General features: G+C 40.0%; 4 protein-coding genes and 1 long non-coding RNA gene across 8 annotated transcripts; 4 read left to right on the top strand and 1 right to left on the bottom strand.

The window, feature by feature from the left end:
- Positions 1 to 9,830: 9,830 nt before the first annotated feature.
- LOC120457098 (cyclic AMP-dependent transcription factor ATF-6 alpha) lies at positions 9,831 to 32,781 on the top strand. 3 transcript variants are annotated; one of them, XM_039644331.2, is made up of 3 exons: positions 9,831 to 9,980; positions 19,024 to 19,925; positions 31,034 to 32,781. In XM_039644331.2, the coding sequence occupies exons 1-3, from the start codon at positions 9,953 to 9,955 to the stop codon at positions 32,309 to 32,311; spliced, it is 2,208 nt and encodes a 735-aa protein (XP_039500265.1). In that variant the 5' UTR covers positions 9,831 to 9,952; the 3' UTR covers positions 32,312 to 32,781. The 3 variants fall into 3 exon arrangements, with proteins under 3 accessions (XP_039500265.1, XP_039500356.1, XP_043861982.1); XM_044006047.1 differs by lacking the exon at positions 9,831 to 9,980 and adding an exon at positions 10,101 to 10,229; XM_039644422.2 differs by lacking the exon at positions 19,024 to 19,925 and having other exon boundaries at positions 9,837 to 9,980.
- Positions 32,782 to 71,084: 38,303 nt separating this feature from the next.
- Positions 71,085 to 75,414, top strand: LOC122756480. Its single transcript, XM_044006298.1, has 3 exons — positions 71,085 to 71,186; positions 71,460 to 73,998; positions 74,999 to 75,414. Exons 1-3 carry the CDS (start codon positions 71,085 to 71,087, stop codon positions 75,412 to 75,414), a joined length of 3,057 nt encoding a protein of 1,018 aa, XP_043862233.1.
- On the top strand, positions 75,390 to 76,910 carry LOC120455550. The gene is made up of 2 exons (XM_039641895.2): positions 75,390 to 75,883; positions 76,362 to 76,910. The coding sequence occupies exons 1-2, from the start codon at positions 75,511 to 75,513 to the stop codon at positions 76,898 to 76,900; spliced, it is 912 nt and encodes a 303-aa protein (XP_039497829.1). The 5' UTR covers positions 75,390 to 75,510; the 3' UTR covers positions 76,901 to 76,910.
- A 62,364-nt stretch (positions 76,911 to 139,274) lies between these two features.
- Positions 139,275 to 279,689, bottom strand: LOC120455879 (transcription-associated protein 1). 2 transcript variants are annotated; one of them, XM_039642366.1, is made up of 21 exons: positions 279,389 to 279,676; positions 268,709 to 268,894; positions 255,455 to 255,652; positions 254,748 to 254,914; positions 235,396 to 235,486; positions 230,129 to 230,267; positions 212,491 to 212,863; positions 209,127 to 209,211; positions 208,935 to 209,069; positions 208,674 to 208,877; positions 204,762 to 205,379; positions 198,663 to 200,055; positions 177,056 to 177,351; positions 170,694 to 172,280; positions 170,358 to 170,640; positions 165,815 to 165,965; positions 156,944 to 159,737; positions 155,043 to 155,579; positions 152,339 to 152,458; positions 142,743 to 143,960; positions 139,275 to 139,952 (listed from the first exon to the last, which is right to left on the bottom strand). In XM_039642366.1, the coding sequence occupies exons 1-21, from the start codon at positions 279,623 to 279,625 to the stop codon at positions 139,380 to 139,382; spliced, it is 11,385 nt and encodes a 3,794-aa protein (XP_039498300.1). In that variant the 5' UTR covers positions 279,626 to 279,676; the 3' UTR covers positions 139,275 to 139,379. The 2 variants fall into 2 exon arrangements, with proteins under 2 accessions (XP_039498300.1, XP_039498310.1); XM_039642376.1 differs by lacking the exons at positions 139,275 to 139,952; positions 142,743 to 143,960; positions 152,339 to 152,458; ... (10 more) ...; positions 209,127 to 209,211; positions 212,491 to 212,863 and adding an exon at positions 227,566 to 227,708 and having other exon boundaries at positions 279,389 to 279,689.
- Positions 279,690 to 282,546: 2,857 nt separating this feature from the next.
- On the top strand, positions 282,547 to 283,187 carry LOC120458219. The gene is made up of 3 exons (XR_005617170.1): positions 282,547 to 282,928; positions 282,992 to 283,066; positions 283,167 to 283,187. It is a non-coding gene; the product is annotated as an uncharacterized LOC120458219 (long non-coding RNA).
- Positions 283,188 to 288,358: the final 5,171 nt, after the last annotated feature.

Genomic DNA, 288,358 nt, shown 5'->3' with positions numbered 1-288,358 from the left:
GGCAGACAACGAGTCCTTCCATTCCTCTGTATTTTACGAAACAAGACCCCGTTTCTAAGCTCATAAGTCTGGGCAATATTATCTGTGAAATCTGTTGTATTTAGTTTATTAACAATATCAGCGCCATGCGTTTTCCTCCCCTATATTCTATTTTGAAATCATAAGATTGCAAGTATGCCCACCAGCGATGCACCCTAGGTGCTAGTTCAATTTATGTTCGCGATGCTTTTAGAGAATTGCAATCCGTAAATACAACAAACTCTCGTCCGAGAAAATAATGCCGAAAATGTTTAACTGATTCAACAACAGCCAATGTTTCCAATTCATACGAATATTATTTTGAAGGATCCCCCTTGATCCCATGAATTAGCATTGCTCCATATCCACAAGAGCTCGCATCAGTATGCAATTCTCTCGAATGTTGTGGGTCAAAAATAACAAGTACTGGCTCACTTGTCAGAATAGTGATAACATTCTTCCTAATCTCCTCCATATCATCAGTCAAGTTAAAAGTGTTTTTGCTCGAAGTTAGTGAATGTATTGATTTCATAATCTGAGAGAATCGAGGAGCAAATTTTCGAAAATAAGACGCCAATCGAACAAATTTTCTTACGTTGTCAATGTTTGCGGCAGCGGCAAGGATTTCAACGCAAGTATTTTCCGGGAATTTGGTCTTCTTTCTCCAGCTCGCACCTCATAACCCAGATATTGTACCGTAGTCTTAAGAAACCCACATTTGGTAAGGTAAAATGAGAATCCGGTGGCAGTCAAAACATCTAACACAATTTTTAATCTTTTAAAACACAATTCTATAGTAGACGACACAATCATGATATCATCCATATAGACTATTACGTAAGAGTCAAAACAAATCGGAAAGAGCTCACCATGATGAAGCACTTGTTTGCATGCAGTCACTTAGCAACATAATTAAGTTACTTCATTCAATCGTTTGTTCTTCCATAATGATATTTGCAGTTGCGCACCATTGAGTTGCATCAGCGCGAGCCACATACGGATTAAACTTCGGAAGCACCAATTGATTTTGCGGACGCGCCGAAGACTGCATGACTTTGGACATCTCCAAAAAATTTCGATTTTGCATTTCCAAGACAATGCGCAATTGGTCAGCAGAAAGTGCAGGAGTTGACACAGATACCACTTCTGATGTCGGGTTAACGTTGTCGTTTTCGTTATTGTTCATTATTTTTTTTCAATTTTAAGTAGTATCGTTGAAAAACCTCTATAATTGTAGATGGGGAATATTCATGTTTGCACTGCTTAGCCGTTCGTCTTAGACTCCCTGTTTGTAAGTCTATTTGACAGGCATTCGGCTTTCCTTTTACTTTCTCGCAGTGCGCACGAGTACACGCACGACAATCGTAGATTCTAGAACTGTTACCCCATAGGCAACTCTACCTATAAACGCAACCATATTATCAATTGTGCGGGTATTTCAAATAAACCATTTAATCTCCGACATATACATTTATATATTTTGGCTTGCAGGTAATTTGTAGACAAATTTTTGGGAAATTGGAAGTGAAAGAATTGTGGTGTGCCTGGGTATTTTGGGGAATTTTTGGGAATTATGCCTGGAAACACCGTTTGCATTCACACAGATATGTTTAGGAAAGACATTCTTTTTTGCTTCGATGCAAGCATCTATCAATATACCTTGATTACCTACTTTTGTTTCGATATTGCTGTGAAAATGTGCCATCGACTGCTGAATGTGTTTAGCTCTCGGCTCTCCGCGAGTTGTTCTTGTTCTTAAGGGTGCTGTCATAGGCTTTGCCGCTAGTAACAAATGAAGGTTCTAGTGAATGCTGCTTTTGCGAAAATAAACTTTTGGTCTCATTTGTGATTTAAAGCAGTTATTACTTTTCTGTCCTTTTCTGTCTTTATGCCAATCAATTGGTTATGGGCCCAGGCATTGGAAAAATTAAGGTGCGGTTTCCTGCAAGCTGAAGGAAGCGGGGACGTGAAGAGAAAGTACCATTCACTAGTTGGCAAAGGGCCAGCAAGCAATTGGATGTAACTGGGTTTTCAATGTAAAACGCGATACGAACGGCCGCATATACTGCCTTCAAGGCGCGACTGATGGCATATGGGTGCTTCCAGCTGTTCGGCGTTAATTATCTGAAAACTTTTTCGCCGGTTTATCGATTGGAGAGTGTGAATTTTATGATTGTACTAGCGGCGGAGTTGCTAGTGTGCACCGCGTACATCAATATCGATGTAAGCGAGACCCTTTACATGAGGCAGCCGGAAGGATACCTAATTGCAAAGAATTCACACAAGATATTATTGCAAAATAAGGCAATGTACGGCTTAAAGCAGTTAGGAAGGGCATTAAACGAAAAGCTTAATAATGTTCTAAAGGATTTTGGTTTTATTGCCTATGGCAACGAACCATGTCTATACCAACGAAGCGGAAAGAGTATATGCTGACGATATTCTCATAGCTCTCTCTCATCTCTCAAGTCCATTGACAAGGGTCTTCTAAACCATATTTTGGGAATGGTAACAGCGAGATGGCGATCTTGGAGAGATTACGTTGGGTCACTCATATATCGAGGATTTATTGCGTAGCCATGGCAGCGAAGATTGCAAGACGGAAAAAACACCTCTGGACGCAGGAGTCCAGATTGACTGCACAAGCGATCAGAGCAAGAAAGTTAAACCAGATATTTACCAATCCGTTGTTGGTAAGCTTACTACAACGGAAAATCCGCGTGCTGAAACTATGACGACCATAAAGCCTGTGTTCAGATACCTTGCTTTAAGAGTTGACATGAAGCTACACTATAAACAGTGCGGCCAACCTTTCTGTGGATTTGTGGACGCGGATTGGGCAGGTAACAGGATTGACCGGACGTCTTACAGTGGGTACATTTATTTTCTGGCTGGTGGTCCGATTTCATGGCGTTCGGAAAAACAGCCGAGCGTAGCGCTCTGCAGTACTGAGGCGGAGAACATGGCACTATCGGCAGCATTTAAGGAGGCCATGAATATGCGAAGGAGGTTTTGGGAAATAGGTTGTGGAAATAGACAAAGATACTCAGCAACGCACAAGCATTAATCCTGTCTACCATTCTAGAACAATGACATATAATACAATATCATTTTGTAAGGCAGGTTGTAAAGGATGTTCTAGTTTTGTTAAAGTATAAATGCACGAATGAAATGTTAACAGATATTAACCAAGAGCCTCGCCAAGAAAAAGCATTAAGATTTTACAAAAATCTTTAAATTTGTTTTAATAATATTTTTGTTTACCAATATTGAAGAAGGGTGTTGAAAATGTTCTCAGAAGGCCGAGAAGATGTGAACAACGAAATGGATGTAAAGCATTGAGAGAGCGATGCTCATGTATCTAGTCTAATGAGAACGATCGTAAGAACAACACGCAGGCGACTTGCTGTGCTACTCAATATGGACACCGAAGAAGAAGAAAAATCGCGCACTGAATATCCGTCAGGTGGGATCGGTCTACTCCCATGACCTCTCTAGCGAACAGTGGCGTGAATTATTGAAATCTTAAAACAAAGCTTTTATTGAGTTAATTAAATCCATGCAGATTCCAAATGAAGACGCATCCCAGCAAAGTGACGCTACCAAAGTTTAACCCAGACACTGAAAATGCGGATGCAGCTGCATTATGACAGAAAATAAGTTGGGGGGAAGTGCTTTGGTTATGGCACTAAGCAACTCTTTAGAGTGCATTGATTACCGAGAATTAAACTGAAACACAATCTCTAATAAGTATCCTTTGCCTTGATACCAGATCAAATTGACAGACTATGTGAAAGCAAGAATTTTACAAGCCTCGATATGGAGAGCGGTTTCTATCAGATACCAATAAAGCCAAAACCGATAGAACGCACATCCTTTGTCACAACAGAAGGACAATATGAGGTTATAGCCATGCTCTTTGGCTTAAAGAACGCTTCTTTTTATAGCCATACTGAAAGCTTTAGGTGAGGTTGCATACTCCTATCCTGTAGTCTATATAAATAATGTTTCATTTCAATTACTTAAAAAATATTCAATTTGAATGGCACAACAGACATGAGCAGATGCGTCAAGAGATAATATCAATTCTAGTCAGTGACTCCGTGCTAATATTTATGACCCACAGCACCCCGTTGAGCTGCACACTGATGCTAGCGCAGATGGATTTGGTGCCATATTGATGCACAAGATTGATGTTATGCCGAAAGTCATAGAGTATTATAGTAAGAGCACTATAAATGTAGAGTCAAGGTACCACTCTTATGAGTTAGAAACATGCTGTATACAATGCAGCCAAACCTTTTTTGCCGGTATCTACATGGCCGCCCATTTGTGGTTTATACAGACTGCAATTCGCTTAAAGCTACGCACCATAAGAAGATTTTTCACCTAGAGTTTATCGTTGTTGGGCATACTTACAATCATAGGAGTTTGAGATTGAGTATAGAAAAGGACAGAGTATGGCGCATATAGACTTTCTGTCTAGGAACCCACTACCAGATGCTAAACGCTCTGATGTCACAAGGGTAAGGAAAGGTAAGGTAAGATGAAGAGATTTCTGAACTAGTGACAAAAATGCCAAATTACGAATTGTAACACGAACTAGCAAAGATATACGAACTAAGGTCGGGCATGTTTCAGAAAAAGATACAGAGAAATGGACGAAATAGGTGCCTGCGTGTAAAACCACAAGCACTCAGGTGGTCCATAATAAACCATGTCCATGAAGCGTGGGTTGGAAAAAGGCTTTGGATAAGGATAAGTGGTAACAAGAGAGAACGCTATAGTCGAGTTCCCCGACTATCTGGTACCCGTTACTCATCTGCTGGAAGTGCAAAGGAGAAATTTCCACACTGACAGTTTTGGCGGTTTGTGGTCGTGGCAAAAAGATTTTTGGCAAATCGAGTAAAATTTATAAGACTAAAAAAAATGTGAAAAAATATCAAAAACATTTTCAAAAGTGAGGGCGAGGCAGTTTTGAGCGTATGAGTGGGCGTGCCAAAATGTTTTTTTTGGCAAATCGATAGCAATTTACAAGACTAATACAAAAATGTAAAAATATCAGAACGTTTTTCATAATGTGGGTATGGCTTTGGGCGGCTTGTGGGCGTTAGAGTGGGCGCATTAAGCCTTGACACTAACAGATGCATTGGGGCATTAAAATCTTCTATGTGCATGTTTGGTGTACCGTTTAATAGCTGATCCGGGCCGCAGCTTTACCAGCAATGACTTTAAACAGTTAGTTTATTTCAAAAAATTGATTTACATATGGTATACATAATTGCAAAGGGTAGTAGTTGCCTAAACGGCCAGCGTTGAGCGTGTAATGAGCACTCTGAAGGCTATGCTAACAGCTGTAGAGATGAGTAAGAGATCATGGCAGGAAGCTTTAAAGGAAGTTTATTTGGCCATGAATTGCACGGCTAATCGAGTCACAAATACTAGTCCTTTGAAACTATTAATTGGTAAGGAAGCTAGACCAATGGGCATAATCCCCATAATAGAAGAGGAAAAGGTTGATGTTGAATGTGTTAGGGATAAGGCCTTGCATAAAGAAAAATGCTACTCAATATGGGCACCGTAGAAGAAGAAGAATCGCGCACTGAACCTTCGTCACATACAACTATCCTGAGGGATATAGTGATCCTAGTCGATCTCAGGCGGCTTATACTTATGTACGTAGCTCTTTAGTGGGGTTTATGTTCAAGCCTAAGTCAGCGCAGAGTTTGGTACTTTCTTGAATGGCTGATTTTTTATATTTTGAGTTGCATTGCATAGTTTTTTTTGTTTATTATGGGACGAAGTGGCGTGTCGTAAGTTTTCTAATGACAAAACAAATGACCTACGATTTTAAAAGATTTTTTTTTTGTTTTAGCGTGTGTGTATATTAATTTAAAATCTGTTCAAGTGGACAATAATGAAATGTTTACGTGGGGGACATTAACATAAGGGAAGTACCTTAGATGTACTTGTGTAGAGGTTAAATGTATATCTTAATGTTGGGTGAGGTCAAGTGGGTGCGTTCTTCGCAGGCGTCTACGGGATTGGATGTTGTCCAGAAGGTTGTTGGCCAGGTGGATGGAGTGGTTGTCTTCTTGCGTATCTCTCGCTGTGACTATAGATCTCGTCTAACGTCCATGGGATCCCGAGTCGTACCAGCATCCAGGCAGGCGGGGCTCCCAGCTTTATAGGATGTAAGCGGGACTATACCCGGTTGACTACGAGATGCTGGAATTTATCGCCAACGAAATCTCGGGTAAGAGGGCGTCCCAGTTGTTCTAGTTCTCTCCTACAAACTGGGATATCATTGTTTTGATTGTTCTGTTTGCTCGTTCGGTTGGGTTCTCTCGTGGGCAATACGGTGCAGTGTATTGGAGGTCAACTCCGGGGTCCCTCAGGAACGCCCTGAAAGTCTTACTGGTGAATTGGGTGGCGTTGTCGCACACATACTTTCTCGGGGCCCCGAAGTCGGCTAGTATGCGTTTCCGGAACGCTTTGATTAACGTGGCGGCCCCGTAGTGGGACTAGTTATGCCCATTTGGAGATGGAATTGAAGAGAACTAGTAACATTCTGTTTCCCTGTTTCGACCGCGGTAACGGTCCAACGAAATCCACAAAAAGCGAGTCAGCATGTTCCCGGCCTGTTTGCGTTGTTCTACATTGCCTACATCTCGGATGGCACACAGTTTCCAGGGTACATAGTCCTGATCCGCTGGTCGATCTCCCAGCTAACGATAGATTTGCCCGTTCTCGACGATGTAGTCGGCGAAGCTCTGTGGGTCGTCCTTCACCTCTTGCATTTTCCGTTGTATCCAATTACAGCGGGATTCCTCGAGGCTTATCCGGGGCAATCCAGCCCGTGGGGTTTTCGATCTGGTCGAGCCACTTGAAGGCTAGGTGATCCGTAATCACGTCAAATCGGTAGCCTTCGAAGTAACATCTAAGTTTCCTAATTCCCCAGACGATTGCGAGACACTCCTTTTCTGTGGTCTACATGCTAAATCTCAACTTTCTAGCTTTTATAGTTCCTGAGATCTCGACGTTCATACGGACGGACGGACAGACGGACGGACGGACAAGAATCAAGAATATATATACTTTATATGGCCGGAAACGCTTCCTTCTGCCTGTTACATACTTTTCAACGAATCTAGTATACCCTTTTACTCTACGAGTAAAGGGTATAAAAATATATTGATGTTTCAAGACCTGCAATTGTTGCTTCTTACCACTATGGTATGGGAGGAGTTGTTTTTGCCGACATGCTCATGGAAGGTCTACAATGTTTTGCCGACATGCTCATGGAAGGTCTACAATGTTAATTACCGTTCAAAGAAGTGGTCAGGAATTATTAATGCCTGGGGAGATGGGTTACAAGTGCCTGGCTTTTGTATAGGAATCATTTATATTTGACCAAACGAATAAACACATGCCGCTTCTTACATTTTAAACGGACGTTGCACTATTACTATTCACTATTACATTCGTACTAACACTGTTAATGTATTCGTCCATCGAATGCTAAAAGGGCTAGCTCTATAGTATCCCTAAATACTATGGACATTGCAAGATGTGTAAGACAGGACCTCCTATATCCATATACCTTAAATGCAAAGTCCATCTTTGCTGTAATAACAACAAAAACTGTTTTTTTGTCATACCATAACTAATTTTAACAAGAGAAAACGCTATAGTCGGGTTCCCCGACTATCTGATACCCGTTACTCAGCTAGTGGAAGGGAGGAGAGTCTTAACACAGTTTTTGGCGGTTTGTAGGCGTTATAGTGGGCGTGGCAGAAAGTTTTTTGGCAAATCGATAGAAATTTTGCAAGACCAATACGACAATGAAAAAATATCAAAACATTTTTCAAAAGTGTGGGCGTAGCAGCTTTGGGCGGTTTGTGGGCGTTAGAGTGGGCGTGGCAAAATGTTTTTTGGTAAATCGATTGAAAATTACAAGACTAATACAAAAATGAAAAAATATCAAAACATTTTTCAAAAGTGTGGGCGTGGCAGTTTTGGCGGTTTGTGGGCGTTAGAGTGGGCGTGGCAACATGAATCGACAAAGTTGCGCTGCGTCTTTGTTTCTGGAGTCCGTATGCTTAATTTGAACTTTCTAGCTTTTGTAGTTCCTGAGATCACAGCGTTCATACGGACGGACAGACAGACGGACAGACGGACATGGTCATATCGACTCGGCTATTGGTCCTGATCAAGAATATATATACTTTATATGGTCGGAGACGCTGCCTTCTGCCTGTTACATACTTTTCAACGAATCTAGTATACCCTTTTACTCTACGAGTAACGGGTATAAAAATGATATAGAATTCAAAACTATTAATAACAAAACTAAAAACAAAAATTCTGTTTCACGGGAAAAAAAAGTTAAAGGGGTTAAGGAGCGACAAAAAAATTAAGTGGTGAAAATTACGTTACCCTATCGAAATCAAGTCTACTAAAAGTTTCTCAAGAGCGTTGAGCAAAAAAACACTGGTCAATCATATGGACCCACGATTCCAAAAAAGTATACCTTCCTACGTAAACTTATTAAATAAACATTACTAACACCATATTAAACAACCCTTTAAGTGAATCCTCAATAAAAAAAACGATTTATACGTTAATCTTAAGAATTAAATAATTTACTGTAACTATTTATAGATAAAGAAACGAAGAAAAGAATAGATAAATGATCACGATCAATAGCCGAGTCGATCTGGCCATGTCCGCCTGTCCGTCCGTCTGTCCGTCGAGATCTCAGGAGCTACAAAAGCTAGAAAGTTGAGATTAAGCATACAGAGACATCGACGCAGCGCGAGGTTGTTGATTCATGTTCAGCTGTAGTCAGCTGCTGTCATAGTTGCTGAATATTTTGAACACGTTACCGCTGATTAAACAGGGTGACATTTTTGAGGCGAAAGGCGACTGCATTCTATAATAGAGTGGAACGATTAGCGGACTCCTTAGCTCTGTATTAATTTCGCTTGACGAGTCCGTTCTTCCGTAGGAGCTGATCAATGACCTTCAGCAATTATTTAGAAAATTTCTTAACGAGCTGGAAGAACTGGATTTTACGGAATTTGAAAGTGAATTGAGTGAGCGATTTGATGACATTCTCGTGACCCATAATTCATCGGTCCGGGGTGAGATTTAAAAACGGGGCTGACTTACTGGCTAGACTTTTATTCTATGTATATTTACGACGATAATAGGTAGCCATTCTTACCTCACAAACAACACTACTAGAAACACTACTTTAATTTGTTGTGTGTGTTGAACTGTTGCTGTATGTGTGCATGAATGCAAATGCCTATCTTGTGGTTTATTGCGGGTTAGTTATTCGGACCTGCGCGTTGTGGTCGGATAAATATCGTTTTGACTTTTCGCCACACTCCAATTGCATACTTTTTGCACATCTTAGCTGTTACAAGCTGCATAGCTTTTATTGTTCTGTAGATCTCGTTTATTCGGACGGACTTGGCCAGTTCGACATGGATAGTGATCCTGATCACGTATGTTTATACTTTATAGGGACGGAAACTTTTCCATTTAAATTTTCAATTATTTTCTATACAACTTTTTTCCCTCTATAAATTTGCTAATTTATTGTTTTCTTTCCAATGGCATTTCGCTTATGGACAAAAGAAGATCTCAAAACGCAATAATTTTACTTAAAGCAAAGTGGGCACTCATTCTGCGTATTCTTCGATATCGATATATGTACATATATGTTAGGAAATCTCAACTGCTATGACGGATGTGAAAAGTACACTTACTATATAAGCCAAAAATGTGAAATGGCTATTACACTATACGTTAATGATAATTTTATTTCAATGTGACAAAACGTTGTTCATTTGCTGACGTTTGCTGTGGTAATCAATTCTGGTTCAATAAACATTTTTATTTTGCATTCTATGTCTGATTAGCTATGGACATCAATGAATATAGATTATACAGTAAGTTCCTTTCTTGTCAGTAATAAATAAATCAAGTTAAATAAGTATTTCCGATTAAAACTTTAACGGCCTTAATTTCTATTATTAAATTTATCATATGAATGCAATATTATGCCTAGTGTGTTGCGTAGTGGCCAACAACACGCAATAGAGGTCTGCTTGAATACAGTCAAAGCAGCATTTGGTACTCTCACTCAAAGTTCTGACTGACTGAGTGAGACATTAAATGAAACGGATTTGGAAAATGTGGTAAAGGCATAAGCAAAAAAATTTACTTTATTCGAACAACGAAGCAATGCACGAATGAGTACTCGCGACCGAGTACTCGGAATAACCGTGACGGTTAACTGTGCGCCGCATTGGCGACGTCAAATGTATTGCTTTTTAATACAAGACAGAAAAATGGAAAGATATGGATTTTTTATAATATACATATACTATGTGTGTAATTTATTTATTTTATTTTTCAATTACTGAATGCAGAAACATAACTTTGTTTATAGCATCATAATACAACGAAAACAACGCTAACCAATGCGCAATTCCTTAATTTGAAAACGTTTCGGCACGCCGAATTGCGAGTTAGGCTTGTGAGTACTCAAATAACCGAAAATTTTTCTAACATGCAGCCCGACTTTTCTGCTTAAGATAAAATTTTTTTGCACTATTTTTTTGTGCTGGCTCCAGGCTTTCGAAATTTTATTCAAAATCCATAGAGCGGAGAGCTGTAGAGCCAGCAGCTCTCTAGTACACATACAGAGATTGTATGTGTGCACACTTATGCGCATGCATTGTAAATTTGACAGAATATGCCCTTTTACAAGTTCTTAGATGTCGAATATATATTATTTTTAATAAATTGCCACCACGTAAAAGCTCTCGTTATTGAAAAGCACCATAAAAGTTCTACGACTTTAAGTACATGTTACATTGTTCTATTGCCACCATCTAAAAAACTTATTTCTTATTATTAAATTTCGCTCATTTTGCGAAACAACTTTCATTATATGTACATATGTATATGCGTAGCTACGCATGGTATCTGATGTCACCAACAATTCATAAAATATTGGTTTACTGTTACCAGATTAATGATTCGAGCTTGGTTCCACTAGGATGCTTAGGCGATAATGCTTCTTAACCTACTAACAAACATTTTGCAGGGCGTGGTCGCACTGGTCAAATTTTGTTTTACAAAGAATCAATGCCATAACAAAAAAAATGTGAAAAGTTCAAACCATGTCATTTAATTTTTTGACTTTATACCAAAAAAACGAATTCTGGATCATAGTGCACTGTAACAAATGCAGCGTCAGCGGCAGATTCGACGTCTGGCAGTAGAAGATTTGATGAGCAATGGACAAATAAAGGCTCATTTGGGTCTTCAAATTACTAGGAATAAAATCGTTCAAATTTTACACGAAAATCAGTTCATCAAACTTACCTCCATGGTACCTAACCCCAAGATATTGAAGCGGCACATTACGGCTCGTTTGGAATTTGCAAACCAAAACAGGTTTTGGAACGAAGAGTGGCACAATGTCGTCTTTAGCGAGAAAAATTAATTTAGATGGTCTGGGCCAACTACAAAAAAAATTGGGGAGACCAGAAACGACGGTCCTGCTACAACGGTATGGTATGGGCAGCATTCTACCAAAGACATTATAATAACAAGATGCGTAACGGCCATACATTGGTTTTGCACTATGCAGCCACTTTTTTGGTGACGGCCGAAATTGCTCTCTTTTCGCTCGCCAAAAATTGAGAGCGTAAAAATCTAAAAATAGAATTGACTTGTTTGTGTGAGTAAAAACAATAAAGGAGATAGTGTGTATGTGTGCGTGCTTGTGCTAGAAGACGATTTTCGGGCCGAAATCAATTTTGATCTAAGAAACAAATTTGATTAATGTTTTGGTCAATTTCGATTCGTAACTATTATGGTTTGAAAGAATTTTTTTTAATATTCGTTTGATAAAAGCGCCGCTCGAATTAGCTACCGTTCACATATTTATATTTATATTGTTAATTAATAATATGTAATATATCTTATAATCGGTACCCAGGGAACACCACGGGGAGGCCATTACAATTGTAATGGGGTCTTATATTTATATGACCTTCGAGTCGACTTGAAATGTTTAAATGTTCAACATTAAAACATTTCCATGTTCCCCAACTAAGCTAGTTTTCTAACTATTGCTTTTTATTATATATCGCCTCTTTTTTTAATTATATAATATAATTTTTAAAGTCGTCAATTATTTGAATGTTTATATTTTTTTCACTTATGAGATAAAATGCTGAGTTTAGCTTGACTTTTTTGTCTATTAGCAATAACAGTCCACTTGCAATGCTTAAAAAGCAAAACTTTTATAAGTTTTTTTAAAAGATCTATTTTATGCTCATAACATTCATTTTCTACATGAAACCATAATGAGAAATCACTACTCTCATTTGTGCACTTAATGCATTGGTCTACAATAAATTTTTGTATACACATTTGTTTTTTATTATTTTTAAAAATATTTTCAAAAACTTTAATGTGTATTTTACAAATATTAAAAAATAGATCAGATGGTGCCTTTAGTTTTCCGAAGTCCGATTCTGTCGAGTAGTTTTTCTCATGTATAAAAAGCTCTGACGGAGCTGTTAAATGCTCGGTTTCTTTTAAAATTACCGATCTGCATTTATCGCAGCTGGATCCCTTTGCAATATATCCAACAAAATATATACTCGAAGTTAATTCAATGGGTATATCATTGCACAAAAAATTATCTATATTTTGGTCAAAGTACCTCTCATTGCCTTCTACAATTTCAGAAAATGATACAGAGTATTCTTGCTGCTGTATTTCTTTTTTTTCAATGCAAGGCTGATATATAATCGAATCGAACTCTATTGGCAACATCACATCATCATCTGATTCGCAATTAGAGTTTTGGGAAAATTTAAAAATGTGTAGGGATATAAGCTTGGCAATTATTATATTAAATTCATTAACTGAAGGATTTCTGCAGTTACCACCTTTTGCTCGAACGCACGCAAATATATTTTCAAGGGGATCCTGGTTAACTCTACTTGTTAAAAAGAAAAAGTGGTCCGTGTGGTTCTTAAATATATCTTTGACGACACTGACGACATATTTCAACAGGGGACTGTGAACGATATCTTTTTTGCGCAGGCGACCTTACAGCATTAAAATTAATTTCATCATTATTATTATATGTCATTAGGTTTCGATCTGAAATTGTTCCTTTCCTCAGATATCTTACCCCAATATCATCTGGGAAGAAATGATCGTGGCATAAAAACAGAGATAAAGTGCTTGCCACAAAATCCTCCGTAAATTGACACTTTTCCGCCTATTTCATTAAAATTGTTGGATCCTTTTCAGGAAACCTAAACAATTTAAGGGTGGGGAAATCGCGCCTAGATTTTTGGCAGTGTGGTAAACTGCACTTGTTCCCACTTATGTTTCTCCTTTTCTTTTCGGCCATAGCCACGCAATTCCAATTGGCCAATAAAATATTTTTATATTAAAAATAATAAATTTTAGCTCTAACCTTTTTCAAAAAGCAGCAGTAGCAGCAGCACGTAGTATTAGCGCGTAAAATTACGAAATTAAGTTTAATTCAGTTAACTGAAATCGAGGAGCTCTACGTATAGTCAGCTTTAAGCAAACGTATTAAGAGAAAAAGAAAACGTATTAAAAGGAAAAACAAAAAAATTGGCGCGCTTTTCTTCCCACCCATAATTTCGCGCTTTTTTAAAAACATCAAAACAAAAAAAAAAAAAAATAAATTATCTGAATCTTATTTGCATTTTAAATATTGAAAATTTGTAATTTTTATACCAGTAATTTGACTAAATAACTATAATAAATAATAAAAACATATACAAAGTAAATTTTAAAAACTACTGTAATTAAAAACAAAGAATTTAAAAAAAAAAGAAATTACATTTAAAAAATAAATATTTCATAAAAATAATTCATAAAGTAAAGTATTATTTATAAAATAAATAAAAATTTGGAAGCTGTTCATTGCAAAATTGATTTCTTGATGCACGAAGTGCGCACATAAGCACCGAGGAATCATTGTCTTCTTATATTTTTCACACGTCGCACGCTGAATACTCTAATGAAAACTATTCTAATATAAAATCATATTTGAAAATTATTATGCATTATTATGTACATAGATTGTGCTATTATTATTTCTATGTTGAATTTAAATAATTTTTATGTTAAGGCAATGCAAAACTAGAGTTTTTAAGTGGTGGCAATTTATAAAAAATAATATAGATTTAAAGTCTAAGAACTTTTAAAATGAAGGGCATATTTTGTCATTTTTACAATGCATGTGCATACGTGTGCACCAATACAGTGGTCAGCTGTCGCTGTATGCGTACAAGAGAGCTGGTGGCTCTAGAGCTCTCCGCTCTCTGGCTTTTGAACAAAATTTCGAGAGAGCCTGGAGCCACTTGAAAAGCCACAACGAAAAAATCGTGTGCAAAAAAATCGTATGGCGTTACGCATCTTGTTATTATAATGTCTTTGATTCTACTACAATATGTTACGTATCCACTAGAATTAATGCCAGCATGTATGTATATAGAGCTTTTTAACGACGAACTGATTGAATTTGCTGGCAACATGTATGGCGATGATAATAGGATAACGCTTCAATTCACACGGCACAGGTCACCAACAACTTTTTTAAAGATAGAAAACTACCAGTATTTTTTCAGATTTGTGTCCCGATCTTAATCTTATCGAGAATCTAAGGGGGATTTTCACTACTCGCGATTTCAAAATCGGCAGAAAGTTTGAGACAGTTCGTAACCTCAAATCAGCCATACACTGAGAATAAGAGTAAAAGTATTAATTATTAATAAATAATAATACCTTTTTTCATTTATTTTATTAATTTAAATTATATGATGAACACAATTATTTGTATGAGGTATGCTCTGGCGGCTACTCCGCATAGCTCGATAGACCTAAGAAATGTAAGCGATCATCATTGAATAAAGAACCGAAAACAGCAAGTTTTATTACAATACCATATCTAGGTTTATTTCAAGCTCCCAAACTAAATTTTGGCACCCAACATGCCAAGTCAAGAACAAAACAAGAGAGAACGCTATAGTCGAGTTTCCCGACTATCTGATACCCGTTACTCAGCTAGTGGTTCGTGAGCGTTAGGGTGGGCGTGGCAAAAAGATTTTCGGCAAATCAAGAAAAGAAATATGAAAATATATCGAGACTTTTTCCAAAAGTGTGGTCGTGGCAGTTTTGGTCGGTTTGTGGGCGTAAGGGTGAAGTGGCAAAAAGTTTTTCTGCAGATCGATAGAAATTTACAATACTAATAAGTAAATGAAAAAATATCAAAACAATTTACAAAAGTGTGAGTGTGGCAGCTTGTGGGCGAAAACAGAAAATTTTATTACAATACCAGATCTAGGTTTATTTCAAGCTCCCAAACTAAATTTTGGCACCCAACATGCCAAGTCAAGAACAAAACAGGAGAGAACGCTATAGTCGAGTTACACGACTATCTGATACCCGTTACTCAGCTAGTGGTTCGTGGACGTGGCAAAAAGATTTTCGGCAAATCGAGAAAAGATTACAAGACTAACAAAAATATGAAAATATATCGACACTTTTTCCAAAAGTGTGGTCGTTTCAGTTTTGGTCGGTTTGTTGGCGCAAGGGTGAAGTGGCAAAAAGTTTTTCTGCAGATCGATAGAAATTTACAATACTAATAAGTAAATGAAAAAATATCAAAACAATTTACAAAAGTGTGGGTGTGGCAGTTTGTGGGCGTTGGGGTGGGCGTGGCAAAAAGTTATGCAAATCGATAGAAATTTTCAATACTAATAAAAAAAAATATTATATATTTTTTCAAAAGTGTGGGCGTTAAAATGGGCGTGGCAACAAGAATCATCAAACCTGCGCTTCGTCTTTGTCTCTCTTCTATCGACATTGGATCATTTTTGTATTAGTCTTGTAAATTTCTATGGATTTGCCAAACAACTTTTTGCCACGCCCACTCTAACGCCCACAAGCCGCCCAAAGCTGCTACGCCCACACTTTTGAAAAATGTTTTGATATTTTTTCATTTTTATATTGGTCTTGTAAATTTCTATCGATTTACTAAAAAACATTTTGCCACGCCCACAAACCGCCAAAAACTGTCAGTGTTGAAATTTCTCCTTCGCACTTCCACTAGCTGAGTAACGGGTATCAGATAGTCGGGAAACTCGCCTATACCGTTCTCTCTTGTTTTTATGCTGTATTTCAATAAGTGTTGTGTTAAGGCAAAACCGGAGTTTTATACGTGGTGGCAATTTATCAAAAATAATATATATTCGACATCTAAGAACTTGTAAATAGAAGGGCATATTTTGTAAAATTTACGAAGCTTGAGAATACGTGTGTACACATACAGTGGCGGCCATTTCAGAATTCGAAAATACACATACTCAATGCACGCTGGGCTTCCGTTATTAATCTGTTTTATTGGTTGTTCAATAAAACGACTTATCACTCCGGTGATAACTATATCTCCCTCTCTCGCTGCCCACTTTTCACGCCTCTCCAGCTCCCGCGTCCATGGCTGCATGGTCCAATGTCTCTCTAATACCTCAAACTCAGTTTGGTCGAAAGTCGGTGTAAGTTTATTTAGAAAAACTATGGTTTGTACCAACATTTTATCGCCAATCTTAATATCGACCTTATTAGCCCCTCTCTTTTTATCTTCTGCTTTCTTCCCTTTTTTTTTGCATGATACTCGTATCTCTATATCTTTCGGCAGAGTCTGTGAACTGTTTATTTAATTCTTCAATCCCTGGTATTTTGTCGCGTACTATTCCATTCAACATCAATTGAGTTGGAGCTATCCCGGTGTTTTTATGTGGAGTTACTTTATGCACTAGAACAAACTTTTGTATCTTCTCCTTATAGTTTTTTGCATAGTAGCAATTTTCAGCCGTTTGGCTATGGATTTGTTCATGTTTTCCACCTCTCCATTTGCCTGAGGCCAGTATGGTGGGGTTCTAACTTGTTCTATGCCACATGTCTTAAAATATTCTGAAAATTCATCGTTAATATATTGCCGTCCATTGTCGGTACGTAAGTATTTTGGATAACCCAATCTACAAAATATTTCTTTCATGAATTCCCCATATAGCGAGAAAAATAGTCTATAACATCCAAGATGAATTCATTGTTAGGTAGGGGTCCCAACAGATCTGACGAAACCCATACCCACGGACCCGTATTCTGTCCATAGGTGCTGGTCTTATTGACTGGGATGCCAGAAGGCCGTCTCTGCATGTTTTGACATATTCTTCGACATTTATGTGGATCACCGGCCACCATACCCTGGATCTTAGGCGGCGTTTAATAGCTGATTCTCCTGGGTGTCCTTCATGTGCTAATTCAAGTACCCCTTTGCAAAGAGTTGGGATTACAATGCGATATCCTCTTAGCGGGAGAAGTCCTATAGTCGACAGTTCAAATCGAAATAGATATAATTGGATATATATATTATATAATGGATAATTTCGTTGCGGTTTCTCGTTTCCAAGAGTCATTCTCTAGACTGTGAATTGCATCGATAAATTCTTCGTCTCGCAATGACGATTTAGCGCTCTCTGAGATGGTCATTAACTGGGGAATAGCGCTTTCCACTATACGCAAGATGCTATTTTCCATTCTATTGGTAGATGGACTTGACGATGATTGGCAAAGTCGAGACAATACATCAGATGTATTTTCCTTTCCAGTTTTATAGATTACTTTAAAATTGTATGATTAAAGGGGTATTAATTATCTCTCAATATGAGCCGAAGGCTTCGATGTCGGTTTGAAGATAGCCTCTAAAGGCTTGTGATCTGTCACCAGCCCAAAATGTTAACCAGTAATAGTATAATTTTTCTACTGTCCTGTCTCCGTTTGAGAGTTGCGCCTTTTAACCTCAGTCAGGGCTTTGCGGGAAAAAGGAAATAATCAACGGATCACTATTTGATACTCAAACTGCAAAAGAACCGATCCAAGAGCTACAGGGCTAGCGTCCGCTATAAACCGGGTGCGGTTCTTTAGGTTAAAATAAGCAAGATTAGGAACCTGTGCTAAATGAAAACCCTTTTCCTCGGTATCGCCCCATTTTTGTTTGTTGTCTTTTCGTAAAAATTGGCGTAGGGGTTCCGTGTTCAGCATAGGTAATGAGACCGAGGAAACTGCGGGTTACTTCCTTTTCTTGGGGACTCTAAATGATTTAATAACCTCAATCTTCTCGGGCTCAACTTCAATGTGTTCCATTATATATTAGCCTGTTCGTTTCCAAATGCACTTTTGTTTGTTTAACAAAACATTATTGTCGTTAAAGACTTTGCAAACTGCTCTTTCGTCATGTTCGGGTTCGTTGGCACCAAAAATGATCAGGTCATCGATGTAATTCCCAAACATTAATGTTTTATATCGGAAGAGGCCGTTTGACGTTATAAACGTTGTAATCTCCCTACTAGACTCTTTCAATTCTAATTGGTGATAGGCATCCTTAAGATCAAGGCGGGAGAAGAACTTTACGTCTTTCAACTTTGTCATAAAGGATTCAAAAATGGGTAAAGGGTAGTTCCCTCGCTAAATTGCCCTATTTGCCAATCGCATATCCACGCATAACCAAATGTCTCCGACATGGCCAACGAACATTTTTTTTAAAATTTCCGAAATTAGAAGTTTAGTATCTAGAAATTAGAAATTTTTGAACATTTATTGCACTTGGCTTGGCTTGCTGGGCATGATGAGTCATAACTAGCGTGACCAAAGTGTACGCATCTTAAACATTCACCTTGCGGCTTTGTCTTTCGAGTAGACATTTTTCTGATTGCGTCGACATCAGATTGGTTATGGGTAAATAGACAACGGGTATGTTTTGTTTCTATTAAATATTTTTTGGAAAATGATAATTATTTTTGTAATATTTTAAACAATTTATAATATTTTATTCCTTAAGATAAATAGCACAATATTTTTCAGATGAATTATCGCTGTTGGGAGAAACGGACCAAAATGACTACGACAATAATGTTTTACATGACATTCTCAACTCATCCGCATTCTGCAATGATACATCGCTAGATCTGAACGAATTAATACCTGACCATCAAAATGAACTATTTGAATTGCATTTCTCGTCAAACCCCAAAGCTTTAGAATGTAGCTCGAATACAATGTCTTCGAGTTTCGCTATTTCTGGTGAAATTAAAAGAAATGTAAATAATATGCCTGAACACAATGCTTCTTCGACTATAAGTTTAAGCAGTTCAAATGATTATTCTAACGAATTACCGGAAGAAGCACCATATCCACTAATAGTCCATTCAGATAAAGTTGAACAATTTTTTGAACATACTAATGTTACGAGATTCAACAAAGAATTCAACAGCACGTTTTCTAACCTATCTGATATCAAAGACGTTTTTCAGGAAAACTCCCAGGCATTGGGTTTTACTTCATATAACACTTCTAGAATTAATTCATCTTTAACCAATACCTGGCCAATAAATACTAAGCTGTACACAGATCATCAGGTATCAAAAACTGATTTACCTTTGTCAAAGACAATATATTTAACTTCACATGATTACAAAGCACTTACAACAGTAAAATGTAAGGGAGATAGGGCCTTTAAAAGAAATTTTAATGTCGGGTCTAAGATTTCACATAATGTCATAAACAAAAAAAATGCAACAATTGTACAATCATTAAAAGGAAGCACTGAATCACATACAATAAATGAAAAAATCTACAAAAAACATCAACGTATGATTAAGAACCGGGAGTCTGCTTCCTTATCCCGCAAAAAAAGAAAGGAGTATGTTGTTTCATTGGAGACTCGAATAAATAACCTTGAAAAAGAATGCAAAGGACTTACCGCTGTAAGTACTATCTTTAAATTAATAAACATTTAACACATTTTAACTTATCATTCGGAATATGATAATATAACACTCCTTTACACGACCAACAGCTTGGCTAAAATTGAACTAAATTTAAGGAATTAAACTCCCCTCCAAGATATATATATATTATTAATCAGGATAAGCCTGATCTGACTGATGATTAGCCGAGTCGATCTGGCCATTTTCGTAAGTGAAAACCTATAAACTATAAAAGTCAGATGGTTGTGATTAAGCTCACAGATTCTATTGATATAAACGGAAGCACGCCCACACTTTTTCCCGATTTTTTAAATCTTGTAAACTTTTATTGGTTTGCCAATAAAGTTTTTACCACGCCTACTCTAACGATCACAATCTTGGGCTGAACTGGACATGTCTGTCATACCGGTCCCTCGAATATAAGATCAAGATACTTATGCAATGAACTGATTCAGAGTTTAAAGCATTATCTTCAGAATTACGTGAATTTCACATGCAATTAATGCTCACGAAATTGTAAAGAGAAAGTTTTACTGAATCTCTTGAACGGCATGAAAGCTTTGCCATTCTTCCAATTCATACAACACTGAGGTCTCCCAACTATTGCTTTTTAGTACGCTGGGTGATCCTCCGGAACTTGCAAATGATAATGCTTCCATTGATACCATCGCAGTAACATAAGCTACGGACATGTCTCCTGGTTGACTCTAATCTGCTTCTGCTGATACTAATATTATACTGATACTGTGTTTCAATTTCGGTAGCCAATGTCCTTTCGGATGCTACAGCCGTGTCATTTTCCCTAAACACTGATTCAATACAAACTTTTCTGCTTTGGAACCAGCAGGTTTTAAGCCCATTAATCCGAAGCAAATTATTTGTGTGGTGGAGTCTTCATCGCTTATCAACTGCCCTAGTTCTGCTTTTTTAGGTTTTCAGCAATTATGATGTTGATATTGAGTTACTTTCCTTCAAAATAATTCGTCCTAATGGTTACTAAGACCCTCAATTCTCTGACGCTTCCATCCGTTTCCGGTATCTCTCCGCCATCCAGATTATTTCCAGATTCACTATTTGTGCAGATATTCAGCATAAAGCGATAAATTGCGGAAACGTAAATTAAATGATTCGCAGATATCTTTCTCAATTTCCTTAGTTTACTGGACATGCCTGCGGACCCTTATACTCACCCTTCAGTACCAATCCCAAAGGATTCCCTATGGAATCCCTAGGGAGTCCACAGGAATCATAGGGAATTTTCCATACGAAACGGCGAGGAGTTTCCATACAATAGGCGTTCGTGACGATAAATCAAAAAAAACGTAAAAAATGTATTTAAATTTTAAATTACATTTTTATTTTTTCTTTTATAATATTAATTTTTTCCTTTTTTTGTTTGCATTATTTTTTACACATGCCAGGGCGTGAGCCAAGGCCTTCTCCGCTGCGTGCTGGCCTTCTAATGTGCTTATGCTATCTGTAAAGAACAAAATTTAAATAATATTAATATCATATAGTTTGGAATGCAATTAGCTATGCTAATTTATCAATGCAAAACACTTTATTTACCCGTTTTTTATATTTCACGTTGAAAATTTTTCAAACACCATTTGTCACGTTCTACAATTGAATGCAAATGCAAAAGAAAAGTGGTGACGGCAAACGAAACCGAAAGTTCTGACAGGCGCGTGCCAGGGTATTTCTGACCATAATGATCCCGTGTAATTAGAATAACAAAGGAAAATAATTAAACACGAACGCATTAGGCAACGCTAAAGTTTAATTTCTTACAGTATATAAATTAAATATACACTTAAAAATATATAAATATCCCACCAATTATTAGAACGGAATTCAGAAGTCTATACATACCGTTCTTTCCTCGACTTTGATTTTGTCTCCTCTCATCTCTCACTCTCATTTTCGGTCATTGCTATGAACTACTTCGAAAAAAAACAACAAATATGAACTGCGGGCAGAGGCAGCGGCAGAGCCACGACAGAATTCGCCTTGACTTTGGTGTTCGAAATTTTGCTAGAAAAATCCTGTGAGATTTGTTTTTTTGAACTCTCGCGAAAAAAATTACGGGCGCGGAATTTTGGTACTGAAGGGCAATGATGCAGTATCCGTGTAGTATCAACCAAGGGTAGCAGGTCCAATATTAGCAAATATCGTTTGTGAGGAGGGCCTGCCTGTTGCCAGTTACGCAAAATAAAGGCATAATACTGGCAGTGCGAAACCGAAGAGTCGCAGAAAGAGAGTTTGGAGAAACGGAATCCGTAAAGAGTTTGGAGAGCCGTAGAGAGTTTGGAGAAACGAAACCGATAGAAAGAGAGTTTTTAGAAGGGCTGTTTGGAAAGAGAGAATATGGAGAGCGAGAGTGAGACGGCACGAACTTGAGCAGGACAGCAAGACAACAGTAAGCGTCGACGTGCCAGGGTAAGGAGAGCAATGGAATCAAGCTGGACTTTGGACCAGACCAAGCTAGACTTTGGACCAGGCCAACGGCAAAACCGTCAGCTTTAGATCCGGAGAATGGAGACGCAAAACAACGAAGTCAGCAAGAGATCTACATCCGGGATAGTCAACAAGGAGCAAGATCGATACGTCGAGACGTTAGGGACAAGGAAAGTCTTTGCCAAAAGGCCCCAAACCTAACAAGGACCCGAGTCAGAGCAGACGGGGTTGACGCGATGTCCTTTTACCAGGCGATTGACTTGGGGACCGCAGCCTTAAGCTACCGCATACATGAGTCGGGCACCCAGCGACACGGTCCGCACAAAAGACAGGACGAACTAGAGCCGCTGAGCAGGCCATCCAGGTCCGTCCGCACCAGCTAGAGGAAAGGGTTAGACCAGATTATTAAAACCAGATGTTTTTGGTAGATTAAAATCAAAAATAAAAGCATAGCGCACATATTGAATAAATGAGCAAATGAGCTATTCTCAACCATATGTTCTGGTGATTTTTGGCCGGAAAGTATGATTGTGAAAGAGTTTGAAGCTAAGATTAAAAATAGAAAAAAAGGGCCCGTGGGAATTAAACTTCCCACAAGTGACCAGATCACTGTCCCATCCTCCTCTACTACTTCTTTATCTTCAAAAAACTAAAATCTAGTCTCACTATCTGTTATCAAAATGTAAGAGGCTTGTGTAGTAAGCTAACTAATTTGTATTCTAATAGCCTTTCCTTTGCATCCCATATTATTGTGTTTACAGAGACTTGGTTAAAACCGGAGATACTTAACTCCGAAGTTTTCCCAGGTATGTACACAGTATACAGGCATGATCGTCCCTCCAGGCGCGGAGGGGGAGTCCTAATTGCTGTTAGGTCTACCCTCACGTCAGAGGAGGCACTTTTTGATGAGTTCCGTAACTTATAATTCTTATGCGTAAAGCTGTCATTTTCTGATAGCTATGTTTATATTACGTGCTCGTACATTCCGCCGTCTTCGGAATTTCCAGAATATATTAACCATTTGTCCGCTATCCAATCCGTTTCAAACAGACTGTCCGATAGGGACCAACTAGTTGTTCTAGGTGACTTTAATCGAATATTTTCCTGCCTATAGCACAGCATGACTTTTTTGACGGCTTGCTTGACATATCGTTGTCGCAAGTTAATTATATTCGAAATTATCTTGGTCGTTCATTTGATCTATGTTTTGTTACAAGTCCTGAAAGTGTGTTTCTGACTAGAGTAGCACCTCTTAGTCAACCAGAAGATCCATACCATCCAACTTTCGAGGTGACAATCGACACAGGTACCTTAATAAAAGAGAGGCCAGATAAGTCAACCAAACGAATTCATTGTAAGTTCCAGTTCGCACAGGATCCCAAACCATTTTTTTAATTTCGTTAACACTAAGCGGAAAACAACCAGTTACCCTTCCTCGCTGTGCGCAAGCCTTGTGCAAACCTCTACTGAAATTGTTAAACTTATCTCTGGAATCTACACAGTTCCCCCAAATATGGAAGGAGTCCTTTGCGATCCCTCTCCATAAAAAAGGTAGCAACTCGGATGCAAGCAATTACAGAGGAATCTCCAAATTGTCTGCTATCCCTAAGCTTTTTTAAAACGTTATCACTCCTCATTTGCAGCACCTTTGTAGGTCAATTATATCACCATATCAGCATGGGTTAATGAAACGCAGATCAACAACTATTAACCTTCTGGAGCTAACCTCCTTCGTAGTACAGGGCTTCAAAAATAATCTTCAAACAGATGTCATTTATACGGGTTTTAGTAAAGCATTGGACTCTGTTAATCATTCATTTTAATTAAAAAAACTTGATTTATTAGGTTTCCCTGTTGATCTCCTAAATTTGATTCTAAGTTATCTGAATGGCAGGACGCAACGGGTCCTCTTTAAAAATTCTCTTTCTTGTATTCTCCGAGTCACATCCGGCGTCCCACAAGGGAGCCACCTAGGTCCGCTCCTTTTTACCTTATTTATTAACGACCTTCCCTTAATAATAAATCATTCGCGTGTACTAATGTACGCTGATGATGTAAAATTATGCTTGCAATATAAGGACATTTCTCGCCATTTGGACTTACAATCCGATCTAGATTGCTTTCAAACCTGGTGCCGTGATAACGTATTAAACTTAAATGGCTCTAAGTGTAAAGTTATGACCTTTTGTCGTGCCAACTCAATGCACGCAACTTACACTTTAAGTGGGTGCTCTTTGGACAGAATAACACATGTTGATGATCTTGGTGTTCTTCTGGACCCTAAACTTAAATTTTCAGACCATATTTCGTCTATTGTCAATAAGGCCAGAGGTGTGCTTGGTCTTTTAAAACTGTGGCCAAAGGAATTTGATGATCCTTACATGACCAAAACCTTATTTATTTCTCTAGTCCGTCCGATCCTCGAGTATGGATTACCTGTTTGGAGTCGACAATATGAAGTTTACTCGGACCGCATCGAATCGGTTCAAAATAACTTCTTACTTTTTGCCTTACGGCGCCTTAATTGGGATGCAAACCTTAGATTACCTCCTTACTCAAGTAGATTAATGTTAATTAACTTACCCTCCTTAGCTAACCGTAGAACGATGCTTGGAACAGTCTTTATTTTTAACCTTATTCGTGGTGAAGTGGATAGTCCCGACTTGGTTAGTCGGCTAAACTTCACTGTTCCAAGTAGATTTACTAGAAATTACGTACCTCTAATTTTAAATCATTGTAGATCTAACTATGAGTTGCATGATCCCTACAGAGTATTATGTTCTGACTATAATAGATTCTATCCTATTATCTCTAATTCTGACTCTCTGCCGTTTTTAAAGCGATCAATACTAACGTACTTAACGAATTCTTAGATATTACTACTAGCATACATATATTTCCTCGTCCTTTACTGTCTTCTATATCGCGTCTATCTTCCCGCGATTCGAGCCGTACGATACACGGCAGCGCCCCTCGGTCGGTTGGGCGGGGGGTGTGGCCGTGAGACTCGCGCTAATCGTACTAATCGTATGAAAAAAAAATTGGCACGAGAGTATATGCATATATAAAAAAAATATAGAAAAACACAGGAACAGTGTTCCGTCAAACTTAGTCAAACTTACCCCACATTAATCCGGAGCGATGAGATCTCGACGCGTTGGATCCTGTGTGTTGCTTCTGATAGGATTATATATACACATACATTCTTGCACCAATAATTGTAAACTGAACACTAACGTAAAATACACAAACAAAAAAGTAAAGGTCGTCTATCTAGACATATATATATATATATGTATGTATGTTTGTATAAATGTTTTCGGTGGCACCCTTCGACTGCTTCCCGATTCTCAGATTACTTGAATTGTGTACTTGTTAGGAAAGGTCACTGCTGATATTTTTGTCTTTGCTGATATCCACATAAAAAAAAAGCACCGGTTCACTTATTCATTGTTTAATTGTTTGGCCGGCTTTCATGTTATGCTTGGTAGTAGGCGAGTGAGTTTTCATTGACGAATTGCTTTGCCCGATACACTGTTCATATCTGTTGAGCCGCCCATCTTGAGACTTCTGTAGGATTGTAGTTTTTCTTCAAGCGTGTTCCTTGTATTGGTCCTGGATCCTTCGATTGAGTCCTCGCTCCTCTCGGCACTTTTCCTTTGACCGAAGTTATTGGCGTTTCATTTGAATCGCGGAGTCTCAGTATCGGAGAAAAAAAACTAATTCTCGGGAATTGAGTCCCCACTACTGCTTCTCGCGTATTTCGGGTAGTTAGTTCGAGTCTTCCCGGATATTCACTTTCGGGTATTCACTTTGAGTCTTTCCTGGTATTCACTCCGAGTCTTACCGGGTATTCACTTACGGGCATTCACCCGGATATTGACTATTTTATCAGTGGCCACGGCTTAGAGCTTTTCTGAGCTATCGGTCTTCTATGCCAAGTCGAGTTGGTTTTTTTTTTCTTTGACCACGTGCAGCCGCTGAACTGGTCATCAGACACTTGTTAATTGTCGACTTGCATTTTCTTTGTCGCAATCCGTCTGACACAACTCGATGATAGTACCTTTAGATTCTGGTTGTGAATCTTCGAAGTCTTATGATCTTACAAAAAGGGTGTACGTAACATGGGGATGGGGATAGGTGTCAGGGATAGTGACGGCGTTAAGACGCTTAAAGTCAATTACCATTCAATATTGTTTTTCCCATTAGGCCTTTAATTTTTTGGAACTACCCAGATTCCTTTATTTCGTCGCCCAGTTGTTCGACTTGATTTTCTACTTCTCCTTCCATGTTCGCGGTGTGAGGGTAGCTTTGGAATATATTAGTTCTTGCGTGCTCGTTCGATTTTTTCCACAGCCTCACCCGGCGAAAGTGGTTCGAAAATGGTTGCGAACTCAACAACCAGGGATTCTAAGCAAAAGAGCTTTTACTGAACATTGAGTGATCATTGAGGGAGGCCATGGCTAAGAGTGGAATTTTTACCCCTGGAGCTATAATCAGGAAGTAATTTTTCTTGTCAAATATTGCGTTAAGGGATTTCAGAGTGTCGTCCCCGATAATGCCATGGAAGGCGGGGAGAAGGATGAAGGTTATAGGGGAGTCATTGCCTATGGGGCTGAAGAATGGTCCGGTTACTTGGTGTGTTATTCTAATTTCCCCTTCAGCGGATTGAACCGGGAAGGGTTTTGGCAAGGGTTTGCATACGGATTTCCGGAAAGGGTTAAGCTTGGAGGAAGTGCTGTTGCTGCGATTCACGCTTGAATTTGATTGGAACTATGGAAGTTCCCGGACTGATGGGACTCCATTTTCAGTGTTCTGGGGCTCGAACTGCTGGAACTGAGAATTTCTGCCCGCGACTTGATGTTGGCACTGGTTTTTTGTGGGAGGAGTAGTTCGACTGGGGCCGTCCACGAGTATTTCCGACGGTATGGTTGTGGGGATAGAAACTTATTAAAATAGGTAAGGTAAGATACCTGGGAGGCCAGGTTTTGCAGTTCCAGGTAAATAGCCTAGTCTTCAGGCCAATTCTTCGGCTCCCAAATTTCCAGCAGCCTCGAGAGATCGGCGCACATTACCCTGATAAGAACATCCAGGGCTCTGTCCCTACATGTTTCGACCAGCCCGCTATGGATGTCTGGGTTTTGAGTACTGCTCTCAAGGAAGCTTATTATCAGGGCAAAATGACTATTTATCCCTGAGTAAAAGGCTTCTACGGTGTTCGTAGGTAGAAGGGTCGTCTCACAACTATGAGCCGGTAAAAAGGTCTTTCCCTGGTTATCCCGTATTCTTTTAGAATAGCCTCCGCTCTGCCGATTCAAGAATCGTAACTACCAATGAGGCAATCTGACAATTTCCTCAGTGCGGGCGGGGGTCAATGGCTTTGATTGGGGAATGACTTCGTTAGCCCTTTCCCTTCCCTTGCTGTTAACTGTTTTGATATCCTCCCTAACCTTAGCCATCTGGCGAAGCAACAGAGTCAGGGTGACCTCAAACTTCTTAAGAGCTGCCTTATTTCCTCCATATTAATTTTAAGTAAGTGGTTATAGGGCACTCTGACGCTTTACTTACCCGGGTTTTGATTGTATATTTGCGTTTCTTCGTGTTGTCAGAGTTTTGTGCAAATTCTTGTTTTTTTTAAATTTTTTTTATCCGAAGTTAGGCAAGATGCACCGTATTATTCCCTTTTGGTTTTTGGACCTTCTGAGGTACGGTTGCCACACAACCTTGTGTTGATAACACTGGACGCATCTAGTAGATTATCCAAACCACTTTTCTTGTCATTTTTATACCCGTTACTTGTAGAGTAAGAGGTTATACTAGATTCGTTGAAAAGTAAAGTGCCTGTAATAGCACAAGGGAGCGGTTCTGACCATACAATTGACCATATTATTGATTAGGAACAATAGCCGAGTCGATCTGGCCATGTCCGTCTGTTCGTCCGTATGAACGTCGAGATCTCAGGAACTATACAAGCTAGAACGTTGAGATTAAGCGGGGAATGGTGGAGCCAAACAGTCAGCGCACCGTCGTTTGAATATCGCCGTGCTGAGTCGGCACGGGGTTTGGGGGGAAAGGTGAAGCCACGCAGTTAGTGCTCCACCGTTTTTTTGTATATGGAATTGCCGCTCAGCGCAGAATAGAGCGGGAGCTGGAAAATATATATGTTATAAATGTCATATGTTAAATATATACCATATATTAAGTATATTTATTTATTTTAATAGGTTTCAGTTTCTGCAAATGAAATTTATGTTTGGTTTATATAAATTCCGTAAAACGTTTTTGGATAAAATTATATAAATATAATATTATATAAATATAATTTTATGTTACTGGAAACTGCATGCTTAATCTCTATTTTCTAGCTTTTATTTTCTATTTTCGCCTTGATCCTTCTTTTTTCCTTCTTCGCTGGTCCCGTGTCACTTTCGACGGCGTATCCGTGCCGGCTCGACTGGGGCTTAGGATGTTATGGGGACAGGGTTTATCGTCCGTGAGATAAGCTAGCGCTCCTCTTCGAACCACCTTTGCCGACCAAAGACTCAACCGTCCCTTCTGTGGCACTCGTCGCCTGTGCCAATAGACTACCTGCTGGCTCTTACGGGGCTTAGGATGTTATGCGGGCAGGGTGTATCGTCCGTGAGACAAGATAGCGCTCCTCCCAGAACCACCTTTGCCGACCGAAGACTCAACCGTCCCATCTGTGTATGCCAGGCACTCGTCGCCTGTGACAATAGACCACATGCTGGCTCCGTGACATCCCCGAACCACCGAAGTCATGTCCCGTTAGTTCACGGTGCGTGCTTGTCGATAGGCCGGTTCGAGTCTAAGGTCCAGCGCGGTACTGTTAGTTCACGGTCTTTCCACTTTGCCGGGGTCCAAGGTCCATTATTAACAGTTTGACCGGACCCCCCTTGACTCCTCCCGCATTCCAGCCGTCTTCTCTGTTGCTAGGCCGATCTCCTGCACCCGGATTTGTGGGGAGTTTGAAGACCCCTCACAGGATCTAATTTACCCTTTTTCTCTACGGGTATAGAGTATAAATTAGGTTGATAGGTTTATCCATCGATTCCAGGTACAATTAGAAATCACATTTTAAAAGTTTGAGTTACTCACTGCCCATATCATTAAATGCTTGTAAAACTATAAGTATAATTGTCTCCCATTCGTTGTAACGAACTGCTTTTCTTGTTTCGCTACGGCTAGCTAGAAGATGTTTTGTTATGTTTTGTTTGCTTGCCCGACCAACAAGAAGACAGGGCAGGATTTCAGATTAATAAGCTTTATTGCTAGACCACTCGATAATGGACTACTGCAGTCTTCGCCGTCTGTTTACACCCGGTCCTTGCGTCCTCCTGTCCCGTGGATCTCTGCGTGGCTCCGTTCTGTACTTGCATTGATCGTTCTTGTATGTCCACTTTGACACTCACTGACTGATTCCCTACTGCGTCCTTCGCGTTCCCAATGACCGGTACCTTTTCGACGGGTGCGGGTTTTTATTGACGGGTTTATTTTTCATTGCTTTCCTCTTTTTTTCTGACTGTGTTCACGCCTTTGCTTCTGTTCCGACTGTCAACGGACTCTCCGCTTTGCTGGGGCTGAAGGTCCATTATTTCCCGTTAGACCTGGCAGCCCTTAACTCATCCTGCATTCTAGCCTTCTTCGCTGTAGTTAGGCAGCTCACCTGCACCTCGATTTGTTGGAAGGATGTAGCTACAGGAATACGGAATTTCATTAGTCCATATCGTAAAAAACGCTTTAAGTTCACTTTGTCAACTCGTCAACTAAAGAAAATTAAATCTTAACGATTTAGATTTTGAATGCTGGTAAAAAGAAACGCAGCAAAACAACAAAAATGTTACGCTTTTTTTTTCTGCTTCTTTTTGTTAATTGTTTTCGTAATTGCCGAACCGTTTGTTCAGCATTTGCTTGCTTTGGCGGTTAAAAATTTGTAAAAAATATGTATGAAACAATGTAAGAAAATATTTATTAAATCAATAATCATTCGAACAAATATGTATGTTAGATTGTTTCTATAGGTATTCACAATTTTAAAAAGAGTATATCGTATAATTAAAATATAATTGAAAAAGATGCTTGTATTTCTATAGAAACTGGGTGCAGACAAAACTGAATTTCCACTTCTATCCGAAAACACACGATTGTAAAAATGTAAACAATCTTCAAACTTCGGGCTTTTTATTTTAATTTATCGTTAATATATTGTAGAGCATAGAATGGATTCTAGTAGAACATTATAAGCGTCTAACATAAATTGTTCCTGATATTTGAATGCTTCTAAAAAGCTTCTTTGTTGTGAAAAAAAAATTGTGTTCTTGTTGTGGTTAAAGAATACTAAACTGTAAAATTATACTCTAATTCAAGTCTGATATGAATTAGTTTAGAGCTCGGATTTCTGCAGATCGACAGATCGTCAGCAAACGGCAAAAACAGTTTTTCCACGCCTTTAAACCGCCCAAAATTTTCAAAAAGTTTAATTTTACTGTTTTCCTAGCACTAGCACCCCTAGCACTGCCACTAACTGAGTAACGGGTATCTGACAATCGAGGAAATCGTCTATAGCAGTCCCTCTCTTTTTTTTAACTTTTGAACTAAATTACTTTTATTTTTGTTTACCTTTCTTGCAGGAAAATGTTACAATACGGGATCAGTTATTCATGTTTGCAACGTCTTGCCAGTGTGAATCTGGAAATGCAAGCGGTCTTTTACTTAACTATTCAGGATCTGAAGGAAACGAAAAAAAAACCGGAAGTTTTACATCAAAGGCAAAGCATTGCAATAATAATAATACCGCGGGAAACATTAAAAAAAATGTCGCTATATTATTTGCTATGGCTTTTATGGTATCTCTGAATGCTGGAAATTTTCAAAAATATCTTAACATTCCAAATAACATGGAAGGCAGAAGTGATCTTGAGCCTATCGGAAAACAATTAAGCATGTCCAGTCGACGGTTACTCTGGGCTGATTCAGAGGAAGAATATAAAGAACACAACAAATTAAATACATTTCTTTCAGACAAACCGGCTGAATCACCTCTTTATTTTTTAAGTTCTGGTAAACACAACCATAATATTAATTCTTTAGAAAACATTTCCAAAAATGTATCTCAAACATACTCTTTTAATGAACCTCCACCATTAACATATTTGACTACAGAAAACTGTATAAGCAAGTGCAGGTCCTTCAATTCTTCATCCAATCAATCTAAATATTTTTTACTCGCGCAAAATTTACATAAATGGATTAGCGGCACTGTTAACATGTCGTCGAAAATTGCAAACGAGAAAGAGGACTCAAATGGTTTTGAATTATTAAATAATTCCTTCGAGAAAAACCGTGACATACACATCAAACACAAAAAGCAAAAAATGTTTATTGATTTAAATGATTACCCTACTGTTTTACCGGAAAAACAGCGAAAGCTAAACCATACGAAATCTTTTGAAAATATGCGCGAACAAATTAATGTAATTAGTCAAATTAAAAGAATGGATGATACTTTCTACGTATTTTCTTTTAATATGGATCATGCACTATTTCCAGCATTAAGTTATAACAGTAGTTATCGGCCAAAATTGTCGTTGGTACTTCCCTTAGAAAATCCCGGAATTAACGGTAAAATGAAAATGATCCAGGTAGACTGTGAAGTATTTAATACTAAAGACATAGAAGTAAGTCATCGTTTGCTTTCGGCTAAACTTCGTCAAAATATCGTTCAACGAAAACCCAACAAGCAAAATATAAAAAAAGGTGGTACTGAAAAACCAGTTAATACAAAACGCGACCAAAACACGATAATTCGCCAAACCCCAAGAGTGCGTAATTTCTACAAGGTCGGCTCTAGAAATCAAGCTACCGCCGCATCTAGTTTTAAAATAGAAACACATTTTAAAAACAAATAACTACCATTATTACCTTGTTGCACTGTATATTACAGTAGCGCAACATTTAATTATACCCGCAACCCGTAGAGTAAAAGGTTGTACAGGTTAAGGAAGACCCTATAAAATATATATATTCTTATCCAGCTTGTGTCGGGTCAATCTGACCATGCTCGTCTATCTGTGTGTCTTTACGTACAAACGCTGAATTTCGACAAATTTTAAAAATGTTTTTTATTTAATTTTTTGTTTGGCCAATTTTTATCAGTAAACCAAATACATTTTGGTCACCCCCACTCCGTAAAAGCAAGTTAGGTGTATCTATGATAATCTTGGAAATCGACTTTAGCTTTATTCATTAAAACTGTTTATATGAACGAAGAAGCAAGTTTAAAGTAAGTGAGCTTCAAAGCACAAAATTAAAATGCCAAACAAATAAACAATTTTGAAGAACATTTAATAATAAACACCTTTAACTTTTGTGTTGTAAACTGTGAAGTGTTTTTACATTTTTATTGCGTCATAAAATCTTTGTAACTTATAACATTAGTAACATTTAAAATATTATAAGCTTTTATAATTTATACTGGCTATGTGAACAAGGTAGTTCTGTAAAATAGGTGAGGTAAAGTGTTATATACAGGCATGTTCCGTTAATCGAGTTCGTAAGATTTTTACTATTTCGATTTGAAATCGAAAAATTGGTGCTCCGGTTTTCGAAATCGTAAACATTTTTCGATTTGTATAACGGGCACTTTTGTCTGGCCGAGATGAAAAGTAAATGCCTTTTTATACCTTTTTCTCGTAGAGTAAAAGGGTATACTAGATTCGTGAAAAGTATGTAACAGGCAGAAGGAAGCGTTTCCGACCATTTAAAGTATATATATTCATGATCAGGATCAGCCGATTCGATCTGGCCATGTCCGTCTGTCCGTCCGTCTGTCTGTCTGTCCGTATAAACGCTGAGATCTCAGGAACTACAAAAGCTAGAAAGTCGATTTATGTTGCCACGCCCAGTTTAACGCCCACAAACCTCCCGAAGCTGCCACGCCCACACTTTTAAAAAATGTTTAGATATTTTTTCATTAGTCATGTAAATTTCTATCGATTTGCCAAAAAACTTTTTGCCACGCCCACTCTAACGCCCACAAACTGCCAAAAACTGTCAGTGTTGAAGACTCTCCTTCTCACTCCCACTAGCTGAGTAACGGGTATCAGATAGTCGGGGAACTCGACTATAGCGTTCTCTCTTGTTTTATTTTTGGCCTATGGGCCAGACCACAGTACAGCGGTTGCCTGGAAGCAGCCGTTTCTTACCTTGACAGCAATTCTTTTCTTACGTGCCCGGCACCCAGCTGCGCAGACCCTGTCGAGCTAGCTGCACCAGGTTCGAGGTAAGGCTAGAGTAGAACCTTCGTTCGGGAATGCGAAATTCGCAAAATAGTTAAAGGAATGGTCTTTTCGCTTTGACGGCGGAGAACAAACCCTCGACCTTTGGACCTAAGCGGAAAGACGCATTGACGGATGAAGAAAACCCCATCGAGGTCGTGGAACAGCTGGAGAGGTCCGCCAACGCCAACGGTTTACACCGTGGAATGCTGGAATTAATGGAGGAAGGCTCTTACTAGTTCACTCCCATCAACAAACAGAGGACTCAGGCCGAGTTCATAGAGAGTTTCTAAACATACTTCCTGCCCAGGGAATGCTTTGCAAATGTCACGTGTACAAGCTGGAAGCACTCATGATCCTGACCGTAAGTACGAGGAGCTGCACATGGATCTGGATGCTTTTGCGAAAGAGCACAAATTTAGCCGAAACAACACCCCGGCCGCTGGTCACGTTCAGAGAATGTGAAGAAGCGAAGTAGGTAGGAACACAGGTTACGGCCAATGGGCAAATTATAATCCGGTCTAGTCCAGGCGACAGAAAACCACTATGTAGACCACAAATAACCACCCTGAGACATCAAGGAATGACATCCAGGGCAGCTCAACCCAAACCAAAGCCCACGTAGCGAATCCTCTAAATTAATTGCCAAGGATCGATTTATAATACCTCAGCCCTGCATACCATGGATCTTACTGTAAATTTTATCGACTCGGCAAGTGGAATACATTTTCCTTTAACACAAGACTCTGATGCAGTTATTTATTTTAACGCGCGAGTCCCACGGCCAAACCACCCACTCAACCGACCGAGGGGCGCTGCCGTGTATCGTACCGCTCGAATCGCAGGAAGATAGACGCGATATAGAAGACAGTAAAAGACGTGGAAATATATGTAAGATCTAAGAATTTGTTAAATACGTTAGTATTGATCGCTTTAAGAACGGCACAGAGTCAGAATTATAGATAACAGGATAGAATCTATTATAGTCAGAACATAATACTCTGTAGGGATCATGCAACTCATTGTTAGATCTACATGGATTTATAGGTATAGAATATAGGTACGTAATTTCTAGTGAATCTGCTTGGAACAGTGAGGTTTAGCCGACTAACCAAGTCGGGACTATGAACTTCACCACGAATAAGGTTAAAAATAAAGACTGTTCCAAGACTGTTCTACGGTTAGCTAAGCAGGGTAAGTTGATTAACATTAGTCTACTGGAATAAGGAGGTAATCTTAGGCTTGCATCCCAATTAAGGCGCCGTAAGGCAAAAAGAAAGAAGTTATTTTGAACCGATTTAATGCTGTCCGAGTAAACTTCATACTTCAAACTCCAAACAGGTGATTCATACTCGAGGTTCGGACGGACTAGAGATATGAATAAGGTTTTGGTCATGTAAGGATCATCAAATTCATTTGAACACCGTTTTATAAAACCAAGCACACCCCTGGCCTTATTGACAATAGACGAAATATGGTCTGAAAATTTAAATTTAGGGTCCAGAAGAACACCAAGATCATCAACATGTGTTATTCTGTCCAAAGAGCACCTACATAGAGTGTAAGTCGCGTGTATTGAGTTGGCACGACAAAAGGTCATAACTTTACACTTGAAGCCATTTAAGTTTAATACGTTATCACGGCACAAGGTTTGAAAGCTATCTAGATCCAAATGTCCAGAAATGTCCTTTTACATAATCAGCGTACATAAGTACGCGCAAATGCTTTATTATTAAGGGAAGGTCGTCAATAAATAAGGTAAAAAGGAGCTGACCTAGGTTGCTCCCTTGTGGGACACCGGATGAATACAAGAAAGAGAATTTTTAAAGAGGACCCGTTGCGTCCTCCCATATAGATAACTTAGAATCCAATTTAGGAGATCAACAGGGAAACCTAATAAATCAAATTTGTTTTATGCTTTACTAAAATCCGTATAGATGACATCTGTTTGAAGATTATTTTTGAAGCCCTGTACTACGAAGGAGGTTAGCTCCAGAAGGTTAGTAGTTGTTGATCTGCGTTTCATGTAGCCATGCTGACATGGTGATATAATTAACCTACTAAGGTGCTGTAAATTAGGAGTGATAACGCTTAGGGATAGCAGACCATTTGGAGATTCCTCTGTAATTGCTTGCATGCGATTTGCTACCTTCTTTATGGAGAGGGATCACAAAGGACTCCTTCCATATATGGGGGAACTGTAAAGATTTCAGAGATGAGTTAAACAGTTTCAGTAAAGGTTTGCACAAGGCTTCCGCACAGAATCTAAGCACACAGCCAGAAATTCCGACGGGACCTGGCGAATAGACGAAATTATAAAACTGTTTGGTATCCTGTGCGAACTGGAAAATACAACGGGTTAAATAATTCTTATAACACTGAGCATTAGGTACAGTAAAATTTAACCGAGCACTTACATATTTAGAAAATACAGATTGAGAACCGGTATTTTTAAATTTTATATAAAGTCTGGACTTAACATTTCTTAGATGTGTCAACTCTTTATTAAACCAAGGAGGTTTGTTAGAGATAGACGGGTAGTACATCGGAACACAAGACTTAAAAAGGAATTGCAGTATACAAATTATTTATGGCATCGCCCATAATCCAATAAGGATCGGACCAATTAAAGTCAGATATAAAATGATTTAGCCTCCGAAAGTTTGCCTTACGAAAACAAGGCACGGATCAGGAAAACCTCTAGGCTTCCGACTCAGACGATTCGGTTGACCGATTCTTAAGGGGGGTATTTCACCCACAGATGCATATAGATACATACATATATACATATGCCGAGATTGTGAGAGATTGTGAATGCAATAAGGAAGCTAAAGCGCAACAGGGCAGCCGGCGAGGACAACATACCAGCCGAACTGCTTCAAGTTGACACTCAGCTGATGGCTGATACGCTGCATCCACATTTCGCACGCATATGAGAAGGCGAAACTGTACCTGACTCCTGGAAAAGAGGAATCATCGTAAAGCGACTGCAACAACTGGAGAGGGATAACACTGCTCAACAATAGCTATAAAATCCTAGCTACACTGCTGAACGAACGCCTCCATAAAAAAATTGAGCCAACAATCTGAGACGAACAGGCAGGCTTCAGACCACAGGCTTCAGACCACTCTTCAACATCGTGGTCGACGAGTTAATGAGCGAAGTATGCTCGTCAAAGCGCGGAATTACGTGGAGACCAGACACCTTGAGGACTTTAACTATGCAGACTCGGAGAGACACAGACTCCTCCACAGACAGAGGAAAAGTGATAACCTCGTCAAAATAGCCAACAGCGTCGGACTCGAGATAAACGTAGCAAAAACAAAAGCTATGCGTTACAACCAGTCCAACCAAGGAAACATCAACATACATGGGAACCCAATCGAGTTTGTCACCAGCTTCCTTGTCACCAGCATACCTTGGCACCATCATATCCAACAGTGGAGGAGTGGATGATGACTTCATCAGTTGTCTTGGCAAAGCCCGCTCAGCATTTGGGAGACTATACCGCTTATGGAGAGACAGACAAATCAGCCGACTAACAAAGCTTCGGATCTACAATGCATGAGTGAAATCCATACTGCTATACGGAAGTGAGACATGGCTTGCAACGAAAAAAATAACGCAGAAACTGCAGGTTTTCAGCAACAAATGCCTGAGAATCAAATTGGGGATATTCTGGCCAAACAGAATAGCCAACACAGAGCTGTGGCGCGTTACGAGTGAGCCCCCGATACACACCCAAATAAGGAAGAAGAAATGGATGTGGTGGATAGGGCACGCTCTCAGGAGAAACCCTAGTAGCATAGTAAGAATGGCACTGCACTGGAACCCCCAAGGAAGCAGGAGAAGAGGAAGGCCAAGAGCAACATGGAGAAGAACAGCTGAGAACTTCCCCAAATAAACATCACATGGGAAAATGCTAAACAGACAGCACAAAACAAAGTTAGATTGAAGGCTCTCGTAGAAGCCCTTAGTTCCCGAGAGGAAGGGCAAGGTATTAAAAAAAAGAAAAATAGTAACGGTTACTAAAACGTCTTCGAACTCAGACAACCAATGATTGACGTCTTCGTGGTCTGAGCCAGAAAATTATGAAACGCTGTCTTGGACATCGTGTAGAGTAAATCGCGAGCCTACGTGCTAACTAAAATTTTGATAATTAGATGAACCCGAAACACTTACTGCATCGTCATCCTCACCGTCCGCATCTATGCTATAGTGATTAAATAATCTGTTCTGCAAAGCGCTCTTTCGCCCAATGGTATCCAAACAAAATTCCGTTAATTTTGCTTTTAAAAAAGGCACGGTCAATTCGAGAATTGGTCTAGCATCCATGTTAGTGCGTAAGCCGTTTAAAAATATATTTTTATGTTAAACAAAAAACTTAAAAATATTAAACAATGTTAAACAATTTTAAAAAACCAATTTGTTAAAAAAGCCGCCTCTCGCTCACCCAACAAGTGGTTACGACTCTCTTCCGCCGCTCTTTTCGTCTCTTCAATGTCGTCGTATTAAAGTTCTTCTGCGTTGCGAAATTCGTTTTCGCCGTAACCTCGCTCCGTATTGCGTCACGGATCACGTCGTCGTTTGCTCTTACGTCGGGTACAGCCTTCGCTGCTGTTGCTCTTCATTTAAAATACTTGTCGCGGTGCAAAATAATTTGTTGCATTATTGCCAGCTCCAAGTCTTGTCTCTTTTTGTTTACGTTGACTGCTCTCTCGGTCGTTCTAACGTTGCTGCTTTTTGTTGCTGCTGCTGTACTTATTTCGTCGTCCTCAAGTGCACCCTTGATCCTGCTCACGTCGTCGATCTCTTATTTTTTTACTGTTTCCTCCTATATTTGGTTTGTCGTTGTCGTTGCTGTGAAATTCGTCCTTTCTTTAGCCAGCTCTACCCGCTCTTCAATAAGGAATTTCACCACGAAAAATTCTTCTTTCGACACATCTTCTTTTACGTTGATTGCTTCTCTCTCGTTGTCGCTGCTTTAAAATTCGTCGTTTTCCCGCCAGCTCTATCCGCTCTTTAATACGGAGTTTCACCACGAAAAATTCTTGTTTCGACTTTCACGTGAAAGGCTTTCTACTCGTCTCACCGTTGCTCTAGAGTCGTCGTGGCACCCGTCACTTGAATTTCCTTTCAAAGGGAAATTTTCTTTGTCGAGAAAAGATCCTCTTTTCCTTCGTTCTCTCGAATTCTCACGCGTACAGGGAAAACACTTTTTCAGTTAGAAAATGATTCTTCATGTACACTTTTTGTCCTCCGATTCTTCAAAAGTTTGCTGGCTGTATCTTTTATGATTTTTCCGCCGTTGTATCTAGTTAATCATTTACAGTAAGTGTTAACGCATAAACGCAGCTGCTCGTTCTGCGTCTGTCGCAAGTCTATCCAGTAGCGTTCGTTTGTTCTTTCTGGCCGCTCTTTTCACAGCTCTTCACAGTTCGCGATATTCATTACGGTTCTGTGTGAGCTGGTCCGCCAGAGGCTTCAGATTATCGCTCCTTCTAATCAGGTCCCAGGTCCCTTCAGATATCCAGTCCGATCTTCCGCGTTGTTGCAGCCCAATTATTTGCTCAGCTGCGGTCATTAGCTGCCTACAGATGTGCTCCCATGGGTGGTCTTCTAGGGGGATCAGCTGTTCCCGCTATGTGGACGTATTTCTCGTCTTCAGAGTGGAGTCGCTAAGGAGGTTCAGGGGGGGCGCTCGTCGGTGTTGGCTTTTATCAGTGTTCCTTAAGTAGTTGCGGTTCAACTTTATTTCCAGTTCTCTAATGACCAACTCATGATCACTGTCTATAGATGTTCCCCTTTTTTTCCGTACGTCCAGTAGTGAGTGTCTCCATTTCCTGCTAGTGCAAATGTGGTCAATCTGGTTGCGCGTGTTACCACTAGGAGATGTCCAGGAGTATTTGTGGATATCTTTGTGTAGGAATATTGTGCCGCCGATGACCAGTTGGAATAGCAGGCAGAGTTGCACTAATCTCTCTGTTGTCATTGCGAGTCCCAGTTCCATGTTGGCCCATGACAGATCTTAGTCCAGTGTTGTTGGGGCCTACTTTCGCATTAAAGTCACCCATGAGGATGTCAATGTCGCCTTACCGTGTCTTGTTGAGGGTTGCTGTGAGGGCAGTGTAGAAGTCGTCCTTGGTGTCATCCTTGGCGTCTTCCGCCGGGGCATAGCATTGTATGATGTTTATATGTCTAGCTCTACATCTGAATCTGGCTGTCATGACACTATCAGAAATGGGTTCCCAGGAGTGCAGTGCCAAAGAAAATGCTTTAAGTGCAACAGTAAAGCCCACGTGTAAGGGCACATAAAGGGCACATATCGAAGAACTGCGCAGAAAAGAAAAATAATTTTGTCGTCAAAAATGAGAAAGCGAATGTGCTGGAACTCAATGTTGAAAAAGGGTCAATATATAAACAAATGGTTTGACATTCGAAGCGATGATCGATTCGGGATGCGACTTGTGCTTACTGAAGGAGGATATTTTTAGAAGCTTTGAAGATTTAAAGCTGAAACCTGTATTTAAACATCTGAGAGGCATTGGCAATGGAGAGCTAAGGACAATAGGTAGCTTTGATATTAGCCTTCATGCGGATGGCCTTTACCTTAACTTTTCACGTAGTAAAACAGAATGAATTGGAGTACGCAGCCATCATTGAACATGATGTGCTCCAATCAATCGATGTCGTATTCAGTTCGAAGAGGGTCGCATTTAAAGAAAAAGAAAAGGATTTCACTACGGCATTCAAAGGAATGCGTGTCACTGAGCTCATCGATGAGTCCTCCGTCCTTGACAACATCAAACTATCTCACCTGGAAAAGCTAAAGGTAGAAAATCTAGTTAAAGATTGTAGTAGCCCTAAGCATATATGTATGTTTTATATGTATACACACTTTTTTATAGTAGCCCTAAGCATTTCTGTTTTGTATAGCAACCCTTTGATATATATGTGTGTAAAACGATCGAACGAACGAGAGGAACGAAATAAAGGGATTCAGTCTTGCGAGTGATCTCCAACTGAAAGGACGTGTTTCTGTTACAATATCAGAAGTGGGCGCGAAACCTCGAGCAAAAAGCCACTCCTGCAGACTTTTAATTGTGGAAAAATTTTATAATGGAACCAGTAAACACAAATGATTTCACGAGCAACCAATTACGCAATTGGTGTTCGGTCTTGAACTTAGGCACTCATGGAAGTAAGAGTACGTTGGGAGCACGATTGAGTAAAGTGCATTTTCGCGGAAAGTGTCCAAGTTTACCAAAAGATACGATACTACGATACGATAAAAGGCGACAGTTAACATCGACGAATCGGAGATTGCACATAATGTTCCAGAAGGAGAAGAAGAATTAAACGAAACGATCGGCGAAGGAGCGAATAAATCAAACGAGATGGCAAAGGACGGCGAAGGAGCGAAAGAATCAAACGAGATGGCAAAATACGGCGAAGAAGCGAAAGAATCAAACGAGATGGCAAAAGACGGTGAAGCAGAAATAGAATCAAATGAGATGGCAAACGACAGCGAAAACGAAGAATTGAATAAAATGATAGATGACGGTGAAAAAGGAGAGTCAAACGAGATTACAGAAGACGAAGAAGAAGGAGAAAGGAGAGCGACACAAACGACGAGTCAAATGATGAACAAGAACGAACAGGATTAAAGAAAGAGATGGTGGGGAAGCAGAAAAATCGAGAGAAAGAAGGCAAAGAAGAACATGCAAAAACAGAGAAGCAGCTTTATAATTTAAAGGACATGCAACAGAAATGGGCGTTTGAGAACGAAGTTCAAAGGGAGTAGATGAACTTCGAAAGAGAGCTACTGCGAAGGAAGAATAGTGTGTTGAGAGCGTCTGAGAGAGCGAGCGAGAAAGAGACAGTGGGCAATGTTTTAAAAGGTGATGAAATTCCTTTTCAGAGCATAAAAGAAATGCTCCCAGACTTCGACGGCCAAACAAGTGTTAGTGTTTGGCGCGCACATTTAAACGTACTGAGTTCAACTTATGGATTAACGGAAAATAAGTTACAGTCTCTCATATTTAGAAAAGTCAAAGGTGATGCACAAACCTGGATTTACTCAAAGCCTGAGTTTGCAAATGAAAAAATTGAAAATTTGTTGACATCGATGGAGAAGGCCTTTCTTCCAAAAGAAAGTGCTATTACATTACAAGAAGCTTTAAGAGCGCAAATGGCGAGCAAATGAATCGTTTACTTCCTATTTCAACTCGAAAGTAACAATGTCAAATGGATTAGGAATGTCAGAAGGCGAGCTAATCGACTATATAATTTATGGAATACCAGATCGTCAAATACGCACAAGCGCCAATATGATGTATTTCAAGACGAAAGACGAGATGCTGTCGGCTTTACAGCATATTAATTTAGTGGCTCCAAAATCTAGGGGAGCTCCTAAAGATTCTGGGAAAACTGAGAAGCCAGTTTTTCGCTGCTATAATTGCAATTGTTTGAGGCATATTGCCTCAGATTGTCGCAAACCTAAAAGAGAAGTCGGAGCCTGTTATTGTTACTGGAAAAATTGTTGTGTTCATTACGATGAAAAATAAAAGAATAAAACTTGAAATGCTAGTTGTTCAGGATGATTCAATGTATGTGAAAGTTGTATTAGGTCGGAATTTTTTAAATACAAGTGGCGCAAGCATTGTGTGGAACGAAGATGATGTTATTCTAATGAATGAAAACACAAATGAAAGTAGATATATGACTAAATCGAATGGTATGGATAGGTTAGATGATGAAGATGATCCTTATAATGAAAGTGCAACAGTAGAGGTAAATCTGAATTTTAATAATAAAATTCGTTTTGAGAATTTTTTTCACAAATGTTATGTCAAAGCTATTCGACCAACGATACCAGAAACAAAGTGCGAAATAAAATTTAAACCGTTTAGCTGTAGTCCCAGACGCCTATCCTATGCTGAAAAGAACGATTTGCAACAAATTTTGGACGAATATATAGTTCACAGGGGTATATTAGACCAAGTGAGTCTGAGTTTGTGTTACCGATTGTTTTAGTAAAAAAAGCGTCGGGCGGAATTAGAATGTGTATTGACTTAAGAAATTTAAAAAAATTACAGCGAAAGACAGTTATCCAATTCCTCTAATAGATGACCTGTTAGATCAAATGACAGACAAGATATGGTTTACTAAGTGTTAACGTCGGGGGCCGGAAAGCTGCGGTTCCAAATTATTCCCAAAAGTAATTGGAGAGAGGTGTTGGAGTCGAACGTCTTTCTGGTTCGGGGTTTATTTTCATAATGTCTTTTCATACATGAATATGGCGGCTTCGTGCCCCACTTCGGAATCGGGTCACAGGTACATTCCGCCAACAGCGATGCTCTGCTGGCGGGATACCTGACTCAGCTATTCGGCATGAACATTCTCCCCCCCTTGCAAGAGGACTACTTGCAATTTAGGAGAGAGAGCAGCGTCCCGAAAGGATCCATCCCAGTTTTGAATTCTGCGCCATGGGCAGGCCGTCCTGGCTCGCGAGAATACCCGGCAGCATCAGGTCGGCGTACACGTCTGCTCCAAGTACAGCCGAGACAAGCGATGGGTGGAACCACCGGTCATCCGCTAGAATCACGTTGTGGAACATGTCCTGCACCTTCGGATCCAGGGGCTGTGCCGGCGTCCGACTCTGCATTTGCTCGTCCACCAGCATCAGCAGCTGTTTGCTCATCCGGGACGACGGCACAGCCGTTCGTTGCCAACGCCCGTGATGGCCAAATTGAGGGCCTTCACCAAGACTCGCACATCGAATAGTTTCTGATCGGACCCAATGAGCACGGCAGCGGTCGGAAGGATGCTGACACTTGTCCGCACCAGGCTAGGCGCGCCCGTCGGCGTTGACAATGAGCTGCCGGGTGCGGAATCATCCATCGGCGAGGCTGGGCGTCGTGACCCGGTTGAAACCGCCTCCTGACGCCGTTGAGGCTAAGGCGCTGCTCGTGGTTTGAGCTTCCGTTGAGGCCTCGAAGAGCATGGCTGTTCACCGCGGATGTGCAGCAGAGTATGGTGGGCCTCTCGGCACCTCGCTTTGCTGCGACACGACCGATCCGAATGCTCGTGGGCCAGACAGTTCGCGCAGTATTTGTTAATTTATACTGCCCGGAGCCGCTGCACAGCCGACAGTTGTAGGAACCGCTGGCAGCTCTTCAGTGGGTGAACACCCCTGCAGACTCGACATGGGTATACAGCGTGAAACGATGAACGACGGGCCACGTGGCGGATCGCTGGAGCCATTGTATATGCGGCTATATAGGAAATGGGTAAATAATGGAAAATTAGATGTTATGGATGCGGATGATCATGACACATGGACGACGTAGGATGACACAAACTAAGAATTACTCAGTAGCAGTTTTTGAAATCACTGAAGTATGGAGGAGTCATTCGACTCATTAGGGCTGTCCATTGGGAGGCGAATCATTTTGCCACTGGTCTTTGGACGACCCCCCGTGCTGTGAGAGCGTCTGCCACTCTGACCTTACCGTCCACGCCAGGACAGACCAATTGGATAGGGCTTTCAACCTCCGCCACCGATTGATAATGAAGCTGGGACCTTCTTTAATCTTAGGTTCTGCTACCGCAAGTAATGGTCCACCGATTAGAAAATGCCCAGGGCTAAGAGCGACAAGGTCCGTGGGATCTTCGGACATTGGCGAGATAGGCCTGGAATTCAAACAGGCCTCACTCTTCGCCAAGCGGGTATTCAGTTCCTCGAACGTGTACTTCCCAGCGGCTGTGTGCTGGTAAAAATGCGACTTGAAGCTCTTCACACCCACCTCCCAAAGCCCTCCCATATGAGGTGCGCCAGGAGGGTTGAAATGCCAGGACACATTCTGAAGACTGTGCTGGGATAAAACAAATGTTCTGGTAGCTTCAATGAAATCCTTTGATAAGGACGTGGAGGCTCCGACAAACGTTTTCCCGTTGTCAGAGTAGACGTGTTGTGGACACCCACGCCGAGCGAAAAACCGGGAAAATGCGTTCAAAAACTTCTCTGTAGTCAAGTCGGAGGTCGCTTTGAGGTGGATGGCCCGGGTCGTAAAATGGTCCTGCGAAGTCCACTCCCGTATGGGTGAATGGTCTGGAGAACATGGACCTCGCACGGGGCAAATTCCCCATCAACTGCGTCTGCAGTCTCTTCTTGTGGATGACACACACTCGGCACGAGTGTATTGTTCTTTCAACAACATTTTAAGCTTGGGAATCCAGAATTTGGAACGAATCAGTCGGATCATTAATTGATTCCCCCCATGCAAGGATATGCGGTGGATAAACAGGACTTGAAGTTCGACAAACCAACACCGTGCAGGAATGATGATCGGATGTTTTTCATCATAACTAGGCATTTCAGATGCTTGTAACCTGTCGCTTGCTCTCAGGACACAATTCCCGTCGAGAAAGGGGTTTAAGTTAGGAATTGCGCTTGCGGGTGGAACCGGTTGCTTGTTGCTCAAAGCCTTATATTCGGCGGGAAACTCATTCTTCTGAGTGAGCACAATTAATCGCTCTTGCACATCCGACACTTTCGCCGCAGTGAGTTCTACCGATGAGGCTACACCTTTCCTCCGGCAACTTTTCACAAAACAAAACACATAAGCAAGAACCCCCAGAGCTCGGTCAAAGGCTGAGAACCTCACCACAGTGCGCTGTTCTTAAGCTCTTAGGGTGAGACGCCCCGGCTTGCCAGATCAGCTGGATGGTCTTCGGATCGTACATGTCCCCACTTGCTTCCGTCGGTACACTGTTCGATTTTTGCGACCCTGTTGGCCACGAATGTCGTCCAGGTGCACGCTGGCTTACTCAGCCATGCAAGAACGATCGTAGAGTCGGTCCAGTAAAAGGTCTCATAGTCATGAGGAGGTATTTCAGAAATTACTAGAGCTGCCAGCTCCGTGAGCAGCACTGCTAGCACGGCTATCTGAGATAAAACCTCTCGTTTTGTGTAAGCAGTTTGGAGGTGGATCTCCATTGGAATAAAAAAGAAACTATCAGAGTTTTCGCCGTACTAGCCTCTTCAAGCTCAAGAAAGTCTGCATTAATCAAGTGCTCCTTTGGAACCGCTTGTAGGTGTTTTCTCTCCACTTCCGTAATGTAAAACCAGCACTCTCAAGATCCAGCCGAAGCTCCTTGATGGCTAAAACTGCCGACTGCTTAGTGTGAGTGCCTGCGAGCACATCGTCGACGTACATAAAGTTCGAGATGATATCACTTGCCAAAGGATATTGGCCTTAGATATCCTAAACCAACTGTTTTAGTACGCGGATGGCTAGGAAAGGCGCACAGTTTACGCCGAAGGTGACTGTATCGAGTTCATAGTCACAGAGCTCTCCGTCCTTATTGCGGAAGAGGATTCTCTGAATTTACCCGAATTTGCCTGTACATCTTTGTGATGTCAGCATTGAAAACAAACTTGAAGAAACGCCATTTTAGAATCTGATGGGGCAAATAAAAATTAATAGAGTCGTTCGGAGAGACCTGGTGCATATGACCTAAATCTAAATACTTTTGAATGACTGAGTCGTACTGCTTTTTTGACGAAACGTCTTTATTCAGTCGAATCTCGTTTCGGAGGAACTGAGCCAGTGCGATCGACCTGGAGTGCCCAAGATAGATATTGTTAGGATCTTTAAAGGGCAACGAAACCACATACCTCCCATCCTCGTTCCTTTTGGTAGATTGCACAAAATTTTCCTCGCAAATCGAGGTAGATTCCCTAACCAGCTTCATTGGAACATCCTCCACCTCCCAAAATTTTGTGAGAATGTTGTCTAGTCTGGACTCGGTGACAGCTAGTCGGGACGAAAATGACCATATTCTGCGTGTGGGATTCATTGCGATTGGACCGCAAGGAATCCATCCGAATATGGTCTCCTGGCCAAGAAGCGTGCCACAGATATTGGAATGGGAGCCGCTGAGAATGATCGATGGAAGGATATCGGCACTAATCAGAACGTCGATCTGCGAACTCCGGTAGAAATTTGGGTCTACTAGTTGCAAAGGCGGCAGATGCTTCAAAGAGTCCTCAGATAAAGTACAGGATGGGAGATTCCCGGCCAGTTGTGGTAGTACATATGCAGAAGTTTTAATTTGGATGTGGGGCTTGACGGGAGAACCTATGCTGACTTGACATGCCGAGCCGCAACAGTGAGGTTGAGCCCTGAAACTTGAGCATGGATGGATTCATAGGGCAACTTAATCAAGTTGAACAAGCGTTCTGAAATAAAGGTTGCCTCAGAACCCGAGTCAATAAGTGCCCGTGCTGAGTATTTGATGCCTAAATGGCAAATCTCTATTAAAGCCTTACTCAGGAGGACCCCTTGAGTGTTTAAAGCCAGAAACGTTTGCACATTCTGTTGATTCGTTAATGGAGTGGACTGTATATCTTGCTGGTGGTTAAAAGTGGATACGGGGGGCTGGTGGTCAGGATTGACCGCTGACTGGACTGGTGGAGTGCCATTTCGGTGCAGGAGAGTGTTGTGGCGTCCTCTGCAAGTATTGCCGTTATACGTGGCAACGACGCTCAACGACTGGCATTCGTAAGAATAACGGACATACTCGGATAGAATGGTTTTCTTGCGAACAAAGTTTACAGGATTGTGGAGTTACCGTCACTCTATTCTCAAAGGTCTGGATCGCCCGCGAGCTATTGTCAGTCCGCAGTGCTCTGGATTGAGCGTTTGGCTTAAAATCTTCAATTGCCTCGAGCGATCGATGACGATTTTGTAAGAATGCCTGGAATTCAGCCCAGAGTGGAATATCTGTCTTACTCATAAGGGATTAGTCCCATAGAGAAAGCGTTAGCTTGGGCAACTTGGCAAAGCACAGAAACACGAGCAGGCAATCCCAGTTAGAGGTGTCGATTTTTGCTATTTTCAAAGCTGTTAAACAACCTTGAATTGTGCTCTCTAACTGTTTCAAGGATTTCCCGCATTCAAGGGCAACAGAAGGTAAATTAAACAAAATCTTAAGCTGACTGTTGACCAGCAGCCTCTTGTTTTCGAAACGATTCTGCGGGTTTCTCCATGCTGATTCGAACCCATCATTGGTTAGGGCGATAAGGCCACAATGGATTTAGCCTCACCACTAGTTTTAGCATTGAGATGGAACAATTTCTCAACTTCTGACAGCCGAGGTTTGTGTATGTAGATGGCTGAGAAGAGGTCCCGAAACGTGGGCCAGTGAACATAGTCCCAACTGAAACTGTCGCACTCGACTGGGGGTAAGCGACACCCTCCCTGAGGAGGTACCGAAAAGGAGGCCTGAGCGGACTGTTGCGAGCGTGAACCTTCTTCAATGATCTCGTTGAGGCTCGCTGCGCTCCGCTCGTAAACGGCATAACAGTAGTCATACTTGGACTGCATGACTGTTATTGTGTCTGTAGAGCTCAGACCGGACAGAACTGCGGAGCACGCCTCGTATTCCTTCTCCACCTTGTCCCATAGGGCTCTGATCTGCTCGAGTCGCACCCTACTTGTGTGGATTGACGGACTTTTGTCTGCTCGGGTGTTGACTCTGGCCTCGAACTGACCTGACGGGAACGCTGGATAAAGCGTGCAACCAATTGAAAAAAACGCAACAACTTATATATTTGGGACGCTGGATAAAGCGTGCAACCAATTGGATCAACTTATATATTGGGACGCTGGATAAGCGTGCAACCAATTGAACGATCGAGTATTTGGGACATATTTATTTGCAATTTAGACAGGATGTGGGACCGAAGGACAAAGGGTAAAAAAAAGCGACGATCGGAACAAAAACACCGGGGTCGCTGCATTGAGCGAGAAAAAATAAAAAAAAAGAATAATCGGAATTAATCTATTTAGACAAAGGTAAGGGGCGCAGGATTACGCGTGAAAAAAGTGGTAATCGTAACAAATTATGTTATCGTTTTATATAAAACCTGGGGTCGCTGGATTAAGCGCGGAATACACAATAAACGTTGTTCGATAACAAGGAAAAAAACAGATATGAGGGCGCTGGATTACGCTGGACTATGATTATCGATGTGGGAAGCTGGATAAGCGTGGGTGTTTGGCCAATTATTGAGACGATATATGCGAATCGGAATAAAATCAAGAACGGAGTTCAAAAAAGTATTAAAGAGGAAAAAAAAAAAACACACATTGACACTTTCTATTGGAAACTACAAAAAAAAAAGTGCCAGTGAGAACGGTTCCTTATTGGAAAATGCATAGTATGGCTCTAGAGTTGCTACCTTGACGTCTTATATATATGCATACATATGTTGGTACATATATATGTGTATGCAATATTAAAATATTAGCGCCGATGGTTGCTTTTAAATTTGTTTGTTTTTTTTTTTTTCAAACCTTACTGCGCTGGAGGTTGTGTTTGTGGATGTGTTTGTCGCTAGTGTTGGCTGCAGCCGGTTCTCATCTGCCGGTCTAGCAAATCGTCTGTGCTTTGTCGTGTGTGTGGGAGCTTTTGTGCATGTGAAAATAAACAATAACATTAATATATGTATGTACATATGTTGGATGATATTAATGTCTGATCCCTTTTCACTTTGCCAATTAAATGTGTAGGCGATTAATGAAACACCCTATGACCATGCAGATGTACGACGTTGCGTAAATGCCATGTACGCAATGTATGCAGATGCAATGGACATATGTATGTTCATAGATCGGCCACCATACATGAAATGTCTGTATGTTTATATGTATGTTTTTATTGGAAAGTTGAGTTGGTTGGATGAAACATAAAAGGGAGTGGATGCATACAGCATAGGCCACTAGTTGATATTAAGCAATAGATTTGATCGCAGCAATATATATACGTATGTATATACATATATGGTGGGGATTTTGGCACCGTACTTATCTCGGCAAAATCGCTGGAATATCTCGGGTGAAGGACCAAAATGTTAACGTCGGAGGCCGGAAAGCTGCGGTTCCAAAGTATTCCCAAAAGTAATTGGAGAGAGGTGTTGGAGTCGAACGTCTTTATGGTTCGGGGATTATTTTCATAATGTCTTTTTATACATGATTATGGCGTCTTCGTGCCCCACTTCGGAATCGGGTCACAGGTACATTCCGCCAAAAGCGATGCTCTGCTGGCGGGATACCTGACTCAGCTGTTCGGCATGAACACTAAGTTAGATTTAAAGAATGGATTCTACCACGTTTTTATGCATGAGGATTCAGTAAAGTTAACTTCTTTTACGACACCTCTTGGCCAATTCGAATTCCTAAGGATGCCTTTCGGGCTGAAAAACGCGCCGTCTACGTTTAAGAGGTTTATAAATAACATTTTTAACGACTTAATAAGACAAGATGACATAATGATAGCAACAAAAGATGTGAAGAGTAACTTGGAAATTTTGAATGAGGTGTTTGACAGATTGATCCGGAATAATTTAGAATTGAGGCTAGGGTATACGATTAATTGATTTGGGATCAAAGCTGATATCCGCTGTGAAGAATTTTCCGATTCCTACAAAAACGAGTGAGGAACAAAGTTTTCTAGAACTTTGCTCCTATTTTCGCATGTTTATTAATGACTTTTCCATTGTGGCAAAACCTTTATACGATGTCACTGGGAAGACGACAATTAGAGTTAAAGACGTTTGAAGTTCTAAAGAAAAAGTTAATAGACTCCCCAGTACTTGCTTTGTATTACCCAACAGATACATTGCGACGCGAGTTCGATTGGTTTCGGATCAACTTAAATGCAAAAGAAAAGGGATGGGCGATTTCACCCTGTATTTTATTTATCCAAGCGTACAACGGAGGCGGAGTCGAGGTATCAAAGTTTCGAGTTGGAAATGTTATCGATAATTTATTCACTCAAACAAATTAGGGTATATCTGTAGAAGTTTTAAAATTGTTACGGATTGCAATTTTCTTACACTTACGTTAACTAAAAAAGAAATAAACCCTTGAATTGCGCGATGGGCTCTAGAGCTAGAGAACTATGATTATAAACTGGAACATAGATCAGGTATTAGAAGGCAACACGTGGATGCCCTCAGCAGATGCCTAAGCATTTCTGTTTTATATAGATACACACTCTAGCACATATGATATATATGTGTGTAAAACGATCGAACGAACGAAGGAACAAAATAAAGGGATTCAGTCTTGAGAGTGGTCTCCAACTGAAAGGACGTGTTTTACTACGCTACAAGATTATAGACCAGCAAAGTCATTAGGGTCTCCAATTAATATTAAGATCATATTGGAAGATGATGTACCCATTTATCAACGCCCACAACGAACTTCGTACGAGAACAAATGTTTTATAGACAAGCAATACTGGCTTTCAGTGGGAATAATTGTACCAAGGTGCTCACAGTATGCATCGCCTGTGGTACTAGTCTCAAAAAAGAGTGGATCGAAGAAATCATGAAGGACAACTTTCCAATGAGCCTGATAGGCGATGTTCTGGATAAATTTGAAGGGTCGAAAATCTTTACCACTTTCGACATGATGAACGGATTGCCGATCGACAAAGATTCAAGGAAGTTCACAGCATTCGTGACTCACAACGGACAGTATGAATTTACGCATGTTCATTTGGCATCTTAAATTCCCCGGCTGTGTTTTGTCGTTATATTTCAGCAGTCTTGCGAGAACTCATTCAAAATCAGACAATCGTAGTATACATGGACGATATAATCGTACCAAGCAAGGACGAGAACTATGGAATCAAGGCTTTGGAAATCGTATTGAGTGCAGCGTCGAAGGCAGGTTTGCGAATTAAGTGGGAGAAAGCACAGATTTTGAAAAGCAGATTACATTTCTTAGGCTATTCGATTGAGAATGAAACCATGTCTTCAACTGACGATAAAATTAAAGCTGTTCTTAACTTTTCAATCCCTCAAAGCAGGCAAGCTTTGCAGAGGTACGTGGGTTTACTTTGGCTTTTTCAAAGACTATGCCTTGGCAGCAAAGCCTTTGAGTGACATGCTTCGAAAGGAAGGTAATCAGAAGAACGATAAGAACCTCGTGATGACTGAGTTGGGTACCGCTTCCTTCAATCACTTAAAACAACTATTGGTATCAGCACCAGTACTCAAATTGTTTGACCCTTTAGATTTTACACAAGTACACACATATGCGAGTAAATACGGCTTTGGTGGCGTTTTGATGCAGAAGGAGCCAGATGATCAGCAATTTCACCCAATTGAATTTATGAGCCGCAAAAGAAACACTTGCGAGGAGAAATACAGTTCCTATGAGCTCGACGCTTTTGCCATTGTGAATGCATTGAAAAAATGGAGAGTGTACCTGTTGGGAAAGCCGTTTACATTGGTCAAAGACTGCAACGCTTTTGCAATGACCATGGAACAAGACGATCTGCTTCCTTGAGTTGCAGGATGGGCAATGTCATTGCAGGAATTCGAGTTTGAAGTGGAGCACCGAGTCGGAACGAACGATGAGACACGTAAATGCACTTAGCCGTTTGTCGTGCTTTCTTATCGCGGATTCCACAAAATCACGCTTGATCGAAGCGCAGAACAGGGACAACTGGATAAAAGCTGTCAAAGTTATATTGGCAAGTAATAAGGAGCACGAAGATTTTTATATAAAACATAATATCCTTTGCAAGGATCCAGTAAATGATCTAATAGTTGTTCCCGACTCGACGGTAGATAAAATCAGCATACAAAGAGGGTCACTTCGGAATTAAAAAATCCAAAGATATTTTGGAGAAGTCCCATTACATTTCAGGAATTCTTCCTAAAGTATAAAGAGTGGTTAGAGAATGTGTAGAGTGCCTTATCATTGACTCTAAGCGCGGAAAAAAGAAGGGATTACTATCGCCGATCGACAAGGCTCAAGAACCGCTCGGAACGTACAACAGACCACGTTGGCCAACTTACCGATACAAAGAAGAAGTATAACCACATATTAGCAGTCGTGGATGGATTTTCTAAATTTGTTTGGCTTTTTATCCAACAAAATCAACAGGAACAGATGAGGTTATAGAAAAACTCCAGAAGCAGGTTGTGGGAACACTCGCAGAATAATAGGATTTAGGATGCTTCACCGAATTGCAATATCGAGAAGGCATTGAACTATTCCACATTGCGACAGGTATGCCCAGAGGCAATGGACAAGTCGAACGAATACATAAAATTGTCATCCCGATGCTCGGCAAAATGTGTTAAGAAAACACAGAGTTCAACAAATTATAAACAGTACTCCACCTCGAACCACTAAGTATAGTCCATTTAGAATTTTGACAGAATTGAATATGAGACTTAAGCTGAATGATATAAAGGGCCTACTAGATGACTTAATTCTAAGAAGAATAGACCGATGAGAGGGAAGAGATTCGAAAGAAAGCACAGGAAAACATAGAGAAAATGCAGCAAGAGAATAGAAAAAACCTTAATAAGAAAAGCAAGGATGAAAATGAATAAGAAAAAAAAGATTTGGTAGCCATTAAGGGTCATGCAGCCGCCAAAACTGTGCAGTAGACTAATCTCATACTCTTAATATTGTAAGCCGAAGTAGTCAGTGGTAGCAGTTGCGATGCCCATAGTGCAAACCGCTCTTCTCGCACGCATTTATCTGTACGGCGCTCATTCCTTGTTCTCTTTGCTATCTACCTACGTTAAGCTTGGGCGCTGCATTTCGGCTGTCTTTCCCGCCAATTGTCACTTCTTCGTTTTTCGGCAAAGACTCAACTTGTGCATTCGATATAGCTCTTTGTCGGCCCTAGCTGCCTTAAACAATTCGCAAAATAAACAGTATCGGAAAATAAACAAACTTTCTTCGGCTATTTATTATTCGCAACAGCTATTGAAAAAGTCCAATAGCTAAACAAACAAGAATTAAACTTTGGCAAAAATTTTTCGGTCCGCATAAAATTACATAAAAACCAAACCACGCTCGCTATGAAGTAATAAAGGAAGGAAATAAAGAAGGGCCAAAAATAACAACGACTGCATCCGAATTTATTAAAAAATTGAGTTAATTCCGGGGCGAATGAATATTCAGTATGCCCAACTGTGGGATTGGAGTAAGTTAGCATTTTTATGCAGCCTAGCTGTATTGGTAGTGTACACACTGTTTCTTATTACACCAGAACCGCCAAATATTTCATTAGCATTTTCAACAGTTTCTCTCTCCCATGGTGTATCTCAAAGAGTATGTTAAAGTCAGTCGCTGCAGAATTTTTAACGAGGTCAGTCGATGCGTTCATTAGTGCGATAGTCGTAGTCTTTTCATATTACAATCATATTTCAAAACCTTGTGAACATTACCCAAATAAATAAACTTAATTTGTACTATCCCTACATACATAAGTCACCACTATAATGCTGAGCAAAGAACAATTTTTTTTTAAAGACGAGTTTCAAACGATTTTTTCTTTGAGAAATTTGGCTGCGATGATGAAAACGGGAGTGAGAATATTACAGAGCGAACAGCATAACGCAACGACAAAGATGCAGGTGAGAGTACAACAGAGTGCGATCTGCCGCTGATCCGCTTTGATAAAGCTGAGGTGCTGTAATTGTTTTCTCCAATGTTGACAACAACTAGAAATAAAACTACCGTTACTCAGCTAGTGAAAGTGCGAAGGAGAGTCTTCAACACTGACAGTTTTTGGCGGTTTGTGGGCGTTAGAGTGATCGTGGCAACATGTATCGACAAACTTGCGCTGCTTCTATGTCTCTGGAGTCTGTATTCTGAATCTTAATTTTCAATCTCAATCTCAATCTCAATTTGCAAAGCAAATAAAAACACGCACGTAGCATTTTACATGAGCCTTAATGCTCGCCACAGGCATGTAAAAAAAATGGTCGGTGCCATTGACTTCAAACGCATGAGATCCATCAAGGCTCTCTTTTGGCAGATCCGCCATTATGTGCTCAACTTGGCGAGGTTTCGTTCGAAAACACCTGACGCACTTGTTTACTGCCCTGTTTACGGGTTTCCTCCCCCCAATGGCCAATATTGGGATCGAATTAAGCTGAGGAGAGCGCGAGGACCAGTATGTAAGTTGCGCTTATGAACGTGATGCTTTGGTAGGATGATTGGGTAGCGGATTTGAGCGTCGGTAAAATGTCAAATGCGGTTGCAAAACTTATGGATGTATCCAAACGTACGCTGCAGAGCATCAAATGTATTCGAGTTAGGATTTTCAAAGGGAAGATTGTCCCCTAGACAATACATATACACAGGCTTTTATGCCATATCTTGCCATTCTAAATCTTGTGTCAAACGAAGGCTTTCGTCCCAGGACAACTTTTCCTTGCACAGTAGCTGAAGAAAAATCTTGGACTTTGTGATTACTGGGCCAACCAAACCAACAGGATCGTAGAATCGAAAGATTGCGGATCATACTGAACGTCGGCAAGGCCTTAAAGTTGATTGAAGAGTGAAAATGAAAACAAAAGCTATCCAGAGGCCTAGCGTCAGATGATGACTTCATCTTCCGAAACTCCTTCCAAAACAGCCAGTACATTTGAACACCACTTCCTTAGTTTAAAATTGCCTCTGTACAAGAACGCGGACGTCTGCTGCAATATGTTGATGGTTTCTTCTTTGGAGATGGCACCAGATATCAAATCATCAACATAGAAGTCACGGCGAAGAGTCTCAGCACCGACTTCACAGCTAGCTAAGAAGCAGGCTTCGTGCCATATATAACAGTATCCAGCTTAGACACGCACAGATCATTTTGAGGCGAATCTCTCCACACAATGCACTGGAAGTAGCTATCCTCGGGCGAAACTCTGACACACCGGTATATTTTACAGATGGAGATTTGGAGTATCTAGAAGAAGTTGACGCTGATCCATCAAAAACGACGCGAAGCTTAGTGGTCCTCTTTTATGACACAATGATGAGGCAAAAAATACCGACAGGAATTGGAATCTTCAGTCGGAAAGCCTTATATTTGTCCTTGACGGCTGGACGATGCTCTAGTTCTCTCTCAAGAGATAAAAATCTTTGCATAGCTTGCTGGATGAGGCCAAATCCGCCGTCAAGCGTTTCGACTGTTGTATCCTGATCAAAAATATATATACTAAAAGGAAATATAATTCGAAGCTCTGAAAGAAAAGACGAACGTTGCAATGAAGTCAGTGATATACATGTAAGGTTAAATAAGCTTCAGCTTGGCTATGCCAAATCATTTTTTATTTAATTTCTTTTTCATATTTCCTTTTTAATATTTTTATGAATTATTCGAACATGATCATCTTCTGCACGCAATATGAATTCGCCTGTAAGAAACACTTTATCAGGTATTAGTACGTGCAGCAAATATAATCTATAGATAATCTAGATACATATAGTAACATATCAATTATACACCCACAACTCCCCAACTCACACACACACATTAACGTCTAAGAACAAAACCACATACACCATTGTAACAACTCACACGCACACATTATTGTCTAAGTACAAAATGTAATAAAAGATCGAGAGCCCTTCGATTAGGCTTAGCTGTTGCGTACGCACAGCATCATATTCCAAAATCTAAACTCTGTAGCGAGCCAACGTCGTCCCCTAAACATTCGATCACTTGGCGAGGATAACTGAAATAACAAATCGTATACATTTGACCACTTGGCGAGCCAACTGAAATAACAAAAACTTCTCTCTCCTATTTTTCGAGAGCTTCTCTCTTCAAAATAGAATAAACATTTATAACTTAATTCACTTAAACTTCGCTCTTAAGCTATCGCAATCTGCCTATATAAACGCAAAAATGTCCCCATAAGGCAGTTCGGTTCTGAGTAGGCTATCAATTGCGACAGCTTCGCTAAGCCCATTTCAACTTCGAAATCCATTATCCAACCTAGTGATAATCCAAAGGCTCCAGTTCTTCCTTTATTGGAATTAATAAAACGTTTGAACGTCTCGGTTTGAATTCGTACATATATATATGTTTTATGCAGGGGTGCCACTTTATTTATATACAATTTTTATACCCGTTACTCGTAGAGTAAAAGGGTATACTAGATTCGTTGAAAAGTATGTAACAGGCAGAAGGAAGCGTTTCCGACCATATAAAGTATATATATTCTTGATCAGGATCAGTAGCCGAGTCGATCTGGCCATGTCCGTCTGTCCGTCTGTCCGTATGAACGTCGAGATCTCAGGAACTACAAAAGCTAGAAAGTTGAGATTAAGTATACAGACTCCAGGGACATAGACGCAGCGCAAGTTTGTCGATTCAGGTTGCCACGCCCACTCTAACGCCCACAAACCTCCCAAAACTTCCACGCCCACACTTTTGAAAAATGTTTTAATATTTTTTCATTTGTTTATTTGTCTTGTAAGTTTCTATCGATTTGAAAAAAACTTTTTGCCACGCCCACTCTAACGCCCACAAACCGCCCAAAGCTGCCACGCCCATACTTTTGCAAAATGTTTTTATATTTTTTCATTTTTTTATTAGTTTTGTAAACTTCTATCGATTTGCCAAAAAACGTGTTGCCACGCCCACTCTAACGCCCACAAACCGCCAAAAACTGTCAGTGTTGAAGACTCTCCTTCGCACTTCTACTAGCTGAGTAACGGGTATCAGATAGTCGGGGAACTCGACTATAGCGTTCTCTCTTGTTTTGTATCTTTTTGTTGGATGTGTTTGTTTATATACGAACGAAACTCTATAATCACGTGTTTAACTAGCTGCTTTGGAGCGCAGGTAATGTTTATTAATTACTCTAGGAGCTAGTAACAAAAGTTAAATCAGAATCTTCAAATATTTCTATTCAACAATTTACACTAAAACAAAATCACATTTAAACTGGAAACATGTGACGATCGCACCTTTAATATACAAGTGTTCTAATATAAAATTTTTTGACATAACGTCATTTCTGCACTTGACTCACAATATATACACTATCAGGGGGGTTTCGAAATATCTTGACGTTTTACTTTAGCAATGTTCTACATGAAGAGACAGAGATTTAAGCAGTTTCACAAACCACTTCATATTAAGTCAAAGTGTTTTATTAGTCAATATTTTAATTTTAAAAAATGTTTTTTATTTTGGTTATGTTATTTTTACATATTTTTAATAATGTTTCTAAGAGTTAAAAAAAAAAACTTGTCCGGTCTAGAGGCTGGATGTTGCTTTTGGCAACGCTTTGTTTTATTTATACACATTTTTTATGCTATCGGACTCTCAGATGCTTATCTGATCCATATTTGCAAGCAGACGATACATATGTTCATTCGGTATTACAATAGAGTTTACGAGAGAACCTTCTAGAATATCTTTAAATTAATTATATATAACATGAAATCTAGTTCAATTTATAACAAAATGTGTTTTAATACGGTAATCACCATTACAGCAAAACGGAAAACGATCCAAGGCTCGCAGAAATCTATGCAGAGTTTTATTAGAGATTAGTGTACAAAAACAAGAATAACTTTCATATGAAAGTGTTAAAGATAATTTGACTATTTATAAAACATTAGACATAAGTGGTTGTTTAGCTATTGAGCTTTTGCGAGAAATAAGTAGCCGAAGAAAGTTTTGTCTTTTGTCCGATACAGTTTTTTTTTGTAATTATACTGGCAGCTAGGGCCGACCAAGAGCTATAACAAATGCACAAGTTAAGTCTTTGCCGAAAAACGAAGAAATGACAGTTGGCGGGACAGGCAGCCAAATGCTGCGCCCAAGCTTAATGAAGGTAATGAAGGTCTTTTGTCCGATACAGTTTTTTTTTGTAATTATACTGGCAGCTAGGGCCGACCAAGAGCTATAACAAATGCACAAGTTAAGTCTTTGCCGAAAAACGAAGAAATGACAGTTGGCGGGACAGGCAGCCGAATGCTGCGCCCAAGCTTAATGAAGGTAGCTAACAAGAGAAGGAATAAGCACTGTACAGATAAATTCATGCGAGAACAGCGGTTTGCACTATGAGAATCGCAACTGCTACTACTGACTACTTCGGCTTACAATATTAAGAGTATAAGATTAGTCTACTGCACAGTTTTGGCGGCTGCATGACCCAACATCCCCTCCTCCGTTGGAAGCTTGGTGTTCAACAGAGTCCTCAAGGGGAAGCAAATAAAGCTTGTTCACTGCCCGCCTTGTTACTCCCGCCTGCAACTCGAGCGACGACGTCTCTGCCAAGAATCAACTGCATTACTCTCGCCAAAGGCCACCTCATTGGAGGTAGATTTTCGTCCTTAACAAGAACGACGTTGTCCACGGCTACACCAGGCTTTGGGGTGCGCCACTTGGAGCACTGCTGGAGCAACGTCAAGTATTCTTCCTTCCATCGCGACCAAAAGATTTGCACCCAGAAGTGCTCGAGGTCCGGCATGAAGATAGCTTTCATGGTAATGCGAAATAATTGCAAGAGTCACCGAATGGGACATTGGAAGGATTTTCGGGTGGCGGCCATCAAAGTCCAATGACGAATTCCGGTGGCAACCGCCTACTCTAAGAAGTCCAAATCGGTCCAGGAACGGCGAAAGCGAGGACATGGGACTAGATGAGGAAACTCTGCCCAGCGTTTTTAGGGCTTGTGTGAGCCCAGGATGACGAATTCCATTACAAAATTTGTAAATGTATGCAAACACTCGTTGCAGTGAGGGGTAAAAATTTGCAAATTTGGAGCTAGCAATTACATCCACGTACGGCGACTTTACGATGAACACACTTCGACGAATTTCGTTGCAGTGAGGGGTAAAAATTTGCAAATTTGGAGCTAGCAATTACATCCACGTACGGCGACTTTACGATGAACACACTTCGACGAATTTCAAGCACCGGTTTCTCAGGACAAACAACTGTTGGCCAATCTCTTTTAGGCTTCATAAGATAGGCGGCTCCATGCGCCCAGAGTGACGACTTGCTAAGCTCAGACGGGAGGGATCCTCTGGATAAGATTTCAGCCGGATTTAACGCTGTTGGATCATAACGCCAAGCCGTCAGCTCCTGAGTGGCAGCAACCTTATTTGCCAAAAATATGTTGAACCTGGCGGGCTCATTTCGGATCCAGGAAAGTGCCACCGTCGAGTCGCGCCAGCAATAGTAGCGTCCTTCAAATACTTTAAGGCAAACATTTTCTATCATGATTTTAGCCAGAAGATCCGCACCACAAAGCTCCAGCTTTGGTACTGTAATGGTCTTCAACGGAGCAATGCGCGACTTCGAACAAAGTAAATGGCTAAAACTTTGCTCCCCTTTATAAACCACATAAACGCAGGCTCCATAGGCATCAATGCTTGCATCGCAAAAACCATGCACCTCAAGGTCAGATTCTGAGCTAAACGCAAACAAAGGAAAACTAAAATTTTTTTAGTTTTTTTTTTATTTATACTTTGTATTTATTTATTGAATCTTCTTGTATAAGAACTAACAATAAGTTTAAAAATCTTAACTATAAAAGTTCTGAACAGTTGTATAATTTGTTTAACTATTCTATGATTAGACGGCTCTAAAAATATCTTCGATGGGTTGGTAGGTCCTTTCGCCGGAGACGGGAACGCCTGCTGAGCTGGGCCCAAGAACGCTGCCTTGGGGGACTCCAGAATCAATTTTATGATCAGTGGAAGTGGCTGTATTGCATCGTACTGCAAACTTTCTGTCATAGAGGTAAGACTTTAGAAGCTTGTGTGTGTTTTCGGGTAGGGCTGTTTTAACTTTAAACATTAGGCCGTCAAGCCAGACTCTATTGAATGCTTGTACAGTATTCGTGATTTTCAAATGCAGTTCTTATTTCCGTTGTTATACGATTCACCTGTTCAATGGTTCCGTGGCTTTCGCGAAATTCAAATTAAGTCGGATCAGCAGGCATAGTTTAGACTATAGACTTATTGGTCTGTAAGATGAAGGGACTGTGTGGTGCTTACCAGGCTTTGGAATCATTATGATAATAGATCTCTTCCATTGTTGTTGAAAGAAACCATATTTGGTGATGGCATTAAAGAGCTGGGTTATGTAGCGAACTGCAGAGTGTGGCAGCTCGATGATCATTTCCGGTGTTAAAAGGTCGCAACCGGGGGATTTTTTTGGGCTGCGATTGTCTTTGATTATTTTAATGACTTCTTTTGGACGAAACACAATTGAGGTCTGTTAGTGGTGGCAGTTTACGGGTTAGGACGGTAGCGCCAATGTGTTAGTAGCCTGGTTTGGCGTGAATACATTTTGTGGGTGTGAGGCAAATGTGGTGGCTCTGTCTACATCAGCTGTCTACGGGCCCAGCCAACTGCGGAATTCCTTATCGGCAAAACGGTTTCAGTCGGTGGGCGGAGAGTTGAGTGAGCTCTCCACAGTGACTTATGTTTCGTACCTGCTGGTGTGAGTTGCTCTATATATCGGCACTGGTCGTCTTCCTCCTGTTGTTTCAGGGCGTTGGCAAGTTTCCTTGTGGCTACCTATAGCTTTCGTTTTGCTGTTGGTGATCTGGTAGATTGCCATTCTCTGCGTAGGCGTCGTTTTACGTGGATGAGTGGCTCGATTTGTACGTTGGTCTTATTTGAGTTAATTGTAATGTTTTTGGTGTTGCAGCAAGAGCTGCTGCAGTAAGGATGGATTGCAATGTACTCGCGCAACTCTCTATATAAGATTCAGTACTGAGTTTTGGGTTTAGCTCAATGTGTGAACTTATATATTTGTATACCCGTTACTCGTAGAGTAAAAGGGTATACTAGATTCGTTGAAAAGTATGTAACAGGCAGAAGGAAGCGTTTCCGACCATATGAAGTATATATATTCTTGATCAAGATCAATAGTCGAGTCGATCTGGCCATGTCCGTCTGTCCGTCCGTCCGTCTGTCTGTCCGTCTGTCTGTCCGTCTGTCTGTCTGTCCGTCCGTATGAACGCTGAGATCTCAGGAACTTCAAAAGCTATAAAGTTTAGATTAGGCATACAGACTACAGAGACATAGACGCAGCGCAAGTTTATCGATTCATGTTGCTACGCCCACTCTAACGCCCACAAACCGCCCAAAACTGCCACGCCCACACTTTTGAAAATTAATTTGATCTTTTTTATTTTTGTATTCGTCTTGTAAATTTATATCGATTTGCCAAAAAACGTTTTGCCACGCCCACTCTAACGCCCACAAACCGCCCGAAGCTGCCACGCCCACACTTTTGAAAAATGTTTAGATATTTTTTCTTTTTTGTATCAGTCTTGTAAATTTCTATCAACTTGCCAAAAAACGTTTTGCCACGCCCACTCGAACGCCCACAAACCTCCAAAAACTGTCAGTGTTGAAGACTCTCCTTCGCACTTCTACTAGCTGAGTAACGGGTATCAGATAGTCGGGGAACTCGACTATAGCGTTCTCTCTTGTTTATACCTGATCCAATTTGTTTTGTGTGAACTCAGTCTGTATGGTGGTTTCACGTATTCTGCGTACCGACGGAGGTGAATAAGTACAGGCGAGTGATCAGATGACAGATCTGGCAGACATTCAGCTTTGACCAAGCTGCGGGCAATATTTTTCGTAACTGCGAAGTCGATCAGGTCAGGCAGCTTATTGAGGTCTGAGGTAGGAGTCCCAGGAGAAACATGCTCAAGTTTATTAGTGGCTTTTATTATAGTCTTATAAAGCTGTTTTCCTTTTGGATTCACAAGTCGCGATCCCCAGTGAGTATGTTTAGCGTTGTAGTCGCCTGCTGCAATGAAGTGTGGCAATAGTGCTTGGAAGAACTCCAGGAATTTATCTTCCAATACTGTGAAACGGGGAGGGCAGTATACGGCCGCTAGTGTGAGGTGAGTGTTGTCCTCCAGCTGTATGTTGATAGATGTGGCCTGCAGATGATTTTCAGCAAACTCTTTGTAAAAGTGGTGCTTCATACGGTCCCTATGAGTATGGCGGTCCCACCGTGTGCTTTTCCGTCGGTGTGATTTGTATCATAGAAGTGGTAGTCTCTCATTTGAAAATTGTACTTGCTTGTGAGATAAGTTTCTGAAAGAAGCATTACGTCGATATGCTTCTCATATAGGAATTGAGCTAGCTCAAGTTTGCGCTGTGAAACGCCATTGGCGTTGCACGTAGCTATGCGTAAGGTAGCCATTGTTTATTTTGATTGTTGGGCTATAAGCATTTGTATCAAAAGGTTTTGGTTACGCATCATGTCTTGAATGGTGGTCCTCATGAATGTCATAAACTCCATCACGCTCTGTTGTAAGGCTTTCATCATGGCTTCAGTTTTTGTTTCTTGCTGTTCAGTTGTGCTATAGTTTTGTTGGATGTTTTGGGGTGGAGGCGTCAAACCTGATTTTAAAACGTTAACAAATGTTATCTTGTTAGCGGTGGGTATAGGCCATGGAGCGAAGCTTGTTGCTTTCGAAAAAAATACTTCTGGGTTTGTTTCTGATGGTGTCAGCGTATCTGTTCCTTGGTGTGCCCGCGCCGTGTTCATTCTCTAGCGTTCTCTCTTGTATTTTTTTAAATGGTAGCCGGCTTGCTTGGTCGTTCGGTTATTTCTTCCTTCTTAGGTTACTAATATCATATCCTCTTGCTTGCGTTGAAGATTTTACGTCTCTTGTTCTCGTTCTTCAGCTTCAGTATCTGAGTCTTCGTCAGTATCTCAACAGAGTCGTATTAATAATACGTTGAGTTGATCGCCTGATGCACTCTGTTGACATTGCGTTACCAATTCGTGGGATCATCGATACTTAAATTTAAGAGTACTGAAATTGTAATCAAATTTAGTCGCTCAGCCTGTCAGTTTACCCTTAGCAAGCCAGTAATCGTCTTCACTAGCTTTATACCCTCGTAGTCGCAATATTTCACAGTCTTGCGATGTAAATGCCGGGTCTTTATCAATCACTTCGTTTGCTGTGGTTTACTTCGTTGGATAGAAAATTTCGTAAATAAATCGATTACAGTCAAAACGAGCTTGTAGTCCTTATACGTTGACTCAAGCGGACTTAGAAAGTCAATAGGGTATGTAAGCAATGGGACGTCTTCTTTCTGGAGCGGGTGAAGTAATCCTTTTTTCTTACCTTGGTTGCGATCCGTTCAAAAGGTAAGGAATACAGCACTGGATTAATTTTTAATCTTGTCTTCAATCTACTCGGCAAATTACTGATTTGTCTTCTTTGTAGGAAAATTACCTTTGTCATGGGCACTGCCTATGTTTCGCTTCTGCATTTCATTTGGCACTACAAGTTTGTACAGTATACCTGTTGTAGATTTAATGACATCTAAATGTTGCCCTTTTGTATCGCTTAAAACTTCTTTGATTGCTCTTATCAGTACAGTAAAGCAGTACTTATGATATCTTCTTTGTTTTTTATAAAGTTTAAGTAATAGCGTTGCAGTCAGTAAACAGTTTAAAATTAATGCCTAACAAATACTCCCTAAACTTTGACAAAACTTCGATGACAGCCATTATTTCTAGCTCATAGCTGCTGTATTTACGCTGAGCATCTGTGGACTTTTTTGGCATAGAATACACATGATGTAGTTGACCATCGTCGACACTCATCTGTAGTAAAACTGCTCCGAATCCATCAATATTCGCACCTGTATCCCTTCATTCTCAAAAGTCTGATTATAAAAACATTAAACAGAGTTCTCAATTCTCTCCTGCCGTCTTGCAGTACTCCGAAGCCGTGGGCTCTTGCTCCTTGTTGATTGTTGCCTTTGCGAATTCGCCACCCCCCTAGTTAGCATCATTCTTCGTCTGTAGTTGTTGCTCTTTTCGTTCGTTGGGACGTTAGAGATCGGCCATTTTATATTAGTGAGATTTGGGAAAGCAGCCCACATACATATATGCACATATATTTTCATTACATTTTAAAAAAGGTCGTTCTGCACATAGTTGATTAATATAAATAAATATCTCAAAGGTAAATTTTTTCCACTACCTAAATAATTGACATTGGATTTAAAAGACTAAAAAAAAAATTGGTCATAAAGCATATATATGGCTTAATCTAATATATTAACACGTGTTCTCTGTTGCAAAAGTTGGGAATTTTACTATGTGATAACTGGGAATTTCAGTTTGATACTAAAAAACAAAATAAATAAAATTTTAGTACGTAAATTGAAACTACTGTTGGGTCATGCAGCTGCCAAAACTGTGCAGTAGACTAATCTTATACTCGTAAAATTGTAAGCCGAATTAGTAGCAGTTGCGATGCCCATAGTGCAAACCGCTGTACATATATTGCTACATATATCAAGTGCAGCCAGCCCCGTTACGTACATTGACTCCGCTGGCGTTTTCGCCGTTATTTTGTGCTCATCTTCCCGCTGAACCGAATTTTAAGCGATTTGTTGCTATGCCCGCTGAAAGCGGTTACGACGAACCAACTCTTACAGTGAGGCTGCAGCAGATTGATGAACTGCAAAGTGCCTTTAATGTTTTGAATACAGAACTGCAGAAATTAGATTTCGACGAAATTGGCAGTGAAATGAGCGAGAGTTTCGATGAATTCATCGTAGAATTCAAGGCTAGTGTGCGCGCGGAAATAGCCAAACGCAATGTGCATTTCGCGCCGCACTCGACGCTTGCGGATGGTGTAGTGGTCATCAGACGCAGCCGCGGCCGAGGCCGATGCCGTTGCCGTTGCCGCCTGTGCAGCTGCCAACGTTTGGAGGGGGCTACGCAAACTGGGCGGATTTTTACTCCGTGTTCACGAGCATAATCGACAGCCATCCGGAGCTCTCCAACATTGAGAAATTTCAGCATCTGCGGTCATGTTTGAGGAATTCGGCGTTGGAAACTATCCGATCATTGGAGATTTCTAACGGCAACTACGAAGCGGCTTTAGAGTTGCTTCAAAAAAGGGTTGAAAATCGGCGTCTCGATTTTCAGGCACACGTCACCGAGATTCTGGGTATAAAAGTAGTACGAAATGGTTCAGTGGCATCGCTTCGGGAATTGTCGGACTAGTCTAACGCTCACATCCGGCTTTGAAGATTTTGGACACCACTGAGCAAATCGCTGGCTGCATCATAGTGCAAGTGCAAACGCCAATGGCGTTTCACTGCGCAAACTTGGGCTAGCTCAATTCCTATATGAGAAGCATATCGACGTAATGCTTCGTTCGGAAACTCATCTCACAAGAAAGTACAATTTTCAAATGAGAGACTACCACTTCTATGGTACAATTCACACCGACGGAAAAGCACACGGTGGGACCGCCATACTCATAAGGAACCGTATGAAGCCCGTATACTGCCCTCCCCGTTTCAAAGTATTGGAAGATAAATTCCTGGAGTTCTTCCAAGCACTAGGGCCACACTTCATTGCAGCAGGCGACTACAACGCTGAACACACTCACTGGGGATCGCGCCTTGTGAATCCAAAAGGAAAACAGCTTTATAAGACTATAATAAAAGCCACTAATAAACTTGAGCATGTTCCTCCTGGGACTCCTACCTCAGACCTCAATAAGCTGCCTGACCTGATCGACTTCGCAGTTACGAAAAATATTGCCCGCAGCTTGGTCAAAGCTGAATGTCTGCCAGAGCCGTCATCTGATCACTCGCCTGTACTTATTACCCTCCGTCGGTACGCAGAATACGTGAAACCACCATACAGACTGACTTCACACAAAACAAATTGGCTCAGGTATAAAAAATATATAAGTTCACACATTGAGCTAAACCCAAAACTCAATTCTTAATCTTATATAGAGAGTTGCGCGGGTACATTGCAATCCAGCCTTACTGCAGCAGCTCTTACTGCAACACCAAAAACCACAAACAATTAATTCGAATAAGATCAACGTACAAATCGAGCAACTAGTCCACGTAAAACGACGCCTACGCAGAGAATGGCAATATACCAGATCCCCAACAGCAAAACAAAAGCTAAAAGTAGCCATAAGGAAACTGGCCAACGCACTGAAACAACAGGAGGAAGACGACCAGTGCCGATATATAGAGCAACTCACACCAGCAGGTACGAAACATAAGTCACTGTGGAGAGCTCACTCAACTCTCCGCCCACCGACTGAAACCGTTTTGCCGATAAGGAATTCCGCAGTTGGCTGGGCCCGTAGACAGCTGATGTAGACAGAGCCACCACATTTGCCTCACACCCACAAAATGTATTCACGCCAAACCAGGCTACTAACACATTGGCGCTACCGTCCTAACCCGTAAACTGCCACCACTAACAGACCTCAATTGTGTTTCGTCCAAAAGAAGTCATTAAAATAATCAAAGACAATCGCAGCCCAAAAAAATCCCCCGGTTGCGACCTTTTAACACCGGAAATGATCATCGAGCTGCCACACTCTGCAGTTCGCTACATAACCCAGCTCTTTAATGCCATCACCAAATATGGTTTCTTTCCACAACAATGGAAGAGATCTATTATCATAATGATTCCAAAGCCTGGTAAGCACCACACAGTCCCTTCATCTTACAGACCAATAAGTCTATAGTCTAAACTATGCCTGCTGATCCGACTTAATCTACATCTGAGAACCCACAACATAATCCCAGTCCATCAATTTGGATTTCGCGAAAGCTACGGAACCATTGAACAGGTGAATCGTATAACAACAAAAGTAAGAGCTGTAACAGCAGTATTTTTAGACGTATCCCAAGCATTCGTCAGAGTCTGGCTTGACGGCCTAATGTTTTAAGTTAAAACAGCCCTACCCGAAAACACACACAAGCTTCTAAAGTCTTACCTCTATGATAGAAAGTTTTCAATACGGTGCAACACTGTCACTTCCACTGATCATAAAATTGAGGCTGGAGTCCCCCAAGGCAGCGTTCTTGGGCCCAGCTCAGCAGGCGTTCCCGTCTCCGGCGAAAGGACCTACCAACCTATCGAATTATTAGTTCTTATACAAGAACTAAAAAAAAAGAATGCTAGAGTCGAGTTCCCCGACTATCTGATACTCGTTACTTAGCTTGTGAAAGTGCAAGGAGAAATTTCAACACTGACCGTATTTGGCGGTTCGTGGGTTCGTATTAGCTGTTTCAGCTAATTATACTTTAACTGAATTGGAATGCAATGCTGCCATTCTCATAATGACCGCAGGACATGGGGGGTTGGACAAATTCCTAGCCAGACTTCGGAATTTTTATTTCTGGCCTAGAATGATTTCACCGTATGAGACATGCAGTGGCAACTGAAATAGTACCACAAGTTACCACAATTTATACACATTTCTTTCTTAGGTAATAAACATTTCGACACATAAGTACTACAGTCCAACACTTCATCGAGAATTGATTGCAACGAATCACCGAAGTTGGTATTCTTAACTGAATACCCTTCAAAGTTATCTTGGCGTGGAGCGAAACTATGTGATGTTTGGATTGAGAATGATTACCCACGGGGCTGCATACCTATTTCTAACAAAACTAGGAGGCATGCAATCAGCAGAGTTAATAATTCTGCAAAAATGTAGAGAGCTTGGAGTCGAACCCAACCCCAGCAAGGAACCTTGTACATGCCGGGATTGTTGTAAAGACCCGGAACCGATCTCGAAGCGCCTCCCACGCGGAAGCAAAACCATCATTCGTGAGAGGAGATTTCGCCACGATGGCTTTTGCTTCGCCACTTGTTTTCGTTAGGAGATGGAATAGCTTCTCGACCGGAGTCAGCCTGGGGTTGTTTACGTAAATTGCCGTGAATAGGTCCCGGAAAGTGGGCCATCGGAGGTAGTCGCCATCGAAGACTTCCGTGTCGCATGGAGGTAAGCGGCAGCCGGACGAAATTAGCGGCTGAGAGGGTGCTTGCGCGACTTGAGGCGTTGCTCTGTCGATTGTTTCGCCAATTTGTGCTGCACATGACTCGTATACTGAGTAGCAGTAGTCATATTTGGCCTGGAGAATAGACACTGTGTCGAGGGATCCTTATTGGGCCATTAGGTCAGAGCATGTTTCGTACTCTCTTTCCACTTTGTCCCATAAGGCTCGCACCTGTTGCAGACGGACTTGTAACGTGTGTAGGGACGGAGAGGCTTGATCAGGAGTGTTGATCTTCGCTTCGAAAAGGCTTACGCGATCGCTGACGGCGATGAATTTATGCAACGCTGCGGTTGCGGGCGTTGGCTGCTCAGAGGATGCCATTTTCTTTGTGGTAGAGCGTGTGACGCGGAGGAAATCTCGGATTTTCTCGATAGAGAAGACTCACTAGACGCTCGTGGCACTGGTCGGAATATGACAATCCTAGGAGTTGTCTTCGAACTAGTCGATGGCAAAACCTTTGCTTTCGGAGTGGGAGTCGCGGTTTTGACCCTGGGACTAACGGACTTGGGTGCTGGCTTACCGCGAGTGGATAGCGGAGATTGCGGGTTGAACTTTTGTTCTTTTCCAGGTGCGGGTGTCTTTTTCTTGTCTCCCTCTAGGGGCATGCTCAGCTGTGCCCTAGGAGAAGGAAGTCAAGAAGGCCTGCCCGCCGCAAAAAATGTGGAATCGAAAAAGAACCAGACACAGAGAGCACCCAAATCTGGATGGACAAAGAATCCCGTCGGAATTCGGGAGAAAGTAGCAATTGGGATGCAAACAATAGCTCAAATTTATAAAAAAAACTATGAATTGCAATTTCTAGAAAAAATAGCTAAAAAAGCTACCAGCTGGAGTCTGGATAATAGCCAATGATTTATAAAAAATCGCTACCGACTGGAAACCGAAAAAAACAAAATAGCTAATATATAGAAAATAGCTATAAATTGGAATTTATGGAAAAAATAGCTAAATAATAGCTACCAGATGCAGTCTGGGTAATAGCCAATAATTTATAAAAAATCGCTACTGACTTGAGATCCCGAAAAAAATAGCTAATATATAGAAAATAGCTATAAATTTGAATTTATGGAAAAAATAGCTAAAAAAATAGCTAACAGATGGAGTCTGGGTAATAGCCAATAATTTATAAAAAATCGCTACCGACTTGAAATCCCGAAAACAAATAGCTAATATATAGAAAATAGCTATAAATTCGAATTTGTGGAAAAATAGCTAAATAATAGCTACCGAATAGAGTTCGGATGATAGCTAATAATTTATAAAAATAGCTACCGGATTTAGGACCACAACGAAAAAATCGCGACAAACGGATGCGAAACATAAACACCAAAAAAACCAACAAACACGCCAAAAAGCCAAGTAGGGAGGCTGATAAATTTGGGTGGAACTGATAAATAATTATTTTAATTTAGGAACCAGAAATAGGAGCCAGAAATAGCTTGTAAAAAATTATTATTTGGCTTAAATAATTATTAAATAATCGGGTCAGTTTTTTCTTAAATTTTGTCGTCGGACTTATTTATTTTATTTTATGTTTCGATTATAGGGTATTCTTTCGTCGCTATGCGCCGGTTTTTGTCAGGGCAATTAAGAACAAAGAGGAGACGAAAGAACTTGCACTTGGCAAGCCTATGTAAGTCGCGACTGTGTGTATGTATGTATGTATTATTTGGAATTTAAACATATATATGTAATGTAATAACGGAAGAAAAAGTCAGATTTTATTTTATTCTGTATGTCGAAATTTGTGTTTTATTTTGAGACAAGAAATAAAATTTGTTCTCAGTTCGGATTCGATATTATTTATTATTTTTGGAAATATGTTTTATTTGTGTATTAAACTGGTTAAATATATGGAGTGATTTTTATATATGTATGTAGATGTAAATTTTATTGGAATATGTATATGTATATTTACATGGATATGTATATTTATATGTGTATGGATATATATGTATGGATATGTATTTATGGGTATGTATAATTTTATGTGTATGTAAAATTTTGCTAAATACGTATATGTATATTTGATTTAATTTATTTGAATTTGTGGTTTGTATTTTATATTGAGGCAAAAAAAAAAACAGCAGTTTAGCAGCGGACGATAATAGTGAATTTTGGACAGTGTTTTAAAAAAATGTATTTATATATATGTATATGCGCTTGGATACCAGCGGATCACCGTGAGACGAAGTAGGGGGCCGGTATTGGCAAAGTGCTTTTTTATGCACTTAAAAAAGAAGTAATCACGGTGGCTGGGCGCATGTACTTATATATTTTCACTTAATTTTCACTTTTCACTTGATTTGGATGAACGGAAAGAATAACGCCGTTGGAAAAAAAAACGAAAATGGCGACCACGGACGGAATAGGATATAAAGCCGTACTTATCTTGATTTTTTCCGCAAGGAGCGCTGGCAGGATCACGATGTGTCGCGGACTCGAAGGACCATGAAAAGGAAATAAGCGATTTTTAGTCAACAGCCAGCTCAAGCTCCTTTTTAACTTAAATTCAATTTCGCAAGAATCTGGTCATGCTCTGAAAGAGCTACAATCCACGATTCAGGGGTGTTTAACAGCACTAGCGCATTCCCAGGTATCCACAGAAAACTGGGATTGTCTCTTGGTTTTCCTTTGCGCGAGCAAACTGCCCAAGCAGACCCTGTCCTTATGGGAACAGTCGCTAACTGCCAAATCCGAGATCCCAGCTTGGGAAGAAATGAATGCCTTCCTGAGCGAAAGGTATCGGACATTGGAAGCCATCGAAGATATGAAACCGACTCAGGCAGTTCCAAAAAGGCTTCAATCCTTCGAGACAAAGGTCAGCACCAAACAGAAAGGGTGTGACTTATGTTCTAAGGAGAACCATCCGGTCAGATTGTGCCCGCGTTTTCTTCAAATGTCTGTTGACTCGCGCTCCGGCTATATAAAAAAGAAGCAGCTATGTCTGAATTGTTTTGCCAGAGGTCACCAGCTACGCGACTGCACAAGCACACACAGCTGCTTTACATGTAAGGGCAGGCACCATACGCTGCTGCATCGCAGCCCCCCAAATTCCGAAAATGCGAGTTCCTCAACCTCGCCCCCTACACAGCAACCTCCGAGACCCTCCAGCAGAAATGCATCGGCAAGCACCTCAGCGGTGCAAACTTTTTTCGCGTCCGGCAGTTCAGCCGTCCTACTGAGCACAGCGATCATTGACGTGTGCCATTTGGGGACGAACTACCGAGCCCGAGCCTTAATCGACTCGGGATCCGAGGCGACGTTCATTTCAGAGCGCCTGTTCAACCTCATCAAGTTGCCATTCCGCAACACCCAGACCCATGTCTCCGGGTTAAATCATTCGGTCTCCGCGAAATCCTCGAAGCTGTGTCACTTCGGGATTCGCTCTCCTACTAAGCCAGGTCTACAGTTAGACACTGAAGCGTACGTCCTTCCGGAGCTCTCAGGCAAACTGCCCTCCTATCCGATCCCTCGGAATTCTTTGAAGGACCTGCCCGCACTCCGCTGGGCAGATCCTACCTTTTTTGAGAGCTCTCAAATTGATGTACTGATCGGGGCTGACATTCTACCATCCATAATGATGGATGGCACCCGACAAAATATTTGCGGCTCGCTCCTGGGCCAAGAAACTATTTTCGGGTGGGTGCTAACGGGGCCGATTTCCAAGGGTAAACCGAAACGGGTCGCATCCTTCACGACCCAGGTGCACCAAATAGGCGACCCTGATTCGCTCGACACGCTTCTCAGCAAGTTCTGGGAGGTGGAGGATCTACCAGTAAAGATGGTAAAAGAGTCGGACTCCTATTGTGAAAGGAACTTCCTCCAAACAACAACAAAAGACGCAAGCGGGAGGTACGTGGTGACGCTCCCGTTCCGGGACCCCGAGAATACCGGTTCCGATTTAGGATATTCAAGGTCCATTGCGTTAGCTCAGTTTCTTAGAAACGAAAATCGTTTAAAAAGAGACTTCCCCTTAAAAGAGCAATATGACAGCGTGATCCAGGAGTACCTGGATCTGGGTCATATGAAAGAAGTTCCGCCGACTCACAATTCTCCCTCGTATCATCTTCCTCATCACGCGGTAGTTAAGCCCGAAAGCACCACTACAAAGCTTCGCGTTGTATTCAACGCTTCAAGTCCGTCGGCAAATGGGACCAGCTTAAATGATATCTTTCATGCTGGTCCAGTCTTACAATCCGATCTAACGATCCAGGTCCTGAAATGGCGTTATTTTCAATACGTCTTCAGTGCAGACATTACGAAAATGTATCGTCAGATCTGGGTCGATCCAAAACATACCCCGTTTCAAAGAATGCTGTTCCGAAACAAGGAAGGAGATATCCGAGACTTTGAACTAAAAACAGTTACCTTCGGGGTCAACTGCGCCCCCTTCCTCGCCATTCGAGTCTTGCAACAGCTGGCAGAGGATATCCAAGCGCCATTTCCAAATGCCAGCCGCATCATCCAGCAGCACATGTACGTCGACGACGTTCTGGCAGGGGCGAATTCCGTAAACGAAGCCCAAAGTTCGATTCGAGAGTTGCAAGCAGCCCTAAGTGCCTCCGGGTTTCCGCTAAGAAAGTGGACCTCGAACAACAAAAGCGTCCTTAAAGACGTCCCGGCCGAACACCTCCTTCATAGCGAGTTCCTCGACATCGATGCCGAAAGCACGGCCAAGAAGCTCGGTATTCGGTGGAGGGCAAAGTCCGACGAATTTTATTTCGTTCCCCCCGAAATAGTTGTGGAACCCTCCTATACAAAGCGGGAAGTTTTGTCCCAAATCGCTAGGTTGTTCGATACTGCCGGGTGGCTCGCGCCGTTCATAATCCGTTCAAAAATGTTCATGCAGGAGATTTGGTTGCAGAACTTAGGCTGGGACGATAAGCTTCCCACTGAAATGAGTCAGCGGTGGCAATCGTTTTTAGACGAGTATTCCGACCTCAACCAGATCCGCGTTCCGAGATGGATCTGGTACCAGCCTGAGGTAATCATAGAGCACCACGGTTTCTGTGACGCGTCTCAGAGAGCCTATGGAGCGGCTATATACATCCGCGTCGAGATGGGGGAAAGGATCCTGACTCGCCTGCTTACAGCCAAAACACGAGTGGCCCCGGTAAAAACCGTCTCCCTTCCTCGGCTAGAGCTCTGTGGTGCCGTGCTGTTAACCGAAATGGTGACAGCAATCCTTCCGCACATGCCCTCCGCCAATTCAGATATCCGCTGCTGGACAGATTCCACAATCGTCTTAGCCTGGCTACGAAAGCCTGCGTGCAACTGGACCACATTTGTGGCCAACAGAGTTGCCAAGATCACGCAGGCGACGCCAGTCGACTGTTGGGCACACGTTCGCTCAGAACAAAATTCCGCCGATCTAGCCAGTCGAGGCGTATCCCTACATGAATTGGCAGAAAACCATCTCTGGTGGCACGGACCAGAGTGGCTGCAAGGGCCACGAGAGCTATGGCCAGCACAAAGCGACACTCTTCCAGTGACAGAACTAAAACAGCGCGCGGTCAAAGTGCATTTTGTCAAGGCCCCGTCCATCGACTTTCTCGAACGTTTCTCCAAATTGGACAAGGCCCTGCGAGTTCTGGTCTATGTTCAACGCTTCCTTAAACGCTGCCGCAAAGGTTCGTTCTTGCCCAATTCACGCCCTACAAGTGAAGAGATCCGGGAGGCAGAACGAACTCTGACCTCCATTGCGCAGCGCAGAGCATATGGCCAAGAGCTTCAGCATTTGACCGAGAAAAGGCCTCTTCCAGTGTCAAGTCCTTTGGTGAATTTATTTCCCGTTCATTGACCAACACGGCCTTTTAAGGGCGTGCGGCCGTCTCACTGCCTCCAAAACCCTGCAATATGATGAACGTCATCCGATTATTCTCCCCTATGACTGTAGACTGTCGCGCCTCATCGTCCAATTTACCCACCAGATTACTCTTCATGGCGGTAGTCAATCGATCGTACGCCTGATCCGATCGAAGTATTGGATTCCTAAAATCAAGAATCTGGTGAAGGCTGTGATCAATCCGTGTAAGATTTGCACGATTTACAAGAAGAGACTCCAAACACAGCTGATGGGCGATTTCCCGACAAATAGAGTCTCCTTCTCGAGGGCGTTCACCTACACGGGGGTCGACTATGCCGGCCCTTTCGAAATAAAAAATTATACAGGGAGAGCGTGTCTCATAACGAAGGGATACGTTTGTGTGTTTGTGTGTTTTTCCACGAAGGCTATCCATTTGGAACCCACTTCCGATCTAACAACCGAGAAATTTCTAGCGGCCTTTGCTCGTTTCGTAGCAAGGCGCGGTTGTCCTCAGCGGGTCCATTCGGATAATGGTAAGACCTTTGTGGGGGCGGCAACTTTGATTTCCAGGGACTTTCTCCAAGCTACCAAAGAGTCCGTGACTGATGCATATAGCCATCAGGGACTCGTATGGCGGTTCATCCCACCAGGGGCTCCACATATGGGGGGTTTGTGGGAAGCAGGGGTGAAAAGCTTCAAAACCCTGTTCCTTAAATCGACGTCAGCCCGCAAATACACATTTGAGGAGCTGGCGGCGCTTCTCGCTAAGATTGAGGCTTGCCTCAACTCTAGACCCCTCCCCCCTATGTCCGAAGATCCCTCAGATTTGCTGGCCCTCACACCAGGCCATTTCCTCATTGGAGGGCCGTTGCTTTCCACGGCGGAACCCGAGATAAAGGGCGAAGCCAAGTCTATAATAAATCGATGGCAACACCTCAAGGCACAACATCAGCAGTTTAGTGCACGGCGGAAAGAGGAGTATCTTAAAGAACTCCATAAACGTAACAAATGGCAATTTCCGACCAGGAACCTCCAAGCCGACGATATGGTAGTTGTCAAGGAGGACAATCTACCACCGAACGAATGGCGGCTCGGCAGAATCGTTTCTGCCTTTCCAGGAGCCGACGACCGCATTCGAGTCGTTGAGATCCGTACGTCTCGCGGCACCATAAAACGCCCTGTCCACAAGGTTATTCTTCTACTGATGGAGGACAAAGAGTCCTCCGTTCCTAGGGATTAGGGCACTTCCCCCAGTCCGGGGCCCAGATAGTAGTCGGCTCATACTAAGCTTTTTATTTCTTTTATTGGCAGACTTACTACTCACTTCCTAAAAATAATGGCTCCTCGTCCTCGTGCCACGCAGTCGTTGGAGAGCAGACGTACTCGAGGTATTAAATCCTACCGCTGCCGAGTCTGCTCTGGAATCCATCCTCTTCGGAAGTGCAAGAGGTTCCACAAACTGAGCGCTGAAAAGCGCCTTCGGGTAGTACTTATTAATAAGTACTGCTCGAACTGCCTCGCCCATCAGCACTCAGGAGGAGACTGCCGCAGCCAAGACGGATGCAAGAAGTGTGGAGGCGACCACCAAACCCTACTCCACATGCACGAGGTCCTCCCCGCTCCGACCCCGGGAGCGCTACCAGCTCCGACGCGCAGAGAGCGCCATCCCGCTGCACCTCGTCCGGTCCGGATTTCCGGCACTCCGCCACCAGCTTTAGGGCACTTCCCCCAGTCCGGGGCCCAGATAGTAGTCGGCTCATACTAAGCTTTTTATTTCTTTTATTGGCAGACTTACTACTCACTTCCTAAAAATAATGGCTCCTCGTCCTCGTGCCACGCAGTCGTTGGAGAGCAGACGTACTCGAGGTATTAAATCCTACCGCTGCCGAGTCTGCTCTGGAATCCATCCTCTTCGGAAGTGCAAGAGGTTCCACAAACTGAGCGCTGAAAAGCGCCTTCGGGCAGTACTTATTAATAAGTACTGCTCGAACTGCCTCGCCCATCAGCACTCAGGAGGAGACTGCCGCAGCCAAGACGGATGCAAGAAGTGTGGAGGCGACCACCAAACCCTACTCCACATGCACGAGGTCCTCCCCGCTCCGACCCCGGGAGCGCTACCAGCTCCGACGCGCAGAGAGCGCCATCCCGCTGCACCTCGTCCGGTCCGGATTTCCGGCACTCCGCCACCAGCCCCAGTCGCCAACAATCGCCCGCGTCCGAAGGTCTCCGTCGCGTCTCCGTCGGTGGCAGCGGGGCAGCAGAAGGCTGTCCCCATCCTGCCTACAGCCGTCGTCGTGCTGGACACGGGCTCGAAGACTTTCGAGACCGGCGCCATGATCGACCCATGCATGCCGGTGAGCAGCATCGACCGGTCGTTGGCGGCTGCGTTCCGGCTGCCCATCACCCGGCTGGGAGACGACGAGGTCTGCTCGGTGACACTCCGGTCCCGAACAAGCACCTTCCGACTCAACGTCGTCCTGAAGATCGAACCCAATCTAAGGATCCGGACACCCATCCGAGCTGTGAGCGACGCCGCAAGGGCCAAATTTGACGGTGTTCGTCTCGCGGACGAGCGCTTCCACCGGCCGGCCACCATCTCCCTCGTGTTGGGATCAGATGTATATGCCAATCTGATCCAACCGGGGTTCCTAAAGATTGAGGATGGGTTGCCCGTCGCGCAGAACACGGTGTTCGGATGGACCGTTTCTGGAGCGTGCACGGAATGAAGAGGCCGATCCTGCTGTCTAGCCGGCCAGGGATACCTTTGCCTACGCAAGGGGGGGGAGAATGTTCACGCCAGAAGGGCGCAAACCACTGAGCGGCAGCGTAAGCAGTGTAAAGCTCCTCCACGGCTCGCAAGCACCGCTGCTCGCGCTCTCCTTCTCTCCTCGCGCTTTCCTTCTCTCCTCGCGCTCTCCCTCTCTCCTCTCGCTCTATTCACCACTCCGCGGTCCCGCGGTACTCAAAATGTTAGTTTTAAGTTAGTCTTATTTTACAAGTGCGATAATAAAGTGCAAAACTGAAGTCGAGCCCGTGACTTTTTCATTTCTGGAGGGACTGATCAGCAGCAGCCACCACAACAACAACAACCATTCAGAAGTCAACTTATCTTGGACGTCAATCCGCCCACTCCTTTTCATGAAAAGGGGATGGGGACAGCCTTCTGCTGCCCCGTTGCCACCGACGGAGACGCGACGGAGACCTTCGGACGCGGGCGATTGTTGGCGACTGGGGCTGGTGGCGGAGTGCCGGAAATCCGGACCGGACGAGGTGCAGCGGGATGGCGCTCTCTGCGCGTCGGAGCTGGTAGCGCTCCCGGGGTCGGAGCGGGGAGGACCTCGTGCATGTGGAGTAGGGTGTGGTGGTCTCCTCCACACTTCTTGCATCCGTCTTGGCTGCGGCAGTCTCCTCCTGAGTGCTGATGGGCGAGGCAGTTCGAGCAGTACTTATTAATAAGTACTGCCCGAAGGCGCTTTTCAGCGCTCAGTTTGTGGAACCTCTTGCACTTCCGAAGAAGATGGATTCCAGAGCAGACTCGGCAGCGGTAGGATTTAATACCTCGAGTACGTCTGCTCTCCAACGACTGCGTGGCACGAGGACGAGGAGCCATTATTTTTAGGAAGTGAGTAGTAAGTCTGCCAATAAAAGAAATAAAAAGCTTAGTATGAGCCGACTACTATCTGGGCCCCGGACTGGGGGAAGTGCCCTAATCCCTAGGAACGGAGGACTCTTTGTCCTCCATCAGTAGAAGAATAACCTTGTGGACAGGGCGTTTTATGGTGCCGCGAGACGTACGGATCTCAACGACTCGAATGCGGTCGTCGGCTCCTGGAAAGGCAGAAACGATTCTGCCGAGCCGCCATTCGTTCGGTGGTAGATTGTCCTCCTTGACAACTACCATATCGTCGGCTTGGAGGTTCCTGGTCGGAAATTGCCATTTGTTACGTTTATGGAGTTCTTTAAGATACTCCTCTTTCCACCGTGCACTAAACTGCTGATGTTGTGCCTTGAGGTGTTGCCATCGATTTATTATCGACTTGGCTTCGCCCTTTATCTCGGGTTCCGCCGTGGAAAGCAACGGCCCTCCAATGAGGAAATGGCCTGGTGTGAGGGCCAGCAAATCTGAGGGATCTTCGGACATAGGGGAGAGGGGTCTAGAGTTAAGGCAAGCCTCAATCTTAGCGAGAAGCGTCGCCAGCTCCTCAAATGTGTATTTGCGGGCTGACGTCGATTTAAGGAACAGGGTTTTGAAGCTTTTCACCCCTGCTTCCCACAAACCCCCCATATGTGGAGCCCCTGGTGGGATGAACCGCCATACGAGTCCCTGATGGCTATATGCATCAGTCACGGACTCTTTGGTAGCTTGGAGAAAGTCCCTGGAAATCAAAGTTGCCGCCCCCACAAAGGTCTTACCATTATCCGAATGGACCCGCTGAGGACAACCGCGCCTTGCTACGAAACGAGCAAAGGCCGCTAGAAATTTCTCGGTTGTTAGATCGGAAGTGGGTTCCAAATGGATAGCCTTCGTGGAAAAACACACAAACACACAAACGTATCCCTTCGTTATGAGACACGCTCTCCCTGTATAATTTTTTATTTCGAAAGGGCCGGCATAGTCGACCCCCGTGTAGGTGAACGCCCTCGAGAAGGAGACTCTATTTGTCGGGAAATCGCCCATCAGCTGTGTTTGGAGTCTCTTCTTGTAAATCGTGCAAATCTTACACGGATTGATCACAGCCTTCACCAGATTCTTGATTTTAGGAATCCAATACTTCGATCGGATCAGGCGACGATCGATTGACTACCGCCATGAAGAGTAATCTGGTGGGTAAATTGGACGATGAGGCGCGACAGTCTACAGTCATAGGGGAGAATAATCGGATGACGTTCATCATATTGCAGGGTTTTGGAGGCAGTGAGACGGCCGCACGCCCTTAAAAGGCCGTGTTGGTCAATGAACGGGAAATAAATTCACCAAAGGACTTGACACTGGAAGAGGCCTTTTCTCGGTCAAATGCTGAAGCTCTTGGCCATATGCTCTGCGCTGCGCAATGGAGGTCAGAGTTCGTTCTGCCTCCCGGATCTCTTCACTTGTAGGGCGTGAATTGGGCAAGAACGAACCTTTGCGGCAGCGTTTAAGGAAGCGTTGAACATAGACCAGAACTCGCAGGGCCTTGTCCAATTTGGAGAAACGTTCGAGAAAGTCGATGGACGGGGCCTTGACAAAATGCACTTTGACCGCGCGCTGTTCTAGTTCTGTCACTGGAAGAGTGTCGCTTTGTGCTGGCCATAGCTCTCGTGGCCCTTGCAGCCACTCTGGTCCGTGCCACCAGAGATGGTTTTCTGCCAATTCATGTAGGGATACGCCTCGACTGGCTAGATCGGCGGAATTTTGTTCTGAGCGAACGTGTGCCCAACAGTCGACTGGCGTCGCCTGCGTGATCTTGGCAACTCTGTTGGCCACAAATGTGGTCCAGTTGCACGCAGGCTTTCGTAGCCAGGCTAAGACGATTGTGGAATCTGTCCAGCAGCGGATATCTGAATTCGCGGAGGGCATGTGCGGAAGGATTGCTGTCACCATTTCGGTTAACAGCACGGCACCACAGAGCTCTAGCCGAGGAAGGGAGACGGTTTTTACCGGGGCCACTCGTGTTTTGGCTGTAAGCAGGCGAGTCAGGATCCTTTCCCCCATCTCGACGCGGATGTATATAGCCGCTCCATAGGCTCTCTGAGACGCGTCACAGAAACCGTGGTGCTCTATGATTACCTCAGGCTGGTACCAGATCCATCTCGGAACGCGGATCTGGTTGAGGTCGGAATACTCGTCTAAAAACGATTGCCACCGCTGACTCATTTCAGTGGGAAGCTTATCGTCCCAGCCTAAGTTCTGCAACCAAATCTCCTGCATGAACATTTTTGAACGGATTATGAACGGCGCGAGCCACCCGGCAGTATCGAACAACCTAGCGATTTGGGACAAAACTTCCCGCTTTGTATAGGAGGGTTCCACAACTATTTCGGGGGGAACGAAATAGAATTCGTCGGACTTTGCCCTCCACCGAATACCGAGCTTCTTGGCCGTGCTTTCGGCATCGATGTCGAGGAACTCGCTATGAAGGAGGTGTTCGGCCGGGACGTCTTTAAGGACGCTTTTGTTGTTCGAGGTCCACTTTCTTAGCGGAAACCCGGAGGCACTTAGGGCTGCTTGCAACTCTCGAATCGAACTTTGGGCTTCGTTTACGGAATTCGCCCCTGCCAGAACGTCGTCGACGTACATGTGCTGCTGGATGATGCGGCTGGCATTTGGAAATGGCGCTTGGATATCCTCTGCCAGCTGTTGCAAGACTCGAATGGCGAGGAAGGGGGCGCAGTTGACCCCGAAGGTAACTGTTTTTAGTTCAAATTCTCGGATATCTGTTGCGATGTGTATTAGAGGGCTGCATAACACCATTCTCTTTGTTTGCATTTAGAGTACTCATTCGTTTTAGTATGTATTCAGAATACATACCATTCAGTTGTCGCGATCTCTTTGCGTTCACTTCGTATGCGTTCGGAGTTTTGGGCACCCCAGCGAAATGAAGTCAATGAATGCGCGCGAAAACTAAATGAAGCCAATGAATTTTCAATAGAAATTCAGAGTACTCTGAATACTTTATGTTGTCATTGTGTAAAATGAGTTCGGACAGCGCGGAGGTAAGTCTAAGTTTTCTGTGTTTGTGTATTATTATGTGCGTGTGCGTCTTATTTAATAATATTGTAGCATTTGTCTAATACGAATATATAAATTGTGTTGTCAAATATAAATATAAATATAAAGAATAGTAAAAAAAAAAATAATAAAATCGTTTATATAGCTAAAGTCATTATGTTTTTACACAATAACATTGAAAATTAAAGAAAAAATATATATATAATATATATAATATATAAGATAAGAATATAATGTATTATCAGTTATGTAATAATAAACAATAATATTAAAACACGAATTTAGCATCTTTAATTGAAACTCACACACACACATACATACGCAGCCCTCTAATGTGTATACCGGGTGGCTGCCCGGAGCGTACGTGAGAACCGAAAAGAAATGTTAGGGTTTTGCCCGTTTGTTGCCTGGAAGCAGCCGTTGGCGAAAACGAGGCAATCATCACCCAACGAGGGAAGGATCAGGCAGCGTACAAGTTATTCTAAGTGTACTACGACACATAATAAAAACCATTGAAACTGAAACTGCAAAGTGTTGTAAGTAACTGATAACCGGATGATGACGTTTATATACAGATCAGAAGATATGCGAAAAGCATTCCCTGAATATTACGCCAAAACGAAAATCGATCTAAGGCTCGCAAAAATCTGGGAAGAGCATCATTACTCGACAGACCCGGTCTGATCATAAACTTAACGAGCCCCGAGGGCGAATTGCAAATCTGAGAATAACAGAAATGCAGGAGGGTCAACGAAGGGAATCGAGCAGAAAGAGAGAAAGCCATGTCCAGAGAAACCCAAGCCACCCAACCGGAATAAGCAAAAACCGCCAATATCAAATGTAATGTAAATGTAATGTAATGTAATGTAAAAAATGCTGCCAGAGATACTGCAACAACGGAAGACAAGAGTGTGTGCCGACTTTAACGCATGGACTCCATTTGTTGTTGGTTCTGATCGACCGTTTTTCTAAATGGACAGAATTGGTGCTCTTGCGAAATCGTTACAGAAAGCATTTAGAAAACGCATAGTAGCCGAGCAACGGCGAGCAGTTTCTCGTCGACATGGAAATAAAGCAGAATTTTTAACGCTGAAACGGAGAGCGATCTAAAGCTCTCAAAAAGCTTGGCAAAGTTGAAAGCAGCATGACCCGACAGTCTAGGCTTGAGCACAAATTGCATTAATTTATATTACGTCTCAGCTAGGGCAGAGAGAGAAAGCCATGTCCAAGGAGACCCAAGCCCAGCCAATCGGATTACCCGAAAATGGCGACAGAGGTCAGGGAATAGTCTTTCCGCTTTGCCGGAGAAAAGTACCTCGAATTCGTGCATCAGGTGGACAGCGGGGCAACAGCAAGCTTTATTATCAAATAACTGCCGGACCTGCCCGAGGGTCGATTACAAGAAAAGGCTGCAAGTTTGGTTGGCAGATGGGTGCTGCAGTGAGATGCCAAACACAAAATCCGAATACCGGCTAAGAACAGGCCCATCGGGTGGCTCAACGAAAAGTTGTTAGTCGCAGTGATCCAACAAGACGGCGAGAAAAACGACTTTGGAAATTCCTGAAAACAGAGTTTGCAGAATTTCGTTCTATGGCTGGAACATCAAATGCAGCCGAGCACAAAATAACCATAAGTAACGATAAACCGAAATTCAAGGAAAGATTAATGCAATGGTAAATGAACTCTGGAACACCCATAGTCATGATGAAAAAGAAAACAGCCAAATGATGGCTATGTGTTGACTATAGTCAGACTCAAAATCTATAATGAACGCATACCTAATGCCACTGATAAATATAATTCACGGTGTCAGGAAAGGGTATATTCTAGTGGCGAGTGATGCCGTTTGGATTACAATCAGCATTAGCCACATTTCAACGGGAGCTGGACCGGGTTGGACCAGAAATGTCCCCTTTGCGTACCAGGAAAATATTATTGTAATTGGGCGCATTATAGATGAACACAAGAAAAATGTCAAAAAAGTGTGTCAACGCTTGAAGGAGGCAAACCTAAGAAAAACCTAAACCTAAAAGCCGAGAAAAACTCTTCAACAGTAGTGGGCGATTCGGAAACTAAAGCCATACCATTTTAAGGTATCGAAATCCCTTCAGGAAGAATCGCCAGATGGGCGCTAGAGCTACACCAATACGACTACTCTATTACGTACGGGAAGGCCTTGTGGAACGTAGTGGTTGACGCACACCAGAGAACATCCGGTGAACACAGGAGGCGGAATCGAAAACGGAATGCAGCTGGATCACAGATATGCGAGAGAAATAAAGGCACATCATCAGATATTCCCGGTAGATGTATGGGAAGTCAACACCCTGTATAAGCAGATTCCACATAAAGCAGGGAACAAACGGAAAGCAAGATGTATTGCTTCTATTTCTCAATATTCCAGCACGTTGATAAGCAGTTTGTTTACTCAAACGAGGCATTTAAACAAATTATCATTAAAAAAACTAATACTATGTATTACAAATGAAATCTATATTTCTTATATTAAAATAAGAAGAAAAAATAAAAACCATATCAAGCAAAAGAAAACCCAGCTACAAATTTGTTACTTAACTAGCAATACGCGCAGTAACGACAGCAGCCAAATGTCATCGACGTCAACCAAAGCAAGAACAACAATCACGACCGCAATGGAATTTTAAAATTTAATTTAAATTATGAAAATGGGTATTAAACAGTCTAAGCTTTTCATATAAAATCACGTAAAGATTGACAAGCCCATGTTAAAAATGAGAACAATTTAAAAAAAATCGCAGATGTTGTTATTGTCAACTAGAATTTTACTTAAATCTTAATAATTGAGAAAAATGGAAATTAATATCGGCCAACTGGTGTGCACTGTGTTCTGGAATTTCCTTGTTCGCCCGACAGTCCGCCGTAGTTGCGATATTTTTTTTTCTCATTTTGGTGTGTGCCATTTTATCGCCACATCATTTTTTTGTCCTTTTACAAACATTAAATACAGCCCACTTCTCGATGCTTTACTGTGCCTAATTTATAATTTCCGTTACGCAACGCAAGCCCGTTTACGCTTTTTTCGCCCGTTTTTTATCCCGAAGAGTATGCTCCCATCAAGTTCAGTCGGACAATGGAAAGACATTTGTGGGTGCGGCTCGTGCCCATGTCCGAAGACCCCGCGGACCTGTTGGCACTTAAGGCTGGACACTATTTTGTTGGAGGGCCCCTTCTTGCAATGGTTGAACCCGAGATAAAGGGGATACAAGGGTCGACATCCGCACTGCGCGGACACTCATCAAACGTCCCATAGCAAAGGTCGTCCTTCTTCCGATGAAAGCAGCCAGCTGCCCTCAATAGCCAGTAGCCTGTCAACTTCAATGTTCCTCGTCACTGTGCTGTTTTGTAGCAAGTCCAAACAGTAGTTTTACCAGTACTGAGTCTTAGTCTTGAGTCTTATCAAGCACGATGTCTCCACGTCCGCGCAGCGCCACCGCACTGGAGAGCAGATGTTCTCGAGTTACCCACTCCTACCGTTGGCGAGTCTACAGTGGGATCCATCCGTTACGGAAATGCCGCCGATTTCTTCGCTTGAGCATCGAGAAGCGGCTACGGGCTGTAGGGCCAATCGGTACTGCCCCATCTGTCTGGCCCACGAGCACTCCGGTGAAGCGTGTCGGCGAGGGGACTTCTGCAAAACGTGCGGTCAGGTTCACCACACGCTGCTGCACCTCTTCGAGCGCCAGCCGCGTCAGGAGGCGCGCGTTGGTCGCAGAACCACAACCCGCTGAACTCTTCAGATGCTCCTCGTCCGTCACTCCACAGTGGTCCCCAGCCGCTCCTCGTCCCTCGTCCGCCGCTCCACGGCGTTCTTCAGCCGCTTCCCGACGTCTTTCAGCCGCTCTTAGGCCCTCGTTCGCCACACCACGGCGTTCCTCGGCCTCTCATGAGGACGCGTCCGCTGCGCCTAGGCAGTTTTCCGCCGCCCGTCCGAATAGCCCGCAGAGCGCGGCCTTCGCTCCGTCGCTGCCCTGTTGCAGTGGCACAGCGTGAACCTGTTACCGACTGCTCTAGTGCGGATTAATACCGGGACACGGGTCTTCGACACGGCGGCAATCATCGACCCGTGCACGCCTTCGAGATGCATGGACGCTTCGCTAGCGACAGCGTTCAGACTGCCAACTACCAGAGTAGGAGATGAGCAGATTTCCCCGGCTACCGTAAGCTAGAACCCGGGTGATTGCAAGGTGGGGGGGCGGAATGTTTATGTGAGGGACCATTGTATCGCCTCTGCGCACAGAGCTTTCGATCTCTCACTTACGGTTTTGCTCTCCCCCGAGCTCGCGCGCTACAAACTTCTCGGTCGGCCGCCGTCGATCTCCCGAGCCCGCTTAAGCGAAATAAAGCGAGCGGGAGCGCGGCTCTTGTTTTAAATTTAAAGTTTTAGTCTCATGTATGAAGCCGAATAAAGCAGAACTCTTATCCCCTATGCCCGCTCTTTTTCGTTCTTTTTCTTTGACACCTGGAAAACATAGAGATTCCTCTGTAATTGCTTGCATCCAATTTGTTACCTTTTTTATAGAGAGGGATCACAAAGGACTCCTTCCCCATATTTAAGAACTGCTGAGGTTTCGGGGCCTGGCAGTGAGCTTTCAATTAGAGTGGACAAAATTTTAAATTCCACTTTGACAGTTGAAGAGTAAGGCTGTTCATAATGAGGTTACGTGGAATATCTGGTTTGAAAAAACTTTGCAAATGGATCGGCTATTGCTTGATTCCGATGTTGTAATTTCAAAAAAAATAGCGAGGAAGGGTAAGTAATTGTTTTGCGCTTAGTGTTAACGAAATTATAAAACTGTTTCGGTTCCTGCGCGAACTGGAACTTACAACTGTTTAAGTAGGTCTTGTAACACTGAGCATTAAGCACGGTAAAATTTAACCAAGCACTTAAATATTTAGAAAGGATTGACTGAGAACCGGTGTTTTTTTTTATTTTATATAAAGTTCGGACTTTACATTTCTTAAGTGTATCAACTCCTTGTTAAACCAAGGAGGTTAGTTAAAGATTGATGAATAGTACATAGGAACGCAAAAGTAAAAAAATGATTTAATAGCGGAATAAAGCTTTTTCAATAGCTGTTGCGAATAACAAATAGCCGAATACTTTCCGATACTGTTTATTTTGTTTATTATACTGGCAGCTAGGGCCGACCAAGAGCTATATCGAAATCACAAGTTGAGTCTTTGCCAAAAAACGGCGGGACAGACAGCCGAAATGCAGGGCCCGAGCTTAAAGTAGGTAGATACCAATGAAAGAGTCGATAACAAAGAGAGTGTAACGGCCTGCCGCGGCAGTTAAAATAACCGCCAATAAATATCGGTATGGTGTTGCCATCTAATAGTGTTAATCGTGGCTCCTGTCACTGTTTACTTTGCCACGAAGTTCCGCCGACCATTTTGCCGATCTCGGCCTATTCTTTTCTTGGCGAGTTGGAATACAGACGTGTGCATCTCCGAAAGTCCAAAGCCGAAGGAGTTAACAACGCCTCGTGGTCTGGTGTGGAGTCACCAGTTCCTCTGCCGGCGTGTGCAGCAGGGCATTTGAAGGAAGCGATAGCGATTAAATCGGTGAGAATCCTCTCGTTTTATAGTCAAATGGCAAAGTAACAAAATTTACTTGGCCAATCAGGAATCTGAAATTAATGGAAATTGTTCTTAGGTTGTGGTGGGAGGCTTCTCTGCCATCGTCTTCGCCAGTGAGTGGCTGTGTAAGGCAGCAGTGCTGTCGACTGCGCAGCTCCGTGAGGATCCCAGTCAAAGCCAAAAGTAGCTAAAGCGAGGCATTTCTGCCAGTATTTTCAGCATTGTGCCACTGGAGCGTGGTTGTGGCTGCGCAAGGCAGCGGATTTATTGTTTTGGGGAGAAACCTTGTCGAGACGCTCTGCATCGGGCGCTCGGCGATAGAGTCCCTGAGGGGTGCTTCTGAGGACGCCACCCCTGCAGGAAGACTAGAACCCCTGTAAGGAGTTTCAAGAGGATCACCATGGATGATTAAAATTGTGACCAGTTTCTTCTTCATTCGGAGTCGTCTCCTCAAGGGATCACCAACGTACCGTGAGGAGTTTCTACTGAGGAGGTGCCTCTGTGACCCGTAGCTGATTAGTGATTGTGTGAAGAGGAACCGCAGCTCCAAAGCCGGTTTTAACCTCGTGAGGTCTTCTCGCCACCAGCCATTAGCGAGCACCCATGTCTCCGCCATAGAGTCGCGTGTGCGCCTATAACATTTGACCAGGAGATTCCTGTTAGCCACATTTTCGTTCGCTAGACTCCAGTAGAACAGGAACTTCGTTCAGCCGTTGGATGCATTTATCCAGAAAATACAGTATTTTATTCGAGCCGTATACCTTGGATAATTTGATGATTTAAATGCCAGTGAGTCTTTAAGACTAGCAGAGAAGGGCTTTCCGTGTCGGTCAGCAGAGCTGTGTCTATTTAATGGGACCTGATAAATTCGGTCGCCAGGACAACAACAAATGGACGAGAAGCCTGTCCTTAATTGAATTCCTACGTATATATATCTGCCTAAAAATTGATTAAGTTTACATTTAAGTTGCTATCATTTAAGTTGTCCGTTCAAAGTAATATCTTTAATTGCATAGGTGAAGGCAAGAGCTCCAACTACATGGCTAATAAGAGAGTTGTTAGGGAAATTCTTATAGGATACCTTCTCGTGCTGAGCAAATGGCTCGCGTGATCTCTCATTTCTTTCAGATTATACCATCGGAAGATCGATCTTCGTCGTTGGACATGAAATTGAACAGTGACTTGTTGAAACCAAAGAAAGAATTTTCCGACGTCTCTTAAAGATAACTTGCCGCGACTAACGTTACGATGAATGATGAAGTTACTCCGATTAGAGTTGAACGATTTTTGTTTAAAGTATTGAATTAAAAGAGTCTAAACTTTGAATACGAGTTGAGTCGAAAACCTTAACAAAAGAAATTTTAGTGAATAATAATAAGAGGGAATTTTAGTAAATTATAATGTGGCGAGTGCCAATATCAATACGAGGATAAACATTGAAGTAAACTTTAGCCCAATTGTCCAAATTCTAGTTCTTTAATTCTATTAATTACTGGAGGATAATGTTCCAGTCTCTCCTTATTCTAAGAATTAGTATAGAGCTTATCACCATAGGACAAAGACAATAAGAATAAATCATGGATGTTTAAATTTGAAGTGAACTGAACTCAGCTGATGTGTTCGTGTGCGTGGGAAAATTCAAAGGGGTCACCAGAGCCGAGCTCTAAGGCGCGTGATCATAGGATGGGAGGGCACATCGCGACCCTAATAACAGCCGTGGGTTCCCATCTCTGAATATCTCGTCATCTTTTCTATTTCTTAAACTGTTTTCGCGAATCGTCTGTTCTCCTTTACCGGTTATGTATTGCTCATTCTTTTGTCGCAGCACGCTCAATTTTCAAACTATTTAATAATAAAGGGTGGCCGTGCTTGAATCGATGCAGGCAAGAACAACACCCCACCAAGCCGACGAGCAAGGCCGGATCCTATAGCGCGCCCCCGCAAGTATCGATTCTCGGAGTCTTAGCACAGCACCCGTCTTACACGTTGAACTTTTAATTAGTTTATTAAAAAGATTGATCTAACTTTGGTGGCAAGAATAATTAGGTTTTAATTTCGCAACGACGACAACGAAAAGAAATTCGTGTTGGCGGTTTGAATTCAATTTTCGACTTCATCTCTATTTAACATATGTGTTCTTAGGCCTAGCTTAACAGAGGTTGGCGAAGACGGGGCGAATTCGCAAAGAGCGAGAGAGAACTTTATTATGCTCCCGCCTTCGCCTTAAACTAACTTACACTAGACTTAAAATTTTTTCTACTTAACATGCCAACAATAAACAACAAACAATAAACAATGACCGACAATATGAGTTCCGCCAACACACGTTACAAGAGAGAGTGCGATGCACTATGGGCATCGCAACTGCTACTAAGCACGGTAAAATTTAACCGACCACTTAAATATTTAGAAAGGATTGACTGAGAACCGGTGTTTTTTTAAATTTTGTATAAAGTTCGGACTTTACATTTCTTAAGTGTATCAACTCCAAGGAGGTTAGTTAAAGATTGATGAATAGTAGGAATAGTAGGAACACAAAAGTAAAAAAATGATTTAATAGCGAAATAAAGCTTTTTCAATAGCTGTTGCGAATAACAAATAGCCGAATATTTTCCGATACTGTTTATTTTGTTTATTATACTGGCAGCTAGGGCCGACCATTGGCGGGACAGACAGCCGAAATACAGCGCCCGAGCTTAAAGTAGGTAGATACCAAAGAGAGAGTAGATAACAAAGAGAGAGAGAGTGCGATGCACTATGGGCATCGCAACTGCTACTACTGACTACTTCGGCTTACAATATTAAGAGTATAAAACAAGAGAGAACGCTATAGTCGAGTTCCCCGACTATCTGATACCCGTCACTCAGATAGTGGAAGTCCGAAGGAGAGTCTTCAACACTGACAGTTTTTGGCGGTTTGTGGGCGTTAGAGTGGGCGTGGCAAAAAGTTTTTTTGGCAAATCGATAGAAATTTACAAGACTAATAAAAAAATAAAAAAAAATATATAAACATTTTTCAAAAGTGTGGGCGCGGCAGCTTCGGGCAGTTTGTGGGCGTTAGAGTGGGCGTGGCAAAACGTTTTTTGGCAAATCGATAGAAATTTACAAGACCAATACAAAAATGAAAAAATATCAAAACATTTTTCAAAAGTGTGGGCGTGGCTGTTTTGGGCGGTTTGTGGGCGTTAGAGTGGGCGTGGCAACATGAATCGACAAACTTGCGCTGCGTCTATGTCTCTGGAGTCTGTATGCCTAATCTTAACTTTCTAGCTTTTGTAGTTCCTGAGATCTCAGCGTTCATACGGACGGACAGACAGACAGACGGACAGACGGACAGACAGACGGACGGACATGGCCAGATCGACTCGACTATTGATCCTGATCAAGAATATATATACTTTATATGGTCGGAAACGCTTCCTTCTGCCTGTTACATTCTTTTCAACGAATCTAGTATACCCTTTTACTCTACGAGTAACGGGTATAATTAGTCTACTGCACAGTTTTGGCGGCTGCATGACCCAACATCCCCCCCTCCGTTGGAAGCTTGGTGTTCAACAGAGCCCTCAAGGGGAGGCAGATAAAGCTTGTTCACTGCCCGCCATGTTACTCCAGACGCGGTCGTCAATTCTGCAACTCGAGCGACGTCGTCTCTGCCAGGAATCAACTGCATTACTCTCGCCAAAGGCCATCTCATTGGGGGTAGATTCTCGTCCTTAATAAGAACGACGCTGTCCACGGCTATGCCAGGCTTTGGGGTGCGCCACTTGGAGCGCTGCTGGGGCAACGTCAAGTATTCTTCCTTTCATCGCGACCAAAATATTTGCTGAAGAAAGGTGATGCGCTGCCAAGAGTCAAGCCGATTATAGTTTAGGCCCGTTATATCTGGCTCGTCAAATGACAATGACGGACCACCATTGAGAAAATGCGCCGGAGTGAGGACGTCCAGATCGGCAGGGTTCTCTGAAATGGGAACTAAAGGTTTGGAGTTAATAACTGCCGAGATGTGGCACACCAGCGTTCTCAGCTCGTCGAACCGCCGTACCCACAGCGCGGTAGAAATGATGCTTGGCCGTTTTCACCGCCGCTTCCCAGAGTCCACCGAAATGGGGCGACCGTGGATGGATGAACCGCCAGTCTATCGTCTTCGAAAGGCAAAAATTCTGAACGGAGCCTTGATGCTCGCTGCTGAGAAATAACCTTCGAAGTTCCAGAAGTTCATTCTTGGCGCCGACAAAATTTGTGGCGTTGTCTGACCAAATTTGCTTCGGCTTCCGCCGGATGCATATGAACCTCTTAAGTCCGCACAGAAACGCAACTGTTGAGAGATCCTTGATCAGCTCCAGGTGCACTGCCTTGGTTGCAAAGCATATAAATACGCAGACCTAGCATTTAACCGCAGCCTTGTTGTGTGTATCCGACTTGTGAAAGAAGGGTCCACAGAAGTCTATCTCAGCAACCTCAAAAGCGTGAGATCCTTCCAAGCGCTCCTTGGGAAGGTACGCCATTATGTGCTCTGTCAGCCGCGGCTTAATCCGAAAACATCTGATGCATCTGTTACCGTCTGTTACCTTGGTTACCGTCTTCCTCCCCCCAATAGGCCAATATTGGGATCGAATTGCACCCAGAAGAGATCGAGGTCCGGCATGAAGATTGCTTTCATGGCGAAATAATCGCCAGAGTCACCGGATGGGACCTTGGAAGGATTTTCGGGTGGCGGCCATCAAAGTCCGAAATTCAAGTCCATCTAAGAAGTCCAAATTGATCCAGGAACGGCGAAAGCGAGGATATGGGACTAGACGAGAAAACTCTTCCCAGCGTTTTTAGGGACTGCATGTCCTCCCATAACTGCGCGCGCTGCACCAAACTCAGCATCGTCTGAGTACCCTCTTGAATGTGTGCGACGGTGAGCCCAGGATAACGAATTCCACTACAAAATTTGTAAATGTATGCAAACACTCGTTGCAGTGAGAGGCAAGAATTTGCAAACTTGGAGCTAGCAACTACAGCCACGTACGGCGACTTTACGATGAACACACTTCGACGAAGCTCAAGCACCGGTTTGTCAGGATAAACAGCTGTTGGCCAATCTCTCTTTCAGGCTCCGTAAGATAGGCGGGTCCATGCGCCCAGAGTGATGACTCGCAATCTGCCTCCTCCTTCGTGGCTTGAACTATTGGGCCGGGACTGTTTTCGTCGCTGGCTGAAGAAGGAACGCGTCAAGCTATTAAGGCGCTACCGCACGGGCGCGCGCAGCCTCCAGATACAACCCAGTCCAGACGAGTTATTTGAAGCAGTGGCAGTCCTGGCAACAACTTTATCTGACCTACGCACAGCAGCTTATAAAACAGGCTAGCTCCTATTAACAGGTCAACACGCTGAGCCTTATGAAATTCCGGGTCAGCGAGCTGCACGTTTTCTGGAATCTTCCAGTCTTCAATGTCCAATTCAATGTCCGATTCTGCACTAGAACGGTTGCAGTGGCTACCAGCACAAGGTCACTACCGACATCCTGGGCAATTAGAGTAGAAGAAGTCGAAAGCGGGGAGCTTGAAGACACGGAAAATGTGGCTGCGAGAAAGGCGGACCATCTAAATGGAGAAGCTGATGATGCCTGATTCCACATTGCCGTAGCTGATGACCTGCCTTTAAGCAGTTTAGGCAAAGTGCTAGTCTCTTTGCCTCGCGCAGACAATCTACTGACGCTAAGTCTCTAAATTGCGGGCAATAATATATGGTATGCTCTGCACTATGGCACAGCATGAAACCAAGAGAATTTTGGGTGGTAGCAACTAGCGTGAAACGATTTCTGCCCACCTGAACGCCTGGCGCAATCCACGGCCTCCAAAGTCCTACATCGCTGCTCCAGCTTGGCTCGCCGCATCCAGCTTTTGCAGCAGCACTTCCACTATATTTGCTGAGTGGTGCCCAAGCCCTTCAACGCACGAATGTGAGCGTTAAACTTGTCCGACAATTCCCGAAGCGATTCCACTGAACCATTCCGTACTACCTTTAGACTCAGAATCTCGGTGATGTGCGCCTGAAATACTCCGCAATCAAACCTTTTTTGAAGAAACTCTAAAGCCGCTTCGTAATTACCGTTTGAGATCTCCAATGATCGGATAGTTTCCAGCGCCGAATCCCTAAAACATGACCGCAGATGCTGAAATTTCTCAATGTTGGAGAGCTCCGGATGGCTGTCGATTATGCTCGTGAACACGGAGTAAAAATCCGCCCAGTTTGCGTAGCCTCCTCCAAACGTTGGCAGCTGCACAGGCGGCAACGGCATCGGCCTCGGCCGCGGCTGCGTCTGATGACCACTACACTGGTGGGGCACAACACCATCCGCAAGCGTCGAGTGCGGCGCGAACACTAGCCTTGAATTCTACGATGAATTCATCGAAACTCTCGCTCATTTCACTGCCAATTTCGTCGAAATCTAATTTCTGCAGTTCTGTATTCAAAACATTGACGGCACTTTGCAGCTCATCAATCTGCTGCAGCCTCACTGCAGCCTCACGTTTGTAGCCTCAGCAACCTGCACGTAATTTCAATGCACGTAAGGGGGCGGCTGCACTTGATATATGTAGCAATGTATGTATGTATATAATGCTAGCTCGCTTAAACACAGCCACTATCACATAAATCACCACTCACTTGTCCAACCGATTGCGTGTTAATATATTGATATGTTATATTTAATAAACGGGATAGGTGCATTAATTAATGCATACAAATTAACACGATCACGTCGGGGTCACCAAATGTTTAGCTATTGAGCTTTTTCAATAGCTGTAGCGAATAACAAATAGCCGAATATTTTCCGATACTGTTTATTTTGTTTATTATACTGGCAGCTAGGGCCGACCAAGAGCTATATCGAAATCACAAGTTGAGTCTTTGCCGAAAAACGAAGAAGTGACCATTGGCGGGACAGACATCCGAAATGCAGCGCCCGAGCTTAAAGTAGGTAGATAACAAATTTGGCGACCGTGACTCGGTCTCGAGTCTGTCTCTGTGTTGTGTGTGTGTGGATAAAAATTATATAGGTATACATTGTGAATTAAAATGTGCAAGTTGTTACTTGTTCTACTGTTGGACGATTTAAATGCAAAATTAATACACAACAACAAATGTTTTATTAAAACAAACAACGCACAGCCAAACGCACAAAAACACACAGACACAAGCGGCAATTGATGGCAGACGAGCCACAATTGACCGAGGCGCAACCCGAGGTAAAGAGGGACCAGCCAACACGCAAACGGGCTGCTTAAATGCAAATGCCCCAATTTGCCATAGATTTAAACTAAACCCAAGCCGAGGCGGGAAACCGCTGCTTGGAAAAACTAACAACAAAACTGTCAGGCTATATACTAACAAATGTGGTTGGAGATTTTTTTTTAAATTCTAATGAAATGTAAACTTTGACTTGTGAGCCAACCACATTAAAACTATTAAATTTCCATGTCTCTGGCACTTGTATATATTTAATAAAAGTTGCAAATATTTAAAGTAAATTCATTAAATTTTAATATTCACTAAAAACTTTTCAAACTTTATTTCCAATAAATTGAGAGATTAAACAGATTTCATTTTTTTCTTTATTGCAAATTAATATTTCCAAAATGGGTTCTACTGAATCAAGAGTAGATCACTAAAAGCCAATGTAGTTAATAAAGTAAGAATAATTGATCACAAAGATGAACTACAAAATATATCCATCTTGTTATTGATTATGACTGTCATATCAATTTTGAGTTTGACCCTTAAGATTTATCAGGAACATAATAAACGACTTAAGAAAAGATATCAGAGCCGTGCAGATGGCCTAGACAAGATATAAACTGTACTTACGAAATAAAACAATATAGATATGACTTAGAAGACTATACAGAATATAGACAACAGTATAGAATACCATTTTTATCAAGGAAAAACACAATAGGTAGACATCCTTCTTGTCAAATACATTTATATGATTCCGAATTCCACTTTAGTAGACAAAATTGTTGCGAATATAAAAGAAAATAGCAGCGTCAATAAACCATAATAAACCATAATAAACCATAATAAACCATAATTTGACAAATCATATAATTGTGTAAACAAAGAAGTACCTATTAAAGTAGAGACTCTAGAAATACACATAAAGATAATAATAAAAGAATACAATAACATATGTAGAATAGTCACAACTATAGAAGATAGATTAACAGAAACACATAAGAAACATTGTCATAAAATACTAAGATCTCTCAATAAAAGATTGATCAATATTAGCATCAAGCATAATCTAGATATTCAAATACCTGAAGATTTGCATTAATTCGTTAATATAAATGAAAACCAATTACAAAATCTTGAGGAGTCTAAAGGTAATATCGACACTAAAATCGAAAGCGATATTGAGTCGTTACCAGAAGACATTGAAATAAAAAACAACGAAACCAAAATGCCAGACCAAATTGAGAAAGATAGAGAATATGTTCGACAATTGTCGACAACAATACCAGAATTCGATGGCATAAAGTCATCATTGACACGCTTTATAACAGCGTTAAGAATAACAGATAGAACAAAGGGAACTCAGGAAGACCTAGCAGTAGAGATAACAAAATCAAAAATAATAGACACAATTTTATACAAAGTAACAAATGAAACAGGCATCATTGACATACTAAATAGTAATGTAAAAGGTGAATCAGCTGAAGTTGTAAAAGCAAAGTTACTAAATATTAAACAGAAAGGGAAGACAGCTTCCCAATACACCACTGAAATTGAGAATTTGCTTAAGCAATTAGAAACTATATATATTGACTTAGGCCTTTCAGCCGAAATTGCGGATAACTTCGCAACTAAAGAGTCAATACAAGCAATGACTAAAAATTGTGAATACGAAAAGCTACGAATAATACTCGAAGCTGGTAATTACAATACATTCAGTGATGCAGCAGGAAAATACATACACTGCTCCACTGAAATGGCAGGCAGTCCCAGTAGCGTCCTATATTTCAACAATGGACAACAAAACTACAGGGGAAATAACAACTATCGCGGCCATTACCGAGGCCGAGACCGAGGCCGAGGTAACCGCGGTGGTTACAATACCAATTACAACAACAGAGGTAATTTCAGAGGAAATTACAGAGGAAACAACCGAGGAAGGAATAATTCCAACCGAGGTAATAGACAAAATCAAAATAACAACAACAATAACAATGTCCGAGAAATCGAAACTGCTAGTACATCACAAAATGCTACAGCTTCAGGAAACTAAATAAGACGGTTCACACAATCAATCGTAATTTCAACATTTTTATACATGTGCATAATAATAATACGAATACAAAATTAACATTTTTAATAGATACAGAAGCAGATATTTCACTTATCAAAAACAGCTCAGATAATTTCTAAGACATAGACCAAAATACAATAACAAACATTTTTGGAGTTGGAGAAGGTGCAACAACCTCTCTAGGTCTAGTAAACATATAACTAGCAACAAATAATTACATAATTCCACATAATTTACACATAGTTAATTCTAATTTCCCAATACCCACCGATGGAATCATCGGAATAGTCTTTATAAAGAAATACAATTGCAAATTAGATTTTAATACAGAAGAAGACTGGTTAATTTTGCGACCAGACAATATCACTTGTCCAATATACGTACCAATAACACATACAATAGGCAATAACTCAACGTTATTACCAGCCCGATCCGAAGTAGTCCGACTAATTAAATTAGATACATCCGATGAACAGATCCTCATTCCTAATCAAGAAATAGACACAGGCATCTTTATTGCAAATACAATAACGACTAGTAAAAACACAGTAATTCGTATAATAAACACAACCAAAAGAAACCAAATAATAAATATTGATAAGATACAATTTGAAAGTCTTAACAAATATGAAATAGTAAAAACAATAGATAACGAAAGAAATGAACATATTTTACAAAAATTAAACAAAAATTTCCCACCATTGTTTAAAAAACAACTAAATAAATTATGCACAAATTACACAGACATATTCGGACTTGAAACCGAATCTATAAGTACCAATAATTTTTACAAACAAAAATTAAGATTGATAGATGATGAACCGATATACATCAAAAAATATAGAATACCAGAATCACAGAAAGAAGAAATACACAGACAAGTTAACAAATTAATTGATGATAAAATAGTAGAACAGCCGTATCTGAATACAACAGCCCATTGCTACTAGTACCGAAGAAATCATTACCAGGTTCCGCAACAAAACGATGGCGACTGGTAATCGATTATAGACAAATTAATAAAAAGCTCTTTTCAGACAAATTTCCACTTCCAAGAATAGACGATATTCTTGATCAATTAGGACGAGCAAGATACTTCTCGTGCCTAGACTTAATGTCAGGATTCCATCAAATAGAACTAGATGAAAACTCAAGAAACGCAACGTCATTTTCAACGAGCAACGGCTCCTATCGCTTCACGCGATTACCCTATGGTTTAAAAATGGCGCCCAATTCATTCCAAAGAATGATGACAATGGCATTTTCTGGATTAGAACCTTCACAGGCATCCCTGTATATGGATGACTTAATAGTCATCGGTTGTTCCGAAAATCATATGATCAAAAATTTGACTAACGTCATTGACCTATGTAGGAAAAATAACCTAAAACTACACCCAGACAAATTATCATTCTTCATGCATGAAGTGACTTTTCTAGGTCATAAGTGTACTGATCGTGGAAGTGGTAATACGAAGTCATTGACAAATACCCCGTCCCTACGGACGCAGACAGCGCAAGAAGATTCATTGCATTTTGCAATTATTATAGACGTTTCATCAAAAATTTTTCTGACTACTCTCGTCACATAACAAGGTTATGTAAAAAGAATGTAAAATTCGAGTGGACTTCAGAATGCCAAAATGCATTCACATATCTCAAACAATCATTAATACAACCCACGTTATTACAATACCCATATTTCAGCAAAGAATTTTGCATAATAACAGATGCAAGTAAACAAGCTTGCGGGGCAGTATTAACACAAACATACGATGAGATACAACTACCAGTAGCATATGCCTCTCGCAGCTTTACTAAGGGAGAAAGTAACAAAAACACTACAGAGCAAGAATTAGCGGCAATACACTGGGCAATTAACTACTTCAGACCATACATATATGGCAAACATTTCGTTGTAAAAACAGATCATAGGCCTTTAACATACCTATTCTCAATGAGAAATCCTACTTCCAAACTCACTAGAATGAAGATTTAGAAGAGTATGAGTTCACAGTAGAATACCTTAAAGGAAAAGATAATCATGTAGCTGATGCGTTATCAAGAATAACCATCGATGAATTAAAAAATATGCAAAAACAAGTCTTGAAAGTCATTACAAGACAACAGAGTAGACAAAACAACTGCGCAGTAAATGAAAAAGAACAAGAAATTTTGCCAAGGCAAATACTTGAAAATGCTTCTAAGCCCAACGTATATGAAGTCATCAATAATGACGATGTACGAAAAATAGTGACCTTGCATATAACTGACACATTATGTTTCCTTAAACATGGTAAGAAAATTATTGCAAGAATTGAGATTAGCGACCTATATACTAATGGAACTCTCGACTTAGGTCAGTTCTTCCACAGGCTTGAAAAAGAAGACGGTATACTTGGTATCAGCCAACTCAAAATGGCACCGAGCGGAAAGATCTTTGAATTAATTTCAACTGAAACTTTCAAAAATATGGGCAATGAATTTTTAAAACAAATAAGAGTAGCGCTACTCAAGCCGGTGACCACAATATCTGATGATATTGAAAAAGAAGCAATACTGTCTACATTTCACAATGATCCTATTCAAGGAGGTCATACTGGCATTTCAAGAACGCTAGCGAAAATCAAATGACATTACTATTGGAAAGGGATGATAAATTTCATATCTCAGTACATACGTAAATGTCCAGAATGTCAGAAAGCAAAAACAACAAAGCACATAAAGACCCCTTTAACAACTACACAGACACACCAATTAAAGCATTTGACAAAGTCATTATTGACACAGTTGGACCATTACCCAAATCAGACAATGGTTATGAATACATAATTACTTTAATATGTGATCTGACCAAATACCTTGTTGCTATCGCCATAGCAAACAAAAGTGCTAGTACAGTAGCCAAGGCTATATTCGAATCATTCATTCTCAAATACGGTCCGATGAAGACGTTCATCACCGATATGGGAACAGAATATAGAAACACAATCATGAACGAACTTTGTAAGTATTTAAAATAAACAATCTTACATCAACAGCTCACCACCATCAAACACTTGGTACGGTAGAGAGAAGCCACAGAACACTAAGTGAATATCTACGTTCATACATATCAGTCGATAAAACTGATTGGGACGTATGGCTTAACTATTTCGTATATTGTTTCAATACTACACCATCAATGGCACATAACTTTTGTCCATATGAATTAGTATACAGTAAAACACCTAATTTACCTAAAGAATTAAGCATTAAAAATAACATAGACCCTATATACAACATAGATAATTACGCAATAGAATCTAGATACAGATTAGAAATGGCATACAAAAGAGCCAGAATAATGTTAGAAAACCATAAACGTAAAAATAAGGAATACTACGATAGGAAAGTACTAGATAAGGAAATAATAATTAACGATAGTTCTTTTAAGAAATGAAACAGGACATAAACTAGACAATAGATATTTAGGATCATATATAGTAGTAGGAATAGAAGAACCGAACAATATAATAATAAAAGACGATAAAAACAAAACTCAAAAGGTTCATAAGGATAGATTAAAAACTTTTAACGAATAACGTAATTTTTCATTAAATAACAAATAAATAGGAAACATTTAAACTCTCAATTTTATTCAAAAGAAAACACACAAATTATTCTTATCATCATCATGCAACCGATTGGTCTGATCAACCACATCAACAGAATATGGTAATGATGACAATAATATACAAAAATTAAAAAATACAAAAATTTCATGAATTTACGAATTTACAAAGAGACACAATATTTTTAAATCTACACAATACATAATAAATAACATAATACATAAATAAATAACAAATCAAAATAAAATTTTATATACACAAAAATAAAAAAAAAAAAAATTAAATGTATATTATAATAAAAAAAAAACAACACAAAAACCAAAATAGCAAAAATATACAATAATGAAAAAAAAAATTATTAATAATGTAATAATCGTAATGCATTTTTGTGTTCTTTATAATACTTTTATTGAAATAGAGATTCAGTATGATATCAGTAAAATTGTAACTTCTGTTAAGACTCATTAATATTCAATTAGGACATGTTGAAGGCTCTTTGACGACTCTTTTACGACTGCCTTGTACTTGGTCTTGAAGAGTCCAAGCTAGCCAAATGCAATCCGTCTGCGCCGGCAGAGAGGCCGTCGGCAGAGACGTTGCTTTGCTCTTATGTACTTAACTTTGGCAGCGAGAGCGCCGCTGTCTAAGAGAGTCATGTGCACATAAAGATCGAGCAGTCGCGCATGCTAATTATGCCGACTCTGCACTTCTGGTCTGAATAGCATTCTTGTGTGGTCAGATTGCTGAGCACTCAAGATATGCCTGGGAACTGAAAAGTCTTACATAAACATTGTTGCAAAAGTGCTACAATGTGATTGTTCCCAATGTTCTGATTTGATACAGTGCTTATTCGATATGTGTGCACATTACATCTCCCTCCTTTTGGAAAATAACGTAATTTTATGAAGTTATTTTATAATTAAAAAAAATTTTTTGTTAAGTTGATTTACAAAAATAATTATATATATATATATATATATTTTTTTTTTTTTTTTTTTTTTTTTTTTTAAGGAAGTAATTTTAATGTTAAGGAAATTTAAGGAATATTCTGTACAAACATACGTGTTCTTGGGTTTTTTTTTTTTAAATTCAAATTTTTTGTTTATAATCGTTCAACCATCAAAGATGATAAAAGAAAAATGTTTTCTTACATTCAATGCACTTATGTGGGGTTAACTCTTTTCTCTATATATATATTTTTTTTGCTGGTGGCCACCATATTATTTATTTTTTTTTTTTTTAGAACTAAACAATTTTAACCTATCCTTATGTACCGTTTGTGGTTTTTTCTTATCATTTGATATTACTATATTATCCCTTTCTTCAATCTTTACTACCGTATATGGTCCAGTATATTTGAAATCTAATTTATGTCCGGTTTCGTTTTTTAATAACACCTTATCTCCTATTGATATACTTATATCGTTTAATTTTAAGTCATATAATTCTTTATTCTTTTTCTTCTGTTCTTCGAGCATAATTCTTGCTCTGTTATATGCTACTTCTAACCTATATTTACTTTCTTTAGCATAGTCTTCTATATTATAAATGGGTTCTATTCTATCCGTGCTATTAAAATGCTTTGGTAAATTGCATGTTTTACCAAAAATCAACTCATATGGACAATAATTATGTGCCATAGAGGGTGTAGTATTAAAACAAAATTCGAAATATTTTATCCATACGTCCCAGTCAGTTTTATCAACCGATATGTATGACCGGATGTATTCGTTAAAAGTTCTATGACTTCTTTCCACTGTTCCTACCGTCTGATGATGGTGTGCTGAAGAAGTTATATTTTCTACTTTCAGGTATTTGCATAAGTCTTTGATAATTGAATTTCTGTATTCAGTTCCCATGTCCGAAATGAACGTCTTCATTGGACCGAACTTTAGTACAAAAGATTCAAATATTGCTTTCGCTACTGTATTTGCGCTTTTATTTGCGATTGGAATGGTTACCAAATATTTTGTCAGGTCGCATATAAGTGTAACAGCATATTCATTACCGTTTTCTGACTTTGGTAGTGGACCTATCGTATCCACTATGACTCTGTCAAATGCGCTTATTGGTGTCTCTGTAATTGATAAAGGAGTTTTTGTGTGTTTCATAATTTTAGCTTTTTGGCATTTTGGACATTTCCGTATGTACTCTGTTATTTCCCGAGTCATACCTTTCCAAAAGTAATGTCTTTTAATCCTGGCCAGGGTTTTTGTAATGCCTGCGTGTCCTCCTTGTGTTGGATCGTCGTGGTGTGTAGACAGGATTGCTTCTTTTTCTTTCTTTGTATTCACTAAGGTCACCGGGTTGAGTAGCGCTACTCTTAATAGTTTTAATGTTTTATTGCCCATTTTCTTAAATGTATCTATTGAAATGTTATCAAAGATATTTTCCCACGGTGCCATTTGAAGTTGATTGATATTATGCATACCGGCCTGCTTTTCAAGCCTGTGGAAGAATTGACCTAAGTCGAGAGTTCCATTAATATACAAATCTTCAACGTTGTATCTTGCAGTAATTTTTTTTCCATGTTTAAAAAAACATATCATATTATTTACATGCAATGTCACTACTTTGCGTACTTCGTCATTATTAATGACTCCGTATACTTTGGGCTTAGAAGCTTCTTGGGTAGTTTGCTTAGGCAATTCTACTTTATCATTTTTATTTCCTTTTCCTGCGCAGGATTCCTGTCTACTTTGATTTCTTGTAGTGACTTTAAGTACTTGTTTGGATATATTTTTTAGTTGGTCGATTGTTATTCTGGATAACGCATCTGCTACATAATTGTCTTTTCCCTTAAGATATTCCACAGTAAATTCATATTCTTCTAAATCAAGCTTCATTCTGGTCAGTTTTGAACTTGGATTAACCATCGAGAACAAGTATGTTAACGGTCTGTGATCTGTTTTGACGGTGAAGTGTCTACCATATATATATGGTTTGAAATGATTTATCGCCCAATGTATTGCTGACAACTCTTGCTCTGTTGTTGACTTGTTGCTCTCACCCTTAGTGAAGCTACGGGATGCATAAGCTACTGGCAAATGGATACCATTATAGTTCTGGGTCAATACCGCTCCGCATGCCTCTTTGCTAGCATCAGTTATGATACAGAACTCTTTGCTAAAGTCGGGGTATTTCAGCAAAGTTGGATTCATTAGTTCTTTTTTAAGGTGTTCGAAGGCATGCTGGCAATCAGCTGTCCATTCGAACTTTACATTTTTCTTACATAATCTTGTTATGTGACGGGAATAATCTGCAAAATTTTTTATAAAACGTCTATAATAGTTACAAAATGCTACGAATCTTCTGGCACTGTCTGCGTCAGTAGGAACTGGATATCTCTGTATAGCATCATATTTAGTATCGTCAGGCAATATGCCTTTATCAGTACATTTGTGTCCAAGAAAAGTGACTTCACTCATGAAAAATGAGCACTTATCTGGATGCAGTTTGAGGTTGTTTTTCCTGCATAGTTCAAAAACATTTGTAAGATTCTTGGTCATGTGTTTTTCAGAACAGCCTATGACAATTAAGTCATCCATGTACAGAAATGCTTGAGATGGTTCCAGACCTGTAAATGCCATTGTCATCATTCGTTGAAAGGAATTTGGAGCTATTTTTAATCCGTATGGTAGTCGCGTGAAGCGATAAGAGCCACTGCTCGTAGAAAAGGATGTTATATTTCGAGAATCTTCTTCTAACTCTATTTGATGGAATCCCGACATAAGATCCAGGCACGAGAAATATTTTGCTCGGCCTAATTGATCAAGTATGTCCTCTATTCTTGGCAAGGGGAACTTGTCAGCTAACAACTTTTTATTTATTTGGCGATAGTCTATCACTAAACGCCATTTTTTTTCTTTTGAATCCGGTAAGGATTTCTTTGGAACTAGCAATAATGGGCTATTATATTCAGATACAGCTGGTTCTACTATCTTGTCTTCTATTAATTTAGTTACCTGTCTCGATATTTCGGCTTGTTGTGAATGGGGTGTTCTATAGTTCTTAAAATAGCTTGGTTCATCATCTCTCAATCTTATCTTTTGTTTGTAAAAATTATTTGTAGTGATTGGCTCTGTCTCCAATCCAAAAATATCAGTATATTGTAAACACAGTTCAGTCAACATTTTCTTATGTGCAGATGGGAAGTTTTTCTTTAATCTGCTTAAAATTGATTCGGCTCTTATGGAGTCGTTTAGGTCTGCTATTTTGTAGTTAGTTAATGGTTCAAAATTGATTTTGTTTACGTTTAAAATTTTATTGCTGTTAGTTGTGTTTAGTATTCGGATGTACGTGTTTTTTGAATCTGATATCGAATTTCCGACAAATACACCATCTTCTATTTCCTGATTGGGTATTAGAATTTGGTTATCCACCGAACTTACGGTAATTTGCCTGATAACCTCACAACGAGATGGTATGGTTATCTCAGTGTTATCGATATTATGGAAAATTGGTATTTGTATCGCTTGTTTAATATTGTTTGGTCTTAGAATGAAAAAATCACTTTCTGTAGTAAAATCTAATTGGCAATTGAATGTTTTTATGAAGTCGATTCCAACTATTCCGTCACCAGGGATCGGAAAATTGTCGTCCACAACATGAAAATTGTGCGGTACTATATAGTTACCGGTTCTCATCTCGAGAAGTGTTAAACCTATTGAATTTATTGAACCCTTTCCAATTCCTGTAATTTGTGTTATATTATTATGATCAAGATTCAAAAGTTCATCTGAGTTTTCTTTAATGACTGATATATCGGCGCCTGTGTCTACTAGAAATGTAAGTATCTTATTTGTGTGTTCATTTTTTACTTTAATGAAAATATTTAGATTAAGATTGATGGTATGAACCTTTTGTTTTACTGTTCTTGATGCCCTAAGGGAGCCTGCTGGTTTTCCGACGTGCCTTGTGCATGTCTGACATTACCATTTTGGCTATAACTTGAGAAATTGCGGTTTTGGTTGTTATAGTTACCACCGCCTCTGTTCTGGTAGTTATATTCTCTATATCCTCCTCGTCCTCTGCCATTGCTATTGTTATAATTATTAAAGTTGTTGTATTGGCCGGTGTTCTGGTTATAATTATTTCTATTATTACCACCTCGACCATTTCCTCGTCCTCGGTAGTTACCTCTGGTGTAACTTCCTTGTCCTCTCTTGTAAAACAAAACGGAACTTGCACTTCCTGTCATCTCAGTGCTGCAATGGATGTATTTACTTATTGCTTCGTCCATTGTCTTAAATGTTCCTGCCTCTAGGATTGTTTTCAGTTTTCCATGATCGCAATTCTTTGTCATTGTATTGATTGCTTCCTTTGTGCTAAATTTGATAGCATGTTCTGGTTGCAATCCTTCATCTATATATGAAGATTCAAGAGACTTGCGTAGGTTTTCAATTTCATTTGTAAATTGTGTGGCTGTTTTACCTTTTTGGTAAACATTTGCCATTTTTGCTCTTACTACGTCCGTTGTTTCTCCTACGACCACTTCTTCTAATTTCCTGATTATGGCATCAATTGTAACTTCATTCTGTACTCTATAGAGTGTTGTTCCGATTATTTTTGATTTAATCACTTCAATGGCAATAGCTTCATGTGGTCCCTTAGTCAGGTTAACCAACTTGATTGCCGTGATAAATCTACGCAAATTGATCTTTTTACCGTCAAATTCCGGAATCGCCGTTGAAATGTCTTTTATGTATGCCCTCTGGGCAGCTGCTTCGTCCACCATGATGACAGATTTTGTTTCTGTTTCTTCTATGTCTGACTCAGCCAATTCTTCCTCCGTCAATTCAGCTAGTGTTAATATAGCTGGAATTGTTAAGTTGTTTAAATCTTCGTCTTCTATTTCTGTTTCTGTTTGTTCGTCCGATTCTATTTTTATTGGCGAATTTAAAATGGTTGGTATTGATATATCCAAACCAAGTTTCAATTTTACAGATAACAAGTTCGATCTAAGTTTTATGAGAACTTTCGATACCTGAGACCAATGATCTGGATTTAGTCTTTCCTTGTTATCATACACAAGTATTCGTGCTTCGTTGAAGGAATTTACCAGAATATTTGCATGTTTCTTTATTGTCGGTCCTAAAATAGGTCTATTTTGTGACAAACATTTATGAGATTTTTCAAATTCGTTTCTTATTCTTGTTATGTTTTTACATAACTCGTTCCATTCCATACTATTTTATATATTCCTACTTGTTAGTATATATTTATATACTCATTCTTTAAAATATATTTTTTTTTTTTTTAAACCCTGTCTAGATTATTCGCCCTACTCATATATCTTCTTTTTAATATTTTGTTGTGTTTTATGTACAACGTCAGAAGGAACTGGGCCACACTTGTAATTGTCAAAATTAGGAGTAAAACCCACAGTGCTTGAATATCTTCTGTGTGATCTACAATTTTGACGTTGTTCACGACATTAGCCGTGTTGTCTTTGGTCTGACTATCGTCAGATCCGAACCAACCCATAGTTGTTAACTGAACGATTATTATTATTTATTTTTATTTATTAAATTTTGATTAAAAATTGTATATTGCTATAATTTCTTCCTACACGTATGTCTGTCCAAGAAAAAGTTAGTTAGAGGGCATGTGTACGGTTTACAATGTTTTGCTCTATATAATTCAATACCGTACACATGTTTTTAGTAAAAGCCTAACAGAGATTAGTATTTTTCAAGCAGCGTTTTCACGCATCGGCTTGAGGTATTTATTCTTAATATTAAGGCAGATTGGGGCATTGGTATTAAATACAGCCTCAACTGCGTTATTGCGCACCACTGCACAATTTGGCTTCAATCGCTTCCAGATTTTTGGTTTGGTTAGTTTTCTCTTCCTCCGTAGTTGCCGTCTTTATTAGGTCCTTTATTAATCTCCGTTGTTGAAGAAGCTTGATCCTTTTGCCGCTTCTTTTCTTCTTTATTTTTGGTTTCGGCTGTCTTCTTGCCCTATACTCAGCTATTGTGAGTGGGCGTGGTCCATCGTTTGGACACACCTCTAGTGCCTCTTGTAGAGTAGGTGCGTCCCTTTGCTCGATAGGAGCAGAGTCCTCCAGTTTGCGGCTTCTGTTGTCGTCTGGGTTTGATCAATTGTCACAATTTTATTTTTTAATGGTCACTGTTCGCATTTTAACTTTTATATATTTCTTTTTATTGTTGTTTTACATTGTTCACATTTTAACTTTTATATATTTCTTTTTATTATTGTTTTACAGGCTTAAGTGACCATGTCACGGTCGCCATGTAATAATCGTAATGCATTTTTGTGTTCTTTATAATACTTTTATTGAAATAGAGATTCAGTATGATATCAGTAAAATTGTAACTTCTGTTAAGACTCATTAATATTCAATTAGGACATGTTGAAGGCTCTTTGACGACTCTTTTACGACTGCCTTGTACTTGGTCTTGAAGAGTCCAAGCTAGCCAAATGCAATCCGTCTGCGCCGGCAGAGAGGCCGTCGGCAGAGACGTTGCTTTGCTCTTATGTACTTAACTTTGGCAGCGAGAGCGCCGCTGTCTAAGAGAGTCATGTGCACATAAAGATCGAGCAGTCGCGCATGCTAATTATGCCGACTCTGCACTTCTGGTCTGAATAGCATTCTTGTGTGGTCAGATTGCTGAGCACTCAAGATATGCCTGGGAACTGAAAAGTCTTACATAAACATTGTTGCAAAAGTGCTACAATGTGATTGTTCCCAATGTTCTGATTTGATACAGTGCTTATTCGATATGTGTGCACATTACAATAATTTTTTAAAAATGACTACATATATTACGTCATATCTTTAAAAAGGGAGGTGTAGTGTATCTACCCTCAATATGTAGAGTAGAGTTAATATGTAAGTAAAGTATATACATTGTGACACTTTGTCACATAAATTATAATAAACATAAATAATATCAAAAGACCACCAACACTTACATGAACACTCCAGCTCTTGAAATACGATCTAACGCTTATACATAAGCCGATCGCGGAGCGTGAGAATGCTGAGCATGCACTTAGCAGCTCAAGTGGTCAAGCTATACATAACATATGTATGCCCTCTGCATACACATGTATATGTATATAATATAACAAACACATAGTCTTAAGCACACCATGTACGGGTAGCTGTACCCAAGAACAGCACTATGAATTCATTCGAATAAACCGATTCAAACAGAGCAGATGCTCTGAGCTCCAAAACCAACTGAAATTGGGATAGGTATAGATGTAGTAGATGTAATAGATTCAACTCGCTGACGTCATCACTTCCTGCCCAAGTTATTGACACCTCATCCTCTACGTGGAGGCAAATCTGCGAGCTTCCTTTGGCAGACCCAACGTTCTGCACACCTGGAGCAATCGATGTCATTGTTGGATCGGATCAACTTTGGTCTCTATACACAGGAGATCGGAAACACTTTGGTAACGCCTTTCCTATTGCTCTCAATACTGTATTTGGTTGGATTCTTGCAGGCTCTTACTCTGCATTCGATGATCACCCTACTTCTGCGGTTACTCATCACGCGGTCCTAGACACGATGGTTCGAAGCTTTCCTGGACGACTACTTGCAACGTGGACATATGGAACAACTGACCTCGGCTCAGGTTGAGGAGTCCCCAGACACCTGCTTCTATTTGCCGCTCCACGCTGTCATCAAACTGGACAGTCTGACTACCAAATGTCGTGTAGTTTTTGATGGATCAGGAAAGGACAGCTCTGGAGTATCGCTCAATGACAGACTACATATTGGTCCACCGATTCAACGCGATCTTCTTGGCGTTTGTCTACGCTTCCGGCAGCACCAATATGTTTTATGCGCAGATGTCGAAAAGATGTTTCGAGGCATTAAAATCTTTAAGCCACACACCAATTTTCAGCGCATTGTTTGGCGCAAGACTGAGAATGAACCTCTGCTTCATTTTCGCCTGCTGACGGTTACCTACGGATTGGCACCGTCCCATTTCTGGCTGTTCGAGTTCTAAAGCAACTTGCCGACGATCATGGCCATGAATACCCTGCAGCAGCTCACGCTCTTCTGCACGATGCCTATGTGGACGATATCCCTACAGGAGCCAACACATTCGAGGAGCTTATGATTCTCAAGGACGAGCTTATAGCCCTCTTGGATAAGGGAAAATTCAAGCTACGCAAATGGAGTTTTAATAGTTGGCGTCTTCTGAAATCATTAGCAGAGGAAGATAGATGTTTTGAACCTATCCAGCTCCTCAACAAATCAGCTGCGGATTCACCTGTCAAAGTTCTTGGTATCCAATGGAACCCTGGGAAGGACGTTCTGTATCTCAACCTAAAGGGATGCGATGCGACCATTTCTCCGACGAAAAGAGAACTCTTGTCTCAGCTATCAAGAATTTATGATCCGCTTGGACTGGTAGCGCCGGTCACAGTTCTACTCAAGGTAATCTTCCAAGAAAGCTGGGACGACCCCATTCCTGAAAGTCTACGTACGCGCTGGAGAGCCTTAGTAGAGGATTTGCCAGCACTTACGCAATGCCAAGTACTACGGTATATTGCATCACCATTTCGAGGCGTCCTCGCACGCCTACGGTGCGGTAGTTTACGCTCGAGTTGCAGTTGGATGCAGCTTTCAAGTAACTCTGGTTGCCGCCAAAACACGGGTGGCCCCGATCAAGTCCGTATCAATTCCACGTTTGGAGCTAAACGCTGCGTTACTTCTATCTCGATTGCTTTCTATTGTCAAAATATCACTAACAATTCCTCTTTTCAGCACGAGCTGCTGGACAGATTCAGAAATTGTGCTACACTGGCTTTCAGCTCCCCCTCGACGGTGGAACACCTACGTCTGCAACCGAACTTCTGAGATATTGAGCGACTTTCCCCGTAGCTGCTGGAACCATGTTCGCACGGAAGACAATCCTGCTGATTGTGCTTCCCGAGGACCTCATCCGTCAAAGCTGTGATGGAAAGGTCCGTCCTGGCTGGCCACACCCACCTCTGGGTGGCCACCTTCTACAAGCAAGTTCAGCGTATCTTCAAGTTTCGATGTCAACACCGAAGAACGAGCCATAAAGCCCACGACTCTACACAACTTTCCTGATGAAAGTATACACGAGTTACTCATCCACAAATTCTCAACCTGGACGCGTCTTATAAGGGTATCTAGCTACTGTCATCGCTTTATTCACACTCTTCGATCTCATCATAGGAATTCGGCACCATTATTCGACATGTGCAACAAAAATCCTTTGCCAGAGAATTTGCGCAGCTAGAGAATCGACGCCAGCTTAACGCTAAATCGCATCTTATCCGGTTTTCTCCGTTTCTGGATGATTATGGAGTAATGCGAGTCGGTGGGAGAATCGAGCAATCTACACTCAACTTCAACGCCAAGCACCCGATTCTGATACCTAAAGATACACCACTAGCTGGACTGCTGGTTCGACATTTTCATGTCTCCTATCTGCACACTGGAGTTGATGCAACGTTCACCAATCTTCGTCAGCAGTACTGGATTCTGGAAGCCCGCAATCTCGTCAGAAAGGCAGTCTTCCAATGCAAATCCTGCTTTCTTCAACGAAAGGGCACAAGCAACCAGATCATGGGAGAGCTACCAATTCCTCGAGTTCAAGCTAGCCGCTGCTTTCAACACACAGGACTGGACTACGCTGGACCGATCGCAATCAAGGAATCAAAAGGAAGAACTCCACGCATCGGAAAGGCATGGTTTTCTATTTTCGTGTGCCTCACTACAAAGGCACTTCACATCGAGGTTGTTAGTGAGCTAACTACACAGGCTTTCATTGCAGCCTTTCAACGATTCATTGCCCGCCGAGCGAAGCCTACTGACCTGTATTCGGACAACGGAACTACATTTCATGGAGGCAAGCAAACTTTGGATGACATGAGACGTCTGGCCATTTAACAAGCCAAAGATGAGGAACTAGCAGGATTCTTTGCCAATGAAGGGATTTCTTGGCACTTTATACCCCCGTCTGCTCCCTATTTTGGAGGGATGTGGGAAGCTGGAGTTCGCTCAATTAAACTCCATATGAAACGGATACTTGGATCAAAGGCTTTAACGTTTGAGGAGCTCTCTACTGTCCTGACCCAAATTGAAGCTATCCTGAATTCACGCCCGCTGTGCCCAACTGGGGATAATTTTTTGGATCCACTGACGCCTGCTCATTTTTTGACTGGATCTCCGTATAATGCATTGCCTGAACCCTGTCGTCTGGATATGCAAGTCAATCGATTGGAGAGGTGGAATCAGCTGCAAGCCATGGTTCAAGGCTTTTGGAGAAGGTGGCATATGGAATACCTGACATCTCTTCATGAGCGGACAAAGTGGCATTTGGAAACCGAGAATCTGAAGATCGACACACTGGTAGTACTCAAGGAGCCCAATCTACCGCCCTCTAAATGGAAACCAAATCTATTACATCTACTACATCTATACCTATCCCAATTTCAGTTGGTTTTGGAGCTCAGAACATCTGCTCTGTTTGAATCGGTTTATTCGAATGAATTCATATTGCTGTTCTTGGGTACAGCTACCCGTACATGGTGTGCTTAAGACTATGTGTTTGTTATTGTTCATAAATAAACCCGCCAGTGTTACTGTTTAGTTTGATTTATTGGTTAATTTCAGACACTTAATATTAATTAGTTCGACACCGATGCGTACGTTTTCTTGCAGATCAAAAATGTGACTAACTTAAGCTTTGGCTGTACTCACGCCATACGATTAAACTAGCATAAGACGTAAACAAGTTACAGTTAGAAGGGAGTTAGAAGTTTGGAAAAGTACTGGGCAAGCTCGCGGGCAATTACAGCGGTGCGATGCTTACATTGATTCCGCTGATAAGCTCCGCTGAAGCTGCAGACAAATGATAATGTAAACAAAGATAAAGGGTGACTTCTTCGCGCATACAGGGTGTCTCGTTCCCAAACAGCAATTAATTATCGGAGAACAGCTATGTTTACAAGCAAAGATTGTTTTTAACTGTAACGGCTTACAAGTGCGAAAAAATAAAAGAAATAATGAACAAAATTTTCTAAACATTTGTGTTGAAGTGGACAATGAGTTGTTTGACATTAACGAGGCTGCGAGCGAATATGCCAAGCAAGAGGTGCGTGAGCTAATTTCGAACTATGAACCGGTCTAAACAAAAACAACAAATGTAAAAATGCGTATTGTGCTAAATGATGAAGCGCCAATTTTCTCACGTCCACGCAGACTAGCTTTTTCGGAAATGCATATTGTTGACGAACAGATTAAAGAGTGGCTTGAGAATGACATAATTGAAGAGTCAACATCCGAGTTTACAAGTCCCATAGTACTTGTAAAAAAGCACGACGGTTCTGTAAGGCTGTGTGTAGATTATCGCAGAATTAACAAAGTAATTGTTAAAGACAATTTCCCATTACCGCTCATTGGATCGTCTGCAAGAGGCAAAAATATTCAGTACAATCGATTTGAAAAACGGATTTTTCCACGTACCAGTTGCTGAACCCAGCAGAAAATATACGTCATTTGTGACACACCGAGGACAATATCAGTTTTTGAAAGTACCCTTTGGATTTTCAAATTCGCCAGGCGTTTTTCAGCGCCACGTTAATGCGATATTTCGGGATCTGTCACGCAGAGGAATCGCATTGCCTTATGTAGATGATATTATTATCCCCGCTAAGACGGAACAAGACGCTGTACAAAACTTGAAGGAAGTTATTGCGACGTGCAAAGATTATGGTCTGCAGCTTAATTTGAAAAAATGCAATTTTCTGAAGACGCGCATTCAAGTTCTGGGCCATGTTATAGAAAATCGCAAAATTTACCCCTCACCAGAGAAAATCGAAGCTGTATCCAAATTCAAGATGCCACAAACTATTAAGCAAGTAGAAAGTTTTTTGGGCCTGACGGGCTGTTTCAGAAAGTTTATACCACATTACGCAGGAATAGCGAGACCTTTAACTGAGTTGACAAAGAAAAACACTAGATTCAGATTTGATTTGGACGAAGAGAATGCAGTTAATATTTTGAAAAAGTTACTAGCTGAGAACCCTGTTTTAAGTATTTATAATCAGACTTACGAGACGGAAGTGCATACAGATGTGTCTATTGATGGATTCGGAGCAGTTTTATTACAAATGAACGTCGACGATGGTCAACTGCATCCTGTGTATTTTATGTCAAAAAAGACCACAGATGCACTGCGTAAATACAGCAGCTATGAGTTAGAAATATTATCAGTCATCGAAGCTTTGACTAAGTTTAGGGTGTATTTGTTAGGCATTCATTTTAAACTAGTAACAGACTGCAACGCTTTTACGAAAACTTTAGAAAAACAAAGCTTATGCACTAGGGTGGCTCGCTGGATTCTTTTTCTACAAGAATATAACTATACAGTTGAACATTTGCTGGCTCTATCCTACGAAGTCAACCACAGCAAGCGAGGTGGTTGTGAAGCTCAGCAACCGAAGTGTTAGCTTTGGCAACACAGCATTCACATCGCAAGACTTTGTGAAATATTGCGAAGACGAGGGAATAAAGCTAGTGAAGACGACTACTGGCTTGCCAAGGGTAAACGGACAGGTTGAGCGACTAAATTCTATTATCATTTCAGTACTCTCAAAGCTAAGTGTCGATGACCCCACGAAATGGTACTGCAATGTCAACAGAGTGCAACAGGCGATCAACTCAACATTTACCAGATGCATTAATAAGACGCCTTTTGAGCTACTGGTTGGTATTAAAATGAGAACGAAAGATGATCTTCAGATACGAGACTTGATAAACAAAGAGGCCGTAGCAGTTTTCAATGAAGAACGCAACGAGTTACGAGTAAAGGCTAAGACTCAGATATTGAAGCTGCAGAACGAGAACAAGAAGGACTACAATCTTCGACGCAAGCAAGCAAGACGATATGATGCTGGCGACCTAATTGCTATTAAACGTACCCAGTTTGGTAGTGGCCTAAAAAAGCGCAACGTTACGAGGGCGAAGTGCTTTACGACAGCGGTAGAGAGAGAGTTGTTTTTTGCTCGGAGAAGAAGGAAGTTGTGCGTTCTTCCTGTGTGGCTACGAGAGCGACAAAAATACGACGACGGTGACGATTAATTTCAATATCCTATATTATTTGTTACAAAATTCAAATAAAACTTATATTATAATAATAAAACCCCACATTTTGGGCGCTCGTCCGGAATTAAGCAAATGTGAACGGAATTGAGCAAATTTGAACGGGATTGAGCAAATGTGAACAAAATTGATGAATTTAAACAAAAGTTGAACGTGTAAAACAAAAAAGTACAGTCGCAATTTTTTTTACCATAATTGCGTGTTTAAATAATTTTATAAGTGCTAGTTTACGCTCAAGTAAGAAAGAGAGCATTGCTGCACTGCATAAGTTTGTGTTCGAGAGTGAAGGAAACAGAAGGAATCGCCAAAGACTACGGGAATTTACTGGTTTCGATTTTGCCGAAAATGACCAGAGATATGGTGCAAAGAAGGAATACGCAGAAGATAATTTGACGCAGGCTGACCTTGTGGCAATATGTAACGAGACGAAGATTTGCATATACACATTTTCCGCAACTTGAAGAAGAACAGTTTACTGTCGTCAACCGAAGCCGACGAAACAGACGATGAAACAGACGATGAAACAGACGATGAAACAGACGATGAAACAGACGATGAAACAGACGATGAAACAGACAGTGAAGCAGAAAACGTTGTATTCCAGACGCCGAACAGAGCAACGAACGCCGAAAGAAGTGATGAAAATGTACAAGGAGTAGACGAGATGAATACCAGGCGAAACGTATTTACTGAAAACGACAGTATGTCGACGCCACGCTTTGCGATCAGTTTTCGCGACGTTGAAGAGAGCATACGCAGTTATGATGGCACTAACACTATTCCAATCGAAGTATAGATAGAAGAGTACGAAGAGCAAGCGACGCTTATGTATTGGAATGACTTCCAGAAGTTTTTGTTTGCAAAAAAATCACTTAAAGGAATTGCAAAATTGTATGTGTTGAGCGAGAGAGGTCTAAATTCGTGGAATTCTCTCAAAGTAGCATTGCTATCCGAATTTAAGTCAAGTGTCAGCAGCAAGCTAGTTCACGAGCAACTCGCGCAAACGAAACGTGGCAACAACGAGTGTGTTTTCGAGTACTTTTATAGAATGAAAAATATTGCTACTAGAGGTAAAATTGCAGATGACGCTTTTATACAGTATTTAATTGACGGCATCGACGAAAAAAGTGTAAACAAAACAATATTATATGGTGCCAAAAATATGAGTCAATTTAAAGACAAACTAAAGTGTTTCGGAACAATGATAGCAAAGGAAAATCAGAGTGAGAAAGACAGATCGAAGCGCAATAAGAACATTGTGAAAGAGAAAGACAGAAAAAATCTGAATGTAAACAAAGACGCGAAAAAAGAGCTGAAATGCTACAACTGTGGTGAAAAAGGACATGTGTTGAATAACTGCCAGAATAAAGAAAAAGGCAGAAAGTGTTACAAATGTAATCAGTACGGACATATTTCTAAAGAGTGCGCAAATATTGACAAAAATGATTTAAACACGAACACTCGCAGTTTGATTTCAAAAAACGATTTGACGAGCAAAGAAGTTTATATTGAAAATAAAAAGTGTACGGCGTTATTCGATACGGGTAGTAAATTCAATATCATACGGGAAGATTTTTATTGTGATATTGGAAAGCCGAAGCTGGAAAGCTGCAATGTCGTTTTAATTGGATTCGGGAGTGACCGCGACTCCAATAAAATAAAACCAATTGGACAATTTAAAAAACAAATTCTGATTGATGAAGTGGATTATTTGTTAGATTTTTACGTCGTTCCAATCAAATTTCTTGATATGCAATTGTTCATAAATAAACCCGCCAGTGTTACTGTTTAGTTTGATTTATTGGTTAATTTCAGACACTTAATATTAATTAGTTCGACACCGATGCGTACGTTTTCTTGCAGATCAAAAATGTGACTAACTTAAGCTTTGGCTGTACTCACGCCATACGATTAAACTAGCATAAGACGTAAACAAGTTACAGTTAGAAGGGAGTTAGAAGTTTGGAAAAGTACTGGGCAAGCTCGCGGACAATTACAGCGGTGCAATGCTTACATTGATTCCGCTGATAAGCTCCGCTGAAGCTGCAGGCAAATGATAATGTAAACAAAGATAAAGGGTGACTTGTTCGCGCATACAGGGTGTCTTGTTCCCAAACATACCGGCCCCCCTGAACGGTTGTTCAGCAGTGAGGCAGTACAGCGATTTTGGCAATTGGGCGTTTGTATAATCCGTGAGCAGTCTTCACTGTAACGACTCGGACCTTGTCGTCGATTCCTGCGTGCACTGCGGTGATGCGGCCAAGAATCCATTTAGAGGGCGGTAGATTGGGCTCCTTGAGTACTACCAGTGTGTCGATCTTCAGATTCTCGGTTTCCAGATGCCACTTTGTCCGCTCATGAAGAGATGTCAGGTATTCCATATGCCACCTTTTCCAAAGGCCTTGAACCATGGCTTGAAGCTGCTTCCACCTCTCCAATCGATTGACTTGCATATCCAGACGACAGGGTTCAGGCAATGCAGTATACGGAGATCCAGTCAAAAAATGAGCAGGCGTCAGTGGATCCAAAGAATTATCCCCAGTTGGGCACAGCGGGCGTGAATTCAGGATAGCTTCAATTTGGGTCAGGACAGTAGAGAGCTCCTCAAACGTTAAAGCCTTTGATCCAAGTATCCGTTTCATATGGAGTTTAATTGAGCGAACTCCAGCTTCCCACATCCCTCCAAAATAGGGAGCAGACGGGGGTATAAAGTGCCAAGAAATCCCTTCATTGGCAAAGAATCCTGCTAGTTCCTCATCTTTGGCTTGTTGAATGGCCAGACGTCTCATGTCATCCAAAGTTTGCTTGCCTCCATGAAATGTAGTTCCGTTGTCCGAATACAGGTCAGTAGGCTTCGCTCGGCGGGCAATGAATCGTTGAAAGGCTGCGATGAAAGCCTGTGTAGTTAGTTCTTCCTTTTGATTCCTTGATTGCGATCGGTCCAGCGTAGTCCAGCCCTGTGTGTTGAAAGCAGCGGCTAGCTTGAGCTCGAGGAATTGGTAGCTCTCCCATGATCTGGTTGCTTGTGCCCTTTCGTTGAAGAAAACAGGATTTGCATTGGAAGACTGCCTTTCTGACGAGATTGCGGGCTTCCAGAATCCAGTACTGCTGACGAAGATTGGTGAACGTTGCATCAACTCCAGTGTGCAGATAGGAGACATGAAAATGTCGAACCAGCAGTCCAGCTAGTGGTGTATCTTTAGGTATCAGAATCGGGTGCTTGGCGTTGAAGTTGAGTGTAGATTGCTCGATTCTCCCACCGACTCGCATTACTCCATAATCATCCAGAAACGGAGAAAACCGGATAAGATGCGATTTAGCGTTAAGCTGGCGTCGATTCTCTAGCTGCGCAAATTCTCTGGCAAAGGATTTTTGTTGCACATGTCGAATAATGGTGCCGAATTCCTATGATGAGATCGAAGAGTGTGAATAAAGCGATGACAGTAGCTAGATACCCTTATAAGACGCGTCCAGGTTGAGAATTTGTGGATGAGTAACTCGTGTATACTTTCATCAGGAAAGTTGTGTAGAGTCGTGGGCTTTATGGCTCGTTCTTCGGTGTTGACATCGAAACTTGAAGATACGCTGAACTTGCTTGTAGAAGGTGGCCACCCAGAGGTGGGTGTGGCCAGCCAGGACGGACCTTTCCATCACAGCTTTGACGGATGAGGTCCTCGGGAAGCACAATCAGCAGGATTGTCTTCCGTGCGAACATGGTTCCAGCAGCTACGGGGAAAGTCGCTCAATATCTCAGAAGTTCGGTTGCAGACGTAGGTGTTCCACCGTCGAGGGGGAGCTGAAAGCCAGTGTAGCACAATTTCTGAATCTGTCCAGCAGCTCGTGCTGAAAAGAGGAATTGTTAGTGATGTTTTGACAATAGAAAGTAATCGAGATAGAAGTAACGCAGCGTTTAGCTCCAAACGTGGAATTGATACGGGCTTGATCGGGGCCACCCGTGTTTTGGCGGCAACCAGAGTTACTTGAAAGCTGCATCCAACTGCAACTCGAGCGTAAACTACCGCACCGTAGGCGTGCGAGGACGCCTCGAAATGGTGACGCAATATACCGTAGTACTTGGCATTGCGTAAGTGCTGGCAAATCCTCTACTAAGGCTCTCCAGCGCGTACGTAGACTTTCAGGAATGGGGTCGTCCCAGCTTTCTTGGAAGATTACCTTGAGTAGAACTGTGACCGGCGCTACCAGTCCAAGCGGATCATAAATTCTTGATAGCTGAGACAAGAGTTCTCTTTTCGTCGGAGAAATGGTCGCATCGCATCCCTTTAGGTTGAGATACAGAACGTCCTTCCCAGGGTTCCATTGGATACCAAGAACTTTGACAGGTGAATCCGCAGCTGATTTGTTGAGGAGCTGGATAGGTTCAAAACATCTATCTTCCTCTGGTAATGATTTCAGAAGACGCCAACTATTAAAACTCCATTTGCGTAGCTTGAATTTTCCCTTATCCAAGAGGGCTATAAGCTCGTCCTTGAGAATCATAAGCTCCTCGAATGTGTTGGCTCCTGTAGGAATATCGTCCACATAGGCATCGTGCAGAAGAGCGTGAGCTGCTGCAGGGTATTCATGGCCATGATCGTCGGCAAGTTGCTTTAGAACTCGAACAGCCAGAAATGGGACGGTGCCAATCCGTAGGTAACCGTCAGCAGGCGAAAATGAAGCAGAGGTTCATTCTCAGTCTTGCGCCAAACAATGCGCTGAAAATTGGTGTGTGGCTTAAAGATTTTAATGCCTCGAAACATCTTTTCGACATCTGCGCATAAAACATATTGGTGCTGCCGGAAGCGTAGACAAACGCCAAGAAGATCGCGTTGAATCGGTGGACCAATATGTAGTCTGTCATTGAGCGATACTCCAGAGCTGTCCTTTCCTGATCCATCAAAAACTACACGACATTTGGTAGTCAGACTGTCCAGTTTGATGACAGCGTGGAGCGGCAAATAGAAGCAGGTGTCTGGGGACTCCTCAACCTGAGCCGAGGTCAGTTGTTCCATATGTCCACGTTGCAAGTAGTCGTCCAGGAAAGCTTCGAACCATCGTGTCTAGGACCGCGTGATGAGTAACCGCAGAAGTAGGGTGATCATCGAATGCAGAGTAAGAGCCTGCAAGAATCCAACCAAATACAGTATTGAGAGCGATAGGAAAGGCGTTACCAAAGTGCTTCCGATCTCCTGTGTATAGAGACCAAAGTTGATCCGATCCAACAATGACATCGATTGCTCCAGGTGTGCAGAACGTTGGGTCTGCCAAAGGAAGCTCGCAGATTTGCCTCCACGTAGAGGATGAGGTGTCAATAACTTGGGCAGGAAGTGATGACGTCAGCGAGTTGAATCTATTACATCTACTACATCTATACCTATCCCAATTTCAGTTGGTTTTGGAGCTCAGAGCATCTGCTCTGTTTGAATCGGTTTATTCGAATGAATTCATAGTGCTGTTCTTGGGTACAGCTACCCGTACATGGTGTGCTTAAGACTATGTGTTTGTTATATTATATACATATACATGTGTATGCAGAGGGCATACATATGTTATGTATAGCTTGACCTCTTGAGCTGCTAAGTGCATGCTCAGCATTCTCACGCTCCGCGATCGGCTTATGTATAAGCGTTAGATCGTATTTCAAGAGCTGGAGTGTTCATGTAAGTGTTGGTGGTCTTTAGATATTATTTATGTTTATTATAGTTTATGTGACAAAGTGTCACAATGTATATACTTTACTTACATATTAACTCTACTCTACATATTGAGGGTAGATACACTACACCTCCCTTTTTAAAGATATGACGTAATATATGTAGTCATTTTTAAAAAATTATTAATATTTTTTTTTTTTATTATTGTATATTTTTGCTATTTTTGTTTTTGTGTTGTTTTTTTTTATTATAATATACATATAATTTTTTTTTTTTGTGTATATAAAATTTTATTTTGATTAGTTATTTTTTTTATATGTATTGTGTAGATTTAAAAATATTGTGTCTCTTTGTAAATTCGTAAATTCATGAAATTTTTGTATTTTTTAATTTTTGTATATTATTGTCATCATTACCATATTCTGTTGATGTGGTTGATCAGACCAATCGGTTGCATGATGATGATAAGAATAATTTGTGTGTTTTCTTTTGAATAAAATTGAGAGTTTAAATGTTTCCTATTTATTTGTTATTTAATGAAAAATTACGTTATTCGTTAAAAGTTTTTAATCTATCCTTATGAACCTTTTGAGTTTTGTTTTTATCGTCTTTTATTATTATATTGTTCGGTTCTTGTCCTAAATATCTATTGTCTAGTTTATGTCCTGTTTCATTTCTTAAAAGAACTTTATCGTTAATTATTATTTCCTTATCTAGTACTTTCCTATCGTAGTATTCCTTATTTTTACGTTTATGGTTTTCTAACATTATTCTGGCTCTTTTGTATGCCATTTCTAATCTGTATCTAGATTCTATTGCGTAATTATCTATGTTGTATATAGGGTCTATGTTATTTTTAATGCTTAATTCTTTAGGTAAATTAGGTGTTTTACTGTATACTAATTCATATGGACAATAGTTATGTGCCATTGATGGTGTAGTATTGAAACAATATACGAAATAGTTAAGCCATACGTCCCAATCAGTTTTATCGACTGATATGTAAGTTAATTACTTTGCGGTTAGCAAGGTAAAAAATAATAAAATTAATTGGAGTTCAGTTAAGAACGACTTTATTTGTATAAATCCAATTTGCAACTAAATTACCCTAAGCTGTCCCTATCAAGCTGTGAGTCTTTGGCTGTGAGCTGCGCTGCCCTTGGTGGCAGAGGATCGGCGTCGGCTCCGTAGCTTTCCAATAGGCCACGACATCGGCTGATGTTTTGCTGGTCAAATCAGTGCAGTCTTCTTGGAATCACTTGCATTGGTGGGAGCGGAAGTTGTTACCAATCAGATTCTTTGAACTCTACTTGGCAGCTCGGCGTGTGCAGGAAATTATCGAATTCTGCTTGGCAGCTCGGCGTGTGCAGGAAATTGTGCAGACGCTGAGCTTGCAGATTGAAGCTTGCTTATTGGGGTTCATTGTTCTGGATTTAAACATTTTTGTTGTTAACTCTTCCCCCTCCAATTTATGCTTGTCCTCAAGCTGTCTCTAAAAGTATGGAATGTCGTTGAACTGAGGTAGCTGGTACTGTGCCTCAGTCGAAGATTGCTCGCGGGTTGTAGGTGCGAGAATCGCGGTGACTTTCGCTTCCATTCCAGGCGTGGGACCTAGTTGCAGGGTTATGCTCTTCTTCCGTTGGCTATAGATGTGCAAACCCAAGATGAGAACCAGCACAATCCCAAAGAGCGTTAACAAAGTAATGCTGTTAACTGTTGAATGTGTTCTTATGTTCATCAGCTGTCCAGTGTTGTTTATGTGCAATGCTTCCAATGCTTCAAGAGATAGAACCTTAAGTCTTTCTTTTTCTTCGGCCGTAAACTGCACAAGAGGTGGTCCGGGGGTCGAGACTGTAGGTTCCAAGTTGCTGAACTGCTGGTTGTCGATAATTATCGAGTCATTTGATAGTTGAACCAGATAGGTGCCCTCTAGGTGAAGTTCTGTGTTGTTCCATGTTGCGTTTCCATCGTAGTCGTTTAGTAGGATGATTCCATCGTCGACTTCTTCTATTTTGGGTACATGGTCGGCATTGCTAAAACTACACAGCGCTTTCTGTCCCTGAACTAGCTTTGGTATACATTTTGAATTACTTATATTAACAATTTTTTTCTTATCGCATATTTTTATATATTCTACGGTTTTACAAGTTTGGGGAATGCCATAGGTAATGTTTTTGTAAACAAAGATTTCTTGAAAGTTTAAGTGTATGATTGAATTGTTTTTTACTATGGGTTTTATAATAAGGTCTTGGTATTGTATTTCTTCTAAGTTTGGAACTTTTACAATATATAGAAGTGTTGTTTTATTATGTAGAATTGACACATCGGAAAACTCCATTATTTCTTCCATTGATAGGGTTGGCATATTATTTCTTTTAAAAATTTTCTCGATTTCAATTAGCTCATCTTCATTTAATACAAGTGTGTTAACTACGTTTAATCGTGCCCATTGAATGGCATATTTAATGTTAATAATTTCTTCTTTTAAAAGGCGAATCTGGTTGTGCAAACTAATAGCCGTCTCGATACTTACTGAACTGCTTTTTTGAATAGAATTGCTGAGAGCATTAGATACTGAAGTTAGTTTATTTATTCTTCCTTCTAACTGTTTGTTAATAATGACCTGTTGGTTATTATTGTCAATAAGTTTATCTAAGTTCTGCTCTATCATAACCAGGTCATCATGATCTGGGCTACCCGCTATGTACTTCCATCCTGACCCTAGCCAATTTAAGGACCTAGTTTTTCGAGTTTTGGGAAAGGCTGTGATTGTTCGGAATATGTGAGTAGTTGTGTTTATCTCATGGTGAAGGGTAGCGTATAATGGACTGCGTTTAAGGCTATTTTCCGTATGTTCATGTAAAATATCTAAAGCGGTTTGGATTTGATCGAGGTTAATGAGGTGTATTAGTTTAGTTGTTGAGGTTTGTAGTTTTCCGATCCCCTTGTTCATTGTCAATATCTGTGCGTTCGTATAGTTTGTAAGGTTCATCGTTCCACTGACATCGTTCGTAATCCATAGTAATATTCTGAAAAATTTTAGATTTTGATATGGCTTTTATGTACCGTTTTTCCCGATTCTGTTGTTACTGTAGTGTGCTTGTTTTCCTTAACTATTTCTTTCCTATATCTTGGGGAAAGCTTTGAACCTAATCTAGTGTTTATTTTTACGAATATTTCTTCTCCTGGCTGATAGTTTAGTATTTCGTTTTTTTTCTTATTGTGGTTTGTTCGGTCAATTTCCTGTTTATTTTTAAGTCTTTCAATATTGTCTTGTCTGGCTGTCTCGTATTGGTCCGGGTCTGTTGTTACTCTCCTACCGAAGAATACTTCTAATGGTCGTTTCTTTGTAACCGAATGAAAACTGTAATTGTACTCGTAAACTGCCCTTTCTAAAAGTTCTTTAAAATTTCTCTCAGTGCCCTCTTTCTTGAGGCAACTCATTATTTCTGAGAGTGTTGAATGGAATCGTTCCACCTGACCGTTAACAGTACTTTTGTATGGTGGGGCAGTATAGACTTCTATCTGTAGCTGCTCCAACATGAACTTAATTGATTGGGAATTGAAAGCTTTTTCGTTGTCCATAACGATATGTTTTGGGACTCCGAAATAAAATATAATGTCACGCAAAGGCGTTCTGATATCTTCTATTGCTTTTGAATTTATAATTCGTGCTTGCGCTAATTTAGAAAACTTATCTATTGCAGTGAGTACTAAGTGTCGTTCTGTAGAATAAATGTCAATGTGCAATATGTGACCGGGATATTCTGGAATAGGAGTTTCTTGAATTTCCGGATTTGGGGGGTGTCTGTCATATTTAGCTTCTTTGCAAAGTTTACATTGCTTAACTAAATGTATAATTTTTTGTTTCATTCTTGGAAAATAATAGGTTTCTGCTAGTTGCTTTTGATTTTCTAGAGCGTTTCGATGTGCTCTCCTATGTATTTGAAGAATTCTTTCTTCCTGTTCAGTTTCGTCTGTCAAGTCTTCTACCCTGAATTGGGTGAATCGAGTTTTGATTCCTTTAAAGTGACTTCTGTAGGTTGTTTGTATTTTTCCCATAATGTCTTCAGTCGTGTGAATGCCGTTAATTACGGAAGGGTTGAGGTGTTTTTTTAGGTCTGTTATTATATCGTCCGTGGTGTATTCGAGTCTGTATATTTCATGTCTATGGAAAGTAGGAAATGGGATGGTAAACTTGTAGTCATATTTATTTGATTTATAAAAGAATATTTGGTTTTTGAAAACATTTATTGGGGCTTCGACGCTAGGGATTAGGTCATGGCTAGAACTTTCGGCGCTATGTTGTGTAGAGGCAACAGAGTTAATCTGCTCTAAAGGTATTCTTGAGAGCGCGTCTGCAACAACATTTTCTTTTCCTGGTTTATAAAATATTTCATAATCATATTCCTCCAAATAAGCTTTCCATCTCTTGATTCTGGCGTTTCCATTCCAGCTACTCAAAGAATGTGTTAAAGGTTGATGATCTGTAAAGATCTTAACCTTTGCTTTACCGTATAGGTAATTTTTGAGGGCCTTGAGTGCCCAAATTATGGCTAACATTTCTTTTTCGTTCGCCGCGTAGTTCTCTTCGGCTTTGGAAAGTGTTCTAGAAAGAAATGATATGGGGTGGTTATCTTGCGATAGAACTGCGCCGATCGCGAAATTTGAAGCATCAGTAGTTAAATGGAACTCCTTATTGAAATCTGGGTAACGGAGAATTATTTCTTTTGACACTAAGTTACTTTTAAGCTTCTTGAAAGATTCTAGAGCTTCTTTGTCTAATGAAATTATTTTTTTGGATGACATTCTTTTGGACACGTGTCCATCTTCCCCTCTTAAAAGTGAAGTTAGGGGTTTTGCTAATTTGGCATAATTTTGTATAAATCTTCTATAATAGCCGGAAAGGCCTAGGAAGGATCTTAGATCCCTCAAAGTTTTAGGGCAGGGATAATTTGCTATTGCTGCCACTTTACTCGGGTTTGTTTCTATTCCCCTATCGGAGACAACAAATCCAAGGAATTCGACTTTGTTTTTCATGAACTCACATTTGTCTAGCTGACATTTCATGTTGGCGTTCTGTAAAGTTTGAAAAATTTTAGCCAAGTTCTCAATATGCGTATCATCATCTTTGCTAAATATGATGATATCGTCTATGTAAATAAAACATATTTTTCCAATATGCTCACGAAGTATGTCATCTAATGCGCGTTGGAAAATTGAGGGCGCATTCTTAAGACCAAATGGGAGTCGTGTAAACTCATATTTTCCGTTGTTTACGGAGAAGGCGGTCTTTTCTATGTCACTATTTTTTAACGAGATTTGATGGAAACCACTTTTCAGATCTAAAACGGAGAATACTTTATTGTCCCCTAATTGGGTAAGAACTTCATTTATCTCAGGAATAGGGTATTTATCTGCAATGGTTATTTTATTGAGTTTGCGATAATCAATAACCATGCGATATTTTTTTTCGCCTGAAGCGTCTGCCTTTTTGGGTACAATCCACACTGGTGAATTGTACGGAGATCTAGAAGGTCGAATTATACCATCTTCTAAAAGTTCTTTTATCTGTTTGTTTACTTCATCTTTCAGTGTCATTGGATACTGATAGAATTTTGAGTAGATAGGATTATCGGACGAGGTTCGGATCGTTGCTTTTACGTTAGTTGTGTAGGTCAGTTTTTGGTTTGGGTCTGCGAACAAGTCTGGAAACGACTTGAGTAGTTCGCTTAGCTTGGTTTTTTGTTTGTCGGACAAGTGGGATGTTCTCGGAATAATTGTGTTGACTGCTTCGAATGTTTTTTCTTTTATGGGGATCGAGAGACCGTTCTTTAATATCATAATATTTTTGCTGATTTTTATTACTGCCCCTAATTCTTTTAAACTATCATTGCCCAAAATGGCATCGAAAGATTTTAATGTGGGCAACAGAAAAAATTTTACTTCAACATCCTGAATATTAAAAAGGTTTGCTACCTTATGATGCGTAATTACTGTGCTGCCGCCTACTGAGACAGCATTGAAAGGTGATTTATTCTGTATAGGGTTATTGACGAATTTAGGTTGGATATAATTTCGGTTTGAACCGGTGTCTATAAGTATTCTAATAAATTTGCCATTCCTCATCTTGCATAAAAAGTATGGAAGAGAGGAATTTTTTATTCTAAAAAATTTAACCCAGCGTTGTCGTAGTAGTCGTAAGTGTTATTGTCAGCATCCGCTTCATCTATCTGATCTATGTAGTCGTCCAAGTTGTCGTCAAGGTAGTTGTGGTCCTCGTACTCTGCCATAGCTTGTTCGTAGTCCGTCGTGGTTAATGGAGTCTCCGTGGAACGCGTTTCGTTTTCTTCTGTTGTAGTCTGTATGTTAAAGTTCCTTTGACGCTTCATCCCATCTGGTATTGGGCCAGGTGGTCTTTTACCTAGTTCAAAGCGAGGTCTGTTCATGTAGTTCACCATTCTCGTCTGTACACTGGGATCCACATCCATAGGTTCTGGACGAGGCAGTGGTTTTGGGGCCTGTGGCCTAGGTGGCGCTGACTGCTGTGGCGGGAATTGCCTATTCTGAAAATGTCGAGGTGCAGCTACTGGCTGTGCAAGCTGGTAAGTGAAGTTTTGTCGAGGTAAAGCGGTCGGTAGTTGCTGTCCGAATTGATAATATCGAGTTCGGGGGGGTGGAATTGGTGGTTGTCTATTGATAAATAAATTACTGCGAGGAGCAGGTGAAGGCTTTGAAGACTGATTCCTAAACTGTCTTGTCTGTCCTATGTTTGCTGCATGTTTTGCCCTGAAGTTCTGATTTTCTAACTTGAGGCAAAGGTGTAATGCCGAGGGTAAGTCTACTGGTTCTTTAATTCCCAATAGACGAGGCAGATCGCCTTGTAATCCTCGTACGAAGGTGTCTAGAGCCTTATCTCTGTACATTTTCGTCATTAAAAGTTCTGCTTCTCTACCTAATCCCATACAACCAATCTTGTTTAGGATTAGGGATAGGTGTTTATAAACCATTTGATGGAACTCTTCCACAGATTGGTTGGCACCCTGTATAAGCATCGTCATTTGGTATTCTAATGTGTTAATGTCGCGCTTGTCAGCATAATGCAGAGTTAGACATTTCGAAATCGCTAACCAGTTCAGAGGAGTATTGTAAGATTCTAATGCCGTATCGGCGGGTCCTACAATTTTATTACGTATGGTATGTAAAATACCATAGTATTTCGGGGTACCCTGGAAAGCACTGTATGCTTCTAGGATACGGTCTACTCCTTTCTTCCAAGAACTAAACTCTGACGGATCACCGGAAAAGTCACGGATAGATTTAACTATATCCGGTACTCGGTCTAAATCGCCTAAGTTCCCTGCATGTTCTGGGGCAATTACCTGGTCTGTTACGTTTGCGTATTCCTCAGAAGAATTGAGGCGTCTCAAGAAACTTGGTAATTGTTGCGCTAGGATCTCGCTAATTGTGGCTGCTAATGCAACTCTGTCTACATTTTCGACCATGATTCTATTGTGTTCTAATTCTTCTTGTTGTCTGACGCGTTGTCTAGTCGCTTCGGCACTAAGTATCGAGGGTCTTATCAGGTTGTTCGCGTTAGCCATAAAAAAATAAAACCGAACTAAGAATGGGTCGAGTTTCTTTTTTTTTTAAAAAAAAAACAAGGGAGCAAATGATGGAGCTTATCTCTAATTATGTTTGGATTGGGTTAGTAAGTCTTTGTGTTTTTACTTGAAAATAATATGTTTTTGTGTCTTGAAAATAATATGTTTTTGTAATTTTTTTTTTTTTTTTTTTTTTTTTATAACCAGTGGCTGGTTTTTCCTTGTACTTTAGAGGGTCCCTTGGGAATCGTAAAGTTGGAATTTGTTATATCACTTTTGTGATCTTTTTGTTTGTTTTATCGTTTTACGGTTTTTCATTAATCACTTAAATTTATATGTTTCTTTGTTCAATTTGTTTGTTAGTTTTAAGTTTTTTTTTTTAAAAATTTGGTTGGTTAAGCTTACAGTACTATGTTTATTCTTTTTGATGTGGCTCCTCCCTCCGACGATCCGGATTTCATCCTTTTTATCTAATGGAGACTACTGGGGATCCAGCGATGCGTACAGGTTGAGGGGTGGTCTGTGGCCCTGCCTTCAGTCCTTGGAGTCCACCGATGGGCAAATGAACAAGTTAAGTTCGATATGCCAGAGTGAATTTGAACGAACGAAAGATGTTAATTTTCCGTGAGTTGCGCGTTCTTGTCACTCGCGATTAGGCCGGTTGCCGCAAATGTTATTGCGAGCCGCGAACTTACAAAACGTTTTGTTGTATCGTACGCGCACCGGTCCCTGTTCGGGCGCCAGTTAATTACTTTGCGGTTAGCAAGGTAAAAAATAATAAAATTAATTGGAGTTCAGTTAAGAACGACTTTATTTGTATAAATCCAATTTGCAACTAAATTACCCTAAGCTGTCCCTATCAAGCTGTGAGTCTTTGGCTGTGAGCTGCGCTGCCCTTGGTGGCAGAGGATCGGCGTCGGCTCCGTAGCTTTCCAATAGGCCACGACATCGGCTGATGTTTTGCTGGTCAAATCAGTGCAGTCTTCTTGGAATCACTTGCATTGGTGGGAGCGGAAGTTGTTACCAATCAGATTCTTTGAACTCTACTTGGCAGCTCGGCGTGTGCAGGAAATTATCGAATTCTGCTTGGCAGCTCGGCGTGTGCAGGAAATTGTGCAGACGCTGAGCTTGCAGATTGAAGCTTGCTTATTGGGGTTCATTGTTCTGGATTTAAACATTTTTGTTGTTAACTTGTATGAACGTAGATATTCACTTAGTGTTCTGTGGCTTCTCTCTACCGTACCAAGTGTTTGATGGTGGTGAGCTGTTGATGTAAGATTGTTTATTTTAAATACTTACAAAGTTCGTTCATGATTGTGTTTCTATATTCTGTTCCCATATCGGTGATGAACGTCTTCATCGGACCGTATTTGAGAATGAATGATTCGAATATAGCTTTGGCTACTGTACTATCACTTTTGTTTGCTATGGCGATAGCAACAAGGTATTTGGTCAGATCACATATTAAAGTAATTATGTATTCATAACCATTGTCTGATTTGGGTAATGGTCCAACTGTGTCAATAATGACTTTGTCAAATGCTTTAATTGGTGTGTCTGTAGTTGTTAAAGGGGTCTTTATGTGCTTTGTTGTTTTTGCTTTCTGACATTCTGGACATTTACGTATGTATGTACTGAGATATGAAATTTATCATCCCTTTCCAATAGTAATGTCATTTGATTTTCGCTAGCGTTCTTGAAATGCCAGTATGACCTCCTTGAATAGGATCATTGTGAAATGTAGACAGTATTGCTTCTTTTTCAATATCATCAGATATTGTGGTCACCGGCTTGAGTAGCGCTACTCTTATTTGTTTTAAAAATTCATTGCCCATATTTTTGAAAGTTTCAGTTGAAATTAATTCAAAGATCTTTCCGCTCGGTGCCATTTTGAGTTGGCTGATACCAAGTATACCGTCTTCTTTTTTAAGCCTGTGGAAGAACTGACCTAAGTCGAGAGTTCCTTTAGTATATAGGTCGCTAATCTCAATTCTTGCAATAATTTTCTTACCATGTTTAAGGAAACATAATGTGTCAGTTATATGCAAGGTCACTATTTTTCGTACATCGTCATTATTGATGACTTCATATACGTTGGGCTTAGAAGCATTTTCAAGTATTTGCCTTGGCAAAATTTCTTGTTCTTTTTCATTTACTGCGCAGTTGTTTTGTCTACTCTGTTGTCTTGTAGTGACTTTCAAGACTTGTTTTTGCATATTTTTTAATTCATCGATGGTTATTCTTGATAACGCATCAGCTACATGATTATCTTTTCCTTTAAGGTATTCTACTGTGAACTCATACTCTTCTAAATCTTCAGTCTAGTGAGTTTGGAAGTAGGATTTCTCATTGAGAATAGGTATGTTAAAGGCCTATGATCTGTTTTTACAACGAAATGTTTGCCATATATGTATGGTCTGAAGTAGTTAATTGCCCAGTGTATTGCCGCTAATTCTTGCTCTGTAGTGTTTTTGTTACTTTCTACCTTAGTAAAGCTGCGAGAGGCATATGCTACTGGTAGTTGTATCTCATCGTATGTTTGTGTTAATACTGCCCCGCAAGCTTGTTTACTTGCATCTGTTATTATGCAAAATTCTTTGCTGAAATATGGGTATTGTAATAACGTGGGTTGTATTAATGATTGTTTGAGATATGTGAATGCATTTTGGCATTCTGAAGTCCACTCGAATTTTACATTCTTTTTACATAACCTTGTTATGTGACGAGAGTAGTCAGAAAAATTTTTGATGAAACGTCTATAATAATTGCAAAATGCAATGAATCTTCTTGCGCTGTCTGCGTCCGTAAGGACGGGGTATTTGTCAATGACTTCGTATTACCACTTCCACGATCAGTACACTTATGACCTAGAAAAGTCACTTCATGCATGAAGAATGATAATTTGTCTGGGTGTAGTTTTAGGTTATTTTTCCTACATAGGTCAATGACGTTAGTCAAATTTTTGATCATATGATTTTCGGAACAACCGATGACTATTAAGTCATCCATATACAGGGATGCCTGTGAAGGTTCTAATCCAGAAAATGCCATTGTCATCATTCTTTGGAATGAATTGGGCGCCATTTTTAAACCATAGGGTAATCGCGTGAAGCGATAGGAGCCGTTGCTCGTTGAAAATGACGTTGCGTTTCTTGAGTTTTCATCTAGTTCTATTTGATGGAATCCTGACATTAAGTCTAGGCACGAGAAGTATCTTGCTCGTCCTAATTGATCAAGAATATCGTCTATTCCTGGAAGTGGAAATTTGTCTGAAAAGAGCTTTTTATTAATTTGTCTATAATCGATTACCAGTCGCCATCGTTTTGTTGCGGAACCTGGTTATGATTTCTTCGGTACTAGTAGCAATGGGCTGTTGTATTCAGATACGGCTGTTCTACTATTTTATCATCAATTAATTTGTTAACTTGTCTGTGTATTTCTTCTTTCTGTGATTCTGGTATTCTATATTTTTTGATGTATATCTGTTCATCATCTATCAATCTTAATTTTTGTTTGTAAAAATTATTGGTACTTATAGATTCGGTTTCAAGTCCGAATATGTCTGTGTAATTTGTGCATAATTTATTTAGTTGTTTTTTAAACAATGGTGGGAAATTTTTGTTTAATTTTTGTAAAATATGTTCATTTCTTTCGTTATCTATTGTTTTTACTATTTCATATTTGTTAAGACTTTCAAATTGTATCTTATCAATATTTATTATTTGGTTTCTTTTGGTTGTGTTTATTATACGAATTATTGTGTTTTTACTAGTCGTTATTGTATTTGCAATAAAGATGCCTGTGTCTATTTCTTGATTAGGAATGAGGATCTGTTCATCGGATGTATCTAATTTAATTAGTCGGACTACTTCGGATCGGGCTGGTAATAACGTTGAGTTATTGCCTATTGTATGTGTTATTGGTACGTATATTGGACAAGTGATATTGTCTGGTCGCAAAATTAACCAGCCTTCTTCTGTATTAAAATCTAATTTGCAATTGTATTTCTTTATAAAGACTATTCCGATGATTCCATCGGTGGGTATTGGGAAATTAGAATTAACTATGTGTAAATTATGTGGAATTATGTAATTATTTGTTGCTAGTTCTATGTTTACTAGACCTAGAGAGGTTGTTGAACCTTCTCCAACTCCAAAAATGTTTGTTATTGTATTTTGGTCTATGTCTTGGAAATTATCTGAGCTGTTTTTGATAAGTGAAATATCTGCTCCTGCATCTATTAAAAATGTTAATTTTGTATTCGTATTATTATTATGCACATGTATAAAAATGTTGAAATTAAGATTGATTGTGTGAACCGTCTTATTTAGTTTCCTGAAGCTGTAGCATTTTGTGATGTACTAGCAGTTTCGATTTCTCGGACATTGTTATTGTTGTTGTTATTTTGATTTTGTCTATTACCTCGGTTGGAATTATTCCTTCCTCGGTTGTTTCCTCTGTAATTTCCTCTGAAATTACGTCTGTTGTTGTAATTGGTATTGTAACCACCGCGGCTACCTCGACCTCGGCCTCGGCCTCGGTAATGGCCGCGATAGTTGTTATTTCCCCTGTAGTTTTGTTGTCCATTGTTGAAATATAGGACGCTACTGGGACTGCCTGCCATTTCAGTGGAGCAGTGTATGTATTTTCCTGCTGCATCACTGAATGTATTGTAATTACCAGCTTCGAGTATTATTCGTAGCTTTTCGTATTCACAATTTTTAGTCATTGCTTGTATTGACTCTTTAGTTGCGAAGTTATCCGCAATTTCGGCTGAAAGGCCTAAGTCAATATATATTGTTTCTAATTGCTTAAGCAAATTCTCAATTTCAGTGGTGTATTGGGAAGCTGTCTTCCCTTTCTGTTTAATATTTAGTAACTTTGCTTTTACAACTTCAGCTGATTCACCTTTTACATTACTATTTAGTATGTCAATGATGCCTCTGATGGTTGTTTCATTTGTTACTTTGTATAAAATTGGTCCTATTATTTTTGATTTTATTATCTCTACTGCTAGATCTTCCTGAGTTCCCTTTGTTCTATCTGTTATTCTTAACGCTGTTATAAAGCGTGTCAATGATGACTTTTTGCCATCGAATTCTGGTATTGTTGTCGACAATTGTCGAACATATTCTCTATCTTTCTCAATTTGGTCTGGCATTTTGGTTTCGTTGTTTTTTATTTCAATGTCTTCTGGTAACGACTCAATATCGCTTTCGATTTCAATGTCGATATTACCTTTAGACTCCTCAAGATTTTGTAATTGGTTTTCATTTATATTAACCAATGAATGCAAATCTTCAGGTATTTGAATATCTAGATTATGTCTGATGCTAATATTGATCAATCTTTTATTGAGAGATCTTAGTATTTTATGACAATGTTTCTTATGTGTTTCTGTTAATCTATCTTCTATAGTTGTGACTATTCTACATATGTTATTGTATTCTTTTATTATTATCTTTATGTGTATTTCTAGAGTCTCTACTTTAATAGGTACTTCTTTGTTTACACATTTATATGATTTGTCAAATACTGCTTTATTACGGTTTATTGACGCTGCTATTTTGGGCCATTCCATGTGTACCCACTGTGTGACTGCTGTTGCGATTTTCCTCTCAGCTTTGTTATGAAGCGTAATACATACGCCATTACTCTAAGAAGTTTGTCGATCGATGAATACTTTGATAAAAGATGGTTTTGCAGATATTCGGATTTTATCAATGTGGATACCACAACCATTTCCGATTCCTTTTGAGTGGGCCAGTGTTGTGCATCTATAGATAGCCAATTCGGCCCTCTCCACCAAATTTCACAGATTTTAAGAGCTTGCGGTGATATCCCTCTTGAAGCCACGTCTGCTGGATTCTTCTTCCGATTTAACGTAATTCCATTTGACATTGGGAATTAGTTTATTGATATCTTCCACTCTAGTTCTGACGAACTTATCTTTGCTGCGCTTGTTCTGTATCCAGGCAATAGTAATTTGCGAATCACTCCATGCATGCGTTTTAATCTTGTTGCTCCATATAGCCTGCACTTTCGCTAATAACTTTGCTAGTAAATGCGCAGCACATAATTCCAACTTTGGAATTGTTTTCCTGTTTTTTATAGGATTTACTTCGCTTTTTGCTGCTAGCAAGGTTACTCTGCCGCCTACTTTTGTATACACAGCCGCTGCATATGCTTTCTCTGATGCATCGCAGAATCCATGTAGCTCCATAATACCTTTGGAGCATCCAGTCCAGCGTGAAATGCTAATTTCTTCTAAATCTGATAGACCTTTAGCATATTCCATCCACCAGTTTGCTAAGTTGGTTTCCAATTCAACGTCCCAAGTCATCGGTAACTTCCACAGTTCCTGAATGAAACATTTGCCTTGAATCGTTACCGGTGCCAACCATCCTAGTGGGTCGAAAATTCTGGACAACTGTGATAACACTAACCGCTTTGTTATGCGTGTTAGCATTGGGTTTTCTGCCGAAAACGTAAATGTATCCTTCTTCGGATCCCATTGAAGTCCTAAGGTTTTGATCGATTCATTCTCCTCAATGCAGATTTTCTCCGTAGCACCGTCGTCCTGAATGTCGGCTAAAATGCGTTCGTCATTTGCAACCCATTTTCGCAGATGCATGCCGGCCTTCTCCATCACTTGTCTCAATTTCCTTTGAAGTTCATAGCACTCGTTGACTGTGTCTCCACCAGTTATGAGGTCATCCATATAAAAGTCGTCTCTTATTGTTTCTGCTAAGACGCTATCCTCTTGGCAAAACCGGTCTGCCAGCTCTCGTAGACATCGGACTGCTAAGAAAGGTGCTGCCGAGGTGCCATAAGTTACGGTTGTTAACTTAAACTCACTGATCGGCAATTTTGGATCATCTCTCCATAGGATATATTGGTATTCTTGGTCTTTCTCAGCAACCTTTATTTGGCGATACATTTTTTCAATGTCAGCTACCATAACATATTGCCACTTGCGCCATTTAATTAGAATATCGAATATATCCTTTTGAATCTTAGGACCAGCTATAATAACGTCATTTAGGCTTAGTCCATTTGTCGTTTTTGCGGATGCGTCAAAAACTACTCGTAGCTTCGTAGTTAAGCTTCCAGGCCTGATGATTGCTTGATGGGGTAAATAGTATTTACCTTGACCCGTTGCCTTTACAGATTCCATATGTCCAATCTTAAGGTATTCGTTTATGAATTCGTTGTATGCAGCCCAGTTTTTTGGGTTTCTTTGAAACTTCTTTTCCATTTGCATGAGCCTTGCCATTGCCTGTTTGCGAGAGTCCCCCAGCTTTGCCTCTTGGCGGAATGGAATTGACACCACAAATCTGCCTTCCTCGTTGATGACAGTTGTTTTTTGGAATTTTCTTTCGCATTCTGCATTGTCTGTAATCGTCTCATCGGCTTCATCTTCCAATTCCCAAAAGCGATCCAGGTCCTTTAGATTTATTGTTGTAGTGGCACTTATAATTTTGTGCTTTGCTGCTCGAGTTATATTTCCGGACACAATCCATCCAAATTTGGTTTTTTGACCCAAGATTCCATTCACGGTTTTTATTTTTTCCATCATAATCAGGGGAAATAGATCCACACCTATCACCATGTCAATTCTGCTTGGCTCGTTGAATCGTGGATCTGCTAGCCTGTAGCCCTTCCACTCTTTGTTGATATCAATATCAAACTTTTTGCTGGGAAGGGCTCTATGGAGTGTTGGTAAAACCAATGCTTCCGTTGATGCTTTGAAGCTGCTTGGAATTTTTGGTTTGATCGTCAGGTGGACACTATTTTTTGATAATTGAGTAGTCTGGGAGATACCTTCGACCTCTATAGTACTTCTTACTCTGGGAATCCTTAATATTTGTGCTGCTTCCTCTGAAATCAGCGTCTTCTGGGATCCACCGTCAATAAGCGCCCTCAACTCGTTGTAACCTCCAGCTTTGTTTTTCACTAAAACAACAGCTGTAGCCAATAGTGTGTCTTGGCCTTGCTTAAGGCTATTGCTGTTGATACTGCGTTTTGTGTCTTCATGAAGAAGGCTGTTGTGTCTTTTGGAGCATCGATTGCATGTAATTTCCTTTCTGCAATCGATAGCATTATGCTTTCCAAAGCATCTAAAGCACATGCTGTTCTTTTGAACGAATTCTTTTCTTTTTTCGATTGATTGTGCTCTGAATTTGAGACACTTTATCATATCGTGGCCATCCTTAGAGCAAAAGGCACACGATCTAACTTGCACTTTTCTTGTAGCAAGCTGAGCGGTATTTTTGGTAATGGCATTTACTGAGTTGTATTGTTGCTCAATAAACTCCAGTACATCTTGTAAGGACTGTATAGCTCTTGCCTTTTTTACATGCTGTTCATACAGCTGCAAGGCTTCTGGCGAAAATTTCCGCAGCGGAATTTCAGCTAAAATTACGTCAGCAGAGCTTCCTATTTTTCCTTTTTGCTTTATGATGAATATGCTCTCGGTCGCAGTATCCAAAAACTTCCCTAAATTTTTCTCATCGTGGGGCAGCAAGCACTCCAGTTCCATTAATTTGTTGAAGTGTTGGGAGAATATTTTTCTGCTATTCTCATAGCGTTTGCAGATAAGCTCCCACGCTGCTGCATAGCTAGCCGCTGATCCCGTTATCAAATGGCTAACCACCATTTGAGCTTCTCCTTTTAAGCAGGCTCTTAAATATCCCAGCTTCCTTGTGTTGCTGAGATCCTTCCTGCTGTCTATTAGTTCAGAGAACAGCTCGTAAAATGTTGGCCATTCCTTCGCATTTCCATTGAACGTTGGAAGGTCCACTTTTGGGAGTTCTGGCACGTCGTAGTTGGATCTTTTGAACTGTGGCAACTTCAGATTTCAGAATGTCTGCCTCATCTTGATCAAAGGCAGTTCTGTCATACTTGTTTTCAAGCAGTTTCAGTGTGTCCGTCACGTTGGACCAATGACTTTTCATCATTGCCAGCTGCTTGACTAGTTCAATCTCACTTGAACTATCCAGGGTTTCGTATATTAGGCTTATCTGTTGCCTCACCCTGTCCGCTCTTCTGTCCACCAGTTGAACCAGATTATCAACTGGACTGGAGCTCCGAGCTGATGCGGAATCTGATAATTTTGATCCACTTGGTATATTTACCTCTTCAAGTGTTTCTACTTTTAATTGCGACTCCTTGTAGGCCTTGACAGCATCCATAGTTTTAATAAATATTTTATCATTAAAATATTGATGATCGCCAACTCCCAATTTTACCAGTGCATTGTTGTTAGTAGTAAATTGGTCTACCAATGCTTCTATTGCTGGTATAGATGCCTTGTCCTTGATGGCTTGCAGTATTTTGTTCTGCAGCACTCCTTGGTCTTGCATCAATTTCACAGATCTTTCCGACAACATCTTGGGAAAACAATCACTGTGACTTGTACTTTCTGCTTGTATTCTTTGGCGTGATCCGTTGGAGGATTTTTTGATTGGTCGCCCAGTTGACCTAGCTGTGCCTCGACTCACAGCTGATTGATCAGCCAAAGAAAAGCAAGAACACAATGTTTCACCTTATAGTCCTAGTACTTTAAGGCGTGGTCTTTTATTCTGTGTTTCTTACCACTGGTGGGGGAAACAACCGAATCACTCGAATAACCTTGCTCTTTTTACTTTAAGGCGCTGGTTTCTTCTTCTGTGTTTCTTACCACTGGTGGGGGAAAACAACATAATTTCTCGAAGGACCAAAATGTTCACACTATAAACTAATGCGTACACTTAATGAGTTCAATTCGGGTGTTTGAATCTAACTGACTCGCTACTGCGAGGGCATCGACTTTTATTCATTCTTACATAGGTTCTTATCATCTAATTATATAATGCAGCGCTTGTAAGACGCTGCAGTCTGCGTTGGTCAATGCAGCTGAGATTTATCTTAAATCTATATTTGTGACCTATGACTGCGCTAATCACCTCCCGCGTGATCATATCTCTTAACACTTCGGCAATAGACTACTGCAATCGTACTTATCTGTGGTTGCCACTTATGTTGTCCCCTGCCATGTTTATTGCAGCCCATAAATAGAACATATTTATAGTTTGTCTACTTATCATGTCTAAACACATCTTTAGACACACTGTGAATCACTCATTTGGTGTTTCTTTTATATTCGCAACAATTTTGTCTACTAAAGTGGAATTCGGAATCATATAAATGTATTTGACAAGAAGGATGTCTACCTATTGTGTTTTTCCTTGATAAAAATGGTATTCTATACTGTTGTCTATATTCTGTATAGTCTTCTAAGTCATATCTATATTGTTTTATTTCGTAAGTACAGTTTATATCTTGTATAGGCCATCTGCACGGCTCTGATATCTTTTCTTAAGTCGTTTATTATGTTCCTGATAAATCTTAAGGGTCAAACTCAAAATTGATATGACAGTCATAATTAATAACAAGATGGATATATTTTGTAGTTCATCTTTATGATCAATTATTCTTAATTCATTAACTACATTGGCTGTTGGGTGATCTACTCTTGATTCAGTAGAACCCATTTCGGAAATATTAATTTGCAATAAAGAAAAAAATGAAATCTGTTTAATCTCTCAATTTATTGGAAATAAAGTTTGAAAAGTTTTTATAGTGAATATTGAAATTTAATGAATTTAATTTAAATATTTGCGACATATTTGAGACATTTTGAGACATGGAAATTTGATAGTTTTAATGTGGTTGGCTCACAAGTCAAAGTTTACATTTCATTAGAATTTAAAAAAAAATCTCCAACCACATTTGTTAGTATATAGCCTGACAGTTTTGTTGTTAGTTTTTCCAAGCAGCGGTTTCCCGCCTCGGCTTGGGTTTAGTTTAAATCTATGGCAAATTGGGGCATTTGCATTTAAGCAGCCCGTTTGCGTGTCTTCGCACTTTGGCGAAGTTTTTTTTCTATAATTTCCAAACGCTCTTTGTAGCGTTGCCGGGCTGATTCCTCCTTGGCCAACTGGGTCATTTCCTTGACCAGTCGGCGTTGTTGTAGTAATTTCACTCTACGTCCAGAGCGTTTATGTTTCCTGGGTTGGCGCTTCTCCTGACGTGCCCGGTACTCAGCTGTTATGAGTGGGCGTGGTCCATCGGCGGGGTTTAATTCCAGCGCTTCCTCCAGCGTTGGCTGGTCCCTCTTTACCTCGGGTTGCGCCTCGGTCAATTGTGGCTCGTCTGCCATCAATTGCCGCTTGCGTCTGTGTGTTTTGTTTGTTTTTGTGCTTTTGGCTGTGCGTTGTTTGTTTTAATAAAACATTTGTTGTTGTGTATTAATTATACCCGTTACTCGTAGAGTAAAAGGGTATACTAGATTCGTTGAAAAGTATGTAACAGGCAGAAGGAAGTGTTTCCGACCTTATAAAGTATATATATTCTTAATCAGGATCAATAGCCGAGTCGATCTGGCCATGTCCGTCTGTCCGTCCGTCCGTCTGTCCGTCCGTCTGTCCGTCCGTCTGTCCGTCCGTCTGTCCGTCCGTATGAACGTCGAGATCTCAGAAACTATAAAAGCTAGAAAGTTGAGATTCAGCATGCAGATTCCAGAGACATAGACGCAGCGCAAGTTTATCGATTCATGTTGCCACGCCCACTATAACGTCCACAAACCGCAAAAAACTGCCACGCCCACACTTTTATAAAATGTTTTGATATTTTTTCATAGTTTTATTAGTCTTGTAAATTTCTATCGATTTGCAAAAAAACTTTTTGCCACGCCTTCTCTACCGCCCACAAACCGCCCAAAACTGCTACGCCCACACTTTTGAAAAATGTTTTAATAATTTTTTCATTTTTGTATTGGTCTTGTAAATTTCTATCGATTTGCAAAAAAACTTTTTGCCACGCCCACTCTAACGCCCACAAACCGCCAAAAACTGGCCTTCGCACTTACACTAGCTGAGTAACGGGTATCAGATAGTCGGGGAACTCGACTATAGCGTTCTCTCTTGTTTTGCATTTAAATCGTCGAACAGTAGAACAAGTAACAACTTGCACATTTTAATTCACTATGTATATAATAATTTTTATCCACACACACACAACACAGAGACAGACTCGAGACCGAGTCACGGTCGCCATGTAATATCTTTCAGTTGGGATAGGTATAGATGTAGTAGATGTAATAGATTTGGTTTTGGAGCTCAGAGCATCTGCTCTGTTTGAATCGGTTTATTCGAATGAATTCATATTGCTGTTCTTGGGTACAGCTACCCGTACATGGTGTGCTTAAGACTATGTGTTTGTTATATTATATACATATACATGTGTATGCAGAGGGCATACATATGTTATGTTAAAATTAGACAATGAAATTTCTGCCTCATGAATTAAATTATGTATTTTTTTTAATTGACTCAATATTTATGTCAAAGAATAACTAGTCGACCTTTCGTATTTTTGGTCGCCCCTTTTGAAAAATATTAAATACCCTTTGCAACAGTTAGTCGAGTAAATAAATTATTTGCATTCAAGTGTAATCATTTATTATCATTTAATGGCTTTCAATACAAAATATCTTTTTATTTGGTGTTAATTGTAACACATGACTAATTAAATAGGATATTATAGCCAGGGATGCCATGCAGGATCCATACGACACAGATTATCAATGTTAGTTGCTGATTGAACGAGCATGGAAATCTTCTTATTTTCAATGCTATCAAAATAAGATATTTTATTAAATCGCGTCATTATGATATCCACCGCTGAATTCACAATGTTTACTGTATGCTCCATACAATTTCCTTCGGAATAGCGGTCTTCAGATGCTTCGTTTAATTTACATTCCCTGAACCCTTTTTTTTGCAGAGCTATTATTTCATCTCTTAAAATAGTTTGTAATATTGAGCATAATTTATAATTTGGTTGAATAAAACACCGAGCTGTTGCCACAATTGCTGCAGATAATGGTCCAGTTATTCCAAATTGGGTTATAAATTCCCCAATATTCGGAGTCAGGCGAAATGGGACAGGTCTGTGATGATTAAGCTGGCACTTATCATCATTAACATCAAACTTGAAGTAAGATATATTCATAAGTCCAGAGTCTTGATGAAGGTACATCATATCCGCATTCAGACGAGTAAGATTTAAAGCGTGTTCGCATAGGAATGCCAAAGCTAATTGCAAGGTAAGCTGAAAAATAATTACAACCTTTTATTAGTTTTTGTTGAAAAAAAAAGATTTGTTTTTTAAAAATGTATAAAAAAATTATGTTTTTACAATTTATGTTATGTTTTGTTTATGTTATCAAGAAGGCATCAGGTGTAACAATTCCATAAAATTTCCATACCGACGAATAAAATGTGCTAAGATAATCACGTCAACTGGAACCGCCACGTCGACAGAGTTTAGAAAATAATTAACAGTACTAAACATGGTACTACCAAGTATATTCACAAATTTTGACTGGATTGAAAATATCGAAAAAGAAACGAGTTTTTGAAACTTTTAGAATATTTGGAGATAGAAGAGCTGAACGATAAACGTGAGAAGGTACGACAGAACGCTTAGGAATTTGTACAGTGAAGAACAGAGGGGTAGAAACAGAGTAAGCTATAGGGAAATTGGTTGTCACAATGGAACTGCGATCAAGCTCGTCCCTTATAAAGTAACCAAATACGGGCATTGTAGTATAAAGGAAGACGGTTATTAGAATGGAAAACAGCGGCAAAGTAAATAAAAATTCATTTGTTAATTATACCTACGAAATTTGAGGTTATTCAGGGCAATTGAATATTCAGGATTGTCGATTGCGGAATAGGAATATTTTGAGTAATTGCCTACAATCGAATTTTTTATGGTGACACCTTGATAAGTGCAGCACAGATCTAGATCAACTTTTATCAGATAATTGTTCTTATTCCTTAATATAAAACGTGATCTTCAGCACCCCGGTAATTTGCTTAAGCCACAATAGCCGGGTAAAGCACTGTGTTCTAAACAAATAATTGATAAGTTTAATAGTGGCATAAGTGACGTCACATAGTTTACTTTTTTATACCCGTTAACCGTAGAGTAAAAGGCTATACTAGATTATTTGAAATGTAGGTAACAGGTAGAAGCAAATGTATTTGACCCCATAAAGTATATATATTCTTCATCAGGATCACTAGCCGACTCAATTTGGTAATGTCAGGCTATCTGTCCGTTTGTCCGTTATTATCAAACTAAATTCGGTGTGCGAATTAATACCGAATATCAGTTGTACCGAGGTGGATAAATAATTGGTTAAATAATTTGTTAAATAATGGTATATAAATGGGATTACTAAATCAGATTTGTACGGGTCCGAGATATACAAATACTACCAGCAATAATAAGAATTTAGGAAAAAACTAAAAGACAGCGATCTGTTAACTTTTGGAAAAAGCTCTAATTATCTTTTATACAAAAATAAAATAGCAACAGGTATAGAATAACTGACTTAGATTAAATACTATTACCTTAACATTGCCGTCATGACAAAAATCTATTCTGAACCGAAAATATCACAAAATCCCAGATCTAACACGCCTCGATCTATCGATGCTGAACCTTGAATATATTCTTTAATTTGCTGGTCGATGGTTTCCTTGCAGCAACAGCACTGCCGCTAGGCATGACCCAATAGTCTCTTAACTACTCTTAGCTAATCTCTCTAACAATCTAACAATTCCAAATGTTCCGAAGTTATACAACCCATTACATTCTAATTTCTTAACTAATACGACTCTTAATATTAATTTTCTTAAGCTATACATCTTTATACTAAGTCGATGATCTATTTATCTGTCTTGCGCGGCGTTACATCCTCGGTCATCTCGAGCTTGAGCCGTTCTTTAAGCTAAGCTTACACTAACATAATCGACTGGACATATACTACAATCTTTTCAAAAACATTTTACTGTATTAGCAAAAATCACCAGCTGGTATAATTATATAAGTTTATATTTTTTGAGTTCTCGAAAAAGTCTTTACAAATTAAAATTCCTGTTTTACAAATTTTTCGTACTTCGTATATAACGGGTGTTTTTTTTAGAGGTATAGAACTTTAAGTTGGCATTACTGTTCAAGATGGCGACCGATTTAACAGCTGTCAAGTGATTTATTCTCAGTTTGGTTTGGCAATTCGTCATGCGTGCTTACAAAATCCAACTCGTGCAAGAATTGAAACCAAACGATCATCAAGCAAGGCGTAGATTCGTCGAATGGGCCCAAAACGAGATTGCTGTTGTTCCCGATTTTTCATAAGCCTCCAAGATCTTGTGATTTAACACCGCTAGACTACTTTTTGTGGGGCTATGTAAAGTCATTGGTCTATGCGGATAAGCCACAAACGCTAAACCATTTGGAAGACAACATTCGCCGTGTTATTGCCGATATACGGCCAAATATTGGAAAAAGTCATTGCAAATTGGACGTCCAGATTGGACTACATCCGAGCCAGCCGTGGCGGTCATATGCCAGAAATCATATTTAAAATGTAATGCCACAAGATTATCTTTCATGTCAATAAAATTCATGTCAATCGAATAATCCATCGTTGTTTTATTGCAATTTAAAGTTCTATACCTCTAAAAAAAAACACCCTATACAAATAAAAAAAAGTCTCATTACCTAATATGAGACTTACAAAACAAATAGAAAGAAAAAACACAAAAATCTAGCTTAGTAACATTTCTATTAACCTTCGTAAACTTTTTGTATAGGTCTCACGAAAGACCCTTTGTATTCCAGACTTGTAAAAGTCACATTACCTAATACGAGACTTACGAAACAAATAGAAAGAGAATACACAAAAATCTATCTTAGTAACATTACTATTTAGGTTGGTAAACTTTTTGAATACGTGCTCAGCAAATATTAAAAAATTAAGATTTCAAAGTTTGTGGTGTAAAAGGGTGATAGATACATAGATTTATATAAAAATTGAATATTGCTTACCATTTTTCGGAAATGCCAAAAGTCAGTAGCCACCGGAAATGTTTTCAAAGCCCAATGCTTTAGTAATGTCCTTGGGACCATAGTCCATTGTATTTCAGAAAATATTTCTCTTAATATGGTATGTGTGGTTGGAGTTCCTCTGGCCTGGATTTCAGAAAGGCGGTCATAATACTTAACTATTGCCACGTCGTAGTCAACCTGCATACTCTGACAACATTTTTTAAATATTTTTAACAATGAAATACTGTTTGGATTATCTTCTGCTAAGCGCATTTGTGGCGATATTGGGACAACCCTTGGTACCGTTATGTTTAGAAATCTTCGACTTGTCTCTTTTTGCTTTTCCAAATAGTAATTTAACATGCGTTTTAATTGCAAAACTCTTTCCTCTCGGCGAGCATCTCCCAAACCTGAATCAAGAACTACAAGGTACGGATATATTTTCCCGTTAGTTCCTCTTATATATAGCCTACGCGCCGCAGTGTTATTTTTTTGTACTATTTCCACACGCGGCATGAATCTTGCGATTCTTACATAATAATGTGATGATAAGGGAATTAACAATTCTCCAGGAAGTTCAACCTCAGCTGTCTTCTGACTAAAGTTTGATAAAAACCTACACTTGTCTTCTATCAAAAATGATGTGGGTAACTTTTTAACTTTTGTCTCCAGAACTTTTATCCATGTTTTTAATTTCGATATCAAATTGTGCAATTTCATGGCACCTGGTTTTGAAAAATCGAAGTCATTAGTGAATTGCTCCTTCATTTTTTGAAATACTGGATCTTGAAAAGTAACTTGGGCGCGTCGAGCAAGAGACTCCGAAGCTGCAGAATTCGAAATTGAGGAGGTTACTGATCCCGGAACATTTTCTATTCCAATGCCAAACGTAGAACCAAGCTTTTTAACAAAATGCAACGTGTGAGGGGTTATAGTTGAATGAATAACAGTATCCCTTTTTTCGAACGCTATGGCATAGCATTTTATTAAGCCTTGGCGTAGTTGTCGAAGAACTTCCTCTGTCCAGCTTTCTCTAAACCAAACCATTTGGTCTACAATTCCTTCCAAGGAACTTAATATTGTGGGATGTACTTCTCTCTGTAATTGCATCACCTTAGAGCAGCGCCACATGGGTGGAGTTGCTTTAATTGGATTTATTGATGAAATGTTTCCGTGACTTGATCCCCTTCCAAAACTTAACGTAGTTCCATCCATATTCTAAAAAAATAGGAACATTTATATAATAAATATTTAATTATCGTACGACCCAAAAAAGATCGAAAATGCGAGTTTTTAAAACATATACATATTTAACCGCTGTTACAAATTTTAGTCATAATTAAATATCTGACGGTTTCCCTTTACTCAATCCCGTCTTTCTACTTGAAAATTACCCAACGATCTTTTTAGACGCGTTGGTATATAAAGTAGTTGAGTCGATCTGGCCATGTCCGTCCGAATAAACGATAAGATCACAGAAATTAGAAAGCTGAGATTAAACATGCAGATTCCAGACGTTGCCAGGACCACTTAACGCCCATTATTCACTCAAAATTGTCAAAACGGGTTTTGATATTTATCATTCTTGTAAATTTCTAAAAATTACCCAATGACTTTTTGCCACGCCCACTAGCGACCATAAATCAGCCAAAACCGCAACCCCCTCACTTTTGAACAATATTTTGTAATTTTTCAATTTTGTATTGATCTTTCATATTTACTATTGGTATACCAAAAATATTTTGACCACTCCCTTTTTAAACCCCACAAACCGTCCACAACTGCCACGCACACACTTTAAAAATTTGTTTGAGTTTTCTTCATTTTATTTATATTTTTATGTACTAGATTCGTTGACAAATATATAACAGGCATATAAAGTATATATGTTCTTGATCAGGATCAATAGCCGAGTCGATCTGGCCATGTCCGTCCGTCTTTCCGTATGAACGCCGAGATCTCAGGAACTACAAAAGTGGAAAGTGGAGATTAAGCATACAGACTCCAGAGACATAGACGCAGCGCAAATTTGTTGACCCATGTTTCCACCCCCACTCTAACACCCAAAACCCGCCCAAAACTGTCCACAAATATAAAAAATGTTTTGATATATTTTTAATTGTTTTATTAGTCTTCTTCTCGATTTGCCAAGAAACGACGCCCATTCTAACGCCCACAACCCTCAAAAACTGATATGTTTTGATATTTGTTCAGTTTTTATATTAATATAGTCAATTTTTAACGATTTGCCATAAAAGTTTTTGTCTCGCCCACTCCAACGCCCACTAACCTCCCAAAACAGTCAAGCCCACACTTTTAAAACATTTTTAAACACTTGTCCGTCCGTAAGAACGACGAGATCTCAGAAACTATAAAAGCTAGATAGCTGAGATTAAGCATGTTGCCACGACCACTTTAACGCCCGCAAACCGCCCCAAATAACCACGCGCACACTTTGGAAAAATGTTTTGATATTTTTTCGCTTATTTGTTAAACTTGTAAATTCGATCTGCAGAAAAACTAACTGTCCCTAATGAACTATTTTCGATAATGATTATTGGCCAGATAGTATGGTGGTATAGGAGTTAGAAGATAAGATAAAGACAAGAGAGAACGCTATAGTCGATTTCCCCGACTATCAGATAAGCGTTACTCAGCTAGTGGAAGTGCAAAGAGAAATTTCAACACTGACCGTTTTTTGCGATTTGTAGGCGTTAAAGTGAGCGTGGCAAAAAGGCTTTTGGCAAATCGGAAAAAATTTACAAGACCAACAAAAATTTGAAAAATTATCAAAACATTTTACAAAAGTGTGGGCGTGGCAGCTTTGTGCGGTTTTTTTTGCAAATCGAGGAAAATTTATAAGATAATTTATAATAACATATATACTTTATATGGTCGGAAACTCTTCCTTCTGCTGTAATAGGCAAGGAATCTAGTATACCCTTTTACATAGAATAGAAATCTAGCCAGATAACAAAGCCATCAAACTTCTGTTAAATTTAGTAAAAATTCAGTTCTTCGAGCTCGTTGAGAACTTTTCTACTTGTTTACTAAAGCTCATCGATCAGCTAAAACCTCATATGGAGAACGGACTTGTCAAATTAATTAATGCAGCGCTTGATAAGGAGTCCATTAAACGTTCCACTATAAATTGCAGTCGCCCTAAAAATATCACCCTGTGCATCAGCGGTAACGTTTCCAGAATTTTCAGCAGCCATGGCAAAAGCTTCAATAGCAAAGCGGAAGAGACAGCCGCTCTAAATTCAATTCAAGCGGTAGGATGAGCGCAAAGAAGAATTAGCAGCAGCTTCAGTTCCTTGGCTATGTGCGCGCAAAATATACCTCCATATGTATATGCACTTGAGAAACCAACGGAATTACTTTCTAATGTTTACTGCCTTTAATCTTGTCTGGATATTGCAGACATAAATTGTTGTTCAGCCAACACACACACCAGCAACGGCAATTTTAGCCGTAGCTTTAATCAGCTTTGTATAATTTGAACTATGTATTGTTTATGCACCAGAGTCACCAGTTAATAAATTTATTTTTTATGTATTTTCCAAAAAAAAAGGATGAAAACAAAAACAAAAATTTAGTAACGGCTGGCGGCTGCGCAGCTCGACACGCATCTTATACAATCTTTCTTCAACGATAATACTTTGCCACTGCTCGTAAAAAAGTGCAGAAGCTGTCTTCAAGCTGGCATTAATGCACACATCAATAAAGGATCTAAGGCAACCATTATATCCGAGCACGTCGTATATGGCAGACTTTCGTCTCGAATGGGGTTGAATGGCTGAATTACAAACCCATGCTATTTATGGACCACCCCTAAATATGTTTGTTTATACCCGTTACTCGTAGAGTAAAAGGGTATACTAGATTCGTTGAAAAGTAACAGGCAGAAGGAAGGGTTTCCGACCATACAAAGTATATATATTCTTAATCAGGACCAATAGCCGAGTCGATATGACCATGTCCGTCTGTCCGTCTGTCCGTCTGTCTGTCCGTCCGTATGAACGCTGTGATCTCAGGAACTACAAAAGCTAGAAACTTGAGATAAAGCATATAGATTCCAGAGACATAGACGCAGCGCAAGTTTGTCGATTCATGTTGCCACGCCCACTCTAACGCCCACAAACCGCCCAAAACTGCCACGCCTACACTTTTGAAAAATGTTTTGATATTTTTTTTATTTTTGTATTGGTCTTGTAAATTTCTATTGAGTTGCCAAAAAATTTTTTGCCACGCCCACTCTAACGCCCACAAACCGCCCAAAGCTGCTACGCCCACACTTTTGAAAAATGTTTTGATATTTTTATACCCGTTACTCGTAGAGTAAAAGGGTATACTAGATTCGTTGAAAAGTATGTAACAGGCAGAAGGAAGCGTTTCCGACCATATAAAGTATATATATTCTTGATCAGGATCAATAGCCGTGTCGATCTGGCCATGTCCGTCTGTCCGTCCGTCTGTCTGTCCGTCTGTCCGTCTGTCCGTCCGTCCGTCTGTCCGTCTGTCTGTCTGTCCGTCCGTATGAACGCTGAGATCTCAGGAACTACAAGAGCTAGAAAGTTTAGATTAGGCATACAGACTCCAGAGACATAGACGCAGCGCAAGTTTGTCGATTCATGTTGCCACGCCCAATCTAACGCCCACAAACCGCCCAAAACTGCCACGCCCACACTTTTGAAAAATGTTTTGATATTTTTTCATTTTTGTATTGGTCTTGTAAATTCCTATCGATTTGCCAAAAAACTTTTTGCCACGCCCACTCTAACGCGCACAAACCGCCAAAAACTGTCAGTGTTGAAACTCTTTTGCCACGCCCACTCTAACGCCCACAAACCGCCCGAAGCTGCCACGTCCACACTTTTGAAAAATGTTTAGATATTTTTTCATTTTTGTATTAGTCTTGTAAATTTCTATCGATTTGCCAAAAAACTTTTTGCCACGCCCACTCTAACGCGCACAAACCGCCAAAAACTGTCAGTGTTGAAACTCTCCTTCGCACTTCTACTAGCTGAGTAACGGGTATCAGATAGTCGGGGATCTCGACTATAGCGTTCTCTCTTGTTTCATTTTTGTATTAGTCTTGTAAATTTCTATCGCTTTGCCAAAAAACTTTCTGCCACGCCCACTATAACGCCTACAATCCGCCGAAAACTGTGTTTAAGACTCTCCTTCTCCCTTCCACTAGCTGAGTAACGGGTATCAGATAGTCGGGGAACTCGACTATGTTCTCTCTTGTTTTATTATAAATAATACATACACCTAAAAATGATTCGGAGCTATCCGATTATTAAGTTATGGAGAGTGTCCACTTCGGGATTTGCCTGCACTGGTTTCTCAACTAGTGATTCCACCTGTCCCGATTAGTTTACCGCCACAAATAAATATTGAGTCCGGACCACCGGCACAATTTGGCTCTACAAATACACGATCTGCAGTGCAAAAACCCCTCACGGTGGTTCCACTAAATAAACAAATTTTCGTTTCTCGGCTTTCCTATGATCAAACATCATCTGATGTGCCTTATATATAAGACAAAACAAAAGCCGATATCATAAAAGTGGAAAAATGTAACTTTTCTTACGCTAGGTACATTTCATCTTTCAAGTAACTGTCCCTATTGAACTATGTTCTTGTGGTATTTGGCGGGATAGTATTGTGGTAAAGGAGTTCGAAGCTTATATTATAAATAAGAAAAAGGGGCACGTGGGAATTAAACTTCCCTCACGTGTCCAGACCACTGCACCGCCCACCTTTTCTTCTTCTACAAGAAACGAACATCTAGTCTCACTATTTCCTATCAAAATGAAACAGGCTTGCGTAACAAGATAACTTAATTATATCCTTAAATTTTTTCCTTTGCAACCCTTATCATTGTGTTCACAGAGACTTGGTTAAAGCCGAAATTACTTAACTCTAAAGTTTTCCCAGGTATGTACACAGTATTCAGGCTTGATCGCCTCTCCAGACGGAAAGGTGGATTCTCAGAATATAAAACATTTGTCTGCTATCCAATCAGTTTCAAATAGACTGTCCGATAGGTACCAATTGGTAGTTCTAGGTGATTTTTATATACCAGGCACTATGTGGACCCCAGAAGAAAAATCTAATATCCTTTTCCCTATAGACACAACTTGAGTTTATTGACGGCTTGCTCGACTTATCGTTGGCGCAAGCTAATTATATTCGAAATTCTCTTGATCGATTATTGGATCTATGTCTTGTGGCAGGTTTCTGTCCAGAGTAACACCTCTAACTGAACCTGAAGATCCACATCATCCTACTTTCGGGGTGACAATGGACATCGGTACCGTAATAAAAGAAAAACAAGAGAGAACACTATAGTCGAGTTCCCCGACTATCTGATACCCGTTACTCAGCTAGTGGAAGTGCGAAGGAGAGCCCTCAACACTGACAGTTTTTGCGGTTTGTGGGCGTTAGAGTGGGCGTGCCAAAAAGTTTTCTTGCAAGTCGATAGAAATTTACAAGACTGATACAAAAATGAAAAAATATCAAAACATTTTTCAAAAGTGTGGGCGTGGCAGCTTTGGACGGTTTGTGGGCGTTAGAGTGGGCGTGGCAAAAAGTTTTTTAACAAATCGATAGAAATTTACAAGACCAATACAGAAATGAAAAAATATTTAAACATTTTTCAAAAGTGTGGGCCTGGCAGTTTTGTGCGGTTTGTGGGCGTTAGAGTGGGCGTGGCTTTCTAGCTTTTGTAGTTCCTGAGATCTCGACGTTCATACGGACAGACAGACGGACAGACGGACGGACAGACGGACATGGCCAAATCGACTCGGCTATTGATCCTAATCAAGAATATATATACTTTATATGGTCGGAAACGCTTCCTTCTGCATGTTACATACTTTTCAACGAATCTAGTATACCCTTTTACTCTACGAGTAACGGGTATAATCAGAAGTCAACCAAACAAATTAATTGTTTTTGGAAGGCAAACTTTCTAAGGCTCATTAATTTTCTATCTGGCTTTAATTGGTCCGGTCTTTACTCCTGCAACAAAATGACGGATGACAAAAATATTTTTTCTACCGCTATTAAATCATTTTTTTACTTTTGTTTTTTGATCATAGCCTATCATCAATCTTTTACTAACCTATCCATCAATCTTTAACAAACCTTTAACAAAGAGTTGATACACTTAAGAAATGTATAGTCCAAACTTTATACAAAATTTAAAAATACCGGTTCTCAGTCTATTCTTTCTAAATATTTAAGTGCACTAAGCGCCAAATAATTACTTACCCTTCCTCGCTATTTTTTTTTTTTAAATTACAACGGTAACATCGGATCAGGCAATAGCCGATCTATTTGCCAAGTTTTTTCAAATAACATATTTCACGTTACCTCATTCGGATCAGCCTTAAATTTAACCGGTATCAAAATCGAATTTAATATTTTGTCTCACTCTAAGCGAAAGCTCACTGCTCTACAATCTTCAGTCTGTTCGCCAGGCCCCGAAATCATAGCAGTTCTCCAATATATGGAAGAAGTCCTTTGTTTATCCCTTTCCATAAAAAATTGGATGAAAGCAATTACAGAGGAATCTCTAAATGGTCGGCTGTCGCTTTTTTAAAATCGTTAACAGTTCCCATTTGCAGCCTTTGTAGGTCAATTATATCACCATGTCAGCATGGTCTTATAAAACGCAGATTAACAACCAGAAACCTTTTGCAGTTAACTTCCCAAAAATCTTTAAACATATGTCATCTACACTGACTTCAGTAAAGCAGTTGACTCTGGTAATCATTCTCTACTAGTAAGGAAACTTGATTTATTCGGTTTCCCTGTTGATCTTCTAAATTGGATTTTTAGTTATCTGAATGACGAAACGGTTCATATGAAAAAATTTTTTTTTTGTATTCTCCGAGTCATATTCGGTGTCCCACATTGGAGCCCCCTTGGTCCGCTTCATTTTAACTTAACGACCTTCCCTTAGTAATAAAACATTATCGTGTATAAGGACATTTCTTGTCATTTAAATTTACAATCCGATCTAGATAGCTTTCAAATATGCTGCAGTGATAACGTACTAGTCTAAAATGGCTCGAAATGTAAAGTTATGACCTTCTGTTGTGTCAACTCAAACACACAACTTACACTCTAATTGGGTGCTTTTTAGACAGAGTAACACGGTTTAATGGTCTTGGTGTTTATACCCGTTACTCGTAGAGTAAAAGGTTATACTAGATTCGTTGAAAAGTATGTAAACAGGCAGAAGGAAGCGTTTCCGACCATATAAAGTATATATATTCTTGATCAGGATCAATAGCCGAGTCGATCTGGCCATGTCCGTCTGTCCGTCCGTCCGTCTGTCCGTCTGTCCGTCCGTATGAACGTCGAGATCTCAGGAACTACAAAAGCTAGAAAGTTGAGATTAAACATACAGACTCCAGGGACATAGAAGCAGCGCAAGTTTGTCGATTCAGGTTGCCACGCCCACTCTAACGCCCAAAACTTCCACGCCCACACTTTTGAAAAATGTTTTAATATTTTTTCATTTTTTTAATTTGTCTTGTAAGTTTCTATCGATTTGCAAAAAAACTTTTTGCCACGCCCACTCTAACGCCCTCAAACCGCCCAAAGCTGCCACGCCCACACTTTTGCAAAATGTTTTGATATTTTTTCATTTTTGTATTAGTTTTGTAAATTTCTATCGATTTGCCAAAAAACTTTTTGCCACGCCCACTCTAACGCCCACAAACCGCCAAAAACTGTCAGTGTTGAAAACTCTCCTTTGCACTTCCACTAGCTAGGTTACGGGTATCAGATAGTCGGGGAACTCGACTATAGCGTTCTCTCTTGTTTTTTTCTGGACCCCAATCTAAAATTTTCTGTCCATATTTCGTCTATAGTTAATAAGACCAGGGGTTTTATAAAAAGGTGGTCAAAGGAATTTGATGATCCCTACATGAACAAAACCTTATTCATTTATTCGGTCCGTCCGATTCAAGTATTGATCACCTGATTGGAGTCCAAAATACGTAGTTCACTCGGACCGCATAGAACCGGTTAAAAGAACTCCTTACAGCGTCTAAATTGGGATGCAAAGCTTATATTACCTCCTCCAGTAGACTAATGTTAATTAATTTACCCTCCCTAGCTAACCGTAGAACGATGCTTAGAACAGTCTTCATTTGTAATAGTATACTATACTATTACTGCCTCCCATCTATCTTATTTCCGTTAGTTGTCAGTCTAAAAGAATTCTTTAGTAGCATAACAGAATAAAATAGAAAAAATTAAACAAAATAAAAAAAAACTTCGAAGTTTGGAAATAACAGTTTTGTCTGGTTTGTAGGCGTTAAAGTAAGCGTGACATTCTGGCGTCTCTAGAATCTGCATTCTTAATCTTAAAGGTCAACGTAGGAGCTGGTGATTTGTGCTGGTCATTCATTAAAAGAAACACGTTGGCCATTGATCGGTCACAGGATGTCTTATGAGCAATAAAAATGGCAATGTCCTTAATGTCAATGTGCTTGGTTTCTACATTTCAAAGTGCATAAACTTTTAACATGCATATAAATAAATGAGCAAATATTAAATAATATACTTACCGAGCATGATAGTTTTCCGGCCTGTTCAGCAGTTTTATGTTTTTCGCGTTGTTCGATTTTTAAAGTTAAATATAAAGTCCGAATCGGGAAATAAACCGCTTGAGGATAAAGTCGTCCAATCTAAATTAATTACAACAATATTAAGATTATTTGTAGATATTAACAATGTATGCAGTATAAAAGAAATTTTTATTGATCCGTATTACAATTACAAGGCTAATAAAATTATTAAACAAAATCTAAGCAAAATCAGTACGTTTTGCTAGCTGCAAAGCGAACGGTCGTGTTTTTTTCTGCGCTCCAATATCACCATATCAGCAAGGTTTTATGAAACGCAGATTAACAACCTTTTGGAGCTAACTTCCCTGATAATACAAGGCTTCAAAACCAATCTTCAAACAGATGTCATCTACACTGACTTTAGTAGAGCATTTGACTCTGGTAATCCATCTATGCTAGTAAGGGGATGCTGTTTTGAAAAAATTACACGGGTAAATAATCTTGGTGTTCTTCTGGACCCTAAAATAAAATTTTTAGATCATCTCTTTCTTCTATAGTTAATAAGGCCAGGGGTGTGCTTGCTTTTATAAAAAGGTGGTTAAAAGAATAAAATGATCCTTACATGACCTAAACCTTATTAATTTTCATATTTATATTTATAGTCCTTCCGATCTAGTCTTAAATCATGGTAGATACAGGGTACATGTTAGGGAGGTGTGGGACTCGCGCGTAAAAATAAAATTAATAGTGTGGGCGTAGCAATATTTGTCCACAATACTGCGCCGAAAAATAAAACCATTTAAGCATTGATTTTCACACGGTTATATTCATTAAACAAATTTTAAAACAGTTTACCACTGCACATTTTAGATGCAAACAATCTCAGCAGCAAGAAAATAATTTCTGTATAACATTACTTGATTACATATTAAGAATAAAGCAAGAGAAACGGTACAGTGCGAACCAGGAGTGGGCGTGATAAAGTGGTTTTGCATATCGATAGAAACGACATGACTAAAATATCAAAACATATTCTAAAAGTGTAGCCGTGTCAGTTTTTAAGAGTTAAAGTGCGCTGCGTCTATGTCTCTGGAATTTGAAAGCCTAATTTGAACTTTTTAACTTTTAAAGTTCATGAGATCTCGACGTTCATACGGACGGACAGACAGGCGGACGGACATGGCCAGACCGATCAAGATCAAGAATATATATACCTTATATGGTCGGAATTCGCTTTCTTTTACATGTTACATACTTTTTAACGAATCTAGTATATTCTTTTACTCAACGAGTAACACTCCTACTAAATTATTATACCCGTTACTCGTAGTGTTTAAGACTCTCCTTCTCCCTTCCACTAGCTGAGTAACGGGTATCAGATAGTCGGAGAACTCGACTATAGCGTTCTCTCTTGTTTTAATCTAAAATATATACATCTCTTACAAAATAAAGCCTTCATAGTACATAAATCTATCTCCGACATCCGAATTTCGATCATTTCCCAAACCAACTTTACCAAAATATCCCGAAGAGCCAATACCATCAAATTTATAGATCGCTAAAGAGTTCAGTCGGCGCCGAGATCTCAAGCGTGCATTCTGTCTATAATAGACATCTGCATGAGTGGCGAAAAAGGCACATTCAAATGCACAATGCCGAAAATGAATGGAATGAGAATGAAAGCAAAGTCAAACTGGTATGAGTGAGTGAGTGAATTTACGTACGACTCAGTCGCACAACAACGAAACAGATGGAAATGATTTGAATGGAATGAGAACACAGTAAATTGAGACGCTTCATTCGAATGATTCGAGTGACAACTGAAAACAATGAAAAAGAAATGAAATTTGTTTTTATAGTTGTGTATGGACATTTCCACCATATGTAGCTCCAACATTAATTAAAAATCAAGCTTCTTTTGAAAATAATGCGTCCATTATTGCGTCTTTGAAGTACAGCTGTCAAGAATAAGCAAAGGAATGGACCGAATTCGCACGCAACAACTCGAATCATTCGAATGTTCTAGCCATTTCCAAATGTTTCATTTCATTTTACGCTTCATTCATTTACGTTCAATTCGTTGCAGGTAGTAAGTTATGAGTGGAATGAGAACCTCTCACTCATACAATGTCGTTTCATTTCGTGCGTTTCACTCATTCAATTCAATTCCATTCGAATGTATTCTATGTGACGTATGTTATGATTGGAATCATGCAGATGTCTAGTCTATAATGGACTTTATCCTTTTATCTCAAATTCCGACTCTCCCCTATTAAGACGATCATTATGTCAAAAAACTGTTTTTCACACACACTTTAACGCCTACAAACCGTCCAACTTTTATCGATATGCACAAAAACTTGTTGCCACGTCTCTTCCAATGACCACAAGCCGCCCAAGATCCACACGCCCACACTTTAAACATTCACTCTTATTATTTTTTTGGCCATTTTCTATTGATATGCAAAAAATATTGTTGAACTTTCTCGTTCGCACGGGTAACGGGTTTCTAAGTTGCAACTCACAAACTTTTGAGGGAAAATCAATTTGAAGAGTTATTTGGAAATGCTGTTTGATAACGCTATGGTCGCCTTGTAAAAGCGCCGAACTTTTTTATCAAACAAAAGCCGACAATGTAGTTTATATTGAGATGGCTGGCGTTCCATCTGTGCAGGGACATACAAATGTTATTTTTTATACTTACTTGGCTTAAGAGATTTAATATAACATCGCCTTCGAACTGCTCTAAGCAACAAAGCAACTGAGGAATCCATGGTAACCAATAAGAGGGTGGAATGCCGGGAACATACTTTTCTAAGGTACTTATTAGAATTTTAGTATTATTATCATAAGACATAAACCACAAGACTTTTGCAATATATTTTCGGGTTTTGCTTTCAATTTGATTTCTGCTTGCATGTAAATAACAAATTAAAGCATTGGCGGCTAATGCAATTTGCCTTTCTTTTAAAAATATTTGTTCCATATAGTCGCCCCACATCGCCCAGGCTTTGGTTAGGCCATCATGAAGCTGTGCAGCAGCACTAAATGATTTTCCAGCCTCCTCTGATCTTCCAATTTGAGCTAACAATAGCCCCTTTAGAGCATAAAATTCAGCATTCATTTCTCCAGTAAAGTATTTTAAATTGGTAGACTCAATGACCTCCAGGGCTTCATTAATTTCATTTTTTCCAGATGTTGAGGGCATTTGCAGGTAGCATTTTACCTGTTGCCGAATTTTCTGCAAATTTGAGAAAAGAGGAATCCTATTAGTAAGGTATAACAAGTTGTAAAATTACTATAATCGGGTGATTCTATTACAGGATAACCGATTCTAACTTTATTAATACTGGGTCACGTTAAAATAGGCAAGAAAAATTAAAAAAAAATAAAACATTTTTTCTGATTATATATATATGTATATATAATACATATAATGTTCCCCGACTATCTGATACCCGTTACTCAGCTAGTGAAAGTGCGAAGGAGGACAGTTTTTGGCGGTTTGTGGGCGTTAGAGTGGGCGTGGAAAAAAGTTTTTTGGCAAATCGATAGAAATTTACAAGACTAATACAAAAATGAAAAAATATCTAAACATTTTTCAAAAGTGTGGGCCTGTTACATACTTTTCAACGAATCTAGTATACCCTTTTACTCTACGAGTAACGGGTATAAATATTCACTTCATAAATAAAAAATTCCCTTCTAAAAAAAAATATAGTAAATTACCACGGTATACACTTAAAAAATCAGAACAAAACGTTATCGGAAATCAGCAAGCTTTCACACTCTTGCTCTCTCTCTTTGCAGTAATAATTTAGGGTTCTGATTAATAACACGTGTTTAAAAAAACACCTGCTCAAAGGAATATATCATTCTTGTTTTTTAAGGAACATGAATATAACGATGTGTCTTAATAATTATCATATAATATGTCTTAATAGTTTTAGAAAAACAAAAAACGTTTTGAAAAATTTCCAACTATAACAAAAACAAGAGACAGTCGAGTTTCCCGAATATCAGATATCCGTTACAAAGCTAGTGGATGTGCAAACGAGAAATTTTTTAATTTTTCTGGTATATTAATAAAAAATATGTTTAAGAAAGAAAATTAAATGAAAAAAATTAAAAAGAGTGGGCGTGAATATATTGGGCGGCTTGTGGGCGTGGCAAAAAGTATTTCGGAAAATCTATAGAAATTTACAAGACTAATTATAAAAGGAAAACAAATAAACACATTTCCCTAAAGTGTGGGTGTGGCAGTTTTGAGTGGTTTGTGTTGAAGTGGGCATGGCAACATGGGTCAACAAACTTGCGCTGCGTCTCTGTAGTTTGCATGCTTAATCTAAACTTTCTAGCTTTTATAGTTCCTAAGATCTTGGCATTCATACGGACGGACAGACGGAAATGGCCAGAGCGACTCCGCTTCGATGCTGAGAAATTTATATACTTTACATGGTAGGAAACGCTTCCATCTGCCTGTTACATACTTTTCAATGAATATAGAATACGCTATTACTCTGCGAGTAACAGTTAAAATTATCTCCTTATGATAACTCTAAATCTTAATTAATACATAAGTCCCATATTGCTTGGTTAAATTACCTGAAAACAATCCACAATCGGAACAGAGGGAATTGTATATATCCTCGACAATGTCTCTTGACAAACACCAGTCAAGTTGTGTTTCCGAGCTATTTTTCCAAAAGAAATTATAGCTTGTGCTGATGCGTGCACTCCTAACATTGTACTTCCTTGATCCGATTGTTGTTCTAGGTGTTGTGTTATAATTTGATAATGATGTTGTCGCCATGTAAATATGTCGCTCCAATGCGATAAGTCATCAGAAATAATAGGTAAACGATTACGCCAAGTTTTTACGATTGCTTTCATATCGTGAAGTGAATTATTGCGCGATTGAGCTAGTCCCTGGTGGATTTGACTTGCTTCATGAAGCTCCATAATTTGTTGTGAAGCTTGAAGATACGGCAAATGAATATGTGATACTATGCTCGGCAATCGACGCCACTCACGAATGCATAAGCTGGATGCAATTTCTACATAGCGTTCGATATTGCCTATTTGTCTTTCTTCTTGGTGAAGAATACTCAAATATCCTTTGTAAAGGTTGATTTTAAAGCCGTAGTGTTTTAAATAGCATTGTTCTGTTTTAGCTAGCGCGGTTTTCATCAAATTCCAATCGGGTACACGCCATGAACTTTCAAGAATTAAAAACATATTTTTGTCCTTATTAGTTTGGGCGTAGTCCAGTAAAATGTCCCATTGATTCAATTCTTTAGCACACCGCATCCAGTGATTTTCCCACAACAGTAATTCACAATTAACATATGTATTAACAGCTCCATTACTTAAATCTTGTTTAAATTTGGTCATAGCTAGATCATAGGCACCTTGGGCTTCTTCAAAAAATCCCATTTGCTCATATGAAACAGCTATATTTGTTTCCGGATAGTGTGCAAATTTAAGCCATAGGCCAGCCCACAGATCTTCCTCATGCATTGAAGAATACATTTTTGAGAGTGACTCAAATATATTATTAGATTGTTGTACATCTGAGTCAGATAAGTGAATTTCACCTCCATCAATATCTTTGGATTGCATTGATTGATTAACGACCATGTCTTCTAAAACAAGTATAGCTCTATGCCATAGGTTATGAGATTTACCTAGGTAAGCTAATAAATTAGGTGGAATATATATGGGTGGCGCACATTTAGTTAAACTCTCTACAAAAGTATTTAATGTACTTGGATAACAGTCTTTTTGATTAACGTTAGTTCCTGATGATAAAAAAGGAACCAGTTCTTTTGTGATATTATACTTTTGATCTTCAGTGAATATACTCCAAATACGTGGAAACATAGATAGCCAAACGCTTTGCGCTAACTGGGTGTCAATATGACATAGCTGAGATGTGGCGACAAGCATCTGGTCAGTCCTAATATTTCGGTTTGCTTCTAAAAATTCAGATTGCTTGTAAACTAGTTCAATCAGATTAACACGTCGATTTGGTAGTATTTGTTGGCAATCTTCTTTGCGATCAGCATTGAACTCAAGTGTTAAATCTATATCAAACACGTCGTCCTTATCATCAACAGTTTGTATAATATCAAAAGATTCCGACTGAGATGATAAAAAGGATACAAACGAATTTTCCTGTGTATCTGATGAGTGTACTGGAATGACTGAAGTAATGCTGGGTATTTTGAAGTCTTCATTTGAACATTGAATTTGCATCATTGTATTGGCTGTTAAAATAAGCAATTCAATGCATTGTTTTATCCAATAATGGGAACCAATTGTGTCCCAAGCCTGGGAACAAATTATATATAACAATCGATCGTGAAGTCTACGCCGCATTGATGAGTCTAAAATCTCAAAAAATTTCGAACGTACATTTGGATTTTGAAAACGTAATCCATTTAAAAATGCTCCCTCCAGTTTGTTTGTTAACTCTGTTTGCTTAAGGATTTCATCTCTATATATAAAATTTATGATTTCCAAGAATTGAATATTAAGTTCAATTTCATCAGTGAATTTCTTTTCAACGTTTTGCATTAACTTCACCAGCAAGGCCGACTTTTCGCGAATAGAAGGAACTTGGATCATAGCATTTGGTTCTTTCGTTTTAATCCATTCATCCAGCATTTTAATTATGCATTTTATAATTTTTACATCTGAGCTCTTTTCTATTAGACTAACCAAAATTGTGCCTAAGAAAAGTTTTCTGATTTCCACACTCATTACAAAGATCCTATTTTTGATTAATTCCAAGGAGAGTACTAGGAGCTCTAGAGGTAAAGTATTTGAATCAGGAGATTGGCTTGTAACAGTATTACCGCCAATGGTGTTTATGTGATCCTTTGTAAGACGATTCAGAACCCTTATAAACTGGACTAAAATTCGATCAATATAACTTGCATTATTAGTAGTGCACGCTTTTAATATCATTAAGGTACCAAAAAGCGACGAAGCATTCGGTTGCGGACTCATATCGTACAATTTTAGGTTCTCAGCAATCATTTTACTAACAGAGCTATATAATAAATCGAGATCGTCATGCTTATGTTGCGTGTCAGGTGGAAAAATTCCCATTATTCGAGTTAAAAACATATGCATCAGCCTCACAATTCTTGTATTCTGATGAATTATACATAAGGACAGGCCTCGTTGGACCGGTCGTATAATTGACACCAACTGATCTGGATTCAGTATAGTAGTTAAAAATGTTAAGAAATCTATTCCAGTACATATGTTGTTTAAGTTGTGATGAGGAGTTTCCACTGTAGCAAGAACTTTATCAAGCCAATTAAGTTTAATATCAAATGGTTGAGGCCAGATCTCCGGACGCATCGCCATTTTTAATAGCATAACGCACCTGAAAATAAAGTTATTGGTTTTAATATTAAAATAAGTGAGAACGCTATAGTCGAGTTCCCCGACTATCTGATACCCGTTACTCAGCTTGTGGAAGTGCAAAGGAGAGTCTTCAACACTGACAGTTTTTGGCGGTTTGTGGGCGTTGGAGTGGGCGTGGCAAAAAGTTTTTTTGTAAATCGATAGAAATGTACAAAACCAATACAAAAATGAAAAAATATCAAAACATTTTTCAAAAGTGTGGGCGTGGCAGTTTTGGGCGGTTTGTGGGCGTTAGAGTGGGCGTGGCAACATGAATCGACAAACTTGCGCTGCGTCTATGTCTCTGAAGTCTATATGCTTAATCTCAACCTTCTAGCTTTTGTAGTTCCTGAGATCACAGCGTTCATACGGACGGACAGACGGACGGACAGACGGACATGGCCAGATCGACTCGGCTATTGATCCTGATCAAGAATATATATACTTTATATGGTTGGAAACGCTTCCTTCTGCCTGTTACATACTTTTCAACGAATCTAGTATACCCTTTTACTCTACGAGTAACGGGTATAAAAAGGCAGAATGAAGTTCTAGTCGATACTGTATTAGTCATTCTTAGTTTGGCATCTGTCTCAACTCCGGAGAATATAAAAATCGGCTACAAATCACTAAAGGTCCGTGCCTTCCGGTTCGAACACATCTGCAACGTATGCCGCACCATCAACTGCGAATTCCACACCAATCCAGAAAATTATTAAACTTGTTCTTATGACAAAAACTGCGTTAAGTGCAAAAACGCCAAGTTACCCGACAGCATCCACTCTTCAATTTACAGAGTATGCCCGAACTTTGTTAAGCAGCAAAAAATCCAAGCGCTAAAAACTCTAGAAAAAGTCGACGTTAAAAAGGCTATTTTAATCTACAACTCGAGGCACACCCTCGACCGATCAATGTACTCCAGTGTAGTTAAGACCAACCTAACAACTAATTATAATAAAACAAGAGAGAACGCTATAGTCGAGTTCCCCGACTATCTGATACCCGTAACTCAGCTAGTGGATGTGCGAAGAAGAAATTTTAACACTGACAGTTTTTGGCGGTTTGTGGGCGTTAGAGTGGGCGTGGCAAAAAGTTTTTTTGCAAATCGATAGAATATTACAAGACCAATACAAAAATGAAAAAATATCAAAACATTTTTCAAAAGTGTGGGCGTGGCAGCTTTGGGCGGTTTGTGGGCGTTAGAGTGGGCGTGGCAAAAAGTTTTTTGGCAAATCGATAAAAATTTACAAGACTAATACAAAAATGAAAAAATATCAAAACCTTTTTCAAAAGTGTGGGCGTGGCCGTTTTAGGCGGTTTCTGGGCGTTAGAGTGGGCGTGGCAACATGAATCGACAAACTTGCGATGCGTCTATGTCCCTGGAGTCTGTATACTTAATCTCAACTTTCTAGCTTTTGTAGTTCCTGAGATCTCGACGTTCATACGGACAGACGGACAGACAGACGGACGGACAGACGGACATGGCCAGATCGACTCGGCTACTGATCCTGATCAAGAATATATATACTTTATATGGTCGGAAACGCTTCCTTCTGCCTGTTACATACTTTTCAACGAATCTAGTATACCCTTTTACTCTACGAGTAACGGGTATAAAAAGATAATCCCACTAACCACGATATGAAGCAACAATATGATTTAAGCCTATCCACATCCAAAAATGCGACAATTATTCCTGCTCGAAAACTTATCACATATTATGATATTACACCATTAAATACCACTAGCGAAATCAAGCACTCTTCCACCTTACCCTCAACTACCCCTCTCAACTCCACCATTAAAATATTTCCCAAAAACTTATCTTAATCGTGCGAAGACCCTACTTAAGGCGAAGAAGAAAAAAACAATTAAACACTTTAAAAAAGACTTTACCTTCTGATGCACTCACAAGCTATGACAAGACGAACGATGTCAACTTCTCAGACGGTGACATGTCACCCGACCGAGCTGGAGCGTTTCTAAGGTACAGCGGTACTCACTGTAGTTGATGTCGGACAGTATAGTCCTTCAGACATCTGCATATCATCTTAACTTCTTCTCTTTTAGTATTTATATAATTCCCTACCAATCTTATGTATTTAAAAATTTTACAATGGAACGTACATGGCTACGTCAATAACTACAGTGAGCTGCAAAAATTAATAAAAGAACACCACCCACATATTTTAACTTAGATTCAACTCAATATACCCTATCCCCACAAACTATCAGTTTTCCACTCTCAACTCATTACCTTCTTATAGCTGTGTTTGAATACTTATTCACAAGACACTTCAAAGAAATTTCTCTCGCCACTGATTTCTATAAAACCTGCATTGATATATGCTCCCAAAAAAAAAATTAATATAATATCCTCTTATCACCAACCAAAATCCATCTTTAATATCAAAAATTAGCAAGCAGTACTGCTCCCTGCAAACAACAAGTCAACGCTAGTTACTAAAGACTTCAACTGGTGGCATAGAAGCTGCCAAAAACTAAAAGGTAGTCATCCTACAAAAATTCACCCAAAACCACTCAATGATAAATAGATAACCCAAGGGAATTCACAAACCTAACCAATACCAATAACCCATCAACAAATCATGGCGGACTTGTTCTGCGAAAATTTGTCATCTGAATCACTCGATCGAAATTTCTCCCAATCATTTATTGCAAACAAAAGAGCTCTCCCCATAGAGATTGACATCGAATTTATTTAATTCTTCTCTGCTCTAAACACACTGAAAGGAAAAACTCCATTCTTTGAAAGAATTAATTACGATATGATTTAAGTTCTACCTACGAATCTTCAGCCCCGGATAATTGACTTATGTAATCTTATACTAAACGGCACTTACCGAACAATATAAAATTAGTTTAATCATTCCCATTCTCAAGCCTGTCAAAGATAAAACCAACCCATTACAGCCCAATTTCGCTTAACTTCGCTTACTCTAGCATGGCCACACTTCTCGATAAAATTGTGGCTAGAAGGCTATGGTGGTTTGTATCTAACTACAAACTCCTCCACAATAGCCAAACAGGATTTAGGTAAGGTAAATCAGTTACGCGTAGTTCACTCTTTATCGACTACCTTGTTAACAAAAGCCTGGCTACCAAGAATCATCTTTCTATTATCCTCGACTTTTGCCAAGCATTTGACAGAATTGGTTTACATGCGATTATCAACCAACTGTTAAAGTGGAAACTTGACCCTCAAATCATTATTATTATGTTCGCAATTTTATGACCAACAGGAAAATAAAAGTTAGAGTTTGCAAACACGTGTCCAACACACTGCCACTCGATAATGGGATCGCGCTTATCAGTGGAACTATTTATCATAGCTTACCAAAATCTTGTCGAGTTGATAGCATTGCACAAAGAAATACTCGTACAAAAAAGCGCCTATGCTGACGATGTCAACTTGCTTATTAATATGAAAAAACAAGAGAGAACGCTATAGTCGAGTTCCCCGACTATCTGATACCCGTTACTCAGCTAGTGGAAGGGAGAAGGAGAGTCTTATACACAGTTTTTGGCGGTTTGTAGGCGTTATAGTGGGCGTGGCAGAAAGTTTTTTGGCAAATCAATAGAAATTTACAAGACTAATACAAAAATGAAAAAATTTCAAAACATTTTTCAAAAGTGTGGGCGTATAGAAGCATTGCAGGTAGAGAACAGGCGAACTTTTAATCAGAAGAGAAAGGACGGAAAGCAGTACAAGGTCAATGATCTAGTTGCGATCTAGTTTTGGTCTTTTTAATGTAGTACAAGTTCACAAGCATGGCAGGAATCGGAAACAAGCGAGAAGAGCACGAGGCCGAGAGACGCAGACACAAAGTTTGGCAAAGAAGTTTTTTGGCAAATCGTGAGATATTTACAAAGACTAACAAATAGTTGAAAAAATATGAAAACATTGTTTCAAAAGTGTGGGCGCCCAAAGCGGCGGTTTGTGGGCGTTAGAGTGGGCGTGGCAAAAAGTTTTTTTGCCAAATCGATAGAAATTTGTAAGACTGTAGCGCAGAATAAACCCTTTCTACATGTCCGTTGGAGGTCTTATGATATAGACAGTTGTCCCACATTTTGTGTTCAAAAAATGTAAAGTATTGATTATTGAAAGTTTATATAAAGTTCCTTAAATTCGGGTTTTTAAATTGATTATTGAAAGTTGATATAAAGTTCCATAAGTTCGGGTTTTTAAATTCTGTTGGTTTGGTATAAATAAAAATACGAATAATAGTGTATGAGTGTATGAATATTTGACTTTGAGTATAAAATATGTCGTTGTGTACATTTCCATATAACACTAGGAGTGAGATATTTGTTTGGAATGAAACTGGTGCTCAACGATATTTATGAATAATTTTCGTTTAGTCGTATGTAACCCTTATGGCAGCCTGAAACTTAACAGTGTTGGTCGGTATTGTTGTTACAGTGGGATCTGGCAAAAATGTTTCCGACGTATCGACGATTTGAAGCAAGCTTGCGCTTGTTTGTTTATTTGCGCATACTAGCTTCTATAGTCCCCGATGAACAATAATTGATTTATGTTTTAATATTTGCTATTAATTTTTCGACTATTCGAAAAATAAAACAAAAATAAAATTTGAACAGTGTAATGCCATTAAATTAAATTCAGGCACTTAAAGACATCATAAGCAGCCGGCAAACAAAGAATAACACAGAAAAGCAAACAATATTAAACAAAATTCAGTGATGAAGTTATTACAAAAGCAGACGGCGAACAACAGTGCGGTGCTTCAGTAGAAAATACATACATTCCGAAAAACATATTTATACAATTTATTATATGTGTTTTATATTTATGTATATATGCATAAATCCAACTTAATATCTCCCAGCACCCAGGACCCATAGCGCCAAGATTTCATCGCCATGGATTCTTCCGAAACAGTTCCGATTTGCGTTACTTTTTACAAATTTTGCGTTTATTATTTTGCGTTACAAATTTATTCTCGTTTGATTTGAGAAGTGGCAAAGATCACGCGATCCAAATACGGCAAATTTATGAAGGCAAAATGGTGCCTGAGCATCGGATGCTTCTCTCTTGGCTTAAGTCCTTTTCCAGGCAATAGAATTTTAAAATTAGACTATGAGATTCTGCCTTATAAATTAAAAGATTTAATTATACCCGTTACTCGTAGAGTAAAAGGGTATACTAGATTCGTTGAAAAGTATGTAACAGGCAGAAGGAAGCGTTTCCGGCCATATAAAGTATATATATTCTTCATCAGGATCAATAGCCGAGTCGATCTGGCCATGTCCGTCTGTCCGTCCGTCTGTCCGTCCGTCTGTCCGTTCGTATGAACGTCGAGATCTCAGGAACTACAAAAGCTAGAAAGTTGAGATTAAGCATACAGACTCCAGGGACACAGAAGCAGCGCAAGTTGGTCGATTCATGTTGCCACGCCCACTCTAACGCCCACAAACCGCCAAAAACTGCCACGCCCACACTTTTGAAAAATGTTTTAAATTTTTTTCATTTTTGTATTGGTCTTCTAAATTTCTATCGATTTGCAAAAAAACTTTTTGCCACGCCCAACCTAACGCCCACAAATTGCCAAAAACTATCAGTGTTTAAGACTCTCCTTCGCACTTCCACCAGCTGAGTAACGGGTATCAGATAGTCGGGGAACTCGACAATAGCGTTCTCTCTTGTTTTATTTTTTATTCACTCAATCTGTCAAAGAATTACTAATTGACCTTTCGTATTTAATGGTCCACTTTTTTTGAAAAATATGAAATACCCTCTGCAACCTCAACACAAGAGGATCGTATTGGGCGGCACGCGACTAGAAACGGGTATCCGTTAGTTGGGAATCTCGATTATAGCATTCCCTATTTTTTTTGTGCGCTAGATAAAGTTTAGGCATTATTTATTATCGCTACATTACGGTACATCATCTTAAAGACTATATAAGCATTCCCGTTTCATAATATTTGTTTATAGTTTATAGTTTTAGCATTGTCGCTGTTGGTGTCATTCCTAGTATAAAAGTAAGAAATGCGTATAACATCAAAACATACCTTCGAGATAGACTTTCTCCGGGCGAAATTATTGGGGCTTGCGGATCATTAACCTGGCATGCTAAACGTATTAAGAAATTTAAAACCGTATCACAGTAGGATTTATCTATTGAGCGCAATATGTCATCCGGCTTAGTATAAGATCCCACTCCTGTAAAAATAAAAAAGTATAAAAGAAAATTGTATTTTTTATTAGTAAAAGTTAAATTGTTTTGTTCTTTATTCTTTTTCATTTAGAGCCTTACTATGTACATTTAATGGTCACCTCAAGCTTTTCTTAAATATATAAATATAAAAGTGACATATAAGGCTTGCGTAAAAAAAAAACAGTAAACTTCAATCTAAACTAAATTATATATAGCCTTCTTGCGAAATATATTAATACTAATACAACTAGTTCATAAATATTATGTACATAAAAACAAAAAAGGCATTCCGCAGTTCCATCCATATTCAATGAATATTCATCCAATGAACAAAATGTATGCCCACACTTAGGTACCGGAAAAGTCTTGAATAAAAATCCGCCAGTGCTAAGGATAAATTAATGAAAAGATATCTAAAACAAAAAAATTGGCTTCACATAAATTTATAAAAATGGCAAAAATTTATCCAAATTTGTTGTTTAAGGGGGGGGTAGGGTTTTGAGGGTTCAAAAAAAGTGATTTTTTTTAATTGCATATTATGAAAGTATAGTAACTCAAGATTGTTGTCTGTAAATAGGAAGTCAATCGGAGCAAAACTCACAAAGATATAGCTTTGGAAGTAGGCGGGTCTCGAACGACTACCTGAGTAATCCCTCTGCGGGGAAGACAGCAACAAAAACTTTAAACACGTTTTTCTCAAATCGATGTTTTTTGAGTCGGTGCACTCTGTATCTCAAAATCTATTCAACCGATCGTTCTCAAATTTTTTACAGTATTTCCTTACATAATTTATGAGGTAACGCTGTCGAGATTTTTTCGTTTTTGATTTTAATTTTTTTATTATTAACAACAATAGTCATGAACTTTGGCCAAAAATCGGTATTTTCACTTTCAAGTTTTGTAAAAAGTTCAAAAATTATAATAAATGGAAAAACTCGACAGGGATACCTAGAGGGACATAAAAATTGATGGAAAAACTTTGGGTATTTCATATCAGATTATCCAGTGCTGAGGTATGACGTGCACCGCAAAATGTATTTTTTCTGAGGCGCCTGCGAAGAATTGCTGCCATTCGGTCAATTTTCAATATTTTTCAACCAATATTTCACAGAATATAGTTCAAATACTACTCTTTAATGTACAATAATCAGAAATAAATTTACTTTTACCGTACGCCCAAAAAAAAATCTGTAAAAACCTGTTTTTTTCTCCCTTTAAAACCCTACCCCCCCCTTAACATAATAATAAATGCTGCGAAACTGCTTGCCGCCTACCATTCATCCTTTAGAATACCATTAACCATAATACCATAATGCGCGCTAATTCCCCCAAACGAAGTTTCAATGATTTTTATATGTCACATGCAATGATGTTTCGCAACATAAGCGCTCCTTTATGCTCGAAAAAGGGTTTAAAAACTGGGATCATAGATATGTTTCGTAATCCGCCCTTGAGCTTATGTGACTAATTTATCTTGTTGTATAAGTGAACGATAAGTTGAATAGGTGCATCTGTGAACTATCGGCTGAGGGCTTGATAGATTTTTAGTACTTACACTTTCGCTATATAAGCCTTAGAAAGCAGTCCTGGGTTGGTAATCTAATGTAGTCTTATGATTCTTTTCACTTTCTATTAGTTTCCTGATCGAATTTCAAAAACAAGAGAGAACGCTATAGTCGAGTTCCCCGACTATCTGATACCCGTTACTCAGCTAGTGGAAGGGAGAAGGAGAGTCTTAAACACAATTTTTGGCGGTTTGTAGGCGTTATAGTGGGCGTGGCAGAAAGTTTTTTGGCAAATCGATAGAAATTTACAAGACCAATATAAAAATGAAAAAATATCAAAACATTTTTCAAAAGTGTGGGCGTGCAGCTTTGGCCGGTTTGAGGGCGTTAGAGTGGGCGTGGCAAAAAGTTTTTTGGTAAATCGATAGAAAATTACAAGACCAATATAAAAATGAAAAAATATCAAACCATTTTTCAAAAGTGTGGGCGTGGCAGTTTTGGGCGGTTTGTGGGCGTTAGAGTGGGCGTGGCAACATGAATCGACAAACTTGCGCTGCTTCTATGTCTCTGGAGTCTGTATGCTTAATATCAACTTTCTAGCTTTTGTAGTTCCTGAGATCTCGACGTTCATACGGACGGACAGACGGACAGACGGACGGACAGACGGACATGGCCAGATCGACGCGGCTATTGATCCTGATCAAAAATATATATACTTTATATGGTCGGAAACGCTTCCTTCTGCCTGTTACATACTTTTCAACGAATCTAGTATACCCTTTTACTCTACGAGTAACGGGTATAATAAATATATAATGCTAATACATTATAGGAATACAATAGGAATACAAGTGATAGATTGTCACATCAATTCAAAAGCCACGACAACCTCCTACCCTCCTTTACTCACGTTAAACCAAAGACATTATAATAACAAGACGCGTAACGCCACACGATTTTTTGTGCTGGCCCAAGACCTGGCTCTATTCTCTCACGAATTTTTGATCAAAAGTCAGAGAGAGAAAGCGCTTTAGAGCCAGCAGCTCTCTTGTACGCATACAGCGACAGTCGCTGTAAATTTGACAAAATTGCCCAAAATGTATAGACATTGAATCTATATTATTTTTGACCGATTATCATAAAAAAGCTCTCATTTTTCATTGCCGTAACATGATAATTATTTAAATACAGCATATAAAGGGTTATCCAATAGGGAGGCTTAAACTTTGAAAGCTCATTGCGGCCATGTTGTTTGAGTGACAGATGTCAAATGCATTGTGTTTTATTCATCCCGTCCTCCCAAACCACCATAGCAGGTTACAGTGTCGATCTGCACGTGCAAATCATATAACTGTTTTATGAAAATGGGTCTTCAGTTTGAGCAACGTTTCGCGCACTTCGCCCGTTGTGAAGGCCATGTGAACTGGCCACCGAGATCGTGCGATTTGACCCCGGTGGACTTTTTCTTGTGGTGTTTTCTTAAGTCGAAGGTCTATAAATACAGCCCGATTTGTGCGCCACAGTCATCGAAAATTTGACCTTTCGAAGGTCCAATCGAAGCCGTGGCGGTCATTGGAATGATTTACTATTCCATACGTAGTGGGGTTAATGAACCTTTCAAATAAAAAATAAAAACAAGAGAACGCTATAGTCGAGTTCCCCGACTAACTGATACCCGTTCTTTAGCTAGTGGAAGTGCGAAGGAGAGTCCCAACGCTGACAGTTTTTTACGGTTTGCGAACTGTGAAAAAATACATTTTTGGTTTTGTGGGCGTTAGAGTTTGCGTGGCAACATGATAATCTGGCGCTGAGTCTATGTTACTGTAGTCTGCATGCTGAATCTCAACTTTCTAGCTTTTATAGTTCCTGAGATATCGACGCCCACACTTTTAAAAAATGTTTTGATATTTTTTACGAAGTATTTTTTTACTATTTCCAAACTGTAGCATTGGGCGCCAGGACTTTCTAAGTTTCACTATCAATTAAAAATTTCAATCCATACAAAGAAAGTCCTTCCTTTAATACATTATTATATTTAAAGCAAAAAAATCCGAGTACTATATATTTTCAAAATCTCTAAGGCTTGCGCAAGATATTACGGAAATCGCCTCATTACTCCTCTTGCTTAAGCCTCATTTACATTGTTCCAATAAGAATTATCTGAACACTAAATCTCTGGCACTACTTATGAAAATGGATTTTCGATAAGGTGGCTACTCAAGTTTTAAAATAGCATTAAGGACACATCTTCTTTCGTTTTTAAGATTTCAACGCCACAAACTTTTAAGCTCCGTGAGCTACAATCAAATAAAGTACAATAAGTTTATTTGAAACCACCAGCCAGAGTTTAATACATTTTTATAATTTTAAATTTCTGTGTTTTAGTTTATGCGAGAAAGTGCGAAGTATAACTTTAAAAATGTTTAGGCCCCGCGCACTTTAGCCAAAATGCATTTGGCATATCGATAGAAATTGAAAAAGCAAATGATAAAATTAAAAAAATCAAATACATTTTTAAATATGAGGGCGTGGCAGTAATGTGCGGTTTGTGGGCGAGACCAAAATGTTTTTGGCGTTATCGATGAAAATTTGATAGACAAATGATAATTTTTTAAATGTCTGGGCGTGGCATTTTTAGAGTAGGCGTTGCACAAAATTGCTTGGCATACATAGCATAAATAGGCAAGACAAATCATTAAACGAAAACAATCCAAACACTTTCTTTTAAGGGGGGACATGGCAGTTCTGTGCGTTTTGTAGACGTTCTCTAGAATCTGTGCATGTAGGAACTCCCCAGGAAGGCAATCAGCAGTTACATAAGATAGTTGGGCATTAAAGGTACAATGATTGATTTTTTAAGTTGAAGAATAGATTGTGATCATTTTTACTTTCCTTGGACCGCCGTTTCCCTTATAATATCTAATGACTTCTTTCGAGTTTCAACAAAATCGATCCCTGCTCGTTTTATTGAGCTTTCCTGTATTAGCTCCTCCTCGGCTCCATCTGTTTTAGTTTCACGATCATCCTTAATACGATGAAGCTCCCATTTTATAATAACTTCTGCTAAGTCCACAGCAAGTTTCTTATGTTCAATAGATGCAGTAGGAGGAAACCCTAGGCGCTGCATATAGTTAATCAAGTGTTGAACTAGTTGATGTCGAACCGGAAAATACACCTGAAATATAAATCATATTATAAGAATGTTGTAATACAAATTGTTGTTCTTACTTTATAATGACGAATAATGAGTTGCAAAATATGGAACAACTGCTGCATAGCGTGACCTTCTTCAACTATAATTTTTTTTGTCCAGTGTGTTAGCATAGTATTTCCATCCTCCATTCGCAACGGCATAGCTGGTGTTAGAACATCTAGTGCTTGCTTAACAATAGATCTGGCCTCTAATGCATGTCCTTTCAGCAAAGAATGAAATACTTGTAGGACTATTTTCTTGTGAATTGCCAATCTTGCGATTATATGCGAAAGCAATAAATGACCGTGATATCGTGCAGTAGGATCCACTGAACTCTTACTAAGCAAACAAGGCCAAGCAAAGGTCATGAGACGTCTAAGCTTATTCCCTTGGCGCTTATTATTAGCATCTCCGTCATGTATGTGCTGAGATGCACGTTCTACTAATAAGCATGCTAGTTGTAACAGAGCAATTCGTACTGCATCATCATATTGTTTATCTGGGTCAAACACTTTATTAATAAAAACGGATACAATATTTTTTTCATCTTCTTGATATGGGGTCGGAGGAGCCCCGATTAGTTTATTTCCTTCACCTTTATCGAAACTTACAGCAAAACAAGGTATTATGACAGCTGTAATTATTTTTGCTTTTAGCTCTTCTGAAAGAAAGCTGTTATTAAAATTTTCAACAAAGTAAAAAAATGCGTTTCGTTTCCAATTAACTGTAAAACTTTGAGCTACTGTGTGTTGCAAGAAGTCTCGCAGAAAATAGACATCCGGTATAAATCGAAAGCATAAAGCCCTTAGTAATTGAAAAAGCAGTTCAATGTCATTTGTATTGTTAGAAAAATAATGCAAGAGTATTTTTCCTATCAAATGCCATAAATCACATAGAACGTCTTCAGAGCTTAATGTACTTAAATAATTTTGCCAACAATTTTTAAGGGCGTCAACAATATCTTGTCGTGTTGGTATCCATTGATCGTCTGATTCCATTAATGTAAAAATTATTAAAACGGCTTGGTGCTGAATTTCGTATTTGGGCGCTTGTGGAAATTCTGTGTTAGAATTCAAATAAAGTATTAAATTATTATACCGACTACTTTTAATAACTGCACGAAATGAAACTCCCGATACATGTTTCAACAAGTATATAAAAAGCCGATTCCATTGCGGATCTATCATAAGAGATTCCGTTAAAAATAAATCCACTGTTTCTGTTGGAAATCGTTGAAGAAACTTAATTAGGGCTTCTCGGTATGGACTCGATGCCTCAATCATTAAGTTTTTTTCTGTTTTTAAGACAAGTAGGCATAACTTTTCAATGTATTTTACTGATGCTGAGATATAGAAAAACATTTCGATTAGTGTGACAATTTTTTGTTCATATTCTCCACCTTTTGAGGTTGCAAAAAAATTAACGTTCGGACTTGTAGATTTAAATTCACCAACAAATATTTCCATAATTTTAGAGCAGTGTTGCAATATTTGCTCACTTAATTTCTCATTGAACATTTGAGGAAAGAGCTGAGTAAAGTAAGATAACCGTTTTATAGCTGGTATAGATAAATTTCTGTGGTCGCCCAATTTTAAAAGCAGTGGGCGCATTGCGGATTGTACCTATAAAAAAACAGAAATTTATAATTATTCACATATAATAAATGGCTAGAAGCAAAATAAAACATGTTTTTGGGATTAGTGGTAATATTGTTTTATTATTTGTAAGGCGTGACAATGAGCGCCATTAAGCGATCTGACGTTATGGACTTCATTTATTTACAATTTCTAAACTAGTGAAGTGAAATGATTTTGTTGAAAACTGAGGGCGTGGCAGTATTGTGCGGGTTGTGGGCGTTAGAGTGGGCGAGGCAATACGCGAGCTGTGTACCATTGGTTAGACAAACATGTCAAATAATAAATTAAAGATTTTAGGTTGAAAACTCAGATGTACACTGCTCATAAAAGATCGTCCCAGATCGTAAAATATACACACATGTAAATCGTTTCCTTAAGAATCAATGCTAGTGCTCGTAATATGATAAAAGCAAGTTGCTTGCGGGACGCAAGCCACTTGAGGGATAAATCCACTTATTTCACCTAGAGATATCTCAAGATGTAACGCTTGTGCTTACGCGGTAGAACTAGTTTTAAAATTCACATGTTAGCTACGTAAACTTGAACTTAGAAAAACATTTAAACAATATATATTAATATCATGCAGTTTGGAATGCTATGCTAATTTACCAATGCTAAACACTAATTAAAGGTTTTATATATTTCACGTTGAAAATTTTTCAAACACCACTTGTCCAGCTCTACCATAGAATGCAAATGCAAAAGACAAGGGGTGACAGAAAACGGAACCGTCTAACAGGCAAGCAGGGTATACTCGACCGTAATGATCCCGTGTAATTAGAATTACATAGGCAAATATGAGACAGCTTAATTTCTAAAAAAATTTAAAATCCTTAAATCAACATATAAATATTAAATATGCACTTAACAAGAGAGAACGCTATAGTCGAGTTCCCCGACTATCTTATACCCGTTACTCAGCTAGTGGAAGTGCGAAGGAGAGTCTTCAACACTGACAGTTTTTGGCGGTTTGTGGGCGTTAGAGTGGGCGTGACAAAAAGTTTTTTGGCAAATTGATAGAAATTTACAAGACTAATACAAAAATGAAAAAATATCAAAACATTTTTCAAAAGTGTGGGCGTGGCAGCTTTGGGCGGTTTGTGGGCGTTAGAGTGGGCGTAGCAACATGAATCGAAAAACTTGCGCTGCTTCTATGTCTCTGGAGTCTGTGTGCTTAATCTCAACTTTCTAGCTTTTGTAGTTCCTGAGATCTCGACGTTCATACGGACGGACAGACGGACGGACAGGCGAACGGACGGACGGACAGACGGACGGACAGACGGACATGGCCAGATCGACTCGGCTATTGATCCTGATCAAGAATATATATACTTTATATGGTCGGAAACGCTTCCTTCTGCCTGTTACATACTTTTCAACGAATCTAGTATACCTTTTTACTCTACGACTAACGGGTATAAAAATATAAAAAATATCCCACCAATTATTAGAACGGTATTCAGAAGTCTATACATATCGTTTTTTTCTCTACTCTGATTTTGTCTCATCTCATCTCTCACTCTCATTTTCGGTCATTGCTCTGAACTACTTCGAAAAATAACAACAAATATGAGCTTCGAACATAGGCAGCAGCAGAGCCTTAACTTCGGCTTAACTTTGGTGTTTGAAACTTTGCTAAAAAAGGCCTGTGAGATTTGTTTTTGTTTTACAAACTCTCGCGAGGAAAAATACGGCCGAGGAACTTTGGTACTGAAGGGCATATTTGAAAATGATTATGTATTATTATGTACATAGATTGCGCTATTATTATTTCTATGTTGAATTTGAATAATTGTTATGTTAACGCCATGAAATACTAGAGTTTTTACGAGGTGAAAGGTTATAAAAAATAATAAAGATTTGAAGTCTAACAACTTCTAAAATGAAGGGCATATTTTGTCATTTTTACAATGCATGTGCACAAGAGAGCTGCTGGCTCTAGAGCTCTTCGCTCTCTGCTATTCTCTAGTCATTGGTAAAACCATGGACCTGAACAGTGGAGTTGCTACGGATTAACGGAAATATCTCTACGACGATACGTTCAGCGCAAAGCAAGTCACCGAATTGAGACACATCTAGCTGATGTCCCAATAGGCAGAACGCGGTTAAGAAGAGACGCCTAAGACGCATGCAATAATCGAGATCAGGACCTAGCGTTAACCCGGGGAGTCTAATAGTATTTAAGTAGGCGAACCCAGTTTCAACCGTGTGTGGGATGCTTAAGACCCGGGCGACTGCCTAAGGGACTGCGGAGCCGCTCAAAAAGCAATTTTGCAAGGACTCAAAATGGGTATGGCCACAGGGACACAATCAAGCCCAGAAACTATGAAATAGGTGCGATTCTAACAAAGGAAACTAAAGATGACATAAGGTTATCTAGTAGTAGTGAAGGATCACATTGCACTGAAGTGAATAAACAATATAAAAATCCCCTCAGGGAGAATTTCTAAATGAGCAATAGAACTGTAGTAGTACGACTTTGAGATTGCGTGCAGGAAGGGACAACTTAACGAGATGGCACTTTTGAGACACGCTGTCAAGGAAGATTTCACATAGACCAGAGATGTTGTGTCCTGGCAGCCGTGCGAACAAAACAACTAAGTGAAACCATCATGCGAAATAACCATGACATTGTACCGGCTGACCATTTGAGCAGCCAAAAAACGGTGATGCGTCCCAAAGCCCCAATAGTACAACTCCTCGCCATCAGTTTAAAGTGGCAGTGGTGTAACTGGTGTAGCTGACGTAACCAAGCAGAGGAGGACCACGCACCAAAAGTGAATCCGCCAACGCAAAAATTCATTTTTTTTGTAGATACTGTGCGTTAACTTTTCAGGCATTGTAAATTTGTATCCAATTTCTTGACGCTTAAAGTTCATCATTAATGTTAATCATTATACAGATATTTAAATAAAACAAGAGAGAACGCTATAGTCGAGTTCCCCGACTATCTGATACCCGTTACTCAGCTAGTGGAAGTGCGAAGGAGAGTCTTCAACATGAATCGACAAACTTGCGCTGCCTCTATGTCTCTGGAGTCTGTATGCTTAATCTCAACTTTCTAGCTTTTGTAGTTCCTGAGATCTCGACGTTCATACGGACAGACGGACAGACGGACGGACGGACGGACGGACGGATAGACGGACATGGCCAGATCAACTCGGCTATTGATCCTGATCAAGAATATACACACTTTATTTGGTCGGAAACGCTTCCTTCTGCCTGTTACATACTTTTTAACGAATCTAGTATACCCTTTTACTCTACGAGTAACGGGTATAAATATATTTGATTTATAAATAATTATTTTATAAAGGGATCTTAAAATTTTGTCATTTCTAAAGTTGAAAAATTTAACAAATATTCTGCCCGTGTTCCAAATTCAGCTAGAGTTTAAATAGTATTGCCGAGATTGGTCATAGTAAATGTTGGGACTTATTTTATTTAAGCAACTCTGATTTTAAAACTTTTGCTTTAGTACGACTAACTAAATAAATAAATGCTTCCTATTAACGAAATATGTGTTTTTGTTCGCAGTAGCATTTTCCAACCTTTTGAAAAAGGAATCTATTGGAATAACCTATTTCGTTGCTTAACATATTTACAAAAAAAACATGCCCGCGCGTTTCTTTCTCGAGAAAGATTAGTTTTACTTATCCGCAAGCGTACATCCTACTAGACGAAAATTTATTATACCCGTTACTCGTAGAGTAAAAGGGTATACTAGATTCGTTGAAAAGTATGTAACAGGCAGAAGGAAGCGTCTCCGACCATATAAAGTATATATATTCTTGATCAGGACCAATAGCCGAGTCTATATGACCATGTCCGTCTGTCCGTCTGCCCGTCTGTCTGTCCGTCCGTATGAACGCTGTTATCTCAGGAACTACAAAAGCTAGAAAGTCAGATTAAGCATACAGACTCCAGGGACATAGACGCAGCGCAAGTTTGTCGATTCATGTTGCCACGCCCACTCTAACGCCCACAAACCGCCAAAAACTGCCACGCCCACACTTTTGAAAAATGTTTTGATATTTTTTCATTTTTGTATTAGTCTTGTAATTTTCTATCGATTTACTAAAAAACATTTTGCCACGCCCACTCTAACGCCCACAAACCGCCCAAAGCTGTTACGCCCACACTTTTGAAAAATGTTTTGACATTTTTTCATTTTCGTATTGGTCTTGTAAATTTCTATCGATTTGCCAAAAAACATTCTGCCACGCCCACTATAACGCCTACAAACCGCCAAAAACTGTGTTTAAGACTCTCCTTCTCCCTTCCACTTGCTGAGTAACGGGTATCAGATAGTCGGGAAACTCGACTATAGCGTTCTCTCTTGTTTTTTTCTGTGAAGACTTTTTGATCGTATCGTATCTCGATCCTAAATAACCAATCTTTTCCGCAATCTTTCCTGTCACTGAGATTGCGTACTCAGTATACCAATAAGTTTTTTAATTGGACTAATTTTGACAGGAAATCGGAAAATCGGAAATCGGAAATATCTCGGACGATATTCCATGAACCAATCTAGACTTAAGGCTCAACTCAGCAATAATTATTAGAAGCATACCATTTTTGCGTGAATATTTAATTACAATAAAACATATGCACCTTTTAAAGAAATAATGAAACCTGCCTATTTGGTAAATACTATCCTTCGCTTATATTTGAAATTTGAAGATATGTAAATGTTAATGTAAACAGTTATAATGTTGATTGTGAAATTGGAAATAATTTGCGTGTCCTAGAAACCATACCTTCTCTTTTTCTAGAGTAGCTCCAGTTATAAAATGCTTCATGCATAGGAACGCAGTTGTCTGAAGTTCTGATTTATCACTTTCCATTACTTTAAAAATTATATTTATTATTTTTTCCTTGTATCCGATATCACTTATATAGTGGCATGCTGCTAAAGCTCGCAACGCACTAGTCCTAAGTGGTATAAGATTCGGAACGTTTTTGTAACAATCCAACTTCGCTAATGTGGCATCTTCGGCTTCACTTAGTGTAAGTAACTCGTGAAAAAATAATTTGTGGTAGGTATTCGTCAAATCTGAAAGGTATAAAATAAAATCGGTGATTAGTCTGAATTGGAAATCTTAGTTTTGCAAACAAATAATAATATATTGTCATGCATAATAAAAAGATGTTAAGTCAATACGATTTTTATTAGATATTTAAAAAAAGACAATTGAAATTTAAGATTTTCGTAAGAATGTAGTTTATTTTAGTTGGTTGAAGCGAAAATTGGCCTCAATGCGCATATGCATGGGTTAAAGATAGCGAATGAAAAGTTATATAGGGTGTTTTTTTTAGAGGTATAGAACTTTAAATTGCAATAAAACAACGATGGATTATTCGATTGACATGAATTTTATTGACATGAAAGATAATCTTGTGGCATTACATTTTAAATATGATTTCTGGCATATGACCGCCACGGCTGGCTCGGATGTAGTCCAATCTGGACGTCCAATTTGCAATGACTTTTTCCAATATTTGGCCGTATATCGGCAATAACACGGCGAATGTTGTCTTCCAAATGGTTTAGCGTTTGTGGCTTATCCGCATAGACCAATGACTTTACATAGCCCCACAAAAAGTAGTCTAGCGGTGTTAAATCACAAGATCTTGGAGGCTTATGAAAAATCGGGAACAACAGCAATCTCGTTTTGGGCCCATTCGACGAATCTACGCCTTGCTTGATGATCGTTTGGTTTCAATTCTTGCACGAGTTGGATTTTGTAAGCACGCATGACGAATTGCCAAACCAAACTGAGAATAAATCACTTGACAGCTGTTAAATCGGTCGCCATCTTGAACAGTAATGCCAACTTAAAGTTCTATACCTCTAAAAAAAACACCCGTTACATCTTTGCGTAGCGAACAGCAGAACGCTAATCAAATAAGAACGTTTACTCCGCAGATGGCATGCAGTATGGAATGAAGTTCTTTATTGTTTATTGTTTTCACCTTAATCAGAAGCCTATACTTGGACTGGGACGGATGGACGTAGTAGGGGTAATGGAGCTTCTACCAATTCGATTTGTTGTGATGTGTTTTGATTTGGATTCTTGCTTAATTTTAATGTTGCATATAGCATTGGGGGCCTCGTAGTGTAGTGGATAGCGCAATTGCCTGTTAAACACGAGGTCGTGGGTTTAAACCCCACCCATGACGAGAGCATGACCACACACTTTCCTCTCAAAAAGATACTTTTCTAGCTTTTAGAAAGTAATCTTCCATCCATAATGCCTAATGCAACAATCTTCGGCAGCTTACTCTTGCCCAACCGCCTCACCCCCTCTCCACGCTATATCAGATGTTGACCTAGACATATAAACATCATATAATGCTATGCCCTGACGGAAGACGCCAAGGATGACACCAAGGACGACTTCTACACTGCCTTTCGTCAGACAAATTCCTGGACTCGCGCCCATTAGTCACTGTAAGTAGCGAAAACGATGGTGAGGAAATATTAACGCCGGGTCATTTTCTGGTGGGAAGACCTCTAATTGGAGCTCCTGAACATTTTGACGAAAGTAAGACAATCAGCTCTTTGGATAGATGGAAGCTTATTCAACGCATCAGAGGTGATTTTTGGAAGAAATGGAAAGATGAGTATCTGGTGTCATTGCAACAGCGAACCAAATGGCGCCAGGTAAAGCCAAATCTGAAGGAGGGACAGTTGGTTCTTATAAAACATGAGAACACTCACCCTGCAAGATGGCCAATGGGAAGAATCATTAGTACGACTAAAGGACAAGATGATAAAGTCCGGGTAGTCACGGTTAAAACAAGCGATGGGGAAGTAAAAAGATCGCTAAACAAGATCTGTCAACTTCCTGTTAGCGAAGCAAAACCAGCTAGAGCTGCAACGCCATCTAGAACGGAGTCAATGCAGCTACGCAAGGACAAAAAGCTTAGGCAGCGAGTTCCCAAAGGCAAAAGGAATGGCACTGGAAGCATAGCTACTGTGCTATGCTGTTTATTGATGTTGCAAGCTACAACTGCGAAAAAAATTCGGAAGAAATTACCAAAGAACTTCGGAAAAATTTACGACATCGACGCAAAAGCTGCAGTTATGGTAAACAAAATTGGTAAAATTGAAGTCGCTACATCCAGTTGGCAATTATTGTTTTATTATGACATGCAAGCCTATTTTGATGTCATAAAACAATCAGAGGACTTCCTGGAAAAATCCCGCCTGGTTTGCGAAAAAATGGGAGACTTCAAGGACTACTGCGATTTCTTCGGCACGACAATAAGGACAAAAATTGACAACATAAAAGAAAAAGACAAAATACTACGGCATCGTACCAACCGAAAGAAAAGGTTTATACTGTTCTTTGATATCGGAAATGCAAATAGAATACAGGAAAATATGCAAACGATCATAAAAAACGAAAAACATCTAATGGAATATGTTGGCAATCAGACCTCGGTCATCAATGCCACGGAAGAATTAGTAAGAGCAACTACGATAGAAGCAAACCGGAATTTGGGAAAACTGACCCAACAAGTCAATATTATTGCAGAAACCATGAAGGAGCACTTTATGGTATATAAGGAGTCAATTAAATTCCTTATGTTATCAAATCAAGTGCGAAACTGGATTGAAGAGGCAGAAAGCCTACAAGAAACAGCGATCTCAATGGTAACGGACATTAGTGAAGGAAGAATTCATCCTACACTAATTGCGCCTAACAAAATGCTGGAGGAGCTCGAAAAAGTTAAGCAAAAATTAGGACGAAAACAAATGCTACCGGGTGGAAATTCAGTTATACAATTACCACTGATCTATAAACTGATGAAGACACAAGCTATGTTGAAGGATAATGTCCTATTCATTGAAGCAAAATTGCCGATATACAACAATCAGGAAACGGATCTCTTTGAAGTAATCCCAATACCACTGTGGACAAACGGAACAAAGCTTATTCCGAAATTGAATTCTAAATATTTGGCGTTCAATACAGACATAAACGCTTATCACCTAATGTCTGAAATGGAAATTAACCAATGCAGACAAGAGGATTCGACAACATGGCTTTGCGAAAATAATTGGGCATGGAAAAACGCGGATGATCACTCTTGCGAAATATCTCCATTGAAACCAAGCAAGGCACACTCATGCGAAATGATGGAATTCCAAGGCAATTCGTTCATCAAAGAGATAAGTGGATCCAACCGTTGGCTATTTAGACTGTTTCGGAATACAACAGCTAATATAAGATGCAACGAACAGCATCAAGTTATAAGACTGCCCAATCAAGGCATTATACAACTACCTGCAGGATGCACAGCCAAATTAGGGGATACAACAATAATTACTCCTCAAAAAGTAATTTCGACAGCGTCTGAAATGTCTATCTTTCCCAGTTTACGAATTATAGATGACAAGGAGACATGGAACGTGGTCCCGCTGAAGCACTTGATTGTCAACAACACTAATGAACTACAAAATCTTCAAATGCGCTTAAGACTCTGAAAAATAACAAAGTACACATTGATGACTTGATTTTCCACACGGCAAGCGGACACTCGGCTCTAGCGTTGACAACGATTATCATAATTATAATGGTCATTTATATCTGGAGGCAACGCATAAATGAGAGACAACTACTGGCCGTACACTTTTCCCCCCCCGGAGAATGTCTAAAGATGTGTTTAGACATGATAAGTGGACAAACTATAAATATGTTCTATTTATGGGCTGCAATAAACATGGCAGGGGACAACATAAGTGGCAACCACAGATAAGTACGATTGCAGTGGTCTATTGCCGAAGTGTTAAGAGATATGATCACGCGGGAGGTGATTAGCGTAGTCATAGGTCACAAATATAGATTTAAGATAAATCTCAGCTGCATTGACCAACGCAGACTGCAGCGTCTTACAAGCGCTGCATTATATAATTAGATGATAAGAACCTATGTAAGAATGAATAAAAGGCGATGCCCTCGCAGTAGCGAGTCAGTTAGATTCAAACACCCGAATTGAACTCATTAAGTGTACGCATTAGTTTATAGTGTGAACAAAGACTCTCCTTCGCACTTCCACTAGCTGAGTAACGGGTATCAGATAGTCGGGGAACTCGACTATAGCGTTCTATCTTGTTTATTATATTTATTTCGGCATTTATTTTTTTTTATTAGTTTTCAAGCTGCATCAAAAACCCACTGGTGACACCGGATGTGACTCGGAGAATACAAGAAAGAGGACACGTTGCGTCCTGCCATTCAGATAACTTAGAATCCAATTTAGGAGATCAACAGGGAAAGGTAATAAATCAAATAAATCAAATATAAATCAAAGTGAATGATTAACATCTAAGCACACAGCCAGAAATTCCGTCGGGACCTGGCGTATAGACAGGCTTGACTCGCTAAAGATCATAAAGCAATGAGCTTTCGTTTAGAGTGCGACAGAATTCGACTTTTATACCGCGTAAGAGTAAGGACGTTCGGAATGAGGTAACGTAGAATATGTGGTTTGAAAAAACTTGGAAAATAGATCGGCTATTGCCTGATCCGATGTTACCGTAGTATTTTCAAAAAATAGCGAGGATGGGGAACTGGTTGTTTTGCGCTAACGAAATTATAAAACTGTTTGGGATCCTGTGCGAACTGGAACTTACAACGGTTTAAATAATTCTTATAACACTGAGCATTAAGCACGGTAAAATTTAACCGAGCACTTACATATTTAGAAAATACAGATTGAGAACCGGTATTTTTAAATTTTATATAAAGTCTGGACTTAACATTTCTTAGATGTGTCAACTCTTTATTAAACCAAGGAGGTTTGTTAGAGATAGACGGGTAGTACATCGGAACACAAGAGTTAAAAATGAATTGCAGTATAAAAAATTTTTATGGCATCGGCCATTATGTTTCAAGAATAAGGATCGAACCAATTAAAGCCAAAAAGCCTTACGAAAACAAGGCACGGATCGGGAAAACCTCTAGGCTTCCGACTCAGAGGATTTGGTTGACCGATTCTTAAGGGGGGAATTTCACCCACATATGCATATAGATACATACATATATACATATGCCGGCTAGCCCGCGAGAACAACATGCTCTCGTTATACCCACCACAGACGGAACCAGCCAGTCAGAGACTTAAAAGGCAACCACTTATCCAATGATGATGCACAGATCCGGAGGTGGCGCCAACACTTCATGGGAATAAGCCACACCACATCACCAAATGTGGCTACGGAGTACAGAAGCATTGTGCCACCAAGTGGGAATATCAGGATACCCTCTACATCCCCGCATGTAAGAGAGATTGTGAATGCAATAAAAAAGCTAAAGCGCAACAGGGCAGCCGGCGAAAACAACATACCAGCCGAACTGCTTCAAGTTGACACTCAGCTGATGGCTGATACGCTGCATCCACATTTCGCACGCATATGGGAAGGCGAGACTGTGCCTGACTCCTGGAAAAGCGGAATCATCGTGAAGCTCCCCAAGAAAGGCAGTCAGCGACTGCAACCACTGGAGAGGGATAACACTGCTCAACACCAGCTATAAAATCCTAGCTACACTGCTTAACGGACGAATCCAGGAAAAAATCGAGCCAACAATCCGAGAGGAACAGGCAGGCTTCAGACCACACAGGAGCAAGCTGTGGAATGGAGAGTCCCGCTTTACCTCCTGTTTATTGACTTCAAGAAGGCGTTCGACTCAGTTGAAAGGGCAGCAATGTAGCGATCACTTGCTAGGAAAGGAGTACCTGCGAACCTCATCGCTATCATCAAATCGATGTAGGACGATTCCAACTTGGCGGTAATGCACAACGGGAAAACAAGTGAACCTTTCCAGACGAGCACCGGAATTCGACAAGGATGCCCGCTATCACCTCTACTCTTCAACATCGTGGTCGACGAGTTAATGAGCGAAGTTTGCTCGTCCAAGCGCGGAATTACGTGGAGCCTCACCAGACGCCTTGAGGACTTTAACTATGCAGACGACATCTGTCTTATCTCTCACAGACTCGGAGAGACACAGACTCCTCCACAGACAGAGGAAAAGTGATAACCTCGTCAAAATAGCCAACAGCGTCGGACTCGAGATAAACGTAGCAAAAACAAAAGCTATGCGATTCAACCACTCCAACCAAGGAAACATCATCATACATGGGAACCTAATCGAGTTCGTCAACAGTTTCCAATACCTTGGCACCATCATATCCAACAGTGGAGGATTGGATGATGATGTCTCGAGTTGTCTTGGCAAAGCCCGCTCAGCATTTGGGAGACTATACCGCAGTTGGAGAAACAGACAAATAAGCCGACGAACAAATCTCCGGATGTACAATGCGTGTGTGAAATCCATACTGCTATACGGAAGTGAAACATGGTTCGCAACGAAAAAAATAACGCAGAAACTGCAGGTTTTCAGCAACAAATGCCTGAGAATCAAAATAGCCGACACAGAGCTGTAGCGCGTTACGAGCGAGCCCCCGATACACACCCAAATAAGGAAGAAGAACTGGATGTGGATAGGAGAAACCGTTGTAGCATAGTAAGGATGGCACTGGACTGGAACCCCCAAGGAAGCAGGAGGGTAGGAAGGCCAAGAGCAACATGGAGAAGAATAGCTCAACAAGAACTTGCCCAAATAAACATCACATGGGAAAATGCTAAACAGACAGCACAAAACAGAGTTAGATGGAAGGCTCTCGTAGAAGCCCTAAGTTTTCGAAAGAAATAAGAAGGAATTAAAAAAAAAATATATATATATAGCATTAAGAATGCATTATATGCATTTTATATAGCATTAAAAATTATACGTATCTTAAATGAGTTCAATAAAATAAGTAAGATTATGACAGCGGTCATAAGTAAAGTGTAACGTTCTTTTCGGAAATCATTTCGATAATGTCGTTGTGTTTTACAATTATTTTGACTCCAAGACTCCAGCGACAAGTTTGTTGACCTACGTTGCCACGCCCGACTATCAGATAGTCGGAGAACTCGACTATAGCATTTTCTGTTGTTGTTTTTTCGTTTTCTGAATTGTGTTTTGTAGTAGTGAGTAACTATATTTCTATTAGTCATTGGTCAGAGTCTGTTAGCTCCATATTTTTGGTTAGTTTAAATGGATTTTCTAATACGAGTTTATGTAGTGGGCCTTTTTTGTATCTAGTGTCGACTTCATATTCCGTTCAGCCGTTATTTATTTGGTTTATTATGTTTTCTATTGGGAAACAACCAGCTCAGTGTCTGATGGTCACTAGATATTTCAAAGTGTCTTCCAAGTAGGTAGTGTTGAAAAGTCTTTGTCGCCCAAACAATTGCTAAGAGATCCTTTTCAATTGTGCTGTAGTTTGTGTGTTATGTTCGTGTTCGAGTGTCCCTCTTGTGAGAGTACTGCACCTTAAGCAACATCACTTGCGTCGGCGGTTAATCTAAATTTTTTTTGTAAAGTCAGGTACTTTAAGAATTGGATCCTCTGATATTATTTATTTTACTTTTTTGAATGGCGAGTCATATTCTGGGTAGCTGGTGTCAATTTTTTGTTCTTTTTTAAACACTTTGTCATGGGTCTGCAAAGTTTGGAATGAACTTACGGTACTTTCCCGAGAAAAGCTTTTTTTTTTAGTTTAGTGGGAATCGGATATGAGTTTTTCGAAAACTAGTCCAAGCGATTGTAGGTTCTCTTCCATGAATGCCGAAAACACAATTATGACGCCCAAGTACAGGAGACAATGCTTATTTAAAAAAAAGTCGGCAAATATGATTCATACGCCGTTGAAAGATGGCTGGTGTGTTTTTAATCCAAATGGCATACGCAAGTATTCATATTGACCGTGCTTGGTGTAAAAGGCTGTCTTTAAAACTAAATCTCATCCATTTCAAACTGGTGGACACCCTTGGCCAGGCCTATATTTGTAAAGTAGTTTCATCTGCCTAGTTTTCCTAAAATTTCGTCAATGATTGGGTGTCTGTCTGTCTGTGATGAAATGTTGTGTCATTCAGGAGTGCACACATCCTTGTTTTTCTTTTTTATTTAGATGTTCCAATCTGTAAAGCGAGATTCTAATATGGGTGAATTATTTCTTGGTTGTCTGAGCATAGTGTCAGGTGCCATGCTTACATCTTGAAAGTAACTCAATTCTTGTGCTGCTTTGCCCTCAATTTATTTGTATTTGTTTTTGTAAAGAGTCACCAGATGATCGTGGTAGCTTATTGTTGTTTCCCTCTCCCAACAGATTTCTTCCTAGTTTTCAGAGAATGGGTGCAATTAAAATTCCGTTGGTGTTGGGAACATAATCTTTGAAGGTATGGTTATACTTTTATTGACAATAAGCGGTCCATTTCTGGTATGGTATTCTGAATTGGTAGGTCAAAAATCTTTTGGTATATCAAGTTAACTGTGGGTTTGATATCAATAAGACATTTTCAATTATTTTCTTTGTATTTAGTTGTTATATATTGGTTTTTTTCAAAGCTGGTGCAAGCAAGGCACGTGAGCTAGACGGCTGTACTAATCCTTTAGTGTAGGGAGGTTTTTCAAGCAAGACTGTTTGACAAAATTCTATTACTAGCTTCCCTGTTAATGTCATAGGTGGCTAATCATTTATGGGATCCGTGACATCTGAGCGAATGCAACCTTCAGAAACAATCCAGCCTAACCGAGTCTCTTGCATTATCGCCAATCCTGGCAGACGCTTGACTTGACCGACGCACAGCAGTTCGTAAAAGAGACTGGCGCTAATCAATAAATCTATGCGTTGAGAACTATGAAAATCTGGGTCCGTAAGCTTAAGATTTTAGGGGTATGTTCAAGGTGCAAATATCAATGTAAAAGTAGGGCTTACTCTGCTCAGTCCGTCTCAAACCTAGAATTGCCTATTCCGGTAACACAAGCTAATAATTTTGCAATCTTAATTTTAAGCTGATTTGCGATCCAGAGTCAAAGATCCATGGCAACGAAAAACAATGATTCCTGAAGGAATTCTTAAAACTCTTTTAGTAATGAATTGAGTGCCCAGAAGCTTTGAAAAGGTCGCAGGGCTGTGACTTGTGGCAAGAAGGGCGGACCTACGTAAACCAGATGTTCTATTACTTTCCACCAGATTGCCTGGCGTGTACCTTGCCATGGCAAACTCCATATTCTCCAGGGTCCTACGTCTCCAATCCAGAAATTATGCCACGTTGGAATTAAATTCTTTAAGACCGACTCCTCCCATTCCGCCTGATTTGCCGGATCCAGCTTTTGAAGAAGTACTTGCATTCAGCGATCTGCTCCATTGAGCCCATTCCACCAAGAGCGCGAGTATGAGCGTTAAATTTATCGGACAGTTCACGAAGCATTGAAACTGAACCACTCTGCACTACCCTTAGCCACAGAATTTTTATAATGTGTGCCAGAAAAACCAAGCGACGATTAGAAAATCTGTTTTGTAATAAATCGAATGCTAAAGCATAGTTGCCATCCGATATTTCCAGTGAGCGAATGTCTTCTAGCCAAATAACAAAGCCTCCATAGAATTTTAGAAGCACAATCACATGGAGAAACTCCGTCAGCAAATGTTGAGCACGGCTGCATTTGCGACGCGCATTTTGGATCACGAGAATGTCATCAAACTTCTTAGTTAAATTTAGTTAAAATTCAGTTCTTCGAGCTCGTTGAGAACTTTTCTACTTGTTTACTGAAGTTCATCGATCAGCTAAAACCTCATATGGAGGACGGACTTGTCAAATCCATTAAACGTTCCACTTTAAATGTCAGTCGTCCTAAAAATATCACAAAATTTTCAGCAGCCATGGCAAAAGCTTCAATAGCAAAGCGAAAGAATCAGCCGCTCTAAATTCAATTCAAGCGGTAGGATGAGCGCAAGAAGAATTAGCGGCACCTTCAGTTCCTTGGCTATGTGCGCGCAAAATATATCTCCATATGTATATGCACTTACACAAGCAACGGAATTACTTTCTAATGTTCACTACCTTTAATCTTGTCTGGATAATGCAGACATAAATTGTTGTTCAGCCAACACACACACCAGCAACGGCAATTTTAGCCGTAGCTTTAATCAGCGTTGTATAATTTGAACTATGTATAGTTTATACACCGGAGTCACCAATTATTGAGCTAATAAATTTATTTTTTACGTATTTTCCAAAAAAAAGAAGGACGAAAACAAAAACATAAATTTAGTAACGGCTGGCGGCTGCGAAACTCGACACGCTTCTTATCCAATCTTTCTTCAACGATAACAATTTGCCACTGCTCGTAAAAAAGTGCAGAAGCTGTCTTCAAGCTTCAGTTTGGGCAAAGACGGCAGTCGCCGTTGCAAGTATACGGTTATTTTCAAATTAGTTCAACAGTTTGCTACGTATTCTTATCTGTCTTCCTTTTCCTTACAGACTTTTTATTTGACGCAAAAATTGTATTTTTCACTGACTACACGGCGACGTCAGTATATGGCAGACTTTTGTCTCGAATGGGGTTAAATGGCTGAATTACAAACCCATGCTATTTATGGACCACCCCTAAATATGTATGTTTTTATTATAAATAATACATACACCTAAAAATGATTCGGAGTTACCCGATTGTTGTGTTATGGGGAGAGTCCACTTCGGGATTTGCCTGCACTGGTTTCTCAACTAGTGATTCCACCTGTCCGAGTCCGGACCACCGGCACAATTTGGCTCTACAAATACACGATCTGCAGTGCAAAAACCCCTCACGGTGGTTCCACTAAATAAACAAATTTTCGTTTCTCGGCTTTCCCATGATCAAACATCATCTTATGTGCCTTATATATAACAAAAGCCGATATCATAAAAGTGGAAAAATGTAACTTTTCTTACGCTAGGTACATTTCATCTTTCAAGTAACCGTCCCTATTGAACTGTGTTCTTGTGGTATTTGGCCGGATAGTATTGTGGTAAAGGAGTTCGAAGCTTATATTATAAATAAGAAAAAGGGGCACGTGGGAATTAAACTTCCCTCACGTGGCCAGACCACTGCACCACCCACCTTTTCTTCTTCTTCAAAAAACGAACATCTAGTCTCACTATTTCTATCTTTGCAACCCATATCATTGTTTTTACAGAGACTTGGTTAAAGCCGTAAGTACTAAACTCTGAAGTTTTTCCAAGTATGTACACAATGTATGATCGCTCTCTAGGCGGGGAGGTGGATTCTAAATTGCGGTTAGGTCTACCCTCACGTCAGAAGAGATACTTTTTTACGAGTCCCGTCGGCCGTCAGTCGGGTGATGGGCAAGGGGAATAATATGTAGTTTCAAGCTTGATAGAAGAACGCGCCGTAATTGTCCATACACCCGGAAGTGCGACTATACTCTCCACTCAAGGGCGGCTGGAAACAGGTCCCCTGGCAAGGTTATGTCCCTGCCAGAGGATGCTGGCAAATGGTAGTCGGGCGTCCCGGGCCGGACTAAGGTGTCATTCGACCCGTGCCGAGAGTCAGCCTGACTCAGGGCCCGGGTCACAAAATAGCTCAGCCTCAAACGGAGAGCTCAGGGTACCTGGCGACCCCCTGTTCTAAGAAGCCTTACCTGGGCGACGCGGATCTCCGCCCGGGTGGACCCTCCTTTTCTCCGCAACTCGTGGGAATCACATGGAGTCAACAAAAATAAATAAAATGGAGTCAGGATCTCCCAAAAAACCTACACAAACCGCAGTGACGACTGAGTCTGGCCGTACAAACTTCAAGGCATCGAAGTTGGCGAGTGAGCCCACCTGTCTGGCCAACACCGAAGGATCGGGTTCGGGAGAACCCCGCCTCAAATCTGAGGCGACTGAGTGCAAGCCGCCCAAAGCCGTCGCCATGGGAACATCTCCAGTCCCTAGTGCCAGGATGACCCCTTCAGGCGCAGCCAAGGACGGCAAGCACTCAGTGGAAACCGGTAAAGGCAAAAACATCTACGCAGAGAAACGATCTGCAGGTCAAATCCTACGCAGCCAGGAGAGATAGAAAACAGCGACCTCAAGTAGCGACCTCCGCCTAAGAGGGAGCGCTCCCAGGACGTTCCCTCTGACGCCTCGGCAAAGCGGCAACGCGTACAGCCAGGGCGATCCTTTGCAGAGATCGCGAAAAACCGCATTCTCCTGGGCGTGGTCGATAAAAACGACCCGAGTGGCAGGATTCCACGAAACAAGTGGAAGTGGGTGGAAGCAGCCCTAGCCACAAAATGCTTTGAAATTCTAGCCAGGATTCTAGGATCTGGATCCCGGCATCCATCAAGACCAGATCCTCACAATGCTGCAGCGTTGCAACCCGCACATTCCCGACTCGGACTGGCGAGTGGTGAAGGTCGACGAAATGGAGGGGCCAACAAACCAGGCCATCCTCATCCTAAACAAGGAGTCTCTAGGAGGGAGCCGATACAACCGTGGTGGAGATGCCGACAGCAGATGTCCGTGAGGCTTCTGCAAATAAACCTCCACCACCACAGTAAGGAAGCTTCCGCTGCTCTTCAACTCCATCTGGCTGAAGATGGAGTCGACATAGTCCTGATCCAGGAACCTTGGATAGTGGGAGGAAAGGTTTCAGGATTAGGGACTAAGGAATATAAGCTTCTAACAGCTCCCAGCGAAGGTAAAGTAAGGGCCTGCATTTTTACCAAAAAGCACCTTAGCATTTTTCTGCTCCATAATTACAGCGATGCAGCCACCGTGGAGAGGCAGCCTACGAAAGTAACCTACGAAAGGCAAGAGCCGCCGGATGAACTGGTAAGGAGACTGGTAGAAGACAGCGAAAAGCAAAACGTAGGCCTACTAATAGGCTGTGATGCTAACGCCCACCAATGGGAAAGTACAGACACAAACGACCGCGGTGAGTCTCTTTTTACCTTTATCTTTAGTTCAAATCTCTTCATATGTAATAAAAGTAATGACCCCACCTTTATCATTAAGAACCGAAAAGAGGTTATAGACCTAACACTCGTCTCTCGTCTCGTCTGATTTCACAGAAACCTGCAACTATGCACTAAATAAGGCCTGCGCTAATAGCAAACCCAAAAGAAAAAGAAAACCTCCCTGGTGGTCAGCAGAACTGTCCCCCCTCCGAATAGTCTGCAGAACCCTTTTTAACAGGGCCAAGGCAGGAAATGAGGAGGCCCTGTGGACCGCCTACAAGAGAGCCCTTGAAAACTACAAAAAAGCCATCAGGAAAGCAAAGCGATCCTCGTGGCATTCCTTCTGCTCAGAAATTGAAAATACAACTGAAGCAGCCAAACTTAGAAAAATCCTATCCAAATCGGCCACAACCCTAGGCTACCTTTAGAGAGCAGATGGCTCCTGGATCAGCATGAGTGAGGAATCTCTGGAGATACTTCTAGATACTCACTTCCCAGGAAACAGCCAAAACGCTCTCACCCCCAAACAAACAAACGCCACACTGGCAAGTATCGAACTGTGCATAGACCCAAAGGTCCATTGGGCCATACACAGCTTTAAACCATACAAATCTGCAGGTACAGACAAAATCATACCGGACAAATCCAACATGCGGGAAATATAGCCATAAACTGGCTTCTTGACTTTTAAAAGGTACCTACTTCTTGGACACCTACCACAATCGTGGCTAGAGTTCCGTATTGTCTTCATCCCCAAAGCTGGGAAACCATCGCACGACCCCCAAGGACTTCAGACCAATCATTCTGTCATCCTTCCTACTAAAAACCCTTGAAAGAATCATCGGCCTGCATCTGAGATCAACTCTCAACCCTAGTCTTATCACAGACGCCTACAAGAAAGGGAAATCGACAGAGACAGCACTACACTCTCTCGTCTCCAAGATAGAAAAATCAATGTCCCAAAAGGAATATGCACTGGTAGCTTTCCTGGACATAGAAGAAGCTTTTAACAACGTCATCCCAACGGCGATTACCGTAGCCCTGACAGACCTTGGGGTGGACCGCCACTTGGTGGGACTCATAAACCAACTGCTCACCTGCAGGAAGGTTATGTCTTCACTAGGCGCGTCAACCCTCACTCGGCACGTCAGCAGAGGCACTCCGCAAGGAGGCGTCCTCTGCCCAATTCTATGGAACATAGCAGTTAACTCGGGGGGGGGGGGCGGGGCTGCAGGATAATAGCCTATGCGGATGACGCTGCTATCATCTTCACAGGCAAATACCCCCACACGCTATGCGATCTCATGAGCGAAAAACTCAGTGTTTTGTCCAGCTGGACCAAATATAACGGATTAGGAATTAAAGACCTCAAAGACCGAGCTGGTTCTCTTCACTAGGAAGTATAACATACCAGACCTAGTCTGGTCTAGACCAGACTTTCCTTCAGTAACAGCGCAAGATACCTGGGCGTAATACTTGACACGAAACTAAACTGGAACTTCAACCTCACAGACAAATAAAAAAGCTTCAATTGCACTTTTCACGTGCAAGAAAGCAATAGGGCTCAAGTGGGGCATGACACCCTATATAGTAAACTGGATATATACGGCCATTGTCAGACCAATACTACAGTACGGAGTCGTGGTATAGTGGCCGGCTCTGAAAAAGAAATCCAGCATAAAAATGCAAGCAAAAATGCAAAGAGCTGCGGCACTCTACATCAGCAGTGCTTTACGCACCACCCCAAACGAAGCCCTAAATGCCATACTCAACCTCCCAGGCCCAGAACTAGCTGGCGTGGAACAGGCCACAGTAGCAGCAATCAGGCTTAGAGATACCAAACAGTGGAACCCACAAAAAATGGGTCACTCATGTATCCTAAAAAACATTCAAATAGTCCCCTCCAGGACAGACTTCTGCACTCCTACGGAGTACATTGAAACACCTTTCAACACAATCATCCCAGAGAAGGACGCTTGGAACTCACAAATACCTGGCCCCCAGAATGCTATATGCTTCTATACGAATGGGTCAAAACTACAGAACAGAGTATGAGGAGGACTTTACTCCAAACAGCTAGGCCTACGCACCTCTTTCAGACTCCCCGATCATTGCAGCGTCTTCCAGGCTGAAGTGGCAGCAATAACGGAGGCCCTTAAACACTTCAAATCACTAAAGCCGGAAGGCTCACATGTAAACATTTTCAGTGACAGCCAAGCAGCTATCAAATCGATTGGCTCAATCTCTAGTCACTCGAAAACAGTATCGAATTGCCGATCATCTTTAAACGAGATGACACAACAATTCGAAATCAGCCTTATATTAGTATCCGGACACAGGGACATAGAAGGCAACTGCATCGCAGATGAACTAGCTCGAGAGGGCACTCATACAAGAGATGGAGGGCATGAGTATGCCTTTAGCCACTTCTAAACTACTACTTAGGGAAAACCTAAACCGTAACAAACAGACAATATGGGAAAACACCACACACTATCGCCTTACACGCCAAATATGGCCAAAAATAAGCTCAAAGAGAACGTCAAAACTTTTAAGATTGACCAGAGCAAACCTCAGCACTGCAATGAGAGTCATCACAGGGCATTGGTTGATGGGCACCCATGCCAGAAGACTAAATGCCCCGTATAATGATTTCTGCCGGAACTGTAGGGACGAAGAAATGGAAAATGAAAATAGAAAAATTCACCAGCGCCTCTAACTGGGGAAACTGCTAACTTCACACGAACCTCTGCGGGCAAAAGGGGAAAACATACACGGTATCACAACGGACCTCTAATGGTCTAAGTGCGTCGGATAACCGACGGCCGGTAAAACCTAACGAGTCCCGTTCATCATGCAGGAAAGAAGCCAAGGCTGTCGAACGCGTTGTTTGACGAACAGGACGGGCAGGATTACAGCAGCGAACGCGGAATCCTAATTGCGGTTAGGTCTACCCTCACGTCAGAAGAGGTACTTTTTAACGAGTCCCGAAACGTTGAATTCATAAAGCTGTAAAGCTGAATTCATAGCTCTGTTTATATTACGTGCTCTTATATTCGTGCTGCTCTTATATTCAGTGCCCTGGCACTGAAGAACAATCGAATATACTTTTCCCTATAGCACAACATGATTTTATTGACGGCTTGCTCCACTTGAGGTAGTCGCATGTTAATTATATTTATACCCGTTACTCGTAGAGTAAAAGGGTATACTAGATTCGTTGAAAAGTATGTAACAGGCAGAAGGAAGCGTTTCCGACCATATGAAGTATATATATTCTTGATCAGGATCAATAGTCGAGTCGATCTGGCCATGTCCGTCTGTGCGTCCGTCTGTCCGTCTGTCCGTCTGTCTGTCCGTCTGTCTGTCCGTCTGTCTGACCGTCCGTATGAACGCTGAGATCCTAGGAACTACAAAAGCTACAAAGTTGAGATTAAGCATACAGACTCCAGGGACATAGACGAGGCGCAAGTTTGTTGATTCATATTGCCACGTTGTAAATGTTGTAAATTTCTATCGATTTGCCAAAAAACTTTTTGCCACGCCCACTCTAACGCCCACAAACCGCCCAAAGCGGCCACGCCCACGCTTTTGAAAAATGTTTTGATATTTTTTCATTTTTGTATTAGTCTTGTAAATTTTTATCGATTTGCCAAATAACTTTTGTCTGTCGATTCATGTTGCCACGCCCACTCTAACGCCCACAAACCGCAAAAAACTGTCAGTGTTGAAGACTCGCACTTTCACTAGCTGAGTAACGGGTATCATGCGGGATACTTGGCGTAATACTTGACACGAAACTAAACTGGAACTTCAACCTCACAGACAAATAAAAAAGCTTCAATTGCACTTTTCACGTGCAAGAAAGCAATAGGGCTCAAGTGGGGCATGACACCCTATATAGTAAACTGGATATATACGGCCATTGTCAGACCAATACTACAGTACGGAGTCGTGGTATAGTGGCCGGCTCTGAAAAAGAAATCCAGCATAAAAATGCAAGCAAAAATGCAAAGAGCTGCGGCACTCTACATCAGCAGTGCTTTACGCACCACCCCAAACGAAGCCCTAAATGCCATACTCAACCTCCCAGGCCCAGAACTAGCTGGCGTGGAACAGGCCACAGTAGCAGCAATCAGGCTTAGAGATACCAAACAGTGGAACCCACAAAAAATGGGTCACTCATGTATCCTAAAAAACATTCAAATAGTCCCCTCCAGGACAGACTTCTGCACTCCTACGGAGTACATTGAAACACCTTTCAACACAATCATCCCAGAGAAGGACGCTTGGAACTCACAAATACCTGGCCCCCAGAATGCTATATGCTTCTATACGAATGGGTCAAAACTACAGAACAGAGTATGAGGAGGACTTTACTCCAAACAGCTAGGCCTACGCACCTCTTTCAGACTCCCCGATCATTGCAGCGTCTTCCAGGCTGAAGTGGCAGCAATAACGGAGGCCCTTAAACACTTCAAATCACTAAAGCCGGAAGGCTCACATGTAAACATTTTCAGTGACAGCCAAGCAGCTATCAAATCGATTGGCTCAATCTCTAGTCACTCGAAAACAGTATCGAATTGCCGATCATCTTTAAACGAGATGACACAACAATTCGAAATCAGCCTTATATTAGTATCCGGACACAGGGACATAGAAGGCAACTGCATCGCAGATGAACTAGCTCGAGAGGGCACTCATACAAGAGATGGAGGGCATGAGTAAAACCTAACGAGTCCCGTTCATCATGCAGGAAAGAAGCCAAGGCTGTCGAACGCGTTGTTTGACGAACAGGACGGGCAGGATTACAGCAGCGAACGCGGAATCCTAATTGCGGTTAGGTCTACCCTCACGTCAGAAGAGGTACTTTTTAACGAGTCCCGAAACGTTGAATTCATAAAGCTGTAAAGCTGAATTCATAGCTCTGTTTATATTACGTGCTCTTATATTCGTGCTGCTCTTATATTCAGTGCCCTGGCACTGAAGAACAATCGAATATACTTTTCCCTATAGCACAACATGATTTTATTGACGGCTTGCTCCACTTGAGGTAGTCGCATGTTAATTATATTTATACCCGTTACTCGTAGAGTAAAAGGGTATACTAGATTCGTTGAAAAGTATGTAACAGGCAGAAGGAAGCGTTTCCGACCATATGAAGTATATATATTCTTGATCAGGATCAATAGTCGAGTCGATCTGGCCATGTCCGTCTGTGCGTCCGTCTGTCCGTCTGTCCGTCTGTCTGTCCGTCTGTCTGTCCGTCTGTCTGACCGTCCGTATGAACGCTGAGATCCTAGGAACTACAAAAGCTACAAAGTTGAGATTAAGCATACAGACTCCAGGGACATAGACGAGGCGCAAGTTTGTTGATTCATATTGCCACGTTGTAAATGTTGTAAATTTCTATCGATTTGCCAAAAAACTTTTTGCCACGCCCACTCTAACGCCCACAAACCGCCCAAAGCGGCCACGCCCACGCTTTTGAAAAATGTTTTGATATTTTTTCATTTTTGTATTAGTCTTGTAAATTTTTATCGATTTGCCAAATAACTTTTGTCTGTCGATTCATGTTGCCACGCCCACTCTAACGCCCACAAACCGCAAAAAACTGTCAGTGTTGAAGACTCGCACTTTCACTAGCTGAGTAACGGGTATCAGATAGTCGGGGAACTCGACTATAGCGTTCTCTCTTGTTTTTATATAAACTCTTCTGGTCGATTACTGGATTATGTCTTGTAACAAGACCTGACAGTGGATTTCTGTCCAAAGTAGCACCTCTTACTCAGCCTGAAGATCCATATCATCCCAATTTTAAGGTGAAAATCAACGCATATACCGTATTAAAGGGGAAATCAGAGGAGTCAACCAAACGAATATTCATTGTTTTCGCAAGGCAAACTTTCTGAGGCTGATTAATTTTATATCTGGCTTCAATTTGTCCGATCCTTGCACCTGCACAAAATAACAAATGTAATAAACATTTTATATACCGTAATTAAATCACTCTTAAATTTTCGTGTTTCTATGTACTATCCGTCAATCTCTAACAAACCTCTTTGGTTTAATAAAGAGTTGACACACCTATGAAGTGTTAAGTCCAGACTTTATAGCAAATTTAAAGATACCGGTCCGCAGTCTATCTTTTCTAAGCTCGTCGTATTTCGATCGTGGGATCTTGGCAAGCCTCTCACCTCTCCAAAATTATGAGAATTTTGCTGATTATTATTGTCACTGCACTGCTCATAAATGCTAAACGGGTCCCACAAGCTAAGCTGACGCTTGATCGTAAAAAAATCGGTAAATGTTTTGTCGTCCACGTGCCAAATGGATTGACCATCTGATACCCGTTACTCAGCTATTGAAAGTCAGAAGGAGACATTTTTGGCGGGTTGTGGGCGTGCCAATTAAATATTTGGTAAATCGATTGATATTTACAAGACTAAACAAGAGAGAACGCTATAGTCGAGTTCCGCGACTATCTGATACCCGTTACTCAGCTAGTGGAAGTGCGAAGGAGAGTCTTCAATACTGACAGTTTTTGGCGGTTTGTGGGCGTTAGAGTGGACGTGACAAATAGTTTTTTGGCATATTGATAGAAATTTACAAGACTAATACAAAAATGAAAATATATCAAAACATTTTTCAAAAGTGTGGGCGTGGCAGCTTTGGGCAGTTTGAGGGCGTTAAAGTGGGCGTGGCAACAAGTTTTTTTCCAAATCGACATAAATTTACAAGACGAATACAAAAATGAAAAAATATCAAAACATTTTTCAAAAGTGTGGGCGTGGCAGCTTTGGGCGGTTTGTGGGCGTTAGAGTGGGCGTGGCAACATGAATCGACAAACTTGCGCTGCTTCTATGTCTCTGGAATCTGTATGCTTAATCTCAACCTTCTAGCTTTTGTAGTTCTTGAGATCTCGACGTTCATACGGACGAACAGACGGACGGACAGACGGACGGACAGACGGACATGGCCAGATCGACTCGGCTATTGATCCTGATTAAGAATATATATACTTTTTATGGTCGGAAACGCTTCCTTCTGCCTGTTACATACTTTTCAACGAATCTAGTATACCCGTTACTCGTAGAGTAAAAAAAATATCAAAACATTTTTCAAAAGTGTGGGGGTGACAGTTTTCGCCGGTCTGGGCGTTAGAGTGGACGTGGCAACATGGGTCATCAAACTGGCGCTCCATCTATGTCTGGAAAGTGTATGCTTAATCTCAACTCTCTAGATTTTATAGTTCCTGAGATCTTTACGTTTATACGGACAGACAGATGGATGGACAGACGGACTTGGCGAGATCGACTCGGCATTGATCCTGATCAAGAATATATATACATTATACATTATATGGTCGAAGACGCATCCTTCTGCCTGTTACACACTTTTTAATGAAGCTAATATATCCTTTTAACCTACGAGTTGCTTCCTATAAAACTGGGCAGTAGAATTTGATCCCAAGGCCCTAAAGGCGGTCTTAATCGCCTCATCAACAGGAAAATCGATTGGTGTTTCGTATTTAGTAACGGGTGTAATCACTGTAGATCTAACTATTAGTTGCATAACCCTTCTGAGTATTATGATCTGACTAAAATAGACTTTATCCTATTATCCCTGATACTACCTCTCTGCCGATCTTTAAGCGATCAATACTAACTTTTTTAACACATTTATAGATCTTATTAATATTTATAAATTTTCTCGTTCGTTTACCATTTCCTACCATATATAGAGTTGAGCAGTAGGACACACGGCAGCGCCCCTCGTTCGGTTGGGCGGGAAATGTGGCCGTGGGATCAAATCAAATTAATTATTATAAGTGAGGGCTTGGCAGTTTTGGGTGTTTTGCGGGCGTTAGAGCGGGCAATTTAAAGAAACAAACTTGCGCTGCCTATATCTATGTAACTCGAACTCGCATGCACGGTCAGACAGACATGGCCAGATCACCTTGGTTAGTGATTTTGGTCAATAATATATATATATTATACGGTCGACAACTCACAAGTAACGCCTATAATTGTTATATAGGATATTTGTTGTATAGGATAATTGTTAAGTGTTATTCCTATTCGTTATACACAATTTTTTCGATAATGTATATTTTGAGCTATAAAAAAAAAATATCATAAGGCTGCCATAGGAATGGGCAAAAAAAAATCTAATAAGTCACTTACACAAGCAAGTGCTTGATGAGTATAAACAGCCAATATAGCCGCTCGTAAAGGGCTTCGCCTTTAATTAAATGGTAGCTATTTTAAAACAAAGTTATAAACATTCGAAAAATAAATATTTCTAGTATTTTCCTTTTAAGAATGAAGACCTATAATAATTTTTGCAACTATCTATTATCTATCAATTGCGCAATAGTAATGGTAATAGTAATAGAAGTTGGAACTAAAGATTTGCGTAATGCTAGTTAAGATATTTAAAACTTTTGTTGGAGAAGAGAGAGAATATGGCAAGGAAAAACAGAAAAATTTTTTTTTAGAAAACCATTTAGCTTACCAATTGTAAAAAGTCGTGGTTCCAAAGTTGTGCAGAATGTATTGCCATCCATTAGTCCAATTTGCGCATTTGCCGGCTGATGTCTCAATAAATGCTTTTTTGGAGGTATTATATCAGCGAGAACGTCTTTATGCGGATCCATAACTTCAGAAACGGTTTTGGATTGTATTGTACCAATATGCTTAAGTAGTATCATAGATTCTTCTCTAACAATGGTATTAGGGCTTGTGATGTGACGCACAAGTTCGTGAATAACTTCATAAGTGGCTTTAACTTGTAAATCTTTTAGATCCATATTTTTATAACAGTCGCTTATTGGCGTTAAACAAATTTCCAACATGCTCTTCATATAATTTTTTGTTATTTCAATAGCCCCATTAGATACATCCCCCTCTAGGTCCATTAATACAAACATGAACGCTTTTATAAAATTAAAGAGATTTTGAAAAAGGGATCGCAAAGACATATGTTTGCATAAAAACTGAATAGCTTGGCAGCCGCCTACTTTTGAGTACCATGGCCGATCATAGCATAGGGATACCATTTTTTCAGCTAGATACTGGATTATAGGCAATTTGCATGCTCTTTCTTTATTACCCATAATATTTGTTGCAGTGTCAAGTATAATACCCATACAAGCTATTCCGGGTTTGCATAACTCCTTTTCTTCATGACCCATGCAAGATGCTAAAGCATCTATTAATATCATGGGGTCAATTCCATGCGTGGCTTGGTATCCTTTTTGTGGAAAAGGACCTGACTGTTGTGCAATAGCTACCATAGTATAATGTCTGACAACAGCTGCCATTACTGGACACACAGAATCGCGCAAGTCCTTTGTTGCTGATGCAACTAACATTCCTATGAGGGCTGTCTGATGAATTTCTCGCACAGTTTCATTTCCGACTTTATGTTGAAATGTAGACCAATTCATTATTTTATTTTCAACAAAGTCTACATGTGTAAAAAGTTTTAGCAGCATATGTTTTTCATCATCCAAACTAATAAATGCAGCTAAGAAGCACCGGATTACTTCCCAGCTTTGCCTCCTATAAAACTGGTCAGTAGAATTTGATCCCAAGGCCCTAAAGGCGGACTTAATCGCCTCATCAACAGGAAAATCGATTGGTGTTTCGTATTCCTGAAAATAAGTTACAATCGAAATGGTTGGTTGGTCGTTTCGAATATACGACAAAGCTTGTGGCTCCACCATCATTTTTCGATTTCCACCACCAAATTTTCCAAGAACGCGAAAGGCAACCAAAGCGGCGTTGTCCTGGTTTCTTAAAGTTTTCCACAAGGCTTGCATCAAAGCAGCTCTTACTGGTTGTATATGATCATACAAAAAGTCAGGCTGTAAATTATCAACGCAAAGCTCTAAGGTTCGTAGGCCCTAAAAAAGAAAAAAGTTGTTTAAATTAAACTTTTTTGTTGTAATTCGAAGACTTTTCTTTCTTTGCTGATTTTTAAAATTTATTTTATTTTTTAATTTTAAAAAATCAAGCATATACATAGAAAACACAAAATAAAATAAACTTATACAGAACAGTAACCAAAAAAAAAAAAAACAGATTTTGCACTCTTGTAATTTTTATACCCGTTACTCGTAGAGTAAAAGGGAATATTAGATTCGTTGAAAAGTATGTAGCAGGCAGAAGGAAGCGCTTCCGACCAAATAAAGTATATATATTCTTGATCATGATCAATAGCCGAGTCGATCTGGCCATGTCCGTCTGTCCGTCCGTCTGTACGTCCGTCCGTCTTTCCGTCTGTCCGTATGAACGTCGAGATCTCAGGATCTAAAAGCTACAAAGTTGAGATTCAGCATGCGGACTCCAGAGACATAGACGCAGCGCAAGTTTGTTGATTCATTTTGCCACGCCCACTCTAGCGCTCACAAACCAATCATAACTGCCACGCCAACACTTTTGAAAAATGTTTTGATATTTTTTCATTTTTGTATTAGTCTTGTAAATTTCTATCGATTTGCCAAAAAACTTTTTGCCACGCCCACTCTAACTCCCACAAACCGTCAAAAACTGTTAGTGTTGAAGACTCTCCTTCGCACTTCCACTAGCTGAGTAACGGGTATCAGATAGACGGGGAACTCGACTGTAGCGTTCTCTATTGTTTTAATTTTTGTAATTTGTGGAATGGTGTACTGTGCACTTTGTGGAATAACTTTATTGAGACTTGCAGCTTCTTTGTTTATGTTATTCATACGGACGGACAGACAACTATGGGAAATTTAACCACTTTTTCTGGCCTAAATTAATAACTCTAGAGCGGAAAGAGATATTTAGTTTGTGTTTTTTGTATAGTGTTACACTAGTCCATATCTTAAACGGTTCCAAAAATTATGGGCGTGGCACCGCCATTCTATTTTTTACCGGTTACTCGTAGAGTAAAAGGGTATACTAGATTCGTTGAAAAGTATGTAACAGGCAGAAGGAAGCGTTTCCGACCATATAAAGTATATATATTCTTGATCAGGATCAATAGCCGAGTCGATCTGGCCATGTCCGTCTGTCCGTCCGTCTGTCCGTCCGTATGAACGTCGAGATCTCAGGAACTACAAAAGCTAGAAAGTTGAGATTAAGCATACAGACTCCGGGGACATAGAAGCAGCGCAAGTTTGTCGATTCATGTTGCCACGACCACTCAAACGCCCACAAACCGCCCAAAACTGTCACGCCCACACTTTTGAAAAATGTTTTAATATTTTTTCATTTTTGTATTGGTCTTCTAAATTTCTATCGATTTGCTAAAAAACTTTTTGCCACGCCCACTCTAACGCCCACAAACCGAAAAAAACTATCAGTGTTGAATTTTCTTTTTCGCACATCCACTAGCTAAGTAACGGGTATCAGATAGTCGGGGAACTCGACTCAAAAATTAAGAAATTGAAGTTAAGTTAATAAGAAAAATAAAACGGAAAGAATGAAGTAACTCGACTATAGCGTTCTCTTTTGTTTTTAATTAAATTCACTATTAAATTTAAAGTCAAAAATTAAGAAATTGAAGTTAAGTTAAGAAGAAAAATAAAACGGAAAGAATGAATCAAGAATGGTCTAGTCTTTCATTATTAATGGATCGTCACCGAAACATCAACATGTGTAAAGTTCCCTAGAACTTAATTATCGTCAAACAAGGGGTAGCTAATAAAATATGTACACCAGCTACCAAGAAAGGTTGGGTATAGAATAGGGAGGCGCATAACATCTAAGTTTCCCTAACGCCTGACTGGATAAAGACATATTAATCCCGATTTTCTCTTATCTCTATCACTTTTTTTTTTATTAGTCCGCCATATTTGATTCAGTAGTGCAGTTATTTTCTTAATTAATGTTAGGGTATAGCTGAGGTAGAAAAAACCCACACAAATTCCGATGAGCATAGCGCAGAACATCGCACGATCTCTATATGCAGCATACCGAGTGGCATCCTGAAATCCTTTCATTCAATTGAGTGTACAATTGAAAGTAGTATTGAATTGTATTGTATTCGTTTTTTATAAAATAAACATTTTCCTGTCTTAATTACTGAATTCTATTGATTAATAGTACATGTTTTTACATTTCTTGCACACACAAATGCAATGTTTATGTGTTATTACGACGGCTGTACAGTAAGTAAACTGCACACCAAAATACAGTACAGTGAATGAACAGTTCTCCACTTTTAAGGGCTGAAATTTAATTACAGAAAAGAGTGAGAGTAATATTAGTCCACCTACTTACATTCATTAAAATTGTTCAGTAAAAATACTGTACCCCCTTTAATTATTATTCATTTGTCCTAATGGATGCATTCATACAGATGTCTAGTTCACAACAGTACGATTGTGGATAATATATATATAAAGATATAGATAAATCGAAATGATATATTTGTATCGTGATATTAAATGTGGCTAAATATGGAAAATAAAATTTTATATATGTTTTATTTGGATTAGAAACTTGTAATTCTACAATGCGGGCTATCAGACGAACGTATGTATGTGTAAAAATTAATGAATTTATTGATCTATGGTTATACTATTAACGTTGCCCACAACTTAAAAAATAAATAAGGAAAACATATCTAACCTCCCTGACCTACTATAGGGTGTTTTTTTTAGAGGTATAGAACTTTAAATTGCAATAAAACAACGATGGATTATTCGATTGACATGAATTTTATTGACATGAAAGATAATCTTGTGGCATTACATTTTAAATATGATTTCTGGCATATGACCGCCACGGCTGGCTCGGATGTAGTCCAATCTGGACGTCCAATTTGCAATGACTTTTTCCAATATTTGGCCGTATATCGGCAATAACACGGCGAATGTTGTCTTCCAAATGGTTTAGCGTTTGTGGCTTATCCGCATAGACCAATGACTTTACATAGCCCCACAAAAAGTAGTCTAGCGGTGTTAAATCACAAGATCTTGGAGGCTTATGAAAAATCGGGAACAACAGCAATCTCGTTTTGGGCCCATTCGACGAATCTACGCCTTGCTTGATGATCGTTTGGTTTCAATTCTTGCACGAGTTGGATTTTGTAAGCACGCATGACGAATTGCCAAACCAAACTGAGAATAAATCACTTGACAGCTGTTAAATCGGTCGCCATCTTGAACAGTAATGCCAACTTAAAGTTCTATACCTCTAAAAAAAACACCCGTTATATCCTAATTAATGTGCTCTAATAATATAATGTAATGGTCGTTCAACCAACAATTATCGAAGTGCGGACGTCTGTATTCTCTGTGCTCTAAAAATATATAATATTCCAAGCAAAAAATGAATAATAATCAACAAATTAAAAAAAAAAATTTTTTTAATCGTTTATAAAAATAGTTGTGCAATTCTCCTAGAAAGTAAACTAATATAATGAGTCAAAACGACATTCGAGCTCAACGTCAACGAGAGAAAGACGTGGCGAGATAGCGCGTTCTAGCTCAGCGGCAATATTAACGATAAGCCAAAGAGAACTAACCCACTATAACCAACACGTCGACCTCGATACCCACTCCATTCGCCACAACAACAAATACTACAACGGTATCGGTCATACGCACGGTGTCGAAATGTAGTTACCTATCTTGGATAATTCCGTATTAAAACCAATCTGGATGTGCGGCTTCTAACTATGGTGCCAGCAGCAGTAATATACTGAGATACTGAGAACAATCACAGGAGCACCCTGGTATATTCGAAACGCAAATATCTAAAGAAACAGATCCGTCCGAGAAGATATAATTAAACAAGAGAGAACGCTATAGTCGAGTTCACCGACTATCTGATACCCGTTACTCAGCGTAGGAGAAATTTTAACACTGACAGTCTTTGACGGTTTGTTGGCGTTAGAGTGGACGTGGTAAAAAGTTTTTTGGCAAAGCGAGAGAAATTTACAAGTCTTAATAAAAATGTCATATATCAGTATTGATTCATTTGTGGGCGTTAGGGTAGGCGTGGCAAAAAGATTTTTTGACAAATCGATAAAAAAAAAATTACAAGACTAACAAAAAAACAAAATATTATCAACGTCTTTTTTAAAAGTCTGGGTGTGGCAGTTTTGAGCGGTTTGTGGGCGTGGAAAAATTTTTTAGCAAATCGATAGAAAATTATAAAACTAATACAAAAATGAAAAAATATTCAAACATTTTTCATAAGTGTGGGCGTGGCAGCTTTGTGCGGTTTGTGGGCGTTAGAGTGGGCGTGGCAACATGGGTTAACAAACTTGCGCTGCGTCTATGTCTCTGGAGTCTACATGCTGAATCTAAACTTTCTAGCTTTTATGGTTCCTGAGATCTCGACGTTCATACGGACGGACAGACGGACATGGCCAGATCGACTCGGCTATATATATATATACTTTATGTGGTCGGAAACGCTTCCTTCTGACTGTTACATACTTTTCAACAAATCTAGTAGACTCTTTTACTCTACGAGGAACGAGTATATGCCACTAAGCTTTTCTTCTTGAAAATGCACAGTTGTCGGTTTAAAATTTGTAAAAGTAATACTCATTAAAAAGAAGACACACTATCTTTTAACATAACATAATCAAAATTTTAATTGTAAATTACAAGACAACTATAATTACCTGACTTATTAATGTTGGAGATCCGTTTAACGCAGAAACTAAAGGGTCCATTAACATTGGTAAATAAGGTAGTAAAGATGACAAGCGGACGGGAACTGTAAGACAGAGTTCCACGAAAAGATCTCTCATGTGCTGTTTATGAAATCCACTCTGCAGCCGATTTAATCCTTCCAAAAGGTTTGGTAAAAGCGGTAGAAACTCTTGGTACAAAAGGTCATGGCTTCCTCCTCCAATTGACCGAAACAATGCTCTCAGAAGTAAAAAATAGTTATACGGCTCCTCCGATATTAAAGCCAATTCCATGGATCGATTCACTATTTTGTGGAGATGCGGACGCAACATTTGTTCATTTTCGACTGGAAAAAGACTTACGCTTCCAAAAACCAACTTAAATAATCGTAGATACAAGTTGGAGCGTTCCACGTTTGATCCCATTTCTTCCATTTTATTCAAAAGATATTCAACCAGCACAGTAGCAAACAGAGGTGAAGTAGTGGGGTTTGCTAAAAATGAGTTCGCTATTACTTGTAAGGACTGATTTTTGTAGATCCTTTCCACCAAAAAATTAATTGTAGTTGAAAATATTTCTTGAAAGTTTTGGGAGTGCATCATTAAAAACTGTTAAATAAATAAAAACAAGCAATTATTAATTAAAATTAAAACCATGTAAAATTTGCTTCGGATACCGAAGAATAAGTACCCTTGCTAAGAACTTCTCTTATTTAATTTATTGGGGCTTAAGATTTTTACAAGTATAATCAAATGTTTTACTTGTCAAGTTCTTGGCGCTTGAAATACCAAATACAAAGTATGCACCGCAAATCACTTCAGCATCAAAAACCGGGCAAAACCATTTAGCGGTGCTCCGAACAAATAGCTGACTTATTTTAGACTCTAAAGGTTTTACGGCTTTACCGTTTGCCTGGTCCGAAGTCCAGCGTGGTACCTTGGCTTCCTTTAGATTTGCTCGCAGACACTCGGTTCTACGTGTCCTGCTTCAACACGTGCCGTTTCTCTTGCTCTTCACTTTCTCTCTATCAAAACACTTTTTCTCCAGACTCTCGTTCTCCAATTGATTGCAGTTTTAACTCCTTTAAATAATTCCTCAATTGGCTTCAATTAAATTTGGCAATACCTTTTTAGTTTAAAATTTTAAAGCTCAATTGGATAATGAAGTGCCCTACACTGACGAGCAAAACTGTAACACGAGTTGCATATTGCAACTTCAACGGTCAGTATCTCTCCTATTTTATGTACGATAATAATATAAGTCTTGTTTTGTTGCTACTATATTTGACTATCGCTTGTGAAAATATGAAGCGATTTGATTATTTGGAATAAATATGCCAAAGCAAAATGTGTAAAAAGTCAATTGTTATAGTTATGCACTGGGGTTATATATTAAACGAAAATTTGATTTGCGATTATTTTAATAAGCCCTTTAAGCCCTATTGATTTTTTTAGCTCCGTTATGCGATTTGGCATACTTTGGGTATAGCGTAGCACCATTTCAGGAGGAACAGCGTACCAGACGTCCTTTGTTTTTTCCCACAGCTCCATCATTCCACTTGGAGAGACTCATATTTTTCCAGTTGGGATTTTTCATGGCTTCTATGGGATTCATATCAGGAGATTGCGTTGGCCACTTCAACGACTGAAAATTTTGCTTTTCCATCCAATTTTTTACCAAAATCGAAGTGTGTTTGGGATCATGGTCTTGCTGAAATATGAATTTTTTAGCAGCAATACCCATATTTTGATTTACTTTTGAAATATTTTGTTGTAAAATGTTTAAATACTGTTCCTTCCGCATTATTCCTTCAATTATAACCAAGGGACCAGCTCCGTTTTTGTATAAACAGCCCCAAACCATTATTGATCCGCCACCGTGCTTCACGGTTTGCTTCACGTTACTTGGTGACTGGACTGTGGGATCTCTAGTCCAATACCAAGAGCGTCCATCTGACTCGTAATGATTAATTTTTGTTTCATCTGACCATATAACTATATAGGAGAGTAGATACTGACCGTTGAAATTAGAATATGCAACTCGTGTTACAGTTTTGCTCGTCAGTGTATATTATCATAAAAACCTTTGGTATATATCGTAGCTACACCTGCTATTTTCTCTTGAATTATACAACTAATAGCTTTGACTTGACTGTTATTCATCATATTCCATCAACATTTGTATACCCGTTACTCGTAGAGTAAAAGGGTATACTAGATTCGTTGAAGAGTATGTAACAGGTAGAAGGAAGCGTTTCCGACCAAATAAAGTATATATATTCTTGATCAGGATCAATAGCCGAGTCGATCTGGCCATGTCCGTCTGTCCGTCCGTCTGTCTGTACGTCCGTCTGTCTGTCCGTCCGTATAAACGCTGAAATCTCAGGAACTACAAAAGCTAGAAAGTTGAGACTAATCATACAGACTCCAGAGACATAGACGCAGCAAAAGTTTGTCGATCCATGTTGCCACGCCCACTCTAACGCCCACAAACCGCCCAAAACTGCCCCGCCCACACTTTTGAAATTTTTTTTTGATATTTTTTTATTTTTGTATTGGTCTTGTAAATTTCTATCGATTTGCAAAAAAACTTTTTGCCACGCCCACTCTAACGCGCACAAACCGCCAAAAACTGTCAGTGTTGAAACTCTTTTGCCACGCCCACTCTAACGCCCACAAACCGCCCGAAGCTGCCACGTCCACACTTTTGAAAAATGTTTAGATATTTTTTCATTTTTGTATTAGCTTTGTAAATTTCTATCGATTTGCAAAAAAAATTTTCCCACGCCCACCCTAACGCCCACAAACCGCCCAAAACTGCCACGCCCACACTTTTGAAAAATGTTTTGATATTTTTCCATTTTTTATTAGTCTTGTAGATCATTGTAATCTATCGATTTGCCAAAAAACTTTTTGCCACGTCCACTCTTACGTCCACAAACCGCCAAAAACTTTCAGTGTTTAAGACTCTCCTTCGTACTTCCAACGGGTATCAGATAGTTGTCTTCAGGTTTACATAAGATCTTAACATTTAACACAAAAAAAATCAGGAACTCAAGTGCCTGTATGAATGTGGTTGCAGTTGTTGTTGTATGTTTGTAAATACTTTCATTGTTTGTCGAAGTGTTTGCATACATAGCACTCAAGTGCCTGTATGAATGTTGTTGCAGTTGTTGTTGTATGTTTGTAAATACTTTCATTGTTTATCGAAGTGTTTATTATATTTAGCGTGTTTATCATATATAGTTCTCTGTAGTGTTGTTCTTGTGTAATTATATTAGAATACTATGATTATGCTATGATACTAGTATCCTCGAAATTGGGATTTTGTCCCTCTTTTGCACAGTTGGACTTTCTCAAAAGTTTTTACTCATATAATGGGAGTGCGGTAAAAATACAAATGCTGTTGGCATGTGAATATAAATAGGAAAGATAAATAATAAAATTACAAAAAAATTAGACCATTTAGAGTGGGCGTAAATCAATACAAATTAGTTACAAATTAAAATAATAAAAAATGTGAAAAAAATGAAAACATTTTTTTTTAGTTTTCACCTGGCAGTTTGCAACTTGGCAATGTTCTAAAAAAAACTTGCGTTGGGTCTGCGTCCCTACAGTACGCAGTTCTTCATGGCATATTTCCTTTTAGATTTTATAGTTACCGTTTTGCTATATTTGTTCGGACGGACAAAGCTAGATCGACTGGGCTTGATAAGGAACACGTATATATCAGGATAGGGTAGGAAACGCTTCTTTTTACCGGTTACATGCTTTTTATCAGGCAGTGGCCACAATACCGCAGTCAAGCCTTTTTTATAAATCATTTATATCGTGGAGAAGAAAATTGTTCAGTTGTTTTATTAAAAGTATTTCAGTATCCAAACCATATTACTGATTACTTACTATGCCACTGAAATGCTCCAATACTTCTTTTTCTTCTTTACTTCTAGAAATCAACCCAGACGTTCTCTGTTGATTTGGATTCACATTTATGGTGTATATATCTAAGGCCTCCATCGCATAGTGAACCAAGTCGATGTAGGAACATACGATTTCAGGTCCGAAAATTTTTTCATGATTTGCAAGAATTGTATCAGTTAGCTGAAACTTTAAACAAAAAATAGTAAGAAATGAAATAGGAAAACAAAAATAATATTTACTTACCTTTGAGTTAAAAAAACCCCATGTTATTGTTTTTACTCCTCCCACAAGAGTTTTAACTAAGCTTCGAAATTCAGCTACATTTACGGAATAAACCCATTGTGATCCAGATGCAGTGGCTTGGATATTGGATATGTCCTAAAATAATATAATTTGGTTAGCATATGTTTTGTATACATTTTTTGTAATACGTACGTCTTTTACATCTGGCGCATTAATGTGTGATAGGGAAGCGTTTCCAGAAGAATTCATTAATGTTCCAGAAAAAGAGTGCCCTTTGCTTTAACGAAACAAAAAGAACAGTATATGAACATTGAACGTTAGTACATTATACAAAAAGGATCCCCAGCTGACTCTAGTCGGCCATATCCGCATGTTGTTCATATGAAAGTGAGACATAAGAAAATAAAAATGTGGCCAAAAATTTTAAACAAGATTTTCATTTTTTTTATTTTAATATTTATACCCGTTTCTCGTAAAGTAAAAGGGTATACTAGATTCGTTAAAAAGTATGTAACAGGCAGAAGGAAGCGTTTCCGACCACATAAAGTATATTCTTGATCAGGATCAATAGCCGAGTCGATCTAGCCATGTCCGTTTGTCCGTCCGTCAGTCAGTGTACGTCCGTCTGTCTGTCCGTCCGTATGAACATTGAGATCTCAGGAACTACAAAAGCTAGAAAGTTCAGATTAAGCATACAGCCTCCAGAGGCATGACGCAGCGCAAGTTTTTGATTCATGTTGCCACGCCCATTCTAACGCCCACAAACCGCCAAAAACTGCCACGCCGACACTTTTGAAAAATGTTTTGATATTTTTTCATTTTTGTATTAGTCTTGTAAATTTCTATCGTTTTCCAAAAAAAACTTTTTGCCTCGCCCACTCTAACGCCCACAAACCGCCCATAGCTGCCACGCCCACACTTTTGAAAAATGTTTCAAAATTTTTTAATTTTTGTAATAGTCTTGTAAATTGTTATCGATTTGCCAAAAAACTTTTTGCCACGCCCACTCTAATGCCCACAAACCGCCCAAAACTGCCACGCCCACACTTTTGAAAAATGTTTTGAAATTTTGTTATTTTTGTTTTAGTTTTGTAAATTTCTATCGATTTGAAACTTTTTGCCACGCCCACAAACCGCCAAAAACTGTCAGTGTTGAAGACTCTCTTTCACACTTCCACTAGCTGAGTAACGGGTATCAGATAGTCGGGGAACTCGACAATAGCGTTCTCTCTTTTTTTTTGTCAATTCCTCTTTTTTTAAGCAATCTAAAAAATAAAAAACTTATTTTTTTGGTATACAAATATTTTCTTACCGCACTACTACTAATAGCGAACCGGGTATTTGCTACTCAGAGTAACGTTCTCTCTTGTTTAATATTGCCCAGATAACCTGCTGAACTATTTCACCGATTGAGGAAGGATTTACACATGCCAATTTAGGCATCTAACGGGTGTTTTTTTTAGAGGTATAGAACTTTAAGTTGGCATTACTGTTCAAGATGGCGACCGATTTAACAGCTGTCAAGTGATTTATTCTCAGTTTGGTTTGGCAATTCGTCATGCGTGCTTACAAAATCCAACTCGTGCAAGAATTGAAACCAAACGATCATCAAGCAAGGCGTAGATTCGTCGAATGGGCCCAAAACGAGATTGCTGTTGTTCCCGATTTTTCATAAGCCTCCAAGATCTTGTGATTTAACACCGCTAGACTACTTTTTGTGGGGCTATGTAAAGTCATTGGTCTATGCGGATAAGCCACAAACGCTAAACCATTTGGAAGACAACATTCGCCGTGTTATTGCCGATATACGGCCAAATATTGGAAAAAGTCATTGCAAATTGGACGTCCAGATTGGACTACATCCGAGCCAGCCGTGGCGGTCATATGCCAGAAATCATATTTAAAATGTAATGCCACAAGATTATCTTTCATGTCAATAAAATTCATGTCAATCGAATAATCCATCGTTGTTTTATTGCAATTTAAAGTTCTATACCTCTAAAAAAAACACCCTATACTAGCTAAAGCTGTTTTATTCAGCGCCATGTATCATCATCAAGCAACACAGCGGATGTCAAAAATATTTCAGCCTGAAAATTAGCGGAACAATCTCTCGGAACACAGATCCCGTGACAAGTGCGCCGTTCCGTCGTTCGATTTTAAATGGAGGTCAAAACAAGTGAGCCTACCTACAAATGAAGATCAAATAGTAGCAACTGCAACTATTTTAACATATTTCATAAACATAGTACTGTAGCATATATGATGAAGTTTTGCTACAAAAGGAACAATACAAGTACAACCACACTAATTGTCAAAACATTGACTCATGTATGCACTGTAATACTGCATACAATCCAGCTAATTTATATATATCTTCATAATAAAACTTCTGGATGATGTTGCGATAACTACCGGGTTTCTCAACGGGTTGGCCCCCGGGGCAGCCAGTTTCTTACAAAAGAAACAATTTAAGTAGCACCAGCGGGCTTTGTCACTTTCTTATGTGGCGTTATAGTGGTATAAAATGTGCCACTGCGCCCGAAAGTATAATTGGGTATGCAGCCGTTAAAGTTAGTCGCCATCAACCCATCGTAAAATATTAAGGATGCACGTAATGAGGAAATTTATTTGATGATGTGTGACTATCTACACCGAAGGACATGACCATCGAATTGGGACTCTTCCCAGGATATTCATCCTGCTCAAGAATATATATACTTTATCGGGTGGAAATGCTTTAATATACCGGTTTTTTATACATATTTAATATTCCCTTGCTTTGTTTTGACGCTAAATGCAACTAACGAGATTTACGGTTTCTGTAACACATTCACAGTTGTGTCTACATCGGATATGAAAAACGAGAACTATATTCTTCCCATTTATTATTTTCCAAGTCAACCAAAGCAAAATCTGGAACTTTCAGCATAGGTTTAACTATCGGTCCTTTTACAATTACATGTATATATCAATAATAAAGTGAATCAACGTTAACTTTGAAAATAAAATGTTTTTAAAACCTTTACTCGTTGAGAAAATGATTTAAAATGTACCACCTACCCGACACTATGAAGTATTTACATTCTTAATCAATAGCCTAATCAAATTAGCCACGTCCGTCCATATGAAAGTTAAGATTTTGGGAACTACAAAAGCTAGGAGTAGAACTGAAAATTCACTAATGGGCTTAAGAAAATGATTTTAATATCAAATATGCGCAACTCAAAAATTTACCCAACGAATCTCTTGAAGTAACTGAATTTTAAGGAAATTCACGTGACAGCTGAATTTTCTTTTAAGGTTTGGTACGAGTGTAATCAGTGAGCAGACTAAAAGTCAAAAAACCCACATGCAATTTAGGTACTGGACTTAAACTATTTGTACTTATGTATTATGATTTATTGTGTTTCTGAATTATCTATCTATCATTTTCTACTGAAAATAAAATAAAATAAGTCTTATTAATACAGTGTTCTTAACGTTAGAGAACAATGATCAAACAACTATTCATTTATTTCATCTTAGCTAAGCTAAAAATATGTGTACTACTTACCACTTTTGAATTATTAATGGAAGCTGAATTTTAGCTATAGTTTCAAACTTTTGCACAAACACTTTTAACAGTTTTGAGAGTAAAGCTTTTGATCTTTGTGGTTCGATTTCACTGTGATGACGTAGACAATCAACCAGATTTAACAAAAGCTTGCAAGACATGGTTTGTATTCCCACTGCTAGTGATTCATCATGAACATTTTTTGAAAACAGATTTACTGCTTTTATTAAAACGTCTATACTTAGGCTTTGGCGAACGTGGTGAGCAAGGTCAGCTAATGTTGAATACGCCAATGGACGAATAGAATCCAATGTAACTCCTTTTCCAATAAGCAAATCCTCATCAAACAGTTGTTCAATTGATGGAATAAATTCTACAAAATAGTCAGAAATTAATTTAGTTAAAATGTTTAAAAATCAGTAAAACTTTTAAAACTGTATGTGTAAATTTAATTATACCCGTTACTCGTATAGTAAAAAGGTATAGTGGATTCATTGAAAAGTATGTAGCAGGCAGAAGGAAGCGCTTCCGACCAAATAAAGTATATATATTCTTGATCAGGATCAATAGCCGAGTCGCTCTGGCCATGTCCGTCTGTCCGTCCGTCTGTACGTCCGTCCGTCTTTCCGTCTGTCCGTATGAACGTCGAGATCTCAGGATCTAAAAGCTACAAAGTTGAGATTAAGCATACAGACTCCGGAGACATAGACGCAGGTCAAGTTTGTTAATTCATGTTGGCCGCCCACTCTAATGCCCACAAACCGCCCAAAGCTGCCACGCCCTCAGTTTTGAAAAATGTTTTGATATTTTTTCCGTTTTGTATTTCTTGTATTGCATTCTTTTGTATTGGTCTTGTAAATTTCTATCGATTTGCCAAAAAACACTCTCCTTCGCACTTCCACTAGCTCACTAACGGGTATCAGATAGACGGGGAACGCGACTATAGCGTTCTATCTTGTTTGTTTCTGTGATTATAGAATAATAGAAGATAACTAAAGCTTCCTTAAGCTACATATTAAGAGCATATTAAAAAAATCGAGTACGTCTGCCCTATCTTAATTTGAGGTTGTCCCCGAGGACATTAGTGATGTGAAATTGTTTTCTTTGAGCTTGGTGTAATTTGTTTTCTGCGCTCTAATTTCCCTCTAATGAGAATTGAATGGGAAGCGAACAGATTTATAATGTTTTAGTCTTGTTTATGTTGTTTTGTTACTATAAGTAAAGTATTTTGGCCAAAAACGAAGGGAATAGCATGTTTATTCCCCAATAAAGCCATCAATTGGTTATGTTCGATCTGAGCAACAAAAGAAATCTCACGACCGAGAGAAGCCTCCTTATTTGGTATAGATATTTACCATTAAGATGCGTACCACCCATTCGAATAGCTTTCGAATTTGAATGCATTCATTGGTTTTGAACTATGCAGATAATTTTTTAGTGGCGAAAAAATTTCTCTCTCTCCGCTCGTGTAAAAATAAGAGCGCAAAAATCTAAAAATACTATGCACTTGATTGTGTGAGTAAAAATAATAAACCAGAAAGTGTTTGTGTGTACGTACTTGTGCGAGAAAACTATTAAAGCTGAAATCAAATTTGATCTAAGAAACGAATTCATTTAAAGCTTGGAGTTATATTGTTGTAAAATAATCTAATAAAATATTTTCACATATAAATAAAAATGGCGCACAAAAAACAAAAGGTGGAGATTTAAAATTTCAGCTTATTCCCAACAAATACGAGTGCTTTTTACTATTACATTATTAACATGTACGTCATCAAATTCACGTGAAGTTTGGAAAGAATATAAAGATTATATGGCACAAAAAATTATAATTCGTATGAGTCATCATGCAAGAAGTCCTGATTTGTTGATTATCTTTTAATTGTAAAATATATTTTAGTATGAAACAATTTGGTATGCCCGCGAGTTGCATGATTTGTTTGATCCTGAAATGCTATGTGAGCAGGATTTCAATTCTAATGATTTGCGGTTATATGTTAAATCGAATATAATCATGATATTCAGCAAAAACATGTATTTAACACAATCTTATGTTGCATTTTTAAATTTTTGCATTGAGAGGGCCACGTATTTTCTCTGGCGGAGATCAATTTTGATCTTTAGTCCTAAACATATGACTGGATGACTGCCTCACTATTGAATTATGAGAATTTCACGATAATCCAACATCACTGAAATTCCTGCTGTTGTCCAGACACATTATTGTTCTTCAATGTTAGGCGATCTATAAATTAATTGTACTTTCTAATTTATTGTTGTACCTCAACATACCTCACGTTTGGCATACGTCTGTTTGTTGTATGCTTCTGATTGAGTTCCATTTTATTGAAGACGTCTAACTGTGGGTTCGCTCTTCTAGTTCACTAGAGACCTTAGGTGTCGTCTGACGGAACCCTACCTTGGCAAATGCTTGAGATACAAATTGTTTTCCAATATCAGAGTGTATGAATTCTTGTACTCCGCACTAATGGCAATTTGTATTTCGATGGATTTAACTATCTCTGTTGCATGTCTCATAGGTTGTAACCAAAAGAATTCTGGGAAGTGATAAAGTCATACACCGCGTTTAAGGACCAAAACGAGGATACAGTTCTATAAAATCTGTAACCCTCCGCTCTTGGTCTGGCCTGTTCCGTGACTCGCTGTTCCCCACAGGTGGTCTATCTAATCTTACAAACCGCAGAGTCCCTCACTATCTTTTGCAGTCACTGGCCAATATAAAAAATTCAGTAATCTTTAAAGGGGCTTATGTAATCCGACATGTCATGGGATGCTCACCAAACTAAATCGAATCGCAACACGAAGGAAACTCAAATTCATGCTCGGACGTCGTCGATAGCATCCATTAAGCTCAAACACTTTCTTTTTTTTGCATAACTATCAGATGTTGAAATACTTTGCGAATTGTCGCCTTTTTTGAAGTACTGTAATAACTAAACATAACAAGTAAGTTTTTGGGGTCTCAAACGCCAGAACCTTTTCAGACAACCAACCTTTCTTGATGCTATCTTTTTTCAGGCAATCGCGAAGAGGGTCTTCAATACGAACCAGGTATGTCCGAAAATAAAAAAAGAATTATTGAATTTTGGAATTCTCCACGCATCCGATCGCAACATTTTAGTCTGCTTGTAGAAAAAGTTTACCATTGCCCACATTTATTGCCAGTTTTTCACTGTAGTCATCATACTGAACATTCTTTATTTTTTCGTTTATTGGTTAAGCAATGTCAATTTTTATGATGACTTCTTGAATAACATCTGTGCTATGTGGGGTTCCATTTTCTAATTAATTATCATAGGTGTTTCATGTCTATCTGGGAATGGTTAAATGTGTTGTGGAGGGCTCTGTCCATGTAGTGGGCACTAGTGAGAGGTTAGTGTGCGCAAGCCTTTGTCTGTTAACAAGTATGAGTTTTCTTTTTGTGTGTTGTGCTATTGTAGGAGAAGTTTAGTGCAGTATCTATGTATGTTGTTCAGTTCTGTTTGTTTAGATTTTATGTATTTATACCCGTTACTCGTAGAGTAAAAGGTAACTAGAGTATTTTTGTATTGTTCCTGTAAATTTCTACATTTTTTCCAAAAAAACTTTTTGTCACGGCCACTCTAACGTTCACAAACCGCCCAAAGCGGCCACGCCCACTTTTTTGAATAATATTTTTATATTTTTAATTTTTGTATTAGTCTTGTAAATTTCTATCGATTTGCAAAAATCTCTATATTACTCTAACGCCCACAAACCGCCAAAAACTGTCAGTGTTGGAGACTCTCCTTCGGACTTCCACTAACTGCGTAACGGGTATCAGATAGTCGGGGATCCCGACAATAGCGTTCTCTCAGCTAGTGGAAGTGAGAGAGAGAAATTTCCACATTGTCAGTTTTTGGCGGTTTGTGCGCGTTACAGTTGGCGTTGCAAAAAGATTTTTGGCAAATCAAGAGAAATTTACAAGAGTAAAAATTATTTAAAAAATATGAAAACATTTTTCAAAAGTGTGGGCGTGGTAGTTATGTTGCACTATTATTGAGGCACGAAGTGCCTTACATTATTTTAATGTAATATAATGAATGATATTTATTATGTATTTTTATATGCATTATGCACTATTAAGTGTGCTATATTCAACAATTTTTCATAATAAGGGAATGCAAAATACTAGGTCAATTGATAATTCCCCGACCTACAATAGTACAAAAAATTTGTAAATGAAATCCATATGATTTTTAGTAAGCCCTATCCTTTAAAAGGCGCGTGTATAAATTTGTCAGCTGTGGGTTGATTAGCTTATAAGTTATAGCATTTTGAGTGAGCCTACTTTGGTTATTGTGAAGAAAATGCAAAAAAAGAATTTCGCGTGTTGATAAAATATTGCTATTTGAAAGGAAAAAATACAGTTGATGCTAAAAATTGGCTAATGAGTTTTCGGAAACTGCCCCAGGAAAACAACCATCAAAGATTAGTTTGATAAGTTTAGACGTGGTGAAATGAGCACCGAGGACGGTGAGGGTAGTGGACGCCCAAAAGAGGTTGTTATTGACGAAAACATCAAAAAAATCCACAAAATTATATTAAACAAGAGAGCACGTTATTGTCGAGTTCGCCGACTATCTGATACCCGTTACCCAGGTAGTAAAAGTGTGAAGGAGAGTCTTCAACACTGACAGTTTTGGCGGTTTGTGGGCGTTAAAGTGGGCGCGGCAAAAAGTTTTTAGGCAAATCGATAGAAATTTACAAGACTAATACAGAAATGAAAAAATATGAAAACATTTTTCAAAAGTGTGGGCGTGGCAGCTTTGGGTGGTTTGTGGGAGTTTACGTTTACGTTTCCGACCACATAAAGTATATATAATACACTTTTTTGGTGATTTAATGAACAAACAAAATATATTTTCCTTTTATAATCTTTATTTGATAAGTTTTCTCCAGAGGTCAGTTATGAACTAATTTACAAATGTATTCTTTCGGCCCAGCAAACCTTTTACAGAGGATTAACATAAGCCTTTTAAGTTCTAGTTAGCTTTATATGTCAAGCTTATCGGATAGTTAAGCTCGTTACCGTTAAGCGGTTCGTATCTTGGGAGAATGTTATTTATGAGTCTTTTGAAGAGCAAAGCTATCCAAAAGATCGGCTTTAACTTTTTTATATGAAGAGTGAATATGTCACTCCCCCACCTTTAAGATATTAGCTTGTCCTCAAGCGATTATTTCTGGATATAAATGTAGTACTGGATTTTCAGTTTCAGCTATTTGTTTTTATACCCGTTAGTCGTAGAGTAAAAGGGTTTACTAGATTCGTTGAAAAGTATGTAACAGGCAGAAGGAATTGAGATTAAGCATACAAGACATAGAAGCAGCGAAAGTTTGTCGATTCATGTTGCCACGCCCACTCTAACGCCCACAAACCGCCCAAAACTTCCACGCCCACACTTTTGAAAAATGTTTTAAATTTTTTTCATTTTTGTATTGTATTCTAAATTTCTATCGATTTGCAAAAAAACTTTTTGCCACGCCCAACCTAACGCCCACAAATTGCCAAAAACTATCAGTGTTTAAGACTCTCCTTCGCACTTCCACCAGCTGAGTAACGGGTATCAGATAGTCGGGGAACTCGACTATAGCGTTCTCTCTCGTTGATTCTGTTTCTTTTTCGATATTTTTGTTAGTGGTTTTACTTGGTTTTAGGTAAGAGATAATAATTTTGGTTGGCGCAGTTTTACATTTCATATAAAAGTAAAATATGTAAATGAAAACTAAAACAGATGTCTAAACATGTGTTTAGACATGATATGGTAAGTAGACAAACTATAAATATGTTCTATCTATGGGCTGCAATCAACATGTCACGGGACAGCATAAGTGGCAACTACAGATAAGTACGATTGCAGAAGTGTCAAGAGATAGATTTAAGTATAAATCTTAGCTGCATTGACCAACGCAGTCTGCAACGTCTTACAAGCGCTGCATTTTATAATTAGATGATAAGAACCTATTCAAGAATGAATAAAAGGCGATGCCCTCGCAGTAGCGATTCAGTTAGATTCAAACACCCGAATTGAACTCATTAAGTGTACGCATTAGTTTATAGTGTGAACATTTTGGTCCTTCGAGAAATTCTGTTGTTTTCCCCCACCAGTGGTAAGAAACACAGAAGAAGAAACCAGCGCTTCAAAGTAAAAAGAGCAAGGTTATTCGAGAAATTCCCCACCAGTGGTAAGAAACACAGAATAAAAGACCACGCCTTAAAGTACTAGGACGATAAGGTGAAACATTGTGTTCTTGCTTTTCCGTGGCTGATCAATCAGCTGTGAGTCCAGGCACAGCTGGGTCAACTGGGCGACCAATCAAAAAATCCTCCAACGGATCACGCCAAAGAATACAAGCAGAAAGCACAAAAAAGTCACAGTGATTGTTTTCCCAAGATGTTATCGGAAAGATCTGTGAAATTGATGCAAGACCAAATAAAATACTGAAAGCCATTAAGGAAATGGCATCTATACCAGCAATAGAAGCATTGGTAGACCAATTTACTACTAACAACAATGCACTGGTAAAATTGGGAGTTGGCGATCATCAATATTTTAATTATTTATTAAATTTAATTATTTATTAATTTATTAAAACTATTGATGCTGTCAAGGCCTACAAGGAGTTGCAATTAAATGTAGAAACACTTGAAGAGATAAATATACCAAGTGGATCAAAATGATCTGATACCACATCAGCTCGGAGCTCCAGTCCAGTTGATAATCTGGTTCAACTGGTGGACAGAAGAGCGGACAGGGTGAGGCAACAGATGAGCCTATTCTAGGAAACCCTAGATAGTTCAAGTGAGATTGAACTAGTCAAGCAGCTGGCAATGATGAAGTCATTGGTCCAACGTGATGGACACACTGAAACTGCTTGAAAACAAGTATGACAGAACTGCCTTTGATCAAGATGAGGCAGACATTCTGAAATCTGAAGTTGCCACAGTTCAAAAGATCCAACTACGACGTGCCAGAACTCCCAAAAGTGGACCTTCCAACGTTCAATTTAAATGCGAGGGAAAGGCCAACATTTTACGAGCTGTTCTCTGAGGTAATAGACAGCAGGAAAGATCTCACCAAAACAAGGAAGCTGTGATATTTAGGAGCCTGTGTAAAAGGAGAAGCTCAAATGGTGGTTAGCCATTTGATAACGGGATCAGCGGCTAGCTATGCAGCAGCGTGGGAGCTTATCTGCAAACGCTATGAGAATAGCAGAAAAATATTCTCCCAACACTTCAACAAATTAATGGAACTGGAGTGCTTGCTGCCCCATGATGAGAAAAATGTAGGGTAGTTTTCGGATACTGCGACCGAGAGCATATTCATCATAAAGCAAAAAGGAAAAATAGGAAACTCTACTGAAGTAATTTTAGCTGAAATTCTGCTGCGGAAATTTTCGCCCGAAGCCTTGCAGCTGTATGAACAGCATGTAAAAAAGGCTAGAGCTATACAGTCCTTACAAGATGTACTGGAGTTTATTGAGCAACAATACAACTCAGTAAATGCCATTACCAAAAATACCGCTCAGCTTGCTACAAGAAAAGTGCAAGTTAGATCGTGTGCCTTTTGTTCTAAGGATGGCCACGATATGATAAAGTTTCTCAAATTCAGTGCACAATCAATCGAAAAAAGAAAAAAATTCGTTCAAAAGAACAGCATGTGCTTTAGATGCTTTGGAAAGCATAATGCTATCGATTGCAGAAAGGAAATTACATGCAATCGAAGGCCAAGACACACTATTGGCTACAGCTGTTGTTTTAGTGAAAAACAAATCTGGAGGTTACAACGAGTTGAGGGCGCTTTTTGACGGTGGTTCCCAGAAGACGCTGATTTCAGAGGAAGTAGCACAAATATTAAGGATTCCCAGAGTAAGGAGTACTAGAGAGGTCGAAGGTATCTCCCAGACTACTCAATTATCAAAAAATAGTGTCCAACTGACGATCAAACCGAAAATTCCAAGCAGCTTCAAAACATCAACGGAAGCATTGGTTTTACCAACACTCCATAGAGCCCTTCCCAGCAAAAAGTTTGATATTGATATCAACAAAGAGTGGAAGGGCTACAGGCTAGCAGATCCACGATTCTACGAGACAAGCAGAATTGACTTGGTGATAGGTGTGCATCTATTTCCCCTGATTATGATGGAGAAAATAAAAACCGTGAATGGGACAAACAATCAGATTTGGATGGAGTGTGTCCAGAAATATAACTCGAGCAGCAAAGCAAAAAATTATAAGTGCCACTACAACAAAAAATCTAAAGGACCTGGAACGCTTTTGGGAATTGGAAGATGAAGCCGATGAGACGATTACAGACAATGCAGAATGCGAAAGAAAATTCCAAGAAACAACTGTCATCAACGAGGAAGGCAGATTTGTGGTTTCAATTCCATTTCACAAATGGCAAGGCTTATGCAAATGGAAAAGAAGTTTCAAAGAAACCAAAAGAACTGGGATGCATACAACGAATTCATGAAAGAATACCTTAAGATGGGACATATGGAATTTGTAAAGACAACGGGTCAAGGTAAATACTATTTACCCCATCAAGCAATCATCAGGCCTGAAAGCTTGACTACGAAGCTACGAGTAGTTTTTGACGCATCCACAAAGACGATAAATGGACTAAGCCGAAATTACGTTATTATAGCTGGTCCTAAGATTCAAAAGGATGTATTCGATATTCTAATTAAATGGCGCAAGTGGCAATATGTTATGGTAGCTCACATTGAAAAAATGTATCGCCAAATAAAGGTTGCTGAGAAAGACCAAGAATACTAATATATCCTATGGAGAGATGATCCAAAATTGCCGATCAGTGCGTTTAAGTTAACAACCGTAACTTATGGCACCTCGGCAGCACCTTTCTTAGAATTCCGATGTCTACGAGAGTTGGCAGATCGCTTTTGCAAGAGGATAGCGTCTTAGCAGAAACAATAAGAGACGACTTTTATATGGATGACCTCATAACTGGTAGAGACACAGTCAACGAGTGCTATGAACTTCAAAGTAAATTGAGACAAGTGATGAGAAGGCCGGCATGCATCTGCGAAAATGGGTTGCAAATGACAAACGTATTTTAGCCGGTATTCAGGACGACGGTGCTACGGAGAAAATCTGCATTGAGGAGAATGAATCGATCAAAACCTTAGGACTTCAATGGGATCCGAAGAAGGATACATTTACGTTTTCGGCAGAAAACCCAATGCTAACACGCATAACAAAGCGGTTAGTGTTATCACAGTTGTCCAGAATTTTCGACCCACTAGGATGGTTGGCACCGGTAACGATTCAAGGCAAATGTTTCATTCAGGAACTGTGGAAGTTACCGATGACTTGGGACGTTGAATTGGAAACCAACTTAGCAAACTGGTGGATGGAATATGCTAAAGGTCTATCAGATTTAGAAGAAATTAGCATGGATGCTCCAAAGGTATTATGGAGCTACATGGATTCTGAGTTGCATCAGAGAAAGCATATGCAGCGGCTGTGTATACAAAAGTAGGCGACAGAGTTACTTTCCTAGCAGCAAAAAGCAAAGAAAATCCTATAAAAAAACAGGAAAACAATTCCAAAGTTGGAATTATGTGCTTCGCTTTTATTAGCAAAGTGTTCGTTCAGATGATCGCTTTATTATAGATGATCACATCAATAAACAAGGCAATGCTTATTTATGAGGTCTTTTAGGTTGCAGGAGCATTTTTTAAGCCAAATGGCATGGCATACTCATAGTGACCATGTTTGGTCGAAAACGCCGTTTTTGGTATAGACTTAGGGTCCATTTCGATTTGGTGAAAGCCTTTTGCTAAGTCAATTGTAGTAAAATACTGACAATTTCCTAATTTGCCTAGTATTTCGTCCATATTAGGAATCGGAAATTTATCTTTTATTGTTATTTCATTTAGATTTCGATAGTCCACGACCAACCTGAATTTCGGTTTGCCAAAGGCATCCATCTTTTTGGGGACAATCCATAATGGATTGCAGTAAGGGGAGTAGCTTTCGCTTATAATACCTTGTTTTAGCATTTCCTCAATTTGCTTATTTGCTTCTGCTTCGTAGGCAAGGGATACGAGTATGGTCTTTTGTAAACTGGGTTTTCGTGAGCGGTTTTTATATCATGACGTATTATACTTGTAAGTGTAAGGTTTTCATTTTTCCAATATTGAATGTCACTGGACTCTATTAATAAATTTGTAAGTCTGTATTTTTCCTCACTATTTAAATGTTCCCGTCTGTATGTGTGTTCTGAGTCTATGTTGTTGTTCATGGCATAGTTTATTTCTGATGTAAAGTTGTTTTCTTGTAAGACTGCATTAACGTTTTTTAGAGAGTTCCCATCACATGGATCTAGTTCTTTGTGAATGAATGTTCTTTCGTTAATTATTGTTTCCCTCCGAGAGTAGTCTATTAAACCGTTATTCTCCATTAATATTTTTCTTCCTAGTAAAATGTCATAATAAGGAGAAAATGAATGAATATAGAATTTTTGTGTTTCTTGAAAAAGACCGTTGTCTGGAAGGTTTACATATTGATTTAATTTAAAATAGCCTGTCATACTTCGGACAGTTATTTGCATATCTTTAACTTGAAGGTTGATAAAGTTTGAGCTCATCGTGTTTATTGAGGAGCCAGTATCAACTATGCATCTATATCTGTGGTTATTAAACATGATCTCTATGTATTGGTAGGATCCCAGGCTGGTGGTATTGGAATTTGTCTAAAAGGGGTTTGGTTGTTTACGTTAGTGTTTCGGGTCTGTGTGGAATAAAGGGGCGACTAAATCGTTGGTTGGGGAGAGTGTTTTTGATTTGATTAATGTTAGTATGTTTATAGGTGTTAGGTGAATTTGAGTTGTCTTGGTTGTTTATCGAATGTTTTTGAAATTGGGTCTTCGTTTAGACCTTCTTGTTGGGCGGTTTGTTTTAACTTTTGAACGGTTGAAATGTCATACCTCGCTAAGGTCATGAACAACCTATCGGGGAGTGAGCGTTGAATTGTATTTTTTATAGTGGTTGCCATTGCTTGTGTATAAACCGCTATATTTATTCGGTCATTCTCTAATGCTAACTTATTCATAATTACAGTTGACTTATCTTCTAATGGTTCACAGAATAGACGTAAGTTACCCCTAAAAGGTGTGCGATAAAATCTTCCTATTAGTCTTTCAGGGGCGTCTAAGTCTTGAATTCCGTGATTAGGGCGTCTCTTAAAGTTGTCCAATCGTTGTGCATTCCAAATTGGGTAACCTTTTTCGCATCTCCGACAATTTAAAGTTCGATGGCTCCAAATATGACCGCCTTTTGTCGAGCGTTGGTCGAAGGGTATAAGTTCAACAGGTATTCGATACGTCTGATGAACGAGCTGATGGGTCTCTAGAGAATTGCGGTACTTGGCGCATTTGCCGAAGTAATTGAGACAGATTTTCCGCTGTTAACGCCATTTTAGTTTTATTTATAAGTTAGTTTCTGTTCTTGTTCGCAGACTGCTACAGTATGTCGAGACTTATGACTTAAGTAAACTGCACTGTTTTAACTGTTTGTTGTTTTATACAATTGTAGCGGTCGAACACGCCAATTCGCGTGTACAATCAGGAAAGGTTACTTGGTCGTACAAGTTTCCTCTTTTCACTAGATTGTCAAAGGATAACGAGTTTACTAGGGCTTTTTTTCAGAATCCTACCGACTGCGCCAATAAACTTTTTTGGTGATTGATTTAATTTAAAAAAATATATATATTTTCCTTTTTTAATCTTTATTTGATAAGTTTTCTCCAGAGGTCAGTTATGAACTAATTTAAAAATGTATTTTTTCGGCCCAGCAAACCTTTTACAGAGGATTAACATAAGCTTAAGTTCTACTTTGCTTTATATGTCAAGCTTATCGGATCGATAGGCTCGTTACCGTTAAATGGTTCGTATCTTGGGAGAATGTTATTTATGAGTCGTTGAAGAGTGAAGCTTTCCAAAAGATCGTCTTAAGCTTTTTTATATGAAGAGTGAATATGTCACTATATATTCTTGATCAGAATCAATAGCCGGGTCGACCTGGCCATGTCCGTCCGATTGTCTGTCCGTCCGTATGAACGCCGAGATCTCAGGAACTATAAAAGCTAGAAAGTTGAGAATAAGCATTCACGTTGCCACGCCCACTCTAACGTACAAAAATGTGAAAAAATATAGCAAGATTTTTCAAAAGTGTGTGCGTGGGAGTTTTGGGCGGTTTGTGGGCGTTAGGGTGAGAGTGGCAAAAAGTTTTTTTGCAGATCGATAGAAATTTACAATACAAATAAAAAAATGAAAAATTATCCAAACCTTTTTTAAAAGTTTGGGCGTGGCAGTTTTGGACGGCTTGTGGGCGTTAGAGGGGGCGTGGCAACACGCTCTGGAGTCTTTATGCTCAATCTCAACTTTCTAGCTTTTGTAGTTCCTGAGATCTCGAAGTTCATACAGGCGGACGGACATGACCAGATCGAATTAAACAATATTGAAAAGAAATAAATAAATGGGATACAAACTAAGATACATACATAGACAAGCCGGACAATGGTGACCCACCAATTCACAATACCAATATTCTCATTCATACCAGCAATGGACCGCTCATTGTCAAAATAGGTATAATCATACCTTCAAAGATTTTTTTCCCGACACGAACGAATGAGCAATGAGCTAACGCGATCGATTGTTGAATCTTAACAATAACAAATACAAACTAATCGAAGACAATTGTGCAGAATTTAAAGAACTGATCTTGACAGTTCATGAAAGACTTCTACACCCAGGCAAAAAGAAAACTACTAAACTGTTCGTGGAGATTTAAAATTTCATTGTAATTTTAATTCCACATACCTGGAAAAATAGCCGATAAACACCAGGACGTATTTCCCGTTAGGAAGTGTGCCTAATAAAAAACGGAAATATGTTAATTTCAGTTTCCCGCCAACCAAATTTGTAGATGAAAATTCGCTTAGTCGGGACAGGGCATCCGAAATATTTTCTTTACCCGCTTTGTATACGACTTTGAATTTGAATGCTTATAGACGTAAGAGCAATCGGAGGTTTTGGAGTTGGCTAAAAATGGTTTCGAACGGCTTATGGTCGGTGACCAATTCGAATTCTAGTCCGGCTAAATAAAAATAGAATTTTTCGACTGCCCAAACTAACGCCAGACTTTCTTTCTCAGTCTGTAAGTATCGTTTTTCTACATCTGATAGGCTGCGACTTGCAAACGGAACAATCTTTGGTTCACCGGCCGTGTGAAATTGTAAAAGTACTGCTCCTAGGGCCACTGGGCTTGCATCTGCTATAAGGCGCATTTTATTATTTGTGTCAAAATATAATAGGTTCGGAATTTTCGCCAAATGCTGCTTCAGATCTTCAAATGCTTCCGTTTCTGACTCGCCCCAGTTGAATGTGCTCTCCTTTTAAAGCAATCGTCTTAGGGGGTCTGTACGGTTGGCCAAGTCGGGAACAAATTTTCCAACATATGTTACCAGTTCTAAAAAGCTATCTTCTTTGTTTTTGGGATGTCGTTGTCACTTTCTCCGGGTTCACCTCGATGCCTTTTTCCGATAGTATATGTCCCAAGAATTTAACTTGTTGTGTTTTCCAAACACATTTCTCCTCATTCAGAATTACGTTATTTACCTTTAAAACATCTTTGACTTTCTGAACGGCATCGTCGTTGTATCTTTTATTAGTTCCAAAAATAATGATATCGTCAATATAGTTCATTACATTTTGCATGGTGATAACAGCTCCTCAAGTCTTCTTTGGAAAATTTCAGGGGCAGAATTAACTCCAAACATTAATCACTTATACCAGAATAAACTCCGGGAGGTGATGAACGTGGTTATGTTTCGGCTGGATTCATCTAGCTAGAACTGATGGTATGCGCTTTTGAGATCCAGTCGGGTGAAATACTTTGCGCCTCTCAATTTTGACATAAACGTTTCAAAAACCGGCAGTAGGTAATTTTCTCTGCCTTGTTGGCCAGCCTCATGTCGATGCATATCCTTATGTCGCCGTTTTCTTTGAATGCTAGGGCCATAGGCTATATCCAGGGTGAGTGTCCTATTACTGGTTCAATAATATCGAGGCCAACAGCCTCTTTCAGTTTGGCAATTACCTTATTCTCAAGTGCGATTGAGTGAGGAATTGTTTGCTGGATCGGTTTGATGCTTGTATCAATTGATAATTTCACTGGCGTTCCGTTCCACTTTGGAAAAGGATTCAAAGTTTCACTTTTCTTGACCTCGAGTCCTAGACGTAAGACATTTAGTTGAAGTGCCGTATCTTTTCCCAGTAGTGATAGCGTTTCGATTTTCATTACAATAAATTAAGCAAACACCTCTGGGTTCGAGTCAATTGATATAGGGGCTTCGTGCAGCAATAGGCATAGCCTCTGAACTTGTTTGTTCGATTTGGTCGAACGTTGAATATAGCTGCCTTCTTTGACTGAAGATGGGCCCAGTCTTTTGGACTTATAAGGTTGAATCTGGAACCAGAGTCAATTATTAGGGAGAGTTCGCTCCCGCCAACGCAACATCTAGTAAACTAATCATCCTCGTCACCTTGGATCTTAAAACAGTTTCCTCTAGGGTTTCGGTCACGTTCTTCCTCTATCCAACGCACCTTGCTGTGTTGACGTTAGGTGCTCCATAATGTTCCTGAGGTTTCTCGCGTTTTAATATGTTCTGCATTTAATTGCCAAATGACCAAATCGTGAGCTCTTGGTGCACTTTTGATTTTTGGCTTGAAATGAAAATGAAATGGAATTTACGACCACATCTGCCGCATTCACCTGACCTATTTATGTTTATGTGACTTGTTGAGATTTTTTTTATTCCCACAGTTTCTAAGTTTTATAGTGCTTTAGATTCTGGCATTTCTTGCATAATTTCAGACTATTAATTTCCTCATCGACTTGACAGGCACCTACCATTTGGGTCAAAGTGAATTCTTTTTCCAAAAATTTATTTTTTAGATTTACTCCAGAAATAAATTATTTTGTCCTTAAGACAAATTTCCTCGACTTCTGATTTGGTTACCCCAAAATCACTTTGCAAACGTCTTTCCTTCTAAAGAACAGAAGATCCAAAACAGATGCCTCTCAAAACTGGAGTTTGGCCTTGGAGAGAAATATGCACTTAATTTCTCAACGGGAAACGAATGAGACTGCAAAGAAGAAGAACACCCGTTTTAGAATTCTCTTTTTTCTTCATTACATACGTATATGTATGTATGCATGCACGCACTTTTTTTTTTTTTTGCTACATACACATGTAAGTTAACAACTAAGAGCACAGACATTCATGTCAACAATACACTAACACTAGTTACTTCATATAAACAATGCTGACGCGCCCCAACTGAGTTCAGCGCTCCGTGCGACGAACGGTCAGCAACAGCAAGCGGACACCCCTTATCCGGGGTACCGAGCTATGTTGCATAAATGCTGAGTCGGCTTGCCGACTGTATTAACCCGCTTGCGTAATTTTCATATATCTTAGTTTTAAAAATCCTTTATTCATTACTTAATAGGCTGCACAATGTGTGTATGTTCGTCCCGTACGGTGGTTGATTTCCTGCTGCTCATCAGCGTGATCGGTCCGTGAGAGAGAACCGTTGCCTCTCTCGTTGCTTGGCTGACCACTCTCTCGCACCGGTTCCCACAGTGTACTCCTTTCCCTTGGATTGAAACTTGCTGCCCTTCCTCGGACCCTTGTCCAGAGAAACTGCAAGAGATCCGAACACCTTAAGATCGTTAAAACTGCAGCAAATTTTCATCTACTTCGAACAAATATAGGTTGCCAATCTTATTAATTTCACGATGCATTCTCCGTCTGCAGCACTTTGGCATTTTGTATATCGAAAATCAATATGCATCTGTTCTGCACAGCACTCTTCACTGACATAAAATCATCGGTACGAACAGTATATTTTTGAGCGTGAGCCTGTTTAAATCTCGACATCCCCTTTTTTTTTAGCTTGCAGGAATACAGCACCGGCCAGTCCGATCTGTTCAGTACGCTTCCCCATATTTATGAAGAGCTCTTTTTCTCAAAAGATATGTCTCGTTGCGCTAAGAAGGCAACTGATCTCAAGTTTCCATAGCCACCACGAAATGTTCAAACTGTCCTGCAGGCTTGATAGCAACACTATGAATCCTCGTTGAGCTCTATTCCAACTCCAGACAGACCAAAGAGTATTTCCACAAACTTATATATGTAGGTCGACATGCTTTGACCCTGCTCCATTCGATTGCTAAGCAGTTTCGTGTACAACTGTACCTTTCGTACATATCCGCTTGGTTGATGAAATTTTTTAATTTTTACCCAAGCATGCAGTGCTGTGGCTCGTTTCTTTATGTAAGCCAACTGAGTTATAGTTAAGGGAGTGCAGCAACACAGATCGCATCTGTATTTTCTAGGTGTCATAGTTCGTGTCCTCCAACTTGTCTATTTCATAAAGCGCAATCGTCACACACACCAATTTCTCCAATTTCGGGCCCATATCCTTGTTTGATTGGCAGAATTACCGGACAAAAATATTTGAGTCCTTGAGTAGGCTGCGAAATTGTATTAGCGACTGAAGTTAATGAAAGAAGAAATAGTATACATATTTTCTTACACCATATTCATTAGACTGAGATCACTATATATACTCAGGATAGTTGTATACTTATACATGAGTGCATTGTTCATTTTTTGGCAACACATGGTTAATTTTTTACCGTTTGACCTGGCTGGCCTTTACTCCTCCGGCATTCTAGCCTTCTTTTCTGATACTAGGCTCTCTACGGGCGCGAGTGGCGCGGTCGACGCGGGCGTGCGGCTCGACAGTAGGAACAGAAAAGAATCACAATAAGTTCAGTCAGTGATTATCGCGGCGGACATACAAGGACGATCAAAGCAGTGCAGAAGAGAGAAACGCAGGGATCAACGGGACAGGAGGAGATTGCGGAGTCGGTGGTTGGTGCCCTGTGACAGGAGTCATAACAGGTCCTAACAGACGTGCGCTTTCGGGAGTTGCAACGGTGGTTCTTGGAGAAACTTTGGTTCGATCTAACGGACGACACAGCTTGCGGCCCGCCAGCGTAACATCCCAGATCTCATTTAAACCGGCACGCTGTCGAGGACGAAGGAAAACGATGAAGCGTCGCCGCGCAGCAGACGGCGAGGACTGCAGTAGTCCATTATCGAGTGGTTAGCTTATTAATCTGGAACCCTGTCTTCCCTTTGGTCGGGCATCCACACACATAATAAATTTGGTGGGACGAACAAACCAATTATCTGAGCAAGCCGTTAAAATTTAAAAAGTCATCTTTTCCATTTTCTCGACCCTGCTTCTTACAAGATATAATCGATGATACTACATTTATGCGAACTCCTACAGTGGAATATTTCATCAAAGCAAATACAAGATCTAAAATTTTTTTATTCGGCACGGTTGGGATGGGCGTTTTTCGAACCGAATAAGTAAATTTCAGATATTGCACTTTTTTAGTTCAATGTATAATAACTTTTAGTTAATAAAGTTTATATAAATACTATCCAATCTTGTTTTGATTATACAACTTTAAATTTAAAACTTACTTTGACGTAAATCTGTAGCAAATATATGTCGAGCAGCAATTAAAAGTTCTTTTCGGAGATGAGCGGCTTCCTTGGGACAATTTCTCATCAGATTGAGCATTCCGCTTGTTACAGATAAAGAACTAGCTATTACCACTTCCTATAATAAGACAAAAATAGAAAGATATAAATAATTAAATTAAACTACAGTAATAAAAAACGGTGGGGGTCACAGTCTACTTAGATACGAAACACAAAGCATGAATGGAAGTTAGTCGAAGCCTATATACCCTTGTAGTACAAGTGTATTTAAATTATTTTCAATTAAGTTTTCGAATTTTTTCTTCGGCAGGTATATGAGATATTGTCCACAAGTTTTAATAAAACAAAAGAGAACGCTATAGTCGAGTTCCCCGACTATCTGATACCCGTTACTCAGCTAGTGGAAGAGAGGAGAGTCTTAAACACAGTTTTTGGCGGTTTGTAGGCGTTATAGTGGGCGTGGCAGAAAGTTTTTTGGAAAATCGATAGAAATTTACATTTCTATTACATTTACATTACATTTACATAGATAAATTTAAAGCTCAGAGACTAGTTTGCGGGCGGACTTGGATATATAGACTCAAATGTTTATATAATTCGTTCTCTTTATATGACCCCAAATGTCTCCTTTACTGCTCTGATATAAATTACCATGAACGGAAAGTTCACAAATCTTTTTGGCAAATCGGTAGAAATTAGCAAAAAATTAAATACAAAAATTAAAATAAATAAACTAAAAATTAAAAGGGGGAGGGTAGGGTAGACTAGGCGCGACCAAAATTTTGTTTGAAATTGGAAAGAGAAACAACTCGTAAGATGAAAAAACTTCAACATAGTTTTCAAAACTGTGCCGTGGCAGTATTCGGTTGTTTTGCATACAATTTTTTTGCCATATCAATAGAGATCCAGATCGTCACCGTTATTGATCCTGGTCAAGAATATATATACTTCATATGGTTGGATACCCTTTTAACGAATTTAGTATACCCTTTTTCTTTACAAGTTTACAAGTAACGGGTAAATAAAAAAAATACCGTGAGCATCCAGATTTTAAATAAACACTTCGGCTATTTAAAAAAGAAATAAAAGCAAATTGTCTCTTCAATTTGCACACCCACCAAAAGCTAAAATTAAATCTTACTCCCAATAAAGGCTCACGATTTCCACCACTGAAATTGAGCTGTCAGTATCCGATCAAGCTTAATAAATTTATTGAACGCTAGAAGTAATAGGACAATCCTCCGCGAGGAAGTCCGCTTATTATGGTAAAAGATCATAAAAGAATGTACCAAATGTTACGGCGGTACCAGCGCTCGGTGGCGGCAGGAGCTGATGTAGTTTATAGTTTACTCGTCGAGCAAAATACAATTACTAATAGCACGTCTATGAAAGATGTATATACCATTATATTGGAATAGTTGGCCAAGCTATTCTGTCGCTGGGTAACATTGGCAATCGCCCAATCCCCCGCGGATAAGAAAAGGTTACATGTGCAGACCACACAACATCTAGCTGACATGGTTGATGTCGTTCGTTTTGTGCAGCGAAGGAAAAAGCAACCCTTTCCTGGAGCAGCACGGTCTGATAAGGGCGTATCGGCTGTACAACGGCTTCCGAAAGTCTTCACTACACTCTTCCTTACGGTACGCTCTCTCGACTGATACGCATCTCATAACCCTATATAGCGCCAATCAGGTGGTGGACGCTTCACATGGTCAAGATACTGGTCATTCACATGGTCATTTACTCCTGCAACGTCTGCGTCTATAAACAAGTTTGCAAATGTCACAAACAGGGAGTTTTGGCGCACGGACAAGGGGATGGAATTAGACCGGAACGAACACAGCTCGATATTTTTGTCGAACAGTGAGAAACAAAACAAAAACTAATTATTTTTCAGGCTCTTTTCTTAATTATTCTTGTTATGGTGAAAAGGTTGCCAAGATTCCGCGACTCCAATAGGGCGAGCGTAGGGAAATTGGTGTTTGAACATTGGATGCCTCTCCCTCGACCGAAGACCTTTTCAGGACGACAACACTAATATGCCTACATAAAAGAAAAAGTGTCCTTACGACCGTTCACGTACCCAGGAATGAAGACTCATTTTATATGCAAAATGCTACCGGAAGATCTTGTCTTGGTCCAAGTCCGACCTTTGTCCGACTTAACAGCGAATTTCACTTATATTTCTATTTGAAAATGATTGATACACAACAAGGACAATAAAGGAAACCGGGACCAATCTGGAGATGGTTAATAAGGGCAAACGTGCGAGTCCGCACGTCTCGTATGGCGAGACTAAACGAAAGGCTTGCAGTAGATCTTATTCCTGTTAACAAATGGCCAAGCATTAGGTTTTCGTTTTGCACACCTACAAGACAATTATCAGCTCTCGGAAGAGCTGTATGCCTTTCAAGAGGAACAAGATTGGAAAAACCCTTTCGACGACTTTGTTGCCTATGAGGAGAAGCATTACTCTACATACGTCATTTTCAGTAATACCCTCGAAGAATTACGGGCTCAGGGTACGACCAATAGTACCTCTTACGTTGTTCAAACTCCAAACACCACGCAGAGATGCTAGGTGGACTTTCAGTTGGAGCGAATTAAACAAAATTGGATTCCGATACTAGCAAAGCCTGGACTCAGTGTGCGGACTCCGAAAAAAGGTGGGGTGACCAATTTTTAAAATTTCGTAAATCTCGTTGCGACACTTTAGAGGCTCGAAGATCATCTTTCACTCACCACGCCGCGGCGGGCCGGAATCAATTGATGTCATCGTTGGATCGGATTATTTCTTGTCTGTTTACATTGAAGTATGCAATCGGTTTGGTGACGATATTCGTATTGCTCTCAATACAATCTTTGGTTGGGTTATTGCAGGATCGTACCTTACTTGTGAGGATTATTCGCTGATCTTGACAATATGGTTCGGTCGTTTATGGAGATGGACAGTATCCAGTGTAGCCAAGCGCTACAGGCTCAGAGGTCTGCACGAGTCCACTCTTAATTTTCGGTTATTTGAGTACTTACAAGCCTAACTCGCAATTCGGCGTGCCGAAACAGTTTTAACAGAGTGAATGGCTTGCATACGCAGCAGAGCTGCAAACTTAATGATGAGAACGCAGATCAGACGAAATCGTAAGCTTAAACAAATTGCGTAAATATGTACAAATAATATATGTACATACATAATATAGAATAACATATTAATAATAGAGCATTTTCTTATGCTAGAAATTTAATTTCAGAAAAACGTTGTATTATTGCCAACAATTCTGATACTATAAACAAAATGATGTTTCTGCATTCAGTAATTGAAAAATAAAATAAATAAATTATATACATATACATATGTATATAATAATTAATATATGTCTTTCTATTATGTCTTGTATTAAAAAGCAAAACAAAAACGAAAAAACAAACACGCAATAAATTTGACGTTGCCAATGCGGCGCACAGTTAACAGTCTCGGTTATTCCGAGTACTCTGTCGCGAGTACTCATTCGTGCATTTCTTCGCCGTTCAAATATAGTAAATTTTGTATTTACCACATTTGCAAAATCCGTTTTACTCAATGTCTCACTCAGTCAGTCAGAACTTTGAGTGAGAGTACCAAATGCTGCTTTAACTGTATTCATGCAAACCTATTATCCATTCACCACCACAACGCATTACCACAAAGACATATATCCTGTAAAATTTACGGGGGAAATGTGTTTTTATGTGGGAATCTTCTTCTTAGAATGGCGTTGGTTTGATACACAGAATAAGTGTTACCACAACCCGATACGGATAGCAAAACATATGTATATACACAAGTTGCCATATGCGGGTCAAAATGCTCTTATGGTGGACCTAGAGACGCTGTATTTGCGCACTTTCCACCAAAACACACGATTTCTCGCCGGGACTGGGTTAGCATTTTTAAACACCATCGAATTTGCCGGGTCAACGTCAGGATTTATATCAATAGGCATTGAAGGAAGCACCTTAACACTACCGCGTTGTCCGCAGCTACCTTCATCTAAGTGCGAAGACTTGTCCTGTCCCGAAGATCCCCACATGCCGATCCTGCTCACGGTTGTACCTCCTTGACTTATATACTTACATAGAAGAACATCTTGTACAGTTAACCCAGGGATTCACCATGGTCCTCAATCAACCTCACTTAGCTGCAAAGTGCGTCGCGTTACACATTTTATGTAGGAGTTCTCTCCTGCAGGAGTCTTGGTCTGACTACATCTCTCTGCAAACCCTATTTTTAGCATATCTGACAAGAGACATGCTATTCCTGTTTTGATTTTTGGCAAATCAATAGAAATTTACAAGACTAAAACAAAAATGAAAAAATATCAATACATTTTCAAAAGTGTGGCCGTGGCAGCTTTGGTCGGTTTCTGGGCGTTAGAGTGTGCGTGGCAAAAAGTTCTTTGGCTAATCGATAAAAATTTACAAGACCAATACAAAAATAAAAAAATATGAAAACATTTTTCAAAAGTGTGGGCGTGGCAGTTTTGGGCGATTTGTGGGCGTGGCAACATGAATCGACAAACTTGCGCTGCGTCTATGTCTCTGGAGTGTGTATGCTTTATTTAAACTTTGTAGTTCCTGAGATCTCGGCTTTCATACGGACGGACATGGCCAGATTGATCCTGATCAAGAATATATATACTTTATATGGTCGGAAACGCTTCATTCTGCCTGTAACATACTTTTCAACGAATCTAGTATACCCTTTTACTCTACGAGTAACAGGTATAATAATGTTAGATGGCGGACGCTGTACATACCTTCTGCACTAATATACATATGTCGGGTTTCCTAACCGCCAGCAGTTACATATTAAACTTATGTTTTTCTTTATTGCCAACATTGGAAAAACTATTTATTTCTACGGCACCTCAGCTGTGCGATTATCTTTCCTTATCTAAGCTCGTCTCTATGTTGTACCGTCGTCCTAGCACCTTTGGTTAGCAATCTGCTGTTCGATCTGCATTTAAGATGCCCATATCAATAGCTTTTGTAACTTATGTAAATGCGCATTGATGCAACATTTCGTTCGAACAAACAAATAAACCATAGTAGTTCGAAATCGCTACACACAGTCGTCTTTCATTTTTCGAAAAATAGCTAATAAAGAAGCTTAGTAGATCAACAATATAAAAGGGTGCTTTTTTATATTTAAAATTAAAATTCATTTATCATTCTGTTTAACAATATCATAAATAATATTATATTACCTGAAATATTCGAACAATGTACGCCAAAAATGACAGGGTTTTTATTTGTGCACCCATAAATTCTACATAAATTTCTTTCTGTGGAGAATTTCTGAAAAGAAAATTTAGCAAAACCCAATTAAAGTAAAGGCGAAAAAGATTTGTATCTTATTTCTATCATTAATATATATAGCTTAAATATTTTACCTTATGTGCATATGTGCTCATATCATCGCAAGCACTCGGTAATTGGCGCTAGCTTGGAATTTACCGTAAACAAAGAAACTACTTCGTTTACTGTATTATCGATACAGCCAGCTTAAATGGGCATCAATGAAGTCTCGTAAATGAGAAGATTCAATAAATAAAAGCAAAGCATTTAAAAAAAAAAAAAAAAAAAAAAAAAATGATGTCGGATAACTTATCCGACATAACTTTAAAAATCGAGACTTTTAAAACGGTCTATCCTGCTATCCAATGCCAATAGCTAAACGATTAACTGTAGAAATAACAAGAGAGAACGCTATAGTCGAGTTCCCCGTTACTCAGCTGGTGGAAGTGCGAAGGAAAGACTTAAACACTAGCTGTTTTTGGCAGACGGACGGACATGGCCAGATCGACTCGGCTATTGATCCTGATCAAGAACATATATATACTTTATATGGTCTGAAACGCTTCCTTCTGCCTTTTACATACTTTTCAGCGAATACATACTTTACATACTTTAATCATAGAGTAAAAGGATATAATTAATCGAAGAGGAGCACCTGTCCGCAGCGATGACTGGGGGGACACATACAAGGCCACGATCGACACCGGGGCAATAGCAAGCTTTGTAAGACCTGGAGGACAGCCAGCCACATTAAGTATAGCCGAGAACATGGCTTTGATGATAAACCGATTGAGCAGAGATATTACCTCAAGAATCCGAAAATTCAAGGGGAGATTAATGCATAGGTAGACGAACTTCTGGAAGTGTGACTTATAGAGCCGTACATAGGCAAATACCTTTAGAAGAATCAAATCGGCGGTTCACGGCTTTCACGGTTCCAATGGCGAGTTATGCCGTTTGGATTACACTCCGCGTCGGCCACATTTCAACGGGCACTGGATCAGGTGATTGGACCGGAAATGTCTCCACATGCCTTTGGGTACCAAGATGACGAACACAAAAGAGTTTGAAAATGCGAAGACTGCGCAGGCAGCGGGAAAAATGTTGACGCAAATTCCGAAAGAGCCCTGGGCAGTCATGGCGGAAATGTTGCAGAAAAACATTAGCGAAATTGGTGACAACGGCGTGCAGTTTACGAGCAGGGCTTTCAAAATTTTTCTCAACGACATGGGAATAAAGCAGCAGTTTGCGGCACCATACAACCCGCAGGAGAACCTGACGGAGAGGCCAAACCGCACTGTGGGGACAATGATAGCACAGTTCGCCGGACAGAACCAGAGGAATTTGGATAAAAGATGACCCGAATTCCTGGCTAATTCCCGGTTTGTGGGCGTGGCAAAAAGTTTTTTGGCAAATTGAGAAAAATTTACAAGACAATTAAAAAAATAAACAATAGAGAACGCTATAGTTAAGTTCCCCGACGTTTTGACACCCGTTACTCAGCTAGTGGAGGTGCGAAGGAGAAATGTCCACACTGACAGTTTTTGGCGGGTTTGTGGGCGTGACAACATGAATCGGCAAACTTGCGCTGCGTCTGACTCTGGAGTCTGTATGTTTTGTATGTTTGTAGTTCCTGAGATCTCAGCGTTCATACGGACGGACAGGCGGACGGACGGACGGTCAGACGGACAAGGCCAGATCTAGATTCGTTGAAAAGTATGTAACAGGCAGAAGGAAGCGTTTCCGACCATATAAAGTATATATAAAGTATATATATATATACCCTTTTACATTACGAGTAACGGGTATAAATATTTGTAAATGAAATCCATGTGATTTTTAGTAATCCCAATCCTTTAAAAATCATGTCTTCATTAGCTTGTAAGTTATAGAGTTTTGAGTGAAGCTACTTTGGGTCTTGTGAAAAAAATGGATAAAAAGAATTTCGCGTGTTGATACAATATTGCTATTTGAGAGGAAAAAATACCGTTGATGCTAAAAATTGGCTTGATACTGAGTTTTCGGACACTGCCCTAGGAAAACAACCATCAAAGAGGAGGTTGTTATTGACGAAAACATCAAAAAAATCCACAAAATGAATTATCGTAAACTGAAATTAAATAAATACTCTTAAGATATCAACTGAACGTGTACTTTATATGATTCATGAATTTTTAGGTATGGAAAGCTCTGTTCAAAGTGGGTGCCGCCCGAGCTTAATTTTGGCCAAAAACAACGACGAGTTGATGATTCGGAGCAGTGCACTATAGGCTGAATTGTACATCTTTGAAAGAGATTACGGGAAGAATGACCAGATGGGCAAACTTTACGTGATATATAGCTGGTAAAAAAAATATAGAAATATTTGTATGCTTAGGATTATGGAATGCCAATGCTCTTTCCAATTATGTATGTAAATAAAATATTCACTTTTAATAACAAATTACTATGCTCACGAAGGTGCAGGGCTCCTTGTCAAGCAAGGCCTTAACCTAAAAATCTTAAACAATTGATATTAAATTTATTCACGTGAGTATATCAATAACAGCCAAGAAACCAAGAATCATGATAAAAAAGCTTGAATCAAAAGATAACAGTTGACTGAGCTCGTGGCATTCCCTGGAATCCCATAATGACACATGCGAATAACGGAAAACGTTGATGTTACCTAATACAATTTTTCAATATTAGGGACCATATGTGGGAAAAACCGCATAAAATACCACTGTTAGGCCTTGTTAAAAACAGGAGAGGAGGTAGACTACGCTGTAGAGCATTTAACAAATACAATATATTGGGTGTGCTGCACAAATACGAATAGCGCTCCCAAATATTAACACCCAAAACAACTGTACCTCTTGAAATAAATTCGACAAAAATTCAAATTAAAAAGAATCTGCGAAACCTCACTACTCGCAATAAACTCACCACCCTGATGCTTTTGAGCTTAGACAACTGCTATCAAACTTACGTAATGAATCTTCAGCTGTATACTTTAGATATTTAGATCCTAATTCATCCAATTCCTAAGTCATTGCGACTGCGTCTTTTTGCTTTTAATTTTGAAAATGCTTTTGGCGGTGAATCCCTTCTCCTGTAGGGTATCAGTTACCTCTTCGGGCGTTACACCAGGGTTAATGAACTTCATCCCTTGCTGATTTTAAGTTTGTAGGCAATGTAGCGGAAAATGAACTTTGTAACCTTTCTGTAGTTGTCTTCCGTTTTCGTTAGGAGTTTAATTTAACGAATATTCCCTCTTTCGAGGGAAATTATATGAAAGATACCCTTTCTGATAATGCCAATCAGTGTATTTACTAGACCGTTTGTGCTCTACATACGGATGTATATGGGGGATATAATTATACTGGTTAATCGTAGAGTAAAAGGGTTCGTTGGAAAGTATGTAACAGGCTGAAGGAAGCGTTTGTCTGTCCGTCCGTATGAAGGTCGAGATCTCAAGAACTATAAATGATATATATAATAGACGCAGCGCCAGTTTGTCGATTCATATGGGTTTTTTAGTGGAGTCTTTGCTGCTTCGCATATGACTATTATCTCGCGTGAAAGGACTGTGAAGTAGGGGAGAAGAGACCTAATTTGATTTTGCTGGTTTCGCTTGTTACGCTATAGCTTGCTATTCGGTTGGCCACCGAGCTAACTGTGCAAAGAAATGGATGGTTGGGAAGGAAATTTTATTAGAGATTGGAAAAGTTAATTGATAGTTATGGCGGGTGTGCATGTTTTGTTGTATTTTGATTGTAATGTGTTTGTAGCTGTAGTTGTATTTATTGTCTAATGCTAGTGTCGACACAATAAAGCTCAACGGCACAGCTGTGCGATTATCTAAGCTCTGCTCTCTTGCGCGCTCTCTATTTGGTATTTGGTTCGCGCTTGCACCTTTGGCTTAGCGTTCTCCTTTCGCTTTACAATTAAGTAGTTATTTCGACTCATAAAAAATAGCTAATAATAAAACTATTAGGATTTTTGTGTTATTGGATTACATTCTATTTCATTACTCGTAAAGTAAAAGGGAATACTAGATTCGTTAAAAAGTATGTAAAAGATAGAGGGAAGCGTTTCCGACCATATATATATTCTTAATCAGGATCAATGGCCGAGTCGAACTGGCCATGTCCGTCCGTCAGTCCGCCTGTCTGACCGTCCGTATGAATGTCGAGATCTAAGCATCTATAAAAGCTACAATGTTGAGATTAGGCATATACGTTCTAGAGACAGAGGCAGCGCAAGTTCATTGACCGTATAAAACTGTCACGCGCATCCTTTAGAAAAATGTTTTGTTCTTTTTCCAGTTTTTTTTGTGTTGTAAATTTCTATCGATTTGCAAGACATATTTTTGCCACACCCACCCTAACGCCCACAAAACGCCAAAAACTGTTCTTGGCACTTCGGGTATCCGTCCGTATAACTACAAAAGCTAGAAAGTTGAGATTAAACATACAGACTCCAGAGCAAGTATGAGGGGGAGCGTTCAACCAAACTGGTTGTTGTGAATGAGTTAGAACAAACTACTTTAAAGGCTGTAATTTTTTCCATAATTTTTAGAGATATGGGTCTGTATGATTTGACTTCTAGTAATGATTTTTGTGGTTTCAATATAGGAAGGACTAGGCTAACTTTGTAGACTTGAGGAATGTGAGAATTTAGGATAACGTTGAAATGGATCGTCTAAGGAATCTGAGTTTGAGGGCGGATAACAGTTATATGTAAGATGTCATTTTCTATTTATTAGGCTGATTGATTTTCCGGCCCAAACTCGAAATATTACATGAATATTAACTGTACAAATTCATAATTAATCAATCTTAAGTGCTGCACACCAGAAATGAAAATATGAGAGCTGAATGAGCTACAACAAAGACGTTTTTTCCCCGTTACAAAAGTTATAATATTTTTGGAACCAAAGCGTTAATTCATATACTGTAAAAGGCATTTTATCAGTTAATCTTTTTTGTAAGAGTTCTTCACCGTCAATAAAAAAGAGCTCGTGGACGTACCCGTAATTTAGTAAAAAGTAAGTTGCCTTACAAAAGCATTTTTTTGATATTGGGTTGTTAATGGGGATTTAAAGTAAGGACGGCGAACCTATCATTAAAATGTTCCTCATTTTTTATCTTTAGCTAATATTTTTTTTTGTTTAGATAATTGTAATTAAAAATTAATTTTTTTGTAAGTAATCTTATGATAAAAGCGAGACGGTTGCTTACTTTTTACAATTTTAATTGTTATTATTATTGTTAATTTTTGGAAAATAATTTAATATACAAACACTACCACAAAATCAGCTTTTTTTTGCTTAGATTAGAAGAAGTATCCGAAATTAATGTTGGCCAAAAATGTGATCAAATATTCCATAGTGCTAAGGTGTTGCCCTTTGTGTTGGCTTTGCGGGAACCCCAGAAAGGATGGCAAGGGTATATCCCCTCGAGGATTGTGGTATTGTAGTCATTCATTACATATTCAAAGAAAAGGTCAATATAACATGGCCGTTTTATTTTTCAAAATCTTTTTTATTTCAATTACATGTTAATGTGCAAGTTCTTTTATTATAATACTTTCTGGGGAGACTTACGGTAACGTTGATGCTAAGAGCGATTTTTTCATTCGAAATTAAAAATGAAGAAACGATTGCACGATCGGTAACTGGGTGGGATCATGTATTAGGGGGGGATTTTGGTTGTACGGCATTAATGGTGGTAAACACACACACAGAGAACTATAGAACAAATAACTTGAAAACGACCGTTCTTAAATTTCACATTTTCAAAGCGAAACAATGGATACTCATGGAAAACAAAGGTTTATCTTTTCTCATTTATGTATATTGGTTGATCATGTTATGCGACCAATTTTAAAATAATATATAATATAATAATAATAATATAATTGGCTAGGGAATCCGAAGCAAGCATGGAGCGCACCGCCTTCGCGTCCACGTATGCAAGGGCTGTGGAAGAAAAGACATACACTTATGGGCAGCGAAAAAACGAAAATCGTTCGCACGAAGGTCAGGGAAAAAATAGCAGGACAGAGGATGGGCAAGGAAGAAACCCCCATTATTATAAAAAACAAAATGAGTTCCCACAAAATAATGCGGCCCATAACAATAACGATGGTCCTAACCAGTCACCAGAACCCATGGAGTTAGGCTCCACTATGACAAAGCGCAGGCAAGCCGCCGCCTTCGGAAGCGGTCAGTCTGCCAATGCTAAGGGAGATAATATTCGAGGCCAGAAAAGACATGGATCTACACGAGTGACGGATCAAAGACGTCAAAGAGTGCAGAATACCATGCAACACGTCGACGACGAAAGTGGCAGTGAATATGATAGAGCGGCAGCAGCGGCTGTCGCCGAAGTAGATGACGAATCCGACGGTTGTGACCAAGTAAATTTTTTAGGGAACGCTCCCGACTGCCGTTCATTGAACGCCAGTTGCATGGGAGGAAATTAAAAATTTTAATAGACACAGGGGCGGCGAAAAACTACATCAAGCCCGTAAAGGAGCTAAAAAATGTGGTGCCGGTCAATTCCCCTTTCACGGTTAGTTCCATCCACGGTTCTAACAGAGTTAAACAGAAATGTTTAATGAACGTTTTCGGGAAAACAGCGGATTTTTTCCTTTTGGACACCTTAACACTTTTTGATGGCATTATTGGTTTTGATTTTCTAGCTCAAGTTGGAGCAAAACTAGACACAGAGAAAGGCACAATCAACTATGGTTCTGTTGTTGAAGAGCTACAGCATCATAATTGCGACAATGTAAATTTCACTAACGTGAATGACATTACGGTACCAGAATCTGTAAAAAACGAATTTAGAACCATGATCGCAAACAGATCTAAGGCATTTTCAGCCTCTAACGAGGCACTGCCGTTTAATACTTCTGTTGTTGCCACAATTCGCACAAGCGATGATAAGCCGGTATATTCCAAATTATACCCCATGGGTGTATCTGAGTTTGTTATGCGAGAAATCACAGACTTACTGCAGAAACGCATTATTAGAACCTCAAGGTCACCGTACAACAATCCAACATGGGTTGGTGACAAAAAAGGCCATGATGAACTGGGGAACAAAAATAAGCGTTTGGTCATAGACTTTAGGAAACTTAACGAAAAAACCATCGCTGATAAGTACCCAATGCCAAACATCCCCATGATACTGGCAAACTTAGGAAAAGCCAAGTACTTCACAACGTTAGATTTGAAGTCCGGCTACCACCAGATATACTAGGCCGAACATGACCGTGAAAAGACCTCCTTTTCGGTAAACGGCGGAAAGTACGAATTTTGTCGATTCCCGTTTGGGTTGAAGACTGCGGGAAGCATCTTCCAAAGAGCGATCGACGACGTCTTACGGGAACAGATTGGCAAATCATGCTATGTTCACGTAGATGACGTCATTATTTTTTCTGAAAATGAAAACGACCATTTCAAGATGAAAGTATCCAACGAGAAGACGCACTTGAGTATCACGCGTTGAGTATCCTGGATTTATTGTCACCAATGGAGGTGCCAAAACCGACCCAGAAAAGGTAAAGGCCATAAAGGAGTACCCAGAGCCTACAAACTTGTATGAGCTAAGGTCATTTTTGGGTCTAGCCAGTTATTACCGTTGCTTCGTTAAAGACTTTGCGGTGATCGCGAGGCCGTTGACAAGCTTGATGAAAGGAGAAAATGGCTCCATCAGCAAGCACATGTCCAGGAAGACTCCCATCGAGTTCGGTGATTTGCAGAGAGATGCATTCGAGAGGCTGAGAAATGTCTTGGCTTCTGAGGATGTAATTCTCAGATACCCTGATTTCAGAAAGCCATTCGATCTAACGACGGATGCTTCCGCGAACGGTTCGGTGCAGTCCTATCGCAAGATAAAAGTCCCATCACAATGATCTTTAAGCCCCGAATGAAAGAGAATTGTTGGCCATAGTGTGGGCCTTAGGCAAGTTACAACACTACCTGTATGGCACTCGCGATATTAACATTTATACGGACCATCACCGTTGACATTCGCGGTATCCGATCGAAATCCAAATCCGAAAATAAAAAGATGGAAAGCGTATATTGATGATCATAACGCAAAAATCTACTACAAACCGGGAAAAGACAACCATGTGGCGGACGCCACAGAACGTTAATGCCTTACAAAGTGAGCCTCCGTCAGACGCTGCGACTTTTTTCCAGTCCAGTGCCATCCTTACTATGCTAATAGGGTTTCTTCTGAGAGCGTGCCCTATTCACATCCATTTCTTTTTCCTTATTTGGGTGTGTATCGGGGGCTAGTTCGTAACGCGCCACAGCTGTGTCGGCTATTTTGATTCTCAGGCATTTGTTGCTGAAAACCTGCAGTTTCTGCGTTATTTTTTTCGTTGCGAGCCATGTCTCACTTCCGTATAGCAGTATGGATTTCACACACGCATTGTAGATCCTGAGCCTTGTTCGTCGGCTGATTTGTCGGTCTCTCCATATGCGGTATAATCTCCCAAATGCTGAGCGGGCTTTGTCAAGACGACCGGAGACATCATCATCCACTCCACCACTGTTGGATATGATGGTGCCAAGGTATGGGAAACTGGTAATGAACTCGATTTATCTTGATGTTTCCTTGGCTGGAGTGGTTGAAGCGCATAGCTTTTGTTTTCGCTATGTTTATCTCGAGCCCTACGCTGATGGCTATCCTGACGAGGTCGTCACTTTTCCTCTGTATGTCGTCGAGTCTGTGCGATATGAGACAGATGTCGTCTGCGTAGTCCAAGTCCTCAAGGTGTCTGGTGAGGTTCCACGAGACGCTGCGACTATTCACAGCGAACTGTCACTGACCTACACGGTCGAAGCGACAGACCAACCAGTGAACTGCTTCAGAAATCAAATTGTTGTAGAAGAATCACGTTTCCGACTAAAGCGAAGCTTGGTGTTGTTTCGTAGTAAAACTCGCCACTTAATCAATTTCGCCGACAAAAGCATCATTTTGGAAATGCTAAAGTAGGTCGTGAACCCCGATGTCGTGAATGCGATACACTGCGATCTACCCACCCTGGCAAGCTTTCAGCACGACTTAATTGCTCATTTCCCGGCTACGCAGTTTCGATACTGTAAAAATATTGTAATAGATGTTACCAATCGAAATGAGCATTGGAAATTGTCACGACAGAACACAATCATGCACACAGGGCAGCTCAGGAGAATACCAAGCAAATCCTCCGCGATTACTATTTCCCCTAAATGAACAGCCTAGCAAAGGAAGTGGTTGCAAATTGCAAAATATGCACCAAAGCCAAATATGACAGGCACCCTAAGAAACAGGCAAAATGTTGCACAATGATATCTTCTCAACCGATAAGAAGCATTTCTTAACGTGCGTTGACAAGTTCTCAAAGTTTGCAATAGTGGAACCAGTGCTGTCCAGAACAATAGTGGACGTCACAGGGCCCCTACTTCAATTTGTTCCCCAAAATCAAGATAATATATTGCGAATATGCAAATATGACAGGCACCCTAAGAAACAGGCAAAATGTTGCACAATGATATCTTCTCAACCGATAAGAAGCAATTCTTAACGTGCGTTGACAAGTTCTCAAAGTTTGCAATAGTGCAACCAGTGCTGTCCAGAACAATAGTGGACGTCACAGGGCCCCTACTTCAATTTGTTCCCCAAAATCAAGATAATATATTGCGACAACGAAGCCGCCTTCAATTCGGAAACTATTACCTCGTTACTTAAGAACAGCTACCACATTGACATTGTCAACGCGGCCCCGCTGCATAGCTCGTCAAACGGTCAGGTGGGACGATTCCACAGCACCTTGTCAGAAGTCGCCAGGTGCCTTAAACTAGACAAGAAAATCAGCGATACGACAGAATTAATCTTGAGGGCAACGATAGAATATAATAAGACCCTACATTCAAACCGGCCTAGATCCTCCACTCGGGTTCCGATGATCGCTGCCTAGGCATTAAAGACAAGCTGATAAAGGCCCAGAAAAACAACATCGAAAGATACAACCCAGCTAGGCAAAACCGTGTTTTTGAGGTGGGAGATGATGTTTTCGTTAAAAACAATAAAAGGCTAGGAAACAAGCTTACCCCATTGTGCACAGAACAAACAGTGCAGGCAGACCTGGGAACGTCTGTTCTCATTAAGGGGAGGGTGGTCCATAAGGACAACCTCAAATAAATATTCCCACTATTTTTTGCTTATACCATATTTCTAGATAGTAAGCCAGATTTGAGAAAATACGCCGTGGTCTCATTCTACGTTTGGATTGCAGGTTCGCCTTCATAACGCTCATCACCCTGGCAGTTACAAATGTACGGATTACCGACTTCTCTCAAGCCAAATACATTCCCGTCATAGATGCTGATGTATTGGTGTTTGAACAACGTGACTGCTTGAGGCACTCGAGCAACATATCCGACTTTATTAGCATGGTAGATGAGACAGAGAAATTGTCCGAGTCTTTTCCACAGTCGCATATGCGCGAATTGTTAGATGTTGATATAGATCATCTCAGAAACTTGTTGTCCGTTCTAAAAATACACCACCGAATTGCGAGAAGTTTAGACTTCTTGGGTACAGCTCTAAGGGTAGTCTCAGGAATCCCGGGCGCCTCAGATTTCCTAAAAATCAGAATAACAGAAGCCCAGCTAGTGGACTCAAACTCCAGGCAGATTAACATAAACTCCGAAACTCAGAAGCAGATAAACAGACTGACTGACACCATTAACAAAATTATTAAAGCCCGAAATAACGATTTGGTTGACACCCCGCACCTGTACGAGGCCTTACTAGCGAGAAATAGAATGCTGACAAAAATGCTGATACAAAATTTAATTCTCACTGACTAAGGCTAACATAATAAATCCCTATTCTTGATTATGCCGATCTGAAATCACTAATTGAACAAGACACCCCAATAGTTAGTTTATTAGAAGCCTCTAAAATTAGGGTTCTTCAGTAAGATAACATTATCCATATACTAATAGCCTATCCTAGAGTCAGGGTCAGATGTAAAAAAGTCCTCATATACCCAGTATCACATCATCAAGTAATCCTACAACTGGACGAAGACACCTTGGCAGAATGTGAAGAAGACATCTTTTCGGTCACCGAGTGCATGGAGACCACGCACAACACCTTCTGCGAACGATCTCGACGCGAAACTTGCGCTCGGTCGCTACATGCGGGAAGCACAGCCCAGTGCAACACTCAACCCAGCCACCTGAGGGCAGTAATGCCTATAGATGACGGCATCGTTATTATTAACGAGGCAACAGCCTTATTAACGGATGGCGGCCCAGAGGTGCTCGTCAAAGAAACGCATCTGGTAACCTTCAAACGGTCAGCTACCATCAACGGAACGAAGTTCGTAAATCTCCGAAAATCAATAGGCAAGCAGGCTGGTGTAGTAAGATCACCACTACTTAACATCGTCGGCCACGACCCGGTACTGAGCATGCCCTGGCTACACCGCATGAACAACGACAATCTGCGCTTTATCCAAGGGTTTAAGGGCGAGGTTGACGCCGCGGGCTCCCCTAAACTTTGGTTCGTGGCTGGAGTAATCCTGAACGTTGGTTCACTCATCCTTTTTTTGGCATTAAGGAAAAGGTGAGCCTCCGTCGAAATACAACAAACCATCGATAAGCTTCATATAACCGAGGACGGTCATGATTTGAGGGGGGAGTAGTTAACAACTGATAGAGCTACCAAATATTTGTCAGCAGCTATATAGTTTACATTTATAAATACCCTAGCAACTAAGTAGCTTCAGATAAAAAATGCTGATGCGCCCCAACTGAGTTCAGCGCTCCGCGCTAAGAACGGTCAGCAGCGGCAATCGGACACCCAATATCCGGGGTACCGAAATGTGCTGCATAAATGCTGAGTCGGCTTGCCGACCATAAGCTTATGGCGTGCTGCATTGGAGCTAGGGTAAATTCCTATTTTCCATATTCTTTGTATTTAGTTCTAAGCGAGCACTTTAGAAATAAAGACACAGCTACTCCGGCGACTTGCCGGAGTTTGATATAATCTATCCACGCTGAGCCCGAAGGCCAGTGTCCAGCAAAGGGGGCAAAGTCACTCCCACCACCGTAATCTACTTAAGAAGACATTCCGCCTGGGTAACACCAGGACCAGGGGATCAACCATCTTCGTGAAATCTATCTAGGACCATCCGTAAAGGAGGAATACTGGAGCATAGGATCAACCTAATTTACATACATGCATTAGCGAATTTCTTAGACGTATAAAACGAACAAGGGTTTTTAAATAGAACAATCAAATGTGACAAATGTACATATGTATGTATGTACATATACAAACACGTGAGAAAACATTTTTAACTAAGAAAGTGCAAAACAAAAGCAAGAAAATACCCGCCAAGATAAGAGTCGGTGGCCTACGCACGTGTTTGCTTGCACACATACCCTTCAGTATCAAAATTCCTCGCCCGTATTTTTCCTTGCGAGATTTCGAACAAACAAAAACAATTCTCACAGGCTTTTTATAGGAAAGTTTCAAACAACGAAGTCAAGCCAAATTATGTCGTGGCTCTGGCGCTGCCTATGTTCGAAGTTCATATTTGTTGTTTTTTTTCGAGGTAGTTCAGAGCAGTGACCGAAAATGAGAGTGAGAGGAGACAAATTCAGAGTAAAGAAAAAAACGCCATGTATAGACTTCTGAATACCGTTCTAATAATTGGCGGGATATTTTTTTTATTTTCAAGTGTATGTTTAATTTAAATAAGTTGATTTAAGGATTTTAAATTATGTAAGACATTAAACGGTCGCTATATGCAACGCCCATGTTTGCCCATGTAAAACCGGTAAGTAGTGTTTCGCATTGATAAATTAGCAAAGCTAATTATAACTAATAACAACATTTCTATTAACTTATTGTTATATTTGTCTTTCTTCTTTTTGTAAATGCCCAGGACCTTTTATTTGTTATTTTGTTCGACTGTGCGTTTCGTGATGCGATTATCTTGCGTAAACAACTATAAGCGCCAAATTAACCAGAAGGTGTCTTCATTACTCCGAGGGATCAACTCTTTAACCCTTTATCATCGTTCATGGATCTTCAGATACGAAACTAGGCGGTTTTTATGTATCAAAGTAATTAATTAAAATAAACAATTTAAAAATTGAGTTAATTCGACACCGCACCCTTACATATCCTTAAAAAAAACACACACTCGTTCACATTAAATATGATTAGCTGTAAGAACTTTAGGAAAAGAGTAACAAATTAATTTTTAAGAAAAAGTTATGGAAGTTTTTATGTATATATAGTACATATAGTATGTTCAGACGAACATGAATATATATAAAAGGATTTACATAAGAAATGTATGTACAGTTAGTGAAACGCTGCAGCAATGCCTTATCTAAAATTAAACAACGCCTGAGCGTTAGGATATAGATATCTGGGATAAACAACGAACTCCTGCGTGGGTTTCATCCCTTAAATAAAGATGCAAGCGGGTCAGGAAGCATTTCTTTGAAGATAAGGAATATCGTGCAGTGGAAAATTCCTGCACTTAAAACAGTTTCTCACATCTGGGGAACAGATGGCCACTGCGTTGGACTAGTTAGAGATAAGATTAGAATATGTAAATATTATGTTAGCTATCTAAGCTAGGACTCGGAAAATAAAGATTCAGTTTAAAATTATCAACTCACAACTAAAGTTTTCTTATTTGGATCTTTACATGTACTATATATATATACATATAAAACAAGAGAGAACGCTATAGTCGAGTTCCTCGACTATCTGATACCCGTTACTCAGCTAGTGAAAGTGCGCAAGGAGGCTCTTCAACACTGACAGTTTTTGGCGGTTTGTGGGCGTTATAGTGGGCGTTTTTTGTTTGGCAAATCGCTAGATCGACTCGGCTATTGATCCTGATCAAGAATATATATACTTCTGCCTGTTACATACTTTTCAACGAATCTAGTATACCCTTTTACTCTACGAGTAACGGGTATAAAAACAGAAATCAAATTCGTGTTAATGTTGAATTTAACAATAAATATGATTCGTTCTTAAAACAAAGCACAAAGTGTGGGCTCTGAAATTAAAAATATTAATTTAGTTTTAAATTTGTACAACTTAAACCGTAAATTTGTAATGCACATATTAAAATTTGACTAGTTTTAGTCAATTATTTTTGATATTTAATTTAAGTTTTTCCCATACATTTATTTATCGCTCTTAAATTAGTACATTATCGTACTTAATCCCATCAAATGTTACTACATGGATCCAGAATGTTCGTTCTCAAATTCATAATTTGTCTCCAATTATTCGTTCTTGAATTTACTCTCGATGCGGTTCGTTCTTGATTTGATATCGAAAAGCGTTAGTTTTTCCATGCATGTAGGATTAAATGCGCCTCGATTGGGTGTTGCTGTTTATATACGCGTACGTTTTTTTTCAGATGCTGGTTGTAACGGTAGATATTAAAATTCGTTTTTGTTATGGGAAGATTGTCTAATGAGCAAACTAAGACACGATTGATTTCAAGAAAAGTACCGTTGTTTATTATTTCTACTCACACAAGAATGTTTCAAAAGCTGAGAGAAAGGAATTTGTGTCACCAACAAAATAAATTCCTGAAAACAGTTTCCAATGCCCAACCGTACCACGAAAACTCCATCATACACAAAGAACTTGGAATATAATGGTTATAGAGGAGGTCTCCCATGTCAGTGAAAGGTAACCACCTGGCCATCAACCTCGTAAAAAAATAGTCAATCCCTAAGACGCCTCAAGAGGAAACACTCGCTTGACCTCCCCCGTACCACCGTACTTAAATCTTATATCAGGACCTATGGCGACATAAAAATATATTGGATGGAATCGGTTTTAATATACATATTTGCATATACTTTGCATGCAATAAAAATTCCCTTTTTTGATTTTTCGATTTTTACTTCTTATATACATACTTACTTCTGATATCCTAAGTCTTTCCGTAGAAAGGCACGTGGATGCGTTCAAGTTTTGTTTTACGTTGAATACAAATACAAAACAAGAGAGAACGCTATAGTCGAGTTCCCCGACTATCTGATACCCGTTACTGAGCTAGTAAAAGTGCGAAGGAGAGTCTTCCACACTGACAGTTTTTGGGCGTTGGAGTGGGCGTGGCAAAAAGTTGTTTGGCAAATCGATAAAAATATAAAAGACTATACAAAAATGAAAAAATATCAAATTATTTTTCAAAAATGTGGGAGTGGCAGTTTGGGCGGTTTGTGGGCGTGGCAACATGAATCATGTCTCAGGAGTCTGTATGATTAATCTCAACTTTCTAGCTTATGTAGTTCCTGAGATCTCAGCGTTCATACGGACGGACGGACAGACGGACATGGCCAAATCGACTCGGCTATTGATCCTGATCAAGAATATATATACTTTATATGGTCGGAAACGCTTCCTTCTGCCTGTTATATACTTTTCAACGAATATTTGATATTTCTTATAAATATGTTTTCCAAATACGTATTTTTATAAAAATTAAGACATAAATTTTAATATTTAGCTGGTGCGAAATAATTCTGGTTTTAATTAGGTATGTTTACACATTTTTCATTGTTGCGTGCAAGGTGCCATGTGTGAGGAGACACGACAAGTTGAGATCTAGGAACAGTGTCTTAGAAAATCCGTAGGAAAAATGATGTCAAAACGCATTGGATGTAACGAAAGCTTGTCGTCTAGTCTAATAATGCTATCTAAAGCACCTGAATCCAGAGATTATCTACATCAGGTAATATTATTAAGACGCAGAAATGCCAAGTGCGCTTGCATTTTCTACGGCCCTAGGGTTTAAGCACTTGTGCATCAAACCTGTTGGTCTAAACGGCAGTTTAGTTTAGCAATAAAGTCGCTCTGCAATCAATTCTCTTGTTTCGAACCCAAAGCATGCACATCGCTGCCAAATTTTTTGAAGAAAAATAATTTAAATCTCTAGAATTCGCTTTCATAAAAATCGTCTTTCCTTTTGCAAAAAAGGCTTATAAAATGGCTTATTAGATCAACATTTTAGTTACCCTGACGTGATATATGCATAAACAATTTATAGTGCAATCATACAACTTAAACTTTAATTCGCTGTTACTGCTGAGTGATTTTTGCATAAACAATAATTGTGTACAAGAATCAAAAACTGAAGGCAGTGAACATTAAAGCCAAATAACGGAAGCTTCCGCTAATTGTTCTTTGAGTTCATCTTCCTGCTTGAAGCGAATTTGGTGTTGTTGCTGTTGCCATGGCTGCTGAAAATTCTAGAAAAGTTACCGCTGATGCAGACAGGGTACATTTTTAAAGCACATGGCGACTGCAATATATAATAGAGTGAAACGATTATCAGATTCTTAATGTAGTTCTACGTTAACTTCTTTTGACGATTCCGCTCTTCATGTGAGGTTCGAGCTGATCAATGAGTTGCAACAAACATTTCGGAAAAAAAAAAATTGAAAGCGATTTGAGTGAGAAATTAAATGATGTTCTCGTAACGCTTAAATCCTCAGTTCGTAGGGAGATTTCAAAGCGCGCTTCACAAATCCATTCCCACTCAACCTTTGTATTCGGCATTTCTCCGTGTGATCGTGGCCATCGGCAGCGTTCACTCCGGAGTAGGGTACCATAGCTGCCCCCTCTTAAGCTTCCAAAATTCGCTGGAGGCTATTCTAACTGGCCGCACTTTTATTTTGTGTTTACGACGATAATAGATAGTCATCCTGACCTTACAACCACTGAGAAGCTATAGCATCTACGATCCTGTCTGAGGGACAAGGCTTTGGAAACCATCGCTGGTTGGAAATTTAAGAAGGCAACTATGCTATTGCTTTGGAATTGTTACAAACAGATGTGCTAATCGGCGTTTGACAGGCGCATGACACTTAGATTTTGCGGCTAAGGGCAGTACAGACTGGTTCGGTTTCAATGCTTCGTGAGCTTTCGAATAAATTTAACGTTCATACTCGTGCGCAACATAGAATGCATCGATGGATGCATTATTGCCCAAGTACTTGTCCAGAAGCTGGATCCGGCGAGTCAGGCGAAATGGTAGGAGCATTTAGAGGATCCAGTCTTCAAAAACTTAGTTACTACGTGGGAATCAATGGCATCGTTTCTGGAGCAGCGATGCAGGACGCTGGAAAACATTGAGTTCGCCATGGCAAGCTATGCGCCAAGCAATCAGGTGGGAAGCAACAGAGCATCTGACTTGCTTGGGCAGTTCTTCTTGCTAAAAGTGTCAGCCCTTCGACCTGTGTGTTCTGCAATGATTCTGGCCACTCAATAAATTGTTGCCAGAGCTTCAAAAACCTGACCCCAGCTAATTGATTCAAAGAAGAAAAAAATACTTCCACTTTGCATAAAATGCCTCAAGACGGCATCAACTGAAGCAGTGCCTGCTTCATCTGATAATTTCGGCCTCGCCTTCACCCCATTAAAGATCACAGCCGGAAGAAACGCTTGCTTCTGAGTCACATTATGCCGTAGAACCCTCTACATGGCCTGGAACGCCTACTGCTCTTCATGCACAGGATTTTGCTAAAGATGTTGTGCTCCTAGCCACCGCCGTTCGGGAAGCTTTGTTCCTTCCGTTTTCTGCCTGAATCTGGATCTCAACTTACCTCATACATCCCGATTCGCAAATCAGCTTAATCTTAAGAAAAAAATCTGTCAAAATCGCCAGATTGTGATACTGGAATAGGCTATTCTAGTTTTGGTACAGATGGTTTGTCAGTAAACATTTCAATGCGATCTCGAACTTCTAACTACTCGGCTGACATCACAGATGTTATAACCTTCAATATTATTGAATGACATGGACATTTGCAACTGGTACATACTCAAAAATCTTAATCTCTTGGACCCAGAGTTTCATCGTTGTCAACTTTTTCACGCTAAATTTAGCTTTCAACCTTAGCTTCACCCTCTGTTGACCAAGATGGTCTTCGTCGAGTATATGGGCAGCTGGAGAAGTCTTCGGTGGAGTCAGTGACTAAAATCCAAAATCCCTAAATTTGTATACCCGTTACTCGTAGAGTAAAAGGGTATACTAGATTCGTTGAAAAGTATGTAACAGGCAGAAGGAAGCGTTTCCAACCATATAAAGTATATATATTCTTGATCAGGATCAATAGCCGAGTCGATCTGGCCATGTTCGTCTGTCCGTCTGTCCGTCCGTATGAACGTCGAGATCTCAGGAACTACAAAAGCTAAAAAAGTTGAGATTAAACATACAGACTCCAGAGACATAGAAGCAGCGCAAGTTTGTCGATTCAGGTTGCCACGCCCACTCTAACGCCCACAACTGCCACGCCCCCACTTTTAAAAAATGTTTTGATATTTTTTCATTTTTGTATTGGACTTGTAAATTTCTATCGATTTGCCAAAAAAATTTTTTGACACGCCCACTCTAACGCCCACAAACCGCCCAAAGCTGCCACGCCCACACTTTTAAAAAATGTTTTGATATTTTTTCATTTTTGTATTGGACTTGTAAATTTCTATCGATTTGCCAAAAAAACTTTTTGCCACGCCCACTCTAACGCCCACAAACCTCCAAAAACTGTCAGTGTTGAAAACTCTCCTTTGCACTTCCACTAGCTAAGTAACGGGTATCAGATAGTCGGGGAACTCGACTATAGCGTTCTCTCTTGTTTTATTTGTAAACATGTCAACTTTGGGGACACAGTTTAACAGCATTCTTTGTTATACATGCAGTTCAGCTGCAAAAGCATATAAGCTCTCCCCTCTTGCGCTCACTCTCTTTTTTATTACTCTCTCACCTACACCTTTGGCTTAGCGTTCTACTGTTCGCTCTGCAATTAAGTCGTTCTTCAATCAATTCTCTCGTTTCGTACCCTGAGCATGCAATTTCTCGAAGAAAAATAAGTTAAATCGCAATTAGCAAAAAAGACTAATATTATTATACCGACGAAGTCGCAATTTTAGGTACGGATAAGAATGGCATAGGTGAACGCGAGGGATAAACTTGCACTTTGCGAAGCGGTTCGTCGACTGTTAGACATTTGGGTTGGATGAACAGACAAACATGGACCGAGCTACTCGGCTATTTAATATGACGGAATCTATTCCTTTTACTTGACAATAAGTTTTCAACGATTATAACAGTACATCTTTCTGCTGTACGAGTACGAGCTATAATTAAGTGGAAATTAAATAAAAATTAAAAATAAAATAAACGACAAACGTCGAATATTTAAATTTACCTTCGAGTAACTGTTGGTTGCAAATTAATAGTTGTCAATATAAGAGGAATGAATTCGGAAACTTCTTGATGTACTGCATTTTTATATATTTGGTACATTAGTACAACAATTATTGGGAGCTCTTGTAAAACTTTTAAGGATAATATTCCACGAGGAAGGAGATTATACTGAAACGAAAAACAGATGATTAGTAAATATTGCGTGTAAAAAAATAGTCTACGTTAAATAGTTGGAACCCAACAACCACATAATAAGGTTAAATTTATACTTTAAAACTAAAATTTTTTGGTAAAATAAAAATGTCAAAAAACACTATTTATTTTTTGAACAAACCTGATCTGTTAAGCTTTTTAAATTAAAAATTTAAGAGGTTGTTAGCATTGTGAAAAAATTGGCAAGAATTGTGGCCTTCTTTTGCCATCTTGATACAAAGTTGAAAAAAAATTACATTTTACAAAAGAAAGGCGTTAGAGGATTGGCAATCTTCCTGTTAACCACCGGTTAGATACTAGCACTTACAATAGCTGAGCAACGGATATCTGGTAGTCAAGGAACCCTACTAGCATTTACACCAGCTGAGTATGGGATATTTAATAAACGAAGAACCATATTATAACATTTTTGGTCTACAAAATATTATGAAGTGGCTGCAAAAACCCTTTTTATAATATATTTTGTTTATTCAGTTATTAGCTAAAAATACTTACAAGTTGTTGTTGAGAATTTGAATCAAGTGCCTTTTCGACATGTATAGTTCTAACAGAATATGCTTCGGATAAAAGCAGTTCCAAATTTAAGTCCTTTAAATCTTTAACCCAAACATCATTAGATGTTTCAAATATAGATGTAAGATGGTTAGGAAGATTTGTATAGATATCCTTAACAAATCCCAAAAACAGTTGAATCTAAAAAATAAAAAAGGAGTTATCAAATAATTACTATAATACAGTTAACAAGCTTTTGCAAGCCGAAGTTAATATTGCAGTCCAAATAATCATAATTATATAAGGTTGAATAGTAAATGAATCGATCGGTAGCCAGATGACTGAATTCAGATTCAGACGCCATCTTCTTTAGATAGAAACCTTTTTTAGAGAAAACCGTACTTCTACCATCTTCTAAGCAGCTTAATATAATGAGACATTTTTTATAAAATTATTTACAGCTATTTACATATTTATATAGATTTATATTGTGATGGGGATGTCGATAACATAAATAACATCAATGGGAACTTTGTTCATACATGTTAAGTCAAAACCCGGTCTGGCAGATCTTGATGGTGGTGACGTTTGAGTCTTCTGTCCGTAAATCTGCATTTCGCGGTGCTGCGTTGCCCAGTCGCCTTGCTGGCTGCTGGGATGTAAACCTAATCTCTCCTGATTTTTTTGGTCACCTTATGGATTTTATCTCCTATTTTTTTGACCTTGAGATCACGTTCGATATCATAGCTGCTTTCGCAGTAGGTGTATTTAAGAATTAAAGACCGAGAAACCATGCACTTCAGCGCTGCGAGGAATGCTTTGTTCGGCAGATCTGAAACCACTTCGATTTGAATTGCTTTGGTTGCCATGCAAATAATGACGGCTAAATACGACTTTTAAGGACACTATCCTCTGATGCGTAAGTATAGGGCCGCACCTTTGAATAGGTTGTCGCTCTAGAGCATTATGTCCTGTATGATGCAAATGCCAGCGTATATTCATGCGGAATGTGATTTACTGGATATGATGTTTTTCGGATTTAGGAATGTTAGCATTGTCTAGTCGTCCTCCAACCCAGATAAGCAAGATATCCTGACAAACTGTTAGGTAATGGATAAAAGAAAAAAATTTCTGGTTTGGTTTTCGTTAATTATCGTAAATATCGTAAATGTATACGATTGGTGCTGCACATTTCAAATAAGGCACAATATATGCGCCGAAGCTCTTTAGGCGACAAAAGTGTGCCAAGAGTAGTACGAAACGGAAGACCTAAGCGATGTTCGTTCATTTTTAAAAAACATAGTATTCGACAACTGTTGTGCTGTACGTGATCTTTCTGTGTTCTGATTTGACGACGCACAGTGGCGCATTAGATACTTTTGCTTTAATAAAATCATAACTCTTGAACCAGTTGAGAGTTCATAATTTTTTTTTTTTAATAAAAGGTTGTTTTAATACCTTTCGATTAAGTGGTCATACAATATGGTGTGATAAATAGTAGATTTTATACTTGAAAATTAATGTTTTTGGAGGCAGTTTTCTCAATTTGTATACAATTTCGACAAATACTTTTAATTTGTTTTCTCTGAAAATGTTAATATGGTACATATTTAATGTTTTAAAAACAAAAAATACATAAATTTTCAAGAAAAAAAATTTTTTTTTTTATTTTGTATTTTGTCAATTTTTCATCTATTTTAACCTTTTTATACCCGTTACTCGTAGAGTAAAAGGGTATACTAGATTCGTTGAAAAGTATGTAACAGGCAGAAGGAAGCGTTTCCGACCATATAAAGTATATATATTCTTGATCAGGATCAATAGTCGAGTCGATCTGGCCATGTCCGTCTGTCCGTCCGTCTGTCTGTATGTCTGTCCGTCCGTATGAACGCTGAGATCTCAGGAACTACAAGAGCTAAAAAGTTTAGATTAGGCATACAGACTCTAGAGACATAGACGCAGCGCAAGTTTGTCGATTCATGTTGCCACGCCCACTTTAACGCCCACACTTTTGAAAAATGTTTTGATATTTTTTCATTTTTGTATTAGTCTTGTAAATTTCTATCGATTTGCCAAAAAACTTTTTGCCACGCCCACTCTAACGCGCACAAGCCGCCAAAAACTGTCAGTGTTGAAGACTCTCCTTCGCACTTCTACTAGCTGAGTAACGGGTATCAGATAGTTGGGGATCTCGACTATAGCGTTCTCTCTTGTTTTTTTTTACAAATAATTAAAAATAATCATTCAATTTTACTTAATTTAATATTTTTGAAGAATAGTTAAATTATTCACATTCATTTAAAATCATTACAAAGTCAGAGATTGAAAAACAAGCCGCCAATACAGGAAAAAATGTATGCCCGCCATACAATTTCGTACTGCGCAGCAACTGCGCTTGTAGCAGAATTTGCAATAAGCCGCGCGTTTTTTACCCTGAGTTGAAAGTATATTTTGCCTGAAAAATTCGGGGTGGGACGTGGGGGGACCCGATCTCTTTTGATTCTGATAAAAAACAGGGAATGGTAGGGAATCAATACTCCATCAAAATTGAAAAATATGTGAAAATTAATACTTCGGCAAGACAGGTATTCCTGCACTTGCAAAGAATATTATACATTTATTCTACCTTTGTTTTACCATGATTTGATGACCCTTTTCATAGAGACCATAACCAAGCCGGTCGGTTACATATTTTACCTAAAAATCGAACGCAGTCAGAATTTTCTACAAAAAATACCTGCTTTTTTTAGCAACCCAAAAAAGGCTCAACTTTGAACACGTGTAACTTCTAAAATACTGAACCGATTTGAATTATTGTTTGGATTCCCTTTTGAACTATTACCTGAATGCGATATCCCACGCAACGATCCGTTGTCATCAAAATTTGAATTTAATTAAGCAAATGTATCTAAGGCGCCACTGTGCGACGTCCGCATCAATGATTTATGATTATAGACTTGGGATAAAGTTAGCCAAGTTGCAGATGACTGCCTCAAGGGCGATGGTCCTAGTAGCCACATATATGCTTTGAGTTCAGATGTAGTTGCATATAGAATATGAAACAATATCAGCCTGTTTGTGTCAGCCGGGTACTGCTGTCAGCGAAGAGGTGCGTACAGTTGCGCTAGCATGTGTGCAAACGGTATCGAATATTACCGTGTCCAGCCCGAACGAGTAAAAACTATCTTGCGGTAGATTTTTGATTTTGTGTTTTGGTATAGAGGTAAAAATCCAATTAAATATGGAAACCAATGTTGTCTGCTTCCAAAACAAATGCCGTCAGTTAATAAAGCCTGAGCAGTCAAAAATGACCTGTTGGCTATTTGATAGAATTGTACACACCAAGTGCGGTTTTTACGGCCGAACAAGTTATCACCTATCTAAAGGATCAAATCTAAAATACTGTTGTGTTACTTGCCTAGGAGTTGCGGAAAGGACTCATCAGTAGTTATGGCGTGGCTAAAGATAATTTTCGTCGAGCTAATGATCTTCTTTCCGCGCTAGATTCACAATTTAATAGTCTTAAGCTATTAGAGGAATCTCCAAAGCGCAAGAAAGCCGATGGTGGTAGGCTGCTTAGGGGAATGCCCCGCAGATCGGCAGCTAAAAAAGACTCGGAGCAATCCGATCAATCCGTTGTGGAGGGAGCCCAGTCTGCAATTGCTGCAGATTCCGTTTTGTCCCCTCTGGTTTCTCAACCGGTGATTCAACCTGTCCCGAAAAGTTTACCACCACAGATGAATATTGAGTCCGGACTACCGGAACAAGTTGGCACTTCAAAAATACAACCTGCAGTGCCAAACCCCTCTCGGTGGTTCCACCAAAGAAACAAATTTTCATTTCTCGGCTTTCCCCTGATCAAACATCATCTGATGTATTGTCTTATATACAAGACAAAACAAAAGCCGACAACATAAAAGTGAAAAAATTTAACGCTAGGTACATTTCATCTTTCAAGATGATGATGAGCTATAATGAGCTATTCTCTACCTTGTTGTGCTGGTCTTTTGCCGGATAGTATGGTGGTGAGAGAGTTCGAAGCTTAGATTAAAAATAGAAAAAAAGGGCCCGTGGGAATTAAACTTCTCACACGTGATCACTCACCAGATCACTGCCCCATCCTCCTTTTCTACTTCTACTTCTTCATCTTCAAAAAACTAAAGTCTAGTCTCACTATCTGTTATCAAAATGTAAGAGGCTTGTGTAGTAAGCTAACTAATTTTTATTCAGATAGCTTTTCCTTTTAGTTCTAGGAGACTTTCATATACCAGGTCCAAGAAGAACAGTCGAATATTCTGCTGCCTCTAGCACAGCATGACTTTATTGACGGCGTGCTCGACATATCGTTGTCGCAAGTTAATTATATTCGAAATTCTCTTGGTCGATTATTGGATCAATGCTTTGTTAGTCCTGAAAGTGTGTTTCTGACTAGAGTTGCACCTCTTAGTCAACTTAGATCCATATCATCCTACTAACAAAGTGACAATCGACACAGGTACCGTAATAAATAAGAGGCCAGCTAGGTCAACCAAACGAATTCATTGTTTTCTTTCGGAGGCAAAATCATTGTTTATCTGGCTTTAATTGGTCCGATCTTTATTCTTGGAAGCATATTGCACCCTAGAACGGACGAAAGCATTGTATACAGATAGACGAGAGTACGGATCTCTAAACTGCAAGGTATTTCGCCTAACAAACCCAAAAATTGCATACGCCGTGGGAAGAATTAGGAAGTCCAGAAGTTGCTTCATACGGGTCGGAAACAAATCCACTGCACTCGACTAAAGAGGAAGAGTGAATACAAAGCTTAGAAAGTTTATCCCGTAAAGCGAAATGAAAAACTTTTTAAAAGGCTTTTGCGAAATCTGTGTAAACCGAATAAAAAGGAAAAAAGAAAATAATAAAAGCTGTGCTTAGAGATACATAACCCATAGAGAGGCATTGGCCCAAGCTATCGATATAAGCATGAACTAGGAAGGATAATTTTGTTACAAACTTTGCAATATTGCTGATTTTAGCAATTGGCGTGTAGTTGGAGACAACAGTTTCACTAATATTTTTGTGAATCGGCATGCTCGTGGCAATTTTCCATCTAAAAAAGCCAAGTTTTGTTTTAAGAAAGGGGGGACTCTACCATGTAGACGCCACTCGATACAAATAAGTCATTGGAGTCCTAGTCCTCATAAGGGAGCAGATGCTATCCAAATGGGCATGATAAACAACAGCGTCGCTTCCAGGGGGTATATAAGAAGTCACAATGAACAATTTCCCATTCGTGTAAGATACAGATACAGACAACTGATCCAAAATATTATTATCCTGAAAGAATTCGATGAGTGTACTACAAGAAATACGGCGAACAGCCACAATAACACCACCACCCCTCGCGTAAAGCATTGTGCTTTTGTTTCGATCTTTACGAAAGAATTTGAAAAGATTCAAAGCAAAAAATTCTGCCAAGTTGATATTAAACCATGTTTCAACCAATAAAAGAACATTGTTGGCAGAACTCATATTGTCGGTCATTGTTTATTGTTTGTTGTTTATTGTTGGCATGTGAAGTAGAAAAAATTTAAAGTCTAGTGTAAGTTAGTTTAGGGCGAATTCGGGAGCATATTAAAGTTCTCTCTCGCTCTTTGCGAATTCGCCCCGTCTTCGCCAACCTCTGTTAAGCTAGACCTAAGAACACATATGTTAAATAGAGATGAAGTCGAAAATTGAATTCAACCCGCCCAGACGCATGTCTTTTCGTTGTCGTCGTTGCGAAATTAAAACCTAATTCTTCTTGCTAACAAAGTTAGATCAATCTTTTTAATAAACTAATTAAATTCTTCATGGCGCCCCCGGGTGGACAAGAATTAGTTTAAACAAATTAAAGTGACAGTGACACATATAATATATAATATAATATTTATATATATAATAATATAAAAGTGCAACATAAAAAATTGTTCTTTGTTTTTTTTTGAGTGCAATAAATAAATATATTGTTGCCCGCGACGCGCAGGTGTGTTTAAACAATAAATATTTCTTAAACATATTCCGTGTCGGTGGCGAAATACCCTGCTTCCGGAATTGCCGCCACCACCGAGGGAACTTTTAAGGAAAGTGGCCGCTAAAATTAGCGTTCGGAAATCACAGGTATTTGTGCAAAAAATAGAAAGCTATAGACAAATTTAATGTTTATTGTCTTGTGCTGGAAGATTGCACCTCGCTTTCAGTTCTTGGCACATATGTACGTATCAATATAGCAGAGCTAGATTGCATGCAAATTATCCAATTTATTTGTTGATAAAATACATACACATACATATATTGAACCGCTTTTAGACGCAACATTATTTATTATTTTGTACTGTATTATTGCAATCACTGTTGCCCCCCCTTCCCCCTCTCGTTCGTTGAAACTCGCATTAATAGTTGGGAATACACAGACAGCCTTATATACTAGCAGCTGCAGCGGTGAACTTTTTGTTTTCGCTTCGCTTTTGCACCGCTACCTGCGTTGTTGTTGTTTGGCCCTTTTTCGTTGGCGCGCTTAGATGAGCGTCAAGTGACGCTCTACCCTGTATTCTGCGGGTATACCCTTTTCGGCGTCATTTCGCACCCACTATTAATTGATACTGCGTGACTTGAATTTCAATTTAAATAATTTGTTTTCGTTGTTCTCATCAGAAAAATATTTAATATACATTTCGAACAATAAATTAAGAATTTATGAAATTAAAAATAACCAATTTTTTTGGTTTAATAAATTTCTAATTATTGATTCGAAGGTTATTAAATTATATTGTCGGTCTGATTTGAGGTAATTTGTTTCGGCAATTTATTAATCTAATTCGGAAATAAATTTAATTAATTTAATTTAATTAATTTAAATATTTAATTTAAAATGAGCCTAGAAACCAAAAATATATCTGTTCTGGAAGAGCTGAAAAGCAAGCTCCAAAGTCGGGTCAGAACAATTCGCCTATTAAATGAGCGATTCGAAACGGGATCGATTCCGCTATTAGAGGAAGAATTGAAATGTCGACTAGAAAACTTAAATGCTTCAAATAGTAAGGCAAATCAATTACAAGAACAGATAGAAGACATAGATTGTAGCGATGAATTTGGCGACGAGTTGGAAGAGCTTTGTATAGTGACCAAGGCAAAAATAATGTCCCTGTTGTCTGTCATGAAGGTAGCAAGCGTCAGCGAAGCTCCGGGAACAGCTGCTGAAGCTCCAACTCGTGCGCGACTTCCGAATTTGGCATTGCCAAAATTCAGTGGAGATTATTCGGAGTTCAAAAATTTCATCAGCCTTTTCGAAACTTTGGTTCATAAAGACGCCAACATTCCAGTTATCAAAAAATTTAACCATTTAATTTCATGTCTCTCTGGTCAAGCTTTAGGAACAATTAAAGCTTACCAACTCACCGAGAGCAATTACGAAAAGGCACTAGCCAGTTTAAAAAAGGTATACGATAACGAATGCCTCATCTTTATGAATAATATATCAACATTGTTTAGTCTTCCTAAAATATCGCATCAGTCCGCTTCCTTCTTGAGAAACCTTATCGATACTGTTTCGTCGATTTATGGTTCTCTGTTATCGATAGGAGATGATACAAAAATTTCGAATGCAATGTTCATATATTTGGTATTGAATAGAGTCGACCCAGTGACCAAACAAAAATGGGAGGAACAGCTCGATTATGAGACTTTGCCGCTTTGGGCCGATTTTAAAAAAATGTTAAATCGCCGATATCAGCATTTGTCAGCTGAAGAATCGACAAAGCCGAAGCAAGATAAAATTGTGGCGAGCAAGCCACATAATCGTAGCTCATTCTCGTGTTCCTTCTCCAACAGCAAGCCTCAGCAAACGTTTAGCTATTGCAATGCAGCAGATCATTTGCTACAGAATTGTATCCCGTTTGGGCGTCTCTCTGTAATGCAAAGGTTCGAGTTTGTTAAGTGTCGAGCTTGTGACCGCTCACACCATATTCTGGTTCATAGATATACAGTGCCTGAGAACAGTTTAGCATTGCCACCCCCGTCAGAGACCATATCTCCTACTTTTAACCAAGATCAGCCTTCCACGTCACATGTTATGCATGCCACGTCCTTGGACAGGGTGATTTTGGCTACGTCAATCGTAAGCGTCCGTACGAAAAACGGAGAATAGTTTTGGCCCGAGCTCTGCTGGACTCTGGGTCTCAAACGAATTTTTTAACAGAAGAACTGCCGAACCGCTTACAGATTCGTAGAGAGGAGTCGTGTATCAACTTACTTGGTATAGGCGAGTCCAATTCTCAAGTCAAAAAAAAATTACACACAGTGGTGAAGTCGCGAATAAATGGTATTGAGTTCTCGTTCGATTTCTGGATCTTAAAGTCGATCTCCGGTTACCATCCGGATCAGTCGGTGAACGTCAGTGATTGTAAGATCCCGAAGAACCTACCATTAGCAGACCCATATTTATACAAGTCACAAAAAATTGATATGTTGATAGGAGCAGAATCATTTTTCGAATTTCTAGCTGTTGGTCAAATTAGACAAGGTCCTGACTATCCAACTCTACAAAAGACCCTTCTTGGTTGGTTTGCTTCGGGCAGATACAAGTCTGCAGTCCCGAAACAAGTTGTGAATAGTTTCAGTTGTAGTGAAGAACCTTTAGTATCGATTGACAGCACACTACAGAAATTTTGGTCGCTGGAGGAAATGCCAAATCCAAAGAAAATTCTGTCGCCTGAGCACAAGTTATGTGAAGACCATTATAGGAAGACTTCTCAGGTATTGCCATCAGGTCGGTTTAAAGTTAGGCTGCCGTTTAAATCTGATCCAAATTGATTAGGCAACTCCTTCGAGGTTGTCGCTTGAGCGAATGTTGTCTCGAGATCTTAGCATGAAGACCATGTACTTGGAATTCATGGAAGAATATCTCGCCCTAGGTCATATGTCGCCTACAGACAACCAAATCCCTTCCACTCCAAATTATGTCATTCCCCATCAATGCGTGTTAAGGCCCCAGAGTACGTCAACAAAGTTGCGCGTCGTGTTCGATGCGTCCTGCAAAACATCGTCTCAGGTGGCCTTAAACGACATCCTGATGGTGGGGCCGACAATTCAAGAAGAGTTGTACTCCACTCTACTCCGCTTCCGGCTGCACAGGTATGCCCTGACTGCCGGTGTAAAAAAGATGTTTCGCCAAGTAATGGTTAATGAAGCGGATAGGAAGTTTCAATTCATAGTGTGGATGAGAGACCCCTCTGAATCCTTGAGATTATACAAGCTCAACACCGTTACATATGGTACTGGACCAGCCCCATTTCTGGCTATTCGGTGTTTAAAGAGGTTAAGTCGGTACCTATCTCGGATTCAGAGTCAACTAAGGCGTTAGGAATACCGTGGTTGCCTAGCGAAGATGCCTTCAAGTTCAAAATTGACACTTCTGTCATGGGTCTCCGAGCGACAAAACGGAACATACTATCGGTGACATCGAAGCTGTTTGACCCCATCGGCTTGTTAAGTTCCATTGTGATTAAAGGAAAGATCCTATTGCAGGAACTCTCGCTTAATAAGTTAGATTGGGATAAGTCAATTCCAATGCATTTGGAAACAGCTTGGGATATGCTAAAAAGCACTCTGTCTCAACTGGATGAGATATCGATTCCTCGGTTCGTGCATACCGACCCATTGTCACCGGTACAGCTACATGCCTTTGCCGACGCCTCCATGAGAGCTTATGGAGCTTGCGTCTATATTCGTAGCAAAACTGCCGAAGGTTTTAAATTATCGTTGTTGACTTCAAAGTCAAAAGTAGCGCCGCTCAAGACCAAAACGCTCCCAAGGCTTGAGTTATGTGCCGCTCACCTTCTCGCAGATCTCTGCCATAGAATCAAACCCTTATTAAAAGTCCCTATCGAACGAATTGTATACTGGTCGGACTCTGAAGTTACTCTTTACTGGATTCGATCTCATCCATCTTCGTTGTCGACATTCAAGAATGGTCAGGAGAAGCTACATGGCGGCATGTTCCCACAAAGCAGAACCCAGCAGATATCGTTTCGAGAGGTTGTGACGTCGATGAGATAGGGCAGTCGATCTGGTTCACTGGCCCACCATTTCTGAAGGACGAAGAAGAAAACTGGCCCAAAAATGCGCATTTCGAGCCGGATGAGGAAGTCTTGCGTCAGGAAGCTAGGAAGACTGTGGTCGGGCTGACCGCTGCTGTGCAAACTTCCGATTTGCTGGATGTCATCGAGGGGTTTTCGTCACACCTCAAACTGCTTAGAGTGTTCGCTTATATGTTCCGCTTTAAAAGAAAATGCAAAGACAAGAGTATAGTTTTCGAAGAAACTCTGTCACCGACTGAATATAATGAAGCGTTTCATAAGATTATCGAAATAGTACAAAAGCACGAGTATCAAGTAGAAATTGAAAAGGTTCGTAAAGGCTCCAAGCTCGGCCCAAGTCTTCAGCGATTGAACTCATTCATCCATGAGGATACAGGCACTTGGTGGAACTTTTCGTTGTTGCGAGTTGGGGGGCGACTAGCTAACGCTCCTATATCATATGATGCCAAGTTTCGCTTGCTGTTGACGAAACGCTCGCAGTTTGTGCAGAGCTACGTCCGGCATTTGCACCATTCCAATTTTCATGTCGGCCCTCGAGCACTTGTGAGCATCCTAAGACAGCGTATTTGGACCGTAAACGCTCAGGAACTCTGCAGTCAGACAGTTCGATCATGTGTGCGCTGCTTCAAATGCAAGCCTCGACTGATGACACAGATAGACTCCGTGCTCTCCGCCCATTTGCGATATGTGGCGTTGATTTTTGTGGCCCTGTCTATATGACATTAAAAATTCGAGGAAGGCCCCCGTATAAGTCCTACGTTGCCTTATTTGTTTGTTTTGCGTCCAAGGCGGTTCACTTAGAGATTGTCTCAGATCTAAGTACTGATTCTTTTCTATTGGCTTTTCAAAGTTTCATTGGTCGACGAGGATGTCCGCAGACGGTGCATTGCGACAACGCGACGAACTTCGTCGGAGCGAGTCGCAACTTCCTGGCTCTTCGCGATCGGATCGAGGAGCAGGCGGATGCAATTCGCGAGTTCGCATCAAAAAGCGGATGCGAATTTGCGTTCACACCCCGTCGGGCTCCGCACATGGGCGGACTATGGGAGGCAGGTGTGAAAACTGCAAAGCACCTACTCCTACGAGCGGGGGGCAGCGCACTTCTCAACGCCGAAGAGCTGGCAACAGTCCTCGTCGGGATCGATGCCACGATGAACTCGCGGCCCCTCGGAGCGCTCAGCCAGGACCCAAGCGACGGAGAGGCGCTAACTTCCGGGCATCTGCTGACAGGCGGGCCGCTCATCGCAGCACCAGCACTCCGGACCCCGGACCAGGCGGGTCTCAGTTGCTTGCGGCGATGGCGGCTTGTCTCGTCAGTCAGGCAAACGTTCTGGCGGCGATGGTTCCGGGAATATGTCCTGGGCCTTCAGGTTTCGGGGCAAGTGGCACGAGGAGAAGGCCAACGTCGAGGAGGGCCAACTCGTCGTCGTGGCAGAGGACAACCTGCTGCCTCAACAGTGGCTCCTGGGAAGGATCGTCGCGACGCACGCAGGAGAGGACGGCAAGGTCAGGGTCGTCGACCTTAGGAGGAGTGATGGAGCCATCTTCCGGAGGGCGATCCACAAGCTGGCGCCGCTGCCGATTTGTTGAAGCCGTGGAGGCATTCAACGGGGTCGGTGTTGGCGGAACTCATATTGTCGGTCATTGTTTATTGTTGGCATGTGAAGTAGAAAAAATTTAAAGTCTAGTGTAGGTTAGTTTAGGGCGAAGGCGGGAGTATATTAAAGTTCTCTCTCGCTCTTTGCGAATTCGCCCCGTCTTCGCCAACCTCTGTTAAGCTACGCCTAAGAACACATATGTTAAATAGAGATGAAGTCGAAAATTGAATTCAACCCGCCAAGACGCATTTCTTTTTGTTGTCGTCGTTGCGAAATTAAAACCTAATTATTCTTGCCACCAAAGTAAGATCAATCTTTTTAATAAACTAATTAAATTCTTCAAACATCGTAATTGAAATTAGAGCTGCGCATACGCATCCGATCCAGAAAGCGACAGAAGCGCAGGTCCACACAAAAGCTAGAAAGTTGAGATTAGGCATACAGACTCCAGGGACATAGACGCAGACCGCTATAATCGACTTCCCCGACTATCTGATACCTGTTACTCAGCTAGTGGAAGTGCGAAGGAGAAATTTCCACACTGACAGTTTTTGGCGGTTTGTGGGCGTGGCAAAAAGGTTATTGGCAGATCGAGAGAAATTTACAAGACTAACAAAAATGTGCAAAAGTATCAACAACAAGTAAAAGTTGAAAAGTATGTAACCTGCAGAAGGTAGCGTATCCGACCATATAAAGTATATATATTCTTGATCAGGATCAATAGCCAAGTCGATCTGGCCATGGTCCGTTTGAGCGTCGAAATCTTATAGACTATAAGAGCTTGAAAGTTGATTAAGCATGCAGACTCCAGAGACATAGACGCAGCGCAAGTTTGTCGATTTATGTTGCAACGCCCACTCTAACGCCCACAAACCTGAAAAAACTGCCAATGTGAACATTTCTCCCTCGCACTTCCACTAGCTGAGTATCGGGAAACTCGACTATAGCGTTATGTCTGTTTTTTTTTTAATTCAACAAGGATGTTGAATCTTCTAAAAGAAGGGCGGCTGGGTAAAATGCAAATACAACCTGTATATACCGAGATACCAATAATATTATTTGTCAAGAGCAAACTATTGGAGTTATTCAGAACTCCTTGGATGACATAAAATTTTGTTTTTAAACATTTCACACACGTTTACCGTCGATAGCAGAAATAAACAATTTTCAAACTTTTAAACAAAGGGTCCAGACCGTGAACCCATTCGCCTTCATAATAGCTTTGACCTACTTAAGAAAGTTGCACCGTGGCGACATAATTACAAGGCCGCAGCTTTAACCAATCGAATCCTTCTGATCAAACACATTTTCCACTGCCCTAGACGCGGTCACCGATAAAATCAATAGTTATAATGAATTTCTAAAATTAGTTTCACATTGGAAACCTAACTAAAATAACCTTACCAATAAAACGCTAATGCAATAAATAATATCGTTTTTTTTAAATAAATTTTTTCTTTTTTCAAATTTTTGATTTCGAATCGAAAACCAACCTTATCTATATTTTCGTATAAAGAGTACGATGACATCATTTTACTTACCTCAGGATTAAACGATGGTCGAAAATGCTTATGCAGTTCAATTATAACGCGAAGACTTACAAGAACATTTTCCTCGTTATCAGTTTTAAGTATTTTAAGCATCATTGTTATTATTGTTTTTACATGTTGCCTTAAGCTTTCTGTTATAGGCAATCGATGAATCATTTCTAAAATCAGCTTACGAATCTGAAATTAAAAAGAGAAGGTTATGAGATTACTTTTTTGTCACTATACCCATTACTCGTAGAGTAATTCGTAGATTCGTTGAAAAGTATGTAAAAGGCAAAAGAAAGCGTTTCCGACCATATAAAGTATATATATTCATGACAGCCGAGTCGATCTGGTCTTTCCGTCCGTCCGTATGAACGTCGAGATCTCAGGAACTATAAAAGCTAGAAAGTTGATATTAAGCATGCACACTGCAGAGACATAGACGCAACGCAAGTTTGTCGTTTCATGTTGCCACGCCCACACACCGCCCTAAACTGCGGTATTAAAGACACTGTACAGGAAATATTTATTATCATGCATCAATACATAATTGTCAACCTACCAAACTATTTTAGTTACATTTCCGTGCTTTTACTTTTGATACTTGTGAGGAGGGTAAATCTCTACACAATTGCAAATGCCAACTGCGGAAGGACGGCCTCCCCATTGCCAGTTACGCAATAAATCAGACCGTAGTAACGTCAGTGCGAAACAGAGAGCTCGGAGAAAGAGAGTTTGGAGAAAATCTGTAGAAAGAGCGTTTGAAGAAAAAAGGTTTAAAAGGAGAGAATATGGAGAGCGAGAGTGAGAGTAAGACGGGACGAATTGGAGCAGGACAGCAGTAGAACAGTAAGCGTCGGCGTACCAGGTTAAAGGAAGCAACGGTACCATGCTGGAATTTCGACCAGCGAACGGTAAAACCGTGGACTTTGGATCTGGAGACCCTGGCGTAAGTCTGAAAGCGTTTGAACCAGCGGGTCCAATCAAGGACTCGAGTGCGGGCCGGGATTGTGGAGTAAAGATTGGGATTGTCGGAGATTGCGTACGTAAACCAGGCGGTTGCGTTCGTAAGAACCGAGGAGGTGTGGTACCGGAGCGACCTGTCAGAGCAGACGTACGGTTAAGGTGTTGTTGTTTCACCCGGCGATTGTCTGGAGGACCCAGCCGTCAGCTACCGAGTCCGCATACGACAGCAATTCCTAGCCCAAGTGTCGAGCACCCAGCAGCGCCGTCCGCAACATCCAGGACTACGAGAGTGGCAGGACTGCAGAAACGTTGCCGTCCAGGTCTGTCCGCACCAGCTTGAGGAGAGGTTATGGTGGAACGTTTGTCTTTCACTAGACTTTTTGCTACAGGAACTGCCCCGTAATCCGGGCGATTGCACGGAGCGTTTGTAGGAACTGAACAGGCTTAAAGGAGTGCACGGAGGTATGTTGTGGAGTACAGATCCTGGTTGCACTGTATAATCTCGAGGTGGAGTTCTGTTTGGTGGCATCCTATGAAAAATATTCTGTCGTTATTTATCGAGCACCTTTCACCGATCAGTGTCAATTAGTTATCGGTTTGAACATCGGAATTGAACCAACGATTGCGTTGTTGGGGTTGCTGAGTTTCCCTTCAAGCGTCAACTTTTGCTCAGGAACAATATAACTCGTGATGGTGATTTTCAAGCGACAAGTGATTTTACAATCCCCAATACCACATGCAATTATTCCGTACCGTTCAGGCGCTTAGGTGCAGTGGTTGAAGAGAATCCACCTCCGTTTACTGGGCAGCATCAGTTGTTTCCAAATATTCTTAAATACGAACGGATAATTTATATGATCTAGACTTTAATACTGATATGAGATACTGCATTAGTGATGTGAAAAGCAAGCACACAAGTACAAAAACCACCAATACATATGGAGGGACAAACCTTCAACCACTAGCAAATACCTAGTCATAAACAAAACGGATTAGGAATCCCCAGCAGGAGTTTTAGCATTAACATTAGTAATCATTCTGAAGGGCGAATGGGAATAATCAGCTGAAAGAAAAACGCGGCTCGGAAATCGTCTCACATAAACAAAAGATTTAGTAGACCCGAAATAGAACATAGTTCTTTAAATCCCAAATAGTATCTGGAGTCAAAATAAGTCATGAATACTGTAATGAGTAAACAAGTTGAAACTGAACATATGAACTATGAGGAGTGTCTGCGGCTTGGACACTGTAACATACGCCCCCTCGTAAGACTTTGAAGATTCACACAACAGCCAAGAATCTAAAGCAGAGGGAGGGGTAAAACCAGCTACTAGTGTAGAGGGAAATCCCGCATTTCGAACCAGTAGATACAAAGTTTTAAGATGGGCGGCAAGCATTCTAAGGCCTTAGACAACACAGGACCACAAGGAAGAGATCTTAGGCGTGCAGTAATCTCCAAATTGGTTATTCAAGAGATACCGAAACTGGTCAAGACGAGATTATGCGAGATATATGTATAACGTGAAAGCACAACAAACGAAATAAAATATTGAATCTATGCATTTATAAATGCTTTTGCTGGCATACATAACAAAAAGAACAACAACACCCAAACATGTGTGACCAGGTAATTGGAGAAACAAATGCCGCAGAGAAGCATACATACCATACCATACAGACCATACATATATTTATATATTTAATAAGTTGGACCACTTTAATATTTATGTTTAATTTCAACATAATACCATTCAATATCAATTCCTAAGAATATCCTAAGGAATTCTTAGGAAGCCCGCAGGAATGCCCGAAAATAGCAGGGTATTTTCTCCAGGTATTTTAAAGGAAAACCGGAGAAATTTATTTTTCATTTGCATTATTTTTTAAACATGCCAGTAAGTAGGCAATAAGTCAACACATTCGTGGAAGCGGACGTCTTTCGATAGCGCTGCGCGAAAATCTTGTGTTAACGTGGTTGTGCTGCACAGTGTTAGCGGCAAATCTGCAAAAACAAACGGTGGACTTGTGCCATAGTTCTGCGCGTAACCTAGGCGTGCTGAATGACCGCGTGTGCAGGTGGTTAGCCAAATATATAAGTTTGCAATTTTTGCAGCTGATAAAACAGCTGACAGCGCTGCCAACTTATCTCGGAGGGCGATCATGAGCGAGTGGCGTTGCCACATCAACTGTAAGACCAGTGCTGAGGTGCGAACGTTGGGCGCGTAATTTCAAAATTAAATTCAAAATTTGATTTAATTTAATTTAAACAAATAAGTGCCACGCACAACAAGCTCGAAAAAATGAGCAGCGATCAAAAGAATGAGCGTAGAAGCTCCGTCAACCCAAGAAATGCTTGCTACTCCTATTTCTCAACTAGAGATATAGATCAACATCAGAAGGCGACAAAGAGCAACTCGACTCTACTGACCGTCGACAGCAAGAGAGCCAGCTCTTGCTCACCCTCTCTGCTCACCCCAACTCCCCCATCACCGCCGGCTTCGCTGAATGAAGCTCCAACAACAAGCAGTGCTAAAATTTCTGCAGCAAACTCACCACCAATAATTAAACCAACTACCAATACAGCGAGTTCGGTCCCAACGGCCGCACAACAAAATAAAATGGCAACAAAAACAGCTAGCCTCGATAAGCGACAAGCGGTCCCGGCTATACAGACCGGCATGGACCGCTACATCCAGATTAAGCGCAAGCTTAGTCCACCCAACACGGTTGGCAATAAACCCAAGATCAATCGAACCAACAAAAGCTCCGATCAAACGAGGAGCTCCAATGAAAACCGATTCTCCATCTTAGCAGAGGCGGACAACAATCAACCAGAGTTGGGGCAGGAGACCCAAAGGAAACCTAAGCCCCCCCCCCCCTATTTACGTAAGGGAAAAAAGTTCAAGCGCCCTGGTCAACAAAATTGTTGCGCTGGTCGGGGACGAGAATTTTCATGTTGTTCCGCTTATTAAAGGGAACATTCACGAAACAAAGGTTCAAACGAAGTCTGAAGAACACTTCCGAGCTGTGTCTAAGTACCTGGAAGACACAAAAAATAACTTTTACACCTATCAACTAAAAAGCAGCAAGGGACTGCAAGTTGTGCTAAAAGGTATAGAACCTGACGTCACCCCCTCTGAAATTCAAGAAGCCCTTAAGGCCAGGGGTTTCTGTGCCAAAAATGTTAGCAATATTGTTAACAGAAACAAAAAACCGCAACCACTTTTCAAGGTCGAGCTCGAACCAGATAGCAAAGCCTTAAAGAAAAACGAAGTGCACCCGATCTACAAGCTGCAGCTCTTACTGCATCGAAGAATCACCGTGGAAGAACCCCACAAACGCAACGGCCCTGTTCAATGCACAAACTGCCAAGAGTATGGACACACCAGGACATACTGCACACTTCGGACGGTCTGCGTAGTCTGCGGAGACTTCCACAACTCCGTAAACTGCCCCGCAAACAAAGAAGACCCCCAAATGAAAAAATGTGGCAACTGTGGAGGAAACCATACGGCAAACTACAGAGGCTGTGCGGTCTACAAGGAGCTGAAGAGTCGTATGCAACGAGCGACAGCTACGCACCAACAACATTTCGCCAAGGCAGCCAGATCATCTTTTGGGCAGCTAGATACAACCAAGGGAATCTCCTACGCCGAAGCACTAAGAACAGGCATGGAAAATCCGCCCCAGCATCACTCAGAAAATGCTCAGCAGGTTCCAGTGCAACCGCAAAGCAAATTGGAATCTATGATGTTCACCATGCAACAAAGTATGATGGAACTTATGTCATTCATGAAAACAACCATGCAAACCCTTGTTCAGAACCAGAACATGGTAATTCAGTTGCTTGTAGCACAACAGTCCAAATAATAAATGACTAACCTACGTATATCCATGTGGAATGCCAACGGCATTTCACGGCATAAACTTGAAATAACTCAATTTCTAAACGTAAATCACATCGACGCCATGCTGCTGGTTGAAACGCACCTCACAGGGAGATATAACTTCCATATAAGAGGTTATACCTTTTACCGCACAGATCATCCGGATGGCAAGGCCCACGGCGGAACGGGCATCTTAATCAGAAAACGCATCAAACACCACTTTCATCAAAGGTTTGCAACAAATTACCTGCAAGCCACGTCCATAAAAGTGATCTCAGGAAACGGCAACCTTTGCATTGCCGCTGTCTACTGCCCACCTCGATTTAATATCTCTGAAGGTTAATTCATGGACTTCTACAACACTCTGGGGGATCGCTTCATAGCCGCAGGAGACTACAACGCCAAACACACGCACTGGGGATCACGCCTCGTGACTCCCAAGGGAAGGCAACTGTATAATGCACTTATAAAGGTGAGCAATAAACTGGACTACGTTTCTCCTGGTAGCCCCACATATTGGCCTGCAGACCCAAAAAAGATCCCAGATCTAATTGATTTCGCGGTGACAAAAAACATCCCACGCAATCTAATAAGCGCCATAGCACTACCGGATCTCTCATCTGACCACTCGCCTTTGTTGATAAGCCTTCTTCAAAGCCCAGAAATTGCGGACCACCCCCACAGGCTGACGTCGCACAACACTAACTGGATGAAATACAGAAAGTATGTGAGTTCCCACATCGAGCTAACTCCCCAACTAAATATCGAAGCGGACATCGACTGCTCCACCGCCGCACTGGAAGAGGTACTCGTCACAGCAGCCAGGATCTCAACCCCTAAACGGAAGGATGGGGAATTTAAGAAGTTCAAAACCAACCGGCAAATTGAACAGCTGGTTCTGGAAAAGAGGCGTCTGCGACGAGCTTGGCAAACCAGCAGATCGCCATGCTCAAAGCAAAGACTTACTGAAGCCACCCGCAATCTTAGCCGGGCCCTGAAGCAAGAAGCTGAAAATGAACAACTTAAATATATTGGAAAACTCTCGCCAACTAGTACAAAGCATCCATTGTGGAGGGCTCACCCAAATCTAAGCTCTCCAATTCAAACCGTCACCCCTATAAGGAATTCTTCAGGGTGCTGGGCCCGCAGCGACAAAGATAGAGCCGAATCATTTGCCTTACATCTCAGAGGCGTCTTCCAGCCGAACCCCGCAGCAGATGATTATGTTCCTCCGCAAATCCACCTCGAAACTGAATCCACGCCAACTACATTTCAGCCGAACGAGATCACAAAAGTCATCAGGGAGCTAAAACCAAAAAAGGCTCCAGGCGGTGACGTAATAACTACAAAAATGATAATGGAACTTCCGTACTGTGCTATTAAGGTCATCTGTAAACTCTTCAATGGAATCATAAGTCTCGGCTATTATCCAAGGAAATGGAAAAAATCAATTATTATAATGATACCGAAGCCCGGAAAAGATCACACGATTCCGTCATCTTACAGACCAATAAGTTTATTATCATGCCTGTCCAAATTATTCGAAAAATGCCTTCTAACGCGCATAATACCATATATGGGAGCCCACAACATTATCCCAGCCCATCAATTCGGCTTCAGAGAAAAACACGGAACCATAGAGCAAGTAAACAGAATAACATCAGAAATTCGCACAGCCTTCGAACATAGGGAATATTGCAGCGCGATATTTCTCCAGGTATCTCAAGCATTCGACCGCGTCTGGCTCAAAGGTCTCATGCATAAAATTAAAACACACTTGCCCGGGTACACTCATAAACTTCTTGAATCTTACCTATACAACAGGGCCTTCGCAGTGAGGTGCAATACAACCATTTCCGACAAATACCCTATCGAAGCTGGGGTCCCACAAGGCAGCGCACTTTATTCGTCCTTTACACAGCAGATATTCCCACGAGTGACCGACTAACAACATCCACCTTCGCCGACGACACTGCGATCCTTAGCCGCTCCAGATGCCCAGTCCGTGCAACAACCCAACTCGCCAACCACCTCGTGGTAGTCGAGAAGTGGCTATCTGACTGGCGTATTAAAATAAACGAACAAAAGTGTAAACACATAACGTTTACCCTCAACATACAAACTTGCCCTCCGCTCTGTATGAATAGCACGCAGATTCCCCAAGCTAATGAAGTAACATATCTGGGCATCCACCTCGATAGAAGTCTAACATGGCGTAGACATATCAAATCCAAGAATCTGCACCTAAAACTGAAAGCCAGCAGCCTCCACTGGATTATAAACTCACGATCGCCCTTGTGTCTGGACTACAAGGTCCTGCTCTACAACTCCACTCTTAAGCCAATCTGGACGTATGGCTCCCAGCTGTGGGGGAACGCGAGCAGAACCAACATAGACATCATACAGCGAGCCCAATCAAAGATCCTGCGAACTATCACTGGGGCACCATGGTATATTCGTAACCAAAACATCCACAGGGACCTCGGCATTCTCGCAGTAAAAGATGAAATAGACAAGCAAAAAGCGTCCTACAATGAAAAACTCTCTGTCCACCCAAATCCTCTAGCAAGGGTCTTGACTCGGGTCTCCAGCCGAACCCGCCTACAACGATCAGACCTTCCAACCCAGCCATAACTTGTCAGGGCCACTGTCTCAGTCTACATGACTCCTAGTTAGGTTATAGTATAAGATTTGATACACTTATTGTTAGTCTCGTAAATGAGAAGATTCAATAAATAAAAGCAAAGCATTTAAAAAAAAAAAAAAAAAAGTAAGTAAGCCAGGGCCGTATGTGGACCGTATGAACGCAATGAACCATAAAATCTAGAATGTTTACATTAATGTTAGATTTGCCACCCTAACGCCTAAAAACTGCCCAAAACTGTCACGCCCACTCTCATGAAAAATTTGATATTTTTTCATTTTTTAATACTTTTACTAAATTTCTATAGTTTTGCCAAAAAAAAACTTTTCGCCACGCCCACTCTAACGCCCAAAACGAACACGTCCAAACTTAAATTAAATAAAAAATATACCCGCAAAATTACAAATATACATACAAATCACTGAACTGCTAAAAAGCTCTTTACCATGCCCACATAATTCCCAAAAAAGGGTGTACTGTTTTGTATATTTTTTGTAAATTTTTATAGATTTGCACAAAACTTTTTACCAAGCCCACAAACCGCCCAACGACGGCATAATTTTTAATTTTATTTCATTTTATTATCTTTCTCCCAATTTCAACCAATATTCCAGACCATGTAGCTATTTCTAGTTCGCACTTCCACTACCTGAGTAACGGGTATCTGATAGTGGTAAAACTCAACTATACAACTCAGATTACACATCACCCTAGTCAAAAATGTATTATTCAATAAAATATATTGTGAATGCAAAAAAAATAAAATGTTAGGGAAATTTCAAGGTCACGCTGACGTGAGGTCAGTGCGGCCTGCGAAGATCTATTTGGCAAACGAACGTGCGAAGGGGAGGGAGTATGAGCGAAACATTACCCGATCGTTTTACGATCTTATCTTGTGTGGCAGTGAGGACTGACAAGCTGTACGAATTTAATTATTTTCCAGGCACTTATAATATTTATTCTCGATTTGTTGGAGAGGTAAGAGGCTTACCAAGATCCTACGAACCAAATACGATGAGCTTACGCTGGCAAGCTGGTGCCTGAACATCGAATGCCTCTCCCTCGGCCCAAGACCTTTTCCAGATCAAGGGCACTAGTATCCCTACATAAACGCGATTATAAGAAAAATTTTTTAGAGTTCTAGGTCAAACAGCCCAAATTAACAGGAGAAAAATCAAGAAGGAAAACCATAGAGAACGATTTTCTTGAGTATTTTACTAGTTACTCACCTAATGGAAGTGCTAAGTGGAAACTTCGACTTTTGTTGAAAAAGCGATAGAAATTGGGAAGAAACGTAAAACATAAATAATAAATCAGGGGCGTGTCATATTTTCTAGAACAAATAATAAAGTAAAAAGAAATCAAATCATTTTTGAAGTGTGCGAGTGAAAGTCTGAGAGTGTTTGGGTGTCAAAGTAAAGATTTGTCAATTCGTCTAAAAATTCAGCCTCACAATTTTTTGTGGCATATAGACAACACAAAAAATGTAAGGAGTTAAATGGGAGCATGAATTTTTATCGAATCTAAAAATTTTTACTTAACGCGTAAGGGGTATACATATGTATATAATATTTCGTCCCCTAAGTCTTTAATGCAAAAAAAAAAAAAAACAAATCCTCGATTTTGAAAAAAACATTCGGAAATGTAGGCCTAAACACAATAAAAAATGGGGCACAGATGATATGGGGCCCAATGTTACTAAAATATGAGATTTACAATCGTATCTAGGCAATCGCACCTTTTTGGACATGGCCATTGATACTTTGCCACTTTTTGAAAACGAAGAACTTACTCTTAGTGGTTTATAAAATAAGTAAAATAATAGTTATAACAGAAAGCAATGAAAATTTATTTATGTATCATTTTTCAAAATTCATATACTATTACGTTTTTATTTTTGCTAATTTTGTTTCTATAATTTTTTTAAAATTGATTAGTTGTATTATTTTATAAGCATTATACAAAAAGAAAGTCCAAAAAATAAAAAAGTACAAGAAGTACGCTGTAAGTAATTTCCAAAAAAATTTAGTCATTCGTAATTAAATAAAAGTCGCGGCTACTGAATGAATTTGTCGCCTTATGCTGCTCGGCAGCAAAAATCAGAAGCAGCAAACAGTCGAAAGCACCGACTTACGCTGCTGCGACTGTTGGTCAGCAGCAATAGCAACGAAAATCAGAAGCAGCAAACAGTCGAAGGCGCCGACTTCTGCTGCTGCGACTGTTGGTCAGCAGCAATAGCAACGAAAATCAAAAGCAGCAAACAGTCGAAAGCACCGACTTATGCTGCTGCGACTGCCGACGACTTCCGAAAGTCGTCGGTAGCTGCAGCAGCGACGAACGTCTACGATGAAAAGCAACAGCAAAGCAGAAAGCGAAAAAACGAAAAACGGCGACTGCTGCTGATTTTTGATATTCGTCGCTGCGGGATTTTTACTTATGCTTTGACTGCGACTTCTGATTTTTCAGAAGCAGAAGCAATTGTTCGCTTTCTGATATCGCTCGCAGCAGAAGCAGTGAAAAGCAAAAATATTGCGACTTCTGCTAATTCGACTGCAGCTTTTCAAACACTGCTTTAATGTACGTAGCTGCAGCCGACGTCGTGTTCTCAAGCGTTGTTGTTTTATTACTAACACATGCAATGCTATTATATTTTTAGGTCCATTCATTCTTGGCGCCACATTGCATCCTGAAAATATCATTGGTCTTCGCTAAAATGCTTTGTGCACTATACACTATAGACTTTTTTTTACGATCCTAATTCTTCTTTATTGTATCAGTTTGTTGGTGAAAACGTTCCATTAAGCTGCTGAAAGCAACAACAAAACAGAGCAATTTATATTAAATAATTCCTCTCTTATTGTGAAAAGAATTGACTTGATGAACGAATGGCTCTTAGCGTGCAAAACTGCATTCAAAACTGTTTTTTTAGTTTTAACCGTTTTTTCCTGGAGCAGCTTTGGGTCACAAGCAATTTTAGCCTAGGTGCTATATAAAAAACGTCAATACCTATAGCCATGCATATGTATTAAGCTATACACAAATATATGTAGAAAAGTTCTAATTATTAGGAAAGTAAACATTTTTAAATAAACTTTAAAATTTCATTTTAAAGTGAAATATTTTAAGCAGGAAGTAATATTTTGTCATTACAAACAAACGAAGTGTTTCTTCACTTGAGTATATAGAACTTACGTGCTGCATTGTATTTTCTTGAATAAACTGAGGCTCACCATCCTGAAGTATACGCAAAAATATTTTTAAAGAATTTTCTAAGAATGATGGATATGCTGGACTTTGCATTATCATTTCAAAGTGTTCACTTAGCTCTTGAGTAGCTTTCAGCTTAAGTTCGTCTTTGGAAGAGGAATCATTTAGAATATTTAAATAATTCCGAAAGGTATTCACCGGTACCGTTTCGATTAGCGACATCGTAAACCGTAAACTTTTTCAACGACTAAACCGCTCTAAACAATAATAAACCGGCGGAATATATGTCAATGGATTTAATGTTAGTAGTGTTTTCTAGCAGTTTAGAAATTTTGAAAAATGAACGCAAATAAATGATACGCGAACAAATATGTTGCAATATAGCGTTTCCACGGATCAGCATCTGCATTAAATACATCACATTTAACCAATGGTCCCAATCAGAGAACTGCAAGAGTGGCATTTTATGCCACCCTGATCACTCTCAACAATTTTGAGTGCGGGTGCCACTCACACCGGTCATCGCGGGTACATACAAACACCCGCTCAAAATATTCGGGTGTCTGTGTCTGCAAACACCCGAATCATTGCGGCACCCTACGTCGCGGGTGCCGATCACACTCGCCACTCATAACGAAGAGTAGAGACATGCAAACATGCTGAAAAAGGCAATTGCCTTTTTTCTCGGAAACACCCGGGTGTCTGGTAGACATTCGAATGCCTGTGGTAGGTAACATACGAAAAAGAAAAGTACAGTAAGTACTGAAAAACGAAATATATTATGCCCAAAATCTGTAGATTTATGCATTCTTTTTACAGAAATTTAATCAACACGAGAATGAAAATTCCTTTTTTATATCTTATATAATTTGCTATGTTAAAATTTTTAATATTTAATTTCCATATTTAACTTTGTATGTATAATTTTTCTTTTTCAAATGATAAAAAAAACAATAGAAATAGAATTGTGTTAATAAAGTATAAATACTTTTTAATAATATACATAATATATTATTTAATAATACATAAGTTTGTTTTTTGTTAAGACATTAGATACATCAAAACGCAAAAACATGTGCCCGACCTTTTTCTTGGGTGTTTCCATTCACCCTAAATTTTTTGGACCATGTCTCGCTTCCACCCATACAATTTTTATGCATACAGAAAAGTACCTGCGCGTCACTCACCCTAAAGTTCTTTGCACAGCAGACACCCGGGTGTTTTTGTGCAAGAAATTTTGTTATTCCAATTTGGGCCAGAGATTGTGAAAAATAAATTCTTTGCAATCACTTACGACTTATGTGCTTCTCTAAAAAGGCAATCTAGAATATATTTAAAAATTTTTTTAGATAGAAATCACATCCGTTGTTTATGGTCATAAACTGTTCTTACTCGCTATAACCAATTTTTATTATATAGGGTGTTTTTTTTAGAGGTATAGAACTTTAAATTGCAATAAAACAACGATGGATTATTCGATTGACATGAATTTTATTGACATGAAAGATAATCTTGTGGCATTACATTTTAAATATGATTTCTGGCATATGACCGCCACGGCTGGCTCGGATGTAGTCCAATCTGGACGTCCAATTTGCAATGACTTTTTCCAACATTTGGCCGTATATCGGCAACAACACGGCGAATGTTGTCTTCCAAATGGTTTAGCGTTTGTGGCTTATCCGCATAGACCAATGACTTTACATAGCCCCACAAAAAGTAGTCTAGCGGTGTAAAATCACAAGATCTTGGAGGCTTATGAAAAATCGGGAACAACAGCAATCTCGTTTTGGGCCCATTCGACGAATCTACGCCTTGCTTGATGATCGTTTGGTTTCAATTCTTGCACGAGTTGGATTTTGTAAGCACGCATGACGAATTGCCAAACCAAACTGAGAATAAATCACTTGACAGCTGTTAAATCGGTCGCCATCTTGAACAGTAATGCCAACTTAAAGTTCTATACCTCTAAAAAAAACACCCGTTATATAACAATGCTGCAATAGTATACATAGTTTCAATAGATAAGGGAACTTAGGTTTTTTTTAGTTCCCTTTACATTCTCAAAAGAATAAAAAAGTATTTTATGGTGTAATGCATATAGTCAAATATTTTGTTGGTTGAAAAATCTATATGGATTAACATATATATGGATAATACATACATAACAAGTTTACGGTGGTCGCGAAACTTTTAATAAAAAATTTTTATAATTTGAATTTGAATTTTGGTCACTGACATATTCGGCATCTTTAATAATATCTTCAAATTGTACAATGTGAAAAAGGTACGTATATTTTTCAGTAACATTTAATAGTGCATTCCATATTGAGATTAGTGGAAAACTACAAGCGATCAGTGCAGCGGCGTCGCTACGATTTATATATTTATTCTCGTTATGTTAGAGAGGTGAAAGGCTTACCAAGATCCCTCGATCCAAATATGACGAGCTTACGCTGAAAAGCTGGTCCAGGACACGGTCACTAATACGCCGACGGAGCACGCTATGTTACTTGAAATATGGCGTTCTATTTAAAACTTAAAAAACAAAACAAATGAAGAAGACAAAGTTCTTAAATAATAAAATATACGTAAATTTCGTTTTTATATTTTGGATATATATAATAATAATATCAATTATAGGTATGTATATATATAAAAAAAAAACTTTAAAAATGTAGTCCAAGCATCACTGTATATACTGAGTAACTCACTATTTCATTTGTCAATAATATCCCCAGATGTGCTTTTCCTTATATCAGTGTCGATAGCTTAGGCTTTCCCCAGGGCGGAGATTCCCCGTTCCACACAGCTCGCAGCATAAACATTGATAGCTATCGACGTCTTACAACACTTAATACCTACGAGATCTAATAACCAAAAACTAAAATAGGTTAAGAAAAGAATAAATTGCAAACAAACGGCAAAAAATATAAGTTTTAGAAGTTCAAGCGACGTTGTGACCATGCGTACTCACCCAACCTAGTATGCCCGGGGAATTTTACACGTCGCTCCAGGCTATTATGACAGCTTCATCTCCAATACCGCGAAATCTCTGTTTCGTTTAATAAGCGTTACTATAGTCAATAATTAATCCTAACATTTATATACAGTTCTGTCAATCCCTTCATCAGACCCTTCATGGTTAACTGCATGTGGAAAAGGTCAAAGCGATAGTTATAGAAAGCCTGGGAGAATTGTAAGACACCGCGGAAACTTGGCCCGCACGTGGAAAAGGTCAAAACTTGAATTATTGAAAGCCTGGGGGAGTTGTAAGACAACGCGGTAGCTTGCGCCGCAATTTGCGGTGCTTATAAGTACGGCACAAAAGTGGACGTATGTAAATACGTGTCGGGTCACCCAATTTTAAGAGGCTTCAAGTTTTATGACGGTACGTGCGAACAAGACGTCAGTATGTGTTGTATTTCCCTGTCAGACCAATTAACTTAGGGCCCCCAAGTGGGTCACTAGGGGTGGCTCGACGACGACAATTCGGATTCGCGATTCTGACTAAAAAAATTTAAGGTAAATAACACAGTTTCCATTAAAATGGAATAAGACTAATCGAACAACAAATTTCATAACCAGGACTAGTGGTATTAGGGACCGCCTTCGGGGAAGGTGGCAGATCCAGATCCTGACTCTAGATTACTTGGTGGACGGGTAAGTTTTCCTACGATTGTCTAATTTCTCAGCCCTGAGGTTAGGGCGGACATGTCCAAAAAAATATATCTTCGCCGACCTCCATTGTAAATTTTCCCAGGGCCATTATGTTGAGACCACGATTACTCTAACTCAGTTTTTAATTTAATGCCCAAATGGGTAAATTTAAAAGATCGTCGGTATGGCTACGATTGTTGGCCTGGATCAAGTCAAATGACCCAAATCCATTAACTCTAAAAAATTGACGAGAACTTTAAGTTTTGGGGGCCGCAGTGACCATGCGCACCCACCCAACCTAGGATGCCCGGATTTAACGGACATAACCCACTATCGATACTTCGGCGTCCCCCCAGACGACTACGACCATCTCCATCTACCCACAGTGAACACTCACTCAGACATTCTGGTAAGCTCTCCCTTTTTTATGAGCATAAATATAATTTTGGTCTTATGCTAACATCATTCAAATTTTCTTATCAATCCCTCATCAGGCTGCAATCACCCTTATCGTCGACTGCTTTTAAAACGGTCAAAGTGACCGAATTTGGCTTCTACAACCTTGCACCTTCCATCTGTCAACCTAACTTGGAGAGGTGGCACCTGCTTGCCTCTGCCCCTGAGATCGCTGGCAGTTTCCCGCAAATAAACAAAGAATAAGTGATTATGTATTTTTCGAGATTCGAGATTTCATCGCTCAGAATTAAAGTAGGGCAAGTTTGACGGAACATTGTTCCCGTATTTTCTTTATATGTATACCCGTTACTCGTGGAGTAAAAGGGTATACTAGATTCGTTGAAAAGTATTTAACAGGCAGAAGAAAGCGTTTCCGACTATATAAAGTAGGATCAATAGTCGTTCAATCTGGCCATGTCCGTCTGTCCGTCCGTCTGTCTGTCCATATGAACGTCGAGATCTCAGGAACTATAAAAGCTAGAAAGTTGAGATTAAACATACAGACTCCAGAGACATAGACGCAGCGCAAGTTTGTCGATTCATGTTGCCACGCCAACTCTAACGCCCACTAACCGCCTAAAACTGCCACGCCCACACTTTTGAAAAATGTTTTTAATTTTTTTTTCATTTTTTATTGGTCTAGTAAATTTCTATAGATTTGCCAGAAAATTTTTTGCCACGCCCACGGTCCTTCTGAAAAATGTTTGATATTTTTTCATTTTTCTATTAGTCTTGTAAATTTCTATCGATTTCGGAGTTCGACTCTTGGAATTCTGGAAAACTGTTTCTTTGAGTTCACATTCTGATGAAATTGTAGCATTGTGTTGAAGTTCTGAGAAGCACTGCAGCGGAGGCACAGACAACCGCTGCAGCTGAGTGAGGACCGATCTGGATGTCATAAATAGTGTGTTAGAGAGAGATGACAATATAGTGAGAAATATGAGGAAGAATGGTAAAGAGAGAAAATCACTTCACACTGCCTGAAGTTTTTAATAAGTTTATTAAAAAATATTAACCGAACTTTGGTGGCAAGAATAATTAATTTTTACTTTCGCAACGACGTGAACGAAAAAGAAATGCGTGTGCTCGGGGTGAATTCAATTTTCGACATGATCTTCTATTTTACATATATGCTCTTAGGCCTAGCTTAACAGAGGTTGGCAAAGACGAGGCGAATTCGCAAAGAGCGAGAGAAAGAGAGCTTTATTATGCTCCCGCCTTCGCCCTAAACTACACTTCAAGTTTTTTCCTTCATCATATGCCAACAATAAACAACAAACAATAAACAATGACCGACAATATGGGTTCAGCCAACACCGGCCCCGTTGAACGCCTCCACTGCTTCAACAAATCGGCAGCGGCGCCAGCTTGTGGATCGCCCTCCGGAAGATGGCTCCATCACTCCTCCTAAGGTCGACGACCCTGACCTTGCCGTCCTCTCCTGCGTGCGTCGCGACGATCCTTCCCAGGAGCCACTGTTGAGGCAGCAGGTTGTCCTCTGCCACGACGACGAGTTGGCCCTCCTCGACGTTGGCCTTCTCCTCGTGCCACTTGCCCCGAACCTGAAGGCCCAGGACATATTCCCGGGACCATCGCCGCCAGAACGTTTGCCTGACTGACGAGACAAGCCGCCATCGCCGCAAGCAACTGAGACCCGCCTGGTCCGGGGTCCGGAGTGCTGGTGCTGCGATGAGCGGCCCGCCTGTCAGCAGGTGCCCGGGAGTTAGCGCCTCTCCGTCGCTTGGGTCCTGGCTGAGCGCTCCGAGGGGCCGCGAGTTCATCCGGCCTCGATCCCGACGAGGACTGTTGCCAGCTCTTCGGCGTTGAGGAGTGCGCTGCCCATCGCTCGTAGGAGTAGGTGCTTTGCAGTTTTCACACTTGCCTCCCCTACTACGCCCATGTGCGGAGCCCGAGGGGGTGTGAACGCAAATTCGCATCCGCTTTTTGATGCGAACTCGCGAATTGGGTCCGCCTGCTCCTCGATCCGATCGCAAAGAGCCAGGAAGTTGCGACTCGCTCCGACGAAGTTCGTCGCGTTGTCGCAATGGACCGTCTGCGGACATCCTCGTCGACCAATGAAACTTGAAAAGCCAATAGAAAAGAAGCAGTACTAAGATCTGAGACAATCTCTAAGTGAACCGCGTTGGACGCAAAACAAACAAATAAGGCAACGTAGGACTTATACGGGGGCCTTCCTCGAATTTTTAATGTCGTATAGACAGGGCCACAAAAATCAACGCCACATATCGCAAATGGGCGGAGAGCACGGAGTCTATCTGTGTCATCAGTCGAGGCTTGCATTTGAAGCAGCGCACACATGATCGAACTGTCTGACTGCAGAGTTCCTGACCGTTTACGGGCCAAATACGCTGACGTAGGATGCTCACAAGTGCTCGAGGGCCGACATGAAAATTGGAATGGTGCAAATGCCGGACGTAGCTCTGCACAAACTGCGAGCGTTTCGTCAACAGCAAGGGAAACTTGGCATCATATGATATAGGAGCGTTAGCTAGTCGCCCCCCAACTCGCAACAACGAAAAGTTGCACCAAGTGCCTGTATCCTCATGGATGAATGGGTTCAATCGCTGAAGACTTGGGCCGATCTTGGAGCCTTTACGAACCTTTTCAATTTCTACTTGATACTCGTGCTTTTGTACTATTTCGATAATCTTATGAAACGCTTCATTATATTCAGTCGGTGACAGAGTTTCTTCGAAAACTATACTCTTGTCTTTGCATTTTCTTATAAAGCGGAACATATAAGCGAACACTCTAAGCAGTTTGAGGAGTGACGAAAACCCCTCGATGACATCCAGCAAATCGGAAGTTTGCACAGCAGCGGTCGGCCCGACCACAGTCTTCCTAGCTTCCTGACGCAAGACTTCCTCATCCGGCTCGAAATGCGCATTTTTGGGCCAGTTTTCTTCTTCGTCCTTCAGAAATGGTGGGCCAGTGAACCAGATCGACTGCCCTATCTCGTCGACGTCACAACCTCTCGAAACGATATCTGCTGGGTTCTGCTTTGTGGGAACATGCCGCCATGTAGCTTCTCCTGACCATTCTTGAATCTCCGCTACCCTGTTCGAAACGAATGTCGACAACGAAGATGGATGAGATCGAATCCAGTGAAGAGTAACTTCAGAGTCCGACCAGTATACAATTCGTTCGATAGGGACTTTTAATAAGGGTTTGATTCTATGGCAGATAACTCAAGCCTTGGGAGCGTTTTGGTCTTGAGCGGCGCTACTTTTGACTTTGAAGTCAACAACGATAATTTAAAACCTTCGGCAGTTTTGCTACGAATATAGACGCAAGCTCCATAAGCTCTCATGGAGGCGTCGGCAAAGGCATGTAGCTGTACCGGTGACAATGGGTCGGTATGCACGAACCGAGAAATCGATATCTCATCCAGTTGAGACAGAGTGCTTTTTAGCATATCCCAAGCTGTTTCCAAATGCATCGGAATTGACTCATCCCAATCTAACTTATTAAGCGAGAGTTCCTGCAATAGGATCTTTCCTTTAATCACAATGGAACTTAACAAGCCGATGGGGTCAAACAGCTTCGATGTCACCGATAGTATGTTCCGTTTTGTCGCTCGGAGACCCATGACAGAAGTGTCAATTTTGAACTTGAAGGCATCTTCGCTAGGCAACCACGGTATTCCTAACGCCTTAGTTGACTCTGAATCCGAGATAGGTACCGACTTAACCTCTTTAAACACCGAATAGCCAGAAATGGGGCTGTTCCAGTACCATATGTAACGGTGTTGAGCTTGTATAATCTCAAGGATTCAGAGGGGTCTCTCATCCACACTATGAATTGAAACTTCCTATCCGCTTCATTAACCATTACTTGGCGAAACATCTTTTTTACACCGGCAGTCAGGGCATATCTGTGCAGCCGGAAGCGGAGTAGAGTGGAGTACAACTCTTCTTGAATTGTCGGCCCCACCATCAGGATGTCGTTTAAGGCCACCTGAGACGATGTTTTGCAGGACGCTTCGAACACGACGCGTAACTTTGTTGACGTACTCTGGGGCCTTAACACGCATTGATGGGGAATGACATAATTTGGAGTGGAAGGGATTTTGTTGTCTGTAGGCGACATATGACCTAGGGCGAGATATTCTTCCATGAATTCCAAGTACATGGTCTTCATGCTAAGATCTCGAGACAACATTCGCTCAAGCGACAAAAACCGCCGTTTTGCAACCTCGAAGGAGTTGCCTAATCAATTTGGATCAGATTTAAACGGCAGCCTAACTTTAAACCGACCTGATGGCAATACCTGAGAAGTCTTCCTATAATGGTCTTCACATAACTTGTGCTCAGGCGACAGAATTTTCTTTGGATTTGGCATTTCCTCCAGCGACCAAAATTTCTGTAGTGTGCTGTCAATCGATACTAAAGGTTCTTCACTACAACTGAAACTATTCACAACTTGTTTCGGAACTGCAGACTTGTATCTGCCCGAAGCAAACCAACCAAGAAGGGTCTTTTGTAGAGTTGGATAGTCAGGACCTTGTCTAATTTGACCAACAGCTAGAAATTCGAAAAATGATTCTGCTCCTATCAACATATCAATTTTTTGTGACTTGTAGAAATATGGGTCTGCTAATGGTAGGTTCTTCGGGATCTTACAATCACTGACGTTCACCGACTGATCAGGATGGTAACCGGAGATCGACTTTAAGATCCAGAAATCGAACGAGAACTCAATACCATTTATTCGCGACTTCACCACTGTGTGTAATTTTTTTTTGACTTGAGAATTGGACTCGCCTATACCAAGTAAGTTGATACACGACTCCTCTCTACGAATCTGTAAGCGGTTCGG

Source organism: Drosophila santomea, chromosome 2L, assembly GCF_016746245.2.
Source record: "Drosophila santomea strain STO CAGO 1482 chromosome 2L, Prin_Dsan_1.1, whole genome shotgun sequence".
NCBI classification, from domain to species: domain Eukaryota; kingdom Metazoa; phylum Arthropoda; class Insecta; order Diptera; family Drosophilidae; genus Drosophila; species Drosophila santomea.
Note: the sequence above shows the minus strand (reverse complement) of the source record. Positions and strands in the feature narration are given on the sequence as shown.

Excerpts from the sequence above, each read along its gene's own strand:
- LOC120457098 (XM_039644331.2), top strand. The coding sequence starts at position 9,953 with ATGGACATCAATGAATATAGATTATACA. Across the intron at positions 9,981-19,023 it reads CAATGAATATAGATTATACA|ATGAATTATCGCTGTTGGGA; the intron begins GTAAGTTCCTTT and ends AATATTTTTCAG. Across the intron at positions 19,926-31,033 it reads AATGCAAAGGACTTACCGCT|GAAAATGTTACAATACGGGA; the intron begins GTAAGTACTATC and ends CCTTTCTTGCAG.
- LOC122756480 (XM_044006298.1), top strand. The coding sequence starts at position 71,085 with ATGAATGCCTTCCTGAGCGAAAGGTATCGGACATTGGAAGCCATCGAA. Across the intron at positions 71,187-71,459 it reads TTCAATCCTTCGAGACAAAG|CAACCTCCGAGACCCTCCAG; the intron begins GTCAGCACCAAA and ends CCCCCTACACAG. Across the intron at positions 73,999-74,998 it reads CCTTAAACGCTGCCGCAAAG|ATTTGCTGGCCCTCACACCA; the intron begins GTTCGTTCTTGC and ends AAGATCCCTCAG.
- LOC120455550 (XM_039641895.2), top strand. The coding sequence starts at position 75,511 with ATGGCTCCTCGTCCTCGTGCCACGCAGTCGTTGGAGAGCAGACGTACT. Across the intron at positions 75,884-76,361 it reads GATTTCCGGCACTCCGCCAC|CAGCCCCAGTCGCCAACAAT; the intron begins CAGCTTTAGGGC and ends GCACTCCGCCAC.
- LOC120455879 (XM_039642366.1), bottom strand. The coding sequence starts at position 279,625 with ATGTCGCTAATCGAAACGGTACCGGTGAATACCTTTCGGAATTATTTA. Across the intron at positions 212,864-230,128 it reads TGCTACAGATTTACGTCAAA|AATTTATTCCATCAATTGAA; the intron begins GTAAGTTTTAAA and ends ACTATTTTGTAG. Across the intron at positions 143,961-152,338 it reads CCGGAAAACTATCATGCTCG|AATATGGATGGAACTACGTT; the intron begins GTAAGTATATTA and ends CTATTTTTTTAG.